The 253,953-nt window shown below is 51.8% G+C and overlaps 11 protein-coding genes across 30 annotated transcripts; 4 read left to right on the top strand and 7 right to left on the bottom strand.

Annotated features, from left to right (window-relative positions):
• Positions 1 to 3,685: 3,685 nt before the first annotated feature.
• DOLPP1 (dolichyldiphosphatase 1) lies at positions 3,686 to 12,854 on the bottom strand. Of its 2 annotated transcripts, XM_030294009.1 has the most exons (8): positions 12,769 to 12,854; positions 9,205 to 9,305; positions 8,905 to 8,989; positions 8,717 to 8,816; positions 8,388 to 8,486; positions 7,705 to 7,833; positions 7,180 to 7,269; positions 3,686 to 5,182 (listed from the first exon to the last, which is right to left on the bottom strand). In XM_030294009.1, exons 1-8 carry the CDS (start codon positions 12,842 to 12,844, stop codon positions 5,146 to 5,148), a joined length of 717 nt encoding a protein of 238 aa, XP_030149869.1. In that variant the 5' UTR covers positions 12,845 to 12,854; the 3' UTR covers positions 3,686 to 5,145. The 2 variants fall into 2 exon arrangements, with proteins under 2 accessions (XP_030149869.1, XP_030149870.1); XM_030294010.1 differs by lacking the exon at positions 7,705 to 7,833.
• A 5,097-nt stretch (positions 12,855 to 17,951) lies between these two features.
• MIGA2 (mitoguardin 2) lies at positions 17,952 to 45,415 on the bottom strand. Of its 3 annotated transcripts, none has more exons than XM_030293435.1 (16): positions 45,342 to 45,415; positions 42,383 to 42,622; positions 41,561 to 41,771; positions 39,057 to 39,169; positions 37,778 to 37,895; positions 37,243 to 37,379; positions 30,880 to 30,997; positions 28,816 to 28,916; positions 28,101 to 28,216; positions 26,854 to 26,926; positions 26,574 to 26,660; positions 22,230 to 22,328; positions 21,789 to 21,923; positions 21,002 to 21,055; positions 20,117 to 20,233; positions 17,952 to 19,891 (listed from the first exon to the last, which is right to left on the bottom strand). In XM_030293435.1, the coding sequence occupies exons 2-16, from the start codon at positions 42,476 to 42,478 to the stop codon at positions 19,685 to 19,687; spliced, it is 1,782 nt and encodes a 593-aa protein (XP_030149295.1). In that variant the 5' UTR covers positions 42,479 to 42,622; positions 45,342 to 45,415; the 3' UTR covers positions 17,952 to 19,684. The 3 variants fall into 3 exon arrangements, with proteins under 3 accessions (XP_030149295.1, XP_032451452.1, XP_032451453.1); XM_032595561.1 differs by lacking the exon at positions 45,342 to 45,415 and adding an exon at positions 45,137 to 45,272; XM_032595562.1 differs by lacking the exons at positions 17,952 to 19,891; positions 20,117 to 20,233 and adding an exon at positions 20,276 to 20,749.
• Positions 45,416 to 49,864: 4,449 nt separating this feature from the next.
• On the top strand, positions 49,865 to 68,637 carry SH3GLB2 (SH3 domain containing GRB2 like, endophilin B2). 7 transcript variants are annotated; one of them, XM_030293853.1, is made up of 14 exons: positions 49,865 to 49,969; positions 54,159 to 54,300; positions 55,132 to 55,260; positions 61,695 to 61,828; positions 62,083 to 62,175; positions 63,664 to 63,675; positions 64,351 to 64,413; positions 65,427 to 65,576; positions 65,972 to 65,995; positions 66,500 to 66,589; positions 66,902 to 67,002; positions 67,240 to 67,254; positions 67,349 to 67,589; positions 67,875 to 68,637. In XM_030293853.1, exons 1-14 carry the CDS (start codon positions 49,907 to 49,909, stop codon positions 67,980 to 67,982), a joined length of 1,365 nt encoding a protein of 454 aa, XP_030149713.1. In that variant the 5' UTR covers positions 49,865 to 49,906; the 3' UTR covers positions 67,983 to 68,637. The 7 variants fall into 7 exon arrangements, with proteins under 7 accessions (XP_030149713.1, XP_030149714.1, XP_030149716.1 ...); XM_030293854.1 differs by lacking the exon at positions 63,664 to 63,675; XM_030293856.1 differs by lacking the exon at positions 65,427 to 65,576.
• An 851-nt stretch (positions 68,638 to 69,488) lies between these two features.
• On the bottom strand, positions 69,489 to 125,175 carry NUP188 (nucleoporin 188). Its single transcript, XM_032595649.1, has 44 exons — positions 125,103 to 125,175; positions 114,553 to 114,607; positions 112,759 to 112,832; positions 109,888 to 109,972; positions 107,709 to 107,789; positions 107,363 to 107,407; positions 106,272 to 106,364; positions 105,768 to 105,887; positions 97,020 to 97,231; positions 95,158 to 95,272; positions 94,311 to 94,511; positions 92,838 to 92,927; positions 90,241 to 90,306; positions 89,179 to 89,298; positions 88,556 to 88,682; positions 87,446 to 87,598; positions 87,145 to 87,271; positions 86,849 to 86,936; positions 86,679 to 86,755; positions 85,989 to 86,103; positions 84,463 to 84,583; positions 84,270 to 84,336; positions 83,448 to 83,576; positions 82,984 to 83,123; positions 82,051 to 82,157; positions 80,186 to 80,392; positions 79,903 to 80,072; positions 79,064 to 79,133; positions 78,595 to 78,662; positions 77,972 to 78,167; positions 75,981 to 76,058; positions 75,637 to 75,722; positions 75,274 to 75,419; positions 74,784 to 74,965; positions 73,398 to 73,598; positions 73,119 to 73,211; positions 72,526 to 72,684; positions 72,170 to 72,307; positions 71,412 to 71,486; positions 71,099 to 71,329; positions 70,832 to 70,963; positions 70,492 to 70,565; positions 70,229 to 70,358; positions 69,489 to 70,117 (listed from the first exon to the last, which is right to left on the bottom strand). The coding sequence occupies exons 1-44, from the start codon at positions 125,132 to 125,134 to the stop codon at positions 69,941 to 69,943; spliced, it is 5,253 nt and encodes a 1,750-aa protein (XP_032451540.1). The 5' UTR covers positions 125,135 to 125,175; the 3' UTR covers positions 69,489 to 69,940.
• Positions 125,176 to 125,225: 50 nt separating this feature from the next.
• On the top strand, positions 125,226 to 127,320 carry DOLK (dolichol kinase). Its single transcript, XM_030293847.1, has one exon. The coding sequence runs from the start codon at positions 125,549 to 125,551 to the stop codon at positions 127,163 to 127,165; it is 1,617 nt and encodes a 538-aa protein (XP_030149707.1). The 5' UTR covers positions 125,226 to 125,548; the 3' UTR covers positions 127,166 to 127,320.
• Positions 127,321 to 130,368: 3,048 nt separating this feature from the next.
• PHYHD1 (phytanoyl-CoA dioxygenase domain containing 1) lies at positions 130,369 to 141,828 on the bottom strand. 2 transcript variants are annotated; one of them, XM_030293860.1, is made up of 11 exons: positions 141,732 to 141,828; positions 138,812 to 138,967; positions 135,682 to 135,757; positions 135,492 to 135,539; positions 134,407 to 134,462; positions 134,221 to 134,283; positions 133,509 to 133,530; positions 131,905 to 132,033; positions 131,689 to 131,805; positions 130,539 to 130,665; positions 130,369 to 130,436 (listed from the first exon to the last, which is right to left on the bottom strand). In XM_030293860.1, exons 1-11 carry the CDS (start codon positions 141,762 to 141,764, stop codon positions 130,391 to 130,393), a joined length of 873 nt encoding a protein of 290 aa, XP_030149720.1. In that variant the 5' UTR covers positions 141,765 to 141,828; the 3' UTR covers positions 130,369 to 130,390. The 2 variants fall into 2 exon arrangements, with proteins under 2 accessions (XP_030149720.1, XP_030149721.1); XM_030293861.1 differs by lacking the exons at positions 130,369 to 130,436; positions 130,539 to 130,665 and adding an exon at positions 130,904 to 130,964.
• Positions 141,829 to 146,141: 4,313 nt separating this feature from the next.
• On the bottom strand, positions 146,142 to 175,034 carry LRRC8A (leucine rich repeat containing 8 VRAC subunit A). 3 transcript variants are annotated; one of them, XM_030293844.1, is made up of 4 exons: positions 174,925 to 175,034; positions 171,631 to 171,737; positions 152,355 to 154,519; positions 146,142 to 147,077 (listed from the first exon to the last, which is right to left on the bottom strand). In XM_030293844.1, exons 3-4 carry the CDS (start codon positions 154,509 to 154,511, stop codon positions 146,802 to 146,804), a joined length of 2,433 nt encoding a protein of 810 aa, XP_030149704.1. In that variant the 5' UTR covers positions 154,512 to 154,519; positions 171,631 to 171,737; positions 174,925 to 175,034; the 3' UTR covers positions 146,142 to 146,801. The 3 variants fall into 3 exon arrangements, with proteins under 3 accessions (XP_030149704.1, XP_030149705.1, XP_030149706.1); XM_030293845.1 differs by lacking the exon at positions 174,925 to 175,034 and adding an exon at positions 174,223 to 174,464; XM_030293846.1 differs by lacking the exon at positions 171,631 to 171,737 and having other exon boundaries at positions 174,925 to 175,033.
• A 185-nt stretch (positions 175,035 to 175,219) lies between these two features.
• KYAT1 (kynurenine aminotransferase 1) lies at positions 175,220 to 210,909 on the top strand. Of its 4 annotated transcripts, none has more exons than XM_030293848.1 (14): positions 175,220 to 175,504; positions 200,364 to 200,576; positions 202,391 to 202,449; positions 204,299 to 204,446; positions 206,575 to 206,724; positions 206,805 to 206,891; positions 207,118 to 207,246; positions 208,130 to 208,250; positions 208,595 to 208,671; positions 208,808 to 208,897; positions 209,007 to 209,193; positions 209,291 to 209,370; positions 210,132 to 210,218; positions 210,320 to 210,909. In XM_030293848.1, exons 2-14 carry the CDS (start codon positions 200,481 to 200,483, stop codon positions 210,383 to 210,385), a joined length of 1,377 nt encoding a protein of 458 aa, XP_030149708.1. In that variant the 5' UTR covers positions 175,220 to 175,504; positions 200,364 to 200,480; the 3' UTR covers positions 210,386 to 210,909. The 4 variants fall into 4 exon arrangements, with proteins under 4 accessions (XP_030149708.1, XP_030149711.1, XP_030149709.1 ...); XM_030293849.1 differs by lacking the exon at positions 175,220 to 175,504 and adding an exon at positions 175,563 to 177,650; XM_030293851.1 differs by lacking the exon at positions 200,364 to 200,576.
• A 4,285-nt stretch (positions 210,910 to 215,194) lies between these two features.
• Positions 215,195 to 223,466, top strand: SPOUT1 (SPOUT domain containing methyltransferase 1). 3 transcript variants are annotated; one of them, XM_030294430.1, is made up of 13 exons: positions 215,195 to 215,838; positions 216,394 to 216,439; positions 216,518 to 216,551; positions 216,756 to 216,881; positions 218,733 to 218,892; positions 219,127 to 219,216; positions 219,337 to 219,386; positions 219,579 to 219,709; positions 220,657 to 220,729; positions 220,835 to 220,933; positions 221,382 to 221,484; positions 221,676 to 221,823; positions 222,736 to 223,466. In XM_030294430.1, exons 2-13 carry the CDS (start codon positions 216,401 to 216,403, stop codon positions 222,868 to 222,870), a joined length of 1,188 nt encoding a protein of 395 aa, XP_030150290.1. In that variant the 5' UTR covers positions 215,195 to 215,838; positions 216,394 to 216,400; the 3' UTR covers positions 222,871 to 223,466. The 3 variants fall into 3 exon arrangements, with proteins under 3 accessions (XP_030150290.1, XP_030150289.1, XP_030150291.1); XM_030294429.1 differs by lacking the exon at positions 216,518 to 216,551 and having other exon boundaries at positions 215,196 to 215,838; XM_030294431.1 differs by lacking the exon at positions 215,195 to 215,838 and having other exon boundaries at positions 215,858 to 216,439.
• On the bottom strand, positions 222,877 to 227,187 carry ENDOG (endonuclease G). The gene is made up of 3 exons (XM_030294432.1): positions 225,516 to 227,187; positions 224,367 to 224,476; positions 222,877 to 223,218 (listed from the first exon to the last, which is right to left on the bottom strand). Exons 1-3 carry the CDS (start codon positions 226,032 to 226,034, stop codon positions 222,936 to 222,938), a joined length of 912 nt encoding a protein of 303 aa, XP_030150292.1. The 5' UTR covers positions 226,035 to 227,187; the 3' UTR covers positions 222,877 to 222,935.
• A 98-nt stretch (positions 227,188 to 227,285) lies between these two features.
• Positions 227,286 to 244,750, bottom strand: TBC1D13 (TBC1 domain family member 13). Of its 3 annotated transcripts, none has more exons than XR_004344324.1 (12): positions 244,634 to 244,750; positions 243,597 to 243,670; positions 242,010 to 242,050; positions 241,392 to 241,453; positions 241,141 to 241,240; positions 240,292 to 240,374; positions 237,364 to 237,523; positions 234,293 to 234,503; positions 233,564 to 233,727; positions 231,316 to 231,476; positions 230,842 to 230,924; positions 227,286 to 229,977 (listed from the first exon to the last, which is right to left on the bottom strand). XR_004344324.1 is itself a non-coding variant. In XM_030294427.1 (12 exons), exons 1-12 carry the CDS (start codon positions 244,654 to 244,656, stop codon positions 229,912 to 229,914), a joined length of 1,203 nt encoding a protein of 400 aa, XP_030150287.1. In that variant the 5' UTR covers positions 244,657 to 244,746; the 3' UTR covers positions 227,286 to 229,911. The 3 variants fall into 3 exon arrangements, 2 of the variants coding, with proteins under 2 accessions (XP_030150287.1, XP_032451376.1); XM_030294427.1 differs by having other exon boundaries at positions 230,842 to 230,899; positions 244,634 to 244,746; XM_032595485.1 differs by lacking the exon at positions 242,010 to 242,050 and having other exon boundaries at positions 230,842 to 230,899; positions 244,634 to 244,734.
• Positions 244,751 to 253,953: the final 9,203 nt, after the last annotated feature.

Genomic DNA, 253,953 nt, shown 5'->3' with positions numbered 1-253,953 from the left:
TCCTCCCCAAATCAAATAGGCTGTTTGTGGAGAGACGTCTCTCTCTCCGAGGGATGCTGGCCCTAAGGAAGGCGGGGGCGAAACCCTAAGAGCAGGATGCCAAGGGGGTGAGGGTGGGAAAGGCCACTGAGCCTGTGGATGAGGTGAACTGGCTGACTTGTGACAGTCACAGGACGGTGGGTCCTGTGGTTTTCTCCATTTTTCAGATAAGGAAACTGAAGCTCAGAGAGGTTAAGGTCACCAGACCACTAAATGGCAGAGCAGAGATTTCCAGAGGAGCCCTTGTAGCCAAGCACCCAGCCCCAACACCACACCCAGTCAGACAACCCAGGACAGTGGGTGGAGAAAGAAGGAGGCCATGGCTGGAAACCAGCCCAGACCCGGGCCCATAAGCTGGTGATGGAGGAAGACAGAGGGCCCCAGCCTGGGGGGCACAGGAAGGTGCCAACTGGACCAAGGCACTGATCAAGTGGAACTAACCTATGCCAGGCACTGGGGACTGTCAGGCCTGACTGAGCCTCCTCACAGCCCCACGAGGCTGGGGACTACGTGTCCTCTTCTCTCCGAGGCTAGGAGAGGGACTCCTGTCCCTTTACCCAAAGTCCACGGGAGCCAGAGGTAGGGCCCAGATAATGGGAGGGGGTATGGCCCAGGGCTTGGCCACTCCTCAGGACCCCAGGGCCAGCAGGGCAGGGTAATGCCAAGGGAAGGCGAACGGTAGTGCCCTCTCGGGGCCTTGAGCAGGAAGACCTTCGAGAGAATTCCACAGCACACAGCCTTTGCTCTGCCGCTGGGGCGCTTAGGCTGACCCTTGGCCTCCCTGTGCCTGGGTGTCCTCGTCTATACAATGGAGGTGGTGCTCCTCCCTCTGGGGGCTCCTGGGACTCTCAGGAGCAGGTCCCGCAGCAGGAGTTGAGCGATTACCGGATAACCCGCGTGGCGGCGGCAGGGGGCCCACACCCAACCCAGCCTGGGGCAGCAGAAGAGCAGGGAGAGGGATCCAAGCCAAGGACAGTGCCTGGACAGATGCCCAGGACTCCAGAGGCTCAAGTGCTAAGAACTGCATGAGTCTGAATATAAGGCAAGACCTTGTTCCCCAAAAAGCTAGATCCTTCAGGAGTGAGGGTGTCCCCTTGCACTTGAGTGGTCACAGGCCTCATGCTACAGAGGCTCATTCCGTTTTCTAGAGCCAAAAGGTACCAGTTGGGGAAGACACGTTTAGCAAAGACAACCCCGAGCAGTGTCATGGGGAATGCATGAAGGTCCCCTAGCGGAACTGGTTGGTGGGGGGCGGGGGGAGATGAGGAAAGGCAAAGAAACCATGAAGATTCAGTCATTATTGCTGAGGGCGTGACCTGTGACCTCACCCTCTACGAGTGTTAGATGGGGGACAGGCAAGTATTCTAAAGGCCTCTGGACATTTGGGGAGGTAAGTGTTGGGGAGATCGCCCACCCCTACAGGATCGAGTTTTTAAATCCACCTGTTGGGATGTTACACCAAGAGGCACTTGCGTCTTGGGAAACAAGTTCTGGGGACACCATCGTGCCCTTCGCCAGCAGACCCACAGCACTGTGGGCCCCCGGGAGCCCGCAGACCCCGAGGCCAATGACACGGATGACGAACTCGGTTTTGCGGGTGGTGGTGGGTTTTTTGTGGTTCGTTTGTTTTCGCAAAATACGAGCGCAAAAGAGCAGCTCTATATTTTGTGCGATACGTCATTAAATTTGAACATGCAAGACAATGAATGACTGAATGTTACTCGATTTTTTTACCTAGATCCATCCCCTAAAAGTTTGTCCACGTTGGCACGAACTTGATTTGGGCTCTCTTCACTGGGAAAGTGCAGGGACAGGAGTCTGCCAGGTGAGGTGACGGCAGGACCACCTGAGGCCCCATCCGGGGGCCAGGCTAAACACCCGGCTTTCTCCCGAGACAGAGGAGGGTGTTTTAGGAAGGTGCTGAGGAATGCGTTGAAGGGGGCCCGGTTGGGCTGGGGGTGGGGGAACCGTATGGGGGAGGCTTCACTGCCTCCGGGGGGGGGGGGGGGCCTGGCCAGTGGGGGAAGGCCGACATTTCAAACATGCTTATAGAGTCGGCGAGGCTTGGGGACCGGACTGCAGGGGACGGGGAGGAGCAGGGCTGCCCGAAGACGGGGATGGTAGGCAGAGGGGGTCACGGGGAGGGCTGTCAAGGGAGGTGAGGGCAGTGAGTCCACCTGGGACTCAGGGAACCCAGATGTTTGTTCATTTTTGAGAGAGAGAGACAGACAGAACACAAGTGGGGGAAGGGCAGGGAGAGGGAGACACAGAATCCGAAGCAGGCTCCAGCCTCCGAGCTGTCAGCACAGAGCCGAATGCGGGGCTCGAACCCACCGACCGCAGGATCATAACCTGAGCCGAAGTCGGCCGCTCAACCGACGGAGCCACCCAGGCGCCCTTTTTTAAATGTTTTTAAAATTTCATTTTAAAGTCTGTCAGATCTCACTTTAGTTTCCTGTTCCCTACAGATATTTTCAAGTTTGTCTTTTATTTCCTTAAAACGGTAAAAACGATTCAGCCTGTGGCTGACCGTGCCGGTACCATTCTGGTCTGTACGGGTCTGCCTCCATTGCCTGCTTTCCGCGGGCTCTCGGTCACGATGCCGCTTCCTTTTGTACGTGGCCACCTCGCTCTGTATCTTGTGCACCACAAATACAAAACTGTTTACATAAGTAACTCAAATCTGGGGTGAAGGTTCCTCCAGAGATTTGTTCGCTCCTGCTGCGCACCTGGGGTGAGGTCACCGTAACTGAACGTCAAGGTTCTGTGCACTCAACAGGGAACTGGCCCCAGCCTCCAAGCTCCTGTGAGGACACACAGTTCTGGTTCACCCTGACCCCGAGGGTGTCTAGTGCAGCCCTATGGCACCTCTGCTTTGTGGACCAAGGAAGGACTAGACTGACTGCCTGGGGCCAGCCCTTGAGTTGGACTTGTACCCAGCTCACTCCCACAAGGGCCTCCGCAAACATCTGGCTCAGTTCGCAGTTAGTTCTTGCAAAGCAAGATGCTCACCCATCCTCGCGCTCAAGAAAAACAGATTAAATAGAGTGGAGGTGGCAGAGGCTTAGGAAGGGCACCCATGCCCAGTCCTCAAGGGCTGTCACACAGAGGGGAAACGGGCCTGGGAGCAGGGCCAGAGCCAGCCAGGACCACACAGCGGGGCAGAGCAGGACTAAGAAATGGGGAGAGGGGCGCCTGGGTGGCGCAGTCGGTTAAGCGTCCGACTTCAGCCAGGTCACGATCTCGCGGTCCGGGAGTTCGAGCCCCGCGTCAGGCTCTGGGCTGATGGCTCAGAGCCTGGAGCCTGTTTCCGATTCTGTGTCTCCCTCTCTCTCTGCCCCTCCCCCGTTCATGCTCTGTCTCTCTCTGTCAAAAATAAATAAACATTGAAAAAAAAATTTTAAAAAAAAAAAAAAAAGAAAGAAATGGGGAGACTTGTAACTGAACAGCTGACTGCGAGGTCTCCTCAGACACTGTTGGGGAATGTCACAGAGGCGGTTCCGACCCCACGTTCGGGGGCTGGGAGGGACTAGAGGTCTTGGAGAGCTTATGATTTTATGGTGTTTGCCATAGCCTTGCCCCTCAGGGTCACATGTCCCCAAAGGCACCCCCAGCTTCCTCTCATGAGTTCGTGTGCTCAGGCCGCCAGAGTTCAAGATTTTATTTTAAAACAATAGTAAACAATTTCATTGATTTTTTTCTTAAACCACCTCACACTTGGCTTGTCTCAGGCAAAAAGTAAAAAATAAAAGTAAGAAGGGAAGGGGAGGAAAACGTGGGGACTGACCAACCTTCCCCAGAAATAGGCCCCTGGTCCTGGCATCCGGAATGGCTTTTGGACACTGTCTTTACCAAATGAGAAAAGAAAGCACCGGAATATTGTGCTTCAGCAGCAGATTAGGAACCTCCACAAAGAAAAAAGGGTGGGGTGGGGGGTGTAGAACACAGCTCCCGAGCAGCTTGGTTCAATTCTCGAAACTTCCAAAGAGTCTGGAAGCATCTCTTCTCCACAACTCCATTTGAGAGTCAGACTTCAGAGACTGGGTTCCATGCTGGACAGTGGGGATCTGGGCACCCACACCCCGGACACAGGCTTAAGGGCACCCGAGCAGGTGCCCAGGCTCTCGGGAGGGCATCAGAAAGGACAAGGGAACGTTCAGAGCACATGGAAGGAAAGGAAGGAAAGGGAAGGACAGGGACATCACGCACCCACGGCTCCACTCCCCTCACCCGGCTCCTGGTTCCTCTGCCCTTTGTTGGGGTGGAGATGAAAACTAACTGCTACTAGATGGCAGGACAAAAAAAGAGCTGTAAACAGCCTGGGTTTGCTCACCCACATGTGCAGGCTCTTTTGTCAGAAGGGGACCATTGTCTTGGGGACAGGGGACCGGAGAAAGCCCTTGTGGTGCAGGGTCGATATGGGGTAGAGAACAATGATAGCAGCCGCCAGATGCGCACTCTCTCTGGGCCCTGCCCCCCAGACAAGGAAACACTGAACGAAGTTCTGGAATGGCATTGGTGGCACGGAGGGCGTGGGGGGTGCTCGTCTCCTCCTGGGCCCCCAGGCCACCTCTCAGGCCCAGGGAGCGGCGGTCTGTCCCCTGGGCCCAGGGCAAAGGGCCCCAGGGAGGCTGACCTCAGCCCCTCCTCTGTGTGCAGGGCATCCAGGGCAGAGCAGATGGGCCCTTCCCGCCCCGTCCCCAAAAGCCCATCTGCCTTTGACAAAACCAAAAAATAAATAGTGTGTATTTTTCACGCCACCTGGATTTCCTGGCCCTGCGACCAGGGGTGCAAGCCCTCCTCCTCTCTACGCCACACCCCGGTGCCCATGCCGAGGGCGCTTTCCGCCTGACCAGGGGCTGGCAGCAGCACAGCAAGGGTCTCTGGCCGTGTGCCCCTTGGCAGCAGGCCCTCCAGGGTCCCGGTTGAGGGGCCGGCTCGGCCCTTTGGTCCACCTTGTTCATTAAAATTAAAAGAAGAAAAAAAAGGCTCCACTTGGTGACTTGGGTCTGTAGAGGTCTCTGCTTCAACCCTCTGTCATTCTGTCCATCCTGCAAGGCATCATGCAGGCCAGATCTGGAGGCTGGACCCAGCCACACTCACCGGTCACTGCAGTTTGGTCCCCAGCTTACGTTGTCTGTTCCTGCAAAGTGGGGGATGGGGGTCAAATGTGAGGAGGATTCCGGGGCGGGGGGCGGGGTCAAATGAGGGGACTCCTGGCACTCAGTGACCCATGCCCTCAGCTGTCCCCTCCCTATCCACGGTCCCATCAAAATGGGTGAATGCCCACCCCGGTAGCCCCAGTGATTGACTCAAGCTGGGCCGATCAGAGCTGTTGCCCTAGCACCTGGGATTTGGACCCTAGAGAGGATCAGTGTCTCTGGCCCGGGACTGTGTCCCAGACATCTCGGCTCTGGAGTTCAGGAACAGAGCCAGGAGACTGCGGCAGAGGTGGGGCCCAGGACGAGAGACCTGAAGCCAGAGGGACCTGGCTGGAATCCAACTAATTATGGGGATTACAGATAGGCCAGCACAAGCAGGGCTCTGTTATCAACAACTGAAACAGACAAAAGATAGCGAGTTCTCCACCTGGAAGCGCGTAAGCAAAGATAGAAGGACCGATGGACGTTATACAGGGGACTTGAGTTATTTGGTTGGAGGAAGGACTATATCCATGATGGGCCCAGCCACCTGAGGGAAGCAGGGATAGCGTCCCCCATCTTCTAACGGGGCTCATTGAGGCTCAGAAAGGAGAATGAATGGGCTTGACTAGAGTCCCACATAACTTTCAGAAAATGGGGGCGCCTGGGTGGCTCAGTCAGTTGAGCGTCCGACTTTGGCTCAGGTCATGATCTCGCGGTTTGTGAGTACAAGACCCGCATGAGGCTCGCTGCTGTCAACACAGTGCCCACTTCCGAGTCTCTGTCCCTCTCTCTCTCTCTCTCTCTCTCTCTCACACTCCCCTCCGCTGCTCACGGTCTCTCAAAATTAAAGTTAAAAAAAAATTTTTTTTTAATTCAGAAGACGAACCATGCCCACCAGACAGATCCTGCATGATGTGGCCCCAGGCTCATCCCCTGTCCCTGTCCCCTCATTCCCTGAGCTCCAGCCCCATCGGCCTCTGTCTATTTGGAAGACTCACCAAGTGTCATCCTGCCTCAGAAGCTTTTCGGGTGCTGTTCCCTCAGGATCTTGTCATGGGCTCTCAGGCCCAGGGCACCGATCACACAGGTGCTTCATTCCTCCTGTCCCCCCTGCTTGCCGTGACCATCTCGCTCGCTGTGCTACCCAACAGCCCGGCACAGAGCAGGTGCACATGGAAATTTTGGTTGATGAAGGCAGGTGGCGGCCAGCCAGGTGGGGTGGGGCTGGGCCAGGAGGGGCCCTTCCACCAATAATGGGATTGCCTGCCCTAACCCCCTCAAATCCCCTTTCCTCACGGATCCAGGACTTTACCCTTAAGCTCATTAGGATAATTTGGACCACGATGCACCAGACAGATTTCTCGGATGCCGCAACACCCTGCCCCGGCCTGTCCCCGGGCTCCTCTCGCCAGCATCCCCCAGGAAACCTCCCAGGCTTACTCTGGAGCCTGGCCTCACCTCAGCTTCCCTTCTGAGCCTGGGGAGAAACCAGGCGTTCCTCAGCCCAGCTGACACCCCACCCAGGATTTGGGGTGAGTGGAGAAGGACAGTCGAGTCAGGAGGCTCCAGAGCCCAGCTTTGCTCCCACTTGCTATGCATCCACGGGCAGCCCCTAACTTCCTATGCCTCGGTTTACCCATCTGTAGGAAAGTGTCTGGACTAAATGACCCCCAGGGGCATCCGCATTCGGCAACCCTGAGAATCTCGTCTGCCCAGCTGTCTGGTTCTGAACTGCGGAGACTACAAGCACAGCTCTGGGCCAGACAGCCTGGGTTTCTTGCCAAGCTCCCCCATCCACCATCTGCAAATCCCCAGTCAAGTGACTCCTCCTCTCTTCCTTTGAGCCTCCGTTTCTCCTCCGTAAAGCGGGCCCCAAGGGAGGTTCAATGAGGTAGTACAAGAAAAGTGCTCAGGCAAGTGCCTGGCTATTGGGGAGCCCTCCAAAACAGGGGGCCCCACTGAGTCGGGACCCAGTGACTGCTGTCCCCTGACTCACCTGGCTTCTGCCCGGGTTACCGTGTACTCAAACCAGAGTACGTTGGGAATGAGGCTCGTGTCTCGGATGAGGAAGAACTCAGAGATAGGCCTGGAGAGACAGACACCCGGAAAGCCAGGACCACATCAGGACGTGAGCCTATCACCAAACCAGACTCCCCCGCCAGTGCCTGGGGCTGGTGATGCACCCTCCCCCACTGCTCAGAGAGCCTTTGCCTGGCCTGTGACCCAGCTGCTGAGAGACCCAGACATGTCGCCAGTGTGACACTCAGGCAGAGGCACTGCCCCACGGTGTGCATAGCCCAGCAGGCCTCAGGCTGCTTCCTAAGTCCTTGAGAGCCTAGTTGAGGACAGAAAATGGTACCCTGGCTTCAGGGCTTGAGAAAACCCCTGGGGGAGGAGGATGCCAGGCAAGCAGGGCCTGCAGCCCATGCCCACCAGACGCAGGGACGCTAGGGCCCTCCCAGGGGGCCCGAGGCTGGGGGCAGAGGCGGGTGGGGCAGCCACAAGGCCAGGAGGCAGTTACCAGGCTGCTATCCTAGGGAACAGCGGGGTGAGGACCTCCTGGGTGAAGACGAACCAGGCGATGGCCATGAGGCTCCCAGCAACGCCCCCATAGAGCACCTGGCTCCAGGTGTGATACAGCAGGTAGACCCTGGGCCAAGGACAGAGGGAAGTTCATGAAAGCCAGCCGGCCACAGGCCTGCACGATCTCCCAGCCCGAGTGCCGGCTTCCCAGGGACCTATGCGTGCACACGGCAGGGACGCACGCAGATGGGACAGACTCCTGTGACTACGCAGCCTCCAAGCTATTTCCAGAAGGAGGCAGGGGGTTGGACCCCAATGGCTGCTCCCCCAACCACAGAACTGAAGGGCTGGTTCGGCTGGGATCTGCCTTCTGTTCAGCCTTCAGCTCTGAGTTTGTCTCCAAGAAGCTCCTCTGGGACACTGGGAACAGATGGCTGATGTGTGCAGGTGTCCCCAGGACCTTGGGCTCAGCCCAGAGGAGAGAGCATGGACTGGGCTAGAAGGGGGAGCCGGAGTCCTAGCCCTTTAAAACAAGGGGCCTGGGACCCCCTTCCCAACGCTGCTCTACAGGCTGTGGGACTCCGGTCCACACGGAGGTCCAACAGGGACCACAAATCCAGCCAGATCCCAGTGGGCGGGGTGGGGGGGGGGTGGTGGTAGGGGCTCTCCCTCCCTCCATACCTGCTATAGGAGACTAGAAAGGCCGCGGTGAGAAGACCCAGGGAGAGCACGTGCCTCCACAGCAAGTCCAGGAACCTGGCGTTGTTTGTTTGGTGCATTCTAGGAAAACAGGCCCATCAGGTGGCCTCAGCCCACAGCCTGGAGCCCAGGCCTCCCAAACAGCCCCCGGCCCCCTCCAAATACTGCTTGGACATCTCTTCCTTGGTGGCAGCTCCTCCCACCCCTGGCAGAGGCCAAGCCCCAAGTGTGTCCGAAGGGCTGAGGGTGAGTTCCTGGCAGAGCCCAGCCTGGGCCAGTTCAAGGCCACCCCGGCCAGAGCAGAAGCTTACCTTAAATACAGGAAAAGGAAGGAATAGACGGAGAAGAACCACATGAACTGGGAATGGCTGGAGGGCATCCCGTACTTGGTGCCCACTGCCTCGTGGGGGCCTGGGAGAACAGAGCAGGATGGAAGGATGTGGGCGTCGCGGTAGCATCCTGACCTGGGCACCCCCAGACCCCACGGCCCAGGCCCTACCTCCACAGGGCCGTGGCTCCTGGATGACGTGTTTGATCAGCCAGTTGACCCCCTCGTTCAGTGCCAGGCCCCCGAGGAATGAGATCTGCCAGGAAGATATGTGGTCAGCTGGGCCTCTGTGCCTACTAGCCACCACCCAGGCCCAGAGACTGTGGCATCTGATGGAGCCTCCCAGCCCAACCAGTAAACAACCCAGAAGGCGAAGGCAGGGAAAGCAAAGTAGCTGGGATTAAACGGTGCAGAGCCCCTCCTCCCTGGCGTGGGGGCAGCGGACGGCTGGGCAGGGCCGGACTCACTCACCGTGTGCAGTTCCCGCTTGAATATGATGAGGGTCACAAAACCAACAATGACAAATACAGGGCTGAGGCTCAGGTAGGCAAGGAGGTGGCCAGAGAGATCACCTGGGGGGGGGGGGGCGGGCAGACAGGGAGAACAGGATGAGCCATGCACAGTAGTCAGAAAAGGGGCCAGCACCCAGCAAGTCAAGTGAGGTCTGAGCCAGAAAGGAGGCCCCAGGAGGGCCCAGAGGGCAGGACCAGGCAGCCATGGACGCCTCAGTCAACCAGGGTACCATACCAACTCAGTCATGGGCACAAGCCCTAATGTGCATAGTTTAAAGCAGGTGCTTCACTGGCCCCATTCTGTGGATGAACAAACTGGGACCCATATGGGTTGCGTGACTTCAGCCTGGAGTCACACAGTGAGAAAGCGATGAGGTCTGGACTAAAATCCTAGCCTCGGGCCTGGTCCAGGTAGTAAACCCATCACCCAAAGCAGGAATTTGAACCCAGCCGGGTCTGAGCTAAGAGGCCAGGCCCCGTATCCCAAGGCTGCCCGGCAGGCATACAAGGGCCTCTGGAACACAGTGCCGTGCTGGGGCTGTGCCAGCCTCGTCCTGGGCCTCCAGGGGAACCTGATCGTCTCTGGACCCTGCAGGCTCCCGACAGGGCCCAAGTGAGGAGAGGGGGGGCGAGGCTGCTTTGCCCAATATGGCAGCCTCTCCACTGGCAAAAAACTGGCACCTCCTACCCGCTTTTCACCCTGCTAACGGGCCTGGAAAGGAGGCCATGCAAGGATCAGGAACCCTTTTGAGAGCTGAGGACACTGAAACCAAGAGACAAGAGCCGCTTTCCCCTTTGGTTAATGGCAGAGCTGACAGTGAGTCCAAAGGCTGCCCTCACCATCAGAGATTGGATGCTGCGTGGCTACTCTGGGGTCAAAGGGCATGCATGGCTCACGGAGCAGTTCCTGTGGCAGTGAAAAGGGGATATTAGTACCCACATCTTACAGCTGTGTGAGCTTTGATGCGGCCAGGCCTGTGAGACACCCAGCTCAGCCCCTGGCACCCCGGACACTTCCATGTTGGGAGAACCCAGCATGGGAAATGGTCCACACCACCAGCCTGGCTTCACACAGGCAGCAGGAAGGTGCCCACGCAGGGCTGAGCTCACAGTCCAGGTGGAAGAGAGATGCTCCCACACCTGGCCTCACTCACATCTATCCACGGTAGGACTGGCTTGGAACTGGCATGGGGGTGGGGGATAGGCCAGCAACCTGGGTCAAAGGCTAGTGCTGCCCCAAGCCCACTAGGTGACACTGGGTGAGGCCCTCCCCTTTTCTGGGCCTTTGTCTCCTCCCTCATCTACCTGATGGCCTGGTCCCTTCCAGCTCTGAGACTGTGGGTCTCTTGGCTACCCAGCTGATGCCTGGCCCGTCCCACAGCCGATGCTACCCTTGGACCCTCCCGCAGGTGCTGTAGAGACTTTGGCCTCACCACTCTGATCTAAGCCCCTCCATGGTTCCCTCTGCCCTTGGGATGAACCCCATCTCAGCTCAGCTCATCAGGCCCTGAAGTCCTCCCACCTCTGCCACGGTTCCCAGGACAGAACTCTAGTTCCCTGAATGATCCCGGCCCTGTCCCACTTCTGGACCTTTGCACACACAGGCTCCCCCAATCAAGATGCTGCCTGGGTTAATGCAACATAAATTAAGTACCCACCACAGCTGCAAAAAAAAAAAAAAAAAGGAGAGAGAGAGACGTTCCTGCCTGCCATTGCAGAGCTCTAAGTCTGTGGGGGAATCTGTAACCAGGGCATCGCTTATGATGCACTCGTTAGTATAGATATGGGGCCAGTGTTTCTCCCTCTACACGGTAGGCTCCAGGAGAGCAGGACGGGGTCTCTACACCCTGCTCAATCCCCCAAGCCCAGTACAGCATCTGGCCCTTAACTAGGCTCAAAACTGATGCTAAACGAGTAGAGAAGGGGTGAAGGAAGCAAGGATCAGTGTGATGAGGGCACGAAAGGGGCTACAGAGGAGTCAGCAGAGGACTAGACCTCAGAGGAGGCCCCCAGACTCACCCAGGTCCCTCCTCCAGACACCCACAGTCCCTGCAAAGGGTCCCTCATCACAGCCTGTGTCATGCTGCTCATGAACACCACGTTCCTTCTTCTCATTTGTGAGCAGAGAAGCTAATCAGAGGCCACAGAGGGGAAATAATGAAGGTACTAAGGCTTAGGCAAGTTCCTTCCCCTCTCCAGGCCTCAGTTTCCCTCATGTAAAGTGGGTTTTCTTCACAGTCCATATAGTGCAGGGGGCATATGGGCCTGTTCATCGTTCTAAACGCAGAGCTAGCTCAGGGCCTAGCACCCAGGAGATGCTCAGCAAATACCAGCTGAATGAATGGTGGGCATAAATGGTGGGTGGGTGGGTGGGCAGGTAGAGTCCAGTGCCTGGCAGGGCTGCCCTGCCCCCAGTATAACCCAGCATACTTAGGGTCAAAGTTCCCTGGCATCCAGCCCTGGGGCCCTCAGCAGGGTCAGGTTCTTACATCTCTGCACCAGAGAGCAGGGTGAGTAGACCCCCCCACCCCACCCCCGTCCTGGGGCAAATCAGGGCTCCATGAGGGGCCCCCAGCCTCACCCAACACCCAATCATCCTACCCAGGGAGGGTGGGTTGGGCCTGAGGGTCCTGGGAAGACAATATTAACTGCAGTTCCACGCTGAATGCTCATTGTGTCCCAGGCATGGCACTCAGCATTTCTCACACCTCGTGTTGTTTCTCACATCGCCACTAGAAGGAACGCACTGTGATCAGTCCCACTTTAGAGATGAACTGACTGAGGCACAGAGAGGCGAAGTCACTTGCACCAAGCCTCAGCCCGAACTTGAGCCCAGATATCTCTGATCCTAAGGCCCAAGCTCTACACCGCTCTACTAGCCTCCAGAACGGTCGCTAAAGGACCTCTCGGCTGGAAAACACTGCACTTCTAGAGATGCATCTGATTGGGAAACTCCAGAAATCAGATCCCAGGGGCCGCCTGTCCCCTCCTCCGGTTCCCTCTGTCGCGGAGCAGGGCCCTGCTCAGGGCGTGGCACAAGTACTCAAACAACGAAAAGCTTCCCGGCCTCGGTTTGCACACTCCCAGCAATGGGGAGCTTTTTGCAGCCCCAAAGCGCTGTTTGAAGGAAACAGGCACTCCCTGCACGCAGACGAGGGAGTCTGGCTTCTCTGATTCCAGGGAGGGCAGGGAAGAAGGACCCAAGTCCAGGCCAGTCAGCCTTCCCCGCCTCACGCGGACCCCAGCCCCATTACAGCCCACCCACGTCCCGGGACCCGGGGGAGCGGCCCGACGGCGCAGCCGCAGAGTGCGCGAGCGAGCCGCTCACAATTTCGCCCAGCTCATCGCCGCACCACTGCGCCTGCGCGGCGCGCGCGCCGGCCGAACCCCTCCATGGCTCACTATTTGACAGTTCCCACCTCGGTCCCCCAGCGCCCCCTCCGCGGGCTCGCGCCGGCCGGAGCGCCCGGGGCTGATGACCCGGCCCCAGGAAGGCGTCCTGCAAGGCGGGACCGCCTTTTACCTGTAGGATATTCGACGTGGGTGAGGGTCACCGGCCGCCATGAAGCGGGGAGCGAGCACTGTCCGTCCGCTGCCATCTTACCCGGAGACCGGGCTTCGCCGAGCAGCCAATGGGGAGCCAGGGGGGCGGTGGTCCTGACCTATCACGCCGGGGAGGCGCCGCGTGCCCAATCGGAGGCCGATACAGGTACCGGCGCAGCCATTTAGCGTGCCGGCCCTGAGGCTGACCCGAGTGGCGAATCAGAGAGCCGGGCCCCGGAGCATGCGAGCCGACCGAGCCGGCGTCCAATCCAGGGCGAGCACAGGTAGGAGCTTGGCCAATCAGAGAAGAGGAGGGTTCCAGCACACAACAGAAAGGAGAACAGCCAATCATAAAGTGAAGCGGGCTCACGATGTGAGCAGGGCGGGCCAATCAGGCTCTAGCTTGGGGGGCGTGTTGAACTTTGGTGGGAGCTTTGGTTTGTCTGCAGAGGCTTCCCCTGCACCCCAAGCCCGGCCGAGTTTGGCGGGCGCTGGGCTCCCGTAAGAAGTCATACTCGAAGCGGGGAAGGAGCCTCGGCACGTTGGGGTCAGAGCCGAACCACTTTTGCTTATGAGTAAACTGAGGCCAAAAACCCAGAAGGGACTTCTTTTTCTCTGTTTACTGGCCGGCGGCGCTTCTGTTAAAAGTGTGTGGGGTGGCGGAGGGGACCCGCGGGGGCGGGGCGCACACTCCGCGCCCTAAATGCTTTACAGAACGGAAGCTTAACTGATGCTCGGCGAGGATGTTTAAGTGAAGTTGAGAAAGACTCCTTTCTTTCATTCCATTAGTAAAGATGCTTTGATTCAGTTACGTTTATTTTGCTTTAGGCATCTTGAGAGCATTTTAAACAAGAGTCCGGTTTTCCACCTACAGCTTAGTTTCCCGGAAACATTCCTCTCAATGGCCACAAGGCACTGCGTAAACAGCCACACCTTGCCACCCACCTTTCCGTCTCCTGTCCCCACGGTCTCTTCGGTTAGATTGAATTACTCAGGCCAAGCAAGATGCCCGGCCCTTCTTGTCTTCTGGCCTTAGTACAGGCTGTTCTGCTACCTGGAAAGCATCACCCCTTCTGCCCCACTTTGCCTAGCCAAGTCTGGCTCAGGTGTCTGTTCTCACTTAGAAGTTTCCGTGGCCAGGTGAGAGGCCCACACTGGGTTCACAGTCGCAACCCCTCTTCTCCCTCAGCACTGACCACACTGGACCATTATTGGTCTTGTCTGTCTTCCAGGAAGTAATGATTCTCTGACTTCATGCAGAACCAAGATCAGCTTGTAGAAATGCAGATTTCTGGGTCCCACTGGGGCCTGGGTTGATCCAGACTCCTGGGCCAGAGTCTTGGAGTCTGCATTCCTATGTACTCTGGGGGCCCTGATATAAGTACGTCTAGCCACACGTGGAGAAGCCTGGGCAACTTGAAGACAGGGCCTGTTACGGATTTGAGCCTGGCCCAGACCAGTGCTAGAAGAAATGCTTGATAAATAGCATAAGACCTTGTGACAAGAATAAAGCTGAGGGTTCCACCGACCAGAGGGGCTCAGTCTGCCACAACCATGCGAGCCACAACCATGAGCTGAGCTGGGCTGAGTCCAGACAGGATGGTGACTCCACCCACCAGCAAGCCATGAGGGCCCACAGATGCTCTCAACTGTACTCAGCTCCCATACGGCCCAGCCTGAGTTTGTCTGGGTCAGCTGGCCCCATCTCCCTGTCACCTGCCCTCCACTCCCTCAGGCACTGCCATTATTAGCCTGTGAGAAGCAGGAGGTGTGAGGAGTGGGCTGTGAGTTTCCCAGAATAATTCTCTGGCGCAGGACAGCCATCCCGAGCCTGGCTGCTTTGCCCCTCCCTGGTTGGCAGCCATTTCACTGATGAGCAAATAGGCCTAAAGACGCAAAGCCCCTGAAACCCAGACCTATCTGACTCCAGAGTCCTCTTGCCTCAGGGAGAGTGTTCTGGAGGAAGTGACAAAGATGAGGAACTCTAAATTGAGAGGGAGTTGTCCAGAGTGGGATTTTCCTGGCAGAGGGAACAGTATAAGCAACTGTCCTGACCCCACAGTGTGGCTGGATGGAATGGGCAAAAGAGAGGGAGGGGGCAGGTGCTGGGGGAGGGGGACGGGCAGGGGCGTGGCCACCTAAAACTCTGAAGATTACTACCGATGGTGAGGACAGAAGAGAGCTCTGAAGGATGGGCTGGTTATTTGATTGGGCTTTGCTTCTTAAAAAAATTTAAAAAATGAGGGGTGCTTGCATGAATCAGTCGGTTGTGTGTCCGACTTCAGCTCAGGTCATGATCTTGAGGTTTGTGGGTTCGAGCCCCACATCAGGCTCTGTGCTGACAGCTCAGAGCCTGGAGCCTGCTTCAGATTCTGTTTCTCTCTCTCTCTCTCTCTCTCTCTCTCTCTCTCTCTGTCCCCCTCCCCCCATGCTCAGGCTCTCTCTCTCAAAAACATAAACATTAAAAAAGTTTTTTTAATACAATGTAACATTCATATAGGAGATTCCGAGAATTGAACGTGTACAGCTTGATGAAGTCCCATAAACTAAGCACATTTGTGTAAGCAGCCCGCATATCAAGAACCAGCGCTCTGGGAGACCCTGACACCCTGTCTAGTCACTCCAGGGTGACACCATACATTAGGTTGGTCTGAATTTTGTGGGTTTTTTTTTTTTAATTTTTTAATGTTTATTTTTGAGAGAGAGAGAGAGAGAGACAGAGACTGAGCGGGGGAGGGGCAGAGAGAGAGGGAGACAGAATCTGAAGCAGGCTCCAGGCTCTGAGCTGTGGGCACAGAGCCCGACACGGGGCTCGAACCCAGGGACTGCGAGATCATGACCCGAGCCGAAGTTGGACACTTAACCGACTGAGCCACCCAGACACCCCTGAATTTTGTACTTTCTATAAGCAGGATCCTACAGTAGGTACTTTTTGCAGGGGGCTTCCTTCACTAGCATTGCATTGGTGAGATTATCCATGCTGTAGCCTCTAGTTATGATTTGTTCACTCTTGCCGAGCGGCATTCCATGGTGTGAACACCCCACAGTTTATCTTCCATTCGACTCTCGATGGACATTTGGGGGGGGGTCAGGTTTGGGGAGTTATGAGTAGTGCTGCTCAGAACATCCTTGTGCATATCTTTGCCGCGCCAGAGGACGCATTTCTGACGGAGACATGCGCGGGAGTCGTGGCAGGGTCCCAGAGACGGCAGAGATGGTGGGTCCAGCTGCCATGTGGACGAGAGGCTGGGCAGTGTGGATGTGCACGCTGCAGGGAGGCTCCCGGGAGGCTGCAGGAGCCACCTGCCTCCTCCCTGGGCTGAGGGGTGGACCAGTGAGGCCCCCGGTATCGCTCCCAACAAACCGGGAGGTGCTCCACTCTTGGTCACTTGCACTAACTTCACTACAGCCTGCAAAGCAGCTCTGAATGCGCCCAGTTTATAGCTGAGGACAGTGAGAATCTTGAGTGTCACCCCCCAGCCCCCATGGGCCAGGTCACCGGCCTAGTGTGTCAGAGCCAGGATTCAAATCCAGGTCTGTCTGCTCGGCAGGCCCAGGTTTGGAACCAGCCTGCATCCGATGAGCCCAACTGCTGGCTTCCTGCTCCCACTTGCCGGGAGGAGTCCTCAGGGGAGTCCTGAGACCCAGGCTCTTCCAGAGTCCCCAGGTGTCCCAGGCAGGACTGGTCTTTCTTCTGGGAGGGAGCTCACAGGGCAGTCCTCAGAGGCACAAAGTCCAACTCTGTGTACCGTACCCCAGCCGCACTGGTTCGTGCTCAGAGTCCTTTAGGAACCTCCCCATCTCTGGGCCTGGTTCCCCAAAATGTGCTGCTGCCCTCTAGATTAGAGGTTCATCCGTTCACTTCAGAAACCCAGTTCTCCGGCAGTGCCAGACCAGGAATGGGCACATCAGGGATGAAGAATGAACATGACCAGTGGGGCGCTGCCCTCAGGAAACTCATTCCAATGAAAGTCTATGGAACTCCTGGACCCCGAAGATGCCAGTTAGAAAGACAAATGGTCTCGGGGCACCTGGCTGGCTCAGTCGATAGAGCGTGCGACTCTTGATCTTGGTGTCGTGGGCTCAAGCCCCACGTGTGGCATAGAGTTTACTTAAAAAGAGGCGGGGGAGGCGCCTGGGTGGCTCAGTTGATTAAGCATCTGACTCTTGATTTCAGCTCAGGTCATGATCTCACAGTTCGTGGGTTAGAGACCCACGTGGGGCTCTGGGCTGACAGCATGGAAGCCTGTTTGGGATTCTCTCTCCCTCGCTCTCTGCCCCTCCCCGACTCGCACAAGCTCTCTCTCTAAAATAAACAAACAGGGGCGCCTGGGTGGCGCAGTCGGTTAAGCGTCCGACTTTGGCTCAGGTCACGATCTCGCGGTCCGTGGGTTCGAGCCCCGCGTGGGGCTCTGGGCTGACGGCTCGGAGCCTGGAGCCTGTTTCCGATTCTGTGTCTCCCTCTCTCTCTGCCCCTCCCCCGTTCATGCTCTGTCTCTCTCTGTCCCAAAAATAAATTAAAAAATGTTGAAAAAAAAATTTTTTTTAAAAAAAAGAATATTCCAGGGGCGCCTGGGTGGCGCAGTCGGTTAAGCGTCCGACTTCGGCCAGGTCACGATCTCGCGGTCCGTGGGTTCGAGCCCCGCGTGGGGCTCTGGGCTGACGGCTCGGAGCCTGGAGCCTGTTTCCGAGTCTGTGTCTCCCTCTCTCTCTGCCCCTCCCCCGTTCATGCTCTGTCTCTCTCTGTCCCAAAAATAAAAAAATAAAAAACGTTGAATAAAATAAACAAACAAAAAAAGAGTATCTTTCCGATATTAGGTCTGGTCCATTCCTACCTGCTCCAGCCTTTTGCACTGGCTCTCACGGGCTCAGCCGTCTACATGACTAAACCTGAGCCTGCCCCCTGCCCCCGACAGCTGGTCCAACACCCGTCTTACAGACAATGGACACAGGGGCCCGGAGAGAAGTGACCCCACCTCACCCCCAACCCTAGGGGCCCTCCCTGTCTGAGGGACCCATCCACGCTGCCGGGGTGCGAAGTAGCCTCAAAGGGGCTCGCCAGGCTTCCCTCGGCCTTTGCCCTCCCGGAAACTCCACCAACTGCACCCCAAGGAGCGAGTCCCCAGCGGTGGCCCAGGAAGCAAATGGACCCATCAGCATGGCAACGTGGAAGGACATTGTTTAATAAATCATTTATTTGACTTGAGGTCGATGCACACACGCTCTACCATACAAAAGTTGGAAGCTGCAACAAATCAAGTGCCAGAGGCAGTGCATGGACGTGTAAACAAAGACAAATGAAAACACTACTCTGAGTGATCTGGGAGCAAACCAGAGGAGCTGGGGGGGCCCAGGCTCAAGATGACGTTCAGAGTGCAGGGGAAGTGCAAATGAACGGAATGTGGGGCTGGAGGGGAGGAGGGTCCCCCCGGGCCTTCCCATGCAGGAGGCTGCTCCTTCCTGGACACCAGCCTCAGAGAGGGGGGGGGGGGGTTGGGGCCAGAGCCCTGGCTCAACACAGGGTCCTCCAGCCTGGGGGAGCAGGAGCGAGCGTGCAGGGAGGTGATGGGCCGGATCCGCACCGCCCCTCTCCATTTCCCTTCTCTCTCCCTCCCAGGACCCCTTTGCCATTCGGGGGAGAGGGGCCCTGGTCTGAGGAGCCAGTCCTCCGGGGTACGGAGAACAAGGAGGAAGAACTCAGTTTCTCTGGGAGGCCTCTCAGCCTGAAAGGGGCAGAATCACAAAATAAAGTGTTAAGGCAATAAATAAAACATCCCACCTCCGGTGAAAACACTGAGTGAAGTCAGTCTGCAGGGCTCACAGCACCCTGCAGATGTGGGGACAAGGTGGGGACGGCTGGAGGACCAGCCGATGCACAGCTGGAGCGTTTGTGCGTCGAGCCAACGGCAAAGCGCCCGGCAAAGTTTCTTGTCCTAATGAGGGCAGGGGAGCCAGTCCAGCCCTGTACATCCTCTGACCCGCCCGATGTGGTCCCTGGGCCCGCCACCGACGGCAGCATAGGTGACAGGCCTGCGATGAACCCTGGTCAGAGCCTCCAGCTCAGCCCTAGCACCACCCAGGGGGTTCCAGGCTCACAGAGGCAGGTGGGTGGGGCGGGAGGACCAGCCCCACCTGTTCCATCTTTGGTGGTGGCAAAGGGGAAGAGAAGTGACAGTCTTTGGCAGGACGAGGGAATGTCAGAGGACAGCATCCTGGTTTCCTGCTTGGGTTTGCCAAGGGCCCAGTCCCTGCCCAGACGTGAGCACAAGGAAAGCAGACCCACCCCGTCCCACCCTTGGATGGCCCAGGCCTGCCACCCGTCTAAGGTACCCCTCCCACACCAGGCACTCTGTGGCCCCCACCCTCCCAATCTGGAGCTGCAAAGTCTCTAGGGTGGTGGCAGGGGTGGGGGCCAGCAGGCACTGGGCACCAAGAGACGGTCTAAAGCCCAGGTCCCTTCTAGCTCAGGCCATCCGTGGCCTTCACCAGAGCCCCACCACCCCGTCTTCCACCTCTACCTTCCCAGCCCCGTCGTCAGCAGCCCTCCGGCTCTGCCTGTCCCACCCCTCCTCACAACAATGTCTCTCTCTGACCACCTTCCTCTCCCTCAGGCCCCACAAGCCGCTGGTCCAGCTGCTGCTTTGCCCAGGGACAGCTGAGGGCAGTCAGGCAGGCCCCCAGGGCTCCAACCCTCTCCAAGGAAGTTTGCAGGGATTCCCAGATGATCAGGGACAATTGCCCTAGGCCACCAAAGCCCAGGCTCTGCCGATGCTGACAGCCAGGGACACCCAGGCCCTTCGACACCAACCCTAAGGAGGGGAGGAGACGGCCTTTTCACTGCCATCGCCATGTGGACAAGACCCAGGCAGCACCCCTCCCCGAGCGTCCACCCGCCACTACTGGAGCAACTCCGGGGGGCCGTTCTCTCGGGGCAGCGCCCCGTTCAGGCCAATGCTGCTGGCCACCGGCGCCCCCAGGTAGCCAAGCAGGATCTCGCTGCGGCGCCGGGACAGCTGCAGGATGTCGTCTGCCAGCGCCGGCACCGAAGTGTAGCGCACATTGTCCAGGTCAAACATGTCCCTCAGGTACTGCACGATCTGGTGCTGGGGGGAGGGCTGGCGTTGGGCCTCGGCCACGGCCCCTGCCCCCCTGCCCCCCGCACTGACATCCTCTGGACCACCCAAAGCCCCTTGACCCTCCCCCAACCCGTCCACAGGCTCCCGCCCTCCTGGTGCTTCCTCCGGACCCACGTCGGCCAGGCTCCCCCCAGGCACCCCCGCTCACCCCTTTTCGGGGAGCAGCCCAGGTAGGCCACGCACTCCATTTACCTTGAAGAAAGCACAGACTTCAGCGAGCTGGGGTTTGGGTCCGAGGAAGCCAAAGGCTAGGACGGGGCTTACATGCTCCGATACGGAGTAGAAATGGGAGATGAAGCCATCAGGCACCTGCAAAAGTGGTGAGGCTGAGGGCTGGGACGCGGCCAAGCTGGGGGGGGGGGGGGGGGCCCTGGCTCAGTCACGTGCTCGCTGGGTGACGCCGGGCAAGTGACAGGGGCTTTCACCTCTGCAGAATGGGGGGTAACCTCGGGGCTGCTGTGAGGACTACACGAGGAAGGGGGCGGGCTGGGCTCCACACCAGAAGTGCCCAGAGTACTCGGCAGTGGCAGCTGGTATCAGCTGGGCAGCAGGGCCTGGCTGGCAGAGGAGAGCGATAGATCACGGCCCAGTCAGAGCGCCCGGCGCTGCCTGGGAGTACAGATACCAGCTGCCTGTGGGTGGGAGGGAGGTGACTCCGCCAGCCACACCCAGACGCCTCCGCCACGCCGGCCTCCACCCCTCTTGTGGGCCCTTCCTCCCTCAAGGATGCCCTTTCCCCGCGGGCCCTTCAACAGTTTCCGGTGGCCCACGCTGTGCTGGGTCCTGGAGAGATTAAGCGGACCTATGTGTGCCTTCGAGGTCCCCCTGGGAAAGGGAGAGAGAAAGGGCAGGACAGGTGGCCAGTGCTGTGACAGAAGCCAGAAGGGACAGCAGGGCCTGGGGGCTCAACTGGACCTCCTGGGGGGGGAGGGGGCATTCTTCTGCCGGGCCCCGCCCACCCTGCCCCCAGCAGCCCCGCCCCCAGCTCAGGCTGTGCAGATTGGTCAGCAGCACTGGGGGCCCCGCCCCACCCCGCCCCGGGGCCCCGCCCCACCCCGCCCCACGAGGGTCACTCACCATCAGCAGTCTCCTCTTCGCTTTCAAGACTGACCAGCAAGCAGTGGCCAGGGCCTAAATCAAAGATGGGACCCCACCCAGGTTTCAAATGACAGGTCGGGCCTGCAGTCCCTCCCTGATCCCAGCTCTCCCCAACCCAAGCAGGAAGCGGGGGCCTGGTGCCTGAGCTCTGTTGCTTCCTTCCCCTCAACTAGGAACCAGTCACACCTAAATCTGACCTGGACTCTAACCCTTACTGCCGCAGGCCCCTCAACTAGCAGCTGATCTTCCCCGGGTCGCAGTTCCCTTCGCTGTGAAACGGCCATGGCCGAGCACCTCCACCTCATTCAGAGGTCGTGGGGGTCCATGGTCACCGCCTACAAACTGCGGGTAGAAGACGAGCCCCAGGCCATGGAGCACAGCTGCCTGAGGGGCCCTGCACTCTCCTGCTGTTCCTTCCTTCTTCCTATGTCTTAACTTGACTTAATAACGTGCATTAAAACGGAGCAGAATTCACCACGGGAGACCACAGTGCAGAAGGAAATGCCCCCCACTGCGTGGGTTCTAAACGGGCGCAGAGAACATCAGCCTCCCCTGGGAAGCTGCTCCAGCGCAGATGCTGGTCTGCCCAGCCCACAGCCCCACATCGAGCGGGGGAGGGAAGCCTGCCCGGCAGGGTGACCGCTGCCTGATGGCGGGGGTAGGGGGCCCAGCCTTGGTGCCCAGAGCCAGGGACGGAGGAAAGCAGGGTCCAGGCCAACGCGTGGGTGACGGGAGCGTGTGCGGGATGTGGAGGGCGGCCACCCACCGTCTCCTTGAAGCTGTCTGACAGCCAGCGGTTCCTCAGGACAGCGAGCACCGAGGACGGGGGGTTCTCCAGGTCCTCGAAGGCGTCCATGAGTATGAAGTCCAGCACAATGTCGAAGAAGCTCATGCACACCACCTGTGAGAGGGCAGGGATGCTCTGAAGGCTGCAGGGCCACTGTCCAGGCGGGAAGACCGAGTCCAGAGAGGCGTGGGTGTGTGGGGGCCTGGGTGGGAACACACAGGTGAGTGGGCGCATCCCTGGGCCGCAATGGGGTACAGCCGGGGCCATCTCCCCAGCAGCCTGGGCCCGCTGGCAACAGCAATGGAGCCACCTCAGACCCTCAGAATCAAGGCAGAGCTCGGCACAGGCATCCCTTCCCTGCTCAAGGATGTTCGGTGCAAGGGACCCCAGGGCACTGGGGCTCAGCACAAACCAACTCACCCCACGGCCCTCCAGCTCCAGCCGCGTGGTGGCCCAGGTCTCAGGCTGCAGGGCATAGCCCATCATCTCCTCGTAACTCTCCAGGAAGCCTTTGGGGCTCTGTGGGGAGAAGCACAACCCACTCTGGTCATGAGAGAGGCTCTAAGACTCACTTGGACTAGATCACAAGGGCAGGCCTGTGCATGGGGGACGAGCCAAGGCAGGGCTGAGGCCTATCCCCGAGCAACGGCCGTGGAGGACACCCGGCAAGAAGTGTCCTCTACCCACCGCTACGCGCCTCTGCAGACACCAGGCCACGTCTGGGAGAGGTTCAACAACAGCGCGCCCTGCAACGTCTCAGACCAGCTCACGACGGAGTACCAGGTGCCTTCCGGCAGATGCGCACGACACCATGAGCTCACTTTGCAAAGATGCGTGAGGACAGGAGGTTGAGTCAAGCAGCCAAACATTCCAATCTGCACGACCCCGGCTGCCACTGGTGAGACGGGAGAACCTGCGGCCCACACTCACGGGCCGATTCTGGGGGAGTCGGGGAGCTCCGGCTTGTTACACAACCAGCCTGGTGCCTGGGCCTAAACGATAAATAGCATACGAGACCTGCTGCTGCCGGCACACAGGACGGGCTCTCCGTTCTCTGGGGCTGTGGGGCAGAGCTGGGGCTAGCGACGCCACGTGCACACGTGGACGTGCATCCACGGACACGGAAGGCTGGGACGTGCCAGGGGCTGTGCTGATAGGGGCCAACTCAGCGAATTCGTGCAGTCTTAAGAGGAATGGTCCAGCAGTATACCCACTTTCTAGTTAGGAATACCGAGGCTGCGGGAGATCAGTGATGTGCCCAAGAGCCAGGCAGGGTGGAGCTGACACACGACCGCACAGGCAGGTTGCCACCCCTTATAAAGAACTATGGGTATGGGGCGCCTGGGTGGCGCAGTCGGTTAAGCGTCCGACTTCAGCCAGGTCACGATCTCGCGGTCCGGGAGTTCGAGCCCCGCGTCAGGCTCTGGGCTGATGGCTCAGAGCCTGGAGCCTGTTTCCAATTCTGTGTCTCCCTCTCTCTCTGCCCCTCCCCCGTTCATGCTCTGTCTCTCTCTGTCCCCCAAAAAATAAATAAACGTTGAAAAAAAAAAATTTTTTAAAAAAAGAACTATGGGTGGAGGGGCGCCTGGGTGGCGCAGTCGGTTAAGCGTCCCACTTCAGCCAGGTCACGATCTCGCGGTCCGTGAGTTCGAGCCCCGCGTCGGGCTTTGGGCTGATGGCTCGGAGCCTGGAGCCTGTTTCCGATTCTGTGTCTCCCTCTCTCTCTGCCCCTCCCCCGTTCATGCTCTGTCTCTCTCTGTCCCCCAAAAAATAAATAAACGTTGAAAAAAAAATTTTTTAAAAAAAAGAACTATGGGTGGAGAAGCCACCAGACAGATGTTCGCCAAAATGTGAACATGTGGAGTTGGGGACGGTTTTTCTTTTTGCTGTTATGTATCTGTTGGGTTTTTGTAAAATGAGCATGAGTATTTCTATAATCATTTAAAGAAAAAAATAGAAAAACCATTTATGTTAAGTTTCAGAGAGAATTTGCTAGGATGGCCTTGACCACGACTTAACCTCCAGAAGCCTCAGTTTCCTCATACGTAAAGGAGGATGATGAAGATAAGGGCTGGCCAAGCATGTCTGACACCATCTTACAAGGTCCCTGGGGCACACCCACTCACACTGGAGAGAGTGCATGTCTGGCCCATGGACACACAGTGACGAAGTGGTCTGACTTCTCAAGTCTAGAGCCTGGGTGCTGTCCACAGGACTGGCACCCTCCCAGCTCTGCCTGCCTGCGACAACCCAACAGGGCTGTGTCGGTTCCCGCTCCAGTCCCAGGGCCCCGCATAGGTGAGCTCCGCTCTCCAGAGTGCTAACCAGCCATTCACCAAACCTACGTCCCGCACCCGAGCGGAGGCAGAAAGAGGAGAGCTGTACTCCTGGGCCTCGCAGGGAGCGGCCACAGAGATCAGGCCATCTGCTAAGCTCCTGGCACTCACCTTAGCCTCACCTGCCCACCCTTTACTTGTCCGCGTCTTCACTCTCTTGGGAGCCCACAGAGAACAGGCCAAGGGCACAACTGGGGTCAGGCCAACCTGGGTTCAAATGCCAACTCTAGCCTTCCCACACTTAGAGACCTGCACAAGTTCCTCTCCTTCCTCAGGCTCTGTTTCCTCATCTGCTGAGTGGACAGTGTAGTCAGGACTAAAGGAGGTACTAGAGGTAGAGACGTGTCTAAAGCTCAGGGCCCGCTGCCGGGTAAACAGCGGCTGCTGGGAGAATAATTATGCACCCTTATGGAGCACCTGCCCCGTGCCAGGCCCTGGGGCTGGGCACACCTGTGCCGGGACAGCTGTGGTCCTGGCCCTCACGGAGCTCACAGAGCAGTGACAAAGAGCAACCCACAAATGGGGTGCAGGGTGGGTGTGCTGGCGGGGTGAGCCCAAGGGCTCTTGGCAGAGTCCTCCTGAGGAGACAGACGGGCCAGCAGGGGCTTAGAAGATGGGGAAGCAAGGAAGAGCAAAGAAGGGGGGGGGGTGAGGGGGGCTTCCAGATGCTGGTGTAAGTTCCACCTCCTAACCTCGGTGCTGGGCACACAGGGGTTGATCTTTTCATTAAATCCTAGATATCTGTTTTTATACCCTCGTGTGCGTATTCGACGGTAAAGTAGTTAACAACAACAGCATCGAGGATCAGTGTTCCAGGTGTTTAGGGACCACCCTGTGCCATATGCGAAGGCCCGGATCAGGGAGAACGTCTGGAAGAGCCTATACGCTAAAAGCCTGAGCCCTTCGGTCTGGACGAGGCCAAGTGCACATGGCAGCCGGTCACAAAACGAAACTCGGTCTTCCGAGTTTCAAAGGCCTCAAAGGCAGCGGAAGCGAGGGAGCACGTCAGGCAGTTGGGTAACGAGATCAGAGGCGTGTTTTGGGAACCATTACTCAGACAGTGAGGTGAAAGTCCTGGGGGGTGGGGGGAGGCATTTTCAAGGGCTTTGCTCCAACAAGGGACCGATCAACATGACAACTCAGGCAACCTTATTAATGAAGAAATGTGAAGGAATGGATACAACAGATTAAAAGGATCACTGAGACCCAGCATCGGCCAAGACGTAAGGAGACGCACTGTTACACAGCCGGCAGGAGCTTCGGTCATTAAGTTGCTGAGGCGTTTCAGACAGCACACCGGGAAGCCCTTCTAACTGGGCCCAAGACACGGGATTGCCACATCTGGGTTTTGCCCCACGGAAAACCAAAGGTACCTAAAGAGGTCCATAACAGACAGACTAGAACAGCAGTGTGACGGGGGAACATCAGACACAACCGTAACGTCCACCCACTGGAGCACCAGCCGAACCACAGTCAGCCCTCCCGACGGACTACTGCGCAATCAGTAAAAGTAACCATACCTGCTGACACGGACAGATAGACAAGATACGCTCTTACACAACACAATAAAGCTGCCCAACAGTTTGCAGGGCGCTTTGGAAATTAAACAACCATGTCCAAGGGTTATCAGTCCATGAAACCGAGCAGGAGAAACACCTCGGTCTCTGGCAGGTGGGGCTCACGGAGACCGATGATGGTTTGCATTTTAGAGTCACTAAATTGTGTAAAACCGCGTGATGGTATCATCAGGTAAAAAGCAAGACAGGTCTTTGGGGCGCCTGGGGGGGGCTCAATCGGTTAAGCGGCCGACTTTAGCTCAGGTCACGATCTCGTGGTCTGTGAGTTCGAGCCCCGTGTCAGGCTCTGTGCTGACAGCTCAGAACCTGGAGCTTGCTTCCAATTCTGTGTCTCCCTCTCTCTCTACTCCTCCCCTGCTTGCTCTCTGTCTCTCTCAAAAATTAAATAAACATTAAAAAAAATTTTTGTTTTAAAGCAAGACGGGTCCATATTTTTAAAAATTAGTACAGGAAAGGCGCCTGGGTGGCTTCGTCGCTTAAGCGTCTGACTTCAGCTCACGTCATGATCTCGCGGTTTGTGGGTTTGAGCTCCGCGTCAGGCTCGCTGCTGTCAGCTCAGAGCCTGCTTTGGATCTTCTGCAATTCCCCCACACACCCCTCCCCAGCCCACGTGCATGTGTGCTCTCACTCTGTCTCAAAAAAAAAAACATTAAAAAAAAAAAAAAAAATTAGCCCAGGAAACCCCCCTAAGCCTTTTCCAGGAAACTCCCCTAGAGCTTTCAGGATGAAGTCAAAGTTCCTCAGCTTGATTTCAGATTAGGTTTTGTTTTCTTTTTTTAACAGAACCAAATAAAAGTTACAAAAATAAAAATAAAAAAGACAAGGTGAGAAGAAAACCTGAAAAAAGCTACCTTCTCGGCCTTGGTCATCAGGCCCGTCACCATCTGCCGGCCAACCTCCCCGAAGAAAAGCTGGTTGCTCTTGTCTTCCAGAAGACCCTAAGGAATGAGGAACGGAGGGGAGCGAGCCGTCGGGCTGGCAATCCCCCAAAGCTGGCGGAGAGGTCAGTATAATGGGCCAGGCAGGTGACTCTGTCTGTGCACAGGAGCCAGGGGCGGGAGCAGGCCTGGCAGACCCGCCTGACTGTCCCCAGCCCCAGCTTCGTCCTCCCCAGGCGTCCCCGACACCCACCTCGAAGGCTTGCCGCACACAATGCAGCTTGGCCAGAAAGTCCTGGTCACTGTAGCAGCCCAGCAGCTCAGTCCTGTGGGGAAGCACACACAGTCACACCCCCTGGGCCCCGTCCAGCGACGCCCCTGTGGGGTCGGGGTGGAGCCGTGCGTGGCCCCGCCTCAGCCAGGCAGCGTGACTTTGGCCAAGTGCCTGCCCTCCTCTAGGGCTCGGCTGCCCCCAAACCAAAGGAAGAGGCTGACTAGCTGGTCTCTGAGGACATGTCCTCAGGAGCACTGAGTACAGCTGACCGGTCTGGACACTGGGAGTCGGGCCGACCTCGGCCTCCTTCAGGCCCCAGCCAGCAAGGGACCCTCACTGGCAGGGGACTGGAACGGCCAAGCAGGTCCCAGCTGGCAGAGTGCCAGGACAGGGGGCTCCCGCCCATTCTGGCCACCCTCATGCGCCTTACTAAGGCTTCAACCAGGCTTTCCAGCCATGTTCGGTCAGTGAACTTTTTAAAGTTTATTTATTTTGAGAGAAAGAGAGAGAGACAGTGTGTGTGTGCACACGTGCGCAAGCACAGGGAAGGGGCGGAGAGTGAGGGAGAGACAATCCCAAGCAGGGGATTCGAACTCACGAACAGTGAGCCGAAATCAAGAGACGGAAGCTTAACTAACTGAGCCCCCAGGTGCCCCTCAGTCAGTGAACTTCAAATGCACATGCTTAAATCTGGAGTCACGGCCAAAAGTCAAGTTCTGAGTTCCATATCAAGTGGCAAAACTAATTTAAGATGAACAAGAAACCGAATTATGCCACAGATGCGAAAACTGAGGCCAAGAGAGGTTAGGCAACCTGTCCTACGCGCGACAAAGGGACAGAACCCGGCAAGGATCGGGTCTGTCCCCAGAGCCCGGCCTCGGGGCCGCTGCCAGGACGGATTCCTTTGGGACACAGGGCTCAGAGAGAGTGCCCACTAACAGAATGGCTAGAGCCCTCTGACAACTTCGCGGAAGTAGAAATCATGGTTAACTCACTAATTACACGGGTCTGTGGTTGCTAGTTTCGGGCCCGTCTGTCTCGGAACCTAAGGCCGTCCTCAGCCCTCCGCGTCTGGGCCAGGAGCACCGTGGCCCTCGGCCAGCCTGTCCAGCTGAGTCCTCACCAAGCACTGCTGGCTGGCTTCTCCGGCCTCCGAGGGGGACAAGGTGCACCCACCTGCCCCCTGCCCACCCCCCAACCCCCCGCCTCCTTCCACACACGCTCACCTGAGGGTCCGGCAGGGCACCTTCCCCTCCTTCACCAGTTGCAAAGCCTCCTCGTAAGCGGCGGCCGGCCTGGAGAGCGGGATCGAGTAATCTCCCACCTGCAGGGACTCAAAGAGCTGGGGGGAGGGTGTGCAGGAAGAGGAAGGTCGTGTCAAAGCCTCTGTCGACCGCATCCCAGCGGGTGAGGGTGCCTGCCCAGGGGACACCCGAGGGCCAACATCTCAGAGGGGATGCCAGAGGGAACAATGAGCCAAGAGGCCAGAGGCCTAGATTTCAGTCCTCAGCATCCCCATCTCCAGGAGCCCTTCCCAAAGGGACCATCTGCTGGACAGGTGCCCACACTTTCACCACCCCCCCACACTCCCCCGGGCAGGACAGCTGGGCCTGACACGTGTGGCCGTGACAGGAGACTAACGCCAAGCAACAGGCATGCAGTCTAAGAAGGGAGAGGTCAGTGTGGGCTGGAGCCATGGGGGTGGAGACCCCTGCCCTCACCCACAGGACCTATGACCCCAGCTTCGCAGGCTCCCCTGTCCCCAGCAAGTGCGTGGAGTCCCCAGGGAGCCGCGCTTGGTAACTGCCAAGTTCCGCCCCTGTCAGAGGAAATGCCTTCGCTTTCCCGTGACCCAGTGCTCACGGTGAGAGTTCACACAGGGGCCTGGACTTCACTCCACCCCGTCCTCCCTCTCTGCCCATCCACCCCGTGCCAGGTCACCTCTGTGGCAGAGAAGAAGGAATCCTCAGAGGTCAGGCTGTCTTCATCGTCCGCCCGTAGATGCAGGGAGCCCTCTGTCAAGGGGAGCATGAGGGTCCTCTCTGGGAAAAGCAGGAAGAGAAGGGCTGAGCTGAGAGTCCGAAATCACCGGGCTTTTTGGAATGCGCACGTGCCCAGCTACCAACACGCGATTCCGGGCCAGATGCCGCTACTGACCGCGCAGCTCCTATTTACGGAACACTCGCGCGTGAAGATTCTGGGCTCACGGCCTCAAATGAATCGCTTCTTTCAACGGTACGCCATCCTTGGAGGTGGGCGCGGTTAGGTGCGGAACGAGGCTGCTGAGGGGGCCATGCAGCCGCACCCTGGGCCCGATGGCCCCTGAGCTCTGCACGGGCAGGCTCCGCTGTACTGTGCGGCCCCGAGCAAGGAGACTCCCCCTTCTGACAAACTGAAACTTAGCCACTGGTCAGAACTCAAGGGAGTCCACGGACCACCTGGCATTGCCAGCCCCACCCACGCAAGGCCTGCAGGGGTCCGGACCTTCAAGGGCTCTGAGGAAAGGTCTCTCAAATAAGCAGAGACCGTGGCCCTAATGGCCCCACCAGCCTCCTCTGCCACATGGGGAGGCCACAGGGGGCAGGGTTCCTCCTCAGGCAAAGCCACTTGGAGACAGGCCATGGCGGTGTATGTCGAGGTAGCCAGCCCTTGCCAGGCCCGCGTCGCCGCTGGCAGAGCTGAGGGGCCGGACACGGGAGTCTGATACACCCCCTCGGGGCTGACAGCACCCAGAGAAGGGTCCTGGGGCCCGCTCACTGCGTGCGGTCTGACACACGGCGGGCACCAGGAGAACGATGGCCGTCTGGCTCAACATCTTCATGACCTCTCGGCGACATCATGTACTTGTACCTCAGAGGAGTAGGCAATAAGACGACTTTTTCCTTGGCCCTTTGGCCTGTTTTCAACTAATCTCCACATGAACCATCCCTTCTGCCTACCTGGTGCCCACAGAAGAGGGCTCAAACCAAAAGCCTGGAGCAGCCGTCAGGGGAGATGCCAACATCCACACCTGAAGGTCTGCTCCCGAGGGGATGGGGCAGAGCACACTGGCCAGGGACTCCCAGGGCCACACCAAGCCCTGCTCCTGTCTGCTACGTGTAAAAGACCGCCACCGGGGCGCCTGGCTGGTTCAGTCAGTAGCACATGTGACTCTTGATCTCAGGGTTCAAGCCCTACGTCGGGTGTGGGGATTAGTTTAAAATGAAATCTTTAGGGGCACCTGGCTGGCTCAGTCAGTTGAGCGCCCAGCTCTCGACTTCGGCTCAGGTCATGATCTCACAGTTCGTGGGATCAAGATCCACGTCGGGCTGGCTCTGCACTGACAGTGTGGGGCCTGCTTGGGATATTCTCTCTCTCTGCTCCTTCCCTGCTCACATTCTCTCTAAGTAAAAAATTAAACTTTAAAAATAAAATAAAATAAAAATAAAACTTTTAGGGCACTTGTTGTGATGAGCACTGGGTGTCATATAAGAGTGAAGAATCACTAAATTCTACTCCTAAAACCAAAGTTACGCTATATGTTAACTAACTAGAATTTCAATAAAAATTTGGAGGAAAAAAACGTTCTCAATAAAAAAATGAAAACTTAAAAAAAGAATGCCTCTTTTTTTTTTTAAATATACACAGTAAGTCTTCACCTTGCTTTTGAGTCGGTTTATTTAGAGAGAGCGTGCACACACGAGCGCAGCAGAAGAAAAAGGAGAGGGAGAATCCCAAGCAGGTTCTGCGCTGTCCGCACAGAGCCCAATGCAGGGCTTGATCTCAAGAGAACGTGACCTGAGCCAAAATCGAGAGTCGGATGCTTAACGGACTGAGCCACCCAGGCACCCTAATGCCTCTGCCTCTTGAAGCCTCAGTTGCCCCATCTATGCAATAAGGCAGTGATCAAATGAAGTCCAAAGGCTCTGAGGACTCTGAGGGAGCCCACACCCCGGTCTCTCGCCACCTCCCACCTCCACCCTGCCCCCACCCCATCCCACCCCAGCCTGTACCGGGCCAGCTCACCAAGGTCCAGCAGCACGCTGTCGGAGGGGAAGGTGGACCCGAACTCCTCCTGCAGGTGGTAGGCCCGGTGCAGCAGGGACTCCAGCTTCTCTGCAAACTCCCTTCGCTGTGACTCTGGCTGCAATTAAAACAACGGTTCGATACTCCCCAGGCCAACAGCCCCTTCCCTCACCAATGATGGCGGGGAGGGGAGCAGGCTCTGGGGCCCGGCAGCGAGAGTACGTATCTAGACCTGAGCTGCCCAACACAGCGGCCGGCCAGTCACACAGAGCGACTGAGACTTGAAATGTGGCCTGTCCCAACGGAGATGTGCCGTAAGTAGGAACACATGCCGGATATCAAACACTTAGTGCCGGAAACCCACCAACGAACGAACAAAAGTCCTCTGAAACATCTCCATGATGTTCCACAGTGATCGCGTGTTGAGATGACAATATTTTGGATGTACTAGACCACAGAAAATGTATTACCAACGTGATTTTTACCGGTTTCCTTCCGCTTTTGAGCGTGGTCTCTAGGAAACTTGAAATGAGCTATATGGCTCCGCACGGAACAAGGCTGCTCTGGACCCCAGCAGACCTGGGTTGTGTCCTCGGCACCACCAGTTCCAAATGGCGTGACCTCGGGTAGACGACCTCCTCATTCTAAGCCTCTGTTTCCGTATCTGTCAACTGAGATGAGAGTACCTACTTCCTAGAATTTTAGGGAAAACTTGAAGGAAAGAGGGTATGCAAAGCCCTGCACGCAAGACTGGCCTGTGGTGATGACCAGTATGTGTTGGCTGTTGTAACAATCATCGTGATACGATACACAACATGCACGCAATGTGGAAGCTGTAATATAATACTCATCATGTAAGACATCTGATATATATACACGTGTAGTAACACTAATACAGTCACTATTCCACAGTTCCCAATTCCACTGTTACTACTAACCGCGTGTGCTCGGGAACGTCCTGCACCTGAGGGGCAGCAGCCTGTGGCTCAGTGACCTCCCCGCTGCCCTTGGCCTCCAGGCTGGTATGTGGAAAGAAACACCACTCCTTTGACCCCAGAAGCTTCTCAACCAAGGGGCCAGGCACGGGCAGGCCTGGCTCTGTTTCCCACCAATGCTGCCAGATCCTATAACCGCAGGTAACCGGACTCTGGGGAGGAGACGAGGGCCGGCTCTGGCCTCAGGCGCCTGGGGACAGAGGTGGAAGGGCTCAGAGGAGGACGGCGATGACGGAGATGGCTGCTTACACTGAGTGCTCACCCTGAACCAGGCACTTCGCTGCTCAGCCTCACGGCATCCTTGAAGGCAGGTGGGCCTACGACCCCGATTCACGGAGGAAAACTCAAGGGAGGTTAAGTGGCCCAGCCTGCCCAGCTAGAGCCCGGCAGAGCCCAGGGAACCTCAGACCCACCGTCCACTTGGCCCAACTCCCCGAGAGGACCAGACCCCGCACAACGTGGCCGGCAGAGCCTTGTAGCTCTGGAAGAGGCCTGCCAGTTCTCTCTCTGCGAAGTGGCCTCGGGTTAGGGAGCGTTTCTCTGCCGTCACGGTCATACCGAAAGCGCAAATGACAAGAGAAAAAGCATAGGCTGAACTTCATTGAAATTAAGAACTTCTGTGCTTCAAAGGATGCCATCAAGAAAGTGAAAAGACAATCCCCAGGATGGGAGAAAGTATCTGCAGATCCTGTCCCCGATGAGGGACTTGTATCTAGAATGAAGAGCCCTTACAAGTCAATAAAAAAATATAACCATTCATCTATGGGTAGACACTTGGATTGCTTCCGTATGTTGGCTATCGTAAATCCAAGTGTCCATCCACAGGTGAATGGATAAAGAAGATGTGGTCTACGAGGGTGCCTGGGTGGCTCAGTTGGTTAATTGTCCGACTTTGGCTCAGGTCACGATCTCGCAGTTTGTGAGTTCGAGCCCCGCGTCGGGCTCTGTGCTGACAGCTCAGAGCTTGGAGCCTGCTTCGGATTCTGTGTCTCCCCCTCTCTCTACCCCTCCCCTGCTCATGCTCTGTGTCTGTCTCTCAATAATAAATAAACGTAAAAAAAAAAAAAAGGAAATGTGGTATATAAATACAATGGGGTATTATTCAGCCATAAAAAAGAATGAAATCTTGCCATTTGCAACACATGGATGGATCTAGAAAATATAATGCTAAGTGACATAAGTCAGACAGAAACGAACACCGTGTGATTTCACTCATATGTGGAACTTAAGAAACAAAGCAAAAAAAAGACACAAACAAAAAAACAAACTCTTAAATACAGGAAACAAACTGGTGGTTGCCAGGGCAGCGGGGAGGGAAACGGATAAAGGGGATTAACAGTACCCTTAACATGATGAGCACCGAGTAATATATAAAATTACTGAATTAAAAAAAAAAAAAAGACAAATAGCCTAATTAAAAATAAAGCAAAGGATCCGAATAGACATCTCTCCGTAGACCTACAAATGGCCAATAAGCACACTGTTAGCCCAGGGAAATGCAAATCAAAACCACAATGAGATAACCATTTCATACCCACTAGGAGGCCTAGAACCAGAAAGACGCAAAAAGGAGTGTTGGTGAGGACATGGAGAAATCAGAACCCGCCTACACTGCTGATGGGAACGTAACATGGCACGTTACGGAAAACAGGCTGGAGGGTCCTCAAAATGTCAAACGTAGTGTTACCACAGCACCCAGCAACTCCACTCCTAGGTACACACCCAAGAGAGTTGAAATCTCGTGCTCACACAAAAACCTGCACACAAATGGTCATAACAGCGTTCCTCCGGAGAGCCACAGAGTAAAAACAACCCAGGGGCTCGGCTCTGTTGAGCGTCCGACTTTGGCTCAGGTCATGATCTCGCGGTTGGTAAGTTCGAGCCCTGAGTCGGGCTCTGTGCTGACAGCTCAGAGCCTGGAGCCTGCTTCGGATTCTGTGTCTCCCTCTCTCTCTCTGCCCCTCTCCCGCTCACGCTCTGACTCTCCCTCTCTCAAAAATAAACATCAAAAAAAAAACCCCACAAAAACCCAAATGCCCATCAACGGATGAATGGATAAATAAAATGTGGTACATCTATACAATTGAATATTACTCAGCAATAAACAGAAATGAAGTAGTGATCCAAGTTATTAGAGTGAACCTTAAAAAAAATATGCCATAGGAAAGAAGCCAATCATAAAGGCTACTAATTGCATGACTCCCGTTTATAGAAATGTCCAGAACAGGTAAATCTATAGAGAGGAAAAGTAGATGAGTGGCTGCCTAGGACTGGGGGGCACAAAGGGACGGAGGGGGTCTGACGAAGTACATGGGATTCCTTGGGGAAATGATGAAAATGTTCTAGAGCTCATTGTGGTGATAACCACACAGCCCTCCATATACTAAAAGCCAATGAATTACACAATTCAAAATGGAACTGGATGGAAATGAATCGTATGGGATACGAATCTAAGAAACCTATTAAAAATTCTTTAGCACAGAAAACCTCCTGGAAGGATACCAAGTGGTTATGTCTGGATGGAGGGTCATAGGCATCAATATACTGACACTAAAGATCATTTCTTGAGCAACTACTGTGCGCCGGGGTCCTACGGCTGGCAGTGGCATCCCGCCGAGGGCCTCAGCACGCAGGGAGGCGGAAGGCCTCTGCCCAAGTGACACAACACGAGCTGCGCATCAAACACTGGGCATTTTTTCCCCCCACTCTTTTCCATTCCTATCGTTTTCACTATTCTTTAGGGAATTCTTCATCGCTTTCAGGAAGAAGACGATGAAAGTTCTAGAATGTTCAGATGCAGTCTTAGCAATCAATACCATTTTGGAACTAAAACTGCCTCCCTTCCCTTCCACGACCTGACAGAGTCCTGCAGGTGTCCATCAGCCGCCACAGGCAGAGGTGACCTGGTGCAGCTCTGCCCTTGGGCACCAGAGGCTTTGTCACCCCCCCCGGGGACTTTCTCTGATGTTCCTGTAGCGACACTGCTCCTTTTATGTGGCAGGCCTCTGAGCCAATGTCCCTAGCTAGAGAAGAGGGCACCACACCTTCAGCCGGTGCCAGGCATGTCCTCATCCTTATACTTCAAACTATTTCCCAGGCTCCCCTGCCAACTGGCTCATGGCCAACCAAGGCGCAGGTGGAGGAGGTGTGGAGTGGGGCAATGGGCAGAGAAACTCCTCTCCCAGTCCTGACTCACACCGTATCTCTGCCCCACCCTGCCCAAACGGGGTGACCCCTGCTGGTAAGCCCCCTCCATGGTTCTGGGTTCTGTGGCTCCTGCGCTCTGGGCACACCCCCTCCAGCCCGAAAGCTCTCGGCTCCTCCCTCACCTGGGCCACCTGCGTAATTCCCTGGGCTAACCTCCCTTTTTAACACCCGAAGTTGCTTCCGTTTCCTGGCTAGACCCTGACTGACCCTCCAGAGACTGTCAGACTGCTCCCCAAAGAGCCCCCGCTTTGTCCTCGCCCCAGCAGAGGACAGGAGCTCATAGGTTTGTCGTTGTTGTTGTCGTTTAAATACAGAAAAGTACAAAGACTCAACAACAGTCCATGGGCGCCTGGGTGGCTCGGTCGGTTAAGGGTCCAGACTCTTGATTTGGGCTCAGGTCATGATCTCTCATGGTTCATGAGTTCGAGCCCTGCATCAGGCTCCACACTGAAAGCACGGAGCCTGCTTGGGATTCTCTCTCTCTCTCTCTCTCTCTCTCTCTGCCCCTCCCCTGCTCATGCTCTCTCTCTCTCTCTCAAAATAAATAAATGAACATTAAAAAAATACTAAACAGTCCACAATCCTATCGCCTATACAAACCCTCCCCATAAGCAAGGCTTGAAATCAGGAAAGACAAATGATAAAGTGACATGAAACCCCTTTCCCCCCTTTCCTTGTAGACCCTCTCCTCACAGACCACAGTTAATAATTTCCTGAGTTATCTGTCCAGAGGAAAGGAAAAATCCACATGCATACCAGCAGTTACCAACTGGCACACATGTACATAGATATGTCTTTAAAAAAAATTTTTTTTAAGTTTATTTATTTATTTTGAGAGAGACAAAGACAGCTCGAGTGAGAGAGGGGCGGGGGGGGGGGGCGGGGGAGAGAATCCCAAGCAGGCTCCGCACTGTCAGCACAGAGCCCAATGTGGGGCTCGAACTCGCGACACCATGAGATCATGACCTGAGCCAAAACCAAGAGTCAGACGCTTAACCGACTGAGCCACCCAGGTGCCCCTGGATATGTGTCTTTTTCAACATGGACACACACAGGTCATGCTATACACATTCCACACCTTGCTTTTTTCACTTAATGACATATCGTGGAGGCAGCAGCCTATCAGCCTATATAGAGTGTCCTCAGCCTTTTAACGTCTGCATGGTACTCCAAACCACTTTTTAATTTTTTTTTTTTAAACGTTGATTTACTTTTGAGAGAGGAAGACAGAGTGCGAGCAGCGGAGGGGCAGAGAGAGAGAGGGAGACACAGGATCAAAGGAGGCTCCGGGTTCCGAGCTGTCAGTGCCGTGCTGGACGCAGGGCTCGAAATCATGAACCGCGAGATCACGACCTGAGCCACCCGGGCGCCCCTACTCTGGACCACTATTGATTTGACATGTAGATAGTTTCCTTTTTTTTTTTCCTGGTCTTTAACTGTTACAAGATAACGCTTCAGTAAACACCTATCCCAAGAGGTGTGTTTGCTATGCTTTACGCCAAAATTTTTTATTTTAGCTTTCTTACTATCTCCTTTCTGACATTGAAATAAATACTGACTGGGGCACCTGGGCGGCTCAGTCGGTGAAGCGTCCGACTTCGGCTCAGGTCATGATCTCGCGGTTTGTGGGTTCGAGCCCCGCGTCGGGCTCTGTGCTGACAGCTCAGAGCCTGGAGCCTGTTTCAGATTCTGTGTCTCCCTCTCGCTCTCCGCCCCTCCCCCACTCACACTCCGTCTGTCTCAAAAATAAACATTAAAAAAAAAAAGAAAGACAGAAATACTAACAGTGCCAAACACACCATGTAAAGAAAAGACAGGACACAGGCTGTGTGATCCACTCAATCGAACGCAGGCTACTTTTCCCCCCAGTCCTTCATAAAATGCCCCTTTTCCTCACATAGTGGGGATTGGGGTGTGATCATCACCATGGATTACTGGGCAATTCCTAAGCGTCGGGCATGTGCTAGGCACGTCACGTTGAGTATGTGACCTGGCTGGATCGACACCCTGGTCGGGGGGAAAACTCCCACCCAGGACAAGCGACTGCCTGGCACAAGGCTAGGCTGCCACCCTGCCTCCCGCGGCTGGCTGCCGCTCCAACCCCCCCACCGACCTCCTCCACGGCTGGGAGCTCAGAAAGACACAGGAGAGGACCACCTACCTCAGACAGCACCTCCGAAGCAGTCTCGGGGTTCCGCAGGCTGTCCCCCGGCGTGGGGGTGCTGCTGCTGTCCCCTCTCTGCCCCACGCTCAGCGCCTGCTCCCACTTCTGTAGAGCCTCCTCGAACAGCTCCATGCCTGAGCCCGGGCAGGAAGAGAAGCGAGAGTCCGACCTCAGTGGCGGAGAACAGCTGGGCCCCACGCAGTGTCACTCGGGAGGGGGCTCAGGAGACCAAGGAGGCGGGAGGACCCCCAAAGGACAAAAACGGGCAAGACTCTATGAGCCCGGCCCTGATCACTTTTCCACCGTGGCTCAGGTGACAGGCCTCCGTTCGGACCAGGGTTGTTCCTGGAGACTGTCCCCTGTCCAGAAATGGCTGAACAGCCCTGAATGAGGGTTTGGGCGTCCAGGAGCGGGGTTGCAAAGCGGCACCCGGAAAAGTGTTCTGAGCCCAGCCTGGGCTCCCGAGAGGAGACCATTCTTCCCCCGACTCTGCTCCAGGAGAGCCCCCAAGGCTGGCCTCTTGGCCCCATACCCTGCATGTAGAGACTCTCCGCATCGCCGTCACCGGCAGTCACAGACTCTTCCATCCCTCTGGCATCCCATGGTCCTGAGCACGCAGCCGTGGGGCTGGATGAGTTCACTGCTACCATCTGGGCACCAAGCAGCACAAGGACCCGAGGGCAAGGGGTAAGGCCCTCCCAGGCTCTTCATAGGACCCGAGCCCCTCCCACCGCCTGATCACGTTGCACACCCTCTCCGAAGACCGTCCCCAAAGCCGGCCCCTGGCACGGCGGCCAAACCCTCAGCACGGCCTGCTTCCACCAACTCTCAGCCCCTGACGGCCCCTTACACAAGATGTAGAAGTGGGAGGAAATGGAGGCCAACGCCCGGCCCGGGAACCAGCAGCCTCCAACAAAAGCCGCGCTGGGTCCATTCCCTGCTCTGGGGTTCTGTACTGGGAGGACTAGGAAGACTGAGGGAGCACCCACCACGCACAGGGTGGGGCAGAGCCCACACTCGCCACAATTTCTTGCCCTGCCAGGACGTGGGCTCCTCCAGGCCAAGAGCTATTTCTTGGTCACCCCTGAGTCCCCAGGGCAGAGCCCAGCTCAGAGCTTGCTGAATGGATGGGTAAAGAGATGAGCAAATGAGCCCAGAGCCACTCTCCAGGAGAAAATACGCCCTGTATCTCACTGATCTCTATATCCTCAGCAGAGTCCCCAGCATAAAACAAATGCCTGCTTGGTGCCTGATGAATGAATGAATGAATGAATGAATGAATGTTCATAGACCAGTATCTTCCCCCACAAGACCACAAACCTCTCTTCTGCACCTATCCACCTTTCTCTCGCCAATGCCTGGCACTCAGTAAGTGATCAGTGACAGTCTCTGAAAGCCTGCATGGATGGGGCGCCTGGGTGGCTCAGTCGGTTAAGCGTCCGACTTCAGCTCAGGTCATGATCTCACGGTTCGTGGGTTCAAGCCCTGCGTCGGGCTCTGTGCTGACAGCCTGGAGCCTGGAGCCTTCTTCGGATTCTGCGTCTCCCTGTCTGTTCTCTGCCCCTCACCCACTTGCATTCTGTCTCTGTCTCTCTCTAAAATAAATAAACACTAAAAAAAATTTTTTTTGAAAGCCTGCATGGATGGACGAGCGAATGAATGAATGAATGAATGAATGAACGAAGAGACCAAATGAAATCTCTTCTCCTGTCTTGCCACCAGTCTGTAAGCTCCCCGAGGACAGCAACTAGGGCCTATTCTGTGCCAGGGACTGAGCCCAGAACCCCTGGTGCCCTCCCCCAGGTAGTTACCGAAGCCAGGCTGTGGGAGGAGCCCGAGCGCTTGCTGGGCTCGATGGAGGAAATGCCACTCAGAGTGTCGTTGCTCTTGCTGCTGGGGCTCTGCATCCTCCGGCTGGCGTAGCCTGTGAGGAACAGGAGGGCAAGGGTCACGCAGGCTTTGACCCGAGGCTGTGCACAGGCTGTTCCCACCTCCAGGCGATCCTCTCCCTCACCTGGGAGCCTGGACTCCCCACCCTTCTAAGGCAGGGTGACGGCTGCCTAGTGCACGCACCTAGCACAGTGCTACACCCGTGCATGTCATCCTGCTCACTGCCATGTCCCTGTCACCCAGTGCAGGGCCTGGCCCAGAAGGCCAGGTAAGTCTGAGAATGAGGACTGACAACTTCCCCAACTCCTCCTCACTCAGTTTCCCCTGTGTCGCTGACTAACTGATTTGGAATTCTTCTCCTTCCAAGAAGAATTTGAGACAATGACTTTTTTTGGGGGGGAGGCGGGGAGCACAAGCGGGGGGAGAAGCAAAGAGAGGGAGACAGAGGATCCGAAGCAGGCTCTGTGCTATCAGGCTGACAGCAGCGAGTCCGATGTGGAGCTCAAAGTAACGAACCCGAGATCATGACCTGAGCCAAAGTCAGACGCTCGACTCACTGAGCCACCCAGGTGCCCCGGGGTAGCTAGGTGGCTCAGTGGGTTGAGCGTCTGACTTTGGCTCAGGTCACAATCTTGCAGTTTGTGAGTTCGAGCCCCGCTTGCGTCGGGCTCTGTGTTGTCGGCTCAGAGCCCGGAGCCTGCTTCAGATGCTGTGTCTCCCTCTCTCTAGCCCTCCCCCTCCTGCACTCTGTCTCTCTCTCTCTCTCTCGCTCTCTCAAAAATGAACATCAAAAATATCTTTTTTAATACACACATAGGAAAACATTTTTAATAGGTTTTTTTAAAAGTTTATCTATTTTGGGGTGCCTGGGTGGCTCAGTCGGTTAAGCGTCCGACTTCGGCCCAGGTCATGATCTCACAGCTCGTGAGTTCGAGCCCCGTGTCGGGCTCTGTGCTGACGGCTCGGAGCCTGGTGCCTGCTTTGGATTCTGTGTCTCCCTCTCTCTCTGCCCCTCCCAGCTCATGCTCACATTCTGTCTCTGTCAAAAATAAATAAACGTAAAAAAAAAAAAAAATTAAGAAAAGAAAAAAGAGTTTATCTATTTGGAGAGACAATGCAAGTGCGTGGGGGAGGGGCAGAGAGAGAGGGAGAGGATCCCAAGCAGGCTCCCCGCTGTCAGCACAGAGCCCGATATGGGCCTCAAACTCATGAGCCATTAGATCACGACCTGGGCTGAAGCCCTGCACTTAACCGACTAAGCCAGCTGAGGCACCCCCCCACACACACAAAATTATTTTCAGTGAGAAAAGTAGGGAGGGGATAATAAGATAACACCAGAGATGGTGCTGGTGGTACAGGGCAGGCGAGAGGCTGGCGCAGAAACGGCTCCAGGTTTCCCAGGGGTCAGTGCCAGCCAGAAACCCAGCCTCCTCAGCAATTCTCAGGTCCTAATCTAGACTAGCCAAAAGACTCGTTTTTCCACTTGCAAAGGGAAAACTTCCCTTTTGCAATGAGAATTCACAACTAAAAATCATTTTCACCTCGGGGGGTTCTTTTTTTTTTTGCTTCTTAAGCCAGGTTTCTCCCAAGATGTGAGCCTGTGAGAACTTCCTGCCTTGGGAAGAGGGCCACAGGACACTCAGGTCATGGCCAACGCTGGGTTGCTGGGTTACAAGATAAACAGGGGCCACGAGGGCTTTGAAAGCCACAGCAGCACACACAAAACAGTTCAGAGGCTACCAGGCAGGGGCTGGGTTAGAGGAGAAGGGCTGACCGCGAGGGTCATGGCGGGTGGGGATTGAGAGCACGGCTACGGGTGTTACACAAAATTACGTGAAGAATTGTATGCTAAAGAGGCGCCCAGGTTTAAGCGTCTGACTCTTGCTTTCTGCTCCTGAATCTCTCGGTTCGGGAAATCGAGCCCCGCCTCAGGCTCCACGCTGATATCGCAGGGCCTGCTTGGGATTCTCTCTCTAAATAAATTAATAAACTTAAAAAAAAAAAAAACAAAAAACTGCACACTAAAAAGGGTGAACTTACTGTATACAGAGTCAACCTTAACTTTTAAAAGGGGGGGGGGGGGACAGAATACCATATGGCTCTGAAAGCACATGGCCCTTCTTGCTCCCACGCCAGGGACTTCCCTCCCTGGGCTGCGTGCCACCAGCCCCCTCTGGACCCCCAGGTGCTCCCAAAGGGTCCTCAGATACTAAGAACAACCGCCGACAGGACATGTGCGCCCGGGCGCATCACCCACCAAATCCTTAAGGCGACTCAGGGAAGGGTCTATTGCCATCCCTGCTTCACAGACGAGGGGAGATCAGCTTGGAGGCGGGACGTCACTAGCCCAAGATCCAACAGCGAACGTGGGGCCCAGCCGGGACTTGACTCTAGGTCAGGCCCTCCCCCACTGCCTCACACCTACCTTTCTTCACCGACGGCACCTTCCTGGCCATGAGGATGGGGAGGGGCACCGTGCCCAGATGTGCGCCTCCGATCTCCGGGCCGACCTGCTTCTTCCTCCGCCGTCGCCTTTTTAGCTGGTGGGCGGCCAGGGCCAGGGCCACAGTCCCCAGGGCTGTGGCAAAAAGAACCTTCCGCAGGCCTGGAGTCAACCGTAGCTGGGAGAACGCAGACTGCAGGAAGAGAGGGAGGCGGCGGGGCCCAGAGCTCCGTGGCAGGCAGAGCTGCTCTGGGGAGCACCCGAGGGGTAGAGGGTGCCTCAGGCACTCAGGAACTGTTTGCTGACCAGGAATGATAGAGAGGCAGTCGCCCCAAGGGGAGGGACCTGGCCAGGACTTCTGAAACGTGGACCACGGAGATGTAAAGAGGGGGAACTGGGGACAGCAAAATGACAAGGCCACAGGGATCACATCTGGGGTCCAGGAGGTGTCCCTAACTCCACGGGTCATGATCCTAACAGCTGCAGTGGCTTTAAGGAAGTGTCAAAAGACCTGGTCAGTGACAGACATTTGAGGTTGGCAGAGAGGGCATCACTGACCCCTCTTATAGACTGAAAAACTGAGGTCAAGTGCTCATACAGCCCTAGGGTGAAGAGCGGGCTTGGGGCTCCAGACTCCTAACCTAGTCCTTCTTGCTGTGCTGAAACAGGAGACCCCAGAAACCTGGGGTAGCAACAATGAGGGAGAAGCTTTCCCAAATGCTAGGGACCCTGAGATGAGGGCCTCAGTGTTTTGGAGACCAGAGGGGTAAAGGCAGGACCACAACCCCCCGCCCCAACCTTTACCTGCCCGAATGTCGTGTACAGGAACACAGGGATCTCGGCCACCGTCATGGCCAGGGCCTGGATCACGGACATGCCCTCGGTCCTCCGGAACGCCATGGCAGGACCAGCACCCTGGGCAAGAGCCGTCGGGTCCAAGAGCTTCCAAGAAGAACGTCTTCAACTGGCTGCTGGCTGGGTCCCAGGCACCGTCCACGCCTCAGAAAGACAGAAATGCACATACCAGAGGGTCCTTCCACAGAGCTGAGAGACAAATGACCAAGTTAGACACAGTGAAACGCTCACGTGAACACAACGAAATGCCCCTAAGAGTGTCCTGCGGGATGAGGTGGGCGCAAAGCCTACCAGTGCAATTCCAGGCCCAGAATCGGGCCCCTATCTTCTGCGCCCACCAGCAAATGCCCCACAGACCCTCTGCCCGCCCTGAGTCCTAGGAGCAGAGGACAGCAGCACTGGCATGTTGGCCCAAGAACGGACCCAAGGCCTGGGAGATGGGACAGTCACCCTCAATCCTGGGGCTTTACGCCACACTTTCACCATCGTTTCAAACCCCGCGGTCCATCGGGTAAACAAAAATGTCAAGCCACCTGACATTCAAGCCACCTGACAAAGGGTCATGCCCCTGACTGGGAATCATTATACCTTTTTCATCTCCCGCAAAACCAAGAATGTTTTTATTTCCTGCGGGCTGTATTATGAGAACAAGCAGGGTATTTCCTCAAATAACAACAGCTCCTACACGTGACGTGTGCCCTTTGTGCTGAGCTCTTTATGTGTGTATGTTAGTTCACTGAATCGTTACAACTCTGTGAAGGAGATGCTAGCTAGCCGCCCCCCCCACCACCCCATCTTTGCCAATTTCCAATGAGGAATGTGAGGATCAGAGTGGTTAAGTCAAGAGTCCATGGTCATACAGCTAGTATGGGGTAATGTGGACTTGGGCCAAGATCTACTGGACTTTAGACTCTGGGCTCAATAGAACCCTTTAGCTAAATCCGACATGGAGCTGGAAGCCGCAGGACCACACACTACCGGGGCAACATTCCCCTGGGGCCTTCTGAGACCCCCTGGGTACCCCCCCTGCCCCATCCCAAGCCAGCGAATAAGCATAAGCATCTTAAGCACACTTTGCCCAGTCTCCAAGATCCTGCAGAGTGCTCCCCGCCCCTCCCCCCCTCCCCCCCCCCCCCCCCCCCCCCCCCGACAAAGACCAAGGATGCCTTCAAGGTCTCCCGGGACCTCAAGCGGAAGGAATACACAGGCCAGGACAGACCCCATCAACCTGGGATGGCAGCCAAAATCACTGGAACGGCACAAGAAACCGTTTATCCCCAGTGAGCGGGAAGGATGGACGAAGGATGGACGATCCCACCAGTCTAACTCTGGCGCTCGGCTGTGTGCATGAGGGGGCGGCAAGCAAAGGCACAGACTAGGACCAAGGAAACGGTCATGTCGTCAAGGCTGCGAGGCTTAATTTGCTTAGCTGCAATTTGCTTAGCTGCAAATTGAGCTATGCAACCTCCAGAGGTCGGGGCCCAGGTTAATATCACAAACCAGCCCTCTCTTCCCCCGCTCCCCCAACCTGGCCTGGACCTAGGAGCAGGGGAGACGAAAACACCAGAACACCGGGGGATCAGTAGCTACTATTTCCCAAGCGCTTACTACCGTAGGCCAGGCTTGGAACAGGCGCTCCCTGGAAAGCGGTGGCCTGTGAGTCTAGTCACTCACAGACGCCCATTGCTTATGATGGGAAAACTGAGGCCATGAGAGGCAAGCGGCCTGACCGACCTCGCTAACTGACCAAGCTGGGGTGTGACCTCAGCTGCAAAGGATCCCAAAGCTCTGGTGTTTCCCCTGAGCCGTCCACTACAACTGCCACCTCCCTCTCCATGCCACACCTGAAAGATTTCGGGGCGCAAGCGAGAAGAGCCCACAAGGAGTAACAACAGTGAGCCTGAACACATGCTCCAGGAGTGAGAGAAGCCTGGGAGGCCAGGTGTTTGCCTGCAGGAAAGTCAAGAGCAGCCTCAGCTGTCCCAAACGAGAAGAAGAGTCGCACGTGCAAGGTGACAACAGGGGCCCCCAAGCCTGCTTTGCTCCAGGGACGGATCCACAGACTCAGCTCAACTGTGCCCTATTCACCCCCGACACAACCCAGGAGAAGCCTCCTCTTCTCTATGACAGCCTGTAGCAATGCTCCCCACCCTTGCATATTTCCAATGCCATTCCTACCTGGACAAGTCACTCTATAACCTTGGACATAAACATCCTCATTCTACCGCCACTGTGGCACTTACAACACCCTCAGCCCGGATGCCCACATCTTGCGCAGGGGCACCTCCTCCCTTGAAGTGGGCAACCCCATTAATGACTCTGGCCTGAGCATCCCGCCTTTCCTCCTTGACCCCATCAATGTCCCGGACCCAGGCATTCCTCTGAACCACCCTCTGCCCAGTCTCTCTTCATTCCACATTAGGTAGCTTACAAGTCTGACCAAGCTGGGCGCTAGGCACGGGCCACTCCCACACTGGGCCTCAGCAACATCCCCTTCTTCAGGGTCTGTTCATTTCATCTTGGTTATCACCCTGCGCAGCCACAGTTCAGGCCCCCTCCCCTCTTACCCGACCCCCGGAATATCCTTGAGGGTCGTCCAGATGCCCACCGGCGACACCTCGGCCGGCGCACCTTCTTTTCCCAGCCCAGGTTCGGGTTCCCGCGCCCCGGCAACGTTCCAGGCCCGGGCATCTCCTCACTGACCTGGTACCTTCCGTTCCACCTCTCGCGACGCCCACGGCCCGGGTACCCGCTCATTCCAACCCGGGCCCTTCTAGTCCGGCTGAGCCCGGACACCTGCGCTCCCACCCAGTCTTTTGCTCAGACCCGGTTCCCGCCAGCTGCAAGCCTCCGTCCCAGGCCCTGCCGCGACGCCCGCCGGGCGGGCTCAACCAAAGCCGCCACTCACCCAGGATCCCATCGCTGCGGAAGGGCAGCGTCTCCTTCTCCAGCGCCCGCGCAACCAACCTCGAGGACACCGCGGGGGGGCGTGGCCCCACGCAGGGCCAACCCTTCTTTGACCAATGAACGTCGCCGAACTGCCCCGTGCGGCGACGGCCTCTCGCCAATGGGCTGGATCACGTGATCGGTCTGGTCGCGCCTCTCTCGCCCTCTGCTCCGCCCCTTAAAAGTGCGGTTGAAGCGCGGAAGTGCTCTCTTCTCGCTTACCATTGGCCGTCGGGATTCGATTGGCTGCTGTGGCTGAGTGGGGCGGAGCCACTCTTAAAGAAGCCGAGGCGAAGTTATCAGGGCTCTAAGGGTCTTTCTAGGAGGAACCTGCGAATGCTCGGATCCCTATTGGGATTTTCTGCCCGTGCCAGTCCTCAAATTCTGCCCGCCTTTTAAGGGCCCACTTTCAAATGCCACCGCCTCTGACTTCCCCAGCAACCTCTTAAACTAAACTTGCCACTCTCCACTTTCTTATGGAGTTGTTTGAAAGTCTCCCCTACCAGAGACATTGCCTCCCTGAGAGGTGAAGTCAAGTTGATTCAGTTCTGACCGCCCAGCCCTGCCTCGCACGAAACACTGGGTTTGGGATCTGGCGGAAGTTCTGCCACTTAAGCTCTCTGGGGTTCACGCGGTTTACCCCCTCTATAAACGGGAGTGGAATTCCTGCCTTGCCAAAGTCACAAGGCTTTGGTGAGCCTTGGAGAAAATAGTGCGGCAGCCCTTTCATAACTGCGAAGAGCTAGGCATCTAAATTTTTAAAATTATCGGTAATGTCATATTCCTTCATTCACCGGACTACTAACATATCTGTGTGCCAGCCTTTTGGCTGGGCATGGGTGCACAGTGATGGGCAAGATGCATGGTGCCCCCAGGGAGTGTACAGGAAGCAGATACTTAATTACAATCTGTGTGATAGTTGCTCTGGTGGGAGAAACACAAGAATGAGGGGGTACTGAGGAGACTCCTGGGCTTGCAGGGGGAGGTGAGAGACTCCTGAGAGAAAGGGATGTTCAAATGCAGACCTGAAGGATGAGCAAGAATTAGCTGGGTAGAAAGGAGACGATGGAACAGCATAGGCTGTGACCCCGAGGCAGGAGAGAACCTGGCATCCAATGAGCCAAGGAAGAGGCAGCCAGAGCAAAGAAGAGTAGTCTCCACAGTTGGAATGCCTGGGTTCTGGTTTAAACCTGCCACTCTTGGTCCTTGTGACTTTGTGCAAATCACAACTTCTTTAAACCTCACTTTCCTCACCCCCTGAAATGAGGAGGATGGTTTCTGAACTGTTATGACCATTCCGGGTGATTATTCACTTAAAAGTGCTTAGTGCTGGACCTGGCATGGTCTCAGGACACTTGGGCCATTGCTATAAAGAAAACTGTTATAGCCAACTGTAAACCTAGATAAATAGATGAAGCATATAGACTGGGACAGGTATAAGTAATAACTACTGCCTACGGTCTCACTCTCTCTCCCCTTTATTAATTAACTTATTTAATTATTTTTAATAGGCTCTATGCCCAACATGGGGCTCAAACTCGCAAACCCTAGATCAAGACTCACATGAGCTACCAACTCAACCAGCCAGGTACCTCACCCTATTTCCCCTTTACCCTGTTGTGTTTTGCCTCCCAGGACTCATCACCTGACATGTTGTATATTCATTTACTTGTTTTGTTTACTGCTGCATCCCTGGTGCCTAGAACAGTGTGTGGCTGACAAAGACTTTCCCCTTGACCAAACCTGAGTCACGCTCCTCTGAGCCCTCTCCTCAACCAGGCCGACCTTGGACTTCCATCTATGGCCTTGTACAATTCAGTTTTAGCAAGAATTCCCCATGTGTGATATCTGATCACCCTGCATATTTAAACAAACTCCTCACTCTCCACCCTCAATATCTTGGCCTGCCTTCAGAGAGAATCCCTCTAACTTTGACGTCTCTTTTCTTTTTCTTTTTTTGTCTTTTTTTTTTTTTTTTGAGAGACAGAGGGAGAAAGAAAATGAGTGGGGGAGGGGCGGTGGGGGAAAGAGCCAATCCCAAGCAAGCTCCGCCCCATCAGCGTCAGCGCAGAGCCGGACTCAGAACTCATCACAGGGCCCCATCTCACCATAAGATCATGACCTGAGCTGAAACCAAGAGTTGGATGCTTAATCAGTTGAGCCACCCAGGTGCCCCCTGGACGTTTCCACTCAGTCGTTTTCCATCCACTGGCCCCCTCCCAGCTCTTTGGCTATAAATCTCCACTCGCCTCCCCCACCCCTTATTGTGTTCAGAGTTGAGCCTGATTTCCCTCCCCTATTGCAAAACCTCCACTGCAGTAGTCTCTCTTGAATTAAGTCTTCCTTACCATCTTTAACAAGTACCATGATTACTTTTTTTTTAACAGTGCTCAATGTGAGTTATTGAATGAATGAATATATAACTATATTGATATACGGCTGTTGAAGATGATAGAGTCAATGAATGCTGATTCGATGAATGATACAGACTGCTATGGACAGACCCTGGTAAATAAGTGAAGGATCAGTACAGATGAATAAAAACACCTAGTGATGGCTCCAAATAGACCATAACACAGACACATTAAATGGGTGCATATTAAATCACCAGAAAGCTTTTCCAAACTCCCCCTGCCTGAGCCTCATGCATGCTAAGAGAACCAGTCTGGGAGTGAGACTGGGGTCTGGATTTTGAACAAAACCATAGGTGACTGAGCTCACCCTGCAGAGACAGGCTGGGGAGGTGATGGGGACCTGGGGTTAGTATATGGCGATAAACAAGCCAGGCATCCAAAAGGATGGAGCCAGGGAGGAGACAGCACCAGAAACAGAGCTCTCCACTGCATTAAAAGATGAAGCCTAGAGGTGGAAAGCAAGGAGAGGCAGAGACAGGTAATAAGCCCTCTTCTGTGTCCCGTGAAAAGAAGGATGTAACTGTAGGCCTTCCCCCAGGCGCTGTGAGGAGGGAGGTTCATGATCAGCAAGTGTCCATGCCCCAAGGGCAGCCCATTCCTCTACCTTGACAGAACCCAAGCCTCCCCCACCTCTCCTCCCTCCCACACAACCCCTTCGCAAACCCTCTCCCAACTTTGGTGAACCAGAAGGCTTTTGGTTAACAACCAGAGGAGCCCCCAGCTAGCCTGTCCCCTGGCTCAGGTCCAAGCTGAGGGCAAAGTACAGGCTAACAGCACCCCCCACTGCCAGGTGGAATATGTGTGACATTCCACAGACACTCCTGGCTACCCAAGAACAAAGGAAAGGGGTTTAAGTGCTTGCCATGGTAATGTGGGAAACTAAGGCAAATAAAAATTAAATTCCCTCGCTGCCTATAGCCCATTGACAAGTCCTTGAAACCGGCAGAGTGACTTCCCTCTAGGAGTTCAGGTACTTCGATGATGACATTTTGCCCAGGGGCAAAAGAGAATCTTAGTTTAACATTATCCCAACCTCACAGATCCTGTAAGCCTACGTTAACATATAACAATTCCTTTGGCAACTTCCTGTGTCTCAACTCCCCTAAGATATATGTAGGCAATCATGCTCCAAGCTTAGGGCCGTCTGATATACATCTGAAGGGTCTCATGCCTGAGGTTTTAATAAAGGGTAATGAATGGCCTTTTCCTAGCAACAGCTCTCCCTTCAAGGTCCTGGAAACCTTTCTTCTAAAATTCCTTAGAGAATTACTCTATCCCTAACCCCCTCCCAACCTGAGAGTTACCCCTCATGACCCCAGTGCAGCTCTTCTGCCCACGGGTCCTGTCCCTATGCTTTAATAAAATCACCTTTTTGCACCAAAGATGTCTTCAAGAATTCTTTCTTGGCCGTGGGCTCTGGACCATCCCACCATCACCCCAAAACTTCATCACTTCGTGCCACCAAGGTCAGGGGCAGAGGAAGGGGACTAGAAAGGTCAAGGTGGTGGTGGTGGCGGGGTGGGCTGCATAGAGAGACCCAGAGCAAAAGAGGCAGAGAGATAGGAAGCTACGGGGCCTAGTAGATGAGTGGGCTGCGAATGGTCAAGGAGTGATGAAGAGGAACAAAGGGGCAAGGGGCTGTGGGACAAGGAACCGAGAGAGGCCAGTCAGATGGCAGGCGGAGGCCGCAGGGGGCAGCAGCCAGCCGCAGCAAACCTGGCGGCGTCCAGCAGGGCCGCTCCTAAGGCTCCACCCCCTGGCCCGCGCCCCGCCCCTCTCCGCACGCCCCGTCTGGCTCCTCCCCCGCGGCCCACTCCCCGCCCCGCACGCCCCGTCTGGCTCCTCCCCCGCGGGCCGCTCCCCGCCCCGCGCACCCCGGCTGGCTCCTCCCCCGCGGCCCGCTCCCCGCCCCGCGCACCCCGGCTGGCTCCTCCCCCGCGGCCCGCGCCCCGCCCTGCGCGCTCTGGCTAGCTCGGTGGCGGCGGCTGCGGGCAGGCGGGCGAGCTGAGGGCGGCGGTACCGGCAGCAGGTGGGCGGGGTGCGGGCCGACGGCGGCGGGCAGGGGGCGGCCAGGCTGCGCTCGGGCCGGGCGCGGCCGGCCGTGCGGCGCGCCATGGACTTCAACATGAAGAAGCTGGCATCGGACGCGGGCATCTTCTTCACCCGGGCGGTGCAGGTGAGGCCGTGCGCCCTGGGCCTCGCGCGGCCGGCTCTCGGGGCCCGGATGTGGGGCGGGCCGGGAGCGCCCCTTCAGTAGAGACGGGGGGCGCAGGAGAAGCCCCTCGGGCTGCCACCTGATTCCCCGCAGCGGGGATACCCTCCCCCCCCTCCCCCCTACTACTGCGCCGCTCAGAAGAGAGAAAGAGCCCGTGGCGTCTGGCCACTCTGGCCGCACCCTCAGCGTTGTCCAGGGCCGGGGACCGAGCCGGGCCTCGATTCTGCTGCCTGGGGCGAGGTATCAGGATTTACTGTTTCGACTGGCTGGGTTATCCGGCTTCCGTGGCGCCCGTCCCAGGAGGGGAGAGAGCACCGGGAGGCTCCTGCCTCCCCGCCCTTGCCCAGCAGTGACTCTGGCAGGCGCTTGGAGGCCTGAGTCCCAGGCCCAAGGACCGTGCACCCGCCACGACCCCTTCCCTGAGCCTCAGTCTCTGTACCTGTGCAATGGCCTGGTGGTACTGATTCCCTCAGGTCCCCATTACACGCTTGGATAGTCAGTCCGGAAGCCAAGACGGTTGGGATTATTTCCTTTCTGCTCCATGGGAGGCCTGTTTCTCTTATTTCTCTAAGCCTGGGGGATGGGGAAAGGGCTGAGGTCTGGCTGGGTTCCCTCCTTGGGAAGCTGTCCAGGCCGGTGATGCCGGAATTGGAAGAAGTTCTGTCCATTCCGGGGCCAGGAGAGAAACTGAGGCAGTATTGAGGAAAACCGAGAGTCAGCTATGGGCATGGATGCTCCCCCTCTTGTGACCTTGAGGAAGGGGCTTCATTTCTTAGCCTCAGTTTTTCAACCTGAAAAATGGGATTAGCAATCCCTCCCAGGATGGTCGTGAGGGTTCCGTGGTACCCTGCCCGTACGTACTCAGCAAAGGCAAGCTTACTGGTGGTGGTAATGTAGTTAGTATTGCACCTGTGTGGCATGTGACCTTGGGCAAGTCACTTACCTCAGAGCCTCCATGTCCCCTCCTGTCAGTCGGGTGTTAGCACCAGTCTGCCTCCAGGGGTGGCTGCAGACTTGGGGCTTGGCCTGTCGCAGTGCTCTGGGAACAAGTTCTGTTGTTTGTCCTTGCTGCTGTCGGTTCTCTGGAGAAGCCCAGCCCCAGAGAGTCTCTTGGAAACCCATGTGCCCATGTTTACTAGAAAGCACCATATCCCGTGTCCCATTGAGGATTAGTGGCCCAGCGAGGATTTGCTGCTTGCTGCTTCCAGCCCAGCAGGTGACCCCAGCCCGAGTGGGGATGCTAGGACCCCGGAACTCCTTGGTTATCCCCAGCTCATCTGGAAGGTGGGGAATCCTCCCCAGTGTTGATATGGCAACCACTCTATCTCCACATCTGGGAAGAACCTGATCTGCCAGTTTCCCCGATACCGTGGGGCCCTGGCACCTGACCTGGCCAGGGCCTGCAGAGCCTGGGGTGTGGGGAGGCTTGCGCCCCGTGGCCTCACTTCTCCTGGTGGGGGCAGGCCCGCCGGGTCGCCCATACTGGAGTGGGAGCCAGCGCCCAGGCTCCCGACTCCCGGGTGGAGGAGGGAGCTGGGAGCTTTATAAATAGAGGCTTTCTCTGGCTATGCACGCCCACCCTTGAGGCTGCCATCTTGCAGGGAGCAGCCTCGGACTCTGCAGACATCGGCCCCTAAAGCAAGAGGCTCTTTGTTTTTGTAGGGATGGGGCAGGGGTAGCAGGCCAAAGGAGAGAGAGGCTCGAAATGTGACCTGGGTAGGAGAGGACCCTTGGGGGACCCACTGAGGTCAGCCTGTGCTGGGATAGGAGTCAGTCAGACAGGAGGGATGGACGGGGGTCTTTCATATCAATGTGTGGGCAGCTTCTCTGCATAGGTGCCACCTTGCCATGTCCCAGGGCATGCTGGGAAAGCTGTCGGTCCCTCCGTGTGCCGGGGACACCTTTAAGAGCCTTGCCTCACCCCCAGCCAGTAGGGAACAGGAGCTAGGTCCTGGGAGAGAGCAGGATCCCTTTTGCATGGGTGATTCCGGGATGGCTTCCTGGTCCCCGAACCGTGCCTTGGAAGTCAGGAGGGGTTTGTGAAGTTGGCCCCGGGGGGCCGGGAACAAGGCAGGAAAACCTAGAGCATGTTCGAGTAAGATGCTAGTGCGGGTGAGAGCGGGCAGTGGAAGTGGGATGGGTGCCCAAGAGGTTGGGAAAAGCCCAGTAGGAATTTGAACCTGCGCAGATGTGGGGTGTGAGGGATGGGCACCCCGTGGCTCAGTGGGGAGTGGCTGCCGCTAACCTCGGTAAGCAGCAGTTATGCTGAGGCACGCATTTGGGTGACATGGTCGCCTAAACTAGGGTGATTGGTGCCATTGGGGTGAGGGGGTTCTTAGGTAGCTCCGAGGAGGGATGTGAATGGGGCCTTTTATTCATGGTGGTGACGGCAGCCGCTGACATTTATTAGGCCGGTGCTGTGTGTTTCCAAAATATTCCGTGAGACTGGGCCTGTCTGTTATCTCCGTTTGCCAGGGCGGGGAACCGAGGACCGGAGGGTGGTTTTGCCTTTCTAAGCCTTGGTTTGCTCATCTGGAAAGTGGGGCTGACGCTACCCCTCAAGGGGCTGGGTGAGGGGAGGCCTGCTCAGGGCCTGGCTCTGGGAGGCCCCAGTGTGGGGAGAGGTGGGAGGAGACGGAGGGGGGGGGGTGGAGGGGGGGCGGGGGGAGCAGCCGGTTCCCAGGTGGGGAGCTGCGGGCCATAAGCGTGGCCCACCCAGCCCTGCAGGGAGAAACCCGAGCCCTGTTGCATAATTGATGGCTGCCAAGCTAGAGCTGACTCTCTCCTCAGCAGTGGCTCTCTGCAGCTGGGCTGGAGCTTTCCTTGGCCTCTGGGTGATTTATCCTGCTAAGTAGTCTGGAGTCTCCAGACTCCCAGCCCATGATGGCCCTGCCTTGAGCCCTTGCTTAGCCTCGGTGGCATCATCTGTGACGTGGGAAAACTCGACCCATCTGCCTTGGAGGGCTACCGGAGGTGGGTCATTGGTGGCTTACTTAGCCCCGGGTTGGGCTCTAGATGTGGCCAACAGTATCTATTGCCGTTACTACTGATCTTACTCCTGCGGTCTGAGCCCTTTTGTTGTTTGGCCATGACCTTGAGCAGGCTCCTTCTCCTGGCTGGAGATGGCCTTCTCGATAAGAGGGGCCAGGACGTGGGACGGTTGCTGGTTGTTCCTGTGCGGCCTACACAGCTTCTGGTGGCTCTGACCATGTGACATCCTGGTTCTTGCCTGGCCTTGAGGCGGGGCTGCTGAGCTCTCTGGGCCCCGTGTGTGCCCAGGCAGTTGGCTCTGATGGGCCAGTGGTGTTCCCCATCCACTCACCGGGCAACCAGAGGCCAGCCATGTGGCTGTCCTGCCCACATACACTCCCTTTCAGTCCCAGCCTCCTCTCCGTCCACCAGCTCTACACAGCAGCACCTTAACACCGAACACCGACTCCCCGCCAGACCATGGCCTTCATGTCTTACCCACATCTTTCTTATTTCATCCTATTTCAGCTGTGAGGGAGCTGCTGTTATTTATTTTGCTCATTTTTCAGCTCTGGAAACTGATGCCAGAGAGGCAAAGCCACTTGCCCAAGGTCACGCAACTCTTCAGTGGTAGAACGGAGACTGGAATACGGTCCCTCTGATTCTGGGACCTGGGTTCCTCCCACTCGTCCCCTGGCACTCCCTCCCCGGTGGCTCCCAGCCCCCTACGGAGCCCTAAGATAACCCCAGACTTTGCTTCAGGCCCCATTTATTCCCTGTGCACCTGCTACCAAGTGCTTTCCTTCAGAGTTGGATTAGGAGGACCCCCAGAACTAGGCTCCCAAGGACTTCTTATTCCCTCCAAGTTATGTGCCAGATTTTCTGCAAATGTGCATTTTTGTTGGCGGGGGATAGAGGGAGTCTATAGCGTTCATTGGATTTCTAGAAGAAGCCACGATCCCCGAACTCTGGTCCAACCTAATTTTACAGAAGGGCAAACTGAAGCACAGAACAGGGTTGTAACTTGATCAAGGTCACAGAACAGGTCAGGGGCAGAGCAAATTTCTTAACCTTGGGCCTGGTTCTAGCCGGTGGGGGAGGTGTAGAAGGGTGGGGCAGGGGCAGTCCTCCCTTCCCCGCTTCTGAGTCCTCCCCACCTCTCTCAATCCTCCCCACACAGTTCACAGAAGAGAAATTCGGCCAGGCAGAGAAGACTGAGCTGGATGCCCACTTTGAAAACCTTCTGGCCCGGGCAGACAGCACCAAGAACTGGACCGAGAAAATCCTGCGGCAGACAGAGGTGCTGCTGCAGCCGAACCCTAGTGAGTGGGCCCGGGGTGGTCCCGGGCGAGGGGCGGAAAGCCACTGGCGGGAGGCCGGGGCTGCAGAGACCACGCGGGCGGGACTGGGCGGCAGGTGGGATTTGGTTGCTGGGGCTTCTGAGGCCCGCTGGTGGGTGGGGGGTGGGCAGTTAAAGAAATCAGCAGACTCAGTGGTGGGCTCCAGGATGCACTCTCTGGGGCAGCAGAAGTGTTAAGTTGTTCACAGAGGAGTTGAAGAAATGCTTGAAGCTAAAACACGCTTGGGAGAAGAGGTAGGAAAAACACGAGCCGGGTCTTTTGAGAGGGCAGCGAGGCCCAGAGATGGAAGAGGGCTTGCCCAGAGTCTGCTGCGAGCATGAGCAAGGAGTGAGCACAAGCAAAAGGCCAGGAGAGCCCAAGGGGAGGGTGGGGTGTCTTGGGGTCATGATGCTTGTCTGCCTGTAAGTCTGCTACACGACTGAGTGTCTCGAGGGCTTTCTGGAGCCAGCACCAGGGCCCTGTCCATATATGTGTTAGGTTCTATAAATCCATATTGTCCTGAGGGAGAAATGAATGGGCCTTGACTTTGGGCCGGTCACCCCCAGCCATGGGACCTGGGGCGGGCATGTCGCATCTCTGAGTTGTGGCTTCCTCCTCGCCAGAGTGAGGGGTCCTACGAGGTTGAGTGCCAGTGTCACAGGGTTGAGGTAGGCACCAGGAAGAACATTCTGCAAGTCACCAGGCCAGGCACCCCGTGGGCAGGCCCTGCGCTGCATCTGTTGCTGTCGCCGCGGCTTCTGTCCTCGGGTTGTACTGAAGAGCCCCGTGGCTTTGGCTGCTGTCTCCCTGCAGGTGCCCGAGTGGAGGAGTTCCTGTATGAGAAGCTGGACAGGAAGGTGCCCTCGCGGGTCACCAATGGGGAGCTGCTGGCACAGTACATGGCAGAGGCGGCTAGTGAGCTGGGGCCCACCACGCCCTATGGTGAGCCAAGCCCCATAGCCAGGGTCAGGGGTCATGGTCTCTTGCTCTCGACTTTCCCTGTCTCTCCCTTCCCTGCTTTCCCTTTTTTACTTTTTTTTATTAAAAAAATTTTTTTGTAATGTTTATTTATTTTTGAGAGGGAGACACAGAATCCAAAGGAGGCTCCAGACTCTCGAGCTGTCAGCACGGAGCCTGACGCGGGGCTTGAACTCACGGACCGCGAGATCATGACCTGGGCCAAAGTCAGACGCTCAGCCGACTGAGCCACCCAGGCGCCCCTCTTTCTCTGTCTTTTTTAAAGTACACAAATAATACCTGTGTTCATTCTACTTGTAAAAACCTCAACGGAAATGAAAATGGAGTGAAAAATGGAAGTGTCTCTCAACCAGTTTTGGTTTGAGCGCATTTTTTAATGGGATCGTACTGTGTGTCCCATTCTGCGGCCTGATTTTTAAACTTGGCATTGTTTTAGATACCTCTTCACTGTGGCGCTTATAGAGCCACCTCGATCTTTTTTTTTTTTTTTAACTTTTAAAGTTTTATTGCGGTATAATTTACATACCATAAAATGCACCTGTTTTAAATGTGTAATGCAATGATTTTTAGTAAATTTAGACTTGTGCAAACATCCCCCCAATCCGATTTAAAGAACATTTCTGTCACCTGCAAAAAGTGCCATGTCTACTTAGACTCGGTCCCCAGTCCCATCCCCTGCCAACTGCTAATGTGCACTGTGTGTCTGTAAACTTGCTTTTTCTGAACATTTCACATAAATGGAATCAGATGTTGTGTCGCGTTTTGCATCTGGCTTCTTTTCCCGAGCGTAATGTCTCTGAGGTTCATCCTTGTTGTAACAACATGTTTAAAGATTTCACTCCGTGGGGGTGCCTGGGTGGCTCAGCCGGTTAAGCGCGTGACTTCGGCTCAGATCATGATCTAACAGTTTGTGGGTTTGAGCCCCAAGTCAGGCTCTGTGCTGACAGCTCAGAGCCTGGAACCTGCTTCAGATTCTGGGTCTCCTTCTCTCTCTGCCCCTCCCCCTCTCACTCTCTCTCTCAAAATTAAACATTTAAAAAATTAAAAAAAAAAAAGATTTCACTCCTTGTAATTGTTGGATAGTATTCTATTGTATGGCTAGGCCACATTTTCTTTATCCATTCACCATTTGATAGACATTTGGTTTGTTTCCTTATGAACGTTTGCATACAGAACTTTGTGAGGACATAGGTTTTCACTTCTCCTGGACATATATACCTAGGAGTGGACTTGTTAGGTCACATGGTAAACTTATGTTTAACTTTTTAGAAAATTACCAAACTTTTTCAAAGTGGCTGTGTGCAGGTGGTGGTTAATTTCCAAATATTGGTGGATTTTCCAAGTTTCCTTCTGTTGTTGGTTTCTGATTTCGCTCAGGTCAGAGAACATGCTTTGTATGATTTTAATCCTTTTACATTTATTAAGACTTGGCTTAGTCTGCAGTCTCTCCTGGAGATTGTTGGTGTTCACTTAAGAAGTTTGTATGTTATGTTGTTGTGGGGTGGAGTGTTCCAGAGATGACAGACTAAATTGGTTCATGGTGTTGTTCAAGTCTTCTGTGTGCTTGCTGATTTTGTCTTGTTCTGTACATTATTGGGAAGTGCTGAAGTCTCCCAACTATTTCTGTTTAATTGTCTGTTTCTGGCTTCTGTCTGTCAGTGTTTGCTTCATGTATTTTTGGAGCTCTGTTGTTAGGTCTGTATGTTTATTGTTGTTATATCTCCCTGATGAAGGGGCTCTTTTTTTTTTTTTTTTTAATTTTTTTTTAACGTTTATTTATTTTTGAGACAGAGAAAGACAGAGCATGAACAGGGGAGGGGCAGAGAGAGAGGGAGACACAGAATCTGAAACAGGCTCCAGGCTCCAAGCCGCCAGCACAGAGCCCGACGCGGGGCTCGAACTCACGGACCGTGAGATCATGACCTGAGCCGAAGTCAGACGCTTAACCGACCAAGCCACCCAGGCGCCCCTGAACGGGCTCTTTTATCATTGTAAAATACTGGTCTTTGTCTCTGGCCATATTTGTCTTTTTTTTTTTTTTTTTTTTTAATTTGGTCACATTTGTCTTAAAGTCCATTTTATCCAATAGTAGTTCACCCACTCCTGTTCTCTTATGGTTATTGTTTACATAATATATCTTTTTCTCTCCTTTTATTTTCAATCTATTTACATATTTAAACCTAAAGTCTATCTTTTATAGACAGCATATATTTTGATTTAAAAATAATTCAGTCTGACCATCCTTTGATTGGAGTGTTTAATCCATTTATATTTAATGTAATTATTGATGTGGTTGGATTTACAGATGCCATCTTCTTATTATTTTCTCTGTCTCAGGTCATTTTTGTTCATATGTTCCTCCTTTACTCCTTCTGTCATGTTAAATAGAAATTTCCAAGTGTAGCATTTTAATTTCTTTGTTGCTTTTTAACAAAAAGCTTTTCTTAGTGGTTTTACAGTGTGTAATTTAACTTATTGCGGTTGGCTTCAGAATATTGACTTAATTCCAGTAAATATAGAAACTTTGCTCCAGTATAACTCCATCCCCCTCCCTTCTTCCTTTGTGCTATTATCATATAAATTTCATCTCTGTTTTGTATAAACCCAATAATATAGTGTTATTGTTTTGTTGTTGTTCCTGTTTTTGAGAGACACAGTGCCATTGGGGGAGGGGCAGAGAGAGGAAGACACAGAATCTGAAGCAGGCTCCAGGCTCTGAGCTGTCGGCACAGAGCCTGATGCAGGGTTTGAACTCACAAGCTGTGAGATCATGACCGAAGCCAAAGTCGGACGCTCAACCCACTGAGCCACCCGGGTGCCCCGTATAGTTATTGTTTTATACAGTTGTCTTTTAAATCAGTTAAGAAAAGAGAAAAAATATGTATTTTTTATATTTGCTGATGTAATTCCCTTTATTGGTTGTCTCTATTGCTTTATGTGGGTTCAAGTTACCACCATCTGGTGTTATTACCTTTGAACGTGAAGTATTCTGTAGCAGGTTGCCTAGCAATGTATTCTCTCAGTCTTGTTAATTTGGGAATGTCTTTATTTTATGTTCACTTTCTTTTTTTTTTTTAATTTTTTTTAAATGTTTGTGAGAGAGACAGAGGCAGGGGAGGGGCAGAGAGAGAGGGAGACACAGAATCCGAAGCAGGCTCCAGGCTGAGCTGTCAGCACAGAGCCTGACACGGGGCTCGAACTCATGGACCACGAGATCATGACCTGAGCTGAAGTCAGACGCCTAACCGACTGAGCCACCCAGGCGCCCCTATGTTCACTTTTGGAGGACAGTCTTGCTATACGTAGAATTCTTGGATGGATGAGAGTTTTTTCATTTTATCACTTGGAATATCATTTCACTGCTGTCTGGCCTCCATTGTTTCTTTTTTCTTTTCTTTCCTTTTCTTTTTTTTTTTTAATTTTTTTTTTTTTTAACGTTTATTTATTTTTGAGACAGAGAGAGACAGAGCATGAACGGGGGAGGGTCAGAGAGAGGGAGACACAGAATCTGAAACAGGCTCCAGGCTCCGAGCTGTCAGCACAGAGCCCGACGTGGGGCTCGAACTCACGGAGTGTGAGATCTTGACCTGAGCCGAAGTCGGCCGCCCAACCGACTGAGCCACCCAGGCGCCCCTTTTCTTTTCTTTTTTTAAATTTAAGTAATCTCTACACCCACCGTGAGGCTCAAACTCATGACCCTGAGATCAAGAGTCACTCGCTTTTGCAGCCAAGCCAGCCAGACACCCATTCTGATGAGAAGTCATGTGTTCATCTCATTGTGGCTCCCTTGTATGTGATGAGTGGCTCCTCTCTTGCTGTTTTTAAGATTTTTTGTCTTTGGCTTTCAGCAGCTTGACTGAGGCGTCCCCGCGGTTAACGGTCCACCTTATTGTATTCATCCTATTTGGGGTTTGTTGAGTTGCTTGGATATGGACATGAATGTTTTCCGTCAAAATCAGGACATTTTCTGCAATTATTTCTTCAAATATTTTTTCTGTCCCCTTCTGTCCTCTTCTTCTCTCCCACTGCTCATATGTTGGTTTGTTTCATGGTGTCCTGTAGGTCTTTGAGATTCTGTTCATTGTTATTCACTCGTTTTTCTTTGCGTGCTTCAGATTAGATCCTCTCTGTTGATCTGTCTTTGAAGTTGCTGATTTCTCCTTTGGCTAGCTTGGACTTGCTGTTGAGCCCTTCTGGTAGATTCTGTATATCAGTTGTGGTGCTTTTTAACTCCGGAGTTTTCTTTTTAATAGTTTTTATCTCTTTCTTGATATTTATATGATGAGTCATTGCCATCACATTTTTCTTTAAGCATTAAATATATATACATATATATATGCACATGTTATATATATATATGTATATACACACATATACATATACGTTTTATATATATATGTATGTATATACGTGTGTGTGTGTGTGTATATATATATATATATATATATATATACACACACATATACGTATATATATACATGCACCTGGGTGGCTCAGTTGGTTGAGTATCTGATGTCGGCTCAGGTCATGATCTCGTGGTTCATGAGTTCGAGCCCACATGGGGCTCTGTGCTGACAGCTTGGAGCCTGGAACCTGCTTCAGATTCTGTGTCCCCCTCTCTCTCTGCCCCTATTTGCTCACACTCTGTCTCTCTCTCTTTCTCTCAAAAATAAATATTTTTTAAAAATGTGTATATATATATATATGTATATGTATATATACACACATAGCCTGTAGCCTCTTAGGAGTCTTCGCTAAATCTAACGTCTGAGTCTCCTTAGAGACTCCGTGACTACTGATTGCTTTTTTTCTTCTGTGTATTGCCCATACTTACCTATTTCTTTGCATGTCTTAGAGTGTTTTGCTAAAATCTGGACATCTACAAAAATTTTAATACTTTTTTTTTTTTTTTTTTTTTTTGAGAGAGAGAGAGTCGGGGAGGGGCAGAGAGAGAGGGAGACAGAGGATCTGAAGCAGGCTCTGCGCTGACAGCAGGGAGCCCGATGTGGGGCTCGAACCCACAAGCCATAAGATCATGACCTGATCTGGACATTTTAGATAATAGAGTAGCTGTGGATTCTGAATCACTTGGGGGTTGTTATTGCTTTGTTTGTTTAGAAACTCACCCGAGCTGGTTGTTTTGAGTCGGTCTTCCTTCCAGTATGAGGCTGCTGCTTTCACATTTTTTTAAGGCATTCTTTTTATTTTTAAGCCAAGCGTCCTGGGGTTTGCTCCTGGGTTAGCGTATGTTAGTCGTCAGGCAGTGATGGTCAGAGGTTGCGCTTAAACATCTTGCACCATTAAGGCTTTACTGATGAATTTATGGCTGTATTGGGGAACACATTCGAAATTCAAGCAGTTTACACATCTGACCGGCTTTTACTTTGTGTGTAGAGCCTCCTGTTTGGCCAGGGATGAGTAGGGTTCTCTCCATTCTGAGTCTGCTGCACACACACAGGTATAGCCTTCCAGACCACCAGAGATATCTGGGAGTTCGTCAAGGCCCAAACGGCTATCTTGTTTCCAGAGCTCCTGATAAATTTCTGGCAGGTCTGTTGCAACCAGTGTTCCCTGTTCAAGTCAGCTGTAATGTTGGCCTTTCCCAATTATTTACCATTGAGATTGCTATTGTTCTTGACAGCGTCCCGTGGATTTCTCTGTGCTCCAGCCCAAATCCATTCGGCCCTAATCCCACTACCTTCCCCAACCCCCCCACCCCTGCCCACCTAGCAGTGAGGCTGCCGAGGAGATGGGAGTCCTCCCAGGCTAGAAAGCTACAGGCTCCCACTGTTCTTAGTAAGGTCCGGTAGCTCTTGAGTAAATATCCTCAGTTTATTTGCCTATGGCCAATTTCCAGAGTCCAGAAATGTTTGCTTTTGACAATTGCGTCTACTTTTTTTTTTTTTTTTTTTTGAGAGAGAAACAGCGAGCGGGGGAGGGGCAGAGAGCAAGGGGGACAGAGGATCCCAAGAGGGCTCCGCGCTGACAGCAGAGAACCCGACACGAGGCTCAGTGGGGCTCGAACCCACCAACCACGAGATCCTGACCTGAGCCGAAGTCAGACGCTCGACCGACTAAGCCACCCGGGCGCCCCGAGTCCACTTTTTGTCATTGCTTTTTGGGAACGGGATTCGTCGAGCTCCTTTCTCTGTTCTGGAAGTCCCACTCCTACCCCCTGTTTGTAATGTAGTGCTCCGTGCTCTGGACGCCCCACTATTTACTTGTCAGTCCCCAGATGATGGGTACGTAGGCTGCTCCCACGTTTTCCCCAGCCAGCCGTTCCGTGCTGGGCATACTTGCTCATGGCTCCTCGGCACGCCTCTGTCCGGCCTCTCCCCTACTCCTGGGGGTCGCAGCAGCCTGCGCCTCTCCCTCACCCTGAAACTCCATTTACTCAGGGAAGACGCTGATCAAGGTGGCAGAAGCTGAAAAGCGCCTGGGAGCCGCGGAGAGGGACTTCATCCACACAGCCTCCATCAACTTCCTCACGCCTCTGCGCAACTTCCTGGAAGGGGACTGGAAGACAATTTCGGTGAGAGACCGGGGGCCACTCTGCTTCCTGGGAGCCGTGGCTTCCTTCTCCTCCGAGCTGCTGGGCGTAGGCTCTCCTCCCGTGTCGGGAAGCTGGCACTCCGGGACCTCCTCAGACGTGGCTCCTGTGGGCCGAGTGCCATAGTGGGTGACCTCCCCTGTCTGGGCCTCAGTTTCCCCATGTGGACCAGATGGCCCAGTGGGATCTCCCAAGGCTGCCCGGGGTCTCACTCTTCCCTTTCCCCTGCCCCACAGAAGGAGAGACGTCTTCTCCAAAACCGCCGTCTGGACTTGGATGCCTGCAAAGCGCGGCTGAAGAAGGCCAAGGCTGCAGAAGCCAAAGCCACGGTACGTGTCCCTGCCGGTCTCCTGCCCCTGCCCAGCTCTGTTTGGAGCCAGGGAGGGTGAAGGGACCTGATGTTTGGCATGACCTTTCTTCCCTGTCCCTGCCTGGAGAGGCCTGGCTCGGGGGGCGCTGGTCCTGGCTGACCGCTTTGGGTCACGCCTCTCTGCCCCTACAAGGGAACCCTGGCGGCCCAGAGCTCTGGGTCCCAGGGCAGACATTTACGGGGTGGGCTGAGGGCATGCCACAGCCTCCCCAGACAGACAACCAGTTGGGAGTTTCTCGCATGGCCCTGCCCTGCCCTTCCCCGGATGCTCGGCTCTGTCCCCCGGCTCTGCCCGGGCATGGCTCCCCCTTACTAACTCCCCTGCCCGCTGCTCCAGTGCTGGTCCGGGGGTGCCCTGATGGTGTGAACCCCGGAGCTAGACCACCCACCTTCTCAGGGCCCTCCTCAGGGCCACCTTCTCAGAGGCATGACCGAGGAAGGACCCTTTCAGGTTAGCCCCATGACACGGGGTCGGGCCGGGACCTCACGGTTCTCTGTTTACTCTTGGCTCACTGAGGCCTGCCCAGCCTGGCCAGGCCAGTGGACGCAGCGTGGCGCAGTTTGACCAGGGCAAGGCCAGGGTGGGGAGAGTGGGCCTGAGGGCGAGCATACTCCTGGCATGCCGGGCTACTTGGGGGTACGGGGGCCTAGAGGCCACCTTGCACTCTGAGGAGGGAACTCCCAGGTCCAGGGAAGGCCGGGGGTACCACCACCTGTGCCTGCCCAGCTCTCAGCTGCCCATGAGGGTTCTAGCCCCAAACCCTCCTTGCGTTCCCCTCCCACAGTGTGGCCACTGGGGACCATGGAGCCCGGGCCTGCACTGCCTCTGGGGACAGCCAAGGGCAGGGTCTCACTCATCCAGGTGTGTGGGGCCAGATCAGAGGCAGGTCTCAGCCACTGGAGTCCTGCTGTGGTTGGGTAGGATGACGTGTGGCCACAAGGTTGACCTCTCTAAGTCACCTGGACAGGACAGTCTCCCCATCACCCAGGGCTAGACCGTCTCTCTGGAGTACCTTGGCCAGAACAAGCTCATCCTCCATCAGTCAGGCCAGGGGAGCCTTTCCTTAGTCACTGGAGTGGCAGGACCCCTTCTCCAGTTGTCCGGCCTGGACAACCTCCAGCCTTTGGGTCAGACCAGGATACCCTCCGCAGAGCCAGGCCCTGGGCAGCCCAGCTATGGCGAGCGTCCCAGAGGACTGGAGGCTGGCAGGTCACACCCTCACCCCACCCCCTAAACACACACACACACACACACACACACACACACACACGTGTGCGCACGCGCGCGCATAGCAGGACTCCTTCTGGAGGGCAGGGTCAACTGCCCGCCCACCACCTGCTGTCCCCTCCCGCCGGGGCCCGGGGGGGCCTGCTCCCGCCTGCGCTGTGGACTCACTAACTCTTTGTTTTTGTTCCTTTCCGTTCTGCTTTGGGTAACTTGGCTCAGTGTGAGGGAGATGTGAGTATACCTGTCCCACGTGCTGTGCTGCTTCTGGTTTGCCCGTCCCAGCCTCGGGCCGCAGTGCCGTGGCTGGCCCAGGGGACACATCCTGGGCATTTTGCAAGCAGCTGGTCTCCCCACCAGAGCCTCTGCCACGCGTAGCCTCTGGCTTAGGGGGACGCCAGGCACTGGAGCCTGTGAGTCAGCTTTTTGCAAATGTGGGAAGCCTGTCACCCTGTCCATCCATGCATCCACCTGTCCATCTTGTTGTGGGGGAGGGGCCCGGTCCTTGCTGCAGGAGCGAGAGAGGTGCTGTGTGGAGATCCTGGGCCTGAGGAAGCTGGGGCGGGAGACGGGTTTTGTCTGGAGGGCTGTGGCTCCAGCCGGGGCATCTGAGTGAGACGGGGGTCCAGGGAGGAGGGGGCCAGGCCCAGTCTGCGACTCACCCGGAGGCTCCCTGGCATCTGCTCTCCTGGGCTCCCAGCGTGACCACCCACTTGGTCTTTGTCTGACTCTCCGCGTCCCTATGCCCACCTCGCCCCCAGGAGGTTGGAGCAGGGAGAGGGGTCCACGTGGTATGTGTCTGCAGCCTCCCGTCCCTTGGGCCGGGGCTCCTGGCCTCTCCTTGTGGGAGATTCTGGGGCGGCGCCCGGCCCCACTTGACCCCCTTCCCCCGTGACCTCTTCCCGCCAGACGGTGCCTGACTTTCAGGAGACTAGACCTCGTAATTACATTCTCTCGGCCAGCGCCTCCGCGGTAAGCGCCCCACCCCGGCCGCCCGGCCTCCCTGCGCCCGCCCCCCCGGCACGGGGCAGCCACACAGCACAGCAGCAGGAGCACAGGGCATGTCCTGAGAGCCGGGAGGACTGGAGGGCCGCAGCCCCGCCTCGGGCCCCCTGCCTGCCCCCCTGCGCCCACGGTGCTGGCCTCGCTTCCCTGTGCGCCCTGCTGGAGGTGGAGGCCCGGCCAGCCGCACCGGACGGCACAGGGAGCTGCGGGGCAGTGGACCCATCCCCCCCCCCCTGCCGGGGCCCTGAGGTCTGCCCCTCCCGCCCCCCCCCCCCCACCGCCCCCGCCGGCCCGCCATGGGTTCACAGACCCGGGACTGGAGACGAGGGTGGTGCTGTTCTGCCTCTCTGACACGGTGTCGTGGCAGCGAGGAGAGGCCCAGAGAACGAGCAGGGAGAGTGGGGGGCCCCGAGGGAGCGGGCCGGCGGGCCGAGGATAGAAGGAAGGAGGTGGGCAGGGTGGGGTCGCGAAGGGTTCCGTTGTCGTGGGATCTCTTCTTCACCGCTTCGTCCGGCTACTAGGTGTTTACCTGTAGTTTGGAGCATGGGCCACCCACGTCCGTCCCATCGTACCTGTGGCCACCACAGGTGGCTGTGCCTCTTCTGCCTTTTTCTCCCACCTTCCATTTCTGCCCTGGGCGGCACGCCGTGGCACAGACCCGCTGGCTCTCCTTCACCTTTGTCCCTGCATGTTGCCGCCAGTGTCTGTGCACTCACGCGGTGGCTGGGCCATCGTTCCCCTGGGGCGGGGGCCCCGGTTCACTCCACCAGGCCCCTCTTGCTGGGTGCCCTCTATACACACGCGTGGGGGCCGCTCCCCACGTTTTGGTTTTCTCAGTGGCACTGTGGCGGGACACCTCGGTCCACAGAGCTAACCTTGTCTTGCTTTCAGGTTATCATCTTAGGATAGACCTCCCACACTGGGCAGGAGAAATGGGTCTCCTAAGTCGTGGCGGGGGGAGGGGGGTCTTTCTTCTTTAGACTCTGGATGACACTTCCTGCCCCCTTTCCTGGGCCGAGTGGAAGGAGGAATATCCTGGAGGGTGGAGACCGCCCTGTTTTTTTCTTTTGCCATTGAACCCCAGTGTGACTCGGGCACGAGGCTGCCTTTCTCTGCAGAAGGACAGAAAGGTTCAGTGACTGGCCTAGGGTCACACGGTCCTGCGTCCCAGCCCACCAGCCTTAGCTGAGTGTCAGGGTGGGACGGGGGACGCTCGGTCTCCCGTCAGAGCCCGGGGGCTTACGCTGTAGGAGAAACCCCGGCAGGACTTCCCAGCTGGCTGTGCCCCACCTTCCCTGCATGCGGCATGTTGGACTGGACCGTGGTTGTCCGCGCCCCTGCTCACACCAGGCCACGTCCCCGCCTCAGCTCCTGGTTGGGTTACGGGTATGGGGTGGGAAGAGGTGGGCTCTCGGGGAGCTGGGGCAGGACGCGGGCTCTGGGGTTCAGCTCTCCTCCCTCTACTCCCCCGCTGACCGGTGCCCCCTCCCTCCCCTGCTGCGCGGTCCTGTTGCGGTCACTGAAGCTCTGGAATGATGAGGTGGACAAGGTGAGTCTGGGCTCGGGAGGCTCGGGAGGCTCGCGAGGCTCGCGAGCAGAGGCTTGAAGCAGGTTGGGAGGGGGGAGGGGTCAGATTGGTTTCTAGTTCTGGGTTCTGTCCTGGGTCGGGGCCACTGTGAGGGTATCGCTTCCCCTCTGTGGGGGACTGCCCCCACAGTCCCTCTGGGCACACGGGAGTGGCGCTGTCGGGTGGCGAGGTACCGGGTGTCAGAGGTCCTAGCCAAACACCCGTGGGTCTGTCTCTGGCCACCGGTCACAGCATGGGTCCAGAGGGGTCCCAGCAGGGTTATGGCTGCCCCAGGGGCCAGGGCTCCAGGCCTGAGAAGCGCACCCCTGCCTCCAAGAGGTCTGTGTCCCCAGGGGGAAGTGCCATCTGCATCCAGAGTAGAACAGGGCTGCTCCTGGTGGGCGTCGGGGCCGCGGGAAGGGGTGGCAGGAAGGACGGCGGGGGCCACTGCTGCTGTCCTACATTCTCACACTGTGCCCTTCCCAGGCCGAGCAGGAGCTCCGAGTGGCCCAGACCGAGTTTGACCGGCAGGCAGAAGTGACCCGGCTCCTGCTGGAGGGAATCAGCAGCACTCACGTGAGTCCTGCCCCGTGTCGCCCTTCCATCGTCCCCTGTCTTCCTGCCCCTCCCCCCCCCCAAGCGGTCCACAATGAGGCGGGCGATGAAGTTGGATCTCAGAAGCAGGCGGTGAGGGGCAGCGCTGGAGCCCATGGTCCTGAGGGTGGAACTTGAGCTCTGTTCCAGGTGCCACAGAGCAAGTGCCAAAGGCTGGATGGCCCTCCCCCCTGCTCCAGGGGGGCAGCAGGGAGCGGGGTGGGGGAGGGAACATCTCACCTCCCGGGCCACCGCTCACCCCGCTCACCACGGGCACCGCTCTCCTCCCTGCAGGTGAACCACCTTCGCTGCCTCCATGAGTTCGTGGAGTCCCAGACGACTTACTACGCGCAGTGCTACCGTCACATGCTGGACTTACAGAAACAGCTGGGCAGGTGCCCACTGGGGTCCCCTGGCTCCCAGGCCTAAGCTCAGAAAGCCCTACGACACACAGGGCGGGTAGAGGGCTGAACCTTGTGTCGGGGGCATCACACCCCCCTGGACAACAGTGAGGTGGTGGGCCCTGACCTCTGAGCGCGGTCTCTCGAGAACGCCCGGGTGGGAGGATGGCAGGGACTGGGCGGTGCATCTCACGTTTCCCCTTGCCTTGCTTTTCCCCCTCACGCTGCCAGCTCCCAGGGAGCCATGTAAGTAGCGGCAGCGGGCCCAGGCGGGGTTTGGTGGGACGCGTGGGACTCCCGTGGGGACGTGGCCCCCGGCTGAGATGTTGCACCTGTTCAGATTCCCAGGCACCTTCGTGGGCACCACGGAGCCCGCCTCCCCGCCCCTCAGCAGCAGCTCACCTACCACCGCCGCGGCCACTATGCCCGTGGGGCCCTCTGTGGCTGGCCTGGCCCCTCCAGGGGAGGCTGCTCTCCGCCTGGAGGAGGTGAGCCCACCCGCCAGCGGGACCCGGAAGGCCCGGGTGCTCTACGACTACGAGGCGGCTGACAGCAGCGAGTTGGCCCTGCTGGCTGATGAGGTAGGCCTGGTGCCACAGGGGTGGGGCAGAGGGCGGGCCCAGGAGCATCAGGGAACCCGAACGGGGAGCCCCCCAACCACTGCCTCCAAGTCTCTGAGGGGCCCTGGGGGTGGAGCTGGGGGGTAAGTGGAGGCAGCTCCAGCTCTGAGGAACAGGCTCTAGGTAGAGCAGGTGAGTTCCTGTCTCTGGACGTACAGATGCCCGTGTGTCACGAGACTGTGGCAACCCCGTCCCCACGCCGGTTCTGCCCCTGCTCGGGTGTGACCTTCCCTCTGCCCTCTTCAGCTCATCACCGTCTACAGCCTGCCCGGCATGGACCCTGACTGGCTCATTGGCGAGAGAGGCAACAAGAAGGGCAAGGTCCCGGTCACCTACTTGGAACTGCTCAGCTAAGCAGGCCCCTCCAGGCCCCCCCCCCCCCGCCCCCGGTTCTGGCCCGGGCGGGAGAGGACGTGTGCAGCCCCACCACCTGTCTGTCGGTGACTCAGCTGCTCGGGGTGGGGAGACCAGCCCCATTCCGTCCACGTCCCCGGTCGTCCAGCTGTGAGGGGGCCCCAGAGGCTGAATGGTCCCAGCCCCTCCCCCAGCCCTGCTTCTGGAGCCCCTGGCGCTGTCTGCACCCACTGAGCTCCCCAGCTCTGCGGTCCCCCCCGCTCCTGCTGAGGAGGGGCGGCTGGCTGCAGTGCCGCCCCAGGCACCTCGGCTCCCCGCGGGGGTCGGAGCGCTAGGCCTGCAGCGGCCCGGGGCACACCCTTGGCAAGAGAGCACCTGCCTTTTGGTTGCCAAAAGCAGCAGCGGGGGGAAGGTGGGCAGGTCTGCGGCGGGCCTGGGGACGGGCGCCGGCCCCTCTGGGTGGACTGGAGCGAGGGGCGCCTGGCCGGAGTGGCATCTCCTGGGTGCTCCCCTCCCCTACCCCCTCAAGACCGCTCAAGCCAAGTTCGGTGGCTGCAGCCTGCACCTCTCCACACTCACTTTTTAACTGACCTTTTTACTCTGCCTGTCTGCTTGCTGTAGAGCCAGTGACAAACAATAAATCATCCTTCACGGGCATGTTGCCTGGGCTCCTATCGGGCTGCGGACCCCACGGGCTGGCCTGGAGGGTGGGAAAGGGAAGCAAGCATTCACCTGCCAGCTTCCTCCTCCTTCCTTCACGGGCCTCGCTTTCTCCCACAGGGCCTGTGCTGCTCGGATGGGACTACTCTTCCTGCACTTGAGGCTGCACTAAGAGACATTTTATCCCTAAGGAGAACTTTCATAAATTTGGGCCGTGGAGTGGACTAAAATTTGCATGAGGGTTTCAGCTGGTAACTGCCGGCTGCCAGTGCTTCCTGTGGCCGGCCACTGAGCCTCGCCCGTTCACGTGTTCGCGTGTTGTCCTCACAGAGGAGGGAAGAAGAGATCAGAAAGAGTCACCTCCTCAAGGTTCTGTAACTGGCAAGCAGCCGTGCAGGGACTCTAGCCCAGGTCAGTCTGATTCTAGAAACTTCAAGCGGTGGCTCTGGCCTGCAAGCCAGGTGTCAGATTAAGCACCGAGCCCAGCACTCTCGTGATTAGGTCCTGAGGAGGCCAGAGGCTGGCAGGCCCACAGCCCGGGCTTCTGAAGGCAGGGGCAGGGGAGGCAGGGGCACAGAGCTGTAAATAGGAAGGAGTGAACTTCAAGCGAGGCTACACCTGTGGGAAGCGCAGCCAGCGGGTAAACGGAGCGCGTGCGTCAGGGGTGAGGTGTGGTGGGGACGAGAGCTGGGCGGGCCGGGGAAGGGAAAATTAAAGTGTCCGCCCGGCTCCTCTGCTTCCCCAAACCTCCACTCCACTGCTCCCAGGCACCTGGCCAAGGAAGACTTGCTTGGTGCTGAGCGCCGGGTGCTCGTCTCCAGGCCTTGAAGGCACATCACACAGCTATCTATAAACAGTATTTTAATATTTGTATAAATAGACCACAGTATTACCAAAAACTGCAAGAACAGAGCATGGAAAACATTTTCAGAGCCGTGCACACAGCCTATCCTGGTTGCATTTGACACCGGCTCCTGGCCTCTACTGGGCCGGGGTCAAGTGCGAGGGCGGGGGGGGGGGGGGGGGGGGGGGGAGATGCTTAAGGGAAGTACCACACCCTGGGACATTCTGAAGTTGAGGGCGTGAGCGCGGCAGACTCATGGCTCCCACCTGGCCGTGGACCTCTTGATCTATTATAAAAATAATGCCAGTGGGTGGGCGGCTGGAGTCGCGGCTGCCCTGGGGGGAGGCGACAGGTGCCGCTCTCGGTCCACACGGGCCGCAGGGCCGGCCCGCAGCACCCCCGCTGCCCGGGACTGTGGTGCAGGCTGCCGGAGCAGGGCGGGCGGGCCCCCACCCTATCTTTGCACGTGCCGCACGAAGGCCTGCACTAGCTGGATCAGAGGCTCCTGGCTCTCCGGGCTGGCCTTGGAGAGCGAGGTGGACTTGCCCTGAGGCGAGGGGAGGACGCCGGCAGCGGGGGAGCTGGGGCCTCCCCGGCGGAAGTAGCGTGAGAGGCTGGAGAGCAGCGTGCTCTGTGAAAGAAAAGGTACTAGATGAGGGCCCCGCGAGACGGGGGGCCGAGTGGGAACCCACAGGCTCGTCCCCACCAGCGCCCCTGGTCAGAGCCCTCTACCCGTCTGTACCAACTCCGAGCTGAGCTCCTGTTTCATCCGCTGCTTGTCCCGGGGATGTACGGCCGGGTCCCTAAGGTAGCGCACGGCCTGGGAGATGAGCAGGTAGAAGCAGTTTTCCATGGTGAACATCAGGAGGGACCTGGGGAGAGGGCAGGGGGCCCCGTTGCAGACAGCCGAGCCGGCAGGGACGGGGTGCACCGCCGAGCCAGGAGGAGGGCTGACCCACAGCTGCCCTGACCCCAGATCAAATTCCAGAAGAGGGGCTTTCTTACTTCAGCGTTCTGGTCCCTTCCGCCTGTGTGCTGAGCCCCACGGCCTGGGTGAGGGGCTCCTTTTTCTTGTCCAGCTGGAGGAAGAAACACAGGGTGAGAAGAGAAAGTGACAGTAACAGCTGTGGCTCCCTGCGAGCCTCCGACTTGGCGGCCCTGCACTAGCAGTTGGCCAGCTACTCACTCAGCCCCCACAGTGCTCCTCCCGGCGAGGTCCTGCCAGCTCGCTCAGGAAAAGGACCAGGCTCAGGCAGGCTGACGTGCTGGAGGCCACAGTTATGCCACGGGAGATCGGGGGGAAGACTGGGGTTGAGAGGCCAGAGTCTGACAGCACCCAACTTACCTCTCCAAGCATGTTTAGGGCCACATTCACCGTGGCCAGAAGGGTCCCGAAGGAGGGGGCCACTTCTGAGTCAAAGGTGGGAGTGGTGAAGCTCAGGGCAAAGAGGAAGTTGTATTCAGCAAGGTCCAGGGACTGCAAGGCAAGACAGGAGCAACGTGGAGCCCAACTAGGACCCCAGACGGCTCTTAAGGGTAGAGCAGAGCACAGGAGAGCCTCTGCAGCTCACCGCTGGGCAGCTGGTGGCATGGCACAGGGGGCGGCTCGTACCTGATCCAGCAGGATTTGGCAGACGTCTGGGGTGAAGTGGCGAAGGGCCGCCAGGGTCCTGCTAAGGATCTTGAGAAGTCCGTACTGGACCGTGTGTAAGGCTCGCTGCTCCGAGGCCTCCGTGTCAGCAGCGGGCTGCTTAGAAGAGCAGGAGGGGGCGGCAGCGGCAGCAGCGGGCAGCCGCTGAACTCGGGGGGCGACAGCCGAGGGGATGCCGTCCCCGTTTTTGTTCTGAGGGAGACAAGAAATGGAGGTGGAGTCCAGAGAAGCCGGCACGAGGCCCCGCGGGCAGCCCGGCAGGGAGGGCGGTTACCTGCAAGCAGTGCTGCAGCATCTTGCGGCTGTGCAGGAGGGAGGTGCAGGCCTGGCACAGGTAGCCCAGGTTTACCTGCAGCAGACACAGACGTGGGGCGGGGGCGGGGAGCTCTCAGCAGCGGCCCCACCAAGCAGGCCCCCCTCAGAGTCCCAGTGCGCTTCCTCTCAGCTCCTACAATGCTCACCTCCCTGTGTTCTCGAGCTGCAAATCTTACAGCCACAGAGTATGCCCGACTCCGGACTGGGGCAAGGGATGCCTGGGATCTTTCCCTGCACCTTGTGCCGTGCCACCACCTAGCTCAATGTCTAAGATCAGTTCTTCAGTAAAGAAATAAGATAGGGATCATTGTCCCATTTTACAGAAGAAAAACCTTCAGAAATAGCGAAGTAACGTGGCCAAGGTCACACAAATGATGGATGCCTGTCTGGCTCCAGGACCTGTTCTCTCCCTACTCCCCAGACCCTGGCCCCGCTGGTCTCAAGCTTCAGGCCTATTCCTAAGGGATGTGAACCAACATCCATCCAACTGAGCCCAAGTTCTTAAGCTACAAGGCTGCCCTTTATATATATTTATATATAAGGAAAACTTTAGCTCCAGGGAAAGCAACACGAAGAAACCAAACCCCGTGTTCACAAAGCGAAATGCCCACGTTCCAAGTGCCTGCTATTCACCAGAGGTACCCCAGACAGTGCCCACCACCCCATGCCCAAGCACTTCCCCAGACCCCTTGCAAGGAACCATGTCCAAGGACCCACCTGGACATCTCGCATAAGCTGAGGCAGGTGGAAGTGCCATTCCTTCATGAAGTTGGAGAGCTGCAGAATGAAGCCCACAGTGTGGTCTGCCTCCTCCAGGCACGCCAGACTCTGTACTGTCCTCACCGCACTGAGGCACTGAGAGGGGAGTGACGAGGATGGATGGAGTGAAACAGGGACCTGACCTGCCTGCTCTTCACCCTCCCATTGGGAGGACAGGTTCTGGACCCACAAATGCTGAGGTGATGGCACATCAGACTCTTCTAGGCTCAGAAGTTTCTGAATGGTCCTGAATGGCCCAGACCCCCCTAATACCCTGAGCCCCCTGAGCTCCTCTGATGCTGGCAGCCCCTCACCTGTAAGGTCCGCTCCTGGTGAACACCCACGAAGTCCAGGGCCTCGGTCAGGAAGTTGTAGCGCAGAGTTTTGAGGAGCCGCTCCATCAAGGACATGGAGAGGCGGTAGACCCCCGGCCAAGAGGGGGCATCCAGAGACTTCCGAGAGGTGCTAGGCGTCTAAGATACAGACAGCAGATGAGATCAGGACACGGCACCAACGAATCCAGCTGACAGGTGTAGCGGGACCTCCGTGCAACACGGCAGCTAAGGCAGCCTGGCTGCTCGGAAGAGAAAACCTAGAAAGGGCACAGCCACTGCCTGGTGACCGGCAGGGCCACAGGGGGTCCGAGGCCAGGGATTACGAGGAAAGAGCACCAGGCAGATACAAAAGAATCCCAGGTTCTAGACTCAGGTCTGCCATTAACTAGCCATATGAACTTCTCTTACTAGAAATCAGTATGGGGGCAGTGAGGAGTCTACACCATCAGTGCATCAGACAAGCCATTAAAGAGCAACTCCCAGGGTGTGTGAAAGATCAAGGACAGGGACACTTTTCCCCTCAAATTGCAGTCTGGCCAATCCAGGGGTCCTGGCGAGTCACTGGCACTCACCTGCACTGTCCCATTGGAGCTAAGCTGGTACACGCTCAGGAGGGGCAGACAAATGCTCTGGGTGATGCCAGCCCCAGCTACTGCTGTGGCTCCCTGGGAGGGAAAGACCTGGAATGAGATGGAACTTACCCGGCCCCACCACTCCTGGAATCTGTCTCCTGCCCAGGGGCAGCCGAGCTCTCAAGGCAGACCAGAGCTCCTGGGAGAATCACAGGCTGTGCTGGAACCCACCCAACACAAGCAAGGAGGCTCCCTCCTGCACCCGGGCTGGCCTCCTACCTGCTGGGTGCGAGCCAGAGTGAGGAGCAGGTGCAATGATGCCTCGGTGAAATGCAGGTTCTGCTTCATGCGAAGGCTCACCTCCAGAGTGGTGAGGAGGGTTGGCAGGATGGGGAGCCTGCGAGTCACCTGGAGCCATGAGTCACCGTCTTCGTCCACCTCACACAGCTCCTTGGCCAGGTGCAGGCCCAGGACACACACCTGCTGGGGCCCAGGGGCAAAGATAGGCAAGAGGGAAGGAAGCAGTGCAAGGGCGGGGATGAGGGGGGAGGACAACAACAGGCAGCCCTGCGCCAGGCTGCCCCAGCCCTCACTCGGTCACAGACATCTCCCAAGTGAGCTTGATGGAAACGTGGAGTCTCTCCCAACCTGGCTGTACCCACACCCCCTAACGGGGCACAGCACTCCCCCCAAGCTAACATACCACCCCCCAGAGACAGTTCTAGACTCCTCCCTCCCCCACTACCTCTCAAGCTTCCCGACTCACACCTGCTCACTGCGCCCAATTCTACCCGTCTTGCTGCACCACTGCACCCGCCTCCTGAACGGTCCTTCGCTCTCCTGGACCCTCTCCAATCAATTCTTCATACCGGTGGCTTTTCAAACTTACTTTTGACCATGACGCACAAGAATAAATACTTTTTATGCTGTGTCCCCATATACACACGTTGATGTATTTTCCTACCCTTCCCCCCACCAATAAAGCACAGATATTTTCTTTTATACTTTATCCTCCTTTGTTAAAAAAAAAAAATGCTGGTTATAACCAAATGAGTTCATCTCAAGACCCACTAACAAGTCATCACCCAGTTTGAAAAACACTCTTCTATGCTGCGTCCAGGGAGATCTTTCCACATTTCTCTCCCTTGCTTAAATCCTTGAGTCCTTTCTTCTTTCACTTGAAACCCACATCAAAGACCCTGCTAAGGCTGCCAGTCATCCAGCCCCCAGCTCTCCAGCCTCTCACTGCTTCTTCGCTCACCACAGCCTTTCCTCTGGCCGCCAGGGGACTCGTACCACAGCAAACCACCCTGTTCTCACTCCCAAGTCTTCCTCGCTCCCTTTACCTGCCTGACTCTATCAATGCTTTAAATTATGGCTGAAAGGGTGCTATCTCGTGGAATCCCTAGATTAGGTGAGAACCCCAAGCCACACGTTCTCCCAGTGTTTCTCCTGCATGGGACTTGCCACGATGGAATTCCGACACATCTCTGCATGGGCTCTGATTTGTTCATGTTCTCCACTAGGCTATAAACTCTTCCAGTGCAGTGACTACATGTCTCATTCACTAATCATCCCGAGGGCCTGGCACAGGGCAGGCAAGGCAGTTGGCACTTGCTGGATGTGCGTGGGCAGGACAACCTACTCCCCAGGGCACTCCCTCACCCCATCACGCTGGTCCTTGTGCCGGGGCCTCGAGCAGTCATCAGTCTCCATGCTGTCCTTGTCCTCTGTCGCACCACCTGACGCCAGACTATGGCGGGTCTGGTCGAAGAGAGCAATTACCTCTTCCTGGAGGGTCTCACAGACATTCAGCACCAGCTGGGAGTACTGGGGTATGTCACTCACTGCAGAGCACAGGCAGGGAGGGGACACAGTGATGCTCACTCACCATGTCAACTCTCGCTGCTGCACACCGAGGTTCCCTCCCCAGGCAGGCACAGGGGAATGTATGCTGCTGAGAGAGGATCCACCCGCGTGGGGAGCAGGAAGTAGACAGATGGGGGAGCAAAAGTTTTCTGGAAGACAGGCATTCCAAGACTGACAGCTCAAACCGCAAAGCAAAAATGTGTGGCTGGAAACCAGATGAAGCCCCTCCAGACCAGCTGCCAGTGGAGCCAGGGGACCGCTGCCCCCTCTCCCCTCTGCTCCTCACCTCTCATCTCCTTCATCTGCAACACTGTGATGAATGCTGAGAACACCTTGGCCTTGGTCTTCTCCATGAGTTGCTGGTCTGCCTGTAGCACTCCCTCCAGGATCTCCGTCAAGGGCCCAAGGATTTCATCCACAGAACCTAACTCCCTAGCAACAATACGGGGCAGAGAAGGAAGAACACATGCCAAATAAAGGCCACAAAGTGCCCTAGCTCTGATTCAGAGGTGCCCACCGGGCAGCCTGCCTCCCCCTGTTTGCTAGCGATGGAAAGTGAGCCCGTCTCACACCCATTTTCTCCCCTTCGGGAAAGCGAAGGGCCGGTAAGGAGGAGTGAGCAGGCCCCCTCCCCTGGCACGGTGCTCACCTCTTCCACTGCCGGAGGAGGATAAGCAGCAGAGTGCACATCATGGATCCGAGGCGGAGGCAGTTCACTGAGGTGGGGACCAGGAGCTGAGGGGAGACAGCAGACCAGTCAGAAGTCAGGCTTCCTGCGAGCTGACGTGGCTGGGAGATTCGAGCCCCATCCGAAGGGCACCTTTCAGACTCATGCCCTTCTTTCCCAGCAGCGAGCTGACAGGGGCGGGCCCGTGGGAGAGACCACGGCTCGGCACTGTGGCCTCAGGCCTCCGAGGCCGACTGAGCCCCTTGCCCTGACATTTGTGAGACCTTCTCCCTAGGAAGAATGAGGAACCTCCCAGACACACTTACTAATGCTTTGGTCCCATCAAGCACGTCAAGAAAGAGCTGGCGACGCACTGCAGGGTCAGTCAGGTGCATTACCTCTGCCTGCAAAGGAACAGGGAGAAAAATGTCATTTGGGAAAATTCCCCAGACTACAAAAGCCACAAGACGTAGGGTCCTCTGTCAGGCAATTAGTCATTGGTTAGTCACGGTCTTCCTAATTATTGCCCGGTTGTTTCTCTGTCCACCCTTAGACATGGTCAAAATCGGGTCAGGTTCACCACCTCCTCCTGACAACACCCCTCTTCTCAGACCCTTCAACGGCTTCCCAGTGCACTAGAAATACAAACGCCTTACAACAAGGCCTAAGAGGCCCCACGGGATCTAGTCCAACTGATTTCGGTATCACCACTCGTGCTCAGCCTATTCCAGGCCTACTAGTAGGACTTCTTCTTCCTGCTTAAACCATACCACACTCTTTTCCGCTCTGGACCCTCACACATGTGACACCATGAGCCTAGACTACTCTCTTCCACAGGCTCTCCACCTGGAACGCTCCTTTGCACATCAGGTCTCAGTTTGGATGACACCTCCTCAGAGAAGGCCTTCTGACTGCTCCTACTTAAGCACTCACTACCACACCATCCTGATTATCTCCTTCATAGTGAATTATCACAATCTCGAACTGTTTTTCTTTATGGATTTGTTTACAATTTGCCTCCCTCGTGGGCCACTCTCCAGGAGATCAAAGACCTTCTCTGCCTTGTTCACTGCTGTATCCCTGGGTGCCTGACACATGGGGAACATTCCGTTAATATCTGTTAAATGAGTAAGTGAATGGTCAGTATCCTACACTTAATCAGATAGTTTTCCTAAGAAAAAAGAGGTAGCAGGATTTTCAGAGCTATGATCCATGAACTGCTGCCTATGGCGTACAACATAGGAAATATAGTTAATAACACTGTAATGGCCTTGTATGTTTAAGAGACAGTAACTAGACTTAGCATGGGAATCATCTTACTGTGTACGAAAATACGGAAACATCACGATGTCCACCTGAAACTAACAGAACATTATATATCAACTATACTTTAATTAAAACAAAACAAAACAAAACACCTGTTGCCTAGCTAGGGCCTAAAAGGCAAGTGACACACAGGCTATCCACTGAGGAATCAATCACGCTCCAAAGATGGCTGAGCCTTCTGGTGTGTCTGCAGTCTCAGGAGTCTACAGCCAATGTGATGCAGAAAAGTCCCAAAGTCGTGGCCAGTCAGGCACTGGGAACACATCACTCATGGAAGACATAAGAGTATGCTTGGAACAAGGGACATCTACCAAGTTGTAGTTACTAATGAAGCAAAGATAGTAATCTGGATTCCCCAGGGAAAAACAATTCAAAACTAAGCCCTTATTGCACAACAGGACGGTGCAGTGTGAAAACACACGCACGCACGCAAAGGAGAAATGCGAATTCTTAAATGCTAACTTTCTCTCTCTAAAAACCAACTCTCAGTAGATACACAGTGCAGAGACAATGGCCTCTGCTCTTTTTCTAAAACCAGGAAATGCAGTTTCTAGAACCCTAGAGAAGGTGCTGCCACAGCAGTCACAGCCGTCTGTTGACCAGTCTACAGATATTTACCTAGTGTCGACAGGGGATGTGCCTAAGAAGGTGACTCTACGTGTGCGTGAGAGGCAGACGAAGGAACGGGGCCTCTGAGACCTGTTCAGGGCCACAAGGGCAGCTACAGGAGGCTTTTATGGATGCTATTGTTTTATGAATGTTTTAAATTACTTCTCTGCATTTTCCTTCAAGGTCTCTTGAACCCAACACCCTAAACACCCCACAGCAGCCCCCCGTCTACCAGCACAGAACTGTTACATTTTAGCTCAGGAAAAAATCCCTGATTTGTTCTTCATCCCAAGGGGTGTATCCGTCAGGCATCCCAGCACACGGTTGCTAGGACACCAAAGCAAAACCCGGCCCCCGCCCCCCCCCCCCCAGAGGCTCTTACATGACTGGTGGCGATGATGAGGAGCATCCTCCAGGCGGAGACGAGCATCTGATACTCTACCAGGGAGGTGCAGCTGCTGCCCTCCGTGTCTGCTGTGTGAACTGCCAATGACTTGACATATCCTGACCAGTAGGCAAAGCGTTTCTCGCTGGAAAATTTCTTAAGTGTATCTTTTAAAGACTGATCTAAAGAGCCCCTAGGGTGTCAAGAAAAAATAAAACCTATGATTAGGTTTCGAAAGCGGACATAAATGTGATGGGCACAGACCCTTGTCGAGGCAGAGAAAGCGACCTCACTTGGGCTTAAAGGCAGACGGCTCCAGTCACCTCCACTGTGTGGGGTTCATACTTCTTGCTCAACATAATGGGTTAGGTTGAGGCCTTTTCCAGGATTCCTCCTCCATGAAATCCCAGGCACATGGAGTTTGCTTCACAATAACTCTCTCTGACAATCATAAATGCCATCAATGGACTGGCCAGGGACACAACTCAGCGGCCCTCCATAAATGGCTCCAAACCAGCTCTCTCCTCTGCCTTGGCTCAAAGAGCCATGCACCCAATGGCAGGCCACCACACCCCCACCCCAAACCTTTAATTCAAATCTCAAAAGGGGAAAGGACTCACTTAACTACATAGTATATTTCCAAGCAAATTATCTTCATGATGAGGGCACAGGTTTCCAGGACGCTGGGCTGTGGAGGGGAGAGCAGAGCAGATACCAATCACGAGGAGAACCTCTTCCCTGGTGGCCCCCATGAGGGAACAGAGCAGGGACCTGATACTTGGAAAACAAGGAAGCACAGTCCCTATCGAACGTGAATGGGCATCTGCAGTGTCAGGTCCACAGTGTCTCCCAGCGAGCGGAGAAGACCACCGAGCCATCAACACAGAGCAGGGCATGCCACTTTCCTTCCCAAGCAAGACATCACAGGGAGAGGAAGCAGGCACTCCTCTGAGAAAGAAGTTTCCAGTGAAGAAAACACTCTGGTTGCTTAATTAGGGGAGATATCATTTTCTACACCTCAGCCTCTCACAGCCCAGCCTGTCCTCCCTGAGACTTTCCGTCACCGTCCTACCCTTCACCCCAGCTTACCTCAGATGTTTCTGAGGGAGGAGAAAGGGTTCCAAACAGTGGACTGGTTAAGTTCTCCCAAAATTTGGGTCTGAAAGAAAAATACATTTGGAAATCATCCTTTCTCTCAGGCAGTCCTTCCTGAAGTTCTGTCCACCTGCCTTGAGTGGTTCCTTGCACACCCAAGTCCTAACACCCAAGTTACCTGCCCAGTCTTAACATGTGTCTCACAGGTGACCTGCTCCTACGTAAATATAAAGAGTTCCATAGATACAATTATGCTTTCCCGTTAAGAAACACAATCATATGTTATATGTATATTCTAGAGTTGAATGGTAAAAATTCTCATGATCTGTGCCGCTGCACATGTCCCGCAGCCCCAGAAGGAAGAGAGAGGGAGGGGAATAAGGACGCAGATTCCCATGGTTTGCCTTTTTAATGTTCCTTCCCTTTGTGTGAACAGGGTTCTAGAGAGCAGGGGACTCATTCAGCGAACAGGGTTCTAGGGAGCAGGGGTCTCATTCAGTTCAAGGGCTGGAACAAGTCACTCATCGGAAGGCGTTTCTCAAGAATAGCGGGTCTGAAGGAGTCAGCAGAAGGCAGGAATACAAAAGGCAGGAAAAGGTGGGCACCCTAAGGTAAACACGCCTCTGCCCTAGAATAAAGATGACACCTGCTGGCAGCAGCATAAGACGACAATGACTAAGAGTGAAGTTCCTGCACACTGAACCAGGCTCCTAGCACTTTCTACACATATGCTAAGTGAGCTGTCACAACAAACCTCTGAAGTATGAAGTATTGTTACTCCCATTTTACAGACACAAGCCTTGAAAGTAAATACCTCCTGGAGCCAGACTTACTTAGTTCTGAGGACCAGCATGGCACTGTCCCGCCGGTCCTGCCACAGGGCATGCAGAAAGGCAATGGCCGCACGATGCAGCAGGGGCGGACACCAATAGCGGTCCTGCTGCTGGGAATCGATCAGCTCCAGCACGGCGTGGAGACAGCTCCATACCCCAAGGCTGAATTCCTGCAAGAGGGGCGAGAGTTCAGGCCCTGGCCACTGCCAGCAAGCGCACCCGTGGGGCCTGCACCCACCTCCCAAGGGGCCGCCCCCCAGCTTCATCCCAGGTGCGGGCTCACCTTGGAGCCATCGCTGCCATCCTTCACCTCCAGATTCAGAAACAGTTCAATGAGGCCTGGCTGAGTCTCTACTGCAACTGTGAGGAACTCCAGAATCATGACTTTGATGCGCATGTCCTCAATCTTGCTCTGCAGTCGGGTCAGGAAGGCATCTCGAATGGCAGCCGCATCATTGCCCAGGCAGGCGTACACTGACATTGGGGCCACCTGGTAGAGACCAAACACAGACTTAGAGCTCTACTTCCAGAAAAACCTCAACGAGCTCCTGCAGAAGGGTGCCAGAGAACTCTCAGAAAATGGGCACAAAGGGAAACATCCAAGTATGTGGCAGTGGGTTAAAAGGGACATTGCTTCAAACTATGGTACAAAATGCCCAGTGATTCACAAAAGAAATGGTAATCAACATAAAAGATACACAATAATAACGATAAATGCAAAGTAAAAAATGAGGTAATACCGGTTTGCCTATTAGATTAGCAAAGATTAAAAGACTGACAGGGCCACTCTGGCAAGGATGTTAAGACTTGGTGTTAGGAGTATAAACTGTTGGGGCACCTGGCTGGCTCAGTTGGTAGAGTGTCAACTCCTAATCTCGGGATCATGAATTCAAGCCACATGATGGGGGTAGAGATTACATTAAAAAAAAGCAGGGATGGGGGGGTGAGCCTGGGTGGCTCAGTCAGTTAACCGTCCGACATCAGCTCAGGTCATGATCTCGCGGTCTGGTCCGTGATTTCGAGCCCCTTGTCAGGCTCTGTGCTGACAGCTCAGAGCCTGGGGCCTGCCTCGAATTCTGTGTCTCCCTCTCTCTCTGCCCCTGCCCCACTCGTGCTCTGTCTCTCTCAAAAACAAACATTTAGAAAAAAATTAGGAAAAAGGGGGGAATATAAACTGCTACAATCCTTTAATTAAAAAAAAAAATTTTTTTAATGTTTATTCATTTTTGAGAGAGAGACACAGAGTGCAAGCAGGGCAAGGGCAGAGAGAGAGGGAGACACAGAAACCGAATCCAGGCTCTGAGCTGTCAGCACAGAGCCCGACGTGGGGCTCGAATTCACGAACTGTGAGAACATGACCTGAGCTGAAGTCAGACACTTAACTGAGCCACCCAGGCATCCCACCCCCTTTAAAAAAATTTTTTTAATACAATCCTTTATAGAGGCCAATTTAGAAATGTCTACAAAAATTAAAATGTTCACTAATAACTAATATTCAGGAATTGAAAACAAAAGTTCATGGCGTTCTATGGACAACAATGTTCACTGCAGCACTGCTTGTAATAGTGAAAGACAAAAAAAAAAAAAAAATAGCCCAAATAAATCAGGATACATTCATTCTGTGGCTCATCGTGCAAGCATTAAAGACAATAAAGTAGGCCAAATGTGCCCACATGGAAAGACTGTAAGATCTGTGGTTCAGTGAAAAAAGCCAGTCACAAAACAGTATGGACGGTGCAATTCTACTTTTGTAAAGAACAGAAGAGCACAGCAAACATCCTTCAATACAAAAGCACAGATAAAAAGAAATGTGGATCAATGCATACCAATCTGCTCATAGGGAGTCTTGGAACGAAGGGATCAGAGTGGACCTTAACTTTCTATGCTACATTTACCTGTAACGTTTAAATATGTAAAAATGAGTATGCATGTTTTTTGTAATCAGGAAAAAAAAAAAAAAAAACCCTCACAAACCACAATTTAGGTGTGGTGTGGACAGCAACACAATTTGTGTGGTGTGTACATGGCTGGGTCACTGTAAAAGTCAGGGCTAAGTCCAAGCTAGCTGTTTCTCCTGAGATAAGGCAGGGGTGGTCTCATGCACAAAGTCAGTTTTCTGGGGCTTTGGCTGATTAAGTGGGATCCTACCGTGGCCAGACGTTTCAACAGCTGGATGGCAAGACGTGGCAAAGCAGGATCATGTTTGTGGTAGATGTATTTGGCAAGAACAGCAATGAGGTTGTTCCCATGGGCACCTGAAGAAGTACAGGAAACAGCTGAGACACCAATGTGCCTGATTCAAGCTCCTAAGAGAGGCTGCTATTCAAAAAGGCTCACGCACGTGAGGGAATTTACTACCCTCAAGTACTTGGGAGGGCCAGAGCGAATCCAGGTGGCCATACCATTCTCTTTTTTCAGTAGCCAAGGGGATATGCAGGATTTGGAGGTAAACAGCCCAATCCAATTCATTAAGAGCAGAAAGAGAGACATTTTGGAAAACAAAACAAAACAAAACAGTCTCTTAACAAACAGGTTAGAAAAAGACGTCACACTGAACTGCAAGAATCATCAAAATCTCAAAATGATAGTTAAGAATAGGTCTTAGGCATTATCTAAACACCTACTTGAAAATGAGGAAACAGGGTCCCAAAGGTATTAAATGGGTAGTGTAAGGTCAAAGAATAAAACAGTTAATACTTAACAGGTACCAAGAACTTCCCTCCATGATTTACACGTAGTAATCTTACCTCCGTCGTAATTGTGTAAGGTAGGTATTACTATTATCCCCTGAGGCAGAGTTGTTCAATAATGTGCCCAAGGTAACATAGCAGATTAAAGCCAAAATGTGAGCCAAGGCAGTCTGACTTTGAACACGGGTTCTTAACTATTATCCCGTCATCAACAGGAGGCAGAAATGAAGGACATTCCAGCCCTCTCGCTTCTAAGTCCGGGATGGGGACTGGTGATCATTCCCAAACTCCCTCCAGGAATTAGTCAGAAAATACTGCTGGCCTCTAACAACATAGCCTGAAGTACGTACTTGTGGGCAGAAGCACTGCTGTTCGCAAGAGCAATACATACCATGCTGTGTGAGAGCCTGTTCCAGGGGGGACACCACATTAGAAGGAGGTTTCAGCCGAATAACATTGTTGGTGACGGAGAATGCCAGTTTCACTGTCTTGATCAGCAGCTGGCCCTGCCCCTGGCCCTCTGCCCCATCACTAGGGTGCCAAATGGAAACCAAAGTTGATTCAGACAACATGACTTCATTCGCAACATATGTGCTCTCATGAATTAGATTCCAACAATAATCCCAGAGTTCAACAGCTTCTGTTAGAGGCCCCAGTCCAAACTAGGAGAGAGGAGGAGCAATCAACTCCCTTTGCTATGTGCCAGTCTACGCAGCAGCCACTAGATTATATACAGGCTACATCCTAGGGGAAATAAGGCTGTCTTTAAAAAGCTACTGCACATTAACTCACACTGGAGTTCTCAGGACATGCAGGCACACTAAGATAAAAGGGGAAGGGGAGAGGGAGCCCCACCTGCGGGGCTGAGCAGCCATCACCATGTCGATGGTGTCCACACCGATGCCCATGATATTGATGACTGTCTGTCCCGCTTCTGTGTAGGCCAGGCTGCAGATGCAGAGAGACTGCAGGCTGGGGCTGTGACTGCAAGACAGACATGTTCTGAGTCACCAGGGAGCTGTGAAGTTTATTACTGCAAGAGAAGGGCACTATCCAAACCTAACCAACTGGACATCAGTGGTACAGATCAGCTCCGTGTCAGATGAACACACTCTGGTCACTTTCCTTACGTAGACTTGATCTTAAAAACAACCCAGAGAAGTTATCTAAATGTCCCAACGATTAATGGATATATCTACTGAATTGAGTCATGATTAATTCATACAACGGAACGCATGGTACCACTAAAACAAGACAGATCTATATGAAGTGGCATGGAAATAAAATTATGGAGCAGTTAGTACAAGCAAAGGAAAACACCTAGTAGAATACACACGAACTTCCTAGTCATCTCTGGAAACAGGTTTAGGAAGGGCATTTTCACTATTTTCCTAATGAACATGTGTAACTTTTGTAAAGATCGTTAAAAAATAATTTGTGTATATGTATGTGTGTGTGTCATTGGGAACAATCTCATCCCCATTTCATTTGCTCTTCTCGACTCACAGGGAGAAAGGATACAGTCCAGTGGAGAGCAAATGAGAACCTCCAGAGTACTGAGCTCTGGGTTCAACCCAGCTGAGTTTTCTGAAAGGATGAGCAGAAGCCCGCCCATGTCTTCCCTTGGGGAGTGGCAGCGTCCAAGAGTACCCAGTTCAAGCAATCACCCCCTCATACCTGCTGTGCAGGTCTGCCTCATGGCACAGGTTCAGTATTGCATGAATCAACTCCAGGATCAGGCAACCTGGACTCCGGAAAAGACACAGGAATGAAGTGGCCTTGTGTGATGACCCTCATCCCAACAAAGGGAAAGATAAGATCTCCAGGGAGGCAGGAGTGGCTCAGGCTTCCCTGCCCGCGTGTCCCTTACCAATCTGTTCCCTCACACCATGGGTGTTGTAGCGCCACTTGTGGTAGCCAGGAAGCATCTCCTTCAGCACAAACATGACACAGGGCGCCAGCCCTTGGCTCTGGGTACTCCCAAGCTGTCCCTATGAGAAAGCATGCTGTAAGGACTTAAACCATTTAAGGAAGTCATTCAGCTATCACAGATTTAACTCTAAGACTACAGGTCCAAAGGAAATCTAGGCAAACCCTGGCTGTCAGTAAGAGAGAAAAAAAAATCAGAACACTCTAGTTCAACTGGGTCCAAGCTATGGATTTCTTTGAAATAGAGAAAAAAACTAAAAAGACAATGTCTCAATGTCACAGAAGGCACCTACGTGAAGGAGACAGAAGAAGGTTAAATCTGGCAGAGGGAGGTACCAACCATGAACATGAAGGACGTAGGACTGTTAGCAATGGGGAGTGCTGATTTCACTATCATGATGCCAGCCATTCGCCTAACCTCTACCCTATCTCTGGGACACTGGAAAGGAGCTCTCACACTCACAATTCTTTGTCCTAATATTCAGCTTCCTCACCTTAAAAATGGGAATTCTTTACTTACGTATAAACATCTATAGCTATATCCCTATCTCTGGACCGTTTCTGCCTTTTCAAGCATTCATTCATTGATTCTCGCAGGCAGAAAAGTTGGCTGAGTGCTTCTCATGTGTGGCCCTCTCAACAACTCCAAGGAGTAGAGACCATGTTATTACTCATTTTTTACAAAGGTTCTAAGAAATTCCATGTTTGCCCAAGCCCAACACAGTTAGTAAGTGGTCAACCTGACATGTACACCTAATTTTGTCTGACTCCAAAATCTATGCTACAACAGTATTTTTCAAACTGAGTTGTAATCCATTAGTGGATTGTGAAATCAGCTTATTAGAAAATACCAGAGTGCCTTTTGCGTTGTCAGAGAAGTGCTGAATTGTGAAACTTTGCTTCAGAAGTACGTACATACACACACGGATATCGGGCCTAGATATAAAACATATGTATTGCCCTGGGCTACGATGAAAATAGCTTGACAGTAACCACATCATACCATCCTGCCTCTGAATATTAAATAAATTACACAGGGGCGCCTGCATGGCTAAGTCAGTTAAGCTTCCAACTCTTGATTTCGGCTCAAGTCATGTTTCATAGTTTGTGATTTCAAGCCCCACATGGGCTCTGCACTGACAGTGCGGAACCTGCTTGGGAAGGGATTCTCTCTCTCTCCCTCTCTCTGCCCCTATCCCAATGTGCGCGCTCTCTCTCTCTCTCTCTCTCTCTCTCTCTCGCTCTCGCTCTCGCTCTCACTCTCACTCTCGCTCTCAAAATAAACAAACTTTAAATTTTTAATTAATTAACACAGATAAAGTACCTGCTATAGAATCTGGCACATAGTAAATACTCAATACACAGAAACTGTTAACACTATAACGTCAGGACAACTGCTGTGCCCAAAGACAATGACTACGGTAGAAGAGAAACTATTTCAGATATTTCCATCTGACCAGCGTTTACCTTGACAAGAGTGGTGATCAAGCGTAGAAAGGCAACAGTGACTCCGTACTCGCCCTGGGGCTGCTCACTATTCATCAAGAGGTTTCCATACCCTCCAGCATTCATCCCCTCCGCACTGGGGAAAAACAGAGGCAGAGTGAATCAGGACGGGCAATCTCAAGGTTTCAAGAAACTCATCACAGAGCATTCTTATTATCTAGATAGCTTGGACCTAACATAGGAAAGCTCTCAAAAGAATGAAGCAAATCTAGGCTATTTTATACCCAAGATGAACACTAAGAGAGTACTTTATTAATGTACAATCTCAAGAGCTTTAAAATTCAAAAAATCAAATAAACATCAGGAAAACATTGTTGTCTAATAAGCAAGAGAAGGCAAGGAGCAAATGCTGAAGTAGGAAAATGGAGCCTATGTATAAATAATTGTCCTACCACGCAAGTTCAAAAAGCCATGAAACAAGGAAAAGTATAGAGTGACTACAGCTGAGGAAAGGGAAGCCACGTCTCTGGATCCAGACAGCTCTGTATTCTCCAACCTGGAAAATTAATTCCCATGTACCTAAGGTGGTTGCTGCTGGATGAGAAATACTGCACAGGGAAGTTTCTTTAAAAGTAATGTAGCTAGCCTGTACCCAAAATGTATATGGTACTCCCGGGGAATACGCTCTACCCAACCCAAGACCTGGCTCACCTAATCATCTGACTCATGCTGGAGACCTGGTGGGCCACGAATGGTAAAAAGCCTGTGTGACGAAGATCAGTCCAGACCTGAGAAGGGAAAAGAGCTCAATGTCCATGTGTCTTCAGGTATACACCAAGTGCAACATTTTTTGGCTATTTTGAAGACTTGGTGTGTCTCACCTTTGCAGGGTTCCGGGCAGCCAAAACAGTCAAGCAATTGACACAAGAAGCAATGACATCCACCGGTGGAGAGATTACTGTCGTTAGCCTAGTTGGAGAATAGTGTACTCTACTCAGTGAAATGAATACAACGTGTTCCATCACAGATATTTTCCAGCTCTCTCTGCCCAAGTCTCTCCTCTCAGTAGGGATGGAAAAATAGGAAAACCCTCAGCTGGGGATAGTATCACACCAGGGCTTCCCACAGAGGCACAGATGCGGACTTTAACCTGAGGTGTGTGTGAGCTGATGCTTACCGCTGTAGCAGCATGTAGATACGGGATGTGATGGGCAAGAGACAGTCTGCTATGGACAGATCTGTGCTGATGACCTTATGGACCAGATCAATGATGGGTCTGACCCGCTGGCAGTGCTGGATCACATCTGAAGGGAAAGAGAGCAACAATTCTTTTAAGATTACTGAACAGTCTCCCAGATAAACACTACGCGGATCCCAGTCTGGACGGTTCTGAATTTTATCCTGAGATTCTCTGTCCCCCAATTCTAAGCATGTCTGTTTTTCTTCCCCACAGTCATGTCCCCCCAAGCTGACCTCACCTGCAGTGGAAACAACATGCAACAGCATTTCAATCTCGCAGGTAAAGAGGGTCCAGCTACTGTAAGAGTACTCCCAGCGTACCAGGTAAGCCCTGTCGTCCAGCACTACCTGGCCTACTGTGCCCTGAGGTATGCGAAGGTTGGTCTGACCCCCTAAGGAAGAGAGGAAGAGAAATTAGTCTAATATCCAGCGATACAATAGGAAAAAGCGACTCCTACATCAGACAACAACATTTAATCACACAGAAATGGACAGACTCTCGTCCCACTAGCTAACACTGCTGTGCTGGGGTCAACCATGTGTAGCACATGTGTCAGAATTCCCTTTCTTTTCAAGGCTGAATAATATCACACTGTAAATATATAACACATTTTGTTGATCTATTTCATCTGTTGCTGACATGTATTTCAAATTGTTACTGTATATATACCCTTTTACCCATTTAAAATTGTTATTGTAATATACCCTTCTACCCCACAAAATTATTCTCGTATATACCCTTTTATCAGACAACCCCGGTTTGAGGACTCTATGTACTAAAAATAAAAATATCCACATATAAAGTACAAGTACCCAAAGGAGCATTGTTTGTAGTGACCAAAACCCAACATAGCCTACATGTCCTCTAGAAGGAAAAAGATACAAAATTATGGAATATCTAGAATAATTCTGTAGTTACTAAAAGATAACGAGTCAGATCCACATATAAGAAAAACGAGTTGCAGAATCCATCTAGGAGAGTGTACGGTGTGCACAGGGACACATACCAGCTCAACACTGACTATCTGACGGACAAGCCTGAACAGATGAACTTTGCAAAGTGTCTATCTGTGCTGTTTCTCTTTACAATGAACACCCATTATTTTTTAAATAAAATAATCTGGGGTGCCTGGGTGGCTCAGTCAGTTGGGCATCTGACTCTTGATTTCGGCTCAGGTCAATCTAATGATACAAAAAACTGAGAAATAGACTAATAATTCCTCAACGAGCACAGCGGAGAGGAGCTGCTTTAAAGGCAACGAGCATGAAATGGCTCAAACAGTAGTGCTGAGGTCTAAACAGAAGCTGAGGAGAGGTGGCTACTGAGCCAGGGAGGGTCTCCATCTTACCAAGAGGGTAAAGGAGTTTGGACGTTTGCCTCCGCCAGAGAGTTCCATCTTCGTGGGAGATCACATCATGGGGCTTGTGCTTGTAAAGTTCATTGTAGAAAGACATCTTATCCAAGAAACTATACACCTGCCAACACACAGAAAAAAATCCAGCCACACGTTTACCTCGGGGACATGCAAGGGGTCCCACATCTGTTCTGCTCTTTCGGTCAGACTATGTCTGACTCTCAAACTTCTCACAAACCTGCCACCGTGACTCTTCTTAGAATTGCCTCTACGCTCCTTGCCAACCCTCAGCACCCTTTAACACTTAGCTCAAGGCCCCTCACTCCACAGACTGCTGGCTCTCCTCAACAGTAGGTCTTTACTACTCAAATGACATTTACCGTATGGCTGTATCAGCTATTTCTTCCTTGTATCTATTGTTATTCTCTTCCGATGAGACAGTAAGGAACTTTATACTATGTCTCACTCAGTGTCTGCAATAGGTACTTAATTTAAGAGAACTTAAGCACTATCTCTGGCACTGTTCATTCAACCTCAGACTAATTTTTGCCGTGGCAGTGGCATCCCCCAAAACCTCTCCCACAGTCTGAAATCAAGCATCTAAATGAACAACCTACCTTTTTGGCAGTGGACTTTCCTGATACGAGGGCTCGTAGCAACTGCAGGAGTGGGGAGAGGAGATGGGGAAACATCCCACATACACTGTCCAGAATGATCCCGAGCCCAGAGGTTGGCTCCTGTGGTGGAAGAAGAGAGGTCACTGACCTTCAACACCATCCGTGAATTAACACATCTCCGAACTGCCCAGCAATCATAAGAAAATCTAAAAACAGTCCTTTCCTCCGGGCAGACATCACCCCTCCCTAACAATTGAAGATTTCCAGAATTTCACTGAGAAAGGCTTTCAACATCAGATTTATCAGGACCTGAAAAGAGAATACCACTGCCTCCAGTGACCTTTTCCTGGCCGTCCTCCCAACAGGAAGACAATGCTATCCGCCATTGCAGGAGATGTTTTGAATAATGTGAAAAGCGGCCACCACACACAAGTAACAGATCCTTAATCTAAATATTGTTTCAGGCCACCCTCTCCCAGGAACACTGTTCGAGACGACAGTGACTCAGGAAGAAGAGGATAAGACCTAGAAGCATATCAGTCAGGCCACAGTACAAGAGAGAACAGATTTATTCATCAGCTGGACCCTAGGGCTTCAGACTCGTATTAATTCTAAGCCTATGTACTGGTGAGAAGCTGTTCTCTCTGAAGCCAAATTCTTATCTAACTTGTTAACAATATTCTGACAACTCAGACGCATGTTCAAGACTTACAGCACTACTGGTGACTGAGACTAACAATGTGAAAAAAGACTTGCTGGGTAGGATACAGAACATGCTGGTTAATAACACAGACTACAGACTGAAGTCAGCCAGAACTGCTTCCTGAGGCTGGCTGTTCATCTAGCTGTGTAACCTTAGGCAAGTCACTTCATATCTCTAAGCATCACCTTTCCTCATATGCAAAATGGTGATTTATAATTCTATCTACTTTATAGATTTTCGTAAAGAGTAAATACAAAATGACATAAACGCTTAATATGAGACCAATCACAAACTAAGTGCTTGATCAATTGTTTTGCTACTAGAATATCTTATAGCATAATTCCCTCTGACACACTTACTGTTCCCCAGAATAGTTCTGGAAGAGAAGGATCTGCCAGGACTTCACATGCTGTGTCAATTACATCCTGTTGGGGGACGGGGAAGAAAATAGCTTAGTTTCTGTAGCTGACGCAGTCATATCTCTTTTACTGTATCTCTGTTCAAATCAAAACATCAACAATATTTCCACATACTAGGTCAGAAAGAACTGTGGGTTTAAAAAGATTACACCCCATCTAGGGTGTACATTATGCCTATTGTATGGTGTTAGACAAGTGAACCTCTCTGAACTTCAAAATCTTTAGCTATAAAATGGCGACAGTATTATCTGCCTCATAGCACCGCTCCGAGGACGGAAGAGGACAATGTGTACAGAAGCGGACCGTAAACTGTAAACATTAAGGTGCTAGTAAAGGTGAGGTGCAACTAGGCTAGGCTGAACTGTTCTCCTAGAGGGCAAGAGTGGCTCTTCAAGTTTTTAACCCTCAGCACCTAGCACAGAGCCTGGCACACACTGAGAATGATTTCTTTAAAAAACCCAAGTGCTAGGACTCTCACATCCTTGGTATGTTAATACCAGTCCTCCCACTATGTACATTGAGGTCCACATGGGACCAGAATTTTGGCAAAGGATGCAAAGCTCATGCTATGCCCCTGGAACTTTGGAAATGGAGTCCTCCAATGAACACCAATTTCTTTTCTAATGATAATAAATTTTCAGTTTTTGCAACTTCACCAATTCCTTCAATTTCCAAAACAAGTCATTAAAAAAATGAATACAAAGACAGTTATAAAGAACTCCTCAAACAGCACTCTCCACTGAAAGGAACCAGGCTTCCTTAGAGAAATGGCGGATTCCAGGTCTGGGGTGAGAATCTTGTAAGATAATCCTACAACAGTGTGTCATACCCGAAAGCAACAGAGCTATCAAAATACATAAGAGCAGTGCAGGACAGATAGAGGGGCTCTTCTGAAAGAGTTCTTACTGGCCAAAGATGGGTAATTTGAGCCTAAGAATAGTAACAGCATTAGATTAAAACAGAGCTAACACATTTATACCCATGAGTTCACCATGACATATAAAAACTTAGAAACCTCATTAGCCACCTTTACAGGAGGGTAGGGAAAATTAGTAAATATAGGAAAACAAGCAAGCACAGTACTCTATACCAGCGTATCGGATAGTAGTGAGAACAAAAATTATTTGAGGTATAACTGACATATTACATTAGTTTTAGGTGTAAAACATAACAACTTAATATTTGCATATACTCTGAAACAAATTTTTTATAGCCATGTTCCAACCAAAAAATAAGATAGAATAGTGCCATTTTGTAACTCCTAAGGAACTAATGGATCTAAACCATCATTATCTAGACAATGATGTGGCTTGGGTCCACTACAGTGCAAAGCACAGGTGACTAAAACTTGACAGAGTTACCAACCTATAACATGTGGACCTTATTTATTTAGATCCTGATCCAAACACACAAACTTATAACAAATTTATGACATTTACGAGTTAACTAGACATTTAAATTCTGACTTGATATTTAAAGATACAGGGGCACCTGGGTGGCTCAGTCGGTTAAGCGTCCGACTTCAGCTCAGGTCATGATCTCACGGTTTGTGGATTCGAGCCCCGTGTTGGGCTCTGTGCTGACAGCTCGGAGCCTGGAGCCTGCTTCGGATTCTGCGTCTCCCTCTCTCTGTTCCTCTCCTGCTCATTCTCTGTCTCTCTCTGTCTCTCAAAAATAAACGTTTAAAAAAAATTTTTTTTAAAGATACAGCTTGTTAGTTATGGTACTGGTTGTAAAGTTTTACTAACTCCTCTTCTGGTTCATCGAAAATTCATAGATGAAACTTATGTCAGGGATGTGCTTCAAAATAATCAAGGAGGGAAACAGCACCAAGATCTGCTGTGAGTTGATAATTTGGAAGCTGGTAATAAGATTGTTTAGGAGTCGGAAGTTTGAAATGTTTCAGGGTTTTGGTTTTTTTAATGTTTATTTAGTTTTTGAGAGAGACAGAGCACGAGTGGTGGAGGGGCAGAGAGAGGGGGGAGACAGAATTGGAAGCAGGCTCCAAGTTCTGAGCTGTCAGCACAGAGCCCGACGTGGGGCTCGAACTCACAAACCATGAGATCATGACCTGAGCCGAAGTCGGATGCTCAACTGACTGAGCCACCCAGGTGCCCCTGATATGTTTCAGGTTTTAAAAATATCGTAGAAGAATATTTTATTAGCACCCACAGATGTTTGGGACTGATGCACCATTCCAAAATGAGATTACAAAGCAGTATGTACGTTGTGATTCCAGTTTTAGAGACAAATGGTTATATTTTTAACACATATATGCAGAAAATGTTTAGAAGAGAACGCATCATAATATTAACAGAAGTTGTCCTGTGTGGTGGGATTATACTTTTTTCTTTTTATCAGCACCTTCTGATTTTTCTATCATTCATATGTATCATATATAATACAATAAATGCGAAGAAACAGCAATAAACAAGTGAACACCAGAGGTATGTGGGTGTGTGCTGTATCAGCTCCAAAGGGGTATCTTAGGGACATGACTGCAATGCCAGAAAGTCTCACAAGAACCAGGTACTAACCTGCTGGTTGCCCAGTGTGTGCAGCTCCAGCGAGGTGAGAACGAAAGAGAGCAGTCCATACACACACATGCACGCGGTGCTGGTGGTACACTGCAATGGCAAAGGAGTCAGTGAACAATTCTGAATAACAAGTCTTCCCCCGCAGCTTCGGCATAATCCTAGGACATTAATCAGGTCTCTATAAACAAATGGAAGAGAATCCAAGGCTTTATAATTCTTCCGATTTAGTTCCAAGATCAGGAAGGCGAGGGGGAGAAATGAAAAAGCAGGAACCATAAATATTACAACATAGCCAAGAATACAATCGGAAAAGGAACCATTCTCAAAATGATCAGTTTTGTGGGGAAGAAAACCACACCCAGTCTAGAAAAGAGGATAAAGGGTCTCTATCTATGCGCTGGTATGAATGCAGCAGGCTGGGGGCGCCTGGGTGGCGCAGTCGGCTAAGCGTCCGACTTCAGCCAGGTCACGATCTCGCGGTCCGTGAGTTCGAGCCCCGCGTCAGGCTCTGGGCTGATGGCTCAGAGCCTGGAGCCTGTTTCCGATTCTGTGTCTCCCTCTCTCTCTGCCCCTCCCCCGTTCATGCTCTGTCTCTGTCCCAAAAATAAATAAACGTTGAAAAAAAAAAAAAAATTTTTGAATGCAGCAGGCTGAACTATCACCAAGATAAATGAACCAATGCCAACCAGTGGTGCCTGCCGGCCGAGGTTTCCTGTTAGTGTGTCAGAACAAGCTGACAACAGTGCCTCTGAAATTAAGCCCAAACACTAGCCTCAAGAGAACGGCTAATACATCCTGCTACAGTTGAATGACGAAGCTCCCCAAAAAAGATTTTTCCAGTCAAAATGGCCAAAGCTATCTTCCAGATTACCGTACTGGCATAGTATCCTATACTGGCAGGCAGAGTCAGACACTGTGGGTTCAAACTGTATCTACCACTAGTTGGTGGTTATTGTTCTTGTGAACAAATTACATCTCCCTGAGTCTCAACTTCTTAATATGTAAAACAGGATGAAAATTCCTAGTGCAAATAAGCGTTATAAGGATGAAATAAAGTAACGTATAGAAAGCGCTAAGCAGGGGCGCCTGGGTGGCGCAGTCGGTTAAGCGTCCGACTTCAGCCAGGTCACGATCTCGCGGTCCGTGAGTTCGAGCCCCGCGTCAGGCTCTGAGCTGAAGGCTCGGAGCCTGGAGCCTGTTTCCGATTCTGTGTCTCCCTCTCTCTCTGCCCCTCCCCCGTTCATGCTCTGTCTCTCTCTGTCCCAAAAATAAATAAACGTTGAAAAAAAAAATTTTTTAATTTAAGAAAGCGCTAAGCACAGTGTCTAGTCATAGCAGATGCTCTACAGAGTTGGAAACACCACCATTATCCACGTCACTACTACAATTATCATTACTACTATCATGATTCATGAATGAGCTTCTCCCCTGCTCTCTGCTCATCTGCTCAAATACCAACAGCCCGAGCCTCACATCATTTCCCCCACTGGCCAGCGAGCGGAGCAGTCGGGTCAAGTACTGAAATACGTTCAGCTGGATGGCTGTGCCGCCTATCTTTCGGACAACGCTGCTGGTCTCTTCTGGATGCAGGGTGTGACGGAGAAGAGCCCAGGCCAAAAGCACTGGGGCATGGTGTGGAATGTCCCCGAAGGTCAACATCAAACGGTCCATATCCTGATGAAAAGAAAAAACAAAATCTGTGTCGCTAAAACAAAGGGTCAGAGCCCCAGATGGGACCCTCTGTCACATGCAGTAAGTCTTACAACTGCCCAGTGGCCCCTTGCCCTATTTGGGTACGTACTCCTCTCCACCCCCCCAGCCACCTCACTAATAAACCCTTCCGCTACTCTTCCCTGTGCCCACACTTCGTTTCTTCTGACTGTAAGTAGTCGAATGTAACGTTGTAAAATACATGTTCAAGTGGAACTTTCTTTAGAAAATTTCCCAATCCTTCTTTAACTTTTTCTGATCTTTCCCCATTTTGTATCTAACCATCGCATCTCAACGTGCTTTCCCTTTGATCTTCCTGCACAAGCTCCATAAATGAAGACGCACCCCAAGGTTCTGTCCTTGGGCCTCTTTTTTTCCTGATGCCATCTCTCTGAGTGACTCCACTCATTCTCACAGATTCGACAATCACCTATGTGATAGCAACTATCACCAAAACCTGAGATTTCTTCCAGATCCAGTTAACTTCTTAACAATGTAGGACCTCTAATTCCACAAGGAAAATTTCAAGGGGCAGTACAGTTGAAGGGTTAAAAACATACTCCTAACTCTAAACTGTCTTCAAAGAGAAATGCAGCTATTCCAAGTTCACCTGACAAATAAGCCCGTCCTGGGCAAACTGGTGCAGTTCTCTTCTGTCATCCAAAGCACACTTATGCAAGGATTCAATATCCATGCCTTCCACCAGGATAAGGGCACTGAAGTAGCTGGAAAGGAAAATGGTATCATGATGTCACATGTGCCACTTTGAACCTTGAAGGAGAATAAGGTGAAATGCAAGATGCTTTAATATCAAAAAAATTATTTTTTTCAAAAAAAATTATTAATGGGTTTTTGTGCTTTTTTTTCATACTAAGTCTTCTAAACTCAGTATGTATTTTACACTTCCAGCACACCTCAGTTTGACCAGCCACATTTTTTTTTTAAGTTTTATTTAAGTAACCTCTACACCCAACATGGGGCTCGAACTCATGACTGACCCCAAAATCAAGAGTCACATGCTCCACCGACCAAGCCAGCCAGGAGTCCCTCGACCAGCCACATTTAAAGTTCCTGACAGTCACGTGGGGCTTGTGCCTGCCAAAGCACAGATCCAGGACTGGAAGTTTCTATAGCCACCAATTACATCTGACCCAGATAAACCATCTCACGACTCAGGTGTGTATCTTTGTTCACAGAGGAAACAGGCCTCAAAACGGGGATATATATCCATTCTAACCACGATAACATCACCCTTTTTGTTAAATGCAGCTGAATCTCCTCCTCACTGACACAGATGCAAACAGGCAGCTCACCCCAGAGGTTGTACCAAGAGCAGGTTAAGAAAAGGCTCCAGGGGCGCCTGGGTGGCGCAGTTGGTTAAGCTTCCGACTTCAGCCAGGTCACGATCTCGCGGTCCGTGAGTTCGAGCCCCGCGTCGGGCTCTGGGCTGATGGCTCAGAGCCTGGAGCCTGTTTCTGATTCTGTGTCTCCCTCTCTCTCTGCCCCTCCCCCCGTTCATGCTCTGTCTCTCTCTGTCTCAAAAATAAATAAACGTTAAAAAAAAAAAAAAATTAAAAAAAAAAAAAAGAAAAGGCTCCACATCACGGATAACCCGAGAAAAGCAAATCAGTGCACCAAAGGGATCAAACTGAGGGGGGCGATAGATAATATCAAGGGTTTGCAAGGTTGTGGGGAAACTGGTTCTCTCCTCCCACTGTCGGTGGAAGTGTAAATTGGTACAGGCTTTGTGGAAAACAATTTGGCAACAGATATTTTATAATACAAAGGCACATACCCTTCAACCCAACAATTACATTTCTAGATCTTTATTTTAGAGTTGTACTCATCCAGATGCACAGAGAGGCTTGTAAAGAATGTTCTTTATAAGCATTATTTGGAATGTGCAAAATAGCTAACTGCCTACCATTAGTGAACCATGAAATAAACATCCATACCATGTATTAATATGCAGCAGCTAAGAAGAACATCCTGAGATGAAAGAGTTCCAGGACATCTAGTTATGTGGAAAATTTAGTTGTAAAAGCATATACCATTTATGTCAAAAAACATCAACAATGTATTTTCGTACATATGAAAAAAAGATGTGGCTCTATTCACTGCCATAAAATTCAAAGTCCGTAGATGAGGACTTCAAAGAGGGCAGGGGACACATCTGCCTTGTCACTGTCTTCTTAGCATTTGCACTGGCCTACCATTGACACTCACTACATTTTTTGTTGACTAGATGAACCTCTTAAGTGAAGATAGTAAAAGATGAGAATGGAATACGTATTTTGAGAAAACACGTCCCTCTCAGTCTCAGTCTTTACTCCCTGTAAGACTGGGAACGTGAAGCACACCCATCTGTTTCCCTACCCACTAAGTGAAAAGCGCATCTAGACTCTCCCCTCACCCATTCACAGGAACTAGAATATCAATGTTCTAAACACTGCACAAGTTCAACAGACTTACCCAATCCTATCCACGAAAGGGTCCATGGTCTCATCCACCAGGTGCCTGTTGGTCTGCCTACTACCAAATCCTTGCTCCTTAAACATCTTGGTTAATGCCAACAGGTCACTAGGTGCCATCTCAAAGTATGCATAATAAAGGAAAATAATTTCTAGCAGCATGGACTGTTCCCGAAGGCACTGAACAAACCAGCGAGATACCTGGCGCTCAGTCTGCACAATGAAGGAAAAATGGGAAAAATAAAGTCAGGTTTTAAAACACAAAACATTTTAAAGTTACTTTTATTAGATAATACATTTATAAGAATAGAGTAAAAAAAAAGTCTCCCTCTTTGTTAAATATTAAGGATCTATTAAAAGATTACAGAAAAAGATTTTGGAAGCGACACCAAAAAGTGTGCCTCCCTACAATTCCCACTGCCCAGTCATCCAAACCTGTCCCTAGAGGCAACCACTGTCAGAGGTTTTTGTCTTTCCTTCCAGTAATATGCCACACACTCCTTCTTTCATTCTACAGTCTGTCTACCCACCTACCTACCTATGCATCCAACCATCCATCTCTAAACCAAATACACTATACAAACTATTCCGCACCTTCCTCTTTTCACTTAACAATGTGTCTTAAAGATTATTTCCTCTAATAGTACATTAAGAATTTTCTTATTTTTCATTATCAGTCCCCTCATCATTTTTTAAAGTTGCACAGCACTCCACCACATGGAAATGCCATATTTATTTGTTTGTTTGGCCATCATAATTTATTTTACCCAGCTCCCTTGGATGTACAAACAAGTGTTGGTGAAGATGTGGGGAAAAACAAACCCTTGTGCACTGTTGGTGGGAATCCAAATTGGTGCAGCCACTGTGGAAAATAGTATCAAGTTTCCTCAAAATATTAAAAAAACACAAAATACCGTATGATACAATAATTCCACTGCTGGGTATTTACCCAAAGAAAATGCAAACACTAATTGAAAAAGATACATGCACCCCTATGTTTACTGCAGCGTTATTTACGATAGCCAAGATATAGAAGCAAACTAAGTGTCCTTCTTAGATGATAGATGTGGTACACACACACTCATGCGTGTGCACATGCAATGGAACACTACAAAGCCACAAAAAGGATGAGATCTTGCCACTTGCAACAACATGGATGGACCCAGAAGGCACTATGCCGAGTGAAATAAGTTAGAGAAAGACACATACCATGTGATTTCACTCATATCTGGAAACTAAGAAACAAAACAAATGAAGAAGAAACATACAAAAAGCAGAATGAGACCTGTAAATACAGAGACAAACTGATGGTTGCCAGAGGGGAGGGGTTGGGGAGATGGGCAAAATGGGTGAGGGGAGTGGTAGATACAGGCATCCAGTTATGGAATGAATAAGTCATGGGAATAAACACAGAGTAGAAAATATAGTCAATGATATAATAACACTGTGTGGTAACAGATGATAGCTACACTCGTGGTGAGCACAGCAAAACATGTTGAGACGTTGAATCACGATGCTGTACACCTGAAACTTATGTAACATTGTGTGTCAACCAGACTCCAAAAAATTAAAATAAATAAATAAAACCAATGTACAACTGACAGACCAGACAAAAAAACTGGCAAAACCACAGAACTAAATAATCTTGACCTGACTGGTATTTTGCACAATCATACCCAACTACTTCCAAATACACATTCTTTTATGTGTTCGTGGTACATTCACCAAGATATGTCATATAATGGGCCATAACCCACGGGACAGTAAATTTTAAAAGACCAAAATGGGGGCATCTGGGTGGCTCAGTCGGTTAAGCATCCGACTTTGGCTAAGGTCATCTCACAGTTCTTGTGTTCGAGTCCCTCTTCGGGTGAGCTTGGGCCCACTTTGGGCTCCTCGCTGACAGTGCAGAGCCTACATGGGACTCTCTCTTTCTCTCCTCCCCCCCCCCCCCCCCGCTGCTCGCTCACTCATGTCCTCTCTCTCTCTAAAACAAAAAATAAAGTTATTAAAAAAAATAAAAAGATGAAAATGATACAAAATATGTTCTTTGATCATAATGGAGTCAAATTAAAAATCAATAAGATATCTAAGAAAACATCCAATGTTTGGAAATTAAACAACACACTCTAAATAATACAAGGGTCAAAGGAAATCACAAGGGAAATTAGAAACTATTTCGAACTGAATGATAGTGAAAATCCAACATACCAAATTTTTAGGATATGGCAAAAAGCAATACTTAAAGCAACATTTATAGTTATTTATTAGGAATGTTCTAAAATCTGTTCTCTAAGTTTCTTTTTTTTTTTTTTAATTTTTTTTTTTTTAATGTTTATTTATTTTTGAGACAGGGAGAGACAGAGCATGAACGGGGGAGGGTCAGAGAGAGAGGGAGACACAGAATCTGAAACAGGCTCCAGGCTCTGAGCCGTCAGCCCAGAGCCCGACGCGGGGCTCAAACTCACAGACTGCGAGATCATGACCTGAGCCGAAGTCAGACGCTTAACCGACTGAGCCACCCAGGCGCCCCTCTAAGTTTCTATCTTAAAAATTAGGAAAAGAATGTGGCACCTGGGTGGCTCAGTCGGTTAAGTGCCCCATTCTCTCTCTTTTTTTTAATGCTTATTTATTTTTCATAGAGTGAGCAGGCACACACGCACATGAGCAGGGGAGGGGCAGAGAGAGAAAGAGAGAGAGGACAAAGGATCTAAAGGAGGCTCCGTGCTGACAGCAGAAAGCCCAGATTCGGGACTCAAACTCACAAACCATGAGATGGTTACCTGAGCCGAAGTCAGACACTTAACTGACTGAGCCACTCAGGCACCCCAAGCATCTCACTCTTGATTTCAGCTCAGGTCATGATGTTCCAGTTGTGAGATTGAGCCCCATGTCAGGCTGCACGCTGAGCGTGGAGCCTTTTTAAGATTCACTCTCTCTGTCCCTCTGCTCCCTCCCCCGCTTGTACACTCTCTCTAAAATTAAGAAAATAAAAATTAAAAAAGATTAAAGGAAAATATTTACAAAAAAATATTTTTCAGAAATATTTTATTTTTTAAAAAAAATTTTTTTTTTTCAACGTTTATTTATTTTTGGGACAGAGAGAGACAGAGCATGAACGGGGGAGGGGCAGAGAGAGAGGGAGACGCAGACTCGGAAACAGGCTCCAGGCTCCGAGCCGTCGGCCCAGAGCCCGACGCGGGGCTCGAACTCCCGGACCGCGAGATCGTGACCTGGCTGAAGTCGGACGCTTAGCCGACTGCGCCACCCAGGCGCCCCCTTTTTTTTTTTTTTTTTAATTTTTTTTTTTCAACGTTTATTTATTTTTTGGGACAGAGAGAGACAGAGCATGAACGGGGGAGGGGCAGAGAGAGAGAGGGAGACGCAGAATCGGAAACAGGCTCCAGGCTCCGAGCCGTCAGCCCAGAGCCCGACGCGGGGCTCGAACTCACGGACCGCGAGATCGTGACCTGGCTGAAGTCGGACGCTTAACCGACTGCGCCACCCAGGCGCCCCTGTTTTATTCATTTTTGAGACAGAGAGAGACAGGGCACGAACGGGGCAGGGGCAGAGAGAGAGGGAGACACAGAATCGGAAACAGGCTCCAGGCTCCGAGCCGTCAGCCCAGAGCCCGACGCGGGGCTCGAACTCACGGACCGCGAGAACGTGACCCGGCTGAAGTCGGACGCTTAGCCGACTGCGCCACCCAGGCGCCCCAGAAATATTTTAAAATAAAATATTTAAGAATAAATTTAACAAAAAATGTGTAATATGTGAATACTGAAAATAAAACCTTACTTAGGTATATTAAACAAGATATACTAAATGAAGAGATATACCCGGTTCATGGATCAGAAGACTTAATAACATTATTAAGATGGCAATCCTCCTCAAATTGATTTATGGAGTCAACAAAATTCTGACTAAAATCCTAGAAAGCATTTTTTTTGGAAGAAAGAGACAAGCTAATTCTAAAGTTGCTGTGGAAAAGTAAAGGACCTAGAATAGTCAAAACATTATTAAAAAGAATGAGGTTGAAAGAATTACACTACCTAATTTTAAGATTTACTAATAAAACCATCTTAATCAAGACAGTGTGATATTAATGTAAAGACAGATGTAGAGTTCAATGCATCAGAGGTAGATACACATTTTATGATCAATTGATTTGTTTACAAAGATGCCAAGATAATCCAATGGGAAAAGACAAGTCTTTTCAATAAATGGCACTGGGAGAAGATCTCTGTATGGGGGAAAAAAATTAATCCCATCCCTTACCTCAACACCATACACTAAAATTAACTAAAAAGTAATTACTGAAGTAAATAAATGTGCTAAAAATATTACACTTCTAAAAGAAAACAAATAAATGTGACATTAGGTTAAGCAAAGATTGTTTTTTAAGTTTATTTAAGAGACAGAGAGAGAGAGAGAGAGAGAGGAAGAGAAGAGAGAGAGAATCCCAAGCAGGCTCCTCGCTATCAGCACTCAGCCCCACTTGGGGCTTGATCCCACAAACCGTGAGATCATGACCTGAGCTGAAACCAAGAGGCAGTCAGATGCTCAGCTGACTGAGCCACCCAAGTGCCCCTAAGCAAAGAGTTCTTGAAACAAGGCCCAAAAGGCAAGAATCCGAAGAGAAAGAGACTGATAAAACAGATTTTATCAAAATTTAAGTTTGGTCTTAAGACAGTTTAGGTGAAAAAAAAAAAAAAGGAAAAAGAAAAAGAAAGAAAGCCATAAAGTGAGAGAAAATATTTGTAAAACATTTACCTGTCAAATGGCTTGTCTTCAGAATACATCGAGAACTTTTTCTTTACGTTTATTTATTTATTTATTTTTGAGAGAAAGTGAGTGAGCATAAGCAGGGGTGGGGCAAAGAGAGAGGCAGACACAGATTCTGAAGCAGGCTCCAGGCTCTGAGTTGTCAGCACAGAACCCAATGTGGGGCTCAAACCCATGAATCGTGAGATCATGACCTGAGCCGAAGTCAGACGCCCAACTGACTGAGCCACCTGGGCGCTCCTACATTGAGAACTCTTAAAATTCAGTAAGACAAATAACCCAGTAAGACCATGGGAGCAAAGATTGGATAAACACTTCAACAAAAATATAAGCAAATAAGCATGTAAAAAGATGCTCAACATCACTAGTCATGTGGGAAACACAAATTAAAACCACAATGAGATACCACCACACATCTATTAGATGTTTAAAATTAAAATCAGAGAGCCAAAGCATAAGAGACTCTTAAAAACTGAGAACTGAGGGCTGATGGGGGGTGGAAGGGAGGGGAGGGTGGGTGATGGGTATTGAGGAGGGCACCTGTTGGGATGAGCACTAGATGTTGTATGGAAACCAATTTGACAATAAATTTCATATATTTAAAAAATAAATAAATTAAATTAAATTAAAATCACTGACCTTACCAAGTGTTGGTGTAGATATGGAAGAGAATGAGTTCTCAAAAATGCTGTGACAAATGGAAAATGGTAGCAAAGCCTGGGTAGCTCAGCCGGTTAAGTGTCCACCCCTTGATTCCAACTCAGACCATGATCTCACAGTTTGTGAGATGGAGCCCCGCATCAGGCTCTGTGCTGACTACATGGAGCCTGCCCAGGGTTCTGTCTCTCCCTCTCTCTCTGCCCCTCCCCTGCTTGCACACACATGCTCACTCTCTCTCAAAATAACTTTTAAAACTTAAAAAAAAAAAAAAAAAAAGAACGGAAAATGGTACAGACCCTATGGAAAGCAGTTTGTCGATACCTTATAAAGACAAAAATACACACTTACAATGTGACCCAACAACCCAACTCCCAGATATTTATTTATCCAAGAGAAATGAAAACCTACGTCCTATCCATAAAAAGACCTGCATGTTAATGTTCACTGCACATTACTCATTACTGCCAAAAAACAGAACTCAAATATGTACCAAATGATAAATGGATAAACAAAATGTGGTATATATCCATATAATGAAATAACATTCAACCACAAGTAGGAATGAAGTATTATTACATGAATATGACCTGGATAAATCTCACAAACAGTATGTTAGTGAAAGAAGCCAAACAGAAAAGACTCTGTATATATTATGTGGTTCTATTTACATGAAATTCTAGAAAAGGCAAAATTATATTAACAGTGACACCTACAAATGTTTTTTTTTTTTTTTTTTTTTAATGTTTTTATTTTATTTTTGGGACAGAGAGAGACAGAGCATGAACGGGGGAGGGGCAGAGTGAGAGGGAGACACAGAATCGGAAACAGGCTCCAGGCTCCGAGCCATCAGCCCGGAGCCTGACGCGGGGCTCGAACTCACGGACCGCGAGATCGTGACCCGGCTGAAGTCGGACGCTTAACCGACTGCGCCACCCAGGCGCCCCTACAAATGTTTAAAAACAAAAAACAAAAAACTATAGTAACGGAAAGCAGATTAGTAGTTGTCTGGGGCCAGAGGTCACAGATTGACCATAAACTTTCTAGAGGAGACAGAAATATTCGATATACTGACATGCATACAACTACATACAATTGTCAAAACCATACACTTAAAATCAGTGAATTTTATTGGATGGAAATTATACCTGAATAGAGCTGGGGGGTGGGGGATGCTACCAATTTGTCATTACACAAGTCGTTTCACACACGTATGGATGTATTTATAGGATAAACTCTTAAAGTGGAACTGCTAAGGGGCACCTGGGTGGCTCAGTTGGTTAAGCATCCAACTTCGGCTCAGGTCACGATCCCATGGCTTGTGAGTTTAAGCCATGCATCAAGCTCTCTGCTGTCAGCATGGAGCCTGCTTCAGATCCTGTCTCCCTCTCTCTCTGCCCCTCCCCTGCTCGCTCGCTCTCTCTCTCTCTCTCTCTCAAAAATAAACATTAAAGAAAAAAAAAAAAAAACTAGAACTGCTAGGTCAAGAAATATGTGCCTTTCAATTTTTAAGTATTTTCATAATATTTTCCATTAAAAAAGGACTGTTTATACAGCAAAATATGAGCACCCATTATCCCATCCCATGGGCAAGAGTGTTGCCACATGAATTTGTTCATTGCCTTGCCCTGTTTTTCTATTGAGTCTTAGTGATTTAGAGTTCTTTCTATTTTAAGAACCCAATATGAGTTTGTCTTGACTTTGTTTACTGCGCTATTTTTGTTTTTGACTTTTCTGCCTTGCAAGTTTTTGATTTGATGTTTATAACAATTTTTCTTTTATGGCTTCTGAATTTTACTTTAAAAAGTCTTCTCCACTCCAAAACAAAACACGAGAACAAAACCCACCTCCCATGTTTTCTTTCTAATACGTTTATAGTTAATTTTTTTTTTTAAGTAAACTATATGCCCAATGTGGGGCTCGAACTCATGACCCCGAGCAAGATTCACATGTTCCACCGACTGAGCCAGCCAGGCACCCCTATAGTTTTTTTTTTCAATTTAATATATGTATATTTTTTTTCAATTTAAATCATCTACGTGATTTTCTTTTGGTAGAAGATAGAAGATAGAGTTTATTTTTCCTCCCCAAGGCTATCCGGTAGTTCAACACCATTTATTGAAAAATACAACATTTCCCACTGATTGAAATGCCACCTTTATCATATGCTAACTCAGCATTTGGGTCTATAGCCAGATGTTCTATTATGCTCTATTTATAAGTCCATTTATTCATATGTCAATGCCATGCTTTAAATTACTGTAACGGTAATTATCTAACAAAAGTAATTTTCCTTTTTCAAAAATTTCCTGACTATTCTTACTTATTTTTCATATGACTTTTAGAATCAGCTCGTTCAGTTCCAAAATAAAAGGCAAAACAAACACTTATTTGTATTTGTTTGTTTGTTTGTTTGTAGGGATTACACTAAATTTATAGGTTGGGGTGCCTGGGTGGCTCAGTCAGTTAAGCGTCCGACATCAGCTCAGGTCATGATCTCACAGCTCATGAGTTCAAGCCCCATGTCAGACTCCATGCTGACAGCTCAGAGCCTGGAGCTTGCTTCAGATTCTGTGTCTCCCTCTCTGTTTCTGCCCCTCCCCCACTCATGTGTGCTCTCAAAAACAAGTATTTTTAAATATTAAAAATAAATAAAATTATAGGTTTATATAAGAAAAACTGACACTTTTATGGTGCTGTCTTTATATTCAAGAATGCAGTGTGTTTCTCCATTCAGTTATGACTTTTTTATACCCTTTATAGAATTTTAAAGTTCTCTTCAGTTAGATTTTGGATGGCTGCATGCTTATTCCTGAGAAATTTATGCTTTTATGGCTATTGTAAATGGGCCCTTTACCACTATTAAATATTTTCAGTAGTTACTATCCATGTTTTGGTTACGTTGTTTTAATAACCATGTATTATTTTCAAAACAAAAAAGATCATGTTCTAATTTATAAATGCTTTATGATTTAGGATAAAATAGACTAGTGTCCCATACTTAACAGATAATGATAATAAAGAGGATGAAATCTTGAATTTAGAGTTCCATTAACAACTAAGGGAAGATTTTAGGTAAGAACAGAAAGTAAATTAACTGAATAGACAAAGTCAAGTGAAAATGCCCAGAATTAAGTACCATTACTTAGAGTCATCAATATTTTGATCCATGACATATTTAAACTTTTTGGAAGAAAGATAATCTATAAATGTTATAAGTTAATAAATGAATAATTTAACTTAGAGCTCTATACACAAGGGTATACCATTCTTATAAGAGTTACAGGAGGGCCCAGTAACCACATACCATGAGGTTTCCATGTGTCTCCCAAGTTGGTGCTTCAGTTTTATAAAGCTCTTCGAACTGCTGTCTGTATTTTGTGACTAGTTCCTTCTCCAATTTATCAACACAGTCTGCATATTCAACCTTAAAAAAAAACAAACCCTCAGAGTAACTTATACCTACAGTAAAAGGTTAATACTCAAATGAATGTGAATATGAATAATATAACATTTTTCAAAAGTATTGAATTTTAGGGGCGCCTGGGTGGCTCAGTTAAGCGTCCGACTTCAGCTCAGGTCACGATCTCGTGGCTCATGGGTTCAAGCTCCACATCGGGCTCTGTGCTGACAGCTCAGAGCCTGGAGCCTGCTTCAGATTCTGTCTCTGCCCCTCCCCTGCTCACACTCTGTTTCTCTCAAAAATAAACAAGCATTAAAAAAAAATAATAATAAATAAATAAATAATGAAAAAATAAAAGTATTGAATTTTATAGGATAAAGAAAAACCAAGAGGACTAAATGGGCTTACCCTATAGGGGTGTCTTTCATCTTGGAAATAAGTGAGAAGGTGTAAGACACAACGAAGAATACAGGTTCTTTCTTCATAGTAATAATCTGCAATCTGGGAAGAACCCAAAGATGCAAAATCATTTACTGACCTTTACACAGAAGACACTCAATTTTAAATTTATTGATAAGAAGATCACTTAAAGATATGAATGGAAGGGGCGCCTGGGTGGCTCAGTCGGTTAAGCATCCGACCACTTCACTCAGGTCATGATCTCGTGGTTCGTGAGTTTGAGCCCCGCTTTGGGCTCTGTGATGGCAGCTCAGAGCCTGGAGCCTGTTTCAGATTCTGTGTCTCCCTCTCTCTCTGCCCCTCCCCCGCTCATGCTGTCTCCCTCTGTCTCAAAAATGAATAAACACTAAAAAAAAAAAAAAAAAAAAAAAAAGATATGAATGGAAAAGTCTGACTTCTACAAGCAATCACAGAAATGGAAAGTTTGTGTTAGGCCAAAAGAAAGCAAAAGAACTTCATGAAATAGGACAAAAGTCAAGTCCCTCAAGATAAAAGAAATTCTATAAAAATATAAACAAGTTTTCTAGCATGACTTCTCAGAGCTTTCAAATAACACACAATGCTGTAACTGACAGGCCAAATAAATGAAAACAAATATAAAAATAACCCTCGTATATGTCCTAACTGTTTGTTACTAATGTACTTATTCTCAATAAACACCAAAAATAGGAAACCACTTCAGAAGTCACAGTCAAATTCCACTTTATGTGACATCCTCAATGTGAAGGTTGATTTGGGGGGTACGAGGAGATAAAGGAATAAAAAAATATAAATTAATATTCTTGCATTTAGACTGAGAGGAAAACTACGCATGAACCAGTTTTCATCCCCAGTAACCAAAGAATCTCCTTTCGAAAAGGTCTCAGCTGGGTCCAGTGGATAAAAGCCTCTTGTTTCACAGTGAGTTACTAAGCTACTTCACTGAGGCCTCAATGCTTCCCCAACAAAACACTCAAAAGCCAGCAATGCCCAGGAGAACAAGGTCAAGAAGCCATCACCCAATTTCACATCAAAGAATGAAAACAGGGACTACCACTAACCTTCAGGATTAAGGCCTGGCTCTGCCTCTCGTCTTGCAGTACCGTCTGAAGGAAAAAAGAAGTCAAGAAGCCATCGTATAAGCAAAGCTCAATTAACAAAGAAAAAGATAAACATCTTCACCTCACCCTTCAAGATTATAACTGCCCATTCATTTCTGGACACATTTTTTACCTACACGTATCCAAATGTGTACTCAAATCCCCGCCCCCTCCCCTCGACTCCACTTCCTCATATGTAGAATCTGACCACGTACCTGCTGCAAAGAACCACTACCAAAACCCTTCAACACCTAACACCAAGGAAAAGGACAAAGGCAGGAGAAAGCAGCTGGGCATAACTACAAACCTTTAGTGAGTCCCGAGTACCTCTATAATCCTCTTGAAGGTAACACTGGAGCAACTGCACACTCTGTTCTTCGTCAAGACCCTGAAATACAGAGGCCGTAAGTGAGGAACAGCCACGTCAGCTCAGAAAACACACAAAGGATGCACAACGTCCTAAAGGCTTATCCTCTAGAATGAATAAATATCCTCTAGAACTTGAATAAATAAAAAGCTTTTTTTTTTTTTTTTTTTTTTTAACACAGAATAAACTCAGGTATTGATGCACATGCTGTCGGGGTGAGAAGAGAGGCCCAGGTTCATAGTAAATCCTTGCTCCTTACTCCTTTGGAGCAAGTTGTGGAAACTGAAGTACAGGCAGACATTCCTGCTTCCAAAGGCATGACATGTCTCCTTCTCAGATGAACGACAACCAGGTACTGCCCCATCCTTTGATTTGCAGTCAATGAAAACTACTTCAGGTCAACAGAATTTTGGTTAGTTATTTATTTTGTCACAAGGACAGAATAACCTATACTCTGTTATCAATGGTGAGCTGACAAAAATGAAATAGTCCAAGTGTTTGGTGAAATTTGGTAAAAAGTTGAAATGTGAGGGTGTGTTACCAGACAGGGATTTCCGTGACAGAATACTGCTTGAATGTGCACAGGTCACTCAACAAGCACGGAGATAGGTCTGTGATTGATAGATGAGGAAAAGAGGAAGGGAAAAGAGACTGAAGAAATCACAGAAACCTCATTTCCTCTCTCTTCTCTCCACTTCCTCCCTCAAGCTGTCAGTCTCAAGGAGGAGTGTGTTTGAGAGCTTTATGTTTTATATCTGTAAGTATTATAATGGCGCATTTATTATAATGAGCACACTAGGGAAGAGACAGTGATTGCCCACTACTAGTTTAAAATCTATCAAGAGTATTCAGAACATATACAAATAGATGAAACAGGTAGAGGGCTGTGTGAATGGTGGGCATAAACAGCAACAGGTTTAACCACTCCTCCTGACACTGGACACATCAGTACTGCTTCTCAGCTTACAGATACTGGTTGTAAAACAATGTACACCTAATGTTTTGATCTATTTTAGACAAGGTTTTTAAAAATCATGTTTCAAATATAACGCTATATTTAAGCAGCCAAGTTGTCAATCAGTGGTAAAAGACACATAACTGGAAAACACTGTAAATGGTGCTATGGACAAAATACCTAAACAAAAATCCTTTTAAAAGATTTCATAAAAGATGATAAATTTACCCCAAATAGAAGAAAAAGAAGCCAGTGACTGACATGTAATTTACATGACGATCAAATTTACAACATCAGAAACAATTGTGCATATCTACCAAACAGTTAATACAGTAGCAGGCATGATCTGCGTTTCCAAAATAAAAAAAGAGGGGTGCCTGGGTAGCTGAGTCAAGTGAGCTTTCAACTTGGGCTCAGGTCACCACCTCACAGTTCGTGGGTTGAGCCCTGGTGTTGTGCTGACAGCGTGCAGCCTGTGCAGATTCTGTCTCCCTCTTTCTCTCTGCCCCTCCCCCACATGCTCTCTGTCTCAAAAGTAAACATTAAAAAAAGAAAGAAAATAAAAAGAAACAGCTACATATTTAAATATAATCTCAGGGTGCCTGGGTGGCTCAGTCAGTTAAGCAACAGACTTCAGCTCAGGTCATGATCTCACAGCCCGTGAGTTTGAACCCCGCATCAGGCTCTGTGCTGACAGCTCAGAGCCTGGAGCCTGCTTCGGAATCTGTGTCTCCCTCTCTCTCTGCCCCTCCCCCACTCATGCTCTGTCTCTCTCTGTCTCAAAAATAAAAAGAAACATTAAAAAAAATTTTAAATACAATCTAGTCAATTTAAGGATCACCACACACATGCTGAAGAAAACTCCAGTGCGTGCATGCATGTGTGTGCATGCGTGCGTGCGTGTGTGTGTGTGTGTGTGTGTGTGTGTGTATAGTAAACATATACACATATGGTAAACATATATATATAGTAAACAGGTCTGGCAACTTAATTTGTAGCTTTTTAGCAAGAAGAGTTGCAACTTGAATATATTTGAAACATAGTATGCTCAATTTAATCTCCAAAACAGAAATACACTGAATTTTCACTAACAATCACTAACAACAAAACAATGGACATCTGCAGTGCAGGTAGTAAATTGAGCCAGTGCTAATTTTTACTCACCAAAAACTTGCTGATTCTTAAACCCAGTTCCTTCAATGGTGAAGCCACATCTTTATTAGCTTTCACTTTTTCAGCTGAATTTGAACTATGAAAAGAACAATGAATCATTTCCTCATTCTCAATGACCCTCTCAGGATTTTAAACAAAAATGCTTAAAGATATGTTTACAACAGACCTTTTCTTGCCCTTTAGGTGCCTACAAAATATACACACAACCACAACTTCATCTCTACACATTTTATAACACAGAACTACTTATGCCTAAATGATAAATACAGTAAGTGTCTGTTACAAATTACAGTTATAATAATAAATGTGGATATATTAAGTTGTATTATTCTTGATCCTTACAACTATCCTGAAAGGGAGATATTACTATCCCCATTTTACAAGTGGAATTACTAATACTCAGAAAGAATAAATAACTTACCAAAAATCCCACAGCTAATAAAAAGTGAAGGTGAAATTTAAAACCAGGTCTGTTAGTATACAAATACATATTGCCTAGCTGAGAGGGCCTAGAAGCTATAGCACCCCAGTAGCAGTGAGCACACCCAGCACCCAGATCTTGGTTTCTCATACCATTATCTTTTCTTTTTTTTTCTCATACCATTATCTAATAAAAGTTACCAAGACTCCTTAGAGAAACAGCTAACTCTACAGCTGGGGCGGGGAAAATAAAAGATGAGCCTGGAGCATCTTGTGATGTCAGAAAATAATTCAGGAAAAAAAAAGGATGGAAAATGTCAAGATTTCATAGAAGCCAACCTGAAAGAACTCCCAGTGACCAAAGCTAAAACAAAGTATAAAATAAATATACATGTGCCCATGTAAATAAATAAATTAATACAGAGAAGGAAAAAACCTTCTTTAGAGAAGAGGTCCAAATAATATATATAGATGCTACTTCCTTCAGGAAGTAGAATTTAATTCCACTATACCCCCAGCTAGAAAGTGGGCTATGCTTAGTGACCCACTTCTAAAACAGAGTAGGGAAAGGAAAAACAATGACTTGACAGAAGAGAAACTTGGCAAATACTACCTTGCCCAAATGAGCAAGATCACCATCACCAGTGATTTCATGTGGATTACCACATCCTCTGTTATAAGAATGGTACTTCATTTCTGTGCATTCTTCCCAAAAACCCACAACTCCAATCTAATAATGAGAAAAACATGAGACAAATCCAAATTGAGGGCATTCTACAAAATACTTGACCAGTCCTCCTCAAAACTATTCAAGATGATGAAAATTAAGGAACGACTGAGATGCTGTCACATCTAAGAGCTAAGGAGACATGACAACTAAATGCAACGTGGGATCCTGAATTGGATCCTAGAACAGAAAAAAGACATTAAAGGGAAAAAAAAAGTTAAATTCAAATAAAGGCTGATGTTTAAAAAAAAAAAAAAAAAAAAAAAGTCTGTCAGACCTCAAATCTCATGCTACTGACAAAGAAACTTTTGTCTTTAAAAAAAGAAAGTAATGCCACAAATGCCCATTCTGTAAACTACAAGCATGTTGTTGTTGGATTTGATTTTTTTATAGACTCTCACATTTCACAGGAAATCCACAACACAAAGGCTACTATAAGGTTAAACAGTAAGTTCTGAAAGAGGCAACACAGAATGAGGATTAAGAACACAGACACTGGAGTAAGACTGCCAGGTTCAAATCCTGGTTCTAAACTTACTAGCTGTGTGACCTTGGGCAAGTTACTTAACCTCTTTGTGCCTCAGTTTCCCCATCTGTAAAATGGAAACAATAATAATAAAAGTACCTATAGGTGATAATATAGTGATTAGCTTCTTTTTTTTTAAGTCCATATATTTTGGACACACAGAAGTTACAGATAAAACAACACGACGTCTGGGAGTTACTTCAAATAAGTATGGGGGAAGGGGTAATGAACGACAACAAAAAAAGAAAGTTCTTCACTAACCTAAGAAAATGAAGATGGAAAGTAATGTAAAAACAAAATCAGATGTTCAGAAGTAGAAAGGAAATGAGGGTGGCTTGGGAACTCCGACGCATAACAGAATGCAATCTGGACTAGGAATTAAGGTACAAGAGTCTAATCCTACAAGGTGTACTCTCTTCTTTTTTAAAACTAATTTATATTTGATTGCTGTTGTTTTTCATTGCCCAGAGGAAAAAAAAATCTATATATTCAAGCAAAGAATAAAAACAGTAGCTATCTTAAAGAGCTGTTATAAGGATTAAAGAACTTCTGCTAAGTGCCAAGAGTAACAGCTGGTACCTAATAAACATCCTAAGTGGTCAGCTACTACTGTCACTGTCCACTGCCCTATCCCGGCACTTGGTGCTGACAATACTTCACACAAACATGGTGGAACGAGATAAATATCAGAACTATTCACTGACGAGGGGCGCCTGGGTGGCGCAGTCGGTTAAGCGTCCGACTTCAGCCAGGTCACGATCTCGCGGTCCGTGAGTTCGAGCCCCGCGTCGGGCTCTGGGCTGATGGCTCGGAGCCTGGAGCCTGTTTCCGATTCTGTGTCTCCCTCTCTCTCTGCCCCTCCCCCGTTCATGCTCTGTCTCTCTCTGTCCCAAAAATAAATAAAAAACGTTGAAAAAAAAAAAAAAAAGAACTATTCACTGACGAGTTAATGACTCTCTAGCCCTAGGCACTAGGCTTATATAACTGCATTCGGCAAGGTTGTATTTCTAAAAGGAATTTCCCTTTCAACAGACAGTACAAATGTGCCTGACTCTTTTCCACTGGTAACCAATTTGTATTCTCTGTAATCTACCTAACCCAGCAGTATCACCAAATCGTACACGAAGAGTTTCTCTACCCCAGCTTCCTCAGTGGAATTACTCTAGCCAGACGCATGGAATAGCCATACCTGGGAGGTTTATAGTAGGACAGCCCCTCTAAGAGCCGCTGCCAATGTTTATTCAGTTCTGCCTCAATCTGATTCTGGAAAAGAACAAAGAAATTATACAGGGATTTACACATTCCTGGTCTTTTTAATACGCTTCTCCCCACAGCTGAAATCATTTTGGATAGAGAATTATGTAGCCTCCTTTCCCTTGCTTAACATTCTAACAATGATTTAATCTTATTATGAAAATCTTGATAAACGAGCTTTCTGGGGTGCCTGGGTGGCTCAGTCGGTTAAGCGTCTGACTTCGGCTCAGGTCATGATCTCACGGCTCATGAGTTCAAGCCTCACATCGAACTCTGTGCTTATAGCTCAGAGCCTGGGGCCTGTTTCAGATTCTGTGTCTCCCTCTCTCTGCCTCTCCCCTGCTCATGCTGTCTCTGTCTTATAAAAATAAATAAACAATAAAGAAAAATTTTTTAATGTCCTTTCTAGTGGTTGCATGATATTTTATCAAGTAGCTAGCTAATAATTTATTTACCATGTCTCTAACGTTAGATATACTTAAGCTGTGATTACTTAATATAGATAATGCTATGGTAAAGAGCTTTGTATACAAAAATTTTTTCAGGATTTCTTTCTTGTAAGATATGTTCCTAGAAGTAGAATTATCAGATGAAAGCATATCAAAATGTTAAAGCTCTAGGGCTGCCTGGATGGCTCAGATGATTAAGCGTCTGACTTCACCTCAGGTCATGATCTCACGGTTCTTGAGTTCGAGCCCCACGTCTGGCTCTGTGTTGACAGCTCGGAGCCTGGAGACTGCTTCAAATTCTGTGTCCCCCTCTCTCTCTGCCCCTCCCCAGCTCGCACTGTCTCTTTCTCAAAAATAAATAAACGCTAAAAAAACATTTTTTTTTTTTTTTAATGTTAAGGCTCTAGAGGTGCCAGGCTGGCTCAGACAGTAGAGCATGTGACTCTTTTTCTAAGTTTGTTTATTTATTTTGAGAGACAGAGAGAGCAGGGGAGTAGCAGAGAGAGAGGGAGAGAGAGAATCCAAAGAGGCTCCACGCTGTCAGCACAGAGCCCAATGCAGGGCCCTAACCCACAAATTGTGAGATCATGACCAGAGCCAAAACTAAAGTCAGACATTCAAATGACTGAACCACCCAGGTGCCCCATGACTCTTGATGTCAAGGTCATGAGTTCAAGCCCCACATTGGACACGGAGCCTACTTAAAAAAAAAAAAAAATGTTAAGGCTCAAAAAAAGGTGTGACATTCATTATGTTAATTACCACAATAACAACAGTGATAATTAAATATCATCTTAACGCTTTACCCTCACAAGTTAAGGCCACTCAAGGATTAACATGAAGAACTGTGCTTTACTGATTATATACTTGAAAATATCCTAGATACCATAGCCTCTGTGACCTAAGGAGCTAGCTGCATGGAAAAGGAAAAGAAGGCAAGGAAAGTATGAGACAGAGAAAAAGCCTGAGAATCCTCCTTAGCCCTGAAGTAGCAGAAAGGTATTTGTACTCCAACCCTGAGCAGCCAGCCATGGTATCTTTTCAGGTAAGGAATCACTAAAGGACAAAGAAAGGTAGAGATTTAGAAAACTTCAGCAGATAGGCTATAAAACACACCACATTTCAGCACAGAGAAGCAGGGAATGCATAATGTTTACAAAGATATAGGAATAAAAAAAATGTGTTTACTTCCTCCTTCAAAGAGAAGGCAATTTCAGGGGCTCTTTGTAATATAAGCTATACAAAAACTACAGAATCCACCCAAGAATACCAGCACTTACCAGCTCTCTCAGAGCTGACCTTCCAAGCAGAATTGTCCACAGTTCCCTGCTGCTCCTGAAAAATGACAGAAAGCAGAGGTAATTTTGCACTTTTATTTTTTTTTAATGTTTTATTTATTTGGGGTGGGGGAGGGTAGAGAGGGGGAGGACAGAGGATCTAAAGTGGGCTGAGCTGACAGCAGTGAACCTGACACAGAGCTCTAACTCACAAACTGTGAAATCATGACCTGAGCCGAAGTCGAACGTTCAACTGACTAAGCCACCCATGTGCCCCTGCACTTTCAGAGAATACAAATTTGACTAAGCTGTCTCACGGTATCTCATCTGTTCTCTGAAATCAGGAAACTCAATGTATAAAGCAATTTGATGAAATTCTAGACATTAATCCTATTCTATTTTTCTTATAAGTTTGATGTTCAAAGTAGAAATTAAGAAACTAACATATAACCTAAACCAAGCAGGTACTATTAAAAATGAGAATGGCCACCACATTTTAATGCATTTAAGATATCATTAATTGAAGGATACATAATTATTTATGTTCTATCAATAATAAAATGCATTGCAATTTCAGAGGTATTAAAGTATGCAAAAATGTATATTTTAGAATTAATGAAATATAAAAATTAGTGAATTATCTTACATCTTCTATGCTAAGGCACTGCCTCAATGCAGCATTTTATTTCTACTTCCTCCCCTCTCATTAAAATGTAGTGACAAATAAGGAGAATCTAGAAAAGGAGTATATCGTGGCGCCTACATAGCTCAGTCAGTTAAGTGTCTAACTTCAGCTCAGGTCATGATGTCACAGTTTGTGAGTTCAAGCCCTGCATCAGGCTCTGTGCTAACAGCTCAGAACCTGGTGCCTAGTTCTGACTCTGTGTCTACCTCTATCTCTGCCCTCCCCCAAGCTTACTCGTGCTCTCTCTTTCCCAAAAATAAACATTAAAAAAATTTTTTTAATAAAAAATAAAAAAGGACTATATTTCAAGCCGCCCATGACTTCCAGAATTTTTTTTTTTACCATTTTATTAATTTTTTAAATTTACATCCAAGTTAGTTAGTATATAGTGCAACAATGATTTCAGGAATATATTTCCTTAATGGCGCTTACCCATTTAGCCCCACCCCCCTCCCACAATCCCTCCAGTAACCTTCAGTTTGTTCTCCATATTTAAGAGACTCTTGTTTTGTTCCCCTCCCTGTTTTTGTTTTTGCCTCCCTTCCCTTATGTTCATCTGTTTTGTATCTTAAAGTCCTCATACAAGTGAAGTCATACGGTATTTGTCTTTCTCTGACTAATGTCACTTAGCATAATACCCTCTAGTTTCATCCACGTAGTTGCAAATGGCAAGATTTCATTCTTTTTGATTGCTGAATAATACTCCACTGGATACGCATACACACACACACCACATCTTCTTTATCCATTCATCTATTGATGGACACTTGGGCTCTTCCATACTTTGGCTATTGTTGATAGTGCTGCTATAAACATGGGGTGCATGTGCCCCTTTGAAACAGCATACCTGTGTCCCTTGGATAAATACCTAGTAGTGCAATTGCTGGGTTGTAGGATAGTTCTATTTTTAATTTTTTGAAGAACCTCCATACTGTTTTCCAGAGTGGCTGCCCCAGTTTGCATTCCCACCAGCAGGGCAAAAGAGAGCCTCTTTCTCCGCATCCTTGCCAACATCTGTTGTTGCCTGAGTTGTTAATGTTAGCCATTCTGACAGATGTCAGGTGGTATCTCATTGTGGTTTTGTTTTGATTTCTATTTCCCTGATGATGAGTGATGTTGAGCATTTTTTCATGTGTCAGTTGGCCACCTGGATGTCTTCTTTGGAGAAGTGTCTATTCATGTCTTTTGTCCATTTCTTCACTGGATTATTTGTTTTTTGGGTGTTGAGTTTGGTAAGTTCTTTATAGATTTTGGATACTAACCCTCTATCTGATATGTTGTTTGCAAATATCTTCTCCCATTCCGTCAGTTGCCTTTTAGTTTTGCTGTTTCCTCTTTTTTTTTTTTTTAAGATTTTATTTAAGGAGGGGCACCTGGGTGGCTCAGACAGTTAAGCACCTGACTTTTGATTTCAGTTCAGGTCATGATTTCATGGTTCATAGGATGGAGTTTCACATTAGACTCCATGCTGACAGTGCGGAGCCTGCTTGGGATTCTCTCTCTCTCTCCCTCTTTTTTCTGCCTCTCCCTTGCTCGCACTCTCTCTCTCTTAAAAGTAAATAAGGGGCACCTGGGTGGCTCAGTCGGTTAAGCTTCCAACTCTTTTTTTTAAATGTTTATTTTTGAGAGAGAGACAGAGCACAAGCGGAGGAGGGGCAGAGAGAGAGGAAGACACAGAATCCGAAGCAGGCTCCAGGTTCCAAGCTGCCAGCACAGAGCCTAACTTGGGGCTCAAACTCAAGAACCGTGAGATCATGACCTGAGCCAAGGTCGGCTGGTCAACTGACTGAGCCACCCAGGTGCCCCAAGCGTCCGACTCTTGATATCAGCTCAGGTTATGACCTTATGGTTCATGAGTTCATGAGTTCAAACTCCGTGTCAGGCTCCAGGCTGGCAGTGCGGGGCCTGCTTGGGATTCTTTCTTGCTCTCTCTCTGCTCTTCCCCCATTCAATCTCACTCTCTCTAAAATAATAAACGTTAAACAATACAAATGAATGAATGAATGAATAAATACATACATACATACATAAGGGGTGCCTGGGTGGCTTAAACAGTTGAGCCTTCGACTCTGATTTTGGCTCAGGTCATGATTCCAGGGTCATGGGATCAAGCCCCGCATCACGGTCGACAATAAGGGTGGAGCCTGCTTAAGATTCTCTCTCCCTCTCCCTGTTCATTCTCTCTCTAAAATAAATGAATAAATAAAATTTAAAAAAAATTGTCTCTCAGGGTATGTCTGGCTGGCTCAGTCAGTGGAGTGTGCACTCTTGATCTCAGGGTGGTGAGTTCAAGTCCTATGTTGGGTGTAGATTACTTAAAAATATTTAAAAAAAATTGTCTTTCAGGATTTTCCCATCAAAGAGGTTTAAAACCTAAAATTATAAATCTCCTTTCTAAGGGTTAATGCTTGTAAGAAAACTTCAGTTCTGCTGAATTAATAGACACCAACTCCCAGAGCTGCACTGTCAAATCAGTAATCATTTATCTGATGACAAGAGCATTACAGCATTCACTATTCAAAAACTGGCTTTGGATCAGGTCACGATCTCACAGTTCATGGGTTCCAGTCCCGCATCTGGCTCTGTATTGGCAGTGCGGAGCCTGCTTGGGATTCATTCTCTCTCCCTCTCTCTCTCTCTCTCTCTGTCAAAATAAATAAACTTTAAAAAACAAATAAAAAAATTGAAGGTCTGAGGCGCCTGGGTGGCTCAGTCGGTAAGCATCCGACTTCAGCTCAGGTCATGATCTCGCGGTTCGTGAGTTCAAGCCCTGCATCGGGCTCTGTGCTGACAGCTCAAAGCCTGGAGCCTGCTTTAGATTCTGTATCTCCCTCTCTCTCTGTTCTTCCCCCACTCACACTCTGTCTCTCTCTCAAAAATAAATGAACATTAAAAAAAAAAAATTAAAGGTCTGAGTAGGGGCACCTGGGTGCCCAGTCAGTTAAGTAACCAACTCTTGGTTTCGGCTCAGGTCATCATCTTGAGATTCATGTGTTTGTTGGGCTCCGCACTGATGGTGCTTGGGATTCTCTCTCTCTCCTTCTCTCGCTGCTCCTCCCCCACACACAGGTGCGCGCTCTCTCTCTCTCTCTCAAAATAAAAAAAAAAAAAAGATTCTCTCTTTTCCTCTGCCCCTCCCCCCTTCTCTCTCAAAAATCAAAAAACAGCATACACTTGAACTTTACATAGGATACCTTCTGATTTACACAGAATGGATTAGATACCTACTATATAACACATAGCTAACAATAGGGCTGACAGTACATCAAAATTAACAGAAAGAAACTTATCATTAATTGAAGGCATTTGTATGCCTGCGCTAATAAATCAAATCACTCTTGATCATTCATCTTCCAATTTCAAAAAGCCCGGGCATCACTGAGCTTTCATTTATCCACATTTGCTTTCAGAACTTAAGTCCCTAGCTACAGAGGTAGCAATGATTCCCAGAAGAAACTCCAAAGACCACTGCCCACACTATGTAGTGCCCACACTATGAAGCCCTGCTGCCAGGGCCTAGAATTCCTTGTTTTGTCAAAGTCAAGCTGTGGGTTTTGGTTACACCAAAATCTGTAGTTTTTGCTTTTAAAAAAAAAAAAAGATTTTATTTTTAAGTAATCTCTACACCCAACATGCGGCTCAAATTCACGACCTGGAGATCAAGAGTCACATGTTATAACAACTGAGCCAGTCAGGCACCCCCTTTTTTTTTTTTCCTGAGAGTGAGAGAGACAGACAGACAGACAGACAGAAAATCTTAAGCAAGTTCCACTCCCAGCTAAGAGCCCTCATGACCTCATGACTGTGGGATCATAACCTGAGCAGAAATCAAGAGTCAGAAGCTTGGGGCGCCTGGGTGGCGCAGTCGGTTAAGCGTCCGACTTCAGCCAGGTCACGATCTCGAGGTCCGTGAGTTCGAGCCCCGCGTCGGGCTCTGGGCTGATGGCTCAGAGCCTGGAGCCTGTTTCCGATTCTGTGTCTCCCTATCTCTCTGCCCCTCCCCCGTTCATGCTCTGTCTCTCTCTGTCCCAAAAAAAAAAAAAAAAAAAAAAAAAAAAAAAAAAAAGAGTCAGAAGCTTGAACAACAGAGCTATCCAGCAGCCCCGCCTTTTTTTTTTTTTAAATAAAATGTCCCGTAAGAGTATTTCTCAACTCGTACTTGATACTCAGATCACATACAACAAAATCACCTGGGAACAACACAGCAGTACCACAGAATCCTGGTCACAACTTAGAGCTACTGTTTCTCAAAGGACAGGCATGGGAAATCTACATTTTAAAATGACCACACAGGGGCGCCTGGGTGGCGCAGTCGGTTAAGCGTCCGACTTCAGCCAGGTCACGTTCTCGCGGTCCGTGAGTTCGAGCCCCGCGTCAGGCTCTGGGCTGATGGCTCAGAGCCTGGAGCCTGTTTCCGATTCTGTGTCTCCCTCTCTCTCTGCCCCTCCCCTGTTCATGCGCTGTCTCTCTCCCAAAAATAAATAAACGTTAAAAATAAATAAATAAATAAATAAATAAATAAATAAATAAATAAAATGACCACACAAATGAATTCCTAAATCACCACTGCTCTAGGGTATCAATTTATTTCAGAGGAGCAGGTAAAAGACCGGTCAGTACAGACCCTATCTGCCTTTTATGTTTGATATATAGTATTAGCTTTTTTTTTGGCAGAGAGAAGGGGAGAGAGGAAGAGTCTGTTAACTAAACAAGATTAGAGAGCACTGTCCTAGACTAAAGCAGTAACTTTTACACTTGCTACTCAAAAAAAAAAAAAAAGTGTTCCTTTAGAAATTAAAATTTTACTGGCAAAAAAAAATTTTTTAATTGGCAAAACCACGTCACGTTCCTTTTGTTACGTCAAAAATAGGGGTGCCTGGGTGACTCAGTCTGTTGAGCATCGGACTTCGGCTCAGGTCATGATCTCACGGTTGGTGAGTTAAGCCCCGCATTGGGCTAGCTGCTGTCAGCATACAGCCCACTTTGGATCCTCTGTCTCCCTCTCTCTGTCCCTCCCCTGCTCACACTCTCTCTCAAAAATAAAAACATTAAAAAAATAAGATGTCAAAAATAATAATGTCTACTGATAGTTTTTGATAAAAAGAATACCCAACACTAAGCATTTATAGTATACAGACACTGTATTAAGCATTTAACACCCTGTCTTATTGACAACTTACTGACAACTCACTTATGAAGCTGATACTGTTATTATCCCCATTATTTCTTCAGGAAATTAAGGCCTAAGAATACTTAAATAATTTGTCTAGTGTCACAAAGCTAACATATAATAGATCCAGGGCTTGGAGCTACGGCTTGAACCCAGGTTTGCATAATTCCAGAGTTTAATCATTACATTACATTCACTGCTTCAAGTTGCACTCAAGATTCATCCTACAACAAGCAAAGGCTGAGGAGACGCTTTCTTTTCTACAATGGCAACACATACCCTTAACGCGGTCGCTGGTACAGAGGAGAGGCTCAAAAAATACATGCTGGGGGGGAAAAAAACAACCATGCTGATGGGGTGCCTGGCTGGCTCAGATGGTAGAGCATGTAAATCTTAGTCTCAGGGTCATGAGTTCAAGCACCACGATGGGCAGGATGGGCAGGCTTGGAGCCTATTTAAAATAATAAATAAGAAAAAAAAATAATAATAAATAGGGGCACCTGGGTGGCTCAGTCAGCTGAGTGTCAGACTTTGGCTCAGGTTCATGAGTTCAAGCCCAACACTGGACCCCCTGCTGTCAGCGTGGAGCTGGCTTCTGATCCTGTCCTCCTCTCTCTCTGCCCTTCCCCCTGCTTGTGCACGCGGGCTCGCTCTCTCTCAAAAATAAATAAAGTATTTTAAAAAATAAAATAAAATAATAAATTCTTAGGTGAAAAAAAAAAAAACCCACAACATGCTCATGAATTAGTATCAAAGAAAGAATGACGAGTCCCTTCTCGACCTGCAATGCCTACAGTCTAAGTGGAACAGAAAAATTAGAAAACCAAAATTATATGTAGACATGCCAAGAGAAAGGAGAATAAAGGAGAAAACGGTAGTTTATCAGGAAGGAAATCCTTGTGGAAACAAGTGTCTCTGGTTCCTTGATTCCTACACATTTTCCAGCCTACGAATAATGAAGATACAAATGAATCTAAGACCCTCATGATCCTTATTAAGTTTAGCGTTGGGAATGACAAAGGACGTTAAGCACACATTATACAATCAGCGAGAAAGTAGAAAGTAACAAAAAGCATGATCCTAACAATTAGACACTACAAAGGAATATAACCACAGAAGTAAAACAGAAAACAGTCAGGGAAGAGAGAGATCACTGGGAATTTATTCAGGAATCAATGCAAGACTTCACCTCAAATTGGAACCTTAAGGTTTAGCAGGTAATTCTCAAGACACAACAGCCATGGCCAGAACCGTGACGTCTAATCCAAAGCCTCAGGGAGACATCTTCTATATATGTTTTCAAGAAACAAAATATTCCTGGGGCATCTGGGTGGCTGAGTCGGTTAAGCGTCCCACTTCGGCTCAGGTCATGATTTCACAGTTCGTGAGTTCAAGCCCCGCATCGGGCTCTATGCTGACAGCTCAGAGCCTGGAGCCTGCTTCGGATTCTGTGTCTCCCTCTCTCTCTTTCTGTCCCTCCCCCGTGCATGCTCTATCTCTCTCCCTCTCAAAAATAAATAAATGTTAAAAAAAAAAAAAATTCCTGAAGCCAAGACTACACTGTGTGTCAACTTGAGAATAATAATAAAAAGAAACAAAATATGTACTGTAGTGTCTCTCACCTATTTTCACAATAAATAAGTCTGAGCTAAGTACTTGGAGGAGAAACCAAAGCACAGAAACTAAATACCTTGCCTTAAAGTTAAAGTTTTAAAAATGTACTGAGGGGCGCCTGGGTGGCTCAGTCAGTTGAGCATCAGACTCTTCATTTTGGCTCAGGTCATGATCCCAGGGTTGTGGGATCAAGCCCCATGTCAGGCTCCATGCTAAGTGTAGGGCCTGCTTAAGATTCTCTACTTCTCCCTCTGCCCTTCTCCCCTGCTCGCACTCTCTCCATCTCTAAAATAAAAAAAGTAAATAAATAAAAATAAAAAAGTTCATTGACTTTCGGCCCAATGTTCTCGCAGACAACATAGAACTCCATTCCTCAAAGAGCTGGAGTCCATGGAAACTGGAAATTATCTTCCCTAGAGAGATCCATGTGGTTGGAAACCTCTGGGTGAAAGCTACTAGGTTAGGAAGAAGAGCCTCTACGACTGAGTCCTTTTGGTAGAAAACTGAGACACAACCAACCTACTCTGACATAGTTCTTTTGAGAACTATATTGAGAACGATATTCCACAGCGATAATAAATAAAAGTGGCCACTGTCCCTGGATGCCTGGACTCCACAGATGAGGTACACACCTGTCATGTGAACGGAGATGTAAGCTTCCCAGGACAAGCTTTTCGAACCACAGTTGCTGTGTTTTCTTAGCACGCGCACACCGCTCAGACTTTTACGAACACACTAACCGATGAACACAAGAGATACCTTAAAATGCCAATATTCAAACTGTCTGCCAAACCCTGAGTGACCTTCCCAAAACATTCAGTGATGGGGGCGTATTACTCTATTTCTGGCTAGTGCCAGCTCCTATCAACATACACAAAGATTCTCCTACAGGCTTCAGAGCCACCTCAATACTGCTCTGAAAAGGACTCACATTTGGAGAAACAGGCCTAAAGGGTAAAGCAGACTGAGGTCACTTACAAATCAGCAGGCACCGGGAAGAGAATTTAAGTTTTCTCTTAGTCCAGACCTCCAGGCATTTCAAGCAGAAGGCTGCTGCTCAGTAGAATTCCAACTGTTGTAACGCGCTTTCCAGCAGAAAAGGGAAAGATTACTTTAACACACGCCCTGGGCGAAGCACTGCTTAGAAACCCGAGCGTCATTCCTTCCATCTTCAGGTCTGAGTCTGGTAGGTTCCCCAGGACGACCGAAGCATCTCTCAGGCAGACCAAACCCTTTCCTTGCCTTGTTCGCGTTCACTGAGGAGGGGGCCTTACCTGGCAGGAGCTAAACTCTACCCAACCTCCACGACGACTGTGAAATAAAGAAAAGGAAAGGCAGGCGCCGCGACCGCAATGCTGCCAGAGGAAAGAGCTAAGGAGGAAAAGGCAAACTCATCCTCACAAAGTTCAGAAGGAGTCACGGAAGAGCTCCAAAGGGGCTCCTGGGCGGCTCGGCTGGTGAAGCATCGGACTTCGGCTCAGGTGGTGATCTCACACAGTTCGAGAGCTCGAGCCCGGCTTCGGGTGAGCCCAGCTTCTCTCTCTCTGCCCCTCACTCATTTGCACCCTCTCTCTCAAAATGAATAAGCTAATGGGGCGCCTGGGTGGCGCAGTCGGTTAAGCGTCCGACTTCAGCCAGGTCACGATCTCGCGGTCCGTGAGTTCGAGCCCCGCGTCGGGCTCTGGGCTGATGGCTCAGAGCCTGGAGCCTGTTTCCGATTCTGTGTCTCCCTCTCTCTCTGACCCTCCCCCGTTCATGCTCTGTCTCTCTCTGTCTCAAAAATAAATAAATGTTAAAAAAATTAAAAAAAAAAATGAATAAGCTACTAATAATTACACCTACATGCATAATAATAAATATACGTACGATAATGAAGATATAGTAACTGTAATAATAATACATATATACAAAAAAAAGAAAGCTCCGAAGAAGAAGAAAATCTTCACTAAGAGCTGAGAGGGGAAGGAAGTGATATCCGAGAAGATGGGCAACGTTTGTAGTATTTACTGAGTGTCGAGTACATGCTCGTCTGGGTGTCGAGGATACAGCAGTACAGAAGACCCCGCCCCCCCCCAAAAAAAAAGTGGGGACAGCGTGCGGGCACAGTAAGTGACAGGGATGCTGAATTTTAGGCCGGGGGATGGCAGGGCCGGCCGGAAGACGCTTCGAGCAGGAACGTGGAAGCTGGAGGTGTGGCGATCTGCTTCAGGCTTCGGAGTGGGGCCGCCTTCGGTGTGAATCCTCCCTTTACCCCTCGGCGAAAGTCCTCGGATCCGCGAGTCGTCTGTAAGGGAGAAGCTGCCTCCAGCCTCGAATCCAAGGAGAAGACGCTTCGCAAGCGCTGGGCCCGGGTCTGGCGCCAGCAAGCAAGCGCTCTTCCAAAGTAAGAACGGTCTCCTCCTTTCTAACATTTCATCTTCGCGTCCCCAAAGTCCAGGACGGTGCCCGGGACCTCTTCAAGGGTTTGGGCCCGTCGGCTGGCGGAGTCAAGGCACCAGAAAATGAATGGATGGATGGATGAAAGGCTGCGCGGAGAAAGAGGGCAGAGACCGCAGGGAGGTGGCTCGGCGACCCCCGGAACAGACCTCCTAACGAGCACATGGAGGAACCCGGGAACGTCGCCGGAGCGGGGCACCCGAGGCTGCGGCGGGCACGGGGGGAGGCTGCGGCGGGCACGGGGGTGGGTGGGGACTCCCCCGGGCGACCGCGAAGCGCCCCGTCGCGCCTCGAGGGAGCGTCACGCCAGACGAGGAAGCGCGGGGCGGGGGGGGAGGGGAGGGGCGGTGAGCCGAGGAACGCGCCCGTGGGGAGAGAGGAGGAAGGGAAAGCGACTGGGTGAGGAGACGCGAGGCCGGCGCTGAGGGAAGGGGGTGAGGCACCGGCCCCGTCTCGGAGAAGTCGCCTCAGATCCCCGCGCGCGAGGACCGTCTGGACGTAACCGCCTCCCGGTCTCGGCGCCCGTCCACCTAGCCGGGCTTCGCCCCGCTACCGCGGCCACAGCTCGCCCGCAAGTCCCGCCCGGCTGCCGCTCGACTCAGACCCCGCGCCTCACAGCCACCCCCGCCGACTCGGCCCGCTCCGCACCTCACACACGGCCCGCCGGCGGCCGCCGCCATCTTCGCGCGCGCGCGCGCCCCAGCCCCGCCCCCAGACGCCTTGCCCACGTGACCGTTCGCCTCCGGCCGGGCTGTGGGCGGTGCTCTTCGTCACGTGACGGCGGGCGGGTCAAGATGGCGACGCCCAGACTGGTGAGGAACCTGCGGCGAGGGCCCCCGAGGCTGTAGAGAAAGCGGCCAAGTGGCAGCGTCTGTGCCCTAAGTGGGAGGCACTGGAGGGTGCCTGGGCGCCAGTTATCAAGCCTCAGAGAGTGGCCTGCCCCCAGTGGAGCTTCCCTCCTCGCCGCTGGAGAACGGAGAGAGAAGGTGCTGGCTGTGTGAAGCTGTCGCTGTCGGCCTGGCAGGGCTTGAAGGACCCAGAAGCCAAGACGTCGCTAGTCACCCCGGTTTCCCCGGGGCCCCAGGTCTAGAGACATGACCCGAGAGTACGCTCCCCCGGCCTCGGGGACCGGCGCTCCGCTGAGCGGGTCGGTGCTGGCAGAGGCAGCAGTAGTGTTCGCAGTGGTGCTCAGCATCCACGCAGCGGTGTGGGACCGATACTCGTGGTGTGCCGTGGCCCTCGCGGTGCAGGCCTTCTACGTCCAGTACAAGTGGGATCGGCTGCTACAGCAGGGAAGCGCTGTCTTCCAGTTCCGAATGTCTGCAAACAGCGGCCTGCTGCCGGCATCGATGGTTATGCCTTTACTCGGACTGGTCATGAAGGAGCGATGCCAGTCTGTGGGGAACACGTACTTTGAGCGCTTTGGAATTGTGGTGGCAGCCACTGGCATGGCAGTGGCCCTCTTCTCTTCAGTATTGGCCCTGGGCATCACCCGCCCAGTGCCCACCAACACTTGTGTCATCTCGGGCTTGGCTGGAGGTGTCATCATTTACATCATGAAGCACTCACTGAGTGTGGGCGAGGTGATAGAGGTCTTGGAGGTCCTGCTGATCTTCGTGTACCTCAACATGATCCTTCTGTACCTGCTGCCCCGCTGCTTTACCCCTGGGGAGGCACTGCTGGTATTGGGTGGCATCAGCTTCATGCTCAACCAGCTCATCAAACGCTCTCTGACTGTGGTGGAAAGCCAGGGTGACCCAGTGGATTTCTTCCTGCTGGTGGTGGTGGTAGGCATGGTGCTTATGGGCATCTTCTTCAGCACTCTCTTTGTCTTCATGGACTCAGGTACCTGGGCTTCCTCCGTCTTCTTCCACCTCATGACCTGTGTGCTGGGCCTTGGTGTGGTCCTGCCCTGGCTGCACCGGCTCATCCGCAAGAACCCCCTGCTCTGGCTTCTTCAATTCCTCTTCCAAACAGAGACCCGCATCTACCTCCTAGTCTACTGGTCTCTGCTGGCCACCTTAGCCTGCCTGGTGGTACTTTACCAGAATGCCAAGCGGTCGTCCTCTGAGTCCAAGAAGCACCAGGCCCCCACCATTGCCCGGAAGTATTTCCACTTCATCGTGGTGGCCACCTACATCCCAGGTATCCTCTTTGACCGGACACTGCTCTACGTAGCTGCCACTATCTGTCTGGCAGTCTTCATCTTCCTGGAGTACGTGCGCTATTTCCGCATCAAGCCCCTGGGCCACACCCTGAGGAGCCTCCTGTCCCTTTTCCTGGATGAACGAGACAGTGGACCACTCATCCTGACACATATCTACCTGCTCCTGGGCATGTCTCTTCCCATTTGGCTGGTCCCCAGACCCTGCACACAGAAGGGTAGCTTGGGGGGAGCAAGGGCCCTGGTTCCCTACGCAGGGGTCTTGGCTGTGGGTGTGGGCGACACTGTGGCCTCTATCTTCGGCAGCACCATGGGGGAAATCCACTGGCCTGGAACCAAAAAGACTTTTGAGGGGACCGTGACCTCTGTATTTGCGCAGATCATTTCTGTAGCTCTGATCTTAATCTTTGACAGTGGAGTGGACCTAAACTACAGCTATGCTTGGATTTTGGGCTCTATCAGCATCGTGTCCCTCCTAGAAGCATACACGACGCAGATAGACAATCTCCTGTTGCCTCTCTACTTGCTGATACTACTGATGGCCTAGCTGCTGTGCAGCAGCGATGGAGGAAACAGGGACATGGGGAGGATGAGGGGTCCCCACAGCAGCCAGCCACTTGGGCATGAAGAGCCAAGGGGTGAGAAGCACATTGGATTTTTCAGTTCATTCAGATTCAAAATAAAAGTCAAAGCTCTCCTGGTTTTAGTTTGGCTGATATTTAAAAAGAAAGTCTTTTTTTTTTAAGAAAATGACTTTTTTTTTTTTAATGTTTATTTATTTTTGAGAGAGAAAGAGACAGCACAAGCAGGGGAGGGGCAGAGAGAGAGGGGGGGACACAATCTGAAGCAGGTTCCAGGCTCCGAGCTGTCAGCACAGAGCTCGACACGGGGCTCGAACCCACCAACAGTGAGATCATGACCTGAGTCAAAGTCGGACGCTTAACCGACTGAGCCACCCAGGTGCCCCAGAAAACAAGGTTTAAAGGATAGCACAACAACACAAAGAACTTGTGTGTATTCTAGCCGCCCCCCGCCCCCCGCCCGCCCTACCTCACCTTGTGATCCTGGATGCTGGACGCGATAGAGTGTAAAGGTTACCACTTCAGGTTCTGGAGTCAAACTAATCTGGTCAGAGTCCTTGGCTACACTATTTTGCCCACTCTGGGCCTCAGTGCTCCCGTCTGCAAGATGGCAACAGGAAGAGCCTGCACCTCACGGGGTGCTGTGAGGTGAGATGTGTGAAGGATCCAGCCCACAGCCCGTCCATAATGAACAAATAGTAAGGGAAAGTGTCATTATTACCCAAGGCCAGTCCTCGTCCCAGCAAAACGGCAGGCAAGCCAAGAGGTTTTATGGGCTGTACTTGGAGACCAGAGTGACCTTATTCCCCTGCCTACATTTGGAGGAGAAGCCAAGAGGAAATAGCCAAGCCCATGTGCTTTCTTCACTTGGGCCTAGGAAGCGCTGAAGGCGAGAGGTGAGGTCGTCTTGTAGCAGGCCTGGAAGGGCTGGAGGAAGAGTATCGGGCCGGGGCTGACTTCCTGTTGCAGCCTGCTCCACCCTTGCCTCGCAGCCTCTGCTGCCTGGCTGAGCGTTGCTGACGAAGGACAGGTTGGACGGCCCATGGTCCTTATCAGAGGGGCCCTCCTGAGACCCTCCCACACCCCAGTCATGTCCAGACCTGTGTTTCTTCTCTTGGTAAGAAACGAGAGACCGGGGACTGGCAGGGTTTACCGAGAGTTCTGCTCGGGGCTCTGCTGTGGGGCCCACACCGGATGCTCACTGTCTGTGAGGGCAGAGTCCAGGCTCCCCACCACATCCCCGCGTGCCGCCAGAGCCTGGCATTGTAGGGGGAACCCAGTGGACATTTGCCGCGTGGGTGAACGGTTCCCATCAGTGAGAAGATAGCATAGCGAGTTGCTCAAGGCTGGACAGGGTTCTCGCTTCTCACCCAGCCCAACAGGGAGGGGCCTGGCTGGAAGACACGCGAACTTTGGCCCACCAAGAAGCACAGCTGTAGCAAGCTTGTGCTGAGGGCTGGGGATCCCTGCCAAGCCCTGTCCCTCAGAGGAAAGTGTTAGGACATTCCTTTGGGGCTCAAAGGAGACTTCGCAAACCCTTCCGTTCTCTCGGGCTCCCTTCTGCTTGCTAAAAGAGGCAGCAAGACGCCAGGGAAGAGCTTTGCCTCACTGACTCCCTGGGTGGCCTTGGGGAAGGGCTCTGTCCCCCCTCCCCGGGCCTCGGTTTGCCCATGAATTCAGAGCGGGGGGCTGAAAAGTAGGGTCACAAATTCATACGGCTGCCAAGGCCAGGCAGGTAACGCAGTGGAGGACGTGGGAAGTGAGGACCACAGGCACCTCCAAGGAGGCGGCTCTGCCTGGGCATCTCCATGCTCTACCATAAGCCCAATGTTACTGACCTCGTTCAAGGAAGCTTAGAAACGTGCGCTGTTAGGTGAAACCTCCCAATTTTATAAAAGTTGTTTAAAAAAAAAAAACGGGCGCCTGGGTGGCGCAGTCGGTTAAGCGTCCGACTTCAGCCAGGTCACGATCTCGCGGTCCGTGAGTTCGAGCCCCGCGTCGGGCTCTGGGCTGATGGCTCAGAGCCTGGATCCTGTTTCCGATTCTGTGTCTCCCTATCTCTGTGCCCCTCCCCCGTTCATGCTCTGTCTCTCTCTGTCCCAAAAATAAATAAACGTTGAAAAAAAAAATTAAAAAAAAAAAAAAACCCACAACACTGAGGCCCAGACAGAAACACATCTGCAGTGTAGAATCAGCCGGTGGCCCCAGTTTGCAGCCTCTGGCCCAGCGCCCGGCGGGGCCGGGTCTGGGTTTGACAGTTGCTCCTGCGGAAAGTCTACGTGCCCGCCAAGCATTCCCAGCGAGAGGGACCGTGGAGGCCTAACCTGGCCCCGTTGACTGCACAAGTGGCACATGGGGCCCAGAGAGAAGAAGGGCCTGGCCTGAGACCGGAAAACAAGTTGGTCACAGAGCCAGGACCAGAACCTGGGGCTGTAGTCCTAGCCCTGGTCTTCTCCCCTCCCCCAGCAAGGAGTCCTGGGGAGCACAGAGGTCAGAAGCACGGGCTCTGGATCAGGCTGACCTCGCTGAACCACCGGACAGCGGCACGACCGCAGGTCAGTTAAACTTCCCACCCCTGGTGTCAGCTTCTTCGTCTCTAAGTGCCGACGGGAAGAGCACCTAACTGGGAGCCGTGGGGACACAGATAAAGCGCGTGCAGCTCCTGGCGCATGAACGCCCACTAAATGTTACGGTTGTTGAAATCATGCAGACCTCTCACCGGGCGGGGCTGGGGTACCTGGGATGATTTTCAGCAGGGCTCTCATCTTGAAAGCGAGGCTGTTTGGGAAAGAAGGATCGAGAAGCTGTATTCAGAAGTCGCTTTTATTGAACGTCCTGCACCGTAATAATCAGAATTCCCTCTGAGAGGAGAGAACAGTGGGAAGCCGGCAGAGAAGCAGCCAGAACCCTTTCGTAGTAACAGGCTGCCTCCAGGGGGAGGTTGGGTTGGGGCAGGGGAGAGGAAGAGGAGACAGAGGTCTCCGGAAAGCCATGCGGTGCAGGCTCCTGCTGCCCGCCTGCCACCTCTCGCCTGCCTGTCTGCAGGGCCGAGGGGCACAGACCCTGGCAGGGAGAAAGCACCGGAGGAGAGACTCGACGTCCCCTTCGCAGCTGGGCAGGGAGGCGAGGTGCTGGTGCTTGCCCGGCTGCAGCTTCGCCCGGACAGACGGGGCCCGGCCCCGAGAGGATGTTTAGGTATACAGGGGGGGAAAGGGGAGCTCAGCTGTTGGCTGGAGCCTGCGGAGACAGAGAGAACCTTGAGGTGCCAGAGTCACTTCTCCCGGCCTCCAGGACCTCTTGAGGAGCCTGTCCAGGGCACACACACACCCTGCCACCTACCAGTTCTCCGGGCTCCAGACGGTGCCCAAGGCCTCCATGAGGTGGAAAGTGTAGGCATGGCGTGAGTGGTCCGAGAGGTTCTGCTCACTCTTGTGCACCACCTCTCCGTGGATTAGGATGAGGGCCCCTGGCGGGAATGCAGCAGCAGGTCAGGAGAGGGGACAAAGGGCACTCCTCCCTCTAGGGGCTCTGTGGCCCGTTCATCCCCATTCCTGTCCCTGAAAACTCAGGGCCCTGCAGCCTGCCCCAGGGTCGGAGGCTCCCCTGGGATCAAGTCCCTTCTGCTGTGACCTGGTGCCCTCGGCAAGCCTTGGCAAGGGTGTCCCCTTCTGTGGTGTTCGCAGGACCAGGCAGAAGCGTCTGTACTATGCCCGTCAGCTGGGACCTTGCGAGCAGATGCCGGGCTGGACGTCTCCTTTCCCTATTCTAACAGGAACAGCGGCATCTGGTCAGCATCTACTGTGTCCCACATCATCTATACGTCATCCATCTCACGGACTTCCCCGCTTTACATTTGGGGAAACTGAGGCTCAGAGAGGTTCAGTCATTTGCCCCAAGAGACAGCCCGGAAGTTGCAGGGTCTGGATGCTAGCCTGATCTGGGAGGCCATGCTGTTTTGGTTCGTTCCGTTTTGAAGTTTTCTTTCGTTAGGTCATCTCTGCACCCACATGGGGCTCGAACTCATGACCCCAAGATCAAGAGTAGCATGCTCTTGGGGCACCTGGGTGGCTCAGTCGGTTAGGCGTCCCGACTTCAGCTCAGGGCATGATCTCGCGGTCAGTGAGTTTGAGCCCCGCATCAGGCTCTGTGCTGACAGCTCGGAGCCTGGAGCCTGCTTCAGATTCTGTGTCTCCCTCTCTCTCTGCCCCTCCCCTGCTCGCGCTCTGTCTCTCTCTGTCTCTCAAAAATGAATAAACGTTTAAAAAAATAAATAAATAAAGAGTAGCACGCTTTTCCAACTGAGCCAGCCCGGCACCCTGCGAGGCCTTGCTGTTAAATCAGGCAACTTTGAGACTTCCCAGTACCTGTCCAGCCCGGCCTCCCATTCTGTGGCTTCACAGCCCTCGGGTGAGCTGGGTGGGTCAGAGCAAGCACAGACCCACAGGCGTGGCCCCAGAGCCTGCCACCCTGCCGCCGGCATCCCACCTACCTCTCCGCACTGGTGTGGGCACAAAGAGGCTGTTATCCCGGGCAGGCTCAGACCCAAGGAAGCTGGTGACAGGTATCGAGCCAGCAGGGGCCCGGATCAGCCTTCTGGACACCCCACCTGCAGGTCAAGGGGGAGCCTTTAGCCTCTCTTTTTCTCCAAGTCTCTCTGCCCTCGGGGGTGGGATACGAGTGGGCAGGGCGAGACCGGTGTCCTTACTGGTGTGGGAGCCCGGGATGAACCAGAGGCAGCCATTCTCCAGCGTGGCATCCTCCAGTGCTATCCATATGCCCAGCAGCCGGCCCAGGGGCTCCGTGTACAGGAAGGTGGCGTCCTGGTGAGGAGTGACTGCAGCAGCACCCCCCGCCCCCCCCGCCCCGGGCGTGAGGAACCTGGCCCACCTCACCTTGGCCTTGTTCCCCGCTCCCTGGTGCTCTCAGAGCCCTGCAGCCCGAGCCTTCCCGTGGTCGGTTGGAATCCCAGCGCTTCCTGGCATAGAGACTGAGGGCACGAGACTTCGGCCCTAGATTGAAACTTCAATCTCTAAACCTTGAAGCGGCCTCGACAATAACCTACCTCACAGAGTCGCTGGAGGATCCCACGAGAAAACGTGTGAAAAGTGCTTAGGACAGGGCCGGACGCTCTAATGGCTACAAAGTGGCTGTGATTGTTTAATCCCAGCCAGGCAACTAAGGTCACTGTCCTTAACCAGGACAAGCATCTCCAGCCACCAGATGATCCGCTGGTGTAAGACTGGGGAGTTGGGCGCGAAAGGAGAAGAGGCGGTATGACTGGCCCCCAGCCACATTTTAACCCCCTCTGGATGATACTGGGCCCCAGCCAGGATGGAGGGCTGCTGAACAAAGGACTTCAGTCTGTGGGTGCTAGTCTCCCTTCCTTCCTTCCTTCCTTCCTTCCTTCCTTCCTGGGGAACTGTGTGTTTGCTGAGCACCAAACTTGAAGAGGGACTTGGACAATCCAGTGTCCAGAGCAAGGTGTCCTAATGGCAGGCACTCCAAAGCATTTGAGGGAAGGGCCACTGAAGGAAGTACAGGTGCTGAACTCAGGGAGGGCCTGCTCGCCCCTCGGGCTGAACGGTGGGGAGGAGCCGGTGGTCACAAGGAGGCTGACTTGGGCTCACGTGAGGAAGGAAAGGGCTGGCTGTGAGGGGATGAGCCCCCTGTCACTGGAGGTATTCAAGCAGAAGTAGATAATCGCCCACAAGGGAGGCCACAAAGGGTATCTATGCATCCAGAGGGCTTTGAAATTAGATGGGCAATTTCTCTGTTAAATCAGTCCTCCAGGAGGGGCGCCTGGGTGGCTCACTCAGTTAAGCACCCAACTTCAGCTCAGGTCGTGATCTCATGGTTCATGAGTTAGAGCCCCGAGTCAGGTTCCATGCTGTCCACGCACAGCCTGCTTGGGAGTCTCCCTCCGCCCCTCTCCCACGCGCGCGCGAGCGCGCACACTCTCTCTCTCTCTCTCTCTCTCTCAAAATAAATAAGTAAACTTAAAAGAAAAAATACAGGCTCACAGGTCTTTGCAGCCCTGCTGCCTAACGGTCTTAGGGCCTGGGACCCTGGGATCTGTATTTTTAACCAGGTAGGGATTGCTCAAGAACCCAGGCTCGAGAACCACTGTGCCAAGGGCCCCAGGACACCCTCCCAACCAACTATTCCACAAAGGAACCGAAGGTAGCTTCTCCTTCCTGCCCCAGACTCTTGCCCATGGACATCTCCCCAAGCACCATCCCTCCCAACCACTAATGTCCCAGATCTCCCGCGGTGGCCTTTGCTGGGCCCCACAGCCTGTTCTCCGCTTACCTTCGCCACCAAGATGAGGTTGCTACAAGAGAAAAGAAGGGCCAGTGAAGCCGGGGGCGGGGGTGGGGGTGGGGAGCAGGGGCCACTCTGAGTTTTGGGGGATGCTCTGACCCGGCCACAGGTGTTTACCTCCAAGGATTTCACACCAGCACCCAGCTATGGAGTACCCACCATGTGCCAGGCCCAGGAGGGCCGCAAAGAGAAAAACCACGCTGCCTGGCATGGTGCTCTGAGTCTGAACACACACGTGCCTACCAAGAACAAAGCCGAAGGGAAGGACAGCAAGAGGGGCTGGGGCCCAGGCCTGAGGTTAAGCCTCTCAGCCCAGCCAGGGTCAGCGATGGGTCCCTCTCTTCCCAGGGGAACACTGGAAGACTTCTTGGAGGAGGTGGCATTGAGCTGGGCCTTGAAGTTGGGAGCAGAGCATTTCAATGGCAAGAGAAGGGAGAAGAGAATCCTGGGGGTCTCCTTGCCTCCTGCCACCAGATTTTAACTGAGCACCGACAAAGTGCCAGGCAAGTGGCACAAAGTGCCAGGCAAGTGACGACAAAGTGCCATCACCCAGAGGAGACGGATTTTGCACGTTCTCCTCAAAACTTAGTAATTCTTCAGGGAAGCAGCTTTTTGGCCCTTCGTAAGGAGGGGCTTGATGTGAGTACTCTGCGTACATTACAGAGGGTAAACTGAGGTCTGGGGAGGACAGGGAGCTCACCTTGAAGATGTACATGCTCTGCACCACCACGGGCATCTGGAGGCCCAGACTTTTGGCTAAGGCCTGGAAGGGGGCAGAGGTCAGACTTCCAGCCTACTCTCACTCACATCTGGGCCACCCACCTGCCCACCCCCCCTCACCCTCACCCTCACCCTCACCCTCACCCTCACCCTCACCTCTGCTCACCTGCACTTTGGGAGAGTGTGTGACACTCCTGAAGACAGGGTCATGGGCATGCAGAGCTGTAGGACAGAGGTGGGCTGACCAGCCAGTCCCCAGCCCCCACACGTCCCTCTGTGCCTGGTCCCAGGCCCCCAGACGCAGGCCTCACTTGGACTTCTCACCCGTCGCACACATTAAGCTTTCTGCTTGTTTATAACCAAGGGATGGGCCCACGATGCCTGCACCTCACTCCACCCAAGACCTTATTCTTGACCTTCCAGCCATCTGGGAACCCCACTCCAGACCTGGCTCAAAGGGGCCTGGAACTTGGTAGCAATCTCAGTGCTGCTACTTACCCTAAGCTACTTCGAGTGACCATTTATCTCCTACAAGCCTCAGTTTCTCCTCTGTGCCGCAGATCCAGAAGACCAGCCCAGCCTCCCAGGCTACCACGAGGCTCGATGAGCGAATGCATTTGCAACGCCAGGCCAGGGCCTGGCACGGAATACCCGGACGTCTCACTCTCCGCTATTATTGTTGTTGTTACAAAGAGTGAGAGCTGAGCACACTTAATGCCACTGAATTGTATACACGAAGATGGTTATGATGGTAAATTTTATATTACATGTATTTTGCCACAATTTTTTTTTTTACAAAGCTCCCATGATATAACTTCAAGCTTAAAAATAAGTGGTCCGCAAAATAAATCATAATGTACGATCCCGAAAAAAAAAAAAAAAAAGAGGGCCTCATAGCTTCATTTTTGGGTCTCAGAATAGGGGCCATGTCAACATGTTAGGTGCTCCTCGAGGAGGCTCCAGGCAGCAGTGGGATCCAGGAGTCCCCCCATGCCCGGGGCCTGGATCATCCCCAGGCCGGGCAGCAGAGTTGAAGGGTCTGCATGTGCGGCTCTGGGGGCCCCTCCTCCCAGTGCTGTGGTGGCAATGTCGTGTGATTAGCGTCATAAGGCCAGAAGAGCAGGTCCAGAGGGAAGCTGCAGCCACAAATGCCATTTGCCGGGCCACTAACTTCCTGTGAGCTTTGGGTTAGGCCCCTACATTCTTCAGGCCTCAGTTTCCCCGTTTCCTTTTCCCGGCGTGCCTGCTTACCGTGGCCAATCTTGTTGACGGATTTCTCGGGAGGGACCAGGAAATCTCCTGTAGCACAAGGAACAGGTAAAGACAAAAAAAAAGCTGGAGTCCACCCTCCCCTGGGCAGCCGGCCTCAGCGCCCACCCAGCCCTGGGGGGAGACACCCCAGTGCCGCCCTTCTCACACCTCTGGGACCCCAGCTCCGAACCTTTCTCATCAAAAACGCCTTTCTCAAAGAAGAATCGAATCTTGTCGCCACTGTTCCAGAAATAGTCTCTGTTGTCCTGTGGAGAGGGGACATCAGAGGGACTGAGAGAGCATCACGGGGTCAGAGAGAAGGGGACACTCATGCTTCCTAACCCCACAGGGCTGCAGATCCCACTGGTGCTTCTCACACTCGCCCACTGAGGCACAGACAGTGAACAGGAACCCCGGGTGCCCCGAAGCACTGTCAGACGCCACAAGCATAAAATTTCTCAGAAACCTCTTAATTAAGTCACATGATTCCTATGCTCGATATGCTATGATTCCGAACATAGACACTGTAACCAAATAGCCTTGGGTCCCGGGTAGCCTTGGATCACCTATTTTTGCCTTTCAATGCCTCAGTTTCGTCTTCTGTAAAGGGAAATAATAGAACTGACCTCCCCTGGATTGTTGGGGACTTCAGCCTCTACAGGCTGAATCTTACAGTAGTTGAGAGCCCAGACCCTAGAGCTAGAATACTTGGGTTCAAATCCCAGCTCTGCCATGAGGTGCTGTGTGACCCCCTACCGCATTACTGAACCTCTCTGGGCTTAGTTTCCTCCTAAAATATAGATGTTATTAAAAGTATCCCATAGGGTGTAGAGATTATGAATTGGCATACATAAAGCACTAGAACAGTCCTTGGAATATGGAAAGTGCCACATGAGTATCTGCTTTTATTATTATCATTACTACTGCTGCTGCTCGAGGGAAAACACTCAGCAAGGGCGTGGCTAACTGCTTGATGAATATAAACTATCGCTCATCTTTTTCTGTTTTCTTAACAGCCTCTCCTTGTTAATGTTAATATGTTTTAGATTTCTTAGCATCAGAAGACAATGGTGCTTCAGGAAGATGCGTGATGTTTTTTTTTTCCTTACGGTTTTAGCTACCCTTGGCTACCATCATATAGATCTCCTACCTTCCTAGGTGGCGGCACAAGTGGAGTTGAGGGCACCCACCACCCTACCTGGGTTCTCCACGTGGCACAGCCCTCCCCCACCTGCCCCTGCTCCCCTCACTTGCGTACATCTGCTCTCACGCGTGCCTGTGGGGCTCTGCTGTGACTTGCCTGACCCTTTCAAGCCCTTCCCACCGAACACTATATGGGTTTTTTCCCCCAACATTCTTAAGTGTTCCGTATCAGGATCGGGGTGAGGGAAACAAGTCAGGGAAGCATAACTGATAATAATAATATTAAAGATAATGGGGACACCTAGGTGACTCAGTTAAGCATCTGACTTTGACTCAGGTCATAATCTCATGGTTTGTGGGTTCGAGTCCTTCGTCAGGCTCTGTGCTATTAGCTTGGGATTAGCTTGGGATTCTCTCTCTCCCATTCTCTCTGGCCCTCCCCCACACTCTCTCTAAATAAATAAATGAATAAGCTGAAAAAAATAAAGATAATGAAGCTAAACATGCCAAAGGTTCTGCTTAAGTTGTTAATTCACAAGGGAACCAGTAAGATGTTCAAAGAATTCTAAGAAGCACATACAGATAGGCAATAACAAATACTGAAATGAATTTGCAAATGGATGTGAAACGGATCGATTGGCAGGGCAATGATTCCATTCTTCTGGACCCAGTTCATACCCATTTCTGTGGACGTTATTGCCAGCTTTTTTTTTAATATTTCATTTATTTTACTTTTTTTTTTTAATTTTTTTTCAACGTTTATTTATTTTTAGGACAGAGAGAGACAGAGCATGAACGGGGGAGGGGCAGAGAGAGAGGGAGACACAGAATCGGAAACAGGCTCCAGGCTCTGAGCCATCAGCCCAGAGCCTGACGCGGGGCTCGAACTCACGGACTGCGAGATCGTGACCTGGCTGAAGTCGGACGCTTAACCGACTGCGCCACCCAGGCGCCCCTTTATTTTACTTTTTTAAAGTCATCTCTACATCCAACGTGGGACTTGAACTCACATGCTACCAACTGAACCAGCCAGGTGCCCCCATTATTATCAGTTCTGTACAACTCACAGAGTTGGAAAACTGGACGGGACATTCATTGATCTTTTTCCTTTTAATGCCCATTTCAAAGTCTTTGACAAGATCAGCGGTGAATACTGAGGGTTTACCAAGTCCCAGGAACTGTGCTGAGCTCTTTGCAAGCATTATAAACCAAGATACATACACTTTATTCTCCCATCCCCCCCAACCATTCCCTGCTCTCTAGAACATTCTCAGAAGGCAGCTTAGAGAGCACAAGATCGGCCCCCTCACTCCTTGGAGTCTTTTGAGTGACCGGTCTCTGGACACTGGACCTCCACCTCTGCTGTCCCCATCTACATGGCTGGGGTGTGGCCGAATGAAACCTACTATTTGGAGGAAATTATCATTCTGTAACCCTTTGCCCTTCTCAAGTGCCCCAGCCCCACTCCCTGGGTGGCAAGTCTCCCGGCCATTGTAATTCCCCATATGTCCACCAGATGGCAGGAGCTCCTCAGCGTGAACGAGCCCCGTTAATGAGCCCAGACCACAGCTTTGGCTTGAAGGCCACACCACAGGCAGGCTCCCGAAGGGTTAAGCAAACTGTGCGGGAGAACCCCTGAGTCTCAACTTACCCATCTCAAACTGCATTGAGTCCTATTAAGTCACAAGGGGTGGTGGGTGAAGAAGCTGAGTTTCTAGTCTCACTGGGGGGATAAGGCTTACACAAGATAGGTTCATCAGAATCGCTTGGCTCCTTCTGGGTTGCTGGCCCCAAAGGAGGCCCTTGTGGCAGGAGAACTACTGAGGAAGTACAGCAGAGCAGTGAACAGCAAGGACGTGGTATCAGGCAGATCTGTGTTCAAATCCTCACTCATGAATTACTAACAACATGGTTTGGGGCAAGTGAGCCAACCCTCATTTTCCCCACCTGTCAAATGGGGGTAATAATACCAACCTTATAAATCCAGAGTGAGAAGCGAAGGAAATATGTACAGAAGGCACTTAGCCTGGCACGGGGAGGGCTCAGGGCCTGATTTGTTATCAGAACAAGCCCATGGGCCTTGGGGCCCTCCCTTCCACACTGCTGCTGGCTGAGGACTGAGCCCCACATCAAAGACCAGATACTGTTCTCACAGATCCGATGCCCCAGACACCTACCAGGACCTTCAGCTGCTCGTCCTGGGTGGAAAATATCGTGCGGCAGTGGAGAGGGACATCCATGTTGGCCACTAGCTCGCCAATCCTCTGTTGCATGGCTACACATTCATCCGCTGACAAAAATTCGTCCAGCACCAGGAAGCCATCCTCCTGAAACTGAAGGCAGGAAGGAAATTCAAGCTTCTCCCTGTCCTCAAACGCTCTTTCTTTTTCTTTCTTTCTTTCTTTCTTTCTTTCTTTCTTTGTTTCTTTTTGAATGTTTATTTTTGAGAGAAAGAGTGTGAGTGGGGCAAGGGGTAGAGAAAGGACGACACAGAATCCGAAGCAGGCTCCAGGCTCCGAGCTGTCAGCACAGAGCCCGATGCGGGGCTCGAACCCGCGAAGGGTGAGATCGTGACCTGAGCTGAAGTCAGACGCTTAGCCGACTGAGCCACCCACGTGCCCCCAAACGCTCTTTACGAGGACTGGCTTGGCCCCCTCCCTCAAACCCAAAGCTGTCTGAAGGCAGGACCCAGTGCCCTGTTCGTGGCTCTGTTTCCCCATCCCCCGACCCCACCCTGGAGCCATGGGGTCTGAAATCCAGGGAGGAGCACCCAGTATTGGTTGCTTGAATGAAGGAAGGAGGAAGGGGAGGTGTCCCTATCCTTCCTCCACCAGTGGGCTTGGACCAACCTCATTCATTCATTCAACTGAAATTTACTGAGCATCTATCTACCACGTACCAGACACGGTTTTAAAAGCTGGAGGTACAGGGGCGCCTGGGTGGCGCAGTCGGTTAAGCGTCCGACTTCAGCCAGGTCACGATCTCGCGGTCCGGGAGTTCGAGCCCCGCGTCAGGCTCTGGGCTGATGGCTCAGAGCCTGGAGCCTGTTTCCGATTCTGTGTCTCCCTCTCTCTCTGCCCCTCCCCCGTTCATGCTCTGTCTCTCTCTGTCTTAAAAATAAATAAACGTTGGAAAAAAAAAAATTTAAAAGCTGGAGGTACAGTAACCAGCAAGCCAGCCACAGTGCCTGCCGTCCTGGAGCTTACAGTCTACCGAAGGAGGCTGATGTCAGACAAACCAGCATGCAGGGGGATGTGCTGTCACAAATGGCGTGCAAGGAGGGAAAGGGCAGATTCAAGAGCTAAAGGCAGAAAGTGTCTCATGGAAACCAAAATTGGGGAGGGGGGGGACAGAGCAGGGCAGCAGCTCTGAGAAGGTGGCATTTAAAGGGCACCAGCAGGTAATGGGAGTTGGAGAAACAAGGATGAACATTCCAGACCGAGGGAGCAGGGTGTGTGAAGCCCCTGATGGAGCAAAGTGAGGGTGGGGACAGAAGGGACACAGGAGGGAGGTGGGGGCCAGGGCAGGCAAGGAGGTGGGCTTTGTCCTGAATGCAGTGGGCAGCCAGGGGGCAGTTAAAACAGCTAGCTTATTCAGATTTGCCTCCAGACCTCTTGTTCTGTGGCTGTTGAGAAGGTTAAGACGAGAGAGAACGTGTCTATGTTTGCTTGCAGACCATTATAAAGTTTTAATGTTGGAAGTCACCCCTTGAGCCCACTGTGAAGTGTCTGATTCCCAGTCACTGACTTCCCCATTCCCTCCCTCACATCCCCCAAGGATGCCCGGTTCTGGTTCTGGCTTCCACGTGTGGGACACGGGGACATTTATGACCACTCCTCATGGGCCCTCTTGTCTCTAGGCAGCTCTACGTGACAGACGCTTAACCCCCCCATCAGTATCCAGCTGAACATTTCCTCCTTGGGAACTGGGTCATCCACAGCAAACTGTGCGTCCCTGTGACCCAGCAGATACACTTGGTCTAGAACTTCCTGAGATAGGAGGATGGGGGCTTAGCAGATAGGGGAGCAAAGATGTTTGTATGGGGGTATGCACTGAGGCTTGTGTAATGAGAGCAATAAATCAGAAACAACCTAAATGCTCAGCACAGGGAGGGTCATTCAACAAAGTATGTTTTATCTGTCTGGAACACAACACAGCTGACAAAAATCATGTGGCAGAAAAATATTTACTGACACGGGCATATGTTCCTGATAGACTGGGAGACGGAAAAAAAAAAAAAAAGGTGAAGACAAATTAGTATTTTAGCCCTTGTGAGATCTTGGGTGAGTGTTTTCCCCTCTTTGGCCGTCAGACCGTCAAATCCAGTAGTGCCCACTTTATAAAACAGAGCAGTAGCTATTATAATGGACTTTTAAAGATTCTAGGCCTGTATACCAAAATACTAAGTCTCCGCATAGGAAATTACAGGTGGTTTTTCATTTTCTTCTTTGAGCTTTTTGGTATCTTCCGGCATTTTTCTCGTAATCAGGAACAAACAAGGGTCACGATTTTTAAGCCTGGGTCACTCTTATTCTCAAGGGTTAGCCTTTTGTGTTTGACACTGTGCAAATGCAGTGGAGGGGGGAGGGGGATGACCCCACCCCCCACGTGGGGCCCTGACTCTGCCATTCTGCCCCAGGCTTCCTTGGCTCTTGGGCCCTTCCTCCTTGGCTCTCAGGGCCCAGGCCTGGCCTGGCTGATCTTTATTCCTTTTTTTAAAATTTATTTTTATTTTTGGATATAATTTACTGTCAAGTTAGCTAACATACCTTGTGTGCAGTGGGTAGGTTCCCATGATTCACTGCTTACATAAAACACCCAGTGCTCATCACCCAACAAGTGCTGATCTTTATTCTTTATTCTGGTTTCGGTCACACATACACATTCCCACCACACCCCTGTCCTGCGGCCCTGACGCCCCCGGCTGTGTGCGCAGAAGTTAAAGGTCCTGGTTGGAAACTGACCACTCTGGGTTTCAGTTTCCTCTTCTGAAAAAATGGCAGAGGGTAGGATTGAGTTCCCAGGGTCTACTATAGTTCCAGAGGCACCCCCAACACTTACTTGACCCTCTCGGACCCCCACCCTGCAGGCCCCTACCTTCTGGAGCTGCGAGGAGCTCAGGCAGGCCATGAGGACGAGGCAGGTTCCTTGGGTGATGTGCCGTGCCCCAGGCTGGAGAAGAAAAAGTACACAAGTCCAGAGGTTAGAGGGGCAGTGAAGGTGGGGCAAGGAAAGGAGAAGGGGGCGGGGACGGGCACAGTAGCTGGAGGCCTGGGAGGCCTCGGAGGATTTAACTCTTGCCTACCTAAAGGAAACCCAATCCCAGCTCTCCTCCCCCAAGCACACATAGGCCAGCCTGGACCCCCCCCCCCCCCCCGACTTCTGTGCCTGGTTGGGGCCCTTGCCTCTGACCCAGCTCAATACCCTGGGTCCATCCTCCCAGTTAATCCAGGATTAGCCCTTTTCAATCTCCCTCATGGTTTTTAACAGCTCCCTCCCAGGTTCTTTCCAGAAACCACCCTACTGTGACTGCTTACCAGGTGCCTAGAAATTGGATTCCAGGAGTGTCAGGGCAAAGAAAGAAGCTGGGTAGGCAGGAGGACCCCTGAGTCCCAGACCAGCCACCACCACTCACTGTGACCTCTGATGAATGTCAGCCCCTCTCTAGACTTCACGTAAGGATTAGAAAGTCCTCAGGCTACCAGCGTCAATATGGGGTGGGGTGGGGGTGCAGGGTGGGCCTGGGGGATCTGCACGGCAGACTGGTCAGATTGGGCCAAGTGGCTTTACTTTCCAAAGGTGGAAAAGGTCCTCAGAGAATTATCTGGGCCCCTCCCGGCTCTGATGCTCTGAAATTCTCCTAGTCTTGGGAGGATTAAAGGAGGGGGTAGGGGTCAGCCTATGGCTCAGAGGAGGATAGCAGATAAAAGGGAATCTTAGCAGAAGGGGCTAGGGGCTCCTGGCTGGCTCGGTTCAAAGAGCTTGCAACTCTCCATCTCTGGACTCTTGATCTCTGGGGTGTGAGTTCAAGCCCCACACCGGGTGCAGAGATCACTTAAATAAACATTTTTTTTAATTTTTTTTTAACGTTTATTTATTTTTGAGACAGAGAGAGACAAAGCATGAACGGGGGAGGGTCAGAGAGAGGGAGACACAGAATCTGAAACAGGCTCCAGGCTCTGAGCTGTCAGCACAGAGCCCGACGCGGGGCTCGAACTCACAGACCGTGAGATCATGACCTGAGCCGAAGTCGGCCGCTTAACCGACTGAGCCACCCAGGCGCCCGAAACATTTTGTTTTTTTAACGTCTGTTCATTTTTGAGAGACAGAGTGTGAGCCGGGGAGGGGCAGAGAGGAGACACAGAATCCGAAGCAGGCTCCAGGCTCCGAGCTGTCAGCACAGAGCCCAACACGGGGCTCAAACTCACGAACCTGAAGATCATGACCTAAGCCAAAGTCGGACGCTTAAACGACTGAGCCACCCAGGCGCCCCTACATAAATCATTCTCCGAAAAAGAAAAGGGGGGGAGGGGGCTATGGAGTGGGGGGCTGTGTCTTCAGAATGAGGAAGGGAAAAGCTCTAGGTTCCTCTTCCCCACCCCCCAGGCCGCAGACGTTTGGCGTCTCAAGTCTGGCTGGCATTGTGGAGACCAGCCGTCCGAACAGCACCCACCAGACCTGCTCAGCAGCTAATGGGGCCATTCTGGCTGCAGCTTCCGAAAGCTGGCCGCTGGACTTCCCTGAAATGACGTTTTCCTGAATGGTAAAGGGACAGACTGTCTTGGCAGTGAGCATGGGGACATGAGCTCAGCCTTTGGGAGCCTTGGGCCCAAGTCGTGTTTTCTGGGCCACGGCATTGAGAATAGAGGCTTGGTGTCGATTCCCGAGGGCCAGGAGAGGGTGGCCAGGCTCCTGAGAATGGAGAAGAGGTTCTGAGGAGCCAGGCTGGGGGAGCAGGGCAGGCGGAAGACAGAACCATGCAGGAGATACAGGTGAGAGGGAGCTCACTTGAGGCAGGGCGCATTCCCCACCGTCCTGGCCCCATGTGATGCAGTGGCCCGAAAATACAGACACCGACCATGTGCCAAGAGCATAGTAAGGGTCCGATCCTGCTGGGCTAGCAGCTTCCCTGGGAACCCCCACCAAAGGCTTGTAGTGGAGCTCAAGGAGACAGACCGGATCTCAGTCCAGGCCTGGGCCCTGCGTTCCCCATCCTTAATTTGGGGATAACATAAATACCTCTCGTAAGGAGGAAGCTCGGTGCTTTACCTCTGATGAAGAGTTTGGCACAGGGCCTGGCATTTACTAAGTACTTACCAGCTGTTCACCAGAAGTTAGCAGGGGCTGTTCTGGGTGGAATGTGAGGATATTTTTATTTTATTGTTGAACTTCCCCCAGTTTTCCAAACTGCTGTTGTAATCAGAGGAAAGACTACCACTGAGGTTTGGAGCCTAGAGCCCAGGGGGGATGGGAGGAGGAGGGGATGGACCTCCCAAGATTTGTTCATTCATTCTGCTCAGGCTTTGGGAAGTGGGTTTGCATTGTGGTTTTTCCCAAAAGCTAACCAGCTCCAGATGCAACACTCCTCTTTCTGGGGTCGCTGGGCGGCCCCAAGGCTGGATGGGGGAGCGGGGGTTGGGAGGTGCCAGACCAGACAGGAGGGGAAAACACCTCCACCATGGCGATACAGGAGGGTCTCCGAAGGGATCACAGCCCACCAAGCAGCAGCTAAGGCCTCATCGCTAAGATCCAATGGCCTTTCTTCTTCACCAAAAGCCCCCTGCCCTGGGTCCCCAGGTCGGCCCAGCGTAAGCCTCACTGGTCCAGGTGGACAGTATCAGTTATTGGGCACTAAAAGCCAGGCCCTCTGTTCAAAACTCCACCTGCCACATAATTGTCACCAGTAAGCCTCAGAACAGTCCTGCAAGGTTGCCAACGCTAGTCTGATTTTACAAACGAGGACTCTGTGGCCCCACATCGGATAAATGGCAGAGCTACGATTTGAAGGCAGCTCCGTCCTTGACCCCTGCCCCTTCAGCAGGCTCCCAAGGGGCCAGGAGCCGGTCAGGTTCTCTGCAGTGACTGGCCGCCCCACCTCTGAGGAGCCCAGGGGAATGGCTGTTAGGAATTACAAGGGTCCCTGTGAGAGCACAGAGTGGAAACGCCCATTGCATAGATGGGGGTATGGAGGCCCTGGGAGGGAAGGGATCGGTCCGGCTTTGTGCAGGGATAACAGAGCTGGGACAAGGATGGAGAGTATTCCAGTGCCCCCACGCCTTCCCCCGCCAAAGCTCACGGAGGTCCAAACCACAGGCAACTGGGCGGCCGTGGGATCCCCGGCCTGGGCCACACCAGACACGCAACAGACGCTGCCTCCACGGGGCTTGCGGTCTCCCCCGGCAGGGAGAGGGGCGGTGAACCACCTTCTAGGTGCCCATCGGTGGCTGTTCCACAAACTAGTCCACAGGGCCCAGCAGGACTCAGAGAGCTGAGGGAAGCCCCCCCACCCCCCCCCCCGCCACGACACAGAGACCTCCAAAGGCTACTTTCTGTTATAGATTTATTTGATATTTGAACCGAGTCTACAAGTTCAGACCCTCATGTAACGGATTGCTTCATGGTCGTCAAAGGCTAGTGTGCATTATTTCTGAGGATTACATCCGCCGATATGACGCAGGAAACACAAATGGACAGACAAATGGACGTAATCATTAAAGACAAGAGACGCTAAAACGTGCCTTAGTGTCCAAGTGATTGATCTAAGGGGGGGGACCCTTCTAACGCGGGGACCCCGGTGACTGATCTAAAGTGAGGTGGCTTCCAGCAACCAGGTGCTGAGGGGGCTGTGTGTGCCAGGCACCCGGGACAGAAACTGGAACTAAGACCTGGGGAGCCCACCCTCCCAGCAGCGACCTCCCCACCCACGACCCCGCCTCCAAGTGTCTCTTCTTTAGGACCAGGTGATGACAGGGCTGATGTCAGCAGCTGAAGCTAGTGGTGGCACTGGGCAAAGTCGTGACACGTGAGGTGGGAAAGCAGAGTCCGGGCGAGGTAGCTCCTCCTGGCTCTTTAACACTGAGACGAGGGACGGGACGATGGAGCACCGTTCATCCGGGGATTAGCCAACCCGAGTCTCCTCCTTTCTTGGCAGCTCTAGAACATTCCCTCTGGCCAACAGCCACAGAAATGAGTGCCTGCCAAGATACATGGAGGAGAAAGAAAACAAGACACCAAAAAACAAAACAAAACAAAACAAAATTCCCCGTCCTGGGAGAGGAGAGGAACAAACAGAACTCCTGGACCGAGGTCACGCCAGACTCGGAAGACATTCGGCAGCCTGCACCCGGGGGGGAGGAAATACAATTCTGTGTCTTGCTGCTCTGCTCTGAAGCTGCCATCCTGCCCTGAGACCCCAACTCACTGGCCTTCACTGTCTTTTTTTTTTTTTTTTTTAGTTTTTTTCTTTTTAATACCCAAACCATCAATTTTCAAAGCTTTAAAAAAAAATTTCTTTTTCTTTTTCTTTTTTTTTTTTTTACTTAAAAAAAAAAAAATCTAAAACTGATGAGGCAAGCCCCAGGCCTGGCCTTTCTACCCGGCGGCCTACCGTCCCCTGGGCCATACCGCCAGAGCCCGTCCCCCGCACCAAGGGTGGGGGAGGGGCGACTATCCACAGCTGGTTCTCCCTGGACCACTCTGCTCAAGTCTGGGTGGGTACCGCCGGTGGCATCACCAAAAAAAAGAAAAAGGGACACTGCCCACCCTTCCTTCAACACCTCCCCCATCTGAGCTGGACTTTCTTGGGAATGTAGAAGTTATCCGGAGGGAGGGGTGGGAAGTGGCGAAAAATAAATACCAAGAGCTAAGTAGGTGTCCCTGGGCCTTTGGCGGCAGAGATGGCCTCCAGGGAAGAGGCTCTGATTGTCCAAATACTGCACTCTACGACTTAGGTCTCTGATCTCCCCGACAAGGCGCCCGCCCTGGGGGGCATGAGTCTCGAAGGAGAAAAGGGGCCAGCCCCTCAGGTACTGTCCTGTCGCTGCAGCCCAGCCGACGTCCAGCCCCGGGCTCCTGGCCTGGCTGAGACCTGGCTGGTTGTCCCTGGGTGCCTGGGTCCCTGGGTCCCAGGGCTCCTCGGTGGCCCCGTGCTCAGCCGTCCGCCAGTGCTCAGGCCTGCTCCTTGTCAGCCCTCCACAGCCGCTCCTTCACCTCGGGCGGCAACGTGTTGAACAGGTCCTCCTCCACCACCAGGCCGCTGCGCTTGAGCAGCGGGCACTCGCCCAGCTCCACGGGCAGACACTCCAGCCGGTTGCCCCGCAGCTCGATCTGGGTCAGGTTGGTCAGCTCGCCCACCCTGGAGGGCAGTGACTGCAGAACGTTGTTGCCCAGGTGCAGCGCCCGCAGCTTCCGGCACTGGAAGAGTTCCGGGGGCAATGCCTCGATCTGCAGGGGAGGAGCAGAGGGCCCGAGTGAGGGGCACAACACAGACCCGGGGCCTTGGCCAAGGCTTCTCCCCGCTCCCCCGGCACCAGTATCGTCCCGCCCGAAGCCCAGCTGACTCCCACCTGTACTTGGAGACTCATTCCGTACTCACCTCTTCCGGGAAGCCTTCCCCGGCCTCCCGGGGAACCTACGGCCCCCACGGCCCCCAGGAGCACCAATCCCTCCGTGGGGAAGCTGCTCGGCCACCGGTCACTCCTGGACTGTGGGCTCTGGGAGGGCAGGATGGGGGCCACCTGGGTCCCCACTGTCTCCCAGCACCTGGTCCCCCCGCACATCACAACAGCCAGGCCAGCTACTCTACTAACCGCTCCACACCCCCTCCACTGTCCAGGCCTCACCTGTGGGTCTTGCCTGATTTAAGAACAATTTATGAGGGGTGCCTGGGTGACTCAGTCGGTTAAGCGTCCGACTTCAGCTCAGGTCATGATCTCACCGTTTGTGGGTTCGAGCCCTGCGTCGGGCTCTGTGCTGACAGCTCGGAGCCTGGAGCCTGCCTCGGATTCTGTGTCTCCCTCTCTCTGTCTCTCTGCCCCTCCCCCGCTCAGCTGTCTATCTCCCTCTCAAAAATAAACGTTTAAAAAAAAAAAAGGACCATTTAGGAAAGGGAGAAGCATGCCGAGAAAACTGTATGCCCTGAACTGTTGCTGAGAACTGGAGACAGTGTGCCAGTATGGGTGGGGACCCCAGCTGTGTCACTTCCCTGTCCTGGGCCTCAGTCCCCTCCTCAAGTGACACTCTGACCATGAGTGCCGGGAGCCCCGTATCGGCCATTCCCCTCCTATTTTGCAAAATCTGAATAATGGGCAATGCCCACATGCAACTTCCTACACACCAGGCTCGATCAGAGCACTGATACTTTTTTTTTTTTTAATGTTTATTTGTTTTTGAGAGAGAGAGAGAGAGCGAGCGAGCGAGGGCCCAAGCAGGGGAGCGGCAGAGGGCGGAGGACAGAGGATCCAAATCAGGCTCCACATTGACAGCGGAGAGCCTGATGTGGGGCTCAAACCCATGACCCTCTGCTATCTGTCCACACCATCGGTGGAGCAAGGAACAAACGGTGGAGCCCACATGGGGACCTGCTGTGTCTCTAGGTGCACAGGAAAGGCCGCACAAATGCCACCTCCCTCCCTGCCCTTCTGTGAGGAATCAGCTATAAACACGGTTCTTACTGAACCTGTTTTTGCCAAAACAACCTCCTTCAGGTACGAGGGGCAGGAGGCACCCCACTCGATCCCGCGTGAGGACGACGGAAAGACTGTTCAGTAACCTCTCTGAGGCTGCTCTGTCCCCATCCCCATTGTCCTGCTGAGGCCTGGAGAGGCGAAATGCAACGTGTCCGAGACAGCACAGCCAGAAAGGTCAAGAGAGGATGTGAGTAAGCCTGGCTTCCTCTGATTGGAGCCTGTGCTGTGCTCCCATTGTGCCAAATACGGCGCTCCCTGCCAGTGTAGCCCTGGGCAAGTCCCTTTCCCTCCCTGTACGTCAGTTTCCCCCTCTGTATAATGAAAGGGTAGGACTGGAAACGCATGTCGCCTTCAACGTTCTGTGTCTGAGGATGCTTTAAAAGAGACTCCTGCCCCAGGCCTCCCAAACCAGCCCCCGTTGTGCCCAGCGGTCAGGGATGGGGCCAAGGTGGCTTCCAGGTGAGCAGGACTGACGCTGAGGGACATGACGGTCAGAGGGATGATGGGAAGCGGGCTCTGGCAGGACTGGGGGGGGGGGCCGGAGCCCCCCAGAGAGCCCGCTCTCCACCACAGTGGCCTCTTCTGACGACTCAATGGTCAGGGAAGCGTGAGAGGCCTGGCCCAGTGAGTGGCACAGCTGGGGTTCACGTGCAGAACTGCCTCCCTAAAACACCACGTCCCTGGAGCACCCCTGCCCCATCCAGTGAGCTCTCTCCACGTCCCACAGAAAAAAGGGAAGGTCCCTCCAGTGGCTCGGCGCCCCGCCACAGCCACCCCTGTCCTTGGGCCTGTCCTTCTTCCCGAGGTGTCACTCAGCTGCTGAAGGGTCGAGGTCCTTTCCCATCACCCCGATCCTGCCCTCTCCTATGGCCCAGGGACCTCAGTGGCTCCACTATCAGCACTGAGGTGCCCTCAAGTCCCGCCAGTCTTTGAAAAAAAGCCCCTCCCAGAAGCCTCTGGGGTTGCTCCATGGCCCTCCACCCCTCCCAGCAAACCATCTGGACAAACACGGTCTCTTGCTTCACTGTGATCCAGCTTCTGCCCCTGTCCACCCCTGAAACTATCCGGCCAGAGTCACCAACAGTCCCTCCTAATCCGTTGGACCTGAACCCATTCTTTCACCCCACTGTCCCGCGTGCCGTAAGCCCACACTCTCCTGCCTGGTCTCTTTCGCTTCCACCCCAAAGGCTTGGGCCAGACTCCTCTCTCCCTCCATCTTCTCCCCAGTGATCTCGACAAGGACCTGTCTTCACGCAGGAGCCTGGGTGGGCACAGGGCGGATTCCCTGGGCTTCAGGCTGACTCAACATGAACATCCCTTGGATGTCCCAGGGGCGCCAGACCCTCAACATGGGACATACGCTCTCCCCTCTGAAACCCAGTGACTCCCTCTACATCCCGTTTCAATGGCCCATCTTCCCAGGCAGCCAAGTGAGAAACCCAGAGTCACTCGGAGCTCTCCCCTTGTCCCGCATCCGATCCAGCCCCATCCTGCGGATTCTGCTGCCAATGTCTCTCCACCCGCAGCAGCCTCTGTCGCCCCCCCGCCCCCCACCGGTGGCTGCACCTGGGTTTTCTGCCAGCTCTTGACCTCGCTCATCTTGTCCCTCAAACCCACAGCCTCACACTGCAGCAAGATCAGTCTCTCCCAGTTGTAAGTTAGGTCGTTCTTTCATCCACTCAATCAACCAGTATCTGGCAAACGTTTCCTGTGTGCCAAGACCCACGTCACCAGACAAGGGGCACAGGGACGATCTGATGGAGACAAGGAAGAACAACAGGACTCTCCTACCAACCCTGGCCTCAGGCTGCTCCTCCCCCATGGACAGAACCTACTGGACTCTCCCCTTTCCTCTTCATCTGGCGGACTCCTCCTCGTCCTCAGGGCCAGGTGACATGTCCCTTCCTCCAGGAGGCCCTCCTGACCTAAATCTGGGTTGAGGCCGCTCCCGTGTGTGCCCAGGAGGCTCCAGATGGGCAGCCAGTGGGCCTTGTTCGTCCCTGTGTCCCCAGCACCTTGTCCCATGCTAGGAGTGCTTGAAAAGCATTTACCAAATCAATGAAAGAATGAATAAATGGATTTGTGGACAGATGAACACCAGTTTTCCGTGTCTATTCACATGACTTTAAACCTGGGAAAAGAGCAGCTAAGGGCCTGAGCCAGGTCACACCCACCCCTCCCTGTCCACCTGCAGCCCCAGGGGCGGGGGTGCTCACAAAGGAGGAGGAGAGGGGCTCCAGCTTGAAAGGATGGGCCTGACCAGGATCCTGCCCAAGTGAATTTTTTTACAGAGGCCTCTGGCATTCCAGGGGCGGAGACAGGATGTGATTAAACAGTGTGCTAAATAGGGCTGCAGAGGGTCTCCTTCCTCGGGACAGCAACAGCGTGCCTGTCTGCCTGTCGCCAGCTCCTTTCCTGAGGGGTGACCTCAGCCAACAGGCACGACCTAATAGGCCTGCTAGGGGTGAGCAGCGGGGGTTAGCGGATGGAACTTCGAGCCAGGCTGGACGTCTGCTGCACCCTCCATCAGGAAGGAGGGCCCAGCAAGCTGCCCCACGCCACCCCCCAGACAAAGGGTTGTGAGATGCCTTAGTGGACCCAATTCCAGGGGCAATCTGGCCCCCACACTGTGCTCTCGGGGAGCCGCTTGGTCCCCCTCCACGTATTAAAGGAAGTGTTGGGGTCTGTCTGGTGCTGCCCAAATGTGGCTTCTCCCCAGAGGTCCAATTTTCCTGATCAGTGGCCTGTCCCAGGCCATGGGGGCAGATTCTCCAGTGAGGCAACCTGGGACATGACCTTCGCCCTTGTACGCTCAGTCATGATTTGGGGGAGGAAGACAGGATTTGTCACCACCCCTGATCTATGGAAGCGTCAGGTTGGTTTGTACTGAGAGAGGCTTAGGGAGGAGGAGAGGGGGACCCAGACCCTTCAATCTGAGTGACACTGGAGAAGGTGTGTCCTTTCCTGGGGCAGGGGCATTTCAGGGACTGCCTGAAATGAGAGAGCTCCTGCCGGGAGCTTCATGCCCTGCAAAGGGTGGGCCGCTTTGTGCCCCTGGCCACAGGGCGGCGCAGGGATGGTGTCCGAACCAGGTCTCCAGAGTCTGCACTCCTGGCCTGGGGCTCCCACCGCCACCTGCCTCACTGCCAGTCAGCAGAGACCAGGAATGTGTCACCCTCCTGCAGGTGCGCAGGAGGGGCGGGCAGGGGGAGGTCCTTCCAGTGGCTGTGGCTTTGCTTGCACTACAGAGACCTGACCACAGGGCCACAGGAGCACCCTGCCCTCAACTCCACCCGCCTGCCTCTGAGAAGGGGCCCTTGGGTGGGGGGCTTCCCTGGGCAGGCGAGGGGCTAGCACACAGGGCTACCAACGATTTGTAGCCCTCCAGGGCATCGCCTCCCACACTGCTGGCCTGAAATGGTTTGTACAACTTCCTCTCCAAAAAGGCAGGTGGCGACAAGCCCGACTGTGCCCTCTACCACCCCAAGACCCAGAGGGGGAAGGGTGTGAGCAGCGCAAAGAGTTGCAGAAACCACCCGGTTTCGCCTCGGTGAGCACCAGCCACCCACGGTTTCTGTCTCCAGTGGATCCAGACTGGCCCCTCGACTCCAAATGCGATCTAGAGCCAGCTCCAGGCTGGGTCCTGCCTCCCACAACCCAGCCCTCGGACCTCCTGCCCCAGCACACCCCTGCCTATAAGGAACGTGCCCCGGGTCCCTTCAGGGACAGACCACCCCCACCCCCCCAACCTTACCACACCAGCCCTCCCGACAGAAGGACTCTGCAGCATCCTATGGCAAAGACAGGCTCCCAAGCCCAGGTCGGCAGGACTGGCCCGGGGCCCGGGAATCTGTATTCCCAACAAGGCTCCTCCCGGGTGCTTCTGGGAACCACGGGGGCGGGGGAGGACCGCCAGCCCAGGAGCCTCAGGCCATCCCGACCACCCCGAGACACGGAGCCTCCTGAACACCTCCCCCTCCTCCGCCAAAGGCCTCCGCCGGGCCCCCCGCGGAGCCACGGCCAAGCCACTCACCCGGTTGGCCGTGACCGCCAAGTTCTGGAGGTTCTGCAGGAGGCCGATATCGGCGGGGAGGAAGGTCAGGTTGTTGTGGCTGAGGTCCAGGTAGCGCAGCTTGCGGCAGTAGAAGAGCTGGGTGGGGATCTTCTCGATCTTGTTGCGGTTCAGATAGAGGCGCTCGAGGTTGGTGAGGTTGCCGATCTGGATGGGGATGTAGGCGATGTGGTTGTACCACAGCTTAAGGCAGGTGAGGCGGTGCAGGTGCTGGAAGCTGATGATCTCCTCGATGGTCTTGAGGTTGTTGTCCTTGAGGTCGATCTCCTGCAGGTTGTGGAGGCTGAAGATGGAGTGTGGGATCCGCTCCAGGTCGCAGCGGATCAGCTCCAGCTCGGTCAGGTTCACCATCTTCTTGAGGCTGTTGAGGACGATGAGCTTGGTGCCCTCGTTGTTGATGGACAGCTTCTGCAGGTGCACGCCCACGTCGGTGACCACCTGCGGCAGCTTGCTCAGGTTGCTCTTGAGCCGCAGCACCTTGAGGCGCTTGAGCTCGCGCAGCCCGTCGATGACGATGTAGCGGTTGTTCTCCGCGCTCAGGTTGCCCGTCAGATGCAGCTCCTCCAGGGTCTTCAGGCTGTAGATCCACAGCGGGATCTCCTTGATGTCCGTGAACTTGATGTGCAGGGCCCGCAGGTTCTCGCGCAGGAAGGCCAGGGCGGGCGCCTCGATCTTGGCCGCCGTGTGGTACAGCCACAGCTCCTTGAGGCCCGTGAGCTGGGCGATGCTGGGCGGGATGGTCACGTCCGGGATCAGCTCCAGCTTCAGCACCTCCAGCTCCACCAGGTCGAACACGGTGTCGGGGATGCCGCTGAGCATGAACAGGTGCAGCTCCAGCTTGTCCTGCGCGTTCTTGGTGAGCCGCTGCCGCAGCTTGTCCAGCGTCCACTCGTTGTTGAGGTTCAGCTGCCGCAGCTTGTTCTCGCTCACCTCCGACAGGAAGACGGCGAAGCGCTTCGAGTAGAGCGGGTCGTACTGGTCGATGAGGTGGAGCATGAAGGCGAAGTCGTTCTTGACGTCGGGGATGTCGCTGTAGCTGCTCTCCTCGCGGATGGACTCGAACGAGTACTTCTTGAGGGAGCGCCGCAGCATCCACCACAGCGTGTACATGCAGATGAGGCCGTAGAAGATGACCAGGCTGATGTAGAAGGACGCCAGGATCTTGAAGAGCGTGGCCAGCGGGTGGGCACAGCGGTAGGTGCGGTAGCCCGTCAGGCTCTCGATGTCCACGGTGCAGTCCACGTCGAACTTGATGTTGTGCACGTAGTAGACGGTGTAGCAGATGATGAGGATGAACTTGACCACCTTGATGATGGTCTGCCGCATGTAGAGGCGGTACACGATGTCCCCCTCCTCCACGTGGGTGCGGAACTTCTTCACCTTCTCGAACAGCGCCTTGGCCTGCTCGCCCTCCTTCTTGTCCAGCACGCCCGTCTCCGAGCGGTCCACGATGCCCTGCTCGATCCGGGACTTGGTCCGCTGCAGCATGGGCACGGTGGCCTCCACGTCTTCGCTGACCGTCGACGACTTCTTGTCCATGGAGCCGTTCATCTTGCTGAAGGCCGGCTTGGGGTCGCTCTCTTCCACCACCGTCTCGGACAGGGCGCGTGTGGTCCAAGGCGAGTCGAAGCACTTGAGCAGGATAGACACGAAGTGCTCCAGCTTCGAGCTCGTGCGCGGAAACTTGAACCAGAAGTTGCTGCAGGCCAGGAAGATGAGCGTGTGCAGGAGCACCAGGTAGGGGAAGTACTTGGCGAACCAGTGCAGGCGGTTCTCGTAGCACACGGCGTCCACGTAGTTGTACTGGTGCCGGTCCAGGTCGTACTTGATGCCCGTGGGGCCTGCGCCGGGGGTCGGCAGGACCGTGGAGTTGGGGTAGGTGGGCTCTGGGCCAGGGGCTGCCCAGCCCCGGAATGAGTCGTTGCAGGAGTCCTTGGTGACCCACTTACAAGGCAGGCAGATCATCTTGTCCTGGGTGACCTGCAGTGTGCCCCCAAAGACCGCGATCATCAGCATGACAATGGAGATGTAGTCGGTGAACACGTCCCACCATGGCTTCAGGATCCGGTAGGCTGGCTGCGTGTCCGCAAAGTAGCGGAGCTCTGTCACTGGAATCATGGTTCAACCTGAAAGGGACCCACAGGAGGGGGTTACCACAGGGCGGCCTGGCTGTCTGGGACCCAGGAGACGGCGCACCCATCGTCCAACATTCCACCTTGAGTCGGGCTGGGAGTCACAGCCTTGCCACGCACAGGGTGGCCCACCGATCAGCCTCTGTCCAGAACTATGTGGCCACCAGGCGGCTGGGACACCAGCACAGGGGAAGGCAGGTGGTCTCCGGACTTAGCAGACGTGAAGACCAAGAACTGAGGTGGGGACCCACGCCGACAGATGGCTAAGGTGGCCTCGCCCTGCATTCCAGCAAGACCATTTGGGAATTCCTGTCCCCAGGCTGCATCCTATTAACGATCAGACTGACCAGAGGGGCTTGTTGAAAACTCCCAGTTCACTTGGAACCAGGGCCGTGATGCTGCCCCAGTGACCCGAAGAGGTTTCCTCCAAATGTGGGAAATCCCAATGGAGAAGAGGGGGCTTGATGTGAACTCACTTTTTTCTTTTAAGTTTATTTATTTATTTTTGAGAGAGACAGAGACAGCGTGAGCAGGGGAGGGCCGGAGAGAAAGAGAGAGAGAATCCCAAGCAGGCTCTGCATTGTCAGCACAGAGCCCAGTGAAGGGCTCGAACTCACAGTGAGACCATGACCTGAGCTGAAACCAAGGGTCAGACGCTTCACCGACTGAGCCACCCAGGTGCCCATGAACTCACTTTTGTAAGACAAATAGGGAAATTCAAAAAAGTTCTATGAGGATGCATGTAATTATGTCCCTACTGGATCCTGAAGGGAGTCTTTCTTACACACACACACACACACACACACACACACACACACACACACAGAGTAGGGGGTGCGGCCAAGCAGAGAGAAGACAAGAAAACAAGACCGATCTCTGCCGCATGCTGGATGATATAACAATTATTATTATTATTTGTATTATTATTATTATTATTATTATTATCATCTCTGGCCGTGTGCATCTACATGTGTGTGTATAAGGAAATTAAAAATAGCAGCATATTATCTCCCTGCAGAGTTCAATTCGGCAGGTCTCAGGTAGAGCTTACACTTGACTTTGGTGACACTAACGATCGGCCAAGTTTGGGGAACACTGCGTAAGAAGCCACATTCAGGAAATCCAGCCAGTGACATACAGGAGGAGTGCAACAAAATGAAGGTGCGAAAGGAATCCTGTGCTTGGGCTGTCTGCAATCACCCTGCCAAGATACACTGCCCTTACAACTACTGGTCTGCAAGACTGTAATGAAATTTTAAAAAGTACTCTATGTTCACCAGAGTTCACCCCAGCTTGGGGAAATATAAAATATAGCTTGGGGAAATATAAAAAAGCATAAACACAAAAAAAGAGATCCCTTGTAAGAACACTGCCAGGGTTACCCACTGTTAACTTTTCAATGCATAATAACCTTCCAGTCCTTTCTGTGCATATTTTTTAAAATAAAATTGTGAATTTTATTTTACTCCCTATTTTCCAATGTAGAATCTAGATTTTTTTTTTTTTAGTTTACTTATTTTGAAAGAGAGAGAGAGGCAGAAAGAAAGGGAGAGGAAGAGAGAACCCCAAGCAGACTCCACACTGTCAGCAAGGAGCCCAACGCGGGGCTCGATCTCACGCACCATGAGATCATGACCTGAGCCGAAGTCTGGCATTCAACTGACTGAGCCACCCAGGTGCCCCTAGAATCTAGACTTTAAACCAAGGTTTAAGTACTTGTATTTTGACAGACTGGTCTGTTTCTCTTGGGAGACGAACCAGGGTGCCCAGACTACAGGACTGCCCCCCTCATTCTGACTGTTGGTAATGTTAGTAATGACCACGGTAATGAAACATTCATAAAACGGGCCTCCCTGCAAACGCCAAATGTGTTCCATCCTGTCTTTCCAGGGCACACCGGGACGGGTGGGAAGGACGGGAAGAAAGCAACCCAGGACTCTGAGAGGGAATCGGGGCACTCAGATGGACGTGTGCCAGGCACTGGGCTAGCCCATACCACGGAATCCCTTCGATGCCCACGCGCAGGCCTGTCTTTGGCCTCGTTCCACAGACGGGGGAACTGAGCTCAGGGAAGTGAAGTCACCTGCCACGGTCACTCTACGACTCAGGGCAGAACTGGGACTGAACCCAGGCCTGTCCCTCCACCTCCCCACTTGGGTCGTCACTGCTGCACGGGCTTGCTGTCAGCGTGACCATGCCAAGAGGCCACACCCGGGAGTCCAGCTTCCCTGCCCCCCTGGGGTTCCCAGAACTCAGGTCACCACGGGGCCAGTAGACACCACCACCCTCCCTGGGCCACCAGCTCCAGCCCAGGGGTCAGCCCTCCTGGCAAGAAGGCCTGGGCCTCTAATGACTGGCTGGCTCCTTACACCGCCCACACTCCTGGGGAGGGGGCACCCCGGGGAGGGCTCGCTGAATCACGCAGCCAGCCTCCAGCTGAAAGAGACCCGGATACTCGTCCCTCCCTCCCCAGTTCCCCAAGCCCACATCCAGGCAGGCACCCAAAGGCTGGGGACGGGAAGGGAGGAGGGGCCGAGACCGAGCGCCCGAGGGCGTGCACCAGCCTGCCCCGGAGATTCCAGAGAGACGGCCACGGCAGGACGCCAGACGCTGGGGGCGGTGCAGTTTACGACCAGGCAGGATGTGGTTGCAAACTCACAGTTTTGGAGGGAGGTGGGTGTGCCAGCCTAGCGGGGACACCCGGTCTCACGGTGAGGAGTAGCCTCTGGGCCCTGCCGTCCTAGGGCTTTGCACATGTGGCTTCCTGACTTCTGAGGTGGGAACTGTGCACAGCTCCGTTTACAGGTGAGGGAACTGGAGGCCGACAGAGGGAGGAAACAGCCCAGGCCATTCCAGACCGGTATGCCTGGCTCTTAGCTTGCCCCCGACCCCAAACACCTGGTCTCAAGCACATCGTGAACTCGCTGCCATCCAGCCCTTGGCTCAGCCTTCTGGGGACGAGTAAAGTGCCCAAGGTGTGTCCACGCCTCAGGGGCCTCTGTGTCCAGTGGGAGCTCATGGGCAGTGGTGGGAGACACAGATGCCGCCTCCCTGCTGAGAAGAGCCTCGTGGAGTCTCAGGGTGCAGAGCCAGGGGCCCTGGCTGGGAGTTCGGTGCAGGCCCGGCCCCGTGGGGGTGACCCTCTAGCTGCACCCTATTTCTGCCTCACCTCTGCCACCAGCTCACTGTGGAACTCTGGACAAGGCACTGCCCCTCTCTGCTGGGGTTTTGGAAGAAATCTGGAAAGAAGGTGCAGGCACCAAACCCCAGGCTTTAGTCCCCAGGGATGCGAAGGAGGGGCGCCCGCCCCAGGGGCCCCCGACAACAAACAGCTAGGTGGTAGGGGCAGCCCCCTCCCAAGCAGCTCTTGCTGAGGCTGGGGTGGGGCAAGCCAGTGGCCAAGAAGGCTGAGCTGAGATCTGCCGGGCAAGGCTGCACAGACACCTCACAGGGCTGCTGGAAAGCGTCCACAGAATTTCATGCTTTTACAGTGCTTAGCGCAGAGTGGGGCGGGCAGGCAGGCGGTTCAGGCACCTCCTCGTCTTGCTCCTTCAGGGCAGGAGTCTTTGGCGCATAGTAGGTGCTCAATAAAATCAGTGGGTCTCAAGAGAGGGCCCGAGAGGACGGGGCAGGAGTGGGACGCAGGGAAGGGCAGGGCCCAGGCATGGCGGGGAGGGAGGGCAGCAGCGAGTTTCAGGTGGATGTGGGCAGGGCTGCACATCCTGACAGGGAGGAAGCGGAGGCTCCGCCCAACCCCGAGGGCCCCTGGGAAGGAGACAGAGCCCCTCACACCCCACCCTGCCCCAGGTAGGGATCTCCAGTGCAGGGACCCGCCCCACGAGCCAGTGACTCAAGAGCACTGAACATCCACAGGGGCAGCTCCTGTTCCCAGACTAAAGACTCAGGGCCAAGTCCAGGATGAGCACATTGTTCCAGCACCCATTTTTTTTTTTTCTTTTTTTTAAGTGAGCTCTACACCCAACGTGGGACTTAAACTCATGACCTTGAGATCAAGAGTCATGCTCTACCGACTGAGCCGGTCAGGCACCCCCCCCCACCACCACACCCATTTCTTTTTCTCCAAATTTCACTGTGGTAATATACACATAACATAGAACTTACTGTTTTAACCATTTTTAGGTATGTCATTCAGTGGCATTAAATACACTGCCATTGTCGTACAGCCACCACCAGCATGGGTCTGCTCTGTCCCCATTAAACACCAACTCCCCACTGCCCCCTCCCCCAGCCCCTGGCAATCGCCATTCTACTTTCCGTCTCTATAAAGTTGACTATCCCAGGTGCTCCATGAACGGAGACGTGCAACAACATTCGTCTCTTTGTGTCTGCCGTATTCCATTTAATACAGGGCCCTCAAAGTTCTTCCGTGTCTTAGCACGGGTCAGAGTTCCTTTCCCTTTTAAGGCTGAATGATATTCCCCACAACCATTTTGCAGATAGGGAAACTGAGGCTCAGAGAGAGAAGCCATTGGCCCAACTTCACACTGACTGTGACAGAGGCCACCTTCAGAGCCAGATCCACAGTGGAGCCCGGACCTGCAGCAGCTCCAGGGGGCCACCCGGGGGGAGCGGATCCCACCTGGAAGCAGACCCCTGTGCTCAGGAGGGCGCCACAGGGAAAGGGAGCAGGTTCAAGGAAGTGGGGATCTCGTTTCCGGTTACAGAAAGCGCTCCGCCCAGGACGGTTCCTGGAGGCAGTGTGTTCATCCCCTCCCTGCACTGAGCCCCTCCCCAGCTTGCATCGCCTCCGGGCAGGGGTCTGGAATAGCTCGTCTCCCCCATGGCCTGTTTCCCTGTCCCAAAGGGGGCAGAGACTCTGTCGTGGATATGCCCACATCTTGTAAAAGGTGGTCAAGGGACCGAGGGGCATGTGATCCCAGGCCTGTGCCTGCCTTGGGCACCTCCTTTCACACTGTCTGTGGCCCACCCTGAGGTCAGCCAGCAAGGCTTGGCTCTAGAGCTGCCAATGCTACCAAACACCCCCTTGTCCTGGCCACCCCTGCCTGCAGCCAGCAGGGAGGGAGCAGTGTGTCCAGGAGCCAGGACTCCTTTCCCTCGTGGCACGTTGGTTTCCCCAGCCATAAAATGGGGGGTGGGGCGGGGGACACAGATGCCCTGCCAATATCAGAAGTCACTGAAATGAGTTTTCCCAAACTGCCCGTGTATGGCCCATCAGTCAGGTGGAGAGCAAGCCCCAAGCTACATGATGTGAGCTTAGAGCTGGAGGGATGGCCGGGCTAGTCTGGGCTCTGTCCTGAGTGGTGGAGTGACCCTGGGCGGGCGCCTTCATGTCTCTGAGCCTCAGTGTGCCCCCATCTGTGGGATACGGCTAAACCAGACATGGGCCTGGCCCCCCAGAGCAACCCCGACTTCAATAGACAGTCAGGGGTGGCTGAAAAGTGCACAGAACAGGAGCACAAAGGAAGGAAATGGAAGGAGGAAAACCACCCAGAGGGCTGGCAGATACCAGGCAAAGAGACACCGGTGGGTGGGGCCTGGTCCACAGTGGGCGGGTCTGGACCACTGTGGGCGGGGCCTGGACCGCGTGGGCGGGAACGAGGATGCGACCTTTTCAATGGAACGAAGTAGCTGTGTATGTAATACCATTTTGGAAAAAAAGCAAGATCCAGAAAAATAAATAAATATAATCTCATTCTGATAAACCCTTGACCCACAGTCCCTGCACTGTGGGGAGGGGGTCCCTCTCCGAGAGGGAATAAGAAACAGAATGAAAAGAAACTAATTTTTTACCAGCATGCATTATCTTTGTGATTGATAAAATAGTAGACTTCAAAAGAAACAGAGCCTTAAAAAAAAGAAGAAGAAAAAGAAAATCAGTTCTCATGTGGGGATCAGGTGTTCTTTTGAAGTTCTGGGAGGGCAGTTTGGGGAGGGCAGTGGGGAATTGGGTCAGATCAGGTCAGGTCTTTGCCCCTGGAGATGGAGAATTTGGAAAGGATCCTGAATAGAGGACAAAGATGAACGGGTTGAACTCAGGGAACTGAGAAAAGACAAAAAGGCAATGTGCCTTGCTGTCCTCTGAGCTCTGGGCTGACTACTTCTTTTCCAGAATGGACGCCTCACTCTGAGCTACAGACTGTGCCCTCCTAGAAGTCAGGGGTTAACATCCACCAGTGAAGTGGGAGGCCAATGGCTGCACCCAAGTAAAGCTTCGGAGGCAGTGGGCAAGAGGCCACCCAGGGGCTGGGGGCCAGGGAGGGTAGGAGTCCTGCAGGACAGAGGCCACCCCAGACTCATCCGGGGCCCTTGTGCAGAGCCCAGAATACAGCAGTAGAGACAAGACCTGCCGATCTGGGTGGAGCTCAGGAAGGAGGCCGTAGGAGGCAGGATGGCAGTTGTCTGCGAAAGAGCAGGACAAAAGTCAGTTACAGGAATGTTCATCAGAGTATTATTTATGCCCTGGGAAAATTGGAAACAACCCAGATGCCCATTACTGGGTGACTGGTTAAAGACTCATTAAATGATCAGATGATAAAACACTATGAAAGAATGAAAACTTGTTAGAGCAAGACACCCAATGACTTGATAAGAGGAAAAACGTCAGAAGTATGCTACCTGCAAAGAGTAGGTAATAAAACTGTGGTGGAGTAATTCTTCCGTTACGAGTTTTATGTATACAAATAAAACTTAACACACACATTTGAACCATATTGGCAGTGACATCAGACTGCTGTTTATAATCTTTTTTCACTCCAAACTTACCTCTATCTTCTATTACGCTAGTCAGGTAATGAAGTTTGGTTTTTTTTGTGTTTTTTTTTTTTTTAAGTTTATTTTTTTCAGTAATCTCTACACTCAACGTGGGGTTCGAACTCATGACCCCGAGATCAAGAGTCACATGCTCTTCTGACCGAGCCAGCCAGGAGCCCTGAAAAGATTTTTTTTTTAAATCACAATTCCAAGGGCATCTTTTGGGATGAGCACTGGGTGTTGTATGGAAACCAATTTGACAATAAATTTCATATATTTAAAAAATAAATAAATAAAAGATCAACACTTCAATTAAAAAAATAGCAATAAAAATAAAATTTGGGTAAAAAAAAATAAATAAAATAAAATAAAATAAAATAAAAATCACAATTCCAAGGGATCAAGCATAGCTAAGACAATTTGGAAGAACAAGGTGAGAGGAGACTGACCACAAAGATATAGGAATTCAGCCAATGTGGTATTGTGATGTAGGGATAGATGGATGGATCAAAGGAACAGAAGGGCGAGCCTAGAAACAGACCCTGAAATGTCGGGAAACAGACATGAAGAGTGTTAGCTTTGCAGGTCGAGGGAAAGAATGGGCGTCCATGAATGGAGCTGGCTCTCAGGTACTCACATGAAAACAAGCATAGCCTCATCTACTTCCTTAATATGAAAATAAATTCCAATGAACCAAAGACCTAAGACAAAAGCTCCAAGGAGGCCAACATGGGCAAGGCTCGATCCCACAACCCTGGGATAATGACCCAAGCCGAAATCAAGAATCAGACCCTCAACAAACTGAGCCACTCAGGTGCCCCAAAAGTTGAAAGTGTTTAAAAAAAGGGGCACCTGGGTGGCCCAGTTGGTTAAGCCTCCAACTCTTGGTTTCAGCTCAGGTCATGATCTGGTGGTTCGCGAGTTGGAGCTGTGCATCAGACTGCACTGACAGCCCAAAGCCTGCTTGGGATTCTCTGTCCCTCTCTCTCTCTCTGCCCCTCCTGTGCTCTCTCAAAATAAATAAACTTTAAAATTTTTTTACGTTTATTTATTATTGAGAAACAGACAGAGCATGAGCATGGGAGGGACAGAGAGGAGGGGAGACACAGAATCCGAAGCAGGCTCCAGGCTCTGAGCTGCCAGCACAGAGCCTGACGCGGGGGCTTGAACTCCAGAATGGTGAGATCGTGACCTGAGCTGAAGTCAGACGCTCAACCGACTAGACCACCCAGGCACCCCAAAATAAATAAATAAACTTTAAAAAAAAGAAGAAAGAAAGATCTAAGAGATCAACTTAGGATGAGAAAGGATTTCCTATCACAAAGAGTACAAATCCTTACAGGAAGAGATTGATATTGTGATCACATTAAGTTCAAATAGGGGCGCCTGGGGGCGCCTGGGTGGCTCAGTCGGTTGAGCGTCCAACTTCAGCTCAGGTCATGGTCTTGCAGTCTGTGGGTTCGAGCCCCGCATCGGGCTCTGTGCTGACAGCTGGGAGCCTGGAGCCTGTTTCGGATTCTCTGTCTCCCTCTCTCTGCCCCTCCCCCACTCATGCTGTCTCTCTCTGTCAAAAGTAAATAAACATTAAAAAAAATTAAAAAAAAAAAATAGGGGCGCCTGGGTGGCTCAGTCGGTTAAGCGTCTGACATTGGTTCAGGTCACGACCTCACGGTTCGTGAGTTCGAGCTCTGCATTGGGCTCTGTGCTGATAGCTCAGAGCCTGGAGCCTGCTTTGGATTCTGTGTCTCCCTCTCTCTCTTTTCCTACCCCGCTCGCACTCTGTCTCTCTCTCTCTCTCTCTCTCTCTCTCAAAAATAAATATTAAATAAAATAAAATACATGCATATCAAAGAACATAATAAAAAACAAGTAAAAAGAACGCGCAGATTTGGAAGAGATATTTACAATGTGTGTAACTACCAAAGGTTACTATCCAGGGCAAACACAGAACTCTCACAAACACAAGCAAGAGACAATCCAAAAAAAAAAAAAAAAAAACAAAACAGCAAAATACACAAACAATTTACAAGAACAAAATGCAAATGGAATTTAACGCATGAAATTAATTCCTAATCTCGTTACCAATCAGGGAATGCAAATCAGATGCCACTTCATTCCCCTGCGACTGGCAAAAATGCTGAATTCCTAGACGAGGAGTTAGGATGCACATATCCTACAATCCAGCGACTTCTCTCCTAGTTATAGATCTCAGGGAGTTGTTTTACACACATGAGAAGTCACGGACAAGAATGCTCTCTAAAGAGTTGCTCCTAACAGCCCCAAATCAGCAGCAACCCATCCATCAACGGGAGAAAGCATAAATCATTACCGTCGTACAACGGAATGCTAAAGCAATGAGTTAATGATCTATACCTACATGTACTAACAAGAACGGACCTCAGAAACAACGCTGAGCCAAAAAACAAGCTACAGAATAATATGTTATGCGTTATGCAAGGTTTTCTATAATGTAACATATCCATGTGTAGTAAAGCTATAAAGACATGCATGGAGAGCCCCCAAATCAAGATAATTTCATCCAGAGAGGTGAAGCAAAAGGGCTCGGGGAAGAGGCTTCGCTTATGTCTGAAATAATTTGAGACAGAGACAATCTAGCTAATATAATTACTGTAAAAATTAAGGACCGACAAAGCTGAGTCCTGGATACAAAGATATTTGTTCTGGTTTTATACTTTTCCATGTGCTTAAATTATTTCATACAAAATTTTCCAAAATCATCCTCCGTTTCTACCCCCTCTGGCGGGTCCTCTCTCTGGTCCTCACACCTGCCAGGCTCAGCTGGAGGCGGCCGCTCTGGACCTACTGCTGGGGCAGCAAATTCAAATCCTCCTTCCAACTGGCCTGCTCCTCACCTGTGGTCTCTGGGGATCCTAGAGAACACGATACCACCCCTGCCTGGTCCTGCCCTGTGCCCAGCGAGCTGCCGAAGCGGGTAGGATGCAGTCAGACCCTTTCCACATCACAGCAGACGCAGGCGGGGAGAAGTGGGAAGGTTCCTGTGGCAAGGCCGGAATATCCCTGTCCCTGGAGAGTCCCTATCTTCCCCCTTGGTGGCAGGCAGATCGCGGAGGGCACAGAGAGCAACAGCTTTGGATCTGGGAAGACACAGGTTCAAAAGCAGCTCTCCTCTGAAATCATTCCATGACCCTGGGAAAATTATTAGCTCAAGCCTCTGTGTTTACAATTTTAAAATAAGAATAGGGGTGCCTGGGTGGCTCAGTCGGTTAAGCTTAAGCATGGGACTTCAGCTCAGGTCATGATCTTGTGGTTTGTGAGTCTGGGCCCTGAGTCCGGCATCAGGCTCTGCACTGACAGTGAGGAGCCTGCTTTGGACTCTCTGTCTCTCTCCGTCTCTGCCCCTGCCCGACTCATGCTCGCACGCACTCACTCACGTGCTCTCTCTCTCTCTCTCTCAAAAATAAAATAAATTAGGGGCGCCTGGGTGGCTCAGTCGGTTAAGTGTCCAACTTTGGCTCAGGTCATGGTCTCATGGTTCATGGGTTCGAGCCCCACGTCGGGCTCTGTGCTGACAGCTCGGAGCCTGGAGCCTGCTTTGGATTCTGTGTTTCCCTCTCTCTCTGCCCCTCCCCTGCTCACACTCGGTCTCTCTCTGTCTCTTTCTCAAAAATAAATAAATGTAAAAAAATTTTTTTAATAAATAATTAAATTAATAAACTTTTAAACTGAGAATAATGCTACCTACCTCATACATCTGTATACAGTAACCCAAAAGATGTCCAAGAGGTATTAAAAAAAAAAAAAATCGGGGGGAGCCTGGGTGGCTCAGTCGGTTAAGCGTCCGACTTCGGCTCGGGTCATGATCTCGCGGTCCGTGGGTTCATGCCCCGCGTCGGGCTCTGTGCTGACTGCTCAGAGCCTGGAGCCTGTTTCGGATTCTGTGTCTTCCTCTCTCTCTGACCTTCCCCCATTCATGCTCTGTCTCTCTCTGTCTCAAAAATAAATAAACGTTAAAAAAATTAAAAAAAAAAAATTGGGGTGCCTGGGTGGCTCAGTCGGTTAAGCGTCTGACTTCACCTCAGGTCATGATCTCACCGTTTGTGGGTTTGAGCCCCGTGTCGGGCTCTGTGCTGATAGCTCAGAGCCTGGAGCCTGCTTCAGATTCTGTGTCTCCCTCTCTCTGCCCCTCCCCTGCTCGTGCTCTCTCTCTCTCAAAAATAAAGTTAAAAATATTAAAAACAAACAAACAAAAAAACAAGTACAGAGTCTCAGGTTTGCAAGATGAAAAAAAGTTCTGGAGCTCAACGGGGGTGAGGGCCGCAGAATGGTGTGAACGCATTAATGCCACTGAACTGTGCGTTTAAAAATGGTTAAGATGATAATTTTACTTCTGTATCTTACCGCAATTTAAAAAAAAAATCAGGGCAAAAGAGGCACGATCCTATTCTTGTTTTAAAAAAAAATTGTATCCCTAACTTATTACTGTATGCATAGAAAAATCTGGAGAGCTATACATAGAACTATATTCAGTGAAGTCTGAGGGCGGATCAGATAGCAGAGGGTTGTCTATACCATATACTCTTCTGTTATTTAAATTTGGTACTTTTCTGAGCAGGAAAAATACCTGGGAAGAAAACCAGAAGGCCGTCCTCACCGTGCGGTTTCTGACGACTGTAAAAGTTTACCAGAAGTACCTGCCGTGTACTGTGTTAGGAAAAGGTTGGTCCACCCCTGCCTGCCCCACCCAGGTGACCGACACTCCACGGGGTGCTGTCCTCACTGCTGGGAAGCAGCACCCCAGGTTGGGTCGGCTCAGACCCTGGGGACAAATGACCTTGCCTCTGAGCCTCAGTTTCCTCAACTGCAAAATGGGAATATTACCGTACCTGCCTCAGAGGCTTACTGTGACTACTCAACATAATGCACCGTGTGGCACAGAGGAAGGTGTTACGCCTACCACAACCCACCTGTCGCTGCAGAAAACCCTCCCGGAACTCAGTGGGGGAAGACACCCAGGTGAGGGCTGAGCCACAAGGAATGGCATCTCCAAGTACAAACCAGACCCCCCCAGAGCCCTCCAGGACCTGCCCCCGTCTCACAGACCACACTCAAGGGCCTTGAGCTTCTGGAGCCCCACCCAGGCTCAGGACCCCAGGAAAGGACGGAGGTAGAGAGCTGGCGATTTACTCTCAGAACCACCCCTTAGGTATCAACCGATGTCGTTGATTTCCTCCTGATGCTTCTTACAGAGGGGGAAGGGAGTAAGCAATGATGTGCTGCCCTCTCCATCCCGGAGGGTGACCACCCAAGCGTGCTCCTGCCCCCGCGTCGGCCTATGGAGACTTGGCTTTCACACTCAAGCCGTGGCAGGCCGGCCAGGCTGCGGGTAAACAGGGCACAGTGAGCCTTTTGTTAAAGCCCAAACAGAGATGCTGGGCAAGCTTCCCAGGCAAGAGGGGAGGCAGGAGGCTGGCGCCCCTCCTTGTACCACACTTGGAAAGGCTGTCTCTCCAACACTCTCCCAGGGAAGGGGGAAGGGCCCTTCCCAAGAGGCCTGAGGAAGACGGTGGGTCGATGGCCCTGTCCCGGAAGGGCTCTGGGCCTGTGAATCTGCTCCTCGGTCAGCACCCCTGGGCCTCCTCTGGTCCCAGAGCTGGGAGTGGGAGGAAAGGTCGCACCTCGCCATCTGGTGCACACAGCCCCCACCCACTCAAGAGCAGGGCATTGCCCTCCAGGCCCCCACACCCACTTGGGGTGAGTCAGCAGCGGGCCGGGGGCACTGCCTGGCTTGGCACTCAGCCTGCGGAGCAAGGCACACCCTCACTTCCCGGGAAAGGAAGATGGGAGACAGTCGAGGCGGGAGGGGGAGGAAACAAGTTTCACTTCCAAACTGCTCTCATGTTTGGGCCGGGCCTCCCAAACAGGTCTGTCCTCATACAATCTCGCAAGGCTGTGGCCTAGCTTACAGGGTGAAGGGTGACAGGTGAGGGACACCCATCTGGGGCTCCTGGACTCACAGAGGCAACAGGCCAGGCTGGAGGCTCAAGTCACCCCCTCACCACACCAGGCTGGCATTAGCGCTCCCGGCTACCGGCGGGGACCGCGTGCCAGCACTGAGCCCAGCACTTCCTGTGCCTCGGCTCCCAATCTCCACGAAAACCAGGAAGGTGGCTTTCCAATTCACCAGTGGGTGATCTTGGGAAAGTCCTCTTACCTCCCAGGGCTCTGGGTTTCCTCATCTGTAAAATGGCTCGTGAGTTGTAGTGAGGACTGAACGAGGGAGTCCGTGGAAAGCTTCTGGCCCGGTGCCTGCCACGTATTAAGACTCTGTAATGTTAGCTGCTGTTATTGTTATGGGAGGCGTCCTCATCAGTCCCTTTATGGGAGAGTGGTTAAGCGACCTGCCCAAGGCCACAGAGCTAGAAGATGGTGGGAAAGATCACCACCAGTCTGCCTTTCCATTACGCCAATCTGTGTCGAAGGCTAGTGGGGCTCCTGACCCTACCTGAGCACCTGGAACCCTGGAAATGCTTCCTAAGACAAGACCTCCTTTTCCCGAGGGGTACATGGAATCAAGGCTTCTGCAGGGAACCCGAGCAGAGCATAGTCAGACGTCTCTGGTGTCTCAGGTATAGCTTTGAGGAGACTCTAGAAAGGAGCCCTGCTCTGTCGGGTCTGGGCCCAGAAGCCAGATGCCAGATCAGGGTCCGTGGTGGCAAAGGGGCCTTGGAGGTGGGCCTTGATCTGCTATGAATGTCAGCACTGCCTGCCTGGACAGGTTACAAAATGGGGGCAGGAGCACCTAAAGGAGGCTGCAGACACATCTTCTGCTGAGATCCCAGGGGACTGGGACTGAGACCAAGGTAAGCTGCCTGTGGCCCAGCTCTCTGGGCTGGAGGGGGGTGCTGCCCCCAGAGATCCCAACACAGGGCACCAGGGGGGAGGCGTGAAGTGCAGGATCCCCGTGCACCCAGCTTCCTGCCGCCCCCCGCCGGAACATTTGTCAACAGCCGACTCCGGAGTTCGGTGCTGGCACCTCTGAGGGTGTCCAGGTGGCATGTGAGAGCTCTGGAATTTTACAGCCACTTTTACTCCGGTGGAAGGCTGCTCCAGGCAGGAGGCTATATTGCAGCAGCCTATTTAATTTTGAGGTTTTAGGCCCTCAAGAGACAGTTAAACATAGAACTTACTACGAGATGCAGCAGAAACGCATCGGGAGAGATAGCAGGGGATGTTTGCGGCTGGGAGTAAAAGCCGTTCTAGAAACCTCAGTCCCAACACATCCTAGACAAGGGATGGTTAACCCCCCGACACGTTCTGGGAAGTCACTAGAATCCCCGCTGCTGAGGACAGCTCGGCCCTGCTTCTATACCAAGGGTGTCAGATGGACGCCTTTGCCAGAGGTGGGGACCAGGGCTGAAAGCATCGCCCTGCTCAGTGTCTCCTGGGATGGTCCACAGACCGGCCGCCTCACGACAGCCTGGGAGCCTCCTCAGAATGCAGATTCCTGGGCCCACCCCTGCCCAGGTGTGTGGCGATGGGTCTCCGGGGAAACAGCATTGTCAACAAGCCCCCCCACCCCTACCCCAGGGAAGCTCTAAAGTACCTCCAAGCCTGAGAACCTGGAGAAAAAGAAAAACGGAAGGTAAAAAGAGCACAGGCTGCCAAAGCTTACAGCTCTGGGTTCGAGTCCCAGCTGTGGTCTCTGACGGTGGAGCCATCTCATAGAGGAGACCGTGGCGGGGAGCTGCCATATGTATGCAGTGACCCGACATACCACCCAGTGCTCCGACTGTGGCCACTGGGGACAACTGGGGGACAGGAAGGCCCTGCCGTTAGAATGAGGGAGAAGGCGGACAGCCCAATTCCTGGAGCCAAAGTGTCTCCAGAGAGAAGGAAAAGAGACTGCAGGGAAAGAACAGGAGGAGGGAACCCGGTGAGGAAGAGGGTCAGGTCAGGGAGCCTGAGAAGGCCACCAGGTCAGGGACACTTCGTTCCCAGCTCGACCCTGCCAGACCACAAAACCAGGCTGCCAGGCCTGAAATCCCTCCTGCCCCAACAGAGCATCTTCAGACCTGGGTCACAGGGCAGGCCCTCTGCCTTCCCCTCCCCTGCCCACCCTCAAGGTTAAAACCTGAAAGGAGAGGGGCATCTGGCTGGCTCAGTCGGTGGAGCATGTGACTCTTGATTTTGGGGTTGTGAGTTCGAGCCCCGTGTTGGGTGTAGAGTTTACTTAAAAACAAAATCTTTAAAAAAATTTTTTTAATGTTTATTTTTGAGAGAGAGAGAGAGAGAGAGAGAGAGAGAGGGAGGGAGGGGCAGAGTATAAGCGGGGCAGGGGCACAGAGAGGGGGAGACACAGAATCTGAAGCAGGCTCCAGGCTCTGACCTGTCGGCACAGAGCCCCACACGGTGCTTGAACTCACGGACTGCGAGATCATGACCTGAGCCGAAAGTTGGATGCTTAACCGACTGAGCCACCCAGATGCCCCCAAAATAAAATCTTAAAAACAAAACAAAACAAAACAAAACCCAATAGGAGCATTCCAAAGGGACCAAGACTTCCCCCAGGAATTGCCAGGGTCAGTGAGTCAGGGCCAGACTCAGGCAACACAGCAATTCGTGCATGTCCCTTCCAACCCCCCCAACCTGGTGCCTGCCCTAGGTAGACAGAGGAGGCCGAAACCTCTCAGGCCAGCCCAGGCCGTTCTCTCCAAGCTGTCCCTGGCACGGAGGAGGATTTCTGATCCCAGATAAGTTGGACCTGCTGCTTCCTACTCGTCCCTGGCCAGAAGAACTTTCCCTCAGGCTTCCCCTTCCTCTCCAGGAGGTAGAGTTCCTCAAAACCAACAGGAAACTCCTACAGGGCAGGGCTGGGGTTTGCTGACCTCCTCTCAGTAAACAGGAGAGTCCACAAAATCACACACCAGGTATTTCCTACCCCCCTCGGTGCTGTTGTCAATGCGCTAACAGCTCAAAACCCCAGAAAGGTGAGGATGGGGGCAGTGGGGGTGTGCTGATGGGGACTCACACACGCACGCGCGCGCGGATCCAACCGGGCCTGGGAAAGAGGGCCTGCGGGAACCAGGAAATGAAACAAGAGCAAGCTGTGAACCAGCCGCCCTAGCAAGACTTGACATGGGGAAAATAAGCAAACAGTAACACCACATGTGGAATGATACCCTCCTCCCCATTCACCGCTCCGGAGATGGGATTGCGGGAGACTTTCGCTTTCCGTGACATCAAAATCAAAGTGTTATAAAAACGTATAATGAACACGCAACTCTGCTGATAGTTAAAAAAAAAAAAAAAAAATTACTGTTTCTTTTAAAATCCAGGCTGGGGAGGGCCAGGCCCTCCTTAACAAAAAGCTGAGGTGACAGGTGGATGCAGCGAGGCCTGGGGCACAGAACAAAGGACCCTGGCTCAGGATTCCAGGATCTGGTTCCAGCCCCACATCCCCGCCTGCCTTCCTGAACTCTCGGGCAACTTTCCCCACTTGGAGCTTTAGTTCCCACATCTATGAACGAGGGATGAAGGCCACTGCCTGAGTTTCCCCAAATGATCAGAGGAAATCATTGACAAGGGTGCGTTTTACAAATGATACAGCAATCTATCCACGTACGTACCCGCTAAGGTTATGAGACACGTCCTGGGACACACGCTGCTAAGTGCCTTCCCTATATCAACATATTTAAAGCAAGATGAGGTACTAAAATCATCACCTTTTTATGGCTAAGGGAACAGAGGCTCAGAGAGGTACAGCGGCCGGCCCACAGTCACTCACCAAACCCACATCCCAGACTATGAAGTCTGGGTCCCAACCAGCACACTTTCCCACCTTTGGGAACTGTTTTCCAAAGCGTGGGCCAAGGAACCCCAGTCCCCAAAGACGTCCACGTGATCAATTAACTGTGGCAACATGCAACTTGCCGGCCCCGTCTCAGAGACTCATCATGCTCCCTTCGATGCAGTCAAGGCTAAGAAGTCCCACAGCAAGGTCAAGTTGTTTCCCAGAGTCATCCAACCACTGCGACCACAGGTACGGGCGTTCCACGGAACAACACCTTGGGAAATGTGGTCACAGGACGGTCCGGTTAACAAGTCAGACCGACAAGATCTGGGCTGGGGGAGACAAAAAACAGAGGTTTGCAAGGAAACCTAATGTTGGCGTTTGAAGTACAGCTACCACATACTCCTCAGCTGGCCACGGAGTCGGGAGGAGGGAGAAGAATTCTCTCCTGCCACCTTTGCCCTAGATGCCCTGGACCCGTAGTAAGAATAGCAAAGGACCGCAGAGATGGAGATACTGCCCTTTGCCCCCTCGGCTGGGGCAGACACCTGACTGGAGGCTGGCCTGGCGGTGGGGGGCGGGGGGGGGGCCCAGTCCTTACCCCGTGGACGGTTCTGCTATCTGCGTGCTGGCTGTCGGTGCTGAGGCTGGCCCACGTCTGTCTGGGCAGGGTCCTGGCATTCCTCTCGCTCCATGGAAGCTGCCTCCCTATGAGGAAGCAAGAGCTACTGTCAGCAGGGATGTGTGTGGCTATCAAGAGTTACCTGCTGTGCTGCCAACATTTTCTGAGTGCTTGCTCAGTGCCAGGCCCCGGACTGGGCTCTGGGGTGACAAGAGAGAACCAGACAGCCTACTGGGAGACGCCAAGGCAACGATTACAGTCAGCTCTTGGGAGCCCAGGGCTCTGCTGGGGGTACCCGGAAGCTACGGGGACCCAGAGGAAGCTTCTGGGGGTACCCGGAAGCTATGGAGACCCAGACCGGTGGGGTCAGAGAAGGCTCCCTGGGAAAGGTGTCGCCTGAATTGACTTCTAAGGAAGAGCAGAGGTTGGAGAAAGAGTACAAGTTCGCCTGGAAGGGAGAGAACGCGACATCTAGACAACGCTGAGTGGTTCTGCCTGGCTAGATCTAGGACCGGAGGTGGGAAGTCACGGGACGTGAGTTCCCGTGGGGCGAGCTGAGTCCAGGCAAAGGCACAGCTTCAGCCCAGACACACGAGTTCGACGCATACACAAAACCCAGCCAGCACCTGTTAGTCAGGAAGCATTTAGTGAGTATCTAAACACGCGAGGCACTCTGCTCAAAACCATTCACAAGACTGGAAAAGACAAGTTAGCAGGGTGGGAACAGAAGTGTGATCAGACTACAGTAGGGGTAAGGGGGAGTATCTAGACCACTAGGAGTTGAGACTGTGGCCCCCAGCCATCGGGAAAGGCCAAAGGATATGCAGGAGTTAACAGGAAGGAGGGAGCGCAGGTGGGGAGTGCACGGGCAGACAAAGGGACTCAAATGGCTCTAAGAGGGACTGTGGAGCCTTTTAACCACTTATGCCAGTAAGCATTTAAAGACACCTACTCAGTGCTAGGCACCATGCTGGGAGGACAGAAGCAGAAGACAGTCTCCAACCCAGAGGAGAGGTACAGAAGTCAATAACCCAGCAAATCCACACAAGGGAGACGGCCACTAGCAGTAAAGCACCTAGAGCTGTAAAGGCACAGAGGCCACTAAGCCAGACTCTAATCCACCCCACCCTTCTCAAGGACAGGATACCCACTGAGGCTGGGCAGCCCAGTCACTTGCCCAGGGCACAGCCCGGACCAGAAGTCAGGCCTCAGGACTCCCTGTCACTGATTCTTCTAGTCTCACCTCTTCCAGGAAACACACACTGCACACTCCCAACATATTCACCCTGAGCTAATGCCTCCTTCCTCTGTAATATTTCTATTATTACGCTGGCCATTGTATCAACGTTTTCCTGCCTGCCTCTCCTCCCAGACTGCAGCTCAGAGGAGGCCAGGGACTATGTTCTGTAGCATCATTTCTGGTCCAGGCCAGGCACTGACTAAGGAATAGCTGGCTGGCTGGCTGGATGAATCAAGGGATAGAGACATGGTGTACTGGGCTCTAGGGCCACCCGACTTCTCATGAGGTCTTAGACCATTAACCTGTGCTTCAGTGTCCCCATGTGAAAATGTGGAATCACCGCCACTCTCAGGAGAGGCAGTCAGGAACCAGGCCAATCCCTTCCCTCCAGCTCCTACAGGTGAGGTCCAGGCCAAGCCAGATAGCAACCCAAGGCCCAGCCACTTCCCCACGTTCTGACCTACTGGGGCAGTCCTCAGGACCCTCTCCTGTCCAGAAAGGCCACTCAAAATTTGCAGAGGAAACTGCTTCCTAGTGGGTGTGCCCAAGGGATGGAGCACATAAGCATATGGTTGAGTTTGGGGGAGGAGGGAGATTGGGGGCAAGAGTCACAAACATTTCTTGGGCCCCTGCTCTGTGCCCTGGACGGCAGAGAGATATTAGACTCTACCCCAAAGCACCACTAAGACCGGGAAGACAGGGAGGCAGAGGCCCTTAATTCATGCCCCAGCATCTCTCCAGCCCTCCAGAACAAGTCATTGCCTTCCCTTGAGAGCCAGAGAAAGACTTAACCTTCACGAAGGCAATGCTCAGTGTGACTGAGCTATGGGCACTGCCCAGTCCCTCTGAACAAACTCCCACCCCCCCCACCCCCTCCACAGGAAGTATCGCCAATAGCAGACCTCCTCCTCCTCCTGCCTCCAGTCGGTCTGACTGCTGGTCTCTCTGTTCAGAGGGGTTAAAGAAACTCCTAATGGAAAAGGTGGGAGAGATCCATGGGAGCCTTTCGGCTGCACTGAATCCCTCCTCCACAATCTAGGCCCAAATTCCCTTTCCCTTCCCAAGCTCTCTCCCTCCTCATCCTCACACCTCATTCTCAAAAGTCTTCCTGGAGTAGAACTGGGGAAGAAGCATCAGAGGAGTGTGATCAGCCCCACCCTTCCAGCCAAGTCCTGATCAGAAGGCTGTTGGACACCACCCCCCCAACCATCTCTCCTCCTTCCCAAAAAAGGCAGTAGTTGCATCAGCTGAGAACCAGCCGAATCTTGGTTCACTACAGTCCAGACCAAGGGGAAGAAGCAGTCAATAAAAGAAGCAGAATCATCATGAACCCCAACCACCTCGGCCATGCTCCTTCAGCCTGGTAACCAACTTTGCTGGATCCCCAGCCTGGACCGCATCAGATCTGGTTCTCAGGCCCATATGGATGCACAGGACGTGGGCAGGGCCTGGAGTCTCGGACCCTGAACCATTCTTCCTAGAAACCCCTGTTCACACGGGGGGCCCAAGATCTTGGCCAGGGATCCTGCCCCCCAAGTCAGGGCACTATTCCCGCCTGATCAAAAGGAGGGAGGGGTCCCGGGGCCAGGAGCCCAGGAGAAGAGAACAGGGGAAACCTCTGAAAACGAAATGAAAGCTGCCAAGGAGAAAGCTCAGAGGTGGAACCTCTAGCAAGGGGGGAGTGTGTGCGTGTAGGGGTTAGGATCTGAGGGAAACCCAGGGGACGACAAGGGGACCTGGGGGAGCCCAGGCGGAAACTCCCGGTCTGTAGAGCACAGGGAGGCACTGGGGTGCCTGGGAGGGGGCTCGCGCGCCCCGGCACCGGGGAGAGGGTGGGGTCCCGAAAACCTGGAATACCCGGGAGCCTGGAAGTGGGCCAAATTGAGCCGCGGCGGGGGCCCCCAGGGAGCCAGCCCGGGCGGGCAGAGCCCAAGCTGCCCGGGGCGCCGGGGCCGGGCAGCTGGTTGGGGGCGGGTAGGAGTGGGTTTCTAAAGGTGACAGTTCGCGCCCCTTTCCCCGCCCCACCTACTCACCTTGTCCCGTCGGGTCCGGCTGCCCAGCAGGCAGCCCCGCGCCCCGGCCGCTCCGTCCCGCCGCCGGCCGCTGCGCCCCTCCGGCGCCTCCTTTTGTTTGTCCCTCACTGCACCACTCAACCTCCTCCGCCCCGGAAGTGACGTCACCGCCGACTCGAGCGCGGCAGCTAGGGCGTCGCCATTTTTTTGACGGGAGTTCTCTCCGTGCCTTCACACCCTCGGCTCCCTACTGGCGCCATGTTGGTTTGGGGCGGAAGTAGCGGAACCCGGGCTCGGCCCCCTTAAAGGGACAGGGACTGCTGTAACCTTCGGGGCTCGCCGGAGGACGAGCGGTGAAGCCGCCGAGGCCGGGGTGAGTAACCGGTGCCTGCGCGTTGCTGCTGCTCCGATGCCGGGTGCCGAGGCCGGACGACCTGTTAACCGGTTCCGAGATCGTTTGTGCCAGAAAACTCGCTGCGTTTGGTGCTGCTGGTACGGCGGAGTGGCTGCACCGAAATCTTAACCCAACCTGGAGGTGCCCGGGGGGATAAATTGCACGCGCTGGACGCTGACCCGCACTTGGACGCTGGGAACCCGCCAGGTGGGTCCTCTGCACCCATATCCTTCACCCCCCACCCCCCGCGTTAGTACCTGTGGGGAGCATGGAGCCCCAGGTAACTCGGTCATTTATAGGCAGAGCCGGGACACAGCTCTGTGGAGCCCGAGTCCTCGCAGATCCCACACTGATGATAGTAACAGCAACCACATTAAGAAATAATCCATACAGTGGAATGCTGTGCAGCCACTAAAACGAAAAATGTTCAATATGCACTAACATCGAACGAGTTCCAAGATACCTTAGATTTTAAAAAAACAGGAAAGGGCAAAAGAACCGCGTAGATCGCCGCTACAGTTTGTGTAAAAGAACGTGTGTAAGGAGTGTGCGTGTCTGCGGGTGTGTGCAGCAGGCGTCTGGTAAGATGCACAAGAAGTTTTAACTGTGGTGGCCTCGGACAGAGCTGGAGTCCTGGGTAAGGGTTAGGGAGAATTTACCAGTATGTGCACAGGCTAGTTATTTTTTTGACTAAGATGATGTGTAAGATAAGAACTGCTGGCATCCATCAAGTGTGGAGTCAGTGCCTGTTTCAGCCCTCCTGCTGGAAGGTCCGATTTTCCCCTTGTCGTGAGAGGAGGAAATAGGCTCAGAGATTAGGGACTTTAGTAATATCTCACGGCCAGCAAGAGGAGAAGCTGGAATTTGAACCCTGGAGGGTTTTACCCTTAATGCCCATGGTCTCCAGGCCCCACTTCTTAGCGGGAAGCTTTTTTGTTATTAACCACACAACAGCCAGTGTGGAGTCTGGCACACCGTAAGTATCCAGTAACTGTTGATTGGCTATTTACTGGCTGAGCAGGTAGAACAAGAATAGAATGGAGAGAAGAAACACGGGGGGCCAGAGCCCAGACTGGAGTCCAAGGCTTGCCCCCATCCATCTTGGGCGCTGTGAACCTGGCATATCCCTCCCTGAGCCTCCATGTCCCCATCTATAGAGCTAACAGTCATGACCACCACCCCTGCCACCGGTGCTCCCACCTGTCCTACCCTGTGCATTACACGCAGATCCGTCCCATTTTACAGATCAGTAAGTGAAGCATAGAGAAACTAAGGAAGTTGCCCAAAGAGGGTCCCCACAAGGCCTGACTCCCCCACTTCACTGAGAGAGGTTGCGGGGCTCCTGGGTCTCTCCCTCAGCCTCCAGGCACTAATGCTTTGGGAGACCTACGCTTCTGGTTGAGCTGCCAGAGACTGAGGACCTGGTGGGGAACAGGACACACGGTTCCTGTCCCTGGAGTCTAGTGAGGGTGACGGACAACCCAGCAGTTAACGTCCCTGATGAGCTCTGTGGTGGATGGAAGCTCAGGTCGTAGTTGTACAGTGGCGGGGGCATCTGGCTCCGTCCGTCCGGGTGGAGTCAGAGAGGGCGTCTCAAAGTAGGTAACTTTTAATCTGTGTCTGAAAGATGGGCAGGGTGTCCGGGAGGAGGAACGATGAGACTAGAGACCCAAGCAGAGCGGTGACCCACATGATCAGAGACCGCACAGGTTGGAAATGTTCAGTCTGGCTTCTGCACGAATCACTCCTTGCTCCTGGAGAATGCCTTCTCGGGACCACATCTGTGGCTTTTCCACCCTCCACTCCACACTTCACCTTTGGTGCAGCTCCAAACAGGAGGATGCCCTGATTTTATAATCCAGGTGGGGGCGACAAAGGAACAGGGGAGAGTTCATAGAAAGGGGGAAGTTGTTTACGGACACACTCACCTCCCACACAGACCCCACCCCCACCCCATCCCCCAAATTCCTCCGGCCTCCAGATTGGCGGCCAATTTGCTGTAAGCAGAAACTCTGCCCTGGTGAGCAAAGGCGTCAGCACTGGGAGCTCCCGTCTTCCAGGCTGCTTAAGCCCGCTTGGTTTCTCAGGTTGAGTGCTGGCCATGACCCCTCCCCTTCCCCCCTGGTTCTGTATAGTTCTGTAGCCAGCTGGGCAAAGTCACACCAGCTACGGTGGGAGGGAGAGGTACTCCTGCCCCAGCTGACGTGGGGCCACATCCCACTGCCAGACGGCACTGCCGGATCCTTGAAACAACTACCAGATGGTCATTCTGCTTCCTCCTTCCTGGACAACAGTGTAAGCTCTGGATTTACGGCTGGGGTCCTTCTGTGATTTTCTAGGACTCTGACTTTGGGTAAGTCATTTCCCTGCTCTGAGCCTTAGTTTCTCCATCTGTAGAACTGGTATGACTGTTTCTAATGTTCTTGCCAGGCATTAAATATATAAACATAGAGGGGCACCTTGCTGGCTGAGTCGGTAGAGCATGGGAGTCTTAATCTCAGGATTGTGAGTCTGAGTCCCATGTTGGAGTACTCAAAAAAAAAAAAAAAAGACCCTTCCTTTATTAAAAAAAATAATTTTTTAAATTGAGAAAAGTAAATGTATAAACATATGTTTTCTCCCATGTGTAAAACTACCTTAAAGAGTGAGGTTTCGATTTTGGATCTGGGCCTGTGCCAGGAGGAAGGGGTGGGCTACCTCCTGTCTGTCTTACTCAGGGTCTCCACCCACCAGCCCCCCTGGCCCAGAAACCTGCCTCTGGGCTTCAGAAGTCATTTCTCTCTCCTTTGCTGGTTCCAAAGTCTAGGGAAAACTATGTGTAAGTCAGTGTGCTTGTTAGATCTCTCCGGACAAGTTGTCACTTCCCTTGGGTCAGAACCATTGACTCAACAAGTTTTCAGGAAACATGTGTCTTGTAGGGATTATCTGCTTTTAGATTTGAGAGAGAGAGAGAGAGAGAGAAAAAAAAAAAGAGGAAGAAAAGTCAAGATTCATTTTCTGGTATGAGACTTTGTTGCCCTGCTTGATTAACTAATTTTCATGGACACCATATTTGTTTCAGTGTCAACAGCTTCTTATTGACGGGGTCCTGTGGGCCAGGACCTGTCTTGAATGCTTTCTGTGAATGACTGCATTATGGCTATCCCCTTGTACAGACAAGGAAACTGAGCCTAGAGATCTGGCTTGTGGCATGGAATGAGCACGGTCCAGAGTGGAGCTTGGGACCACTCCATCCATGTCCAAGCTTTCATTTTCTGGGATTGTTTGTGGAACAGGCTGGTCTTGCCTGGGCACGGTACCCCTTCCCCAGGCCCCTTCTCCAGAGGCACCATCATTTCTGTTTTCTCAGTAACTGGGAGCATCTGACGTTTTGAGCCCAGAGGATGCTAAACATCCTTCCAGACACCGGATAGATCTTCCCAGTAGAGAACGGACTCACCCCAAATACTAAGTGTGCCCCTTTTGAGAAACACTAAAACCAACTCTCTGTATTGCATAGAATGGGCTTAGGTGATGTGGGCCCAAGCCAAAATCCCCTTGCTTGCCCTCGCAAGCTGCCATGTGGTATGGAAGCCCAAAGGACATGACTCCAGTCCCCAGGAGAGCCAACAGAGGTCAATACCCACCTCCTGAAAAGAGGGATGTTTGGGGCAAGACTTTGGACTTTGGAAGCCTGCGAACCCTAAGATTTGAATCCCAAAGTAGGCTCTCAGCTGAATGACCTTTGTTGTTCTCCTTTGAGAAAAATAGGGATGATAGTGCCTTCCTACTAGGTTTTTCTCAAGATTACAGAAGTGCTGGGGCACCTGGGTGGCTCAGTCAGTTAAGTGTCCGACTTCGGCTCAGGTCATGATCTCACGATCTGTGAGTTCGAGCCCCGCATCAGGCTCTGTGCTGACAGCTCAGAGCCTGGAGCCTGCTTTGGATTCTGTGTCTCCCTCTCTGTCTGCCCCTCCCCTACTCATGCTCTGTCTCTCTCCTTCTCTCAAAAATAAATAAACATTAAAAAAAATAATAATAATTAAAAAAAAAAGATTACAGAAGTGCAGGGGTCAGATGTAGAGTAGGTGATCTCTGAGTTCAGAGGAAGGCCCAATGGACACGGAGGGAGAGACGAGGCAGGGCTGAGACTCGACCTTGCCAGGGAGATCAGACTGGGGGGCATGCAGGGCAGGGGCACAGACGTCTATTCGAAAACAAACTAGGGGCACCTGGCTGGCTCGGTTGGTAGAGCAGGCGACTCTTGATCTCAGGGTCATGAGTTCAAGCCTCACGTTGGGCATGGAGCCTACCTAAAATAAAAAGTTACAAACAAAAAAAACAAAAGCAAACAATTTGTATGCTCGGAAGAGGAGAGAACATAGAACCTGCAGAGTCTGTCTGCATTCAGGCCAACTCCAAAGGCCAGCTACCGGGGCTTTGGATCTGGTATTAACGCGGGCTTCTTGGCAAGACTGATCCAATGGGACACGTGGCTGACATCACGTCACTGAAGCATTTCCCGAGGGGTCATTCACCTGCTGGCCAAGAGGTGGCCCAGGATCTGCCCAAGCTGGTAGAGTTCTGTGTTGGGGGAGGGCACTAACCACTGGCACCCAGCCCCTAGCCTGGCAGCAAGGAAGCCTGAGACCTTAGAGGCGGGGGGGGAGCGGCCCTGGAAGGTGTTCTAAAGGTCATCTGGTGCATTTCTGCTCCCCTCCAGGCGGGGCTGGCCTCCCCAGTGCTGCCATAGCGCCTGCCTTGCCTACAATGCTTACGGGACTAATAGTTGAGGACTGATGATAACAATGACGACATTTGTGGAGCACAGACTCTCTGTGGGCACCGCGCTAAGCGATTTTCTTGTGTCCTCTCACTGGCTTCTCGCTACAACTCTGTGAGGCAGGTGCTACCGTCGTTCCTACACAGAAATGATTCTTAGAAAAAAAGAAGTGTGTGGGGAGGTACGCCTGAGCGGCTCAGTCAGTTAAGCCTCCGACTCTTGATCTCGGCTCAGGTCACGATCCCACGGCTCGTGAGTTTGAACCCTGCGTGGGGGCTCTGTGCGCTGACAGTGCAGAGCCTGCTTGGGATTCTCTCTCTCCCCCTCTCTCTGCCCCTCCCTTGCTCTCTCTCAAAATAAATAAATAAACTTTAAAAGCAAAAAAGACACGCTTCTCAGAAAGGTTTAATACTTTGCAACAAGTCACACGGCTGGTAAGTGGCTTCAGTCCAAGGTCTGTCTGATTCCAGAGCTTTACAGCCTTGTTAAAAAAAAAAAAAAAAAAGTATACAAGTTTATAAGACCCCAAACCCAATCCCAGAGAAAGCCACTATTAATAATTTAGTGGTGTTCCTGGAAACAGCCTTCTGTACAAATACATACATGATCAAGCTGTCCTTGCTTTGCACGGCAGAACGAGTTTCAGATACCGCGGTTCAGTGAAATAACGCCAGTGTCTCAACAACACAATTCAGATTTCAGTTGCCATGTTCTATGAACTATGAGCAGTTGCATGAAGTACAAACCTTCCTACCCTTCGGTCCACCCATGACTACGGCAATATCGGGTATGCTTGGTGGTCAGTGACTAATCACATTGCTTCTTCCAAAGCCTGACCCTGATTGGTCACGGTGCATGGTATTCAGTTCACACACCGACCCCAAAGCTCGGGGTCGTGTTGACCTCTGTCTCCCAGTGATAAACCCAGACGACAGGCTACAAAACCGGATAATCAGATGAAGGAACCGGCCAACAAAGACGAAAAGTGCAGCAAAGAAATGCAGAGTGTAAATGGGGTGATAAAAGAAATAGCCTGTTGTGGGGATGTTGACACAGCAGCTCGTTGCTGTTCCAGAAACTCCAGATGTGCAACCAGAGACACTTAGTGAAGGCAAATTGATCGACATAGGTGACGACGAATGTGGCTCTGATGAAGGATGAAGGTGTCCCAGAGGAAGTGATGCCGGCACATTAAAGGAACTCCCGGATATACTTCATGACATTGAAGTACAAGGGATAAAATTGAAGTTGATCTAAACTCAGAAAGGAGTGTGTTCACTCATCAATGCTGAGAAAAGATTCTTGTTCCGTATCCTAAGTTACACAACTAGAAAGCAAGCATTGTTCAAACTACTGTCAGTAATTCACCCCCCCCCCCGATTTATTGAGTTATAATTGACAAATAAAACTGTAATACATTTGAGGGACCTGGGTGGCTCAGTCGGTACAGTGTCCGACTCTTGATTTCAGCTCAGGTCCCAGGGTCATGGGATCGAGCCCCAAGTCAGGCTCTGTGTGGATTGTGGAGCCTGCCTGGGATTCTCTCTCTCTCTCTCTCTCTCTCTCTCTCTCTCTCTCAAAAAAATTAAAATTAAAAAATTATTAAGTTTGTGATACATTTAAATTATACATGATGATTTGATATGTGTATATATTGTGAAGTTATTCCCACAATCAAGTTAATTAATACATCCATCACTTTACATAGCTATCTTTCTTTTTTTCTCCCCCCCCCTTGGTGAGAAGTCTTAAGATCTACTCTCCTAGCAAATTTAAATTGTACAATACAGGGGTGCCGGGGGCACCTGAGTGGCTCAGTCGGTTGAGCAACCGACTTTGGCTCAGGTCATGATCTCACGGTCTGTGGGTTCAAGCCCTGCGTCGGGCTCTGCGTTGACAGCATTGATCCTGCTTGGGATTCTCTCTATCCTTCTCTCTCTCTGTCCCTCTTGCTCTCTCTCGCTCTTAAAAATAAATAAATAAACTTTGAAAAATTAGACAATGTAGGATTATCAACTCTAGTCACCATTTATATATTAGGTCCGCAGAACTCATTCATCTTTTAGCAAAGATTATACCCTTTCATCAGCCTCTCCCCACTCCCCTTACCCCGTAGCCCAGCAGCCACCATTCTACTCTGTTTCCAGCAGTTCAACTTTTTCCCACCCAGATTCTGCACACAGTGTCTGCCTTTGGCTTACTTTACCCAGCATCGCACCTGCCAGATTCATTCGTGTTGTAGCAAACGGCAGACCTTCCTTCTTTTTTAAGGCTGGATAACATTCCGTTATATACATAAACCACATTTTCTTTCTCTTTTTTTCCAGTTCACATCAGATTTACTGTTTCATAATAATAGCATGCTTGAGGATAATCACATCACTAAAACATTATAGGACATCAAATGACAAGCTTCTGGAACTCCATTTTTAAATATTCCTTTGTTGGCATTCTGTGAAGGATTTTGAATGTGTTTGCTTTCAATTCTTTCCTTGCAGTTAGACTAGGACGGTGAATTACACTCATTTGAACCAGTGCTCTACATCTCCTCACTTGTGGGTTTGCATGTGTGTATGTTTTGGGTTTTTGACAACGATGTAGTGTGGTGCTTTAGTTTTGTTACAAGACATTTAGGAATCACATTTGAAAACAATGAAAATAATCTGTGTCCTTCCTTTATGTGTGTGTGTTTTCTAACAAGCAAAAACATGACCAACCTTAGTAATTCTGTTTCTCACTGCTCTCTACTGTTTCTCTGCCCAAAGTTCTTGCTGTTCCTTGTACAAACTTAATAATTTCCTGGCCACATGTCTTTGCTTTGGCCGTTTCTTTTCCTTGGAATCTCCCCCTTAACCATCGTCAAATCTTACTCATGTTAAACACCCACATATAAAACAAATGAATTCTTTCTTCATTGTAGTTGGGGTAATTATGCTGTCCTCCAGGACTCCCTTTGTATTCTTTTTTCTCAGGTACCTCATGCTTTCTGCCTGTGATACTGTGGACTCTCTGAGCAAATGACTTGTCATGTTGAGATTATGTTTGAATACGAATAGTGTTTATAATAATGGTATACCTTATTTTCTTATCTTTTCCTATCTTTAAAAAAAATGTTTTTTAATTTTATTTTTTTAATTTACATCCAAATTAGTTAGCATCTAGTGCAACAGTGATTTCAGCAGTAGATTCCTTAATGCCCCTTACCCATTTAGCCCATCCCCCCTCCCACAACCCCTCCAGTAACCCTCTGTTTGTCCTCCATATTTATGAGTCTCTTATGCTCTGTCCGCCTCCCTGTTTTTATATTATTTTTGTTTCCCTTCCCTTATGTTCATCTGTTTTGTCTCTTAAAGTCCTCATATGAGTGAAGTCATATGATGTTTGTCTTTCTCTGACTAATTTCACTTAGCATAATACCCTCCAGTGCCATCCACGTAGTTTTCATTCTTTTTGATTGCCAAGTAATACTCCATGTATATATATATATATATACCACATCTTCTTTATTCATTCATCCATCGATGGACATTTGGGCTCTTTCCATCCTTTGGCTATTGTCGAGAGTGCTGCTATAAACATGGGGGTGCATGTGTCCCTTCGAAACAGCACATCTGTATCCCTTGGATAAATGCCTAGTAGTGCAATTGCTGGGTAGTAAGGTAGTTCTATTTTTAGTTTTTTGAGGAACCTCCATACTGTTTTCCAGAGTGGCTGCACCAGCTTGCATTCCCACATAAACCACATTTTCTTTATCCATCCATCCATCAGTGAACACATAGGATGTTTCCATATCTTGGCTATTGTGAATAATGTAATGAACATGGGAGTATGGGTATCTCTTCGAGAGAGTGATTCTGTTTCCTTTGGAGAGCCACCCTAAAGATTATCCTTGATACATTTTTTTTTTTAATTTTTTTTTCAACGTTTATTTATTTTTGGGACAGAGAGAGACAGAGCATGAACGGGGGAGGGGCAGAGAGAGAGGGAGACACAGAATCGGAAACAGGCTCCAGGCTCTGAGCCATCAGCCCAGAGCCCGACGTGGGGCTCGAACTCACGGACCGCGAGATCGTGACCTGGCTGAAGTCGGACGCTTAACCGACTGCGCCACCCAGGCGCCCCTCCTTGATACATTTTTTTAAAAAAATTTTTAATGTTTACTTTTGAAAGAGAGAGACAGAGACAGAGTGTGAGCAGGGGAAGGACAGAGAGAGAGGGAGACATAGAATCCGAAGCAGGCTCCAGGTTCTGAGCTGTCAGCATAGAGCCCAACGTGGGGCTCAAACCCATGAACCATGAGATCATGACCTGAGCTGAAGTCGGACGCTTAACTGACTGAGCCACCCAGGCACCCGCTTGATACATTTTTTTTTTTTTTACAAAAAAAATTTTTTTGAGAGAGAGAAAGAGCCTGCAAATGGGGAAGAGGGGCAGAGGGAGAGAGAGAATCCCAAGCAGGCTCCACACTCAGCACAGAGCCCGACACGGGGCTTGATCCAATGACCGTAGGATCAAACTCAGGAGTCAGACGCTTAACTGACTGAGCCACCAGGGTGCCCGCATTTTCTAAAGTAGGCTCGGGGCGCCTGGGTGGCGCAGTCGGTTAAGCGTCCGACTTCAGCCAGGTCACGATCTCGCGGTCCGTGAGTTCTAGCCCCGCGTCAGGCTCTGGCCTGATGGCTCAGAGCCTGGAGCCTGTTTCCGATTCTGTGTCTCCCTCTCTCTCTGCCCCTCCCCCGTTCATGCTCTGTCTCTCTCTGTCCCAAAAATAAACATTGAAAAAAAAATTTTAAAAAAAATAAATAAAAAATAAAGTAGGCTCTACGCCCAACATGGGGCTTGGGCTCAGGACCCTGGACGTCAAAAGTCGCATGTTAGATCCACTGAGCCAGCCAGGCACCCCACTGATACATTTTTGTAAAGGAAGAAAACACTTTAGGGGCGCCTGGGTGGCTGAGTTTTTTGTGTCTGACTCTTAATTTCACCTCAGGTCATGATCCCAGGGTGGCTGGCAACACGGAGCTTGCTTGGTATTCTCTCTCTCTCTCTCTCTCTCTCTCTCTCTCTCCCTCCCCCTCTCTGCCCCTCCCCTGCTTGTACTTGGCTCTCTCTTTCTCAAAATAAATAAATTAGCATTAAAAAAAAGTTTTAAATAAAAAAGGCAAATGGGCTTATATTGTTCTTCAACAGCTATTTTTTATCACCCTACTTTATAAAAATTGAAGTGAAATTCACATAACCTACAATCAACCATTTTCAAGTGTACAAGTCAGTGGCATTCAGTGTATTCACGATGTTGTGTGCAACCTCCACTCCTCTCTAGTTTCAAAACTTTCTCATTACTCCAGAAAAACACTTCTACCCATTAAATGATCACTCCTCGTCTCTCCCTCCTGTCTCCTGTTTACTACCGACCTCCTTCAGACTGTATGGACTTGCCTATTCTAGATGTCACCTATGAAAGGAATCATATCCTGTTGTCACCTCCTATGTCTGGCTTCTTTCACTCAGTATGTTTTCAAAGTGCAGCCAAGCTGCTGCATGAGTCGGCATGTCTATTGTTCCTTTCTATGGCTGAATAATATTCCGTTGTGCGGACATACCACCGTGTACTCGTTCATCCACTGATGGACACGTAGATTATTTCCACCTTTTGATAATTATCAACAGTGCTCCTGCGGACGTTCGTGTACAGGTTTCTGTGTGAGTGTGGATTTTCATTTCTTTTCAGTATATTACCTAGGAGTGAAATTGCTAGGTTGTAAGGTAGTTCTATGTTTGGACATCATAAAAATTGAAACTTGTGCATCAAAGGACACTAGCAAGAATGTGGTCAAGGTCGTTGATTCCCTTCAAGTCCAACTCCATTCTTTTGTGTATGGCTATCAAGCTGTCGTAGCACATTTGTTGCAAAGATTGTTTCTTCTTGAATCCATTGAATCGTTTTGTCACCCTTGTCAAAAGTGAGCTGACCAGGGGTGCCTGGCTGGCTCAGCCATTAGAGCATTCGACTCGATCTCAGGGTCGTCAGTTCAAGCCACACGTTGAGTGTAGAGATTACTTAAAAAAAAAAAAAAAAAAAAAGACGTGTGTTTAAAAAAAAATCAACTGGCTGTAGATATTTAGGTTTGTTTCTGGGCTCTCTGTTCTAGTCATTTGGTCTGGATGTCTGAGTCAGTACCACACTATTTTGGTTACTGAAGCTTTGTAGTCAGCTTTGATATCAACCTGCCTTTTTCATGTAACCTGAATATCTTGATGGAACCTTTCTCATGGATTTTAAAGTGATGGAACATGGATGGTTCTGGCAGGCTGCCTCGCACAGAGAAAGTGTGCAGTAAATAAAAGGTCTTCGGTCTCAGGACAGACCTCAGGGCTATAGAGCAGTCGGCTTCCTAGAGGTTGAGGGGTGAGGCATGGGGAGTTGGAGGCGAGTGGGGCCTGAGAAAGGCCACCTGCAGAGCCACCAGGTGCCTGTGAATGAGGCCCCTGGCGGTCCCTGGGTTGTCCCAGTCAGTGGGAGGACTCTGGACTGGAAGGTCAGCAGGCCCACCTCACGGTAGGCCCGGACAAGCATGCGACCCGCTGTGGGCCCCCTCAGTGCAGTGAGGCCACAGTATCCTCCTGTGGCACAAAGGTCACCCTCTGTCCAAATGTGTGGAGTCCCAGGGCCAACTAGGCTGAAGTCTAGGCAGTGCTGGTTCCTTGCGCCCCCTGCTGGCATCGTCCAGAACAACAAGTCCTTCAAACCCTCTCCTTGCCCAGGGCACCACTTTGAACACCTGGTGGCGTTCCTGGGTGAGGGCCACCCACAGGGCTACCTGTCCCTTCCTGGCCTCGGATCAGACCCTCAGTGCCTTCTCCCTCCCCTTCAAGTTTCTGGAAACTGCCCCCACTACACCTGCATGCTCACAGACAGACACAGAGATGTGTGCACATGCTCAAATACAGCCACTCATATTTGCGCGTGAAGTCGTAACCACAAACAATTTACCTACATTCAAGGTCACATTGTGACTTTCATGGGGCCCTTTCTCCATTAAAAGAAGTATAAATTGTATTTTACAACCATAGGTATAAAGAATGAACATCATCTAGACTGGATTTGTTATTATACGTTCATCATTATTATATTCCCTTTTTCCCCCCTTATTTTAAGATAAAACTCGGGATGCCTGGGTGGCTCATTCGGTTAAGTGGCTGGCTCTTGACATTGGTTCAGGTCATGATCTCACGGTTTGTGGGATCAAGTCACGTGTCCAGCTCTGTGCTGATGGCGCGAGCCTGCTTGGGATTCTCTCTCCCTCTCTCTCTGCCCCTCCCCTGCTCATGCTAGCTCTCTCTCTCAATAATAATAATAATAATAATAATAATAAGTAAACATTAAAAAAATTAAAAATAATAAAATAAAATAAATTAAAATTTAAAATAAATTAAAACACTTTCATGGGCTCCTCAATGTATGGTAGATCCTGAGCACTATGCCTTCTGCAGAGGTCTGATAGAGGAGTCAGCCCTGCCAATGAACATAAGTGAATTCACACACATCTAGCCCCACATGTCATAGTTTCACTAGTGACCCAGTGAGCATTCATTAAGCGCCCACTCTGTTAGGAATATCTATCATTTGCTGGGCATCTTTTATGTGCCGGGCACTAAGGAAAATGCTTTCCATGAATTATCTTATTTTTATTGATTTTATCCACAAGGAGACTGACATTCAGAGAGGTGAAGTGACTTGCCTCAGCTCACATGGCCAAGATCTGCGGGATACCAAAGTCTGTGTTCTACTCCTCCCCGCAGGGGACTATTCCAGGCTCAGTCCCGGGCAGGCACAAAGGGTCTGGCAGCAATAGGACAGATCTGCCCCACAGAGGGTGCAGCGTGATGCTAACTCCCATTCCCCAAGACTCGCCCAGGACACACGCACCACCGCCTACAGGACTGTCCCTTGCAGTGAAAGCCGGAGCCTGGTTTCCAGCTCGAGCCCCGAGGCGTCCAGACTGGTTAAGTACATCCTCATCCAGCACGGGCTCTCCTTGCCCTCTGTGAAGCCAGGGGGCCTTGGCCACCTCCAACCCCAAGACACCACCTTTCCCCAGAGCAGGCAGTGCCCAGAGAGGGTGAGAGGGGCTGAGGTTGTGGCAGAGGAGGGGGAAGGGCCATGAGCTGGGTGGGATCTTTTCCCTTGTGAGTGTAACCTTGTGCCCTGTACCGGGCAGTGAGTGGTGCGGACCCTCCTTCGACCTCCAGAAGCTCAATATGAGCGTTAGTTGTTATATTATGTTTATTACCGTGTTTTTGCCTGTTAATGGAGGTGAGGAAAGCACGTCCTTTCCAGGGCCTTTAAAAGGGTCGGATGATCGGAGCGCCTGGGTGGCGTAGCTGGTTAAGCCTCTGACGTCAGCTCAGGTCACGATCTCATAGTTTGTGAGTTCGAGCCCCACGTTGGGTTCTGTGCTGACAGAACAGAGGCTGCTTTGGCTTTTGTGTCTCCCTCTCTCCGCCCCTCCCCTGCTTATTTTCTCTCTCTCTCAAATATAAATAAATAAACATTTTTAGAAAAGGGTCTGATGACCTACAGTCCTTAACACAGAGTCTGGTACAAAGTAAGCACTCAGGAGATTAGAGCTGGTTGTATTAATATCATTCCCAGTGCTGTAATCCAGTGAGATGATAAAGGCATAGTTTAAGGCAAAGGAGCTGTAGTCACTTTATTTATTTATTTATTAATTTATTAAGTTTATTTATTTATTTTGAGCAAGAGAGTGTGAGCCAGGGAGGGGCGGAGAGAGAGAGAGGCAGAGAGAATCCCAAGCAGGCTTTGACCATGTGGAGCCCAACGAAAGGCGCGAACTCACGAACTGTGAGATCACGATCTGAGCCCAAATCAAGAGGTGGACGCTTAACTGACTGAGCCACCCAGGCACCCCTGGATGTAGTCACTTTAGGAGAAAGGGCAGAATTCATAGACGTGTAATGATGTGGGCAAGGGTGTCAGAGAGAGGATCAGCCCGCTGGACACCCGTAGATTTTGGTCAGGAGACAGCAGACAAGGGTCCTTCTAGAGGAGTCAGCAGAACCTTGGGCCCAGAAAAGGAGCAGCCATCCTGCATTCGGCCAATCCAAGGAGACCAGCCTTCCCCATTTGCCCAGGATGCTCCCAGTTTTAGCACTGAAGATCCCATGTCCCGAGAAACCCCTCAGTCTGGGCAAGCAGGACAGTTGGTCCCCCTAGAACATGCGGCAGGCACAAGTCGTCTACTGTGACCAGCGCTGAACAGCGCTGAACTCAGACCTGGCCATGGGCTTCATGTCCCGGGGACGAGTGAGGCTGAAGCATGCTGGCACCTTCCCCCTGGTATGACACACTGTGGAATATCCCTCCTTGGATAAGAATCACACTACCCTTTGTTGCTGCAAGCTCTGGGTCTTAGCTATGGGGATCAGGGAATACTTCCTGCAGGGTTCCCCTGGGAAGCGACTCAGTTCTGAGACATTAGAGAGTAAACTCTGGCCAAACTGACTTCTCGGCTCCTGGGATCTCCTAGCGCTCTCCCACTCCCGGGCCTTTGGACCATCCTCTCCGCCTGGCACACTTTCCCAGCTTTGGGATTCAGCTTGAATGCCCCCTTGTGTGGGGAGCCCTCCTAAACTCCCAGCTATGGGGCAGGTGCCCAGGGCGCCCCCTAGTGCCCCAGCGCATTAGTTTCCGGAAGCTACCGAAACAAAGTACCCCAAGCTGAGTGGTTTTACACAACAGAAAGTTTTTCTTTCACAGTTCTGGAGACTAGAGATCCAGAAGCAAGGTGTCAGCAGGGCCATACTTTCTCTGAAGGCTCTAGAGGAGAATCTGTCCTGTGCTTTTCTCTTAGCTTGTGGTGTTGCCAACAATCCATACTGTTCCTTGGCTTGAAGATGCCTCACCCTAATCTCTGCCTCCGTCCTCACATGGCTTTTTCCTTGTGTGTCTGTGTCTCTTCTATCCCCTCCTCCTCCTCCTCCTCCTTCTCCTCCTCCTTCCTCTCTTCCTCCTCCTTCTCCTCCTCCTCCTCCTTCTTCTTCTCCTCCTTCTTTTTAAATTTTTTCAAGACTTATTTTTGAGAGAGAGAGTGCAAGCAGGGAAGAGGCGGGGTGGGGGTGGGGGTGGGGACAGAAGATCCGAAGCGGGCTCCACGCCCACAGCAGCAAGTTCCATACAGGGCTTGAACTCACGAACCACAAGATCGTGACCTGAGCCGAAGTCAGACGCTCAACTGACTGAACCACCCAGGTACCCCTTAAATTTTTTTTTTTTTAATTTTTTTTTTTCAACGTTTATTTATTTTTGGGACAGAGAGAGACAGAGCATGAATGGGGGAGGGGCAGAGAGAGAGGGAGACACAGAATCGGAAACAGGCTCTAGGCTCTGAGCCGTCAACCCAGAGCCCGACGCGGGGCTCGAACTCCCGGACCGCGAGATCGTGACCTGGCTGAAGTCGGACGCTTAACCGACTGCGCCACCGAGGCGCCCCAAATTTTTTTTTTAATGTTTGTTTATTTTTGAGAGAGAATGAGAGAGAGAGAGAATGAGCAGGGGGGAGGGGCAGAGAGAGGACTGAGGATCTAAAATGGGCTCTGTGCTGACACCAGAGAGCCCGATGCAGGGCTCGAACCCCCAAACCCGTGAGATCATGACCCAAGCCAAAGTCCAATACTCAACTGACTGAGCCACCCAGGTGCCCCATCTTCTCCCTTCTTCTGAGGACACCAGTCATACTGGATTAAGGTCCAGTATGACCTCATCCTACATTGGTCACCTCTACAAAAACCCTATTTCCAAATAAGGTTCCATTCACAGGCACTGGGGCTCGGGACTCTTCAACACATACTTTCAGGGGACACATTTCAAACCATAACACGTGCCTTTGTGCTTGTCAGGAAATACTTGCTGGATGTATGAAGGAGAGAGTGCTTGTCAGCCTCTTGCCTCCCCATCCCACTTCAACCCTCCACCCTCGCCCGGGGCCCAGCAGCTCAGCCCTGCCAGCGTCTGGTCCCTACAGTAGTCTCAGCCCCTAAGCCAGGGCACGGCCGGAGAAGATTAAAGCTTCTGGACGCAGCTGACGATTAAAGAACATAAGGAGGATGTGTCTCACCTTTGGACAGATGGCTGATGGTCAGCGCTCAGAAACGCTTTGGGTGACTGTGAGGGAAGAGCCTGGGCTGGGTCAGGGTTTAGAAGGGACAGGCTAAGTAGCTGCACTGGTCAGACTGAACTTCTTAAAAGCAGGTGAAGCAGCTGTCTACTTCATGGAATCTTCTAGGGTGGGCAAGCCTGACTATTGGGTTCTAAATTATTTTCCTTCATTTCTCCTTTATAGTGAAGTTAGAGTATTATACTGACTGTTACGAGGTTATGTGAACAGGCAGGCTATATTGGACTTCCGACTTCCAGTCCCACATGGAAAGAGCTTGGGACGTCATCACTCCATCCTAACAAGCAGAAAGCTGAACCAACCGAAAAACCAACACCTCTTCTTAGACCCATTAGAGAAGTGAGGTCACAGGGCAAACCACTGCCCCCAAAATTAGAAAAACCAGCAGATCCAGAGAATCACAATTTAACCAGAACAGAAACCTCCGCATGGGCCCCATTCAGGGGTGGGAAGACCTAAACGTGACTGAGAAATTGCCAGAGGCTAAGTGTGGACGAGTCTGAGAGTTCAAGATTCCAGGAGGGCCCACAGTCCGGACCTGGTCTGCCACCAGGGTTTTTCAATACAGTGTTACTGAGACGCAAGCTCATTCATTGGTGTATGTGTTGTCCAAGGCTTCTGTCTCCCTGCAACGGTAGAGCTAAGGAGCTGTGACAGAGACGGGATGTCCTGCAAAGCCCACAGTATTGACCCTGGCCCCATACCGGGAAAGTTCTCTGACACCGCTCTAGAAGGAGAGTGGATACAGGGACCCAAGTAGACAGGAATGGCAAGTGTGGCTGGAGGAAAACAAGTGAAAGGGACAGGGCCAAGACGTGACCTGAGACAGGTGATCTCACATCTGATTTAACAGGGCCTTCTAGTAGACGGTAAAGACTTTGGATTTTATTCTTGGTTCCAGGATTTAGGAAGAGAAAAGCAGCTTCTGGAATCCAGGAGCTGGCCTGGCACCCAAAGATAGGACTTGTGTTCTCTTGAACGTGGACAACTGCACAGAACATCGATATCCAGGAAGAACATTCTGTAATCACGTCTGAACACAGACCAACGTGAACGTCTTCGAAGCCACACAAAACCTAGCGCCCCCTCTCCTGGCACATGTGGGGGGTTGCTTCTACACCTGTGACAGCTAGCCTCGCTCCAGCCCGCCTCCCTACAAATAAGATTTGTGATATCCAACCGTAAAGTGATCCCTGCTTCTGAAAGCGCCAGTCCAGACCAAAGTCCTGCTTCCCTGGACCCTCCCCCAAATCACTCCACCACAGTCCAAATCCTGTAATAAGTTCTAACACCCTCTCGCTGAGACCTCACAGCCCCGTGGTGTGCACATTCCCTCACTCTATCGTTTCAGTCACGGCTGTGCTCTCGGTGGTTTGGAGCTGATGGTATTGATTGACAGGGTTTAGCAATCAAATTAGGTGAGGCCTAATTTGCTGTGAATGAAAGAGAACCCCAAATAACAGCAGCTTAAGCAAGATCTACCTTCCCCTCAAGCCCCAACTAAATCCAGAGATAAGCGATGGTTCCTCCAGCATCAGGGGCCCAGCCTCCTTCCATGTTGTGGCTCTGACTTCCTCCTCGTGGGTGTGGAACGTTTTATTTTTTATTACTAATATTTTTAATGTTTATTTATTTTTGAAAGAGAGAATGCGAGTGGGGGAGAAGCAGAGAGAGAGAGGGAGACAGAGGATCCAAAGCAGGTTCTCTGCTGACGGCAGCCAGCCTGACGCGGGGCTGAAACTCACAAGCCGTGAGATCATGACCTGAGCGGAAGTCGTATGCTCAACCCACTGAGCCACCCAGGCGCCCCGGGAACATTTTATTTTTTTTTATTTTTTTTTTTTTTAAATTTTTTTTTCAACGTTTATTTATTTTTGGGACAGAGAGAGACAGAGCATGAACAGGGGAGGGGCAGAGAGAGAGGGAGACACAGAATCGGAAACAGGCTCCAGGCTCTGAGCCATCAGCCCAGAGCCCGACGCGGGGCTCGAACTCACAGACCGCGAGATCGTGACCTGGCTGAAGTCGGACGCTTAACCGACTGCGCCACCCAGGCGCCCCCCGGGAACATTTTAAATACATACAGAAGTAGAGAGTAGAGTATACTGACCCTCCCAGTCTCAATCCATGGCCCAGCTTACTTTATCTGTCCCCCCATCCGTTTCCTATTTCCACCGTCTGGATCATTTGGGATTAGTTTGAAGCAAATCCCAAATATTTTGTCGTAAATACTTCAGGATACATCTCTGAAGCGTGAGGACTGTTAAGAGGAAAGAAAGAAATCCCCAATACCATTAGCACAGCTAACAAATGAAGGATTTCTTCATACCCTACAATACCTGGTCAGTGTTCACGTTTGTCCCTCAGACCCACCCCTAACATTTGGGAACCCTCAGTGGAGCCCACACAGCAGGTGTCTAGATATTTACAAGTCTTTTTAATTTTAAGTTTATTTATTTATTTTGAGAGAGAGAGAGAGAGAGACAGTGACAGTGCGATTAGGGGACAGGCAGAAAGAGAGGGAGGGAGGGAAACCCAAGCGGGCTTCACACTGTCAGCACAGAGCCTGATGCAGGGCTCAGTCTCACAAACCATGAGATCATGACTTGAGCCAAAATCTAGAGCCAGCTGCCTAACCAACTTAGCCAGCAAGGCGCACCTAGATATTTACAAGTCTTGTGAAGCCTCGCTGTGGCATTCCCACCCAGCGTCCCACAGCCCTCTCCCTGAGGACCATTGGCTAAGGACGCTGTGCTCTGCCCAACCTTTGCTGCCTGGCACAGATTCGAGCCTGAAATGAAGACTAACTAGTCCTAACTAGCCTAGTCCAGCTCCCAGAGGACAGGGGCCGGGTCCCAAGGGAGGCTAGGGCACCATTACCTGGCAAACCTGGGGTGGCTAGCTCAAAACCAAGCAGCCTCTTTCTTTCTGTTTCCCCAGAGCAGAGGTGGGGTGTTCTCTGCCCACACTCTTCCAGTGTGTGCGCGCGCTCTCTCTCTCTCTCTCTCTCTCTCTCTCTCTCTCTGGCTCTCAGCCCCACATCTTTGGGTCAGAGAGGTCCAGTTCAACTCATTCTTCCTTCTCCTATAGCCCTACTTTCTCAATCAGTCACCAAACTCTCCTAAGAGATTCATAAGGGGATAAGCACCTTAGTGGGTTTTTGTTGAGCGCTTGTCTTGGGGGGCGAGGGTGGCACCTTGACGGTCATTTCCTCGCTCGCGCTCCCAGGTGCCCGCGCACCGCGTCTGGTTGGTACACCTGCCCCCTTTGCCTCTCAGCTTTCTGTTCCGAAAAAGTCGGATCTACAGAAAAGGCAAAAGAACCGTGCAGTACCCACACCGTGCCTCCCACCTAGCGTCAGCCCTCGCTCGCAGCGCACCGCATTTGCTAACACCTCCCTCGTTGCCCTGCCCTTGTGGATGCCTGTCTTTGCTGAATCTTTTGAAAGCAAGTTGCAGGCATCCTGACCCCTCACTCCTCAATACTTCACGTGCCTCCTAAGAATGCCATCCGTCCCCCAACACAAACAGCCCTCGTTATCACCCCCAAAGAAACTGACCATTGATCCAGTGACGTCACCTGACGTACAGGCCATATTCAGATTTCTCCCACGGATATGTATTGGGAACTTTCACTGCCTTAGTGCTAAGGATGATGGATTTCTGAGTACAGCCATCCCCTCAATCAGGCTCCTGCCAGGAAGAGAGACATTCCTGTGGCCACCACAAGGGCACTGCCTTTTTTTTTTTTGTTTTATTTATTCATTTTTAATTTTTTTAATGCTTATTTATTTTTGAGAGAGAGAGAGAGAGAGAGTGCGAGCAGGGGAGGGGCAGAGAGAGAGGGAGACACAGAATGCGAAGCAGGCTCTAGGCTCCCAGCTGTCAGCACAGAGCCCAACGCGGGGCTCAAACTCATGAACTGCAAATGTTTTTTTTAAGTTTATTTATTTTTGAGAGAGAGAGAGAGCGAGAGAGACAGAGCAATAGGGGGAGGGGCAGAGAGAGAGAGAGAATCCCAAGCAGGCTCTGCACTGTCATCTCAGAGCCCAACGCCGGATTGAACTCACGAAGCATGAGATCATGACCTGAGCTGAAACCAAGAGTCAGATGCTTAACCAACTGAGCCACCCAGGCGCCCCTATTTTGTTTTTTTTAAAGATTTTTATCTATTTTTTTATTTTTTTTTAATGTTTATTTGTTTTTGAGAAGAGAGAGACAGAGCACAAGTTGGGGAGGGGCAGAGAGGGAGGGAGACACAGAACCTGAAGCAGGTTCCAGGCTCTGAGCTGTCAGCACAGAGCCCCACACGGGGCTTGAACTCACAGACTGTGAGATCATGACCTGAGCTGATGCTTAACCGACTGAGCCACCCAGGCGCCCCTATTTTTAAGTAATCTCTACACCCAACATGGGGCTCGAACTCACGACCCCAAGATCAAGAGTCACACACTCCACCCACAGCGCCAGCCAGGTGCCCCTAAACCTTGGTGATTTTTTTAAAGTTAATTAATTAGTTTATGTATTTAGAGAGAGGACGAGCACGCACTCAAGTGAGCACGGGAGGGGCAGAGAGAGAGAATCCCAAGCAGTCTTCTCTGTATCGACAAGGCAGAGCCCGACGCAGGGCTCGAACCCACGAACCTCGAGACCATGACCTGCGCCAAAACCAAGGGTCGGGCACTCAGCCGACTGAGCCACCCAGGTGTCCCTAGACCTTGGTGATTTTTTAAAAAGTTTTATTGAGATAGAACGAGACGCATACCAAATAATTCAACCATTTAAAGTGTACTGTTCACTGGCTTATGGTATATTCACACCACAGTCTAGTTTTAGAATTTGTCCCTCGCACCAAAGAGATACCCAGTAGCCATAGCGGTCATTCCCCATTCCCACCCTCAGACTCCCACCCCCCAGTGCAAGGCAATCACTGATCTACTCTGTCTCTATAGCTTTGCCTCTTTCATACAAACGGAATCATGTAAATTGTGGGCTTTTGTGACTGGCTCCTTTTACTTAGCATAACGTGTCCAGGTGTATCCGTGTTGTAGCCGAACCTCATTCCCTTTTTTTTGCCCAATTCTAGTCCATCATGTGGATGTACCACATTTGGTTTATCAACTGACGTCCACCAACTGACAGATGGTTTCCACTTTAGGCTGTTACGAATAATGCTGCTGTAAAAATGCACGTACAAATCTTTGCGTGGGCATAGTTTTCATTTCTCCGGAGTCTACACCTAGGAGTAGAATTGCTGGGTCATGCGGGGAGTCTGTGTGTAAACTTGGAGGACCCTGCCAAACTGTTTCCACAGTAAAACAGCCAAATGTACAATGGCACAGCTGCCATGTTACATTCCCAGAAGCAATGCGCCAGGGTTCCAGTTTCTCAGCATCCTCGAAGCGTCTTTCTTTTTTTAAGTGTATTTATTTGTTTTGAGAGAGAACAGGAGCTTGAGCGGGACAGCGGGAGAGAGAGGCGGAGAAAGAATCCCAAACAGGCTTCGTGCTGTCAGCACGGAACCCGACGTGGGGCTCAAACTCATCAACTTTGAGATCGTGACCTGAACCGAAATCAAGAGTCAGGTGCTTAACCGACTGAGTCACCCAGGCGCCCCAATTCTTGAAACATCTTTAAACATTTGTAATTGTCTGGGGCACCTGGGTGGCTCAGTCCGCTGAGCAACTGAGTTTGGCTCAGGTCACGACCTCACAGTTCGTGAGTTCAAGGCGCACCTCGGGCTCTCGCTGCTGTCAGCCTGTCAGCGCAGAGCCCGCTTCAAATCTTCTGTCCCCCTCTCTCTGCCCTTCTCCTGCGTGCGCTCTCTCAAAACTAAATAGCCCTTAAAAAAAAATTTGTAATTATCTGACTCTTGTGGTTGATTGGTTGGTTGGTTGGTTGGTTGGTTTTTTTCCTGGTGCCCAAGACTATTTAATGCACCCTCTGGTAGTTGGGCCAAAGAGAGACGGGGACGGTGTTTTGGGGGAGGGGTGGCAATGCAGTTTCTTTTTGCATTTTGATCTTAACTGTAGCCACCTTGCTGAGCTTTGGTTAGTTTTAGCGTTTGTGTATTTGTTTGGATCACTGTGTGCAGTCAGCCATAGCCCTTGCAGATAGTGGTGGTATTATTTCTTCTGGGTCTTATACACGTAACTTCCTCTTCTTGTCCCACCAGCTAGGACTTCCAATATGGTGTTGAAGCAAGTGATGATAGAGACCTCTTTGAATTTCGTTCCTACTTTAAAGGGAACTTGTTTTGCTGGTGTGCCTGGACGGCTTGGCCGGTTGAGCATCCTGACGCTCGGGTCATGATCTTACAATTCAGTTCGTGAGTTCGAGCCCCGCGTCGGGCTCTGTGCTGACAGCTCGGAGCCTGGAGCCTGCTTTGGATTCTGTGTCTCCCTCTCGCTCTCTGCCCCTCCCCCACTCGCCCTCTGTCTCTCTTTCAAAAATAAACATTAAAAAACGTTTTTTTTTTTTAAATAAAGGGCATTTGTTTTGCCATTGAGTTTCTAGTTGATAAACTTTCTGTATCCTTACAACACTTGTAATTATCCTTGTTATTTGTAGCAGCCTTCTAGTGGTATAAAGTGGCCTTTGCCCAGTGACTAAGGATGCTGAGCACCTTTTCATGTGCCTGTTAGCCGTTTATCTATCTTCTTGGGGGAAATTCAGGTTTATGATTTGCAGATATTTTCCCCCCATACTTTTGTCTTTTCACTTTTCGTGATGGTATCCTTTGAGGCACAAAAGTTTTTAATTTTGATGAAATCCATTGGTTCTGTTTTTTCTTTTGTTGCCTGTGTCTTTGGTGTTATATCTAAGAAATTGTCTTCTCACTGAAGATCACAAAGATGGGGCACCAGGGTAGAGTCAGTCGGTTAAGCATCTGACTCTTTGTCTCTGCTCAGGTCATGATCTCCAGTTGGTGGGTTTGAGCCCCGAGTCAGGCTCTGTGCTGACAGGGCTGAGCCTGCTTGGGATTCTCTCTCTCCCTTTCTCTCTCCCCTCCCCCACTCACACTGTCTCTGTCTCCCTCAAAATAAACTTTAAAAAATTCCTTTAAAAAAAATATCACAAAGGGGTGCCTGGGTGGCGCAGTCGGTTAAGCGTCCGACTTCAGCCAGGTCACGATCTCGCGGCCCGTGGGTTCGAGCCCCGCGTCAGGCTCTGGGCTGATGGCTCAGAGCCTGGAGCCTGTTTCCGATTCTGTGTCTCCCTCTCTCTCTGCCCCTCCCCCGTTCATGCTCTGTCTCTCTCTGTCCCGAAAATAAATAAACGTTGAAAAAAAAAATATCACAAAGATATACTCCTCTTTTCTTCTGGGGGTTTTATAGTTTGGGCTCTTATATTTAGGTCTGTGATCCACTTTGAGTTAGTTTTGTGTATGGTGTGAGGTAGGGGTCCAAATTCATTCTTCTGCCTGTGGATAACCAGTTGTCCAGTACCATTTGTTGAAAGACTGTTCTGGCCTCACTGAATTTTCTTACCATTCTTTATTTTATTTTATTTTTAAATTTTTTTTTTTCAACGTTTATTTATTTTTGGGACAGAGAGAGACAGAGCACGAACGGGGGAGGGGCAGAGAGAGAGGGAGACACAGAATCGGAAACAGGCTCCAGGCTCCGAGCCATCAGCCCAGAGCCCGACGCGGGGCTCGAACCCACGGACCGCGAGATCGTGACCTGGCTGAAGTCGGACGCTTAGCCGACTGCGCCACCCAGGCGCCCCTGTTACCATTCTTGTCAGATGGCAATTGGCCATAAATCTGTGAGCTTTATTTCTGGATGCTCAATTCGATTCCATTGATTTCTATGTCTGTCCTTATGCTAGTACTACCCTTTGTTGGTTCCAGTAGCCTTTCAGTAAGCTTTGAACTTGTGCAGTGAGTCTGTCAATATTTTTCTTGCTTTTCAAGACATTCACTTTTTAAATGTATGCCTTTAAGTCTCCTTTAACCTATCGTGTCCAAGATAGGTTTTTCCTTTGCACTTTATCTGTTGAAGAAACAGGGTCATTTGTGGATCGCCTCTCCATGGTGTCATTTAACGTGTTCTTCTGTCCCTTGTGTTCTAGCAATCCAAAGGCATGATCTTATTTAGATTTGGTTTTAGCACAGGAATAATTTGCAGGAGGTGTGTGTGTTTTCAGAGTCAGCACAAAATGTGGGGTTGACTCTCCCTGTGATGTTAGGGGCCATCCATGATCTTCCCCTGGATCTTTTTTTTTCATTAAAGGTAATTTACATTTTGAAAGGGTCACTCTGACTGCTGGGGATGGAGGAGTTGTAGGTGTGAGAGATAATCATGCAAAAAAGCACTTGTGGGGCTCCTGGGTGGCTCAGTCGGTTAAGCATCCGACTTTGGCTCAGGTCATGATCTCACGGTTTATGAGTTTGAGCCCTGCATCAGGCTCTGTGCTGACAGTGCATAGCCTGCTTGGGATTCTCTCTCTCTTCCTGTCTCTCTGTCCCTTCCCCACTTGTGCTTTCTCTCTCTCAAAATAAATAAATAAACTTAGGGGCGCCTGGGTGGCTCAGTCGGTTGAGCGTCCGACTTCGGCTCGGGTCATGACCCCACAGTTGACGAGTTCAAGCCCCTCATCGGACTCTGTGCTGACAGCTCAGAGCCTGGAGCCTGCTTCTGATTCTATGTCTCCCTCTCTCTCTGCCTCTCCCCTGCTCATGCTCTGTCTCAAAAATAAAGGTAAACATTTAAAAAAAATTTTTTTAAGAAATAAATAAGTAGGGGCGCCTGGGTGGCGCAGTCGGTTAAGCGGCCGACTTCAGCCAGGTCACGATCTCGCGGTCCGTGAGTTCGAGCCCCGCGTCGGGCTCTGGGCTGATGGCTCGGAGCCTGGAGCCTGCTTCCGATTCTGTGTCTCCCTCTCTCTCTGCCCCTCCCCCGTTCATGCTCTGTCTCTCTCTGTCCCAAAAATAAATAAACGTTGAAAAAAAAAATTAAAAAAAAAAAAAAAAGAAAGAAATAAGTAAACTTTAAAAAAAAAAAAAAAGCACTTGTTGCCACGCCTCGCACACAGTGACCACTCAGTAAAATTGCCCTTACTGTTGTTGTTGTTGTTGTTGTTGTTGTTGTTGTTGTTGTTAGAGCTGTGTGTGTGGGACCCACGCCCTGGGCTCGGAGCCATTTTCTGGCCAGAGCGTTCTCCTCCCTCTCTTCTGCGCCTGGAGGGGAAGTTGCCCGTGTCCCGAGGCTCTGGGAGACATGTTCAGGAATGCGGCAGCCATCTCTTTACAGCTGATGGGGCCCCTCCAGAGAAAGAAGGCTGGAGCTTCTGTCACTCGGTGCTTGCACCAGACTGTAAGTGCTCCAGCCCCGTGTGATTTGCCGCTTAACCCAGGGCCCCTGGGATCTGGCCTGGTCCTGGCTTCAGAGCTGTGCATGAGCTTCCTCTTTCAGTAAGCCTTCCTGGACTGCAGCCTGGCTGGGGACCCCTCTCTTGCTCTTGCCTCTAATGTAGAACTCAGAGCTTTGCATCTGAACAGTCTGCATTGTGCCGCTGCCTCCCCATCATCCCCGGAGCCCAGCCCCGGGTTCGGGTTCGGGACAAGGTAGGCGCTCAATCGACATTGGCTGAGGAATACGTTATGCAGAAGTCCAAGCAAGAACAGGCACTGTTTCCTCACTTATGCAGTTACCGTCTGACATCCTTGCAGGTCGTGCCTTTGCCCTCCCAAGTTTCCGCGGTTCCCCCGTTATTTTTATCTCCTTGAACCCATTCAACTCCATTCACCTCTTCTGTACTCTCTCTCTCTCTATGCCCCTCCACCCCCTACTCCATACCCCACCTCAAACTTCCCTGAAGTCCACTTTCTATCCCCCACCGCCACCCCAACTCATCTTTGTTCTGTTTTTTTAAGAAATTAAAAAAAAATTTTAATGTTTATTTTTGACAGAGAGAGACAGACACGAGTGGGGGAGGGGCAGAGAGAGAGAGAGAAACACAGAATCCGAAGCAGGCTCCAGGCTGTCAGCACAGAGCCCAACGCGGGGCTCGAACTCACGAACTGTGAGATGATGCCCCAAGCCGAAGTCGGACACTCAACCGACGGAGCTATCCAGGCGCCCCCCCAAACTCTTTTTTTTATCTATTCGTACATGGTCACAGAAAAGTGTATGTATATGCAAATATATATTAGGGGACATCTTTTACAAAACACAATTACATACCGCACATGCTGTTTTGTAGTCTGTTTTATTGATGTCAGTATAATACATTAATAAATATTATAAAAAGTGATTTTCTCTGGCACCTGGCTGGTTCAGACAGTAGAGCATGTGACTCTTGATCTCGGGGTTGTGAGGTTGAGCCCCACACTGGGTGTAGAGATTTTAAAAATATATATGTATATATTAGGTATATTTTATAGATGAGAAAATCACATTACAAATATATATATGTATATATATATATATATATATATATGGCCACAGTTCAGTGTTCACAGAGTGTCTCCTCTGTTCCAGGCCCTGGGACAGCTCACGATCTGGGGAAAGGCAGACAAAAAACTATGAGCCGGGACCTTATGGCCTAGTGGGAAAAGCAGACCAAAACGAACAAACAAAAGCAGAAAACAGGCAGTTGATATGCTGTGATAGAGGAGGATGGGATACTGTGGGAGCAGAAAGAAGGCAAGGAAATCTGGGGGAGATCAGGGAAGCCTTCCTGGAGGAGGTAACACCTAAGCTGAATCCTATATATATATATATATATATATATTTTTTTTTTTTTTTTTAATGTGATTTTCTCATCTATACAATGAGCCCAGCAAGATTGTTCTGAGTTTAGCCAGACCTCTGTAAGGGAACCTGCTGCTGTCACCTTTACCTTTGTGCTTCTCCTGCCCTCTTCCCCCTTCCTCTTGCCCCTCCTCCTCAGCCGGCCTGAATCTGGTCCGAATCTGGTCCATTTCAGAGCACGAGGAGTCCAGACGGGCAGGTTGGGCCAGTGAGGCTGTTGGGATGGGGCGGAGCCAGGTGCGAGGGTTGGCTGGAGCCCATCCTGCTATTGGGGAGTAAGGATCTGCATCTGCCCCCCAGAGGGGCGGGGACTGTGGCCAGAAAAGATCTGCACGTCCACCACTCTGACTTTCTTCTGCTCGCTCTGTCTTCAGCTCACCATGGCCAAGAGGGTGCAAGCTCGCAGGCTGGACGGGATTGACCACGACCCATGGTGAGCTCCGCGGGGCTGGGGAGGTGTGCGGGTGTCCCGTCAGGCGTGGGGGCTTGGGGGCGGGGCGGGACGTCCCTGGGTTTGCAGGAACTCAGCGGAACCCAGGAGGGCCCCCTGCCTTGCCAGGACTGTGAGATTTGCAGCCACGGCCCGTGAAAGGTGAGACTTGAAGCAGCAGACCTGGGTTCGAATCTCAGCTTCACCCCCACTTGGCTGTGGCGGGGGTGGGGGTGCGGGTGCAGGTACAGTGACTCATGTGCCTTATGTAGCCTTACGAAAGCTACCGCCATTACCCAGGCACCCGGCTCAGGGCTTTCCACGGATTTTATTTCACACTTAGTACGGAGTAAGAGAAGGTGAGATACAGGCAGCTCTTTACTGGGCATTTGCCGAGGTTAATTTCTTTTTTCTTGACTTGTTCTAAATATGAAAGGAGCATGTGCCCACTGTTACTACTGACACAACGGATTGCAGTGGGAAGGTGTGTAAGAAAAATGTAGGGAATCTTCTTAATCCCTCCCTGCCTTTGGCCAGCGGCATTGGCCTGTACTTAAAAAAAAAAAAAAAAAAAATGTTGGTAGTTGTTTTTATAAAGCATGGGACCGTTTTTTCTTTCAAACTCCCCTCGTGAAGGCTGCCGCCTTCAGTCCTCTGTCTGAGGGAGGCTGGGCAGCCTCGCAGGCTTTGGCAGGTAGGATAGAGTCCAACTTGGAGGGAGGAAATGACAAGGAGGCAGGATGGGAGAGGGGGCAGTACTCTTTCCTGGCTCACAGACCGGCAGACTCTTGGACCCAACACCCCCACTGAGGCCAGGAGAGGTCAAGTCTCATGCAAAGGCAGGGCAGAGCAGGAGCGGGCCTGGGGGGTACATATGGGGCAGGTGGGGGGGGGGGAGGGGAGGGGCGGGTGCTAGGAGGATGAGACCAAGAGAGTCAGGACAAAAAAGGGTCCCAGGTTCCTGCTGACCCGAGGGTGGTGGCCTGGGGATCAGGACCTAAGAGACCCAACCCAGAGGGCAGCTGGACTCTGTAGGGCATTTGAGCCTGGCTGTCCCCTGTCCCCATCACCCAATCACCATGGAATGTCCACCAGCTGATTTTGCCTCTCAGCTCTGCTATTAGCTGCTGTGTGACTCTGGGCAGGTCACTAGCCTTTCTGAGCCTCAGCAGCTCTGTGTATCTTCAGAGGCATTGTGGGGCTCTGGGAAGAAAAGGACGGATTTTCGTTGGAACAGTTATTTATTGTTATGCAAATTCAACTCGGCCAAGCCTGACTCCTCTGCTCCCAACCAACCCGCAGACCACACACCAGCCTCCTCAACCAGCCTCTCAGCCTCTCCCTCCATTTCCCTGGAGAGGTGGCCACCAGGTAGGGCCAGAAGAAAGGTTGTCGGAGGCCAGAAGTGGCTGATGGGAGGCCTGGTGGTCCAGCTGTGGTGCCGACAGATGCACTAATGGTGTGTGAAATCCGCCTGCGGAGACTACACAAATATTTCCAAAGAATAAAGTGGGATGAGGCAGGGCAGGATAGGCTGGGAAGTCCTGTGATTGACCACACCGGAAGGAGAATACTGATTCCATGTTTGTGCTCCATGGGTTTGTGATGTGAGCATTTCTTACCATGGATCCTGGTCGGAAAGTTGGAAATCCCGGGGGGCTGAGATGTGGGATTGGTACAGTGCTTGGCCCACCCGACCTCAGATCAGGGACCTGTGGGTCTGGACCCTCACGCAGGTCTCGGGCTGGGGCAGGTGCCAGCTCTCCGGTTGTTCTGGAATGAGCCCAGTGCATCATCCTGTCCTGGAAGCAGGTCCAGGCGGGCAGGTGCTGACTCTCCATTTGTTGCTCAGGGTGGAGTTTGTGAAAATGGCCAGTGAATTTGATGCTGTGAACTTGGGCCAAGGCTTCCCCGACTTCCCACCCCCAGATTTCGCTGTGGAAGCATTTCAGCACGCCCTCAGCAGCGACTTCATGCTGAACCAGTACACCAGGGCATTTGTGAGTCTCCCAGCCCCGTCCAGAGCCCCGGGACACAGGTCTCAAGGAAGCCCCCGGGAGGAAGGGGCAGAGCCCAGGGAATTGAATGTGGCCACAGTTCAGTGTTCACGGAGTGTCTCCTGTGTTCCAGGCCCTGGGACAGCTCACGATCTAGGGAAAGGCAGACAAAAAACTATGAGCCGGGACCTCATGGCCTAGTGGGAAAAGCAGATTAAAACAAACAAACAAAAGCAGAAAACAGGCAGTTGATACGCTGTGATAGAGGAGGATAGGATACTGTGGGAGCAGAAGGAAGGCAAGGAAATCTGGGGGAGATCAGGGAAGCCTTCCTGGAGGAGGTAACACATAAGCTGAATCCTGAAAGGCACGCTGCTGGTTGATTTGACTCTAAGTCCAAACTCTTCTGGTCAAGGTCACAGAGTAAAATATCCACCAGTTCTTGGAGTAAAGGTCCCTCTGGCTCCACCATTCAGAGATAACCACGCCCAACAGTTTGCTACTTTGCTGAAGAGTGTTTAGACTTTTAAACTTTTTAACTTTTTAAAGTGCTTATATAAACACACACACACACACACACACACACACACACCCCTAACATGTGAGGTTTGCATTTTTTTAATCCAAATGGACTCATATACTGTAATATTCTGTAACCTGTTTATTTCACTAAACATCGTGTCATGGGCAACTTGCCACGTCAGAATAGCCAGCATAGCCTCATTCTTTTTATTTTTCAACGTTTATTTATTTTTGGGACAGAGAGAGACAGAGCATGAACGGGGGAGGGGCAGAGAGAGAGGGAGACACAGAATCGGAAACAGGCTCCAGGCTCTGAGCCATCAGCCCAGAGCCCGACGCGGGGCTCGAACTCACGGACCGCGAGATCGTGACCTGGCTGAAGTCGGACGCTTAACCGACTGCGCCACCCAGGCGCCCCCCTCATTCTTTTTAATGGCCACATGGTATTCCATTGCTTAGCTGTGCTATAATTTATTTAACAAGCCCTGCACTGATGGGCTGGCTTGGATATCTCACTATTATAAGCAATGGCACAGTGAATATTTCTGCACGTATATCTTTGTACACCCGTGTGAGTGTTTCTCTTAGATCCCTGGAAGTAAAACTAGAGAATCAAAGGGTCTAAGCATGTAAACATGTGGTAGACATTGTCAGATTGCCTTCCAAAAAGGTTTACATCCCCACCAACAGACTGGTCGCAGACCTGGCAGGAAAGTTCGTTCTGTAGAGAGACCACCCATTTGTCCTAGACTCTTGCCAATCTTTTTAATACTGATATTATATTCTTATAATATTAGAGCAATCTTTCAATGTTGCTTTTATTTGCTTTTCCTCAATTATGTGTGTATTGGGCATCAACACTTTTTCTTTCATGACCTACTTCATTTTTTTCGTTTAGGTATATATCTTTGTCTTGTTGTTTTGTAAGAGCTCTTTATATATTAAACATCTTACCTCCTTCTCTTAACTTGCAATGTTTGTCTTTTAATTTTGCTCATGGTATATTTTCCTGTACAGAAAATTTTCTGTGGTCAAATCTGGTTTAGTGGATTATTTAGTTAAGTTCTAGACCGCGGGTTTCAGTCACTTGGCTTAGCCTCGAGTGTTTTATAAGTGTCCTCAGCAAACAAGCGTACAGATACAACCTTCCTCTCAAAGCAGGGTGCTTCCAAAGCCGTGATGTAAAGGCCTATTCCTGCACCTCGACTGTGCATGACCTTGAGCAAGTCATTTCCTGTCTCTGAGTCTCTGTTTTTCTACCAGTCGAATGGTGGGAATCATGTCTTGCAAGGCTGCTGGGATGATCAGATGGCACGAATGTCCTTAAACTGAAATTGTGGAGTTGCCGCTACTGTGGGGCTCTGTTGGACTGTGCTCCGCGAAGGCACGCGCTCTGTCTGGGTCTCCACCAAATGCCAGCCCTGGGCATTGGGACCGCACAGAACAGGCTTGATGACAAGCACTGGTAGGGGAGATAAAAGAACTCACCCAACTTGAGCCAACATTGCCTCAGGCCTATTGCTAGAAAGTGCTAGAACCGCCTGGATGCAGCTGAGCGGGAGGGTGGGCCCAGGCCGAGCCAGGGGGCTGACCACTGCTGTCCTGGCAGGGTTACCCACCCCTGACAAAGATCCTGGCAAGTTTCTTTGGGAAGCTGCTGGGACAGGAGATAGACCCACTCAAGAACGTGCTGGTGACTGTGGGTGCCTATGGGGCCCTGTTCACAGCCTTCCAGGCCCTGGTGGAAGAAGGAGACGAGGTGAGTGATCGAGGCTCGGGCCCGGTGGGGATGAGGGTCGGGGGCCGTACTGATCCCAGCTAATCAGATCCTTTCGCTAGGTCATCATCATTGAGCCCTTTTTTGACTGTTATGAACCCATGACGTTGATGGCGGGGGGTCATCCTGTGTTTGTGACCTTGAAGCCGGTGAGGACGCTGGTTGGGGTGTGGGAGGCGGAGGGGTCCCAGGGGTGTGCTGTGTTGGCTCCTGGGAGGTGGGAGAGAAGGAAGAAAAGGAGGCCAGTTTCTCCAGGATGGGGGAGGCGTATCCAGAGTCCCCGAGGAAAAAAGGACTGTGGGAAGGAGGGTCAGATCCCTGGAGCTGAATGTCATGTTGGTAATTATTGCCACCACACCCCACCTCCTCTTACAGGGCCCCACTCGGGATGGGGAACTGGATTCCAGCAGCAACTGGCAGCTGGACCCCACAGAGCTGGCCAGCAAGTTTACCTCTCATACCAAAGCCCTAATTCTCAACACACCCAACAACCCTGTGGGAAAGGTACCTGAGAGAACTCCTTCCGGGGGCCCCTCCAGACTGGGTTCATGTCTTTGCTGTGTCGGGCGCCTCAGTTTCTTCATCTGTGAGATGGGAGGTCAACCTGTAATATAAGCTGAGGACCGAGGTCCCAGGGACAGGGGCAGGAATCCCCAGGGAAGTGGGGCAGGCTGGGTGTCTCCATGACCTCCCTGGGACCCTGGGACCGTGAACTCGCCTTTCGGAGTGTCTTCTCACGGGTAAAATGGGAACGTGACGGAACCGATGTAGAGGAAAATCCAGTCTTCCAACTGGGTGTCTCTCCTCTCACACAACCACTGTGCTTACCACACTCTGACCCCGGACTGGGGGAGAGGGGGGTCCCACATGCAGCAATTCTGCAACACCAGCTGGAGTAGCGTCAGGTCCCGCAGGTTAGGGCTCCGTCCCACAGGGCTGCCCACCCTTCAGGATGAGGGTGGGGCTGAAAATCCCAAGCTTCTAATCACAGATCTTTCTGGTGACCGGCCCCATCCCAGAGCCACCCTGGTGCCTACCCAGGGTGTTGCCTCATTAGAACAAAAAACAGCGCTCTTATCACTTGGGAATTTGGGAGGGTTTCGGGAGCCCTGTGTCGGGGACGGATGGGGGTCCGAGATCAAATATTAGGACAAGATAGGCTCCTGGCGCTCTTGTTACTGAGAGATTTACGAGGGTTTTAGGAGCGCTGAGCCAGGAACCTGGTGTAGAGACCAGTATGTATATTTTCCGTCATCTGGCAACAGACCTCCCGGGGTGAGAGTTGCCGGGATTCAATGAGATGGGGTGGAAGGGCCCTTGGCCGTGGGTTGGCAGTACCTCCTCATCCCTCTGAGCAGGCCTCTCGGCTCGGGGTCGGTCCCCACAGGTGTTCTCCAAGGCGGAATTGGAGCTGGTGGCCAGCCTGTGCCAGCAGCATGACGTGATCTGCATCGCCGACGAGGTCTACCAGTGGCTGGTCTACGACGGGTACCAGCACGTCAGCATCGGTGAGCCAAGCCAACCTGGGTGCCCGCGTTTCCCCCTGGACTTTTGTGGCTGGGCCCCGGAGCCCAACCCGGAAGTCAGTGCCAGCCCGGCCAGTTCGGACCCGTGGGTCTGGAGCCCCACCGGTCAGGTAATCTGGGGCAGCGGCCTCACCTCTCTGAAAACGGGGTGGCACAGTGGTGCCGCCTCCAGGGCTGCCATGAGACATGCGCTAAGTTCGGTAAATAGCTTATTAGCACGTGGAGTCCAGAGTGTTGCGAGCCCGCGTGCCCACCGGGGCCCAGCCGCCGCCCCTCCCCTGCCCCTCCCCCCGGGCTCAGCAGCCGCTCTCTTTGACCTTGAGCAGCCAGTCTTCCTGGTATGTGGGAACGCACCCTGACCATTGGCAGCGCTGGCAAGACCTTTAGCGCCACTGGCTGGAAGGTGAGTCGACGAGGGTAGGGGTACCGCCGCCCGCCGTGATCCTGGGAGGCCGGGTGAGGCTGCCCTCCCTGGGGACTGAGAAGGGGTGTGGTGAGGCCCCGAAGGGCCTCACCGCCTCCTCGTGTTCCTGGGCCAGGTGGGCTGGGTCCTGGGCCCGGACAGCCTCATGAAACACCTGCGCACAGTGCACCAGAACTCTATCTACCACTGTCCCACGCAGGGTCAGGTGAGGAGAGGCAGGGGACCCCCGCCGCGGGGGGGAGGAGCAACGACAGGCCCCAGGCGGCCCAAGGGTGGGATCGGCCCCAACCTGTTTGTCCCTCCACCCTCCCCAGGTGGCAGTGGCCCAGAGCTTCGAGCACGAGCAGCTTCACTTTGGCCAACCCAGCAGCTACTTTGCGCAGTTCCCGCAGGCCATGCAGCGCACCCGTGACCAAATGATATGCAGCCTGCAGTCTGTGGGCTTGAAGCCCGTGGTCCCCCAGGGCAGCTACTTCTTCATGACAGACATCTCAGACTTCAGTGAGCCAGACTGGCCAGGCTGGGCGGTGGGGGGGGGGGGGGGCGGGGAGGCGGCCCTGGAGGCCGCCCAGGGCTCAGCGTGGCTTCTGTCTCCCAGAGAGCAAGATGCCCGACTTGCCTGGTGACGTGGATGAGCCCTACGACAGACGCTTCATCAAGTGGATGATCAAAACCAAGGTGGGTCTGGGACGCCTGGGTGGCTCAGTCGGTTAAGCTTCTGACTTCGGCTCAGATCGAGATCTCACGGTCTGTGGGTTCAATCCCCGCGTCGGGCTCTGTGCTGACGGCTCGGAGCCTGGAGCCCGCTTCGGATTCTGTGTCTCCCTCTCTCTCTGCCCCTCCCCTGCTTGTGCTCTATCTCTCTCATTCTCAAAAATAAGTAAACATAAATAAAATAAAATAACATCTTAAAAGAAAAAAAGAACAAGGTGGGCCAGGCTCTGCCAGGGCACCTGTGTGTGGTTTTACAGGCTGGGCCCAAATCCAGCCCAGCCTCTGCCCTCAGCCCTGGTACAGGAGTGTGTCTATGTCAAGGAATGGGGAGTCTGGAATTTGCAAAAAGACACCGTGCGGGCTGGCAGGAATCCCTGCCCTCTCTCGGCCTCAGCCTTCCCATCTGTGCAGTGGGTGCAGAGTTGGCTCGTTAACTACGAACTCAGCCAGCTCCGAGCTCTGACCCTAAGTTTTATTTCCTCTCTTGCTCTGCCCTAACCTGCCACGTGGTGCTCCCCTCTCCATTTCCCCTCCCTGTGTACTACCGGGAGGGACCGAGAACCATGCTCTGGGATTCTTTGCCTCTGACCTTGACCCAGCACCGGAAGGTGCTCCACTGAATGTTCCTTCTTTCCCCCACCCCATCGAGAGAAGCTCTCTGTCCCCAGAGCCAAGGATTACCCTGCTATGGGGCTGTGTTGAGACGTGGGCTTCCTCCTCCCCAGGGCTTGGTGGCCATCCCGGTCTCCACCTTCTACAGCGTGCCTCATCGGAAGATCTTTGACCACTATGTCCGCTTCTGTTTCGTGAAGGTAAAGGACGGGGTTTTTGAGGGGAAAGAGGGCCCCCTCAAGCTCCCCGCGGCCCACTGGTGGTGTGGGGAGAGGGGCTGGACCGATCTGTGTTGGTGCAGGATGAGTCCACACTCCAGGCCATGGATGAGAAGCTGCAGAAATGGAAGAAGGAGCTCAGGCCCTGACACCACCTGCTCGGCCCTGCCCCACCTGGTTCCCGCGGGCTCTGCCAGGCTCTGCCTTTGTCCGGGTTTCAGCCATTCCCAGGTTGGGCTTAGATGGAGTGGGGGGGGGCCCTTCTCTGGGACACAGGATGTCCCCCGGGCAGAGCCCTCTTTCTTGATCTTGGTGGATTCGGGAGCACTTTACTACAGTGCCTATATTCCTGTCCTGGTGGTGAGGTGTACCCCAGCCAGGCCTCTCCCTGCTCCTCCCTGGGTGGGGTGATACAGTCCTGGGCCCCCTCTGTATTTTTCCCAATCTTGTCTGAGGCTCAGTGGACAGAGTCCAACAGGGTACTGGCCTTGAGTCCCAGCCCTGCCCTGGCCCCAGCCCTGCACTGGCCCCAGCCCTGCACTGGCCCCAGCCAAGGCTTTAGCATCCCTCCCTTTCCTTATTTAACCTTCACTTTGGGAAGCGGTCTCTAGGCTTGAGTCCTCAAGCCAGTACCTTTCACCCGTAATAAAGTTTTAAGTTATTTAGACCCTTATTTCCTGCTTCTCTCTGCTTCACACTCTGGTGCTGATCGACTTGGTCAGCATGGAAGGCACCTTGGGCACCTGGCTGGCTCAGTCAGCAGAGCATGTGATTCTTGATCTCCAGGTTGTGAATTCAAGCCCCACATTGGGCATGGAGCCTATTTAAAAATTAAAAAAAAAATAGGAAGGCACCCAGTGAACCTTAGCTCCCAGCCCCTCTTTGTACAAATGTGTTTTGTGGAGTAAAACTGAGGCCCAGAGAAGGGCAGAGACTGGGGACTTGTCTGACATCACAGTTAGGTAGTCAAAACCAGTCAAAACCAGTTAGTCAAAACCTAGTTAAAACCAGGCCTGGAACCCAGGGCTCAGATGGTTGTGTGTCCCTGGGGTATGCGTGCATGTGTATGGGAGACAGGGGCCCCAGCTGAGTGTCTCACAGGGAAGATACAGTCCTACCCCACAGGGGTCAGAGTCCAGGGCAGGAGGGCCAGGGAGTTTAGACAGAAGGGGAAGGAAGTAGCTTCTTGTTTTGTACTCCTGTGTGCTGGGAGCCTAGATGCCCACCATCTCATCAAACAATCCTTCAGGATAGGAGTTACTCTCTGTATTTTACAAATGAGGAAGCCACGTTGGAGGTGATGTGAGTTGCCCAAAGCCATCGAGCTGGCAAAGGTAGAAGCGAATTTGCTCCCAGGCGTGGGCCTCTCGCTGGGAAGTCACAGTCACGGTAGCTCCGAGTTCATTTGGAACTCTTGAAGCTGCATTACACGGCAGGCCCAGGTGTCTGCTCATGTGATACATGTATTCGTAATGGGAATGTATGATACAATAAAATGTACTTGGTGTTTGTCCTTGGTTCCTGGCACAGAGCTCCTAAAACCCTTGGAATTCCCTGAAAGATAGGACTCGTCCTTTGTTCGTAATTATTATTCATAATAAGCCCCTTTGACTATGTCTTTAGAGGGTCAGAACTTTCAATACTAACTCCTGAGGGAGGAGAAAGAGACCAAACATTGGGTTCAGTCACTTGGCCAATGATGTAATGAATCGTGCATACGGAATGAAACCCCACATAAAAACCCTGAATCAGTGAGGCTCAAGGAACTTCTGGGTTGGTGAACACATCTGATGAGCTGGGAGGGGGGTACATCAGGAGAGAGCATGGAAGTTCTTCCTCCCCCAAGACCTTACTCTGTGTACCTCTTCCATTTGGCTGTTCCTGTGTTGTATCTGTTGTTTTGTTTTGTTTTGTTTTGTTTTTTGTTTTTTAAAGTAGGCTTCATGCCCCGTGCAGAGCCCAATGCAGGGCTTGAACTCACAACCCTGAGATTAAGACCTGAGCTGAGATCAAGAGTCAGATGATTTCTTTTTTAATTTTTTTTTTTTTTTGAGAGAGAGAGAGAGGGAAGGGGCAGAGAGAGAGCAGGAGGGGTACTGAGGATCAGAAGTGGGCTCTGTGCTGACAGCAGACAGCTTGATGTGGGGCTCGAACTCACAAACCACAAGATCATGACCTGAGCAGAAGTCTGACGCTTAACGGACTGAGCCACCCAGGTGTCCCAACATTGTATCCTTTATAATGAAACCGTGACTGTTAAGTATAGCACCTTCCTGGGTGCTATGAATCATTTCAGGGAATTACTGAACTCCAGGCAAATGGTGGAAATGCCCAAATTTGTAGTCATCCAAGTAGAAGTATGAGTAGCCTAGAGCCCCCACTTGCTGATGGCATTTGAAGTGGGGGGCATTCTTGTGGGACTGAGCCCTTAACCTATAGGATCTGTGCCACCTCTAAGTACCTATTATCAGAATTGAATTGAAAAGTAGGACACCCACGTGGTGTCAGAGAATTGCTGCTGGAACACATTTTGAGCTAGGACATAATACACTTCCCTCCTTCTCCATCCAAGCTGTGGCTTCTTAGTACTACCACAGTTCCAAAGTCAAGATCGTGACACAGAATACCAGCTCAGAGGCTCAGGCTTGGAGCCCCTTTGCACATACATAGCCTGACGGTTAAGAAAGTCCCCAGTGGGGCAAACCCATGGATCTCACGGGGAGAACCATCCCAACCAAAGGTTCCATGTCTCACGAGCCAATCCAAAATCTGCCCAAAGCTGAAATCTGTGATTCTACAGAAGTTTGAGATCTTAGACTGAGTAACCTCAGCCAGCCTGAGGAGGCAGATCGGACTTAGACGCAGAACCAGAGGGTGGAGGGAGGAAATGGTGGAATAAACACAACCCTTGTAATGTCAACACATACATTGAATTAGAAATTAGTCTTTCCTTGGGGCACCTGGCAAAACATACAACTTTTTTTTCTTTTTTTTAATGGTCTATTTAGTTTTGGGAGAGAGAGAGAGACAGAGCATGAGCAGGGGAGGGGCAGACAGAGAGGGAGACACAGAATCTGAAGCAGGCTCCAGGCTCCGAGCTATCAGCACAGAGCCCAACGCAGGGCTCGACTTCGTGAACCGCGAGATCATGACCCAAGCTCAAGTGGGCCACTCAACCGACTGAGCCACCTAGGCGCCCCAAAACATACGCCTCTCCACATTGGGGGTGTGAGTTCAAGCCCCATGTTGGGCCTAGAGCTTACTTGAAAAATGAAACGGTGAGGGGCGCCTGGGTGGCTCAGTTGGTTAAGCGTCCGACTTTGGCTCAGGTCATGATCTCACAATCCGTGAGTTCGAGCCCTTCTGACAGCTCAGAGCCTGAAGCCTGCTTCGGATTCTGTGTCTCCCTCTCTCCGACCCTCCTCCGTTCATGCTCTGTCTCTCTCTGTCTCAAAAATAAATAAACATTAAAAACAAAAATGAAACGGTGGAAGCAATCAAATGTCCTTCAAAAGAGGAATGGATAAACAAACTGTGGCATAACCATGCAACGAAATGGTCTCCAGCAACAGAAAGAAATGAGTTATCAAGCCACGAGAAAACATGACAGAAACTGAAATGCATTTTGCTTCGTGTAAGGATGTCTGAGAAGGATACATACTTTCTGATTCCAACTATTATGACATTCTAGAAAAGACAAAACTATGGGGCGCCTGGGTGGCTCAGTCGGTTAAGTGTACGACTTCAGCTCAGGTCATGATCTTATACTCCGTGAGTTCAAGCCCCGCGTCGGGCTCTGTGCTGACAGCTCGGAGCCTGGAGCCTGCTTCGGATTCTGTGACTCCTTCTCTCTCTGCCCCTCCGCCTCTCACTCTGTCTCTCAAAAATAAATAAACATTAAAAAAAATTAAAAATATTGCTTCTCGGCCTTTTGGCTAAGATCAAGCGTAAAAAAAATTAAAAAAAAAAAAAAAGAAAAGACAAAACTACAGAGACAGTAAAAAAGATTAGCAGTTGGGACACCTGGTTGGCTCAGTCAGTTAAGGGTCCCACTCTTGATTTGGGCTCAGATCATGATCTCATGGTTCATGGGTTCGAGCCCAGTGTCAGGTTCTGCATTGACAGTGTGGAGCCTGCTTGAGATTCTCTCTCACCCTCTCTCTCTGCCCCTCCCCAGCTCTCTCCTTCTCTCTCTCAAAAGAAATAAACATTAAAAAAAAAAAAAAAAAGACTAGTGGTTGCGAGGGGCTTAGAGGAGGGTAAGCGGAACACAGGGTTTTTAGGGTAGTGAATTCATTTTGTTTGATACTGTGATGGTAGATATGTGACATTATGCCTTTGTCAAAACCTATAGAATGTACAATACAAACCTAATCTAAACTATGAACTTCAGTTAATAATATTGCATCAGTATTGGTTGATTAATTGTAATAAAGGTACACACTAATGCAAGATGTTAAAAATAGGGGGAGGGGTACCTGGGTGGCTCAGTCAGTTAAGCATCCGACTTTGGCTCAGGTCATGGTCTTGTGCTCTGTGAGTTCGAGTTCTGCGTCAGGCTCTGTCCTGATAGCTCAGAGCTGGGAGCTTGCTTTGGATTCTGTATCTCTCTCTGTGCTCCTCCCCCGTGCGCGTGCACGCGCACGCGCTCTCTCTCTCTCTCGCTCTCTCTCGCTCTCTCTCAAAAGCAAATATTAAAAAAAATTGTTTTAAAATGGGGGGAATGAGTGGTGGAGAAGGGTTATATGGGAACTCTGTACCATGTGCTCAATTTTTGGTAAACCTAAATTTGCTCTAAAAAATTAAGTCTCTCTTTTTTTTTTCATTTATTTACTTTTGAGAGACAGAGACAGAGCACAAGTGTGGGAGGGGCAGAGAGAGAGGAGACAGAATCCCAAGCAGGCTCCACGGTCTGAGCTGTCAGCACAGAGCCCAAGGAGGGAGGAACCGTGAGCTCAGGACCTGAGCGGAAGTCGGCCACTTAACCAACTGAACCACTCAGAAGCCCCTAAAAAACTAAGTCTCTTATGGGTGCCCAGCTGGCTCATTCGGTAGAGCATTAGACCTCAGGTGGGGAGTACAAGCCCCACATTGGGCATAGGGCTTACTTAAATTAATAAACTAAAAAAATTTTAACAAGTCTGTTAATTAAAAGAGAGTAAACGAACGAATCTATAAAAGAGTTGGATTAAATTATCTCCAAGGTCATTTCCAACTCTGACTCACACTCCAGCTCTGGGCCTCAGGGTCCCCAGGTAGAATAAAATCAAGATGAGTTTTGAGTGCCGCTCGTGCAGAAACGGCGGGCGACTCTCGAGCCGTCCACGGGTCCAGGACAGCACTACACAACCTGCCCTTTTGGCCCCGAGCCCTCCGCAACTGGCCCCCAGACCTCGGCCCCCAACTCACTGCGAGGGCTCATCCCAGCCCAAGCGCTCGCGGAGCAGGCAGAGGCCCGGGCCACGCCCCCGCGCGCCATTGGCTCTCCGATTGGACGGCTGGGAGGAGGTGTGGCCGGAAGGGGTGAGTCTGATTGGCGGGGCGGGGCCGACGGTGAGCGGCGAACATGGCGGAGCGTGTCAAGAAGAGGCCCTGCGGCCCGGTAGGTGGCGGGAGGTGCGGTCCCGGGCAGGACGGGGCGCGGGGGCGCGAGAACGAGCCGCGCGGGGGCCCGTGGCGGGGCAGTGCCGTGTTTCCCGTTCCCTGCTTGTCGCTGACCCGAGGCCGGAAGCCCCGAGGTGCCGCATGCTCGTGGCCGCGTGCGCCCCTGCCTGGATGAGCACCCAGGGTGGGTGCAGGGCCCGGACAGCGTCAGGTAACCCAGGTAACTCGAGTCCTTTCGTGGCGTATCGCTTCTGACTCCCAGAGTGACAGCAGGCAGGTTCTTTTTCCCTGAGCCTGTTTCGTCTTCTCTCCGTTGACACCTCATTCAACAACTTGTTGGATGCTTACTATGTGCCAGACCTGGTATTAGGCCCTAGAGTATAGCGGATCCCTTCCCCCCGACGCTCTCCCTAGAGTGGCAGTGGGGGGGGGGGTGTGCCTCACCACCCCCATTTTACAGGCAGGGGGCAACTTCGGAGCAGAAAGTTGCCCCCCCCCCCCCCGTTGTGATCATTCAGCCTCACTCCTATACCTCTTCCCGTTTCTTCTCCAGGGTGAACATGGCCAAAGGGTCGAGTGGCGAAAATGGAAGCAACAGAGTAAGTAAGGGGGCTGGGTGGGGGCTGGGTGGGTGGGTGACGGGGGGATCCGCTGAACCTTGCCCAATGCCACTCCAGCAGTGCACTGCTGAACCCTGTGGAGAGCCACCAGGTCTGTCCGCTCTGGGTCCCACAGCACCCAAAATGGGAAAGAAGGGGCCAGAAGCCCATATGGCTCCTCTGGCGGCTGCTCACTAAACAGCGCTGGAGAGCCCAGGCTGAGCCCTACTGAGACGGCACCATCTCCCGGACTGCTCCGCGTCGCTCTCCCTCCAAGCCCTCTCCCCGCCACCAACCCAGATGTCCTCCCATCCAGAGAAAGAGGAGAAAAAGAAGTGGAAGGACCTCAAGCTGATGAAAAAACTGGAGCGGCAGCGGGCCCAGGAAGAACAGGCGAAGCGCCAGCAGGAAGAAGAGGCTGCTGCACAGAGGGAGGACCAGGGTGAGCAGGCTGGGTCCTGGGCGGGGCAGCCAGTGTCCTGTCTGGGAGGGGCCTTAGAGACCAGTGGGTGTAGACGTCCTGATGGAGAAACTGAGGCCCAGAGACTGGGAGAGACCCGGAAAACTGAGTCCTAACCTCCTACTTAGGTAGGTTTAAATCCTGTGGAGGGAAAGTGTCACATATCATAACTTTCTATCTCCAGAACTCATCATCATCATGACGGTGGTTTTTCACTTTTTTATCGAGCACTTTGTGTGCTTTAATTTAGTTTTTCATTTACTTATTTTTATTTTACTTTATTTATTGATTGATTTATTTAATTTTTTAAAAGTAAGGTCTATGCTCAACGTGGGGCTTGATCTTACCACCCTGATATCAAGAGTTGCATGCTCTACTGACTAAGCCAGCCAGGCGTCCTTTATTTTGATTTTATAATAGAATTTGGGGGTTTTTGGGGGGAGAGGGGTTGCCTGGGTGGCTCAGTTAGTGGAGCATCAGTTGACTCTTGGTTGCGTTTTGGTCATGATCTCACGATCTGTGAGGGCTCTGCGCTGACAGTGTAGAGCCTGCTTGGGATTCTCTCTGTCCCTCTTGCTCTGACCCTCCCCCCTCATGCTCGTGCTCTCTTTCTCTCTCTCAAAATGAACATTTTTTAAAAAGAAACGATTTCTTTAAAAAAGGATTTGTCTTTTTATATCATTAAATAATAGCTGCTCAAAACAATCTCCCTTCCTGGGGCACCTGGGTGGTTCAGTCAGTTAAGCATCTGACTCTTGGTTTCAGCTCAGGTCGTGATCTCACGGTTCGTGGGATCGAGCCCCACATCTGTGCTGTGAGCACAGAGCCTGCCTGGGATTTTCTCTCTCTCTGCCCCTGCCCTGCTCTTGTGCAAGCTCACTCTCTCTCTTTCTCAAGATAAATGAACTTAAAAATAAAATCTCCCTCCCCACAAAAATATAGACAACTAGAAAGAAGAAAGAAAAAATTCCAGCAAACGTTGCAGTGAAAGTTTCTCCAGATATTATGTTGTACCCACTTATACATATGCAGAGAACATACAGATACAGTTTTATAAAGTGAGACCACTTTATCCGTGAGCTTCTGGACCTGGTTTTTCTCATCCCACATTGAACCCTGGGTGTCCTTGCACATCGGTACATCTGGATCTACCCTAACAAATTGTGTCTTTTCTCCTCGTCTAGACCCAAACCTCAGGAGGGTTAGGACATCATAACCTCTAAGCCCATTGGTGACCAGTGGTGACGGTGACAGTGGAGACAGAAACTGAGCATGTCAGCTGTTTTACACACCGGGGAAGCCCTTCATGGGTGTTCCCTCCTGTGGCTCCCATTGGACGACTGCGGGAGGGAAAGTATGGTGGTCCCTCTAGAGCTAGACAGCCTGAACCCAGATCTCGCTGTCTTGCTTTTTGTGTGACCTTGGGCCACAGGTTCTCCATGTCTCTATGGGTATCATGGTAATACTTTTTAGGGTTACTGGGTAAATGCACACATATAAAGACGCTAATAATAGCTCTCTTTATTATCCCCATTTGACAGCTGGTAATGGAGGCGGTAAGGGGCAGAGCCAACATATGAACTTAGGCCAATGTCTCTAACCACTCCCAGTCTTACCCAGGGGTGTGCCCTGCTCATGGGAGTCTTGGAGACCACTGGGTCCGTTTTCTTCTTGGGGAGATTGAGGCCTGGAAAGGGGAGTTGGATCTGATTTGCTGACCTCAAAATTCCTCCCAGAGGGAAAATTGTCTAACTCTGAGCCCTGGGATTAGAGGAAGTGAAGGGAGAGCACAGCCCTGGCCCCTCTGACCACGAACAACCCTCCCCTGCCCAGGTCGGCCTTACACCCTGAGCGTGGCCCTGCCAGGCTCCATCCTGGACAACGCCCAGTCACCGGAGCTTCGCACCTACCTGGCTGGCCAGATTGCCAGAGCCTGCACCATCTTCTGTGTGGATGAGATTGTGGTGTTTGATGAAGAAGGCCAAGAGGCCAAGTGAGGAGCCATCCAACAGGGCACCCGGGCTCAGGGAGGAGGGAGGGGCCGCTAGGACTGGCTTTGCTGCATTCTTTTTGCCTCCTGCTTGCCTGGGCTGAGAAATGTCTGAAATGCCCCCAGTGAATCTGGCGGGAAGAGTCGCAAAGCAGGGGACCACAGAGGTCAGACTGGGTGGAGGAGCTCTCGAAGGGAGGGCAGTAGGCTCTGGAAGGCCTGTCTTTCTCTCTCCAGGACTGTGGAGGGTGAATTCAGGGGCGTTGGCAAGAAGGGGCAGGCGTGCGTGCAGCTGGCCCGGATCCTGCAGTACCTGGAGTGTCCGCAGTAAGGGGGTGAAGGGCAGACTGGCCTGCGCGTGGTGGGGTGGGGCAGGGTGGTGAAGGTGCAGGTCAGGCAGGAGGTGGCCTCCCCTGGGAACTTTCTGAGATCTGCGTTCTTTGCTAGGTACCTAAGAAAGGCGTTCTTCCCCAAGCACCAGGATCTCCAGTTTGCAGGTAAGGCCGGAGTGGGGACTGACCCCCATTTCCCATGGATCACCCCCCAGACCCCGAGAAATTGCTGTGCCGGTGGGAGAACGGGCCCAGGCAGGGCAAGGCCTGTGCGTGGTGGCAAGCGGCAGGTCTGTGGCAGACCTGAGGCTTGGGACTCCATACCACCGTGTGCTTTTGCACCCCTTCTACCCACAGGGCTTCTGAACCCCTTGGACAGCCCTCACCACATGCGTCAGGATGAGGAGTCCGAGTTCCGAGAAGGCATCGTGGTGGACCGGCCCACCCGGCCAGGCCACGGGTCCTTTGTCAACTGTGGCATGAAGAAGGTAGGAATTGGGAGGGTGGGTTGAGACATACATTGGGGACATACCCTGGCTATGGAAGGCAGTGGGGAGCCCTGGACCCAGGCATCTGTGCCTGGTCTTCCTCCACTGATGCAGGTTTCGGCCAGAGAAGTGCCCCACAACAGGGCTCAGTAGATCAAGCCAGGAACAGATCGACTGTTTCTTGAAAACTAAATGAACAGGAGATAGTTCGAACCATGCTCAAACCCAACCCAGCCCAACCCTGCAGCAGCGAGTCCAGAATCCCTCTGGGGCAGCTCCAGCGAGGATGCAGACCCACCCTGGGCCGCCTGGCTACGCTCAATTCTCCTGGAGTCAGAGGCAGAAACACTTCCATGTGTGGGGTCCCCTCTCCCCACAAAAAGAGCAGACCAGGATGACCCAGACCCTGACCACAGACGAAAGGAGAAAACACGAGAAGCGTCTAAAGGGAAAGAAAGTGCCCCATGTCCTGAATTCAGAATTGGCATGAGACGCAGACATCAGTTGTTCTCCATCACAACTCCCACTTACCTCATGCCCGGCCTTGGGCAGTATAGCAGTAGCTGCTGTTTATGGAGAGTTTCCTGATTGACAGATGAAGAGAGCGAGGCTCGGAGAGGCTATGTGGCCTGCTCAAACTGCTACAGCTAGTAAGTGGCATGGCCACTTCTGTTCAAAGCAAAGACTGGGATCTCATCTCACGGAACACTGCCTATTCTGTGCCAGGCCCAGAGCATTCATCTCTGCCCAGTGCCCTGGGGTAGTCATCTTGCACGAATGGTCTCTTGTGAGCAGGTCTGGCGCAGGTGCCGGAGAAAGGGAATGGAGTTTGACCTGGACCCCTTAGGTACCTGGCCAGCCCCCCCCCATGCCCCCACACCGGGGAGAGCAGTGACCCCTGCTGGTCCTGTGGGGAATAGCACCCATTTCTCCTGGCTTCTCCCTAGGAGGTGAAGATTGACAAGAACTTGGAGCCTGGACTTCGGGTGACCGTGCAGCTGAACCAGAAGCAGCTCCCAGGTATCTGGAAGCTTCCCAGCGTGGCCAGCATTTGGGCTCAGAGCCGCCTCCTTCCACCTCCTTGTCCCTCACCCCATCTTCACAGCCTCTCCGCTTCATCTGCAGAAAGCAAGACCTACCGGGGGAAAGTCGTGTCTTCGCAGGACCCTCGCACCAAAGCCGGTCTCTACTGGGGCTACACAGTCCGGCTGGCTTCCTGCCTCAGTAAGGACGGAGTTTCCTCGTTTGAATATCTGGCCTCTCTCTGGGAGGCTACAGAGAGCTTTGCCTGACCCAAAAGGCAGACTAGGGGCTTTGTCCTACCACCTTACTGTGTGACCTTAGGCAAATGCCTTTCCTTCTCTGGGCCTCCGTCTCCCTGAGTGCGCTGCCTGGAATATTGTGAAGGACCTCTGAGAGAAAGGATTGTGATCGATTAGTAATGTCTGCCGTGGGGCTGGGAATAGGACATAAGGACAGATAGGAGTTCTGAGAGCTCCTTCCTCCCCTCCCTCCACTTGGTTTCCCCAGTCTAGCACAGGCATGGTCTCCTGGACTTCCCAGGAACAGTGGAGGGCCTGGGTGTGCCTCCCTTGCCTGAGTCCCCTTCTCCATCCCTCCCCCAGGTATACATATACACATAGCTAAGTGGCTATGTGGGTCTCTCCCCCAGGTGCCGTGTTTGCTGAGGCTCCCTTCCAGGACGGGTATGACCTGACCATTGGGACATCAGAGAGAGGCTCAGATGTGGCGTCTGCCCAGCTTCCCAGCTTCAGGTGGGTATAGCCTGGGGCAGGGGCCGGGGAAGGAGGAACGAGCTGGAAACAGTCTGGGGTGGGGGGGTGATGTGCAGAGCTCTACGGGCCGAGACCCTACTGCATACCAGGAGGTGGGGACTGAGTGCTCTGGGGAGCTGCATGCAGTGTGGCCTCAGCGAGCAGTCACTGATCCCCTCTTATGGGCACAGGCATGCTCTCGTGGTGTTCGGGGGCCTCCAGGGGCTGGAAGCTGGAGTGGACGCGGACCCCAACCTGGAGGTGGCTGAACCCAGCGTCCTCTTTGATCTGTATGTCAACACGTGCCCCGGCCAGGGCAGCCGCACCATCCGAACCGAGGTGAGCCCGGTGAGCCCGTCTGCCTCCCCGCTCTAGCCCCAGGCCGTCCTCCAGGTTCTGCCACCAGCCAGGGGTGTGTCCAACGGGAGTGCGGCTCTCCCCCGCCCACCCTGCTCAAGGCTGTCTCGAGCCAGCCTGCCCCGGAGATGGGTTCCTCACTACCTCAGTCTCTGACCACAGCAGATTCCAGCAGGGACCGCGTATGAGTGAGCAGGGAGTCAAGAACCCTGGGTGCTCGTGGCCCTCCAGCTGCTCCCAGGCTGGGTGACCCAGGAGACCCTGGCCACCCCCACCCTGGGCCTCGGTTTCCCCAGCTGTACTCTCTGTGTTGCACTTCCTCACGCGTGACGGTGGTGGGCAGGGCGGTCCTTCCCACTGGGCCTCACTGGCACCTCAGTCCTGTTGGGGCGCAGTGTGTAGCTAGCTCTGGGAGCCTCAGTCCTGAGCATCCGTGGAACCCGTGGGCCCACTTGTGAGGCCAGCACAGGCAGCACACTGTAGGCACTTGGCTTCCATTACTGTCAAAGGGTGGGGAGTACACAGGTGGACTGCCTCAGTCTGTCCCCAGGGGTCCTGCAGGGGCCACACCCTCCCAGCAGGAACCCCCCACACCCACCCTGTACCAGGGGCTGAGAACTGCCTGTCGCCTCCGCTAATCCTGACCCTGGGAGGCAGGTATTATTCTGACCATCCTCTCTTTAGAGGGAGACACTGAGGAACAGAGAGGCAAGGCCCTTCCCTGGTGGGGCATGCAGCCAGCCGGGGTCAGATCAGCAGGGTGAAGCTGAGCCTGCTCTGAACTTCCTCGGGGCTCTGCTGAGGGCAGCAGGCCCTGGGGGGTTGGGCACTGCGAGGCTGGGGGCCGGGCTCCCTCCAGCCTCCCGGGCCCCAGCCTGTTGCTTTCCTCTCCAGGAAGCCATCCTCATTTCCCTGGCCGCCCTGCAGCCTGGCCTCACCCAGGCGGGGGCCCGTCAGGCCTACGACAGCAAAGCAGCAGCAGGGAAGCCAGAGGTTCCTGGGGTTCCCCCGGGACAGATGCAGCCGTGACTTGCCTCCAGAAATCACCACCTTTAATGCAGCCCCGCCCCCGCAGTCTGGCAGGGCTGTGGCCTTCACTTGCTGCCTGCAGTGACGGCCTTTAGGCTGCCTGCCCGTGCCAGAATATTTGGCACGAAGAGCAGCCCCGAGGCCCGCTCAATGCTCTCGATGGGCACCAGGAAGCGCTCCAGCGGAACCGCCTCGTCCACGGGAGCGTTGGGCATCACGTAGGAGCGGAGTTCGATTTGCCCGCCTGCGGCCTCCAGGATCAGCACCTTGAAGAAGTGGGTGGGCACCGCCACGTGGTTCTTCCCGATGACCTGATACTTCACATAGGACTTCCCGTCAGCCTCCGTCCTGCGGGCAGAGCCGGGCACACATGGCCTTTCAGGGCTCCCAGGGCGTCTGGTCAGACCCACGGCTGCTGCCCTGACCTGACTTCCAACTTGTGTCAGCCTGTAGGACTGCCACCTCAGCGCAAGGCTTCCGTGCCCTTCTTGGCTCCCCAGGCTCCCTGCAGGGTGAACACTCTCCTACCCTGTTTTCCTCGTGCCCAGCACTGGGTCAGGCAGGACGGGTGACAGCAGTAAACGTTACTCAGAGAATCGGGCCTTGTGGACATTCACCTTCGCTCCTGCAGACACGTGCTTACGCTCTACCTACCCCTGTGGAGGGCGAGCACCAAGTGGGCAAGGCCCATGAGCCCTGAATCCCCTGTGCCAGCACAGGCACTGGTGTCCGGAACACTGGCCGGATGACTTCCAGTCTTCCCCGTGTCAGCAGGCCGTCGAAGGCACTTGCAGTGACCATCCCCCCCCTTTGACTCCTAAGCAACCACGAGGTAGGTAGTGGCTATTATCCCCATTTTACAGGAGAGGATATTGAAGTCACTTGCCCACTCCTCTAGAGATCAGGTGATAGGCCCTGGATTCCTTTTCAGGCCTGTGGGCCTTGCCGTAACCTTTTGCCTCTATCTCGATCTTCAGTACGCCAGGAAAATCACTGAGCATGCCCAGAGGAGCTCAGTCCCTTCCACCTGGGAGGCAGGGCTACAGAGGGCCCAGAGTGGAGGCTCAGGGTCAGGGAGAGGGAGTTCTAACCCTGGCTCCAGGGTGAGGAGGGTGAGGAGGATTGTTCCAAGCAGAGGAGACCGAAGGCAAGAGCCTGACCTGACGAAGGCTTTTCTATCTGGGTAGAACGGAGTCGGGTGCACATGTCAAGAGGTGAGGTAGGAGAGAGGAACAGAGGCAGATTTGGGGCCTGGTGCCATGCACAGAGGAGACACGGTCTAGGTGGGTACCCGACAGGTCTCTGGCTGTAGAAGTGGAATTAGGGGGCCTAAAGTAGGGAACGGACAGGCTTGTGAAGAAACCAGATAACGTGACCTGGCACTGAGTGTGGACCCAGGGGCTGAGGCAAGCCTGAACGGTGAGAGTGGCAGGAAGGGGCCTCTAGGGAACGGGAGGCCCTGGCATCCCCAGCCCCCACTCCAGCTCTAGCCTTACCTGGGCAGGAAGAGCGGCCCTGTGCACACATAGACATTTTGGTAGGTGCGGGTCAAGCTGCGGCTGTACTTTTCCAGGTTGTTCCAAGCATTCTGGTTGAGGTGGGGTACCTGGTTGGAGACGTGGGGCTCAGAGGCTGGGGCTGGGGCCCTTCCCCCACTGTCAGAGGGCGGGAACTGACACCAGGCTGGGACAGTCCAGCGGGGAGTGGGGTGGGCAAGCATGCTGAGGAAAATGAGGTTCAAGGAAGGAGAGATTCCTTGAGGCCACCTGGCCATGAGGGTGGAGCTAGAGAGAGCTGGGGGGGGGGGGTGCCAGCCTGCCCCCGTCTGGAATGGGACAACCAGCATCCCAGGATCAGAAATGCTTCTCAGCTGCAAAGGGCTCTGCTAAGGAAAGGGGCACTTCTCCCTCTTCAGAGAAACAAGCCTCCCGGCCAGTCCCCAGGGGCTCATGGGAAGGCCAGTTCTCCAACCCTACCCGCTCCTTTGCCAGTTTGAACCACATGCAAAGCCTGGCTGGAAGTCATGGATTGCTCCTGACTCCGTCCCTTGAGCTCTCCAATGTCCTAAATGAGCAGGGGACTGCGGCCCTAAAAGAGCAGAAGTCAGAAGGGAGGCTCAGACCCCAGGGACTTCACGCAGAGCCCCAGGTCAAGTCTCCAGGCCCCGCTGGGAACAGGCCTAGAGGCAGGGCACACAGTGACTGCTAACCGCTGACTATGCTAGTTATTTTCCTTAGACTCCTGTAAGGCTGGCAGGGTAGGGACAATGGCTGAAAACCCAGGTTCCTCCAGACAGACTGCCAGGGTCTCCTGCTGTGTGACAGTGGGCCAGTCGCTTTGCCTCTCTGTGCCTCAGTTCCCTCATTACAGATAGTACTGCTTGCCATGGACCAGGAAGCGGGCTCAATACTCGTTTGCACTGTCTTCGGTTCCTCGGCGCTACTGCGAGAAAACCGAAGCCCAGGGAGGTGCCCAGAGGCCCACAGTTAGGGTCAGACTGCAGAGCGGGTGCTGGGCGCCCCCGTGCTCGGTGCCTCCCGCCTGGGGCGCGCGGGGTGAGCAGCCAGGCGCCAGAGCCGAGCGCGCACTCGGCAGCTCCCCCGCTCGAGAGGCGAGGCGAGCGCGGGTCGGGGCGCGGGCGCTACCTGGGGCGCGACGTTGCTCAGGTAGAAGGTGTCGTCCATGGCCTTCTGGCTCCAGCGGTGGTTGGCGGCGGCGGCGAGGTGGCCGCGGTCGAAGCCGCTGCCGCGGTAGTCGGCGTTGGTGGCGCGGTGGTACGCGTGCACCGAGTCGTCCTCGCGGAAGTCGCACGAGCGGCGGTCGCCGTCGCCGCAGAGCCGCTCGGGCCGCAGCTGCTCGACCACCCAGAGCGCGCAGCGGGTGCGCGGGTCGTAGCACAGCACGTACGACTCGCGGCTCTTGAGCTGCGCCAGCCCCGGCAGCCCGTACTTGGCCAGCTCGCCGGGGCCGCCGCCCGCCGGGGTCCCGGGCTTCGCGGGCACCGCGGGCAGCTCGGCCGCCGCCGCCACGGGCAGCACGGGCAGCCGGCCCAGGAGCCCCGGCGCCGCCCTCGCGTCCGCCCGCCGCCGCCACCGCCAGCCCTCGGCCGCCGCGCCCAGCCCCGCGCCCAGCGCCAGGGTCAGGCCGGCCCGCAGCGCCCGCATGGCGGGGAGCGCGGCCCGCGGCGCACGGGGCACCCCGCGACCTCCGGCGGCCGACCCGCGAGCCTCTTAAAGGGGCCGCGCCGGCCTGCGGGGCCCACGGCGGGGCCGGGTAGGGGCGTGAGGGAGGGGTGCGATGCCGGTCGCGTCCACTCACGAACGTTTCGAGGAACAGGGGACCCCAACAGAGCGGGCCAGACCGGCGCGTAGCGTAAGTCCCGGCGTCCTTTCTTTGCCCTTTTAAGACGTGCACAGGAGGGGGGGGGCGGGGGGTGGTGGCACGTGTCACCTCTCCCCTGGCTCGCGACTGGCTGCCGCCGCCCGGCTCCGCCCCGCCCCGCCCCCTCCCAGGGCTGCCACGAGGGACCCTCCTCCGCGCGAGCCGCAGGAGCTCCCACTTAGCGCCTAGGAAGTGTCCGGCAGCTTCCATCGCGAAGTGACTTAATCTTCACGAGAGGAAGCTCCTAGTTGGCAGAACAAGGAAACAGGGCCATGACCCCAGGTCTGCCTGACACCAAAACCTACCCTCCCAACCATTACACCGTAAGTCAGGAGTCCTAGGACACTGGCAAGTGTTTTAACAGCCCGGGTCAGGACAAGGATGCAAGCGGCTGACGCTAACTGCGGGTTGGAACAGAAACTGGTGATTCCCGAGGGCAGTTTGGCAGTATGTATAAACGCCTTAAAAAGGTTCATACCTTTCAACCCACTTAGAGGACGGAGCTGGGGAAATGAATGGGGAGTGCAAGGAGTTTAAACAGGAAAACTTCCCCACAGTATTACTCGTAATGGAGGCTGGAATAAGCAAAATACAGGGGTTTCAGACATGTTTAGCATACTAGAATACTCTATAGCCCACGAATACATTTTAAAATCATACAGCAACTTGCTTACCACCTAACATGAGAGGGGAGAGGGTACACAAAACTATCAGAAAATGACAACAATGTAGCAAAGACAAACATGCTCCCAGTGATGTCTCTACATTGTGGTTATGAATTATTTCTTGAGGTTTTGTCAACCTCAAAAAGAACTTGCTGCGTCATCCACTGTGCAGTACCCCCTTCCCTGGCACCCCGCCTTTTCCTCAGCGACAAACTGCAGGTGGTTGAACTACAAGACTTGAACGGACTCTTCCAACAAGAGGTTCCTGGCCTTGTTCTCTGCCCACTTTCAAGAGCCTCTTGCTCCACCCCCACTCAGATTTCCCCTGAGGCCTCAAAGGTGTCAGCCCGTCACAGCACCAATGCCCAATGCAAAGAACACATGATTTATTAAAGACAACTTGTCATCAACAGCATTGATTCAAGGAATAAAACAGATGAAAAAACAAAAGCAGACTTCCATTCTGACCCTGGAGTGAGACCTGCAGAATTCTTACAGCCCAATCTCTAAGTGTCCGAAGTCCTGGGGGCAGCTCCCAACCAGGAAGCCCTGGGCATGCTGGCTCTCAAGGCACCTCCCTTGAGAATCTGGGGAGGGGAAATCACCAAGGGCCTGTCCCTTCCTCAGGCAGTATCCCACTGGGGAGCGCCGTGTAATCTGGACATGGTCCCTGTGCTCCCGATCCTCATCCCAAGGTCAAGGAAAGAGCACTGGACCTAAGTCTGCCACTGAGGCAAATCAGACGCAGCGACTCAAGTAGTATGGCCCCAGGAGGGTAGGCGGGGGACAGGCAAGAGGGAATGCATCAGGTGTCCTGAGCAGGCTGCTGGGCCCCAGGCTGTGGCCCAAGCCTCAGGCTGTGAAGGGCTCAAAGTTGGGACTGAACCACCAGCTGAGCAGTTCTGGGAAGAGGCTGAGCCAGGCTGGTGGGAAGCAGGGTCTCTGTGCCATGCTGGGGTCTTGCAGTCTGGAGACGACACCCACCCTGTTGTATCCCTTACACTCAGTTGCAGTGCAGAGCTCAGAGCCCTCCCAGCCAGAACCTGCTGGAAAACCAGGAAGGTCCCACAGACAGGTGGAGAGGATGCTGACTCTGACCTTGGAAGGTCAGGAAGACCTCCAACTGCTTGTATACTTTCCCAGCCCCACCCTTCATCCCCAAACCAAGCACTTGCCAGTCTGCAATAAATAACTAGGAGTCTGAATAAATACAGTAAAAAAAAAAATCTCCCAAGTACTGTATGTTGGGAGGGGTGGCGGCAAAAAGGCAAGTGCGTAAAGTCCCAGCAGCATCCAAGGTACAGCCTGGTACAGGAGCCACTTGGGGGCAGCTCTTCCTGGGCCCCACAGCCGGGCCCGGGAAGGCAGCACAAAGTCCTGGCTGCCGGACTCGGGAAGGCTTTGGGGACAAAAGGGCCACTGCTGGCCAGTCTGAGGCGGAGGCCGCTTGCCGTATCGCCCAGCCTTCCAGATCCAAACCACCTGTCTCCTCACAGGAGGGCGGGCCTTGGTCAGAATGTGCCCACTCCTCCCACAGCCCCGCGGCAAGAGTAGCCAGCTGCTCCTGCTCCGAGTGTCCCTGCCCCAGATCCTGGGAACAGCCCAAGCAGGTGACCAGGGAAGGGCCAGCACCTCCTTCAGCCTGCCCGGGGGAGACGTGGCTCTCCTGGCACCAAGAGGATCCAGGGCCTTTAAGCTCAGCTACACCTGGCCCAGGGAGACTCCCATTGGTCCCACTTGCCCTTTATGGGACTCACTGCCCTGGGCTAGGACCTGGGAGCCACAAGAATAACGACTCTTCTGAAACACTTGGATCCCAACCCCTGGTACACTATCGCTTTCAGGTCCTTTTCCTCTGGGAGAGAAGGGCCTTTTGGGGGAATCTCTGGAAGCCCCAGCTTTCCCTCTTCTCCTTCCTCCATCCCCTGGGCAGAAAGGAGGGTAAGGGGCCCAAAGCCTTACGGGCCATCATTTCTCAGCAGCTTTTGGTTTCCAACATTTCTGTTGGGAGTCAATTCAGGACCCTGCGCTGAGGCACTGTGGACTCCCTCCCCGTCTGTGCGACCTGGGGGCCCAGGGCTGGGAATGTGAACAGGGTGCAAAGGCCAAGGTTGACCCCCAGGGATTTTGCTGAGCCAGACTCCTCATTCTGTTTCTGGGGTTCGTGGAGGGGAGGAGGGGGAAGAGCTGGGGATAAGGCACCCCAAGAGAGAAGGGCAGAGGAAGAACAACAGAGGGGCAGACAGAGCGAGAGGGAGTCACACATCCCCTCTGTGAAAGAGGCAGAGGGAGAAGGGGAGGAGAAAGAGCCCTCGAGGGACCAAAGACACCCCACCCCCGTCATATACACATGGACACACACACACACACACACACACACACACCACACAGGAGCAGCAGACACCCGGGAGATGAAGAGACACACACACGCCCACCCAGGACTACAGACAGAAACACACACTCGCGGGGAGAGGGACAGAGAGTTTGACCTGGGCCTGGCAGCTTCTTAGCTCCTTCACAGTGTCACCTTCCCCATGGAGAAGCCTAAGCACCAACCCCCAGAAGAAGTGGTTTCTGGCTCATTTGCCAAGCACCTCCCGAGACCAGAGCCCAGAAGACCAGAGCAGGAGAACAGGAAGGGAGCAGCCGAGCAGAGGCAGGGAAGGACCCTTGCCGGGCCCCAGTGCCCCCAATGTGCCCCAGCCCCGGAAAACCACCCCATGAGCTCCAGCCTTGCTCGGCAGCCTGGGCAAAAGGTCCCCAGGATGAAGAGCAGGGAGAGAGCTAGGGCTGCATGGATAGGAAGGAACATGGCACAGTGTGCCCCCAGCGGGAGCGGCCGAGGGGGAGGGAGCCGGGTGAGGAGGCCTGGAGTGGGCCAATCCTGCAGTTTCCCCTCAGGCTGGCTGGGATCCCACAGGCTTCTGCGTGTCCCAGAAGCCAGGGCACAGGGGTCGGTGTCTTCTCTCCCAAACCTGGGCCTCTTGCCAGGAGGCTACTTGGAGTCTTGGAGTTCCTTGGCTTTCTGAAGGATCTGGCAGACATCTGTGATGGGGTAATCCTGGGCAGGGAAAAGGTCAACAACATGCCTCTTAAGTCAGCTCACCTTTCACCACTACATGCCCTTCCTTCCCACTGGGCCCTGTCACCATGCTGGGCCCCGGGCCGGAGGGACAGGGGCCACAGGCCAAAGACACCTGCATGTCGCCCAAACCTTTGCTAACGCTACACCCGCTGCAGCACTAGCTTACCTGACCCAATCAGCACCGACCAGTGCCACAGCCCCTTCCTTAGGACTCGGGCCACCCTCCCTCCCCTCCCTCCTGCCATCGAATCCCAAGCACCGTTCATCCCGAGCCTGGTCGTGGACCAGGTGCTGCTCATGCATTAGCTCAGTGGGTCACCTCATCAGTCTGGTTAGAAAGTTACTGTGACTGTGTCCGTTTTACAGACCTCGTCAAATTACTGAAAACCAACCCCAGGCCAGGCACTGGAGACACTGAGGCCTGGAGAGGTGATCGCTTGGCTCGGGTCACATGACTACCACAGCAGAACAAAGATGTGAACCCAGAGCTGTTTACTCTTGAGCCTACGTTCTGAACCACTGCACCCCAACCTCCTCCCCCAGGTCTCAGCGCTTTCACCAACAAGCACCACAATGTACCGGGCGCCACCGGGCCCCGGGTAAGATGAACTCAGGTAGAACATTTGGGTCAGGGACGCCAAGTCATTCACTCAAGGCGACACCACTCAAGTGGCAGGACCAGAATTCAAACCCAGATCCTAACCCAGATCTGCCTCAGGAGTCTGGACTCTTCTGCCCTGTTCCTGACCCCAGCCTGAAACAGCGGCTGGCAGCGGTGGGTGCTTGGTAAGTACCTGCCTCACGACCAGAGCCTGAGCTGGGCCCCCCGAACCCCATTACCTGCAGGAGCCGCATGTTTACGGTGAAGTCCCCTTCCAGCAGCTGCTCCCGGATCAGTCTAAGGAAAACAAGCAGAGGGGCGCCTGGGCGGCTCAGTTAAGCGACCGACTCTTGATTTCAGCTCAGGTCGTAATCTCACCGTTGGTGAGATCAGGCCCTGAGTCAGGCTCTGCGCTCACAGCACAGAGCCTGCTTGGGATTCTCCCTCTCTCCCTCTCTCTCTATTTCTCTCCCTCTCTCTGCCCCTCACCTGTCATGCGCATACATGCTCGCTCTCGCTCTCAAAATAAATAAACTTTAAAAAAAAAAAAAAAGAACACAGCAGCAAAGCGCTAGAGCCCTGGGCCACCGAGCATGGGCCCAGCAGGCCCCTTCCTGCTCCCGCCTTACCACCCGCAGTGTGACACCCGCCCGAGAAATCCAGAGGCTCACTCCCCACAAGCAGCCCCGGCCCTCTGCTCGCCGTCTACTCACATGAGCATGGCACAGCACACCAGGAGGAGGAAGTCGAAGCGGTTGTCGTCGGCGAAGAGGGAGTCCCAGATACGGATGACGTCAGGCAGCAAGAACTCCTGGGACAGCAGCAGTGTCAGCCAGCGGAAGGCAAAGAACTGGGGCTTGATGTTCTGCTCTTGCTGGGGAGACAAGGCGTGGGCATGGCGGTCAGCTGCCATGCAGTGTCATGTGGCCTATCAGACTGGCCGCGCGTCTGCGCCGGGCATGCTGTGGGGGCGGGACGGCACTGGGGCCGCCCGGAGAGCCGCGCTCAACCAGAGGGACGGCTGCTGTTGTGGCCGGCCGGTGCTGTCAGATCTTCGATTTTTCAAGAGGAGCCAGAAATCCGTGCTTTTATGTAAGCTCTCTAGATTTACAAATGGCTCAGATTCTTTTAAAATGCAGTATGGGGGCGCCTGGGTGGCTCAGTTGGTTGGGCGTCCGACTTCAGCTCAGGTCATGATCTCACAGCTTGTGAGTTCAAGCTCCGCACCAGGCTCTGTGCTGACAGCTCGGAGCCTGGAGCCTGCTTCGGATTCTGTGTCCCCCTCTCTCTGCCCCAACCCACTTGCATTCTGTCTCTGTCTCTCTCAAAAATAAATAATAAAACAAAAAATTTTTTTAATTTTTTTTTTGTTTAACGTTTATTTATTTTTGAGACCGAGAGAGACAGAGCATGAACGGGGGAGGGGCAGAGAGAGAGGGAGACACAGAATCGGAAACAGGCTCCAGGCTCTGAGCCATCAGCCCAGAGCCCGACGCGGGGCTCGAACTCACGGACCGCGAGATCGTGACCTGAGCTGAAGTCAGACGCTTAACCGACGGCGCCACCCAGGCGCCCCCCAAAAAAATTTTTTTTTAAATGCAGTACGGATTATAACCCTGGATTTATGGACAGACTATTATGGGGCACTTAGGATAAGCCCAGCCTTGTACTTCACATGTGAAATATATTATTTCATTTATTTACTCTCCGTACAACATCTTGTAAGACAATTACTCCCCATAGAGATGAGCCGTCTGGTCAGCCAGTGAGTATTACTAACTGAAAAACCATGTTACAAAATAACAAAAACATAATTCCAAATCTGTTTAAAGGGATCTGTTTATATGTATTTTCTTGTTCACAAAATTGTTTTTATATAGTTTCTTTTCACAAAACCGTTTTCCGAAATAAATGGGGAATGACACTCCAAGAACTTTTTAGATTATTTTTAATTTTTAAAAATGAAGTTCAGGGGCGCCTGGGTGGTTCAGTCAGTTAAGCGTCCCACTTCGGCTCAGGTCATGATCTCATGGTTCGTGAGATCTCACGTCCCACATACAGCTCTGTGCTGACGGGTCAGAGCCTGAAGCCTGCTTCGGATTCTGTATCTCCCTCTCTCTCTGCCCCTCCCCTGCTCACATTCTGTCTCTCTCTCAAAAATAAACATTAAAAAAAAATTTTTTTTTAAATGTTTTATTTATTTTTGAGACAGAGAGAGACAGAGCATGAATGGGGGAGGGTCAGAGAGAGAGGGAGACACAGAATCTGAAGCAGGCTCCAGGCTCTGAGCTGTCAGCACAGAGCCCGACGCGGGGCTCGAACTCACGGACTGTGAGATCATGACCTGAGCCGAAGTGGGACGCTTAACGACTGAGCCACCCAGGCGCCCCCCCAAAAAAAAAAAAATTTTTTTTAAATGAAGTTCAGAGGCGCCTGGGTGGCTCAGTCAGTTGAGCGTCCCACTTCGACTCAGGTCATGATCTCGCGGTCCGTGGGTTCGAGCCCCACATCAGGCTCGCTGCTGTCAGCACAGAGCCTGCTTCGGACCCTCTGTCTCCCTCTCTCTCTCTGCCCTCTCCCCCCCCTGCTTGTGTTTTCCCTCTCAAAAATAAATGAACGTCTTAAAAATAAATAAAAATAAAAATGAAGCTTGCACTTTGTTTCTCAGAGGACTGCTACCAAGCTAAAGTCATTCAGTCTACAGTGAACACACTGCATCATGCCTGGCCCACGACAGGCACCCTATCAACTTCCTCTTCGTGCCCAGCCTGCTAGGCTCCCACGTCAACTGCTGCCTCGGTCTCCCGGTCGAGCCCCAGCTTTCAGGCCAGCACTCCCCAGCGGGAGCAGCCACTCTCCATTCCCGGACTCAAGCCAGAACTTGCCCCGGGCCTGGGGTGCTGAGGAGGCCTGCTATCTGTGCCCCTTCCCGTCCGTCTGCCTTGGCCCCGTGGTCCTCACCAGTTTCAGGTAGAGTTCCATGTCTTTATCCTTCAAGGTGGAGTACACCTTTTCCATCTTGTAGGTGATGCCACACTGTGAGTCGTCCAGGCTCTTGATGAAGTTGTCCCGGATCTCAGCCATGAGGTTGGTGAAGCAGAAAAAGGTGTCCGCCTCGGCGTGCTCTGGCGATGGGTGGGGGAAGGGGGGGCAGCTGCAAGGGAACTGATGCCCTCCCGCGTCGCACCCCACCTCTCCCGTGCACGACGTCTCCCCCTTTGCCTCTGAGCTCCTCCGGGCCGCCCACCCTCCTGGTCCGGCCCGGGCCCTCCTCTATCCTTGACCACGCTCCGCCCCCAGACTAAGGACACCACGTCTTTCTTCTCACACCTTCGGGCAACACTGTGCATTTCACTTAGTAACTGATTACATGCTCTTCTGAGGACACTTTTCAAACCATTTACTTGAAGCCTTGTCATTCAGCTTCCGGAATGTACCGGTCATCTCCTTTGTCAGAACTTCCGTTACCCGCGCTGAGAGCTCAACACACTCCCCACATCCTAGAAGGCCTGAACTGGAAAGGACCTCAGAGATGATCCAGGCTAACCTCTCACCTCTGACAGAGGGAAGAAGAGGCCCAGAGGTGGGGCGCGAGTCGCAGCGCCTCATAAGGCCCATTAGCCAGGCTTTCCTGGGCCCCTCTCTCTAGGGAGCCGCATGAGGGATGCGGGCAGCCAAGAGGCCTTTTACCTTTCCACTCGCTGTTGGGGTCGGTGGCAAAGGTATAGTAGAGGGGCCCCACGATCTCGTTCATGCCCTGCACGTAAGCGATGCCAGGATTGAGCTTGGCGTAGATGAACAGGATGCGCTCCACCACCTCCCAGTGGGCCTCGCAGCCGTTGGGCAGCACCTCATACTCGTTCAGGGAAGAGGGCGTGGAGTTCTTGTGTGGGGAGCACATCTGGGGAAAGAGGGGAGGAGCCGGTAAGGCGGCGACGGTAGAGATAACGCGTTCCCGCCAGAAATGTTTGCCGTTCAGGCAAGACTCAACTTCCAGCTTATGGGGAATACACAGCACAGCGGAACGCATCCAACGCCACAGGGAGAAAGAGGCAGACAAACCCAGAATGTGGAGTATTCCACAAGGCAGCGGGGCCGAAGCCCAATTTATGGTGCTAAAAACCAGAACAGCGCTTACCTCTGAGGTGAGGGGTACTGACTGGGAAGGGGCGTGAAGGAACTTTCTGGATGATGGAAACATTCAGTGTCTTGACTGGGCGTGTACGTAACTAAAAGTTCATCTAGTTGCGTACTTGAGATCTGTGCATTTTACTACATGTAAGTTATTCTTTACTTTTTAAAAAACCTGTAAATGTGTCAAAAACAGACAACTGGCCAAGATCCTTCAAAAAATCAAATGCTGTGGGGGAGGGGGACGGAAGTGGAGGCCTCCCTGAGATCAAGAGACTAATGAAATATAACATCTCAATCCCACACATACACCTTAATGGGTCTCGGATGCAAAGTCAAATAACTAAAATATTCTTGGCACAACTGAGGACATCCGATCACGGGCTGGAAGTTGGGTGTTACTGTGGAATTATTGTTAATCTTCGTATGTGAGGATGGTGACAAAGGAGGATGTTCTCCCTCCCAGGAGACGCCCACAAGAGTACTCGCGGATGAAGGGTCGGGGCGTGTGCAACTTACTCTCTCTACATATAATACACCCACAAATATGGCAGAACATTCACAACTGTTGAATCTAGGTGGAAAGTATACAGTTGGGAATCGTACTCTTCTTTCAACTTTTGCGAACGTTTCACATTTTTCATTAAGAAAAAGTTGGGAGATAAACAGAAGAGGGATCCCTGCTGAAGAGGGTTCCTCCTGCGACAGAGCAGAGGTCTCCAACAGCGGTGCTGGCAGGAGCCCCCAGGGGCGCCGCAAAGATCCAGGTGCCGGGGGTTCCCTGTGTGAGAAAGCTGCAGGCAAACGCAGGCAGGGCCAGCGTATGAAGCCATCCGGGAAGCACGGGATCCTGAAGACAAAGTCCCCCCCCATCATACACACACGTGCAAACATATACACGTGTGTACATGTGCGCTCACACGCACACATCGCTAACATTCACTGACACCTTTCCATGGGCAAGACCGTGCCCTGCAAGCATTCCTCCATGAAGTCCTCTGAACAATCTAGAATGCCTGCTCAACATCATTTTGAAGACGAGGAAACTGAGGCTCAGAAATGTTAGGTCACTCACCAAAGTCTCGCACTATGTGGTGACAGCAGGACTTGAGCCCAGACTGGCGGACTCCATAGCCTGCAGCCCAGGCCTCAGAGAAATGCCTTGCAGCCTTCCCAAAATCTGCAGAGCCGTGACCTCATTTCAACCTCCTGGTGATTCAAAAGCCAGCATGGTGGAAATGATCCTGCCCAGTTTACAGGGGAGAAGGTGGAGGCCCAGGAAGGTGAGGCTGGTGTTACTTCCCCCGAAGTCAAACAGATGTTCAACTTGAACTAAATGGCCCAAGCGCAGGTCCCGAGGTCTAGGGATGCAGCTTCTGGTCAGGTTCTCTGCCACCAGGACCAGATCAAGACCTAAAATGGGGAAGAGCTCCGCTCTCAGACCCCAATTACTGCAGTGAAATGAGTGAAGCCAGGTCCGCACCTTGCCCTGTAGCCAGGACATCAGCGGCAAGTAGGGTCGCCCACGTGGCCAGCCAAGCATTCTGCACCCCCTGGCACATGTCACTCTGTCCCGGGCACATGGGCCCCTGGGAACAGCTGTTAACTGCCCGTGTCACCCCTGCAGCAGAAAATGGCTGCTATCCGAGAGACACAGAGATGTGATCAGTCATTCTACCTGAGGGAAGAAAGCTTCTGCAGTATTATATGTCACGAGTCTGTTGGAGGTTACAGAGAAGGATTTTTCTACTGTTGGAGGACAATGAAAAGTTTTGAGGAAAAAGCGGGAGTTCCATGTACTCAAACATAGGTGTAAATTCAGGAAGAAGGTAATACGCTTCATTTGGCTACAGGCTGCTTCTCAGAGTTACAGGAATCTGCTAGAAGACTGGGGTTCAAACCCTCCGTGTGACTTGGCCAGCACAAGCCCTAGCAATTCTAGCTCCTGATCTCTCAAGTCTACCCACATTTCACCCCGGCCCCCACCTGCCTGTGCCTGGACGGTGCGGCCGCCTCCCATCCTCCATTCCTGCCCTTCCAACACCCCCCACGGCAACTGCCCACGGCAATCCTTCACAAAAGCAGACCGGAATCACGTCCCTGCATTGCTCAGGAGTCCCTAGGTGGCCTCACGGCCGCTGACCTTGCCAGCATCCTCTGGCGGTGCCCCCCTCTTGCCTGGCTGGACTCTGCTATTCCCTGAACACACCACACTCACTCCTGCCTGAGGCCTCCACTATGCCCTCCTCCCCACCTGGAACACACTTTCCTGCTAATTCCTGGCCTCTTAGCTGAAATGTCACCTCCTCGGGGAAGTCTTCCGGGACACCAAAGCCAGGTCAACTCCTCACTGCCTCACTGCTCCCACACGTTCTCATCAGTGTGTAATCGCTTTTTCAAGAGCCATCTCCCCTGCTGCTCCTTCAGCACACGGGAGGACCCTCCCCCGGCCCCCCACACCCCCAGACTTTGATAGCTGACTTGCAGAAGAGCCCCAGAGGTAGACCTGGCAGGACCAAGGTCGCTTTGGGTAGCTGTCAGGGCAGATGGCCGGTGGCCAGTGCTCCGAGGGAAGCAGGAAGGAAAAGGCTGTCACGGGGCGTCCCTGGGGCCCCCGGGCTGGCTCTCACATTTGTGACTCCGCTCCGGTTCCGGGCCACTGTCTGCGATTTCAGCGTCGTCTGTTCCACCCGTTTACGCAGGGTCTCAAACTCATTCTGGGGGTCCAGGATAAGGAGGCAGGGGTACTCGGTGGCTCTCTGGAAGAAAGATATATCTGGGCACAACCTCCTGTCAAGAGGGAACAGGAGAGAGCACTGTTACTCAGGATGAAAGTTTGGAGCATTTCATCAGCACTCTGTTGCTGGGTGCTCCACTATTCCAAAAGGCATTTTTTGTGTTTTTTAAAAAATTAGTAACATTTGGGGCGCCCCGGTGGCTCAGGTGGTTAAGCATCTGACTTCGGCTCAGCTCAGGTCATGATCTCACCATTGGTGAGTTCGAGCCCTGCATCGGGCTCTCTGCTGTCAGAGCAGAGCCCACTTTAGATTCTCTGTCTTCCTCTCTCTCTCTGCCCCTCCCCTGCCCTCTCTCTCTCTCTCAAGAATAAAAAAATAAATTTTAAAAAATTAGTAACATTTTTGGGGGAGGGGGAGACATAGAAAGCAAGCAGGGGAGGTGTAGAGAGAGAGAGAGGGAGGCAGAGAATCTAAAGCAGGCTCCACACCATCAGCACAGAGCCCAGTGCAGGGCTTGAACTCATGAACTGCAAGATCATGACCTGAGCCAAAATCAAGAATCGAACACAACTGACTGAGCCACCCACACGCCCCTGTAACATTTTACTTTTAAGAATTTAGTTGTTGGGGCGCCTGGGTGGCGCAGTCGGTTAAGCGTCCGACTTCAGCCAGGTCACGATCTCGCAGTCCGTGGGTTCGAGCCCCGCGTCGGGCTCTGGGCTGATGGCTCAGAGCCTGGAGCCTGTTTCCGATTCTGTGTCTCCCTCTCTCTCTGCCCCTGCCCCGTTCATGCTCTGTCTCTCTCTGTCCCAAAAATAAATAAAAAACGTTGAAAAAAAAAATTAAAAAAAAAAAAAAAAAAGAATTTAGTTGTTGTTTTTTTTTTTTTTTTAACATTTATTCATTTTTGAGACAGAGAGAAACAGAGTGCAGCCGGGGGAGGGACAGAGAGAGAGGGAGACACAGAATCCGAAGCAGGTTCCAGGCTCTGAGCCATCAGCACAGAGCCCGACGTGGGGCTTGAACCCACGAACCACGAGATCACGACCTGACCCAAAACCAAGAGTCAGATGTTTAACTGACTGAGCCATCCACGTGTCCCTAATATACCCACATTCTGATTTGTATTTCCATATAGGTACACACACATATAAAATTTTTAAGTGTCCTTATGGTCTTATAATCCAACTCTCCTCTTTAACCACAACCATCTTTCCATGTCAAAAATATTTATCTAAAAAAAAAAATTATCTAATACATATAGGGTATTCAGTGCAGTGTGGTTTAAAATGGTTATGTTGATAAACTAACTTAAATAAAATGGTTATGCTGCACATTGTGTAACAGGATAGTATACAGCTGACACAGGAAGATGTCCAGAACAGAGGGAGAAGAAAACTCAAGGTGGGAGACAGTCTCTACGATGCGATCACATAGGTTTGGTTTCGTTTCATTTCCAGTTTTACTGTGATATAATGGACCCACATCGCCGCGTCACTTCAACAGGTAAAGTTTTTCTCGTGCACGTTACTGCAGCACAGGCACGCTTTCCAGACTTCTTACACCCAGCACGTTGCAAACTTGCCCCCCTAGAAACACTGAATGACATGCTACAATCGCTACCAGTGTGAGACAGAACCTGTTTCTCTAGAACCGGGTTCAAGACATGGTTCTTGACGCAAACTGTTAAGACACCTCGTGCACAGAGGCCGCCCCAACTCCACCCTGAGAATGCAGGAGGCGAGACCCTCTTTTGCATCCTGGCTGAGCCGCACTGGGCTGGGTGTCCACCTGAGGCCATCTGAAGATGGGGCCGGACAAGCTGAGCACGGACAGAGGAGCAGCGCCCGGGGCCACGAGGGCCCGGAAACACGGCCGGCGCCCGGTGAAAGGGGAACTGAAACCCGGCCAACTGACTGCAGATCTCCAGCTCCAACCACTCAGCCCCACTGCAGGGAGGCCTCCCTTCCAGCTCCTCACACAGCCTTGTGGGAGATCCCACCCACTGCCAGACTCGCCAACCCCACAGGAAGCAGGAGCGTGTTTCCACGTCTCTCTGCCAAGCGGAAAAGCACGCCCAGGCACACACTGAGGCTCACAAGTTTTCAAAAACCACTCATCTGATCCTGTCACTCCTATGCTCAAAACCTCTGCATGACTGCCCCATGCCCTTGGGATCAAGTCCAAGGTCCAACCCCCGCCTCCTTCCAGTGTGGCTTCCACCACCGCTCCTCGAACGTGCCTCCATGCGCTTTCAGGGCCTTCCCGGAAGCAGCTCCCCACCACCACGGTCTTTCCCTCCCTCCTCCCTCGAGGCCTCTCACTCCTGAGACCTCAGCCGAGGCTTCCCCCCAACCCTTAAAGCACCCTGAACTCTTCCCTCAGGGCACTGACCACAAATGCTAATTACACGGAAGACCCATCTTGCTGAAGGACTATCTAACCATCCTCCCCACCGGGTTCTAAGCTCCTTAAGAAGGGGACCACGTCTGTCAATTCCATGCTCAACCCTGAGCTCGGCACTGAGCTCGCCATAGAGTGGGATCTCAGTATCTGTCGCAGGAAGGATCCAATGAACCCATAAACACCTGCGGCACGACAGAAACTAAGGCAGGGAGAAAGGATAGCCAGGCACTCGACTCGGTCACTGGCCCCGTTCATAGGCCGACATCACTGGGGCTTGGACCCACCTACCAGACCAGCCTCCAGCCGTTCCTCAAACACCCACCTGTGGGTGTGGGCTGCAAAGGGAAAGGACAGGACTGGGAAACCCCCCAGAAGTCCCACGGGCCAGCTCCTGACCCCCAGTGCCCTGCTTACCGGACGTCTTTGTCGATTTGCAGCAGCACCTCGTTGTCCTTGAAGTATGTGTTCCAGCGGCTGTCGGGGTTGGGGTTGAGTGGCTGAGGGGAGAGGATGAGCTGCTCTGTCCCAGGTCCAGCCAGGGCCCCAGGGGGCAGATTCCAGTCTGGGGGGGGCGCCTGAGCAGAGGCCCAGCGGGGGCTCTGAGACAGCCTGTGAGCTACTTGGGGAGCCTCCAACATCACGTTCTGCTCTGAGGACACCCCTGCTGGGCAGGGACCACCCTTTCTGTCTCAAATGCCGCATATACCAGGTGCTCACTAAATGCTTGTTGAATGAACGCATGTTGTATTATCAGGTCTCTTCGAATCTAATTCACCTTGCTCGGAATCATCAAGTCTAAACGTTGGAGGACGGGTCCATCCATCTCCACTTTCTGCACAAGGGGAGGGGCTCAGTATCTGAGGAGAGCATGAGGCTCCCTCCAGGCCACAGAAAGACCATTTATTCTCACTCCTGCCCTGCTCTCTCTTCAATTATAAAAAAATCACAGAAATTTCCCCAGGGAACTGAGGCGAGGAGGAAAGGAGACACAGCACACACAGAGGACTTGGCTCAGTTCTACACACACACTAAGACCCCAATTCATGGCCTACGTTCCTGACCAGGCCCAGCGCCTGGGAAGGAGAAGGGAGAGACGACGGCCTCCAGGGGCTGAGCGGCCCAACACAGAGAGGAGGTACTGGATGGTCCAGAGGGGACCCAGACTGGCCACATCTGTCCTCTGGGGCAGACGGAACTTCTGGCTCCAAAGCCTGCATCCCTCCCTACTCTGTAGCCTGGGCCCCTGCTGAGACCCTTACTCACGTGGTCCTCAAAGGTCACATCCTCCCTGGACACACCCATGTTGGCCTTGGCAATGCCAGGTTGGATAATCATTTCCCTCAGGAACTGAGAATACAGCTCCCTGCAGGAGAGAAGGGGAGAGAGGATGATCCCAAGGGTCTCGTCCAGGGAGCCTGGACCAGAGAAGCAGCAACAGGAGGCAAGGCAGGCCCAGCACCACCTGCTGTCTGATAGGAAGGCCCTCCCATCACCCCCCTTTCTCGTGGTCTCACCTCTGTTTGGCCAGAATGGAGGTCCATGAGGCTCTCTCCAAGGGGAGGTAGTTCAAGAGAATCTGCACAGAGGGAGAGGAACAAAGCTCTGTCGACTCCTGGGCCCAACCCCAGACAGTAGGTGGAGGCCAACAGGCCTCAAGAAAAATGTCCAATAAAGGCCAGAAGACCAGATGGGCTGAAACTCACGCGTGCAGGTGTGGGCTGGGGGTAGCCTCCCCTTTCCTCTCCACTTTATCCCAAACCCACCCTTTCCTCTGCTTGTCCTCACAGAGACCCTCGCAAAGGATAAGGAAACCTGGAGCTCAAGAGGCTGCTCCCACCTCGGCTAATAGCTTTGGGCAAAGCGTGGCCTCTTTCTGTCCCATTAAGCATCACTTCTACTGCTCTGTGCGGACCAGGAAGCAGAGAGCTTCACTGCCACTACTACGTGTTCCTGCCCCAAGGGAATCCTGGAGGGGATGCCAAGAGGAAAAGAAACCCAGAACTTCCCAGAAAAGTCTCCTCGGACAAGCAAGGAAAGGCGCAGAAGAAGGGGAAGGGGCCAGGGCGGGGGCAGGCCATGCAGGAACCCAAGGACATTTGGCAGAGCAGGCACCCCACCCCAGGCACACCCACCTTCCAGCAGAGGCACCGAAGTCCGCCCTCACAGGGGATGCCTGTGGACACAGCAGGCAAGAGTCACGCCCCAGGCCAGAACCCCCAGCCCCCCCCAGCCCTCCACCTCAGAGCCAGTGGGCAAGGAATGGAGTGCGAGAAGTACTTCCTCAAGAATCATCTCCTGTCAGAAAAATCATTGGACTACAGGCTAATCCTGTGTATTTCTCTCCATGACCCCTGCCCCCACCCCAGAGCTCCCTCTGTGGGGAATGTTCTTTTGAGGATAACGCCTTCTCACCCTTGGTATTTCTTCCTCAGAGCAGCACTTACCCACCACCACCATCTCTGCCCAGTTGGAGTCAGGTCTCTCATTATAAACAATAATGGCTCCATGAACTGTCCTTCATAGCATCCAGCCCAATTGGGACTGTATAACATGGTTTGAGGATTAATTTAACCTCTGTAACACCAACAGCTGGGTGAGCCCCCGAAAGAGAAGAACCAAATCTGCCTTATATTCCCAGCCCCTAGCGTGGGGCACAGCACACAGCAGGGACACTGTAAATATTTGCAGAATATAAACTAAGCTATAAATGCTAAGCACTCTGTGCCTTATGGACATTACTTCACTTGACCCTCATTACAACCCTAGTAAGTAGAGAAGATTAGCACTCTCATCCTCACCTTCCAGATAAAGAAACCTATCCGTAATGACAGAGCAATCGGGGACTCCAACACAGGTCTGTCTGTCTTAACTCTACAGCCCAAACTCAACGCACAATGGCTTCCCCGAGGCCTGGTAGATTCTTCAGCTCAGTACACACCCCATGACCCCTCAAGATCTTCGTTTAAATATCACTCTTGAACAAAAGACAAACGTCTCCTGCGATATTGTCAGGAGCCTCACTAAAGCAGCTGCTGCTACGGTACCCCTAATACCGTGAGTGGGAGCTGATGCCCACCTCCCTCAGAATCTGCATGGGGACAAGAAAAGCAACTACAAGAACTCCTTGCTGACCAAGTCACAAGGGCAGAGCAGTAACAAGAATCCACACAGAACACCTTAGGATATTTTAAAAGATAAGCAAAAATCTCTGTGCTGGAAGGTTAACCATGCCAGGGAGGGCAAAGTCAAACACTGCTGGGGTTCAGCTCCTTAAAGTCAGGGTCTCAAGGCTAGAATTTTACCGTTAACCAAAGTTCACCACTGCCTGAGTCAGCTGTAATCCCCAAGCCTGGGAGAGAATCAGGAACTGCTCTGCAGCTAACCAAATTCTACAACACAGGAAGTTTGCTGAGGAGTGAGGCAGACCCCGAAGCGGCTCGAGTCTCTTCCCCGCTCCAGGCTCCCGCATTCGATCCTCTCCAGTAACCCTCAGCCAGCAGCAAGCACCGCTTACACCCCAGGAAGCATCCTAAGGCCCAGGCTTGCTCTTGGCGGTCAGGGCAGTCAGGGGTGGCTGAGAGTCCCAGAATCAGCAGAAGGCCCCACGAGGCAGGCTGGCCGCCCTAGAACTGACCAGGTGTGGCCCTGGGCACCTTCCCCTCCGTCCTAACCACAATGCTGCTCTAAGGAAACCCTGAACGTGGAGAGCTGCTGCTTACCACTAAAACTGAGTTCCCGAAGCTTTTCCAAAGCGATCGTGGGCTCCTTCAGGACATCCTGGAAATCTGCAATCCTAGAAGTCGGACAGGAAGGCAAATGAAGCACATCCAAACCCCAGAGTGACAGACTTAGTGATCACTTCTGAAGCCCAGAGCTCTCATATCACCAGTCTTCAACCAGTTCCTCCCACCCCTTCAGGACATAAAGACAGCAAAGCTCAGCCTAGGTCCTGGCCAAAGGCACCTTAGGGGAACTACAGAATTACAGATCACTTCTTCCTCCAAACCCAGGAACATAGAGATATTCCTCTAGAGGTTCTCAAGCAAACACCATGAAATTAGACACATTTCTAACATTTAGTGAGCTGGCATTTATTGGGCACTTCCTGCTGGCCAGGCCCAGCCCATAGTGCCACTAGGAACCAGGAGTAATGTGATCCCTAGACAACGGACCTATGTAACCTGCACGCAGCTCCCCAGGCTCAAAAATACAACCATTAGAAGACCTCTGGGCTAGACAGTAGGCAAGGACAAAAGGTTTAAAGAACAAGCGAGTCCTGGAGAAAAACTGAAGACTTAACAAAATTTGGCCAGTGCTGTGGGATTGAGCCTGAGGGAAGGAAGACTGGAGAATCCAGGTTCTCCAGCATTCCATGTAAAAACCAGGCGAGGGGAACAGGGAGCATTTGGAGGGGACGGTACTGGGGCAGAGGATTAACAAGGGGGACAAAAACGGTGGGGAGGGGATGGGGAGCTGGAGAACGGGGCATCGAGGCCCTGGATGAGGAAGACACCAGGGGAAGGGGGAAACCCGGGGTCCAGGATGAGGGAGAGACATGGGGTGACACCGGGGAGCAGAAGAGGTGCCTCCGCTCCGGGCACCCTCAGGCCCACAAGCAATGAGGTTGGAAAGTGGGCGCCCGAGACCCGCTACACTGGGCTCCCGCTTCCTGGCCGCACCTGCGTCCCGCCATGCAAGGCAGAGGGGGCGGCCTGGCCAGGAGTGGTCCGCCCGGGTCGGCCCCGGTGGCCCTTACCTGCTCTTGTGCAGACTCGACATGGTGTTGACTTCCGGATCCCCCCTTTGCCCTCGCCGCCGCCGCCGCCGCCGCCGCCCCCTAGGGACGCGGGGCTCTCTGCAAAGGCCTCCGGCCGGAAACGAAGCCGCGAATGCGCGCGTTCCGTCTCGCCCCGCCCCACCCGCTCGGCCCGGCTCCGCCCCACTCACGTGCCGCCCCTCCCCGCCACTGCCGAGGCGGGGCCACGGGGACGCCGGGAGCGCGGCCCCGCCCCCGTCTCCACCCGGCCCACGCGCGCGCGAGACTGAGGACGAGCCTTTCAGGTACACCGTTCCCTGTGTCTACTCTTTGCACTTCCCTGGGCTTCAGTTTATATCTATGCAGTTTACCTGTCACCTTGACCTCTTCCTTACCCGTTCCTCGACGGCAATAAACGGTTACGTCATTGTTTCAAGAATGTGGACCTTCCTAGCTCAACTATACAGGCCTCCCGGCGGGTCTTTTCATTTCCAAATCCTCGACGCCTATGACAGCAGCGCCCGCACCAAACAGATGGCTCAGTGACTACGGTTCAGTAACTATCAGATGGAAGAGCCGGACTACAGTTCAGTGTTTCCTTGGCTTTTGGAGTTGACAAACATGAAATTTACTGTATGAGAACAATAGAAAAAGAAAGCCAAGGTTTCAGGATCCTTCTTAAGAGATGGTTGGCAGCCTTACAATGATTTTTTCTACATACTTGTGTGCACAAGTGCATAATTGTCCTTATCTTTTAATTTATCCACTGATGGGTGAAAACTTTGTCATTGGACTGGAAAGCCTCAAAACCTCCCCTTCCGCCCTCAAGACTTGTCTGTTCCATGAAGTAGGGACACAGGTACCTGTTCCTGTATTCACTAATCCCATGATTTCTGCTCCCACTGCGTGTTAGGTACTGAGCTGTTTTTGTAGAATACCAAGGTTACATTCTTGTATGAAATACAAGAAATAAATAAATGCTCTCTTAATGGCACAATAGGAAAGGAATATTTTTCCAGATAAAAAGAATATCAGTCAGCCCTTTAAAATGTTGGTTAGGAGACAGGGAAAAATGCAAATGATATGTTAGGAAAAACACATTTGGGGCGCCTGGGTGGCTCAGTCGGTTAAGCGGCCGACTTCGGCTCAGGTCATGATCTCACGGTCCTTGAGTTCGAGCCCCGCGTCGGGCTCTGTGCTGACAGCTCAGAGCCTGGAGCCTGTTTCGGATTCTGTGTCTCCCTCTCTCTGACCCTCCCCCGTTCATGCTCTGTCTCTGTCTCAAAAATAAATAAAACAAAAACAAAAAACACATTTGACTTATCATTTGAAAAAAAAAAAGTTCTATTCTTTTTTTTTAAACATCTCTTCACCTTTGAGAGACAGAGAGAGCACGAGTCAAGGAGGGGTAGAGAGAGAATCTGAAGCAGGCTCCAGGCTCTGAGCTGTTAGCACAGAGCCAGAGCCCGACACCGGGCTTGAACCCACTAACTGTGAAATCATGACCTGATCTAAAGTCAGACGCTTAACCAACTAAGTCACCCAGACACCCCTAAAGTTCTATTTCTATCTCACATCTGACAGAAAAATAAATTGTAGATTAATTAAAGCGCTGCAATAGGAAAATCTATGGGACTAGAAGAAATATATTTAAAAATTTTTAGGGGCACCTGGATGGCTCAGTCGGTTGGGCATCCAACTTCAGCCCAGGTCATGATCTCACGGTTCCTGAGTTCGAGCCCCATGTCAGGCTTTGTGCTGACAGCTTGGAATCTGGAAACTGTTTCTGACTCTGTGTCTCCCTCTCTCTCTGCCCCTCCCCTGTTCACACTCTGTCTCTCATTCTCTTTGAAAATAAATAAACATTTTAAAAAATTTTAATAAAAAATAAATATTTTTATAATCTTGGAGAAGGAAAATACAAGGCCCAGAAGCCATGAAAGATAAGACAGATACATAATTACTTAAATTTTATTTATTTTTTTTTAATTTTTTTTTCAATGTTTATTTATTTTTGGGACAGAGAGAGACAGAGCATGAACGGGCGAGGGGCAGAGAGAGAGGGAGACACAGAATCGGAAACAGGCTCCAGGCTCTGAGCCATCAGCCCAGAGCCCGACGCGGGGCTTGAACTCACGGACTGTGAGATCGTGACCTGGCTGAAGTCAGACACTTAACCGACTGCGCCACCCAGGCGCCCCATAAATTTTAAAATCTCTATATGGCAAAGTAAAAGGCAAGCATCAATAGGGGAAAACATATATACCCTCTGTGATAAAAGGCTAATTTTTCTAACATATACAGAGTTCTTAAACCAACAAGAAAAAACACCCCCCTTGGAAAGGAAGTAGGCATTCATTCATTTGAGAAATTTATTGAGTGCCTACAATGTGCCAGTATTTTCTAGTATTCGGAATTTAGACATGGACAAAACAGACAAAAAAAAATCCCTGTCCTTAGGGTGCCTGGGTGGCTCAGTCAGTTAAGCATCTGACTCTTGATTTCAGCTCAGGTCACCATCTCACAATTGGTGAGTTTGAGCCCGGAGTCAGGCTCTGCACTGACAACTCAGAGCCTACTTTGGGGATTCTTTGTCTCTCTGTCTCTCTGTCTCTCTGTCTCTCTCTCTCTCAAAATAAATAAACTTAAAAACTCTCTGCCCTTGAAGCAGTGACATTTTAGTGAGACAGACACTTAAATAAGTAAATAAATAAGACAAATAAGTCAGATGATGAACAGTCCCTGAAAAGAAAAATAAAGCAGAAATGGGTAGTGGAGGGGTGTTGCAATTTTAAATAGTGGAGTCTGGAAAGCTGCTCTTAGGTAACATCTAAAAAAATATATGTGGGGCGCCTGGGGGGCTCGTCTGTTAAGTATCAAACTTCGGCTCAGGTCATGATCTCTCGGTCCATGAGTTCTAGCCCCGTGTCAGGCTCTATGCCGACAGCTCAGAGCCTGGAGCCTGCTTTATCTCCTTCTCTCTCTGCCCCTCCCTCCCCCCCCAAAAGTAAATAAACATTAAAAAAATACAAATAAATACAAATAAACTAACATCTGAAGGAGGTAAGACAGTAAAGCTCATAAGCAGGCACTTCAAAGAAGAAATAACAATGTTTCACCAAAGCCTGAAATGCCATTAAATTGGGCTTATGCTCAGATGAGTATGATTTTGAACAACCATATTGCCTCTTGGGTGGGTAAAAGTAATCAGCATTTACTGTGCCCGCCATCACTAGGATGTGGGAAAACAGGCCCTCTCTCAAACAGCTTAAAAGTGAGTTAAATTGGTACAGCTCTTTCCCAGAGCACTTTGACAAGTACTAATGCAATTGGTCTTAATTTGTACTTTTTTAAACTTTTTATATTGAAATACTATAGGTTCGCAGGAAGCTACAGAGATAGTACAGAGAGATCCTTTGTATTCCTCACTCAGTTTCCCCACGGGTTTCATTTTTATACAATTTTACCAGCTTTGAGACATATTTGATGTTCCATAAGCTGCCCATATTTCAAGTGCTCCCTTTGGGGTGCCTGCGTGGTGGCTCTGTCGGTTAAGCATCCGACTTTGGCTCAGGTCGTGATCTCACGGTTTGTGAGTTCAAGTCCCGTGTCGGGCTCTGTGTTGACAGCTCGGAGCCTGGAGCCTGCTTCAGATTCTGTGTCTCCCTCTCTCTCTCTGCCCCTCCCCTCCCACCTCTCTCTCTCTCTCTCTCTCTCTCAAAAATAAATAAACATTAAAAAAAAATTTCAAGTGCTCCCTTATGTAAGTTTAGACATATATATGTGTGTGTGTGTGTGTATATATATATATATATATATATATACACACATACATATAAATAATTGTGAAACTATCACCACAATTAAAATAATAACAAGCATATCCTTAAAATAATAACAAGCATATACTTAAAATAATAAGCATATCCTTCACCCTCAAAAGATTCTTCCTGCCCTTCTGTATCTTCTCCCTTCTTCCTCTTTTGGTACACTCTACCCTCCCCCCACCCCCAACCCAGGCAACCACTGATCTGCTTTCTGTCACTATAAATTAGTTTGCACTTTCTAGAATTGTATATAAAAGGAAGCATATACTGTATACTCATTTTTATCTGACTCCTGTCACTCAGCATAATTATTTTGAGATTCGTGCCTATTATAGCCTGTATCAGCACTCAATTGCTTTTTTTTAAGTTTATTCATTTATTTTTAAATGTTTTTTTAAAATTTTATATATTTATTTTGAGACAGAGAGAGAGAGTGAGTGAGCAGGGGAGGGGCAGAGAGGGAGAGAGAGAATCCCAAGCAGGTTCCACGCTGTCAGCATAGAGCCAGATGAGGGCCTTGAAGTCAAGAACCACCAGATCGTGACCTAAGCCGAAATCAAGAGTCAGACACTTACCAACTGAGCCACCCAGGCACCCTATCACTTGATTCCTTTTTATTGTTTTGTAGATTCCATTATATGACTACATCATAGTTTTTTTTTAATGTTTTATTTATTTTTGAGGAAGGGAGAAAGAGAGAGCATGAGAGGGAGAGGGGCACAGAGAAGCGGGGTGCAGAGAGAGAAGGGAACAAAAGATCCGAAGCAGGCTCTACACTGGCAGCAGTGAGCCTGATGCGGGGCTCGAACTCACAAACCATGAGATCGTGACCTGAGCCAAAGTCAAACGCTCAACCAACTGAGCCACCTAGGCGCCCTGTGAATACACTATAGTTTACCCATTTCCTGTCGATGAGCATTTGGGTTGTCTCGATTTTTTGCCATTACAACTAAAGCTACTATGAACACTCATGTACAAGTCTTTATAAGGATATATGCTTTCAAAATGAAGTGCTGGGACCTCATCAAGATAAAAAGCTTCTGCACAGCAGAGGAAACAATGAAACTAAGAGGCAACAGACAGAAAGGGAGAAGATATTTGCAAATGACATATCAGATAAGGGGTTAGTTTCAAAAATCTATAAGAAATTTACCAAACTCAACACCCAAAAAACAAATAGTCCAGTGGAGAAATGGGCAGAAGACATGAATAGACGCTTTTCCAAAGAAGACACCCAGATGGTAAACAGATACATGAAAAGATGCTCAAAATCACTCATCATCAGGGGAATGCAAATGAAAACCACACTGAGATACCGCCTCACACCGGTCAGAATAGCTAAAATTAAAAACTCAGGAAACAATAGATGTTGGCGAGGATGTGGAGAAACGGGAACCCTCTTGCACTGTTGGTGGGAATGCAAACTGGTGCAGCCGCTCTGGAAAACAGTGTGGAGGTTCCTCAAAAAATTAAAAATAGAACTACCCTACAACTCAGCAATAGCACTACTGGGAATTTATCCAAAGTGTACAGGAGTGCTGATTCATAGGGACACATGTACCCCCAATATGTATAGCAGTTCTATCAACAATAGTCAAATTATGGAAAGAGCCCAAATGTCCGTCAACTAATGAACGGATAAAGAAGATGTGGTTTATATATACAACGGAATACTACTCGGCCAAGAAAAAGAATGAAATCTTGACATTTGCTACAACATGGATGGAACTGGAGGGTATTGTACTAAGTGAAATAAGTCAGTCAGAGAAAGACAAAAATCATATCATTTCACTCATACGTGAAATTTGAGAAACTTAACAGAAGACCATAGAGGAAGGGAAGGAAAAATAAGTTACAGGGAAGGAGGCAAACCACAAGAGACTTAAAATAGCATTTTTTTTAGGGGCGCCTGGGTGGCCCATTTGGTTAAGCATTTGACTTTGGCTCAGGTCATGATCTCTCAATCCATGGGTTCGAGCCCCGTATTGGGCTCTGTGCTGACAGGTCAGAGCCTGGAGACTGCTTTGGATTCTGTGTCTCCCTCTCTGTCTGCCCCTCCTCCCCTGCTTGCACTTTATCTGTCTCTCTCTCTCAAAAATAAATAAATATTAAGTGTTTCCCTCTCTCTGCCCCTCTCCTGTTGCACAGTGTCTCTCTCAAAAATAAATACATATTAATTTTTTTTTAATATTTATTTTTGAGAGAGACAGACACAAGTGGGAGAGGGGCAGAGAGAGACACACGCAGAATCTGCAGCAGGCTCCAGGCTCTATCAGCACAGAGCCTCATGCAGGACTCAAACCTACAAACCATGGGATCATGACCTGAGCCAAAGTCAGACACTTAACCAACTGAGCCACCCAGGTGCCCCAAGAGTCTTAACTCCAGAGAACAAACTGAGGGTTGATGGGGGTGAGAGAAGTAGGTGATGGGCCTTGAGGAGGGAACTTGTTGGGAATAGCACAGGGTGTTGTAAGTGATGAATCATGGGAATCTACTCCTGAAGCCAAGCCTATACTGTATGTTAGCTAACTTAATAAACTTAAAAAAAATAGGACATATGCTTTCTTTTTTCTTGGAATGGAATGGCTAGATGAATTTTTAAGAAATTGCCAAACCATTTTCCAACATGGTTGTGTCGTTTTATACCCACACCAGCAGTGTATGAGGGTCCCTGTTGCACCACATGCTCACCAACACTTAGTATGGTCAGTCTTTTTAATTTTGACATTCTAGTAGGTGGGTAGTGGTATCTTAATGTAATTTTTAAAAAAATTTTTCACAGACAGAGAGTGAATGGGGGAGGTTCAGACAGAGAGAGAAACAGAGAATCTGAAGCAGGCTCCAGGCTCTGAGCTGTCAGCGCAGAGCCCAGTGCAGGGCTTGAACCCACGAACTGTGAGATCATGACCTGAGCCAAAGTCGGACACTTAACTGGCTGAGCCACCCAGGCGCCCCATATCTTATTGTAGTTTCACTGTGCCTTTCCTTGAAGACTAATGATGTTGAGTATCTTCTCATGTGTTTGCCATTCATATACGTTCTTTGGAAAAGTTATCCGTTCAAATCTATTGCCCATTTTTTATTGAATCGCCTTTCTCACTGAAATTGAGTTTTGAGAATATTTTCAGGAACTCTTTTCATCTTGCAAAACTGAAACTGTATACTCCCTACACAACTCATTCTCTCCTTCCTCCCCTCCCTCCTGCCCCTGGTAACCCCCATTCTACTCTGTCTTATGAATTTGACCACTCTAGATACCTCGTGTAAGTGGAATCATATAGTATTTATCTTTTTGTGACTGCTTTATTTCACTTAGCGTGCTGTCTTTGATGTTCATCCACATTGCTGCATGAGGTAGAATGTCCTTCCTTTTTATTTATTTATTTAAAAAAAATTTTTTTTCAACGTTTATTTATTTTTTTGGGGACAGAGAGAGACAGAGCATGAACGGGGGAGGGGCAAAGAGAGAGGGAGACACAGAATCGGAAACAGGCTCCAGGCTCCGAGCCATCAGCCCAGAGCCTGACGTGGGGCTCGAACTCATGGACCGCAAGATCGCGACCTGGCTGAAGTCGGACGCTTAACCGACTGCGCCACCCAGGCGCCCCTGTCCTTCCTTTTTAAAGCTGAATACTATTCCATTGTGTGTATGTGCCACATTTTGTTTATCTGTCCATCTGCCACAACATGGGTTGCTTCTACTTTTTGGCTATTGTAAATAATGCTACCATGAATGTGGGTGTACAAATATCTCTTCAAGACTCTGTTTTCAATGCTTTGGGGCAGATACCTAGAAGTTGAGTTCCTGGGCCATATGTAGAATTACCATTCTATTTTTCTTTATTATTTTTAAAGATTTTGTTTTTTTAAGTAATCTCTACACCCAACTTGGGGTTTGAACTCACAACTCAGATATAAAGAGTCACATGCTCTTTGGACTGAACCAGCCATGTGCCCCCATTTTATTTTTAATTTTTTGAGGAACCACTATACTTTTTTCTTTACTTTTTGTTTAAGTTTATTTATTTATTTTGAGAGAGAGAGGGAGAGAGAACACGAGAGTGCATGGGGGAGGGGCAGAGAGAGAGGGAGATAGAGAATCTCCACTCTGGGTTCAATCTCACGAACTGTGAGATCATGACCTGAGCCCAAAACAAGAGTCAGACACTCAACTTACTGAGCCACTCAGACGCCCCCCATTTATATTTTTTAAATTCATCCTGCATTATGAGTTTATATATACACGTTTATAAATGCATTTTAACAGCTTTATTGGCATATAATTAATATACTATACATTTATAGGGTAAATTTATTTATTTATTTATTTTTAATGTTTATTTATTTTTGAGAGAGAGAGAGAGAGACAGATCATGAGCTGGGGAGTGGCAGAGAGAGATGGAGACACAGAATCCCAAGCAGTCTCCAGGCTCTGAGCTGTCAGCACAGAGCCAACGCGGGGCTCGAACTCACGAGCCAGGAGATCATGACCTGAGCTGAAGTTGGACGCTCAACTGACTGAGTCACCCAGGTGCCCCTATTTTTATTTATTTTTGAGAGAGAGGGCAGGGGAGGGACAGAAAGAGAGGGACACAGAGGATCTGAAGCGGGCTCTGTGCTGCCCGATGTGGGGCTTGAACTCACAAACCCACAATTTGTGAGATCGTCACCTGAGCCAAAGTCGGTAACATAATTGACTGAGCCACCCAGGTGCCCCTAGAGTGTACATTTAAAGTGAACAATTCGGGGCGCCTGGGTGGCGCAGTCGGTTAAGCGTCCGACTTCAGCCAGGTCACGATCTCGCGGTCCGTGAGTTCGAGCCCCGCGTCGGGCTCTGGGCTGATGGCTCAGAGCCTGGAGCCTGTTTCTGATTCTGTGTCTCCCTCTCTCTCTGCCCCTCCCTCGTTCGTGCTCTGTCTCTCTCTGTCCCAAAAATAAAATAAAAAAACGTTGAAAAAAAAAATAAATAAAATCATCTTTAAAAAAAAAAAATAAAAAAAAAAAAAATAAAGTGAACAATTCAAGGGCACCTGACTGGCTCAGTTGGTAGAGCGTGGGACTCTTGATCTCAGGGTTGTGAGGTTGAGCCCCATGTTGGGTGTAGAGTTTACTTAAAACAAACAAACAAACAAACAAACAAACAAACAAACAAAAACCCAGGGATCCTGGCTGGCTTAGTTGGTTGAGCAGCCCACTTTGGCTCACGTCATGATCTCACGGTTCATGAGTTAGGGCCCTGAATCGGGCTCTGTGCTGAGAGCTCAGGCAGAGCCTGGAGCCTGCTTCAGATTCTGTGTCTCCCTCTCTCTGCCCCTCCCCCCTCCTCAAAAATAAACGCTAATTTTTTTTTTAATAAATAAATAAATAAATAAATAAATAAATAAAATGAACAATTCGGTGTGGCTGGAAGAATTTTCTCTGTCCTTCAAGGTCTTTCTAGCTGGACTAAGAATCAAGTTGACATGAAACACATTAACAGGAGGAAATCAG

This window comes from Lynx canadensis, chromosome D4 (genome assembly GCF_007474595.2).
Source record: "Lynx canadensis isolate LIC74 chromosome D4, mLynCan4.pri.v2, whole genome shotgun sequence".
NCBI classification, from domain to species: domain Eukaryota; kingdom Metazoa; phylum Chordata; class Mammalia; order Carnivora; family Felidae; genus Lynx; species Lynx canadensis.
Note: the sequence above shows the minus strand (reverse complement) of the source record. Positions and strands in the feature narration are given on the sequence as shown.

Excerpts from the sequence above, each read along its gene's own strand:
- DOLPP1 (XM_030294009.1), bottom strand. The coding sequence starts at position 12,844 with ATGGCAGCGGACGGACAGTGCTCGCTCCCCGCTTCATGGCGGCCGGTG. Across the intron at positions 8,817-8,904 it reads GGAGCCACGGCCCTGTGGAG|GCCCCCACGAGGCAGTGGGC; the intron begins GTAGGGCCTGGG and ends CTGTTCTCCCAG. Across the intron at positions 5,183-7,179 it reads GTAACCCGGGCAGAAGCCAG|GAACAGACAACGTAAGCTGG; the intron begins GTGAGTCAGGGG and ends CCCACTTTGCAG.
- SPOUT1 (XM_030294429.1), top strand. The coding sequence starts at position 215,803 with ATGGCGGAGCGTGTCAAGAAGAGGCCCTGCGGCCCG. Across the intron at positions 220,730-220,834 it reads GAACCAGAAGCAGCTCCCAG|AAAGCAAGACCTACCGGGGG; the intron begins GTATCTGGAAGC and ends CTTCATCTGCAG. Across the intron at positions 220,934-221,381 it reads CCGGCTGGCTTCCTGCCTCA|GTGCCGTGTTTGCTGAGGCT; the intron begins GTAAGGACGGAG and ends TCTCTCCCCCAG.
- DOLK (XM_030293847.1), top strand. The coding sequence starts at position 125,549 with ATGACCCGAGAGTACGCTCCCCCGGCCTCGGGGACCGGCGCTCCGCTG.
- NUP188 (XM_032595649.1), bottom strand. The coding sequence starts at position 125,134 with ATGGCGGCGGCCGCCGGCGGGCCGTGTGTGAG. Across the intron at positions 75,723-75,980 it reads TTGATGGGACCAAAGCATTA|CTCCTGGTCCCCACCTCAGT; the intron begins GTAAGTGTGTCT and ends GTCTCCCCTCAG. Across the intron at positions 70,964-71,098 it reads GCCAAATCCTGCTGGATCAG|TCCCTGGACCTTGCTGAATA; the intron begins GTACGAGCCGCC and ends CTTGCCTTGCAG.
- LRRC8A (XM_030293844.1), bottom strand. The coding sequence starts at position 154,511 with ATGATTCCAGTGACAGAGCTCCGCTACTTTGCGGACACGCAGCCAGCC. Across the intron at positions 147,078-152,354 it reads TGGCGGTCACGGCCAACCGG|ATCGAGGCATTGCCCCCGGA; the intron begins GTGAGTGGCTTG and ends CCTCCCCTGCAG.
- TBC1D13 (XM_030294427.1), bottom strand. The coding sequence starts at position 244,656 with ATGTCGAGTCTGCACAAGAGCAG. Across the intron at positions 233,728-234,292 it reads CCCCAACAGCGAGTGGAAAG|AGCACGCCGAGGCGGACACC; the intron begins GTAAAAGGCCTC and ends ACCCATCGCCAG. Across the intron at positions 231,477-233,563 it reads TGGAACTCTACCTGAAACTG|CAAGAGCAGAACATCAAGCC; the intron begins GTGAGGACCACG and ends TTGTCTCCCCAG.
- ENDOG (XM_030294432.1), bottom strand. The coding sequence starts at position 226,034 with ATGCGGGCGCTGCGGGCCGGCCTGACCCTGGCGCTGGGCGCGGGGCTG. Across the intron at positions 224,477-225,515 it reads TGAGCAACGTCGCGCCCCAG|GTACCCCACCTCAACCAGAA; the intron begins GTAGCGCCCGCG and ends GTCTCCAACCAG. Across the intron at positions 223,219-224,366 it reads GGGCCGCTCTTCCTGCCCAG|GACGGAGGCTGACGGGAAGT; the intron begins GTAAGGCTAGAG and ends CTCTGCCCGCAG.
- SH3GLB2 (XM_030293853.1), top strand. The coding sequence starts at position 49,907 with ATGGACTTCAACATGAAGAAGCTGGCATCGGACGCGGGCATCTTCTTC. Across the intron at positions 49,970-54,158 it reads TCTTCACCCGGGCGGTGCAG|TTCACAGAAGAGAAATTCGG; the intron begins GTGAGGCCGTGC and ends CTCCCCACACAG. Across the intron at positions 66,590-66,901 it reads AGGGAATCAGCAGCACTCAC|GTGAACCACCTTCGCTGCCT; the intron begins GTGAGTCCTGCC and ends TCCTCCCTGCAG.
- MIGA2 (XM_030293435.1), bottom strand. The coding sequence starts at position 42,478 with ATGGCGTTCCGGAGGACCGAGGGCATGTCCGTGATCCAGGCCCTGGCC. Across the intron at positions 28,217-28,815 it reads CCTTCTTCTCTGCCACAGAG|CTCTTTGAGTCCCTGCAGGT; the intron begins GTGACCTGGCAC and ends CCCTCCCCCCAG. Across the intron at positions 21,056-21,788 it reads CAGACAGCTTCAAGGAGACG|GCCCTGGCCACTGCTTGCTG; the intron begins GTGGGTGGCCGC and ends TCTTTGATTTAG.
- KYAT1 (XM_030293848.1), top strand. The coding sequence starts at position 200,481 with ATGTTCAGGAATGCGGCAGCCATCTCTTTACAGCTGATGGGGCCCCTC. Across the intron at positions 200,577-202,390 it reads CTCGGTGCTTGCACCAGACT|CTCACCATGGCCAAGAGGGT; the intron begins GTAAGTGCTCCA and ends CTCTGTCTTCAG. Across the intron at positions 208,672-208,807 it reads TTAGCGCCACTGGCTGGAAG|GTGGGCTGGGTCCTGGGCCC; the intron begins GTGAGTCGACGA and ends TTCCTGGGCCAG.
- PHYHD1 (XM_030293860.1), bottom strand. The coding sequence starts at position 141,764 with ATGGCCTGCCTGAGCTCCTCGCAGCTCCAGAAG. Across the intron at positions 134,284-134,406 it reads CACACTCTCCCAAAGTGCAG|GCCTTAGCCAAAAGTCTGGG; the intron begins GTGAGCAGAGGT and ends GCCCCCTTCCAG. Across the intron at positions 133,531-134,220 it reads AGAGCATGTACATCTTCAAG|CAACCTCATCTTGGTGGCGA; the intron begins GTGAGCTCCCTG and ends TTTCTCTTGTAG.